General features: G+C 40.2%; 3 protein-coding genes, 1 long non-coding RNA gene and 1 pseudogene across 16 annotated transcripts; 1 reads left to right on the top strand and 4 right to left on the bottom strand.

Moving 5' to 3' along the window:
• Positions 1-3,864: 3,864 nt before the first annotated feature.
• Positions 3,865-4,339, top strand: LOC131836302 (ubiquitin-ribosomal protein eS31 fusion protein-like; annotated as a pseudogene).
• A 4,947-nt stretch (positions 4,340-9,286) lies between these two features.
• Positions 9,287-30,554, bottom strand: ARPP19 (cAMP regulated phosphoprotein 19). 3 transcript variants are annotated; one of them, XM_059181584.1, is made up of 4 exons: positions 30,462-30,554; positions 30,198-30,252; positions 17,212-17,334; positions 9,287-13,485 (listed from the first exon to the last, which is right to left on the bottom strand). In XM_059181584.1, the coding sequence occupies exons 2-4, from the start codon at positions 30,240-30,242 to the stop codon at positions 13,315-13,317; spliced, it is 339 nt and encodes a 112-aa protein (XP_059037567.1). In that variant the 5' UTR covers positions 30,243-30,252; positions 30,462-30,554; the 3' UTR covers positions 9,287-13,314. The 3 variants fall into 3 exon arrangements, with proteins under 3 accessions (XP_059037567.1, XP_059037568.1, XP_059037566.1); XM_059181585.1 differs by lacking the exon at positions 30,198-30,252 and having other exon boundaries at positions 30,462-30,485; XM_059181583.1 differs by lacking the exon at positions 30,462-30,554 and having other exon boundaries at positions 30,198-30,393.
• A 7,478-nt stretch (positions 30,555-38,032) lies between these two features.
• Positions 38,033-137,139, bottom strand: ATOSA (atos homolog A). 6 transcript variants are annotated; one of them, XM_059181587.1, is made up of 13 exons: positions 137,032-137,139; positions 135,767-135,883; positions 67,810-67,994; positions 65,889-66,091; positions 65,489-65,614; positions 62,682-64,524; positions 60,945-61,064; positions 58,191-58,270; positions 57,104-57,212; positions 49,959-50,117; positions 44,352-44,420; positions 41,879-42,078; positions 38,033-38,618 (listed from the first exon to the last, which is right to left on the bottom strand). In XM_059181587.1, the coding sequence occupies exons 2-13, from the start codon at positions 135,780-135,782 to the stop codon at positions 38,465-38,467; spliced, it is 3,264 nt and encodes a 1,087-aa protein (XP_059037570.1). In that variant the 5' UTR covers positions 135,783-135,883; positions 137,032-137,139; the 3' UTR covers positions 38,033-38,464. The 6 variants fall into 6 exon arrangements, 5 of the variants coding, with proteins under 5 accessions (XP_059037570.1, XP_059037571.1, XP_059037569.1 ...); XM_059181588.1 differs by lacking the exon at positions 137,032-137,139 and adding an exon at positions 136,226-136,362 and having other exon boundaries at positions 60,945-61,061; XM_059181586.1 differs by lacking the exon at positions 137,032-137,139 and adding an exon at positions 136,226-136,362.
• A 62,666-nt stretch (positions 137,140-199,805) lies between these two features.
• Positions 199,806-239,986, bottom strand: ONECUT1 (one cut homeobox 1). Of its 6 annotated transcripts, XM_059181594.1 has the most exons (3): positions 238,412-239,986; positions 225,241-225,324; positions 217,453-219,199 (listed from the first exon to the last, which is right to left on the bottom strand). In XM_059181594.1, the coding sequence occupies exons 1-2, from the start codon at positions 239,514-239,516 to the stop codon at positions 225,257-225,259; spliced, it is 1,173 nt and encodes a 390-aa protein (XP_059037577.1). In that variant the 5' UTR covers positions 239,517-239,986; the 3' UTR covers positions 217,453-219,199; positions 225,241-225,256. The 6 variants fall into 6 exon arrangements, with proteins under 6 accessions (XP_059037575.1, XP_059037577.1, XP_059037580.1 ...); XM_059181592.1 differs by lacking the exons at positions 217,453-219,199; positions 225,241-225,324 and adding an exon at positions 199,806-203,533; XM_059181597.1 differs by lacking the exon at positions 225,241-225,324 and having other exon boundaries at positions 217,455-219,199.
• Positions 239,987-249,615: 9,629 nt separating this feature from the next.
• LOC131835322 (uncharacterized) lies at positions 249,616-253,818 on the bottom strand. Its single transcript, XR_009355128.1, has 2 exons — positions 253,724-253,818; positions 249,616-252,093 (listed from the first exon to the last, which is right to left on the bottom strand). It is a non-coding gene; the product is annotated as an uncharacterized LOC131835322 (long non-coding RNA).
• Between the last annotated feature and the right edge of the window lie 34,540 nt (positions 253,819-288,358).

The raw sequence follows: 288,358 nt of genomic DNA on the forward strand, positions 1-288,358 counted from the left end.
CTCCAGAACTGTGAAAAAATAAATATCTGTTGTTGAGCCATGCAGTCTGTGGTATGTTGTTATGGCCGCCCTAGCAAACTAACACACAGATCCCTTTCCATACTCTTGAATGAAGTCACTCTGTAGAGTCCATACTTCAGGAGTGGGAAGTTATGCGGCACTTTCTTGAGGACAGAGTACGTACATAAATTTGGAATTCTTTTGCATGGTCAATTTGTCTCACCTTCCCCACTTATTCATTCAATCATTAATATCACCATGAACTCATGGATACTTACTTTATACTCTGGGTTATAATCTAATACCTCTTAATTTTGTTGCTCAAATTGATCAAGGTTTGGCCACTGGGAGCTTTCAGTTGGTTCCTGTGTCCTTTTGACACAAACCTCCATAACTGTGTGTGGGTTTTGTTGTTGTTGTTGTTTTGCTTTGTTTTTCAAAGCACTTCCTCACTTTCTAGCACTACAAGAGGCTACCGATTCATCTTATATATTTCCTCTCCAGTCCTAGAATTAGCCATTTTTCTGAGAAGCTCTGGTTCCTTTCATTGGAGAATAGTATTAGAATCTACTATCTGGGGGCACCTGGGTGGCTCAGTGGGTTAAAGCCTCTGCCTTTGGCTCGGGTCATGATCCCAGGGTCCTGGGATCGAGCCCCGCACCGGGCTCTCTGCTCGGCGAGAGGCCTGCTTCCTCCTCTCTCTCTCTGCCTGCCTCTCTGCTTACTTGTGATCTCTGTCTGTCAAATAAATGAATAAAATCTTAAAAAAAAAATTAAAAAAAAATAAAAAGAAACTACTATCTGGAGGGCTAACAAGATGATGGAGAACTGGGAGACCTAATTCTGTCTGGCCCCAGGAATTCAGCTCGACATCTATCAAACCATTCTGAACACCTACAAACTCAACAGGAGATCGAAGAGGAGAATAGCAGCAATTCTATGAACAGAAAAGCAACCACTTCTGGAAGGTAGGATGTGAGGAGAAGTGAGTCCCAGGTGATACATGGGAAGACAGACCCATATATCACCTGGGACTCACTTCCATCAGCCGGCTACCAGCAAGTGATAGAGCAATGGAGCCCAAAATCAAAACTTTCCGAAGTCTGCTCTGGTGAGCGACATCACTCAGGTAGCTAAGCAGGAGTGGAATCCTCACAGGGACAGTGTAGTCTCATGACCCTTGGGTTCCCAGAAAGACCAGGGGTGCCTGTGTGTGGCAGAACTCCCAGGTATTGGAGCAGGGAAGCCGGCTGCAAACACAAGCCCAGGAGTGGGCCCTCAGCTTGGGGTTGCCATAAACTGGGATCTGTGGCACAGTTGGGGGCCAGGGGCCCAACAAGGGGCAGATGCGGGGACATTCCCCTTTCTCCCATAGGAGCAGCAGCACAGGAGCGCGGTGTTGGAATCTGGCGGGTTGGGAAACTCCAAATGGGGCCATGTGCCGGAGATAGAAATGCCCGGTCACAGGCTGGGTGAGCATGGAGCGGGGCCAGAGACCAAGGAGAAATGAGTGATGGACTGTTTTTCTCTGAGGGCTCCCTGAGGAGTGGGGTCCTAGCTCTCAGCTGCTCCAAGGCCAGAGATTGGGAGGCTGCCATTTTCACTCTTATCCTCAAAATCTGTAAGGAAAGCTTACAGGGAAAAGCTACAAAAGTGAACCCTAGCAGATTGCTTTGCCTGGCCCCTGGCAAGGGTGGTGCAGTTCCACCTCGGGTAAAGACAGTTGAGAATCACTGCAACAGGCCTCTCCTCCAGAGGACCGGCAAGAACATCCAGCCAAGACCTAGGTTACTGATCAATGAGAACTGCAAAACTCCAGTGCAAGGGGAATACAGCACATAGAATTCATGGCTTTTTCCCCATGATTCTTCAGTCTTTCAAAGTTACTTTTCAAAATTTTCTTATTTTCTAATTTAAAAATTTTTTTTCTCCTTTCCTTTTGAACCAACTTATCAATTCCTTTTTCAAACTCTTTCTTAATTTTTATTTTACAATCCTATTCCATCCCTTCATTGTATTTACCCTTATTTTTATACATGTATGTTTTTCTTTCTTTAAAATTTGGGAGGCAGTTTCTTCTAACAGCCCAAAATATACTTGCGTGGGCTTCTGTTCAATTCACCAGCCTGATCATATTCTTTTTTTTCTCTCTTTTCTCCCTGGTTTTGAGTCTCTTCTGATTTATTTAGTGTATATTTTTCTGGGGTGGTTCTTACCATTTTAGCATTTTGTTCTCTCATTCATCTATTCTTCTCTGGGCAAAATGACAAAAAGGAAAAACTCACCTCAAAAAAAAAAAAAAAAACCCAAAAAACAAAAAAAGAATAAGAGGCAGTACCAACTGTCAAGGACCTAATCAGTATGGACATTAGTAAGATGTCAGAACTACAGTTTAGAATGATGATTAAAAAGATACTAGCTGGGGGAGGAGGTGCCTGGGTGGCTCAGTGGGTTAAGCTGCTGCCTTCGGCTCAGGTCATGATCTCAGAGTCCTGGGATTGAGCCCAGCATCGGGCTCTCTGCTCAGCGGGGGGCCTGCTTCCCTTGCTCTCTCTGCCTGCCTCTCTGCCTGCTTGTGGTCTCCGTCTGTCAAATAAATAAAATCTTAAAAAAAAAAAAATACTAGCTGGGCTTGAAAAAAGCATAGAAAATTCTACAGAATCCCTTTCTGAAGAAATAAAATTTAACCAAGAGGACATCAGAAAGACTGTTACTGAGGTGCAATAAAAAATAGAGACTCAAAGTGCTAGGATAAATGAAGCAGGAGAGAATTAGTGATATGGAAGACCAAATGCAGGAGAATCAAGAAGCTGAGAAAGAGAGAGACAAATAACTACTGCTTCCCCTTCTCTAGCTGCCTGCCTCTCTGCCTACTTGTGATGTCTGTCCAATAAATAATTAAAATCTTTATAAAAAATCAAGAAAAACAAAATACTAAGTAAAGAAATGTGATCCTAGTATAAACTGTGATCTGCATTGAACTGTACCAATCAATAAAGCTAACTATTAACAGTAGTAATAAAATAGAATGCAAATGTAATCAACTTTGACAATGTAACTATAAGAATACAGATAACAAAAGACAGATGGTGGAATGATAGTCAAAAGGAAAAATGGGGCATTAATATTGTCATCTTACCTACCAGAGAGACAAGAATTACTGTTGACAGCCATTATAAGAAATTAAGGCTGGGGCGCCCGGGTGGCTCAGTCATTTAACTGTCGGCCTTCGGCTCAGTTTATAATCCCAGTATCCTGGAATTGAGCCCCAAGCAGGGATCCTGCTGTGTGTGAAATACATAAAAGAAAGAAAGAGAGAGAGAGATTGAGAGAGAGAGGAAGGAAGGAAGGAAGAAAAGAAAGAAAAAGTAAAAAAATACTAGTAGACATTGTAAAGGAAGCGTATAAAGGAATCAAGAGTAGTGATATTATAATCCTCAGAGGAGGGTGGGAGGCATAACCAAATCCCCATCAGTCTTGAAAACCATCAATTTACATCTAAAATTAAGAAATCAAGAACAGTGATATAAACATACCATTGATAGGTATGGAGGGAACTGCCAGCAAACAGATAAATCTGAGTGTTTCAAGTAGTTCTCCCACTGGGGAGCTGAACTTGCTGTTAAAGGTCTATATTGTGATTCTTAGTTTTTCATGTCCTTTCTATACTACTTGACTTCAGAATCACATACAAGCATAACTTTAAAAAAAGTTTTAAAAAAAGAAAACTTCTTTTAAAAAAGAAAAACTAGACAGTGTGCTCTTGGGCCTCTCTCTGGCGACCGGCCTAACCCAATGCCTTCTCGTATGTCCCCAAGTCTAACCCTCCTTTTCCTCCAGACCTCAGGTGAAATTGCCACCAAGATGCAGATTTTCATGAAAACCCTTACTGGGGAAGACTATCGCCATCGAGGTTGAACCCTCAGGTACAATAAAAAATGTAAAGGCGAAGAGTCAGGGTAAGGAAGGAATTCCTCTTGATCAGCAGAGACTGATCTTTGCTGACAAACAACTGGAAAATGGATGTACTTTATCTGACGATATGTAACATTTAGAAAGGGTCCACTCTTCTTCTTCTGTGTTGAGACTTCGTGGTGGTGCTAAGAAAAGGAAGAAGTTTTCTACCACTCCTAAGAAGAGTAAACGTAAGAGAAAGAAGATTAAACAGGTTGTCCTGAAATACTACCAGGAGGATGAGAATGCCAAAATCAGTTGCCTTCATGGGGAGTGCCCTTCAGATGAATGTGGTGCTGGAGTTTTTATGGCTAGCCACTTGGACAGATGTTACTGTGGCAAATGTTGTCCATCGTATTGCTTCAACAAACTGGAAGACAAATAACTATATATAGGCTAATAAAAGACATGAACTAGAGCTACCCTACGACCCAGCAATCACACTACTGGGTATTTACCCTAAAGACACAAATGTAGTGATCCAAAGGGGCATGTGCACCCGAATGTTTATAGCAGCAATGTCCACAATAGCCAAACTATGGGAAGAACCTAGATGTTCATCAACAGATGAATGGATAAAGAAGATGTCATACACACACACACACACACACACACACACACACACACACACAATGGAATACTGATGCAGCCATCAAAAGAAATGAAATCCTGCCATTTGTGACAACGTGGATGGAACTAGAAGGTATTATCCTGAGTGAAATAAGTCAATGAGAGAAAGATAAGTATCATATGATCTCCCTGATATGAAGAATTTGAGAGGCAACGTGAGGGGTCTGGGGGCTAAGGTAGAAAAAAATGAAACAAGATGGGACTGGGAGGGAGACAAACCTGAGAGACCCTTAATCTCACAAAACAAACTGAGGGTTGCTGGGGGTAGGAGGGTAGGGAGAGGGTGGTTGGGTTATGGACATTGGGGAAGGTATGTGCTATGGTGAGTGCTGTGAAGTGTGTAAACCTGGTGATTCACAGACCTGTACCCCTGGGGCTAATAATACATTATATGTTAATAAAAATTTAAAAATTAAAAAAAAAGACATGAACTAAAAAGCATACATACACAAATAAATAAAAATAAATTTAAAAATTTTTAAAAAGGACTAGAAAGAGAAATCTATTAACAGTCTAGAACCAAATTTTCCTTCTATCACTCTTTTCCCTATTTTTATCCTATGATTGATGCCCTGCTTGATAGCATTTGCTCCATTTGGTTCTCTTAAAGAAGTTACAAATTTAAGCAACAACCGCAATGAAACCACTTTTAAATTTCTAGATCCTTTCTAGATCTGTAGTAATGTACATATATGCTTTTACGAAGTTGCTTCCCTTCTGGGTCTCAAACTTCCATCCTCTTCTCTCATACACCCCAGAAAAAAAGACTTCACCACCTCTCATGAATGGGACTAAGGTCATTTGGTGAGCCAACTCCTCTAGTGTCCCTTTCCCTACCTGAACTTGAGTCATTCATCCTCTGACTCTGAAAAGACATGTCAAGGATGTCTTCAGCCATGCTCTTCATCCTAGTTCTTGCCTTTTTGCCTCTACATCTTTGATTTTTCTTCTCTACTTTTTGTTTTGCCTATAACCAAACTCATATCTTTCCTCCAGTTAAAAGCAAATCCAAAATTAGTACCTTCTTTCACATGCTTCACAATCTCTCAAAAGAACCACACCCTTACCACTAACTTATGGCTCTTTTATTCCTCAGCCCCATGTGGATACATACCTTCTCTACTGAAACTGTTGTTAAGTGACCAGATCTACAAATTTCCTTATCTATCAGCCTTTCCAGCCTTTCCTCAGGTCCCACTCTCACTGCTCTGCTAAACTCCACACTTTACCCTCCTTTTATTGAAATGTTTTCCTCTTTGCTTCTGACTGAATTACTGCAATCAGCTGGCAATGTTGTAACAAAACATAAAGTTAAAAGACATGAAACAAGTCCAATGAATGGATCTTTAAAGTTTACATATAAACCTAACACACGAGAAAATATACACACGAGAAAATATACTTGGCAGGAACACTACTATATATACCATCTTAAATTACCCCAACGGGAAAAAACTTGAGCCAGAGACCTAACTTACATACAGGTATTCAAGACAGATGTTTTACAGGACAGATGTAGTAACTGTCTTCCAATTTTTTTTAAAATTATTATTTTTAGTCTTCTTTTAGCAAGTACATTCATAGTAATTGGGGCTTCTCATAATACCGATATTAAAGTGGTTGAGAATAACTGAAAACATGAAAGTTGTGTTTTTTTAAGGATTTTACTTATGTGAGAGAGAGTAAGAGTGGAGATTGGGGCAGCGGGAAAAGAGAGAAATCTCAAGCAGGCTCTATGCCCAGTATAGGGCCTTGGGGTGGGGGTCGGGGGTGATGTTTAGTCCTAGGACCCTGAGGTCATGACCTGAGCCAAAGTTAGATACTTAGCTGAAAGAGCCACCCAGGTGCCCCTTGTGTTCTATAACTTAGCAAAGCCTGGCAGAAAGCCACCCACTGGTGTATCTGCCTCTGATATTCATCCTTAAATTAAAATATGACTGCTCTACAGTGATCATTTCTCCAGTAACCCTTATCCTTGAACACAGGTTTGAACTACACAGGACCACTTCTCTATATGTGAACTTTTTTTTTTTTTAAGATTTTAAGATCACAGAGAAGCAGGCAGACAGAGAGGAGGAAGCAGGCTCCCTGCTGAGCAGAGAGCCCGATGTGGAGCTTGATCCCAGGACCCTGGGATCATGACCTGAGCTGAAGGCAGAGGCTTTAACCCACTGAGCCACCCAGGTGCCCCTATGCGAACTTTTCCAACATAGTACTATAAATGTATTTACCTTATGATTATTTATTTATTTTTTTTAATTAAAAAAATTTTTTTTAAGATTTTATTTATTTGACAGAGAGAGATCAGAAGTAGGCAGAGAGGCAGGCAGAGAGGAGGAAGCAGGCACCCTGCTGAGCAGAGAGCCCCACGCGGGACTCGATCCCAGGGCCCTGAGATCATGACCTGAGCCGAAGGCAGCGGCCGAACCCACTGAGCCACCCAGGCGCCCTTACCTTATGATTTTAAAAACAATTTATTTCCCCTTACTCAAAGAATAATGTATGTAGTACACGTAACATACAAAATGCACATCAACTGTTATCAGGAAGGTTTCTAGTCCAAAGTAGGCTTAATTTGGGGCCCCTGGGTGACTCAGTTAGTTGAGGAGCCAGCTCTTGATTTCCTCTTGGCTCAGGTCATGGTCTCAGGGTTCTGGGATGGAGCTTTGCAGGGGGCTTCGCAATCTGTGGAGAGTCTGCTTCAGGACTCTCTCCCTCTGTCCCTCCCCACTCCCTCTGTCAAATAAATTCTTTACAAATTTTTTAAAGATCTTATTTGAGAGAGCGAGAGAGCATGAGCAGGGGAAGGGGAGCGGAGGGGAGGCAGAGAAACACATTCCCTGTTGACCAGGGTTGGATCATTACCTGAGCGAAAGGTACTCAACCAACTGAACCAGCCAGGCATCCCATAAATAAATCTTAAAAAAAATAAAAATAAAAAAAGTACAGTTAATTAGTAGTTGTATTTTGGCGTCAAAAGTTTTATTTGTGGATTTTCTACTGTGCAGGGGGTTGGGCACCTTAATCCCTGCATTATTCAAGGGTCAATTTCACATCTGTAGAGAAAGATGTTTCATTGGAAACATTAGCTTATATGCAAGTTTACAGTAATGAGTCTACAATACACTAATTAGCTTGCTGTTGGTAATAGGGCAGTAAAGAGCCTTGGATATCACATGGAGAATGCCTGCAAGGTTCTGATCTCAAGCCAAGAGCAGAGAAGCAGTGAACACCTACCTAATCCATCCTTGCTATGGAAAATCCATATATCAATTTCAGTGATGTGAAGGCTTATAACAGCAAGTTCTTTGACACTTCCTCATTCAGAACGAAGATCTACCTCAATGAAGGAAAGGCTAGGCACAGCTGAAACTGTATTTTCCCTGCATCCATGTCCTTAATCTGGTTTCCCAATTACATGTCCAACCCAATATTCCATTTCATTGTATTCATTCAATAAGCATTTGAGTATGTATAAACTGCTAGGAATACAATAACTAATTAGACCTCCCTATAAGGAAGTTAAAAGTTGAACCAAGATCAGAATGAGTAAAGAGTCAACCAAGCTATGAATCAGGGGAATGTCTAATGGAAAAGAAATATATCAAATACAGGCAGAATTAAGTTTGGAACATTTTTAAATTGTAAGAATGGGAGCAGGGGAGCCCCTGGGTGGCTCAGTGGGTTAAGCCTCTGCCTTTGGCTCAGGTCGCGGTCTCAGGTCCTGGGATGGAGTTGGCATCAAGCTCTCTGCTCAGCAGGGAGCCTGCTTTCCCCCCTCTCTCTCTACTTGTGATCTCTGTCAAATAAAATCTTAAAAAAAAAAAAAAGAATGGAAGCAGGGAGATGTGGGGAATGGAAAGGAGCACAACATGGACAGGTAATAGGAGTGGAAAGTGGTGTGTTAGGAACCACAGTCAAGTGCCCAGCTAAGAAATATTAGTGGCTTGGGGAATTGGGCCAGCAATAGGAGAGATCAACAAATTCAGTATATTTTGGTGGCTGTTGGTCACTGTCTTTAAGGAATCAAGTACAACTCCAAGGTTGGTTTGAGTATCTGAGTGGGTAAATGCACGGTGGTATATCATTTACTGAATTAAAGGCTGGGAAGAAAGGACAATGTTGAGAAAAATTAAGATTCCTTCCTTCACATGGCTATACCCTCCAACGAAACTTCCTTTATCAGTCCACAATTTCCCAAGCCCTTGCTTATTTGAAAATAAGAATCCTTCTAGTAGAACGCTATCTCCCTCACCTGCCACCACGCCCTCAGCAACCCACCTCTCAAAAGTCCTTCCTCTACCACTCATCCCACTTATCCCCTAAATTGAGTAATTCATTCCTTTAGACTTACTGGAACTTTATTTCTGTCTCTCATAAGGAATCTAACACTTTCTACCTTGCATTAAGTGTTATATAATTTCTCAGAATGTAAGCTCCTTGTCTCATCCATCTATTTCTGACATATGGTACTAGAGTGCTTTATAAATGAGATGAAGACTCAAAATATGCAAACATTTAATGTTACCTTAATCACAAAGCCTTTACAAATATAAGATTGCTAGGATCTCATTGGCATACATGAAGTTAAAAGACTGAACAGAAAATTCTTTTTGCATATAGTAATAACTGAAACCTAACAGTATCAACTTCAGAAAATATTCTGAAAAATGTTAAATTTAAATAAGACAAAAACTGCAAATTAAGTGAATAGAAATTAAGTAGATCAATTTATTTTTTTGTATATTTCACAAGTATAATTTTGGAAGGGCTATTTGACAAATTTCAGCATTAACTGCCAACTCTATAGACATGTTCAACAAAAGCATTTACTCTTGGCCCTTTAATACAGGCATAGTGTTCTATTGCATCACAAATGAGAGATGCAGTAACAGATCTGAGGGCTTATTAAAGAAATTAGGTGTTTTTTCCAAATGTTATTTGGTTGATAGTAACATAATACAAACATACATGAATGGTTTCATGACTACCAGCAATTTGCAAAATAAAACCCATTAAGTCTACCTACTTTAAAGGCCAAAACTAGTAAAACAGTATTAAAGTTGGTGTTCTTAAATCCTTAGATTAACAATCAGAATGAGGTTTTTTTTATCCCAATTTTATAAGGTGTGGTGGGGAGTCAGGGGAAGAAAGGATATGGGTGGGTGAGTGAGGGTGGGGGAATGGCAGTGCATGCTGGGTTGCAGAGTTGGGACAGTGGCTCAATTTAGTTATCCAGACTAGGATAGTGTTTTAGCAAATTAAAAATGTGTCCTAAATGTGGCATACTGAGAAGGATATTCAAGGCTGATAATTCATCAGCCCTAAACATCATTTAATGAATGCCATCTGGAGGCTTAAGAAGTAAGCAAGGATGGGGTGGGTGAAGTACAATGAGGTGAAAAAGGAAAATGAAAAGTACAAGAAATGTGTTTGAATGCTGGGGAGTGTGAAAAGGCCACCAGAAAAACTTACTTTTTGTTGCCACTCAGGTGTACTCTTCCTATAGGCTACCTGCCCCTGGATCACCAAACACCAAATTTACAGCACAATTTAAGTAGAGATTACATTTCAGCTTTGCTAAAACGTCCACTGATTCGGATTGAGAAAGAATACACAGCTGATTTAGTAAGAAGCATCCATAAATATTTAGAGGTATGGTTTTGTTACATCAAGTAAAAAGCAACTAATTCCAACTCTTAAAGTAAAAACGAACAGAAAGGCCTTACCCGGCCTGCCTTGATGAATAGTTGACTTATTTTTAGGTGAGCAGCACGTGAGTATTGAATTAACTTGTAAATAGACTATAAACATCCTGCTGCCAGTTCATCAAAACAATCCAATAATTCTTATTATCCCAATATGCCAAGAACTGTAATTGTTTTAGTGAGATGTAGCCTTCAAAAATGAAATGTTTCTCAAAATGCTCTACCAATGTAGGAGCTACTGGACGTCAAACAGGTCATTTATTTCAGACTTTAGCCAATTTTCACGAAATATTTGTTACCCTGAACTTCAGTTCACTCTGACATTCATTTAGAATAAACAAGACAATTAAAATTAGCCATTTTTCAAATCACAACTCTCAAATTAGAGAAACGAAGAATTAAACTCATCTAGTCAACATCTTCATTCAAGCAATGGTGAAACAGTGCAAAATTATGTCTTCAATAAACTGAGACTTGAGAACAAAAATAACAAAACAAAACATAGAACAAAAAATAGAAAAATTAAAAACCTCTGTATCCCAAGCACCAATAATGGAGGCTAAGCAATTATACCTAAAATTCTTACTGACAGGTCTCTCCCTAATGGAAAATCCTGAGATTTTAAGCACTGTGACTTTACAGAAGGCAGGTTGGTTTAATGAGGAAACTTACTTTTAATAAAAAGACAATCAACAGTATTTTATTTTGGGCACTTACTCAGTATTTCACAGATCCTCAACAAGTTTTGAGGTAGGTTAAATATCAGCATTGTATTTTACAAATAAAACTTAAAGGTTATATCACTTGTTGTAAACTACAGCAGGAGTCCTAGCATGGTCAAGAAAAACATGGTCTCTGTGATCTTTTAGATGAATCGTCTTTGATGTGTAAATTTAATGTTGACAGCTTGCAAATATTCACCAAAAAAAGACTAGACATTACAGAAATTCTACTTTGGGGTATTTCCTAATTCTTAAATGGATCCTATAATGATTATATATATTGTGGAATCATCTACTTGCTCCCATCACAAATATATTTATATATAACTGATCCTTAAAATTATAAACTAAAACATTATTGAGTTCATTGCTTTTCTGCCTTTTGGGGTGGATGAACAGGAAGATAATCAGCAAGCCTTACTCAGAGCGCTAGGCAGCCTTTAAGTGCAGGTGCTATGTTCAAGGCACCATTTATAATGATTTGGGGTTACAGGAAAGCAAGTATACAGATGGAGCCAAGATCTAGAAAAGATGCCTGGATCAAACAGGGGAGGCCCTGTGCAAGTCAAAGATAAAGAAAAAAATACTATCATCTCCAGTTACTGATCTTCACTGTCATGCTATAGCATTGTATCACCTATGGGAAGGGCTCTTAAAAGAGCAGTAAATGTATCCCACTAAAGTCTGTTAATTAAGATTCTTACTAACTAGATAAACCACAAGTAAAATTAAATTGATTATTAAAGTGACTCTATAGAAGTAAAATATCTAAATATTTAGTATGAGTATGTTCCACCTACCACATAAATGACTTTAAGCGTCACAAGTATAATTCACTTAGCTTGCTTAAAATTATTTACCAGAATTCAGCTCAGCCTGACACGGGTTCCTGGGCCAGTCTTCTCAAGTATTTGTTTCAGAATAAAGTTCCTTTTATTTAAACAAGTGTCAAATATTAGTAATAATACAGGATTAAGAGTGGTTAACAACTGAGAAATTATAAGAAAAACATCATTGTTATAAAATATAGCATTCAGCAGAGCAAATTTCAAGAGTGAGGATATACACCTATGCTTCTGAACAGACTAAACAGCACAGCCGAGCACGATTTGAGTCAAAGAAGCAAGGAAAAAAAGGAGGGAGGGGCCATAGGAGGCAGAGTATCGAAGCCTTTTATTCTATTGTCCCCAAATTGACTGTGGAAGTAAAAAGTTTCTACATTAAAAAAGTTTATATAAATTACATGAATTGCAATTTTCATAAAAGTCAAAATGAAATGTTCTGCATAGGACAAAAGATATGCCTAAGCAACATATCGTATCTGCACAAGGCCACTGAATGTTATGGATATTAATAACAAATGAAAAAGCTTAAGTCTATGACAGACTAAGCAAAGATTTGTTTGGTATTCTATAAGCCCAAGATTGTAAACTACTCTTACTGTACAAAAGCTCTAATGACATACAGAGTTTTGTGTAGGAACTCTTGTGCTTCTGGTTGGCACATCATCTACTTTTTAATATGTGAAATTAATACAGACATTTGTGAGAGGTTGTGCAAAACTATTGTATTTACAAAAATGGCACAAAAGTGAGTTCAACAGTCGATGCACATGCACACTTCATTCACATCTTCAACAAAGGATATTCTAACACTACAGAACTGAGTAAGAATACTAGCTTCAACAGCAGCTGTTAAGCACTAGAGTCACAGAAGTTACACCAGAATGGGCAAATATTGCCCAAGTAAAATTCTATTGTTAAAGCTGAAACAGGTTTAAGGCCATTCAAGTTCAAGCACAGAGAAACAAATCTTTCAAAACCCCATCTATATTTGTTTGAAGAATGTGACCTTCTTTCCAACTTGTGGTCTTAAACTTCTGTTTTACAAAATCCAAAAGGAAAATACAGAAGAAATCAATACAATAAAGGTTATATTAAATAAGAGTAACATACAAAGCTATAATTAAGATGAATTAAAGAAAGCCAAAAGACTACAATTGTAAAACTTGCTTGTTACTTGTTGAATCAGTCTATACTAGAAGTTAGGTAATATATACAATTATTTTCAAGTAGATTACTTTATGTTGTTCTAACATGTTCTCTTTATCAGTGCACTGTTAAAACTAATCAAAACTCTACACACAAATACTCCCTTACAATAGCAGCACACACTACCGCTACCTGCAAAGCTGTCATTCTCAAATGACTTAGTGAATGAAAGGAAATAAAAAGCAGAGAAGTAACATATTAAGGAGAAATAATGGGAATTAGAAGATTCATGCAGTTCAGCTCTTTTAATCAGCCAGCCAGCTTGCTAGCAACAAGGGATGGTTTCCGTTGAGGAAGGTCCTGTGGAGTGGGAATGTGGTCACCAGTGACCTCTGTCTTATCTGGAGCTGCAGTAGGAAGCTGCTTGTTCTTCATTTTTGCTTTAGCCATGTTGTAATCCCCAGAATCAAAATATTTTTGCTACAAGAAAAAAAAAAATTGAGACTGGATTTAAAACTTACATATGCAATCACACTGATTTAACATGTAGATAAAATAAGTTAATCTAAAAAAATTTAAACATTAATATAGATGAAATAGCAAAGCTTTCTTGTACTAGCAGAAAAATCAGACTGAAATTCTTGCTTTAATTATTTTGAAAATAAAAACACTTAATCACCAACTAGCATTTAGAACGTGCGACACTTTCAATTAACCTTGTATTATTATTATTATTATTTTTTAAAGATTTTATTTATTTGACAGAGAGAGAGAAATCACAAGTAGGCAGAGAGGCAGGCAGAGAGAGATAGGGGAGGAAGCAGGCTCCCTGCAGAGCAGAGAGCCTGACATGGGGCTCAATCCCAGGATCCTGGGATTGTGACCTGAGCCGAAGGCAGAGGCTTTAACCCACTGAGCCACCCAGGCGCCCCAATTAACCTGGTATTATTAAAACCATTAGAGTTCCTGATATCTAGGATGAACATTTCTGCAAGGATTTAAAATCAGTTATTTGAATTAGAGCAGTTCACTAAAATCAAAATTTTTTGTAAGGTTAAAATATAAATGTTAGGGGGGCACCTGAGTGGCTTGGTGGGTTAAAGCCTCTGCTTTCAGCTCAGGTCACGATCCCAGAGTCCTGGGATGGAGCCCCATGTTGGGCTCTCTGCTCAGCAGGGAGCCTGCTTCCTCCTCTCTCTCTGCCTGCCTCTCTGCCTACTTGTGATCTCTGTCAAATAAATAAATAAAATCTTTAAAAAATAATAATAATAAATGCTAGGGTAACAGAGGAAACCAATATCTGTGATCCAGATATCTTTAAAACAAACAAACAAAAACCCTTTTTAAAAAGTGAGAAATGATATAGCTGAATTTAAGACTTCATTTCCCAGGGGCGCCTGGGTGGCTCAGTGGGTTAAAGCCTCTGCCTTCAGCTCAGATCATGATCCCAGGGTCCTGGGATTGAGCCCCACAGATCAGGCTCTCTGCTCAGTGGGGAGTCGGCTTCCTCCTCTCTCCTGCCTGCCTCTCTGCCTACTTGAGATCTGTCTGTCAAATAAATAAATAAAATCTTAAAAAAAAAAAAAAAAAAAAAGACTTCATTTTCCTAATATAAAAGTGCTTATTCATTGACATTTGGTATAATGCAAAATCATTCAAGAGTTCCCTTCTCAAATTCTATATAATTATTTCTTGATTCAAGGAGCATTTTCTTTCCCAACTATTTATAATATTGACTACAAGATACAATGTTTATGAATTTTGACTTGAAGATTCTTAAAAAGCCATAAATAGTTGAAACTAGAGAAAAATTACAAAGACAACAGCCCAAATGCTAGAAAAAAGCTTGTTAGCATAAATTATGCTAGAGATCAGCAAAGGAAAAAAGTTTCCTAAACACTTAGTAATCAAATCTAATTAATAATTTAAGAGATGATTACATAATTTATTTCATAACTAAAACCACAGCAGTCAACCATTTCAAAATTAGAACTGATATAAATACATTCCATGCAGCTATATTCGTAATGAACATGTTTCTCATTCTGCTTTTCTATTTATTCCCTACATTACACTATCTTTGTAATAATGCTTTTACTTTTTAAAAAGATTTTATTTATTTGAGACAGAGAGAGACAGCAACAGAGAGAGTGAGAGAGAACATAAGCAGGGAAGAGAGGAAGAAGCAGGCTCCCCACTGAGCAGGAAGCTTGACAAGGTACTCAATCCTAGGACCCCAGGACTATGACCTGAGTCAGAAGACAGCTGCTTAACTGACTGAACCACCCAGGTGCCCCTTAGAGGTTTTATGTCTTTATATATTTGGTTTAATTCCTACCTTCCACCCTAGTATTTCAAAGATGTGAACCTTATTCTTTCATATAAAACAAAAAAGATTCTGTATTTAAGCACTTTCAAAAATATGTTTTTATTTACTTATTTTTAATTTTGTTAGAATTTTTATTAGGTGAGGTTTATTTATTTATTTATTTGGTAACCTCTACCCCCAACATGGGGCTGGAACTCAAGACCTGGAGATCAAGAGTCATGATCTACTGACTGAGCCAGCCAGGTGCCACACTACCATACTCTCTTGGTATAAAGAAAGAGAGTATATGACTTCACTTAAATGTGGAATCTGAAAGCATTAAAATCATAGAAACGGCAGAATGTAGTTGCCAGGGGCTAAGGGGTGGGGGAGATAGGGAGATACTGGTTAGAAGGCACAAATGTTTCAATTATAAGATGAGTAAGTTCCAGGGATCTAATGTACAGTAAGTTAACAATACTGAATTGTATACTTGACAATTGCTATGAAGAGTAAAGCTTAATGTTTTCCCCATAACAACAAAATGGTAATTATGTGAGGTAAGGGAGTGTTAACTAACCTTAGTGGTAAGCATTTCATAACATGTTATGTGTATCGAATCATCACGGTGTACATCTTAAACTTACACAATGTTTTATATCAACAGCATCTCAATAAAGCTGGAAAAAAATATCCTTTTGCAATCTGATTTAAGAAAATAATCCATATATAACTACAGCCAATACCTATACAAATAAACATACACATACATATGGACATGTGTTTTTAACCAAACAGCAGATACCAGTTATGTTCAAGGTATTTATTAAAGGAAAAACATGATTTGACACCTGATTCAATTTATAAATTCCTTCATCTTTCCCTCTTCTCTGTGTGGTAAAGCATTTATTTTATTTTATTTTAACGATTTTATTTATTCATTTGAGAGCAAGAGAGACAGAGAGCGCACACAAGCAGGCGGAGATCTGCTTGTGCATCTGACTGCATCTGAATGCAGCATCTGACTAAGAAATCAAGCAAAGGAAGAGGGAGCTGGCTCCCTGCTGAGCTAGCCAGAAACCCCAACTGGGGCTCGATCTCAGGACCCGGAGATCATGACCTAACCCTAAGGCAGACGCTTAACTGTCTGAGGCACCCGGGTGTCCCCCTGTGTGGTAAATCATGAGTCCTTTAATTTTTTACGAAATGGTTAGAAAAGAAAACCTAAGGAATGAACAAGTAGCATTATCTCAATTCAGATCTTATTACTAAGGAATAATGGTTTCTACCACACACAGAATTGGTAAGATTTTGAAAAATGTTTTCATTAATATGAACTATTAAAATTACCATATATAAACTGAATTAGAGTAACTCTGTAAAAATGTATTATGTAAAGGAAATAATAAGCTCTGCTTTTATAAAAGCTACCATTTCATCCAAATAAAAAATATTTTCAGTCTGCAGGTAAAAGTTAAAAAAAAATGAGCAGGGGATCTATACCAGCTTTTGGAAAGAAGGGGGAAAGGATATATATATACACACACACACACACATGGGCAAGTTTCAACCATTATCTACAACATTTTCTTTCTTACAAAGATTAAACTATTAACATTAAACATTAACATACTAAATCTAGGTGGTGGGTCCATGGGTTCTGCTATATTATCTATACCTTCTACATGCTTGGAACAGTTTAAAGTGATGAGCTGTTCATTCTTATCATACGTATTTATACAATGAACAATATAAAATACTGGAAAAATTATGTATCTCTCTACATAGCTATATCTGGTAAGGTACAGAGTTATATATACACAGACACGCATTTCACAATTGCAATTACACTGAGTTCATAGGGTTTAAGCATTTTAAGATTATACATGAGAACTTACCCCTTTCTGTAATCGTTTCCTTAAGAAATCTGAACCTCCAGGCTTTTGTCCCAGATGAGGATACCTTGCTTTTAATTTTGCTTCTTCAGCTTTCTCTGGACTAGTCACTTTATCTTCCATTTCCTGAAATAATTTAAAATAAATTACTTGTCTATTATAATCCACTTATTTAAAATAATTCACCTTTTAATATCTGGATCCTGACTTTAGTTGTCGAGTGCCAAATAATGCAGCATCTGACTAAGAAATCAAGCACAGAAGCTTTTAAAACATCTCTGTCTTGTTTTTCAAATGATCCATGTGATAGCTCTATTATAGCTGTGATGCATGTGTACACCCCACACACTGGATAAAAATATCAAGATAACTCAGTTCTGAAGTCTTGCTTGCCATTACTTTCCAGTCATGTATAATACATTTATAGTTAGTCACCTTCCACGGAACTCATCAGCTCCTTGCCTATATTTAGAGAACCATCTTAATACTGTTAAAATTAAAAAAAAAAAAAAAAAAAAAAAAAGCGCTGATCTCCTGTTAATCCAAGTTCATGTATGACCAGAAGCTCTGAGATTCTTTGACAGGAATTAACAACAGCTGACTTACCAGCAGATTTTCCCTAACTCAATATAGAAGACCTTGGTACTTTTATTTTTTTTTAAAGATTTTACTTCTCTTATGTAATCTCTACACCTAACACGGGGCTCAAGCTCACAACCCTGAGATCAAGAGTCACATGCTCCACCAACCGAGCCAGGCACCCAGTCTTGTATTTTTAAAGAAAAACATCTTCGTCAGGATCCCAGTCGATTGGGTGGCTGCCCTTGACTCAGGTCATGATCCCAGGATCCTGGGATCAAGTCCCACATTGGGCTCCTTTTCACCAGGGAGCCTGCTTCTCTCTCTGCCTCTGCCTGCTTGTGCACTTTCTCACTCTCTGACAGATAAATAAAATCCTTAAAAAAAAAAAAAAAAGTATTTGCCAACCTTCATATCCGTATATATTATTCCCTAAATTTCCCCCATATTTAATGACAAATACTGCTTATGCCAAATGTCCCATTCTTTAATGTATCAAAATGTGCTTTCTGACCAAATGACTGTCAGTATTTTAAGACTATTCAATTTTTCCTTTAAAAGATCTTATATATTTGAGAGTGAGTGAGCGAGGAGTGGTAAGAGGCAAAGGAACCAGCAGACTCTCCCTCCCCACTTAACAGAGAGCCTGACACAGGGCCAGTCCTAGGACTGAGATTATGACCTGAGCTACCGTCAGGCACTTAACCAACTGAGCCACCCAGATGCTTTTTTAAATAAAGATTTTATTTATTTATTTATTTGTCAGAGTGAGCACAGGCAGACAGAGTGGCAGGCAGAGGGAGAAGGAGAAGCAGGCTCCCTGCTAAGCAAGGAGCCCAATGTGGGACTCTGGGATCATGACCTGAGCCGAATGCAGCGGCTCCATCAACTAAGCCACCCAGGTGCCCCAACTTTTTTTTTTTTTTTTTAAAGTAAGCTCTACAACCAACATAAAGCTCAAACTCTTACTCCAAGATTAAGAGTTGCATGCTCTTCCAACTGAACCAGCCAGGTGCCTCTAAGCCTATCACTTTTTTTTTTTTGAAAAGCATAAAATTTACTTAATACAAATTTTATGCCATACAAGAGGCTTCATAAGGATGAAGACCAAAGATATGGTTAAACCTGATTTTTATATTAGGTTTAATCAAAAGTAGAGAGAAAATGAAAAACAACAACAACAACAGGACAAAAAGGAATATGAGATGAAAGTGGTAAATGGAAGAATACACCAAGGCTTATTTGTTTAGTCCTTTCAGTGTCCCACTATCTCGGATTATAGGGGAAAGCACCTCTCATTTGAGGATCTTCTGACCCGCTTCAGGGGAAGGTCAAGAAGTCCTTCCTGCACATATCACTTCTCAAATTCCTTTAGCTTATAATATCCAAAATCATAAGCTGCCATATTTTGGGGTAGCATGTCCTAAACCCTGTCATTCCTCCAACTGAAACTTTCCCAAGAAGTTTCACAGTTCAAAAACTGAGTTGGTAGATTATCCCATAACCCACTGAATCTGTCTCAGTCCTGGGAATAAGTCAGTCCTTTCAAAAGTCATGTCTTATTTCAGGACATGGTGTTATAACTCCTACATTAGGTCTCTATACAGTATGATTGCTCATACCACTGGCATTTAAGAAGGGACTTTTTTCTTGCATTGACTTTTGTCAGTTTTCCCAAGATCCCATCTATAGACTCTGGAGTGACTGCAGTGTCCTAACCATCCCTTTATGGTCAAAAGAAACTATTTGTCAAGCTGAAAAAGGTCCTGTCTCTTTCCCTTATTCCTTCTCCTCTTCTCAACTCCTCTACATACCCCCTTCCAAATGTATCTGGTACCCGCCTGCAGATTAGGGCAGCAGGACCGAAAGGAGGAATCCACTCAAGCCTACTGACTTTTTTTTTTTCCTTCAAGATTTTATTTATTTATTTGACAGATACCACAAGTAGGCAGAGAGGCAAATAGAGAGAGATTGGAGGAAGCAGGCTCCCCGTGGAGCGGAGAGCCCGATGTGGGGCTCGATCCCAGGACCCTGGGATCATGACCTGAGCTGAAAGCAGAGGCTTTAACCCACTGAGCCACCCAGGTGCCCCAAGCCTACTGACTTTTAACACCAGTTTTGATACAGTCTACTTTCTCCAAGAGCCGTATTTTATAGGGGAACAGTGTTTATCACTTTATGGTAAGTACAGAAGAAGAATGAATCAAGTAAAACAAAGTTTTCCTGATAGACAATGCTGGGCAATGACAAAATGCACCTTCTAGCTAATGAACTCGTTTCTGCATACCAGCTAGGCAAAATCACGTACCTCCGCATATCTCAATTTTTCCAGGTTATTTATGAATGTCAAAAATGAATGATTATCCATAAATGCCAAGCCTCCTGTTCCTGTAAAGCCAGCAAATCATTTATGTCCAAAATGACTTATGATTTTTGGATGCATTTTCCTTAAAATTATATTCATACATGCTTTATAATCAGCTCTGTTCAGCTTATATGTCATCAATATTTCCTTCATCTTGACTAGCTTCCTCATGTGTTAGTACATCTTCTCATTTTCAGTCTTGCAGTATTTTGAGATTAAAGCTGCTGCTACTGTCAAACATACTTTTTCTATGGGACTTCCTTTGTATGTATGCTCCCTTTGGCTCCAAGTATCCTACCTTCCTTATATGCCAGTTTCATGCATCTATTTAAATTTTCAGTCTCTTTAAATGGTCACATCACTCACTTGATATACACAAAATTCAACTACGTGTGTTCAGCCAAAGACAGAGACTCTAAATAGTATCAGTTATTCTGCCAGTCATTCCATTCAAGAAGAGTATGCCCCAGAGAGAGCTCAAGTGTAAGGTGTGTGATGCAAACCGCCTATTCCCATGATGATCTCAATCCTGGGTTCCTTTCAGAATTTAAGAATTTCAGAATCAATGTTTTGTTTATCACTCTAGTATTTTAAAACTCAGCCCCTACAATACAAGTCTACCACCTAAGCTGTCAATTAATGGAAGGATCAGCCCAGACATCTGTTCAACCACTAGATTAAAAAAGTGACTACTCATCCTATTGAGAACTGATGGAACTGTGTCCACTATGATTATGACTTCATTGGGGTTTTTCAAGGGTGATTTTAGTTATATGTGATTCCTGCCTTACTAACTTTAGAATCTAACCACTATATAAGGTAGGACTATACTGTATTCATCACAAAAGCTAAAGAAATAATATAAATTTAAGGTTATCAGTTTAGTGCAGGAATATGGGCTGGAGTTTCTCTTCAGTGGCTCAGCCATCACTGTAGGCATCTCCTATAGGTGCAGCTGTACTGACAGTGGTGCTACTTAGGGGAACTGGGAGAAAGAACCTATTCTTGGGTTCCCCTATACAGTCGTTTTTTAAACTGGTTAGCATTAAATATGGATGTTAGTTGAAAAGGACATAACTTGATCATAGCTTTTGAGTCCTCACACATTCCGATTAAAGGGTGTTAACAGAGTCCTCTACATTTCCACTAAAACCATCTAGCTTTCTTGGGCTCTCCATTTCCTTCATTTGAGTTGAACTATCAGTTCTCTATTTGTAAGAGAAATTCCGCAAAGTTTCTGGTATAGAGGTAGCAACTTTCTCTAATTTCTAGTGTTTTTGCAGATTTCCCTCACAGGAGAGGGCAAGAAAGTTGTACATAATATAACACTGTACCTGGCATTCCCTTATTTTCTAAATAAGGAATACATTCATGTATATATTTATACAGTATTAAGCATGTTCAATTAAATCAAAATAGTTTACTATAAAACATGTTTTGGGCAAAAGCATCTACAGAAAAAAATACCATTTAGGTTTAGAATGGATTTATAGTATGTCCTAGATAAACAATTTTTTAACTTTCTTGCCAAATACATAGCACAAGAACAAGTGTCTCAGAATTTCAGCTGCATTTAACACCAAAAGGGGGAAAAAATACGACCAAAGCTGCATTTTTAAAACATAGTTCATACCACAAAGACATCTAGGATATTTTTCATGGATCACACAGAAACATTCTTAACTTTTTGGAAATGTAGAGTAATGGGACCTTACTGATAAGGAAGTTGAAATGCTTGGGCCTTGTAGTATTAAGTATAAATAATACATCAGGTAGCAGACTATGTCTATTGGCATTCAGCTCACACTTAACCTTTTTTTTTTTTTTAAAGATTTTATTTATTTACTTGACAGAGAGAGAGATCACTAGTAGGCAGAGAGGCCAGCAGAGAAAGGGAAGCAGGATCCCTGCTGAGCACAGAGCCCAATGCAGGGCATGATCCCAGGACCCTGAGATCACAACCTGAGCTGAAGGCAGATGATAAACCCAGTGAGCCAACCAGGTGCCCCCACACTTACCCTTCTTTAAAACAATCCCTTAAATGACCAGTTAGAAGCTACATTACCCAGACTGAATTCCTATTAGGTTCTCCCAATGACACCTACACCTGATTAAAAGGCAGGGGAGAAAGAATTCACTCTTCCTGGTGATGGGCCACCAACAACGTGACGATGAACAGTAACCCAGGAGCTCCTGTAGAGGGACATCAAGCTGATAATTAGATGCTACTGAAGCTGCCACATGAGAGTATACATAGAGGATGCTGAGCTCAGAACAGTGCTCACTTGTGCAGTCAACAGCTTTCTGCAATTCCTCCCCTCCAGAATAACATCATCTTCCCTCTTTATTCCTTCACGCTTCCTCTAATAATTTGTATCCTAATTCCCTACATCGTATCCCTTTGTTTTAAATACCCAAAGTGGTTTTGATAGTATTACATAAAATAAGCAATTCATCCCTATGGTCATGTTAAAAAATGCAAAAGGGCAAATAGAATTTGGTGATTCCCTGTTTCTGGACATCCTTCAAAGTACTTCCCTAAACACTTATTTTGGCTAGAATGAAAATAAATCTTGAAAAAGGCTAGAGACTTAGGAAGTAATAGCAAAAAAATTGGCGTACATTCATGTATACTGACAAGTCACTTTAATAACTTCCTCCCAACTCTGTGGAGATATAATAGACACATTACCTTATCAAATTTAAATGTCTTAATATATGAGGTTAAAAACAAAACAAAAGGGGAGCCTGGCTGCCTCAGTTGCTATAGCATGTGACTGTTGATCTGAGGGTTGTTGGGTTCAAGCCCCATGATGGGTGTAGAGATTACTTAAAAATAAAATCTTTTTTAAAAAGCCTCAAAATATATAAAGCAAAATTTATAGTAACAACTGAAAGTCTATCAGCAGAGGAGATTTTAACACACCTTCCTCAGTAACTGACAGGTGAAAAAGAAAAAGCAGTCAAGATACCAGATTTTATTTCTGTACCCAATAGCTAGGAAATATGTATTCTTCTCAAGCACAAATGGAAAACTGGACAAAGTACTAGGCTATAAAGTCTAAACCATTTTCATCCAGATCACCATCTATGACTATAGTTCATAAAATTAAAAGTCAATAATAAAAAAATTTATATAGCCCTACTATTTGGAAATTAAAATATATCACTAAGGGGCACCTGGGTGGCTCAGTGGGTTAAGCCTCTGCCTTCGGCTCAGGTCATGATCCCAGGGTCCTGGGATGGAGCCCCACATCAGGCTCCCAGCTCAGCAGGAAGCAGGCTTCCCCCTCTCTGTCTGCCTCTCTGCCTACTTGTGATCTCTGTAAATAAATAAATAAAATACTTAAAAAACATACATTACTAAAATAGCTTAACTCATTAAAACTGCAAAGTGTATAAACTCTAAAAAGCACATTAAAGAAATAATTGATGGTTAAAAAATTAATGGGAACTAAAAAAACTACAGGGAAAAACTACAGTTTTCAAAATTCTGTACTAACCAAACTTGTGGAGGATACAACAAAGGTCCCTAAAGGGCTTATATTGAAAGAAGAAAACAAAAATCCAATGAGCTATGTATCCAACTTTAGAAAACAAAGAAGAGAACCCAAACAGAATAGGAGAAAATAAAAAGCAGAAATAATGAGATTAAAAAAGAGATAAAATAGAGAGGATCAACAAAAGAGGAGAATGATAAGCTTAATCAAGAAATATTTTAGGGGCGCCTGGGTGGCTCAGTGGGTTAAAGCCTCTGCCTTCAACTCGGGTCATGATCTCAGGTCCTGGGATCGAGCCCCGCATCGGGCTCTCTGTTCGGCGGGGAGCCTACTTCCCTCTCTCTCTCTCTCTCTGCCTGCCTCTCTGCCTGCTTGTGTTCTCTCTCTGTGTCAAATGAATAAATAAATAAATTAAAAAAAAAAAAAAAAAAAAAGAAATATTTTAGGGGCGCCTGGGTGGCTCAGTGGGTTGAGCCGCTGCCTTCGGCTGGGGTCATGATCTCAGGGTCCTGGGATGGAGCCCCGCATCAGGCTCTCTGCTCTGCAGGGAGCCTGCTTCCCTCCCTCTCTCTCTCTCTTTCTGCCTGCCTCTCTGCCTACTTGTGATCTGTCTGTCAAATAAATAAATAAATAAAATCTTTAGGAAAAAAAAAAAAAAAGAAATATTTTTTAAAAATAAAAAAAATATATTTTTAAAAATTCAAATGTTTTCAAAATTTTATCCTCCAAGAAACTTTCATGTCATACAGCAATTTTACTACTTTGTAGAATAGATGCTAGTATGTGAGTGGATTCACTCACCTAAGTGGTTTCTATGTTGATAATACCTTCAGTGGGGAGAAGTGCAGAAGGACCATTAGATTTCTGGAACATTTACTCTCTAGCTACAAACCAGGAAACCAGAAACCCAGGATTATCATAACAAAGATAGATGCTTATCATGTACCAAAAAATTACCTAAAAACAGTATTTCAAATGAGGGTTATCCTCAATAAGTACATAAATTTATCTTCACTGTATAAGCTATATCTAGCACACAGCCTAATATTGTTAGGCACCTGAATTTTTGTGAACTAGTCTATTGAAGTACATTAGATACCCTTTTTGTAAGTAGGCTGGGCATAAAGTATAAAAACATACAGAGAAAAGAACATTGAGTTAGGAATTATGTAGTTTGTCACGGACTGCTAATAAATCTGAATGATTTATACCACTTTATAGCCTTCGGCAGCGAAATTACACAGCAAGATCAGCAATAAAAATCTGATCACTCTAAGCAAATTCTCTATATGCTCAGCAGTATGTTCACTGATGTACTGACTGATGAATAAATAGAAAAGATTAATGCAAGCCAACAAATCCTTTGGGATATTGCCAACAAAGTATCAGTACTGTTATCAACCTCTAAGGAAAAATATTGTGGTCCAATTAAGTCCTTGCTACTTGCACAGTGTCTGGCATTTAACAGGTGTTCAATAAAAACCTCTGAATAAATAAAATAAAATAAAATAAAATAAAAACCTCTGAACATAGTATACTCCAATTGTTTTAATAAAGCTAAGAAACTTTGTTTCACCATCAGCTTATCTTTGAAACATTTCATGTTATAGTAGTATAGGTTCAGGATTAAAAATCTAGTAACAGAGGCAAGCCTAAAACACTGCTGTATAGTACACTTGCTAAGATAGCAAAGAGATATATTTTTAAACTTTTCTGAGGTTTACCTCTAGATTGCTAAGAATCAAGGGTTGCACACAAAGCAGACCAGCAGGTTGCAATTTAAAAATTAAAATTAAAAATATGAGTTTTGGGGGCACCTGGGTGGCTCAGTGGGTTAAAGCCTCTGCGAAATTTCGGCACAGGTCATGATCCCAGGGTCCTGGGATCGAGCCCCCGCATCAGGCTCTCTGCTCCACAGGGAGCCTGCTTCCTCCTCTCTCTCTTGCCTGCCTTTCTGCCTACTTGTGATCTTTGTCTGTCAAATAAATAAATAAAATCTTAAAAAAAAAAAAAAAGCCTCTGCCTTTAGCTTGGATCTTGATCTCAGGGTCCTGGGATCAAGCCCCAAATCAGAGAGCCTGCTTCCCCCCCATCTCTCTGCCTGCCTCACTGCCTACTTGTGATCTCTCTCTGTTAAAAAAAAAAAAAAGAAAAAGTTTTTTAGTTTAGCTTGAGTTTTGTTGTTGTTGTTTTTTTATTTTTTAAAGATTTTATTTTAACCGACTGAGCCACCCAGGTATCCAGCCAAGCATTATCTTTTAAACTGACAAAACAAAAGGGGATACTTGAGTGGCTCAGTTGTTAAGCTTCTACCTTATGCTCAGGTCATGATCCCATAGTCCTGGGATCAAGTCCCACATAGGCTCCTTGCTTAGTAGGAGGCCTGCTTGTGTTCCCTCTCTCGCTGTCAAATAAATAAATAAATCTTAAAAAAGATAGAAACTGACAAAATTATTTTATTTTTATTATTTTTTTAAAGATTTTATTTATTTATTTGACAGAGAGAAATCACAAGTAGATGGAGAGGCAGGCAGAGAGAGAGAGGGAAGCAGGCTCCCTGCCGAGCAGAGAGCCCGATGTGGGACTCGATCCCAGGACCCTGAGATCATGACCTGAGCCGAAGGCAGCAGCTTAACCCACTGAACCACCCAGGCGCCCCGACAAAATTATTTTAATTGAGAGCTCTACTTGAGTTAGCTTCCTCCAAGACATCTTACTAACTTAATTTGATGACTCTTGTAATAACATCTCTAGAAAACCTGCTATTGAGATCTTTTATAAAAAACTTAAGGACCGGGGCGCCTGGGTGGCTCAGTGGTTTGGGCCGCTGCCTTCGGCTCGGGTCGTGATCTCAGGGTGCTGGGATCGAGTCCCGCATCGGGCTCTCTGCTCAGTGGGGAGCCTGCTTCCCTCTGTCTCTGTCTGCCTCTCCATCTACTTGTGATTTCTCTCTGTCAAATAAATAAATAAATAAAATCTTAAAAAAAAAAAAAAAACCTTAAGGACCATAATATATAACATATATATATGTATACACACACACACACACACACACACTCCTCTACTTTCATTCAGATTTCGTAAGTGGGTTTAACAAGGCTTTTATAGGACTATAGTCTATCCCTCCCCTTTTTAAACTGCAGTACAAACACTGTCATCTATCTGTACTGATAAAGTACTTTGACAATGGTTTCAACTGAAAATTTCTGAGAAATTTCATTCAACCAACATTTTCTGAAAAATGAAATGAATGGAATCAATCAGGTAAGACAGATACTATGGGAAAAAAATAAAGGAAGGTCCCTGCTTTATGCTCACAATGAAAACACAATTACATGTTTTATGTCTCCACATGCCTCTTCTCACCATTGGACAAGAGCACACACCAGTTGACTGTGCTTAGTGTTATTCAAAGTGGAATTCACAGGTGACAGATCTAAGAGGTCTCCACTAAATTTTTTTTAATATTTTGTTTACACTTCAGTGATAATCTAGAAGAAAAGATATATAATCATACACTAGCACATCTGAATTGCCATCTCATATCTAAGTGCTATATGAGTTTCATCTGAGCTTTCATTTATGAGGAGACTAAGCAGTACTCTGTCCAAGATGAGAAAAGAACAGAGCTGAATTTAAAATATGTTTTTCTAACCTGAGGGTTAAATGATCACACAGATTAGTCTTTAAAAAGGAGAACTGAGTAATCATATGACCAGGGGACCATTAACTTGCCATATTCAAAGAGTTCCTGCACTTTAAGAATTGCTACCACATTCTCAATACATTGGAAGTTTCCTTTCAGCAAAATACAATGCCACAATGAATTAATAATTTACACAAATTTTGTCTGTATTTAATTGTTTTTTTTTTAAGATTTTATTTATTTATTTGACAGACAGAGATCACAAGTAGGCAGAGAGGCAGGCAGAGAGAGAGAGGAGGAAGCAGGCTCCCTGCTGAGCAGCGGCTTAACCCACTGAGCCACCCAGGCGCCCCTGTATTTAATTGTTTTAATTTTAAAAAGTTTTTAAAGTAATTTCTATGTCCAGTGTGGGGCTCCAACTCACGATCCCGAGATCAAAGGCTACATTCTCCACCAACTGAGTTTTTCAGGTGCCAACTTTAATTTTAAAGGAATGTTAAAGAGATGTTTATACTTATTTTCATGTTTGTACATATTTATTTAATATCCCAATTAAAAAAACAGTGGTCTATACAGTTTTCTTCCCTTAACAAGGAACACTCAGAGAAATAGTGACTTAGCTTTTAACTCCATAAGGCTCATCTCTTTATCTTAATTTTTCAGAGGCAATAGGCTAACATACCATAAAACTAAAAAAGTATTTTAGCTGAATACTTTGACTTTAATTGAAAGGTCAACTGGGTACCTAGAGAATAATCCGATTTTTTAGGTCATCTAACTATTCTTCCAAATAGAAGAAACAGGTGATTTGGCCCATATGAACACAGAAGTGACTCTGCACATTCTCCTCGTGTTTAGGGATGGTATCCATGCTACAGGCACTTAACATCTACAGCCAATCCCTAATTCAAGAAGAGACATTATATTACCCACACACTTTGGTAATGACAGCAGCCCTAAAACCAAAGGACTTGAATTAAATTTTTAATGTAGATATTCATGAAGAGAAAACATTCAAGACATGTTTAATACTGTCAGGGACAGAATATTAGGCTGTTCCAAGTAAAAGCATTTACACTGTAGAAATCAACACTTTACACTCTGGCAGCACACTAACAAATCTTGTAAAAGAAAATTACACCGCACACTGCTGTACATGAGAAGTCAAAACTGAGGTTGATTTCAGTGTTTAGAACAAGATAGCACAGACACAGTTTGTATTTTTTTTCTGAGTTCTGAAATCCCAACCAATTATGAACAGCACAATAAATATTTTTCAGTTAATAACTGACACTTCATTTTACAGTTAAGACTGTAATCTTTCAATTCTCTCTCTCTATATATATATTTTGTGTGTGTGTGTGTGAAAGATATATGTACATTTTTTTTTTATTATTTTAAAAGATTTTATTTATTTATTTGACAGAGAGAAATCACAAGTAGATGGAGAGGCAGGCAGAGAGAGAGAGGGAAGCAGGCTCCCTGCCGAGCAGAGAGCCCGATGCGGGACTCGATCCCAGGACCCTGAAATCATGACCTGAGCCCAAGGCAGAGGCTTAACCCACTGAGCCACCCAGGCGTCCCATATATGTACATTTTTTTGCCATGTTTTGTTAAGTGTAAAAAATTTCCAACATAATTTTCATTGGAATATTCCCGAACAACATCATAACTTGGCCTATTACTTATGGTATTATTTTCGTTTTAAAAAAATACTTACAATATAACAAAACTATCCAACTGAAGAAAAGTTAGTATGATTAAGAACATACTGCATGGGTTTAGAACACTAATACACTAAATCAAATTTCCAAATTTCGATTAGGATCATGGGTAGAAGAACACTAAGCAGAAGCCCTTCCAAAGTCCAAGCATTAGGCCAAATCTATTTATGATAACGCCTCTGATTTTTCAAGAAAAAGTGCTGGTAACTTTCCATAAACAATTTAAGAAACAAGATATCATAGGCCTTGCCAGCTGCAAGTACCTAGGAGGGTAGGGCAGCAGAAATAATGATGGTGGGAGGTTAAAAACTAGCATAGATAAACGAGAAAGGCTTAATATTGATAATTGGAATTATACTGATTTGTGGCATATTTTCCTTCAATACTGCCAATGAGCTTACAAAACATTCCTATTTCTACGAAAACCCAGACCAACCCAGTTGGTAAGAATCTTTTAAAATTCAAGCTTTTGATTTTCAGTCCCGTGCCACATGCAGATCCCAGTGGCTCACATTTCTGCGCAGAACCGGCGCCAAATCTTTGTTACCTACGTCCTTTAAGCCTCACAACCACCACAGGAAGTACGATTATTCTTACTTTACCGATGAGGAGACTGAAAACTAAGGAGCTGAGCCACCGATCAAGGTTACACGGCCGACGAAGACTGGAACTGAAACGCCCGCCCGGGTCTACCTCACCGCCCCAACAAGAGACGCCGCCTTAGGAGTTAAAAGCATGCGGACAATACCAGCAGTTGGGAGAGTTAGTTCTCCCAGGGACAAATAAAACTTCCTACGCAAAGTGAAGCTCCCAGAGAAACTTGGGTTCCACGCCCAGAAACTGCTCGTCTGTGTAGTCGCGCCTAAGAAAAACCGCGATACACCGAGGCGCTAGGAGAGGCCGGCCTTCAGCGAGGACGTGGCCAGTGTTCAAACTCCCACCACGCTGGTGCAGGCACCACAGCTCCCGCCGGCAGCCGACGTGGGAGAGAGCACTGCCGGGCCGGCCGAGGATCACTGACTCCTCCCGCATTCCGCTCCAGGCGCCCCGAGCCCACTCCGGCACGCGACCCCGGCACGCGGCGAGAGCAGGCCGCCCGGCAGGCCCGGCCCCCGGCAACCTCGCCTCTGGGCCTCCCGAGCCGCAGGCGCCGCTCCCAGTGCACGCTCACTCACCTTCTGCTCCTCCGCGGAGGCTGCCTCAGGGACTTCCGCGGACATACTGCTCCCTCTGCAACGAGACGCCGGGAGAAGATGCGATTTCCGGGTGGCCGAGGCCGCCCGGCCGCCGCACCGCCTCAGGCCCGCCCGCCCCCGCTCTCCGAGCGCCCGCGAAAATGGCCGGCGCCTTATGACGACACCGAGCCTCGCCGCGCTCAGCCCCCGGCGACTGCGGCCAGCGCGGGCCGGCCGCCCCTCCCGCGCCGCGCCCCTACCTACCTGACCCCTCTCCTCCGGCTCTGCGACACAGAAGCACTTCCTCTCTTCCTTCAAAGGTCGCGGCTCGCGCCTCACCTTACATCCGTCGGGCCCGACGCTTCCTGGGAATTGTAGTTTATAAGTGGAGCCACCACTCCCCACCCTTTTCGACCTGTTCCAGAAGCTTTGTTATTTCTACTTTTCCGGACTCGCCCGCTACGACTCTCTTACTCGCTCTCTGCACTGTAGCCATGGATATTTTTTTTTTTTGGGCGCTCCAGAGCTCTGTGCTGCTTCCTTTAACAAGTCTCCCCGCTCCGCTTTGCCTACTTAACCATATTCATCGTTCACATCCCCCTTCTGCGTCATCGCCTCTGGCTTTTTTTTTTCGAGCTCCTAACACGAGGTCGGGTCACATCTCTGTATAGCTCCCCAGCAACACACACTGTATCATTAGACATTAATTGTTATGATTACTGTATTGATGTCACCTTTCCTGCTCAGAGAAGCCGCATCAGGGCAGGGACCTCGTCCATAGTTGCTCATATTTTACTCCCAGAGCCCAGCATGTCCTAGATGTTCAATAAATATCTAATGAAGGAATTAAAATTCCATTTATTTGTCTACTCCCGGGAGTCCACTCCCACAACTTTATGGAAACCCCTGGCACCAAACTCATCCATGACTTTCTTTTTTTTTTTAAGATTTTATTTATTTATTTATTTGACAGAGAGAGATCACAAGTAGGCAGAGAGAGAGAGAGAAGGAAGCAGGCTCCCCGCTGAGCAGAGAGCCCGATGCGGGACTCGATCCCAGGACCCTGAGATCACGACCTGAGCCGAAGGCAGCGGCTTAACCCACTGAGCCACCCAGGCGCCCCCATCCATGACTCTCTTAATTACCGTATCCGTTGACTTTAACTTTAATCCTCATTCTAATTGACATCTGAATAGCTACCGGCAATACTATACAGGGTCCTTTCTCTGAAGTGTCTCTCAGAAACCTGGAAATTAGGTTGCCGTCCAAGAGTTAAACTGGTAGACTGCAACAGATGATGAATGCAATTCTGCGCGAGTTTGGAAACTATCAAAACGTTCAGCCAGAGTTTCCTAGGAAGAATTTCACTCTGGGAGAATTGCACTGGGATTGCAACCAGAGAAACAAAATCTTATACTGCAGTTTTTTGGAGAAAAGAAGGAAGATGTTTGTCAGGCAAGCAAGTACTTAGAATACAAGAGTTCAAGAGGCCAGCTCTTTGAGGAAGATATCGTTTGAGAGTGTTTTGAGCTGGGCCAACTGAGAAACTTCTTAAGATCAACTCTTGGTTCTCTTTCCATAATTGCAAAGTAACTTACTGAAAATTTGCCTTTTTTTCCTACAGAGCTATAGGAAGAAAGGATAATGCACTAGTTAAGCTAAGTGAAACATCCAACAGTTGTATTTTCATTAATAAATTAGCATTCTGGAATATATTTTGTATCAATGTATTTGTGAGCTTGAGTTAAAATCTGAGACCACTATGTAAAAAAAAAAATCAGTATGTGTGATCTTGGATAAAGAGATTCTCTTTCTGAAAGATAGTGACACACACATGAGGGCAAGTTTGAATTTCTGGGAGGCAGACTTTGGTCAATGGAAAATTTACAAAGGTCAGTGCCACATTGTGGAGACCCGAGAAGCCATCCTTCCCCAGCTATCACTCTTCGGCATCCTTAACCATGTACCTTAATGTTTAAAATCACACTCTGATCAACAATGACCTCTAAGATACTTCTCTGGCCATTCCTTCTTAATCTCCTTTGTTGAGTCTCTACCTTTCTAACAATTCTGTCTTTGGATCCCCTTCTTTTTCAAGTTTTACACTCTCCAGATCACTTCTAATTCATAGATTTAGGTGCTATCTATATATTCCAGGCCAGGGCTGTCCAATAGAACTTTCTATGATGGAAATAACTCTGTATCTCTGCTAACCAATACAATTGTCACTAGTCAGGAGCACCTGGGTGTTTCAGTTGGTTGAGCCTCCAACTCTTGATCTCAGCTCCGATCTTGATCTCATGGTCTTGAGTTCAAGCCCTGTGTTGGGCTCCATGCTGGGCATAGAGCATACATTAAAAACAAAAACAAAAAACAAAAAACAAGGATCAGGGCCACCTGGGTGGCTCAGGAGGTTAAGTTGTCTGACTCCCTTTTTTGTTTGTTTGTTTACAAACAAACAAACAGTGCTGCGCATTGTGCAGAATGAGAGGCAGAGGGAGAAGCAGACTCTCCAATGAGCAGGGAGCCCCAGGCAGGGCTTAAGCCCTGGATGGACTCAGTCCTGGGACTCTGGGATCATGACCTGAGCTGAAGGCAGATGCTTAATTGAATGTGCCACCCAGGTGCCCCAAGTGTTCAGTTCTTCATTTCTGCTCAGCTCATGATGCCTACTTAAGATTCTCTCTCCCTCTGCCACTACCCCCATCTAAAAAATACCAAAAAAGACCCCACAAAAAAACAATGACTCTAATTTGACTACCAATCATTTGAGATGTGACTAGTGCAACTGAGAAACTGAATTTTGAATTTTATTTAATTTTAATTAAATTAGCCACAGGGACTAGAATCACTGAGAAACCCTATTAACAGATTTTCGTTAGGTATGCGGCAAGGTTCAAGTATTTTTGTTTAATCAAAGCTCCCCCTGGTGATTCTGATCCACACATGCACAAGACTTTTCAGGCTTGAAACTTGGTAAGTGTATAAAAGCTTCAAAAAGATCAGTGGTCTTTTAGAGGTGTAGGTGCCCTAGCTCAAGAGTTTGTAGGAGTACAGGAGATAATGTCCCACCCCAACCATTCCTCAAGCAGCTGAAAGAGGAAATCCACCTGCACCATTGCTGATATTGTAGCAAGTATCAAGAACAGAATACATTTTTCCCCCTGGAGTAGCTTTTCACATTTGTATTGTCCACCAGGGAAGGAGCCTTCTCCATGCCACCAGAGGTGCTCACAATTTCTTCAGCCATTCCAAGCTAGAGACCTGGGTGTGTCAGGTATGTCCCCATCATCTCAGAGGGGCACTGGATAGTTGTAGGGTGTGGCCTGGTTGATCATGGTGTTGTTTTTGGTGAAGGGGCTGAGGGTGGACAGAATTGTAGTGTGCCCCCCTGCCATGGTGAAGGACGCAACCAGCACTTGGCCCCCTGATCCAAGCATCATTGAGGAAGACTGAGTCTCCTGGCCATCTTAGTTGCAGTGGCAGCGGCACCGGCTTACTTTTTTAAAAGATTTTATCTTTAAGTAATCTCTATACCCAATGTGGGGCTCAAACTCACAACCCCAATTTCAAGAGTTGCACACTCCACCGATAGAGCCAGCCAGGCACCCCAAGAACAGAATACATTTATGAAAGGAAGATAGAGGAAGAGTCTGGAAGATCAACTCAGGAAGCCAAGTGAGATAAAGAAAGCCAAAACCCTGAATATAAATGGTGACTTCTGTGAGCTAAGCCCAGGGAACAAACATTACCTGAGTAAGGTCAGTTAACTGTAAAGAGAGAGCAGTTTCAAAAACTTCAGTGTCAGAAATGGAACCTAGAAACTGGTGGATGCCACTTCTCTAAGGACTAAGATGACAGTTCTTTGTATGAATTAAAAGTACAAACAGGAAAATTTTGAATGAGTTGAAAAGAATGATGAACGGTGGGATCTGGAAGAGACACCACAAACTTTAAACCTTTAAAATTTCTTAAAATGAGGTGCCTGGGTGGCTCAGTCGTTTGGGTATCTGACTCTTGATTTTGGGGTTGTGGGATTGAGCCCCACATTGGACTCTCCGCTGCTCACTCGGCATGGAGGCTGCTTGAGATTCTCTCTTTCCCTTTCCCTCTACTCCTTCAACTCCCCAACCTGCTCTCTCTCAAAAATAAAATCTCTTAAAATATTTACCACAATGTGTACCTAAAATTTCCCTCAACTTTATTTGCATGCTTTCTGACTGTATACTAAGTTGAATGGCCTCTGAGTAGCTTTAGGACACTTCTCCCTAAAGTCCTTTTTTATAAAAGATTTTATTTATTTGACAGAGAGAGACAGCAACAGAAGGAACACAAGCAGGGGGAGTGGGAGATGGAGAAGCAGGCTTCCTGCCGATTGGGAAGCCCAATGCAGAGCTCGATCCCAGGACCCTAATATCATGACCTGAGCCAAAGGGAGATGCTTAATGACTGAGCCACCCAGGAATCCCAAATCATTTTTTTTTTTTTTAAGTCTTTTTTCCCCAAATGATCAATAGGCATTGCCTTATATATCTCACTCATCACACACAACTTACACACTTTATTGCCAAGGATATTGATGAAAGTGTATTTTATTTTATTTTTTTTAAGATTTTATCTGTGACAGAGATCACAAGTAGGCAGAGAGGCAGGCAGAGAGAGAGAGAGAGAGAGAAAGAGGAGGAAGCAGGCTCCCCGCTGAGCAGAGAGCCCAATTCGGGGCTTGATCCGAGGACCCTGGGATCATGACCCAAGTCGAAGGCAGAGGCCCTAACCCACTGAGCCACCCAAGGTACCCTGATGAATGTATGTTTTATGCCAGACTGTAATTTTTAGTGGAAAGAGAATGAAGAAAGAGGCAAAATTCCAGAGTAGTAGAACGGAAAATACAAGCTTTAACTCAGATTTGAATCCTGAGTCTTCTAACAGTGAGACCTTGGGCAAGCTCTTCAAGCTTCCTTTTCTTTCATTATAGAATAGATTTATACTCTCTGCAGTATGGCTTTAAGTATTAAATAACATATAAATTGTTTACATTGACTGGTACATTCACAGTAGGCATTCATATGTTCTCTTCCTCCTCCGAGGGTCCAAGTTTAAAATACATATCTCACAAACTACTACAATAAAAATTTTGAGAGAGGATATCTTTCTCATAGATAATCCATGATAGAGTAGAATGGGCCAATTCCAATGCATATATAATTTTAGGAATTGAGAATGAATTCCTACCATGATGAAAAGCCTTCTTCCCATCTAGACTGACACTGTATTTCTAGGTCTAGTAGACCACAAGGAGTGTCAAATATCAAGATTTCACAGTGACCACCTCTATAAAGTTATAGCTGAAAGGGTGAACAGAGAAAGGGACTTATATAGTTATTTTACATAATTAAGTAATGTGAAAAAAATCTGATAATGAACATGTATTGCATCAATCTTTTAAGTTTGAAAAAGAGTCACTGCTTCATTCACAAAACTAATTAGCAAAGAGTAGGAATCCTTAGAATGAAGCCTTGGAAGAGAAAGGTTTTCCTTTTGTTCTGGAAACGACAAAGTTCTGGTGGGGGAAAATTGCAGGAGGGAATCTTTTTATTTTTTATTTATTTTTTAAAGATTTTTATTTGAGAGAGAGAAGTTGGGGATGGGGGTAGGAGTGGAATGGGAAAGTGTCAGAGGGAGAGGAAGAAGCAGGAAAGTGTGGTCAAGTCTCGGCTTGTGACAGAAGGGTGGGGAAAACAACTAATATGTTAGACATAGTGCCAGGGCAAGTGAGAGCAGACAGGTGCTGGGTGACCATATCTCAATTGGAAAAAACAATGTAGGCATAAGAGGCCCTAAAAAGAGGGACAAAATTTCAGTACAATTCCCTTGCACAAACTTGCAGCAAGAGCACAGGATGCACCTATGTTTCAGTCATCTTAAAATTTTCTTTAAAATGCCCATAAAAGGGGAACCCGAGTGACTCAGCTGATCAAGCATCTGCCTTTGGCTCGGGTCATGATCCCAGGGTCCTGGGATTGAGCCCCACATGGGGCTCCCTTCTCAGCGGGGAGTCTGCTTCTCCCTCTGTTCTTCCCTTCGTATACGTGCGCGCATGCGCACACACACGCGCACACACACTCTCTCTCTCTCAAATAAATCTTACAAAAGGAAAAAAATGCCCAGAAACATGGAAAACCATGTTATTAGAAATAATTCTAGAAAGGTTACAGTGAGGTATCCACGTAAAAAGACACCTGCATACAACATACATCACTAATTTTTGGATTACTAGAGAGGTCAAAGAAACAATAATAATTTTTAAAAAGGTATTTTGATAGTTTGAATGCTTGATGTTTTTTCCAGGTTTTATATAGAATTACCAATATTTACTTAGGCCAATGTGTAAGAAATCAAGATACATATATTAGAATATTGATTCCAACAATCAGATGACAGAATATAAGCAGGCATATTATCAATATTCTCACCCCATTTTCTCGATCACACAGATCCAGAAAAAGTTTAGAGAATTCCTGGAGTCAGTCCTATTAGATAATATTAGAGCTGGGACTACAGTCCAAATGTTCTGGGTCCTAATTCCATGTTGCTTCCATGGTCTGAAAATTAAGAATAAATCTTCACAAATTTGTGCCATTGACAACTTTTTTTTTTTAAAGCTTTATGGAATACCCATAGACTTTTTTCTTAGCTGGTATTTTATTTTAAAGATTTATTTGAAAGTGAGTGAGCATGTGCACGCATGTGTGGGAGGAGAGGCAGAGGGAGAGAATCTTCAGACTCCCTGTGCTGAGCACAGGGCCCAATGAGGGGCTCAATCTCTCAACCCATGAGATGCTGACCTAAGCCACATGAAATCATGGAAACCAATAGGCAGATGCTTAACCAACTGAGCCACCCAGGTGCCCTGTTGGTATTTTATGTGTGCCTTGTTATCTGATCTCCTATTGTCCACTGTCAGTGCACAAACATCTAAAACCACTTTTCTAAGGGGGATGAAAGGAGGGCTTTTGCTGCACTCAGCCAAGTTCCCTTGCTTAGGAGTTTTCCTACTGCCAAATGCCTTCCTTCCATTGTGACCCTGAGCAAGAAAGTGATAAATTTGGGGCGCCTGGGTGGTTCAGTCAGTTAAGCATCTGCCTTTGGCTCGGGCCATGATCTCCATGTCCTGGGACTGAGCAATATTGGGCTTCCTGCTCAGCAGGGGGTCTGCCCCCCCCCTTCCTCCCTGCTTATTCTCTCTCCAAAATAAATAAATAAAAACTTTTTAAAAAGTGGTAAATTTCCTTGGGGAAGAAGCTCAAGACAACTTCCCTCTCCTCTCATCTGCAATAAAGCTAGAATGGAAACTGTCTGATGGCTACCAGAAATCACTCAATCACATGAATGTCTCATCTAAAAATAAAAGCCAAATACACATTTCTTTGTTTTTTGCGTATATTTACAATATAAATACTAATTTACTTTCAAAGTACATATTCTTTTTAACAATTTGCAAAAGTTATCTAGCATGGGACAGCAATTTAATGTAAAGCCTCTGCAGTAGTAATTAAGGAAAAATAGAACTGTTTTAGGGATAAGGAGTTCTAGAAGGAGTATCAATGGGCGTAATGATTTGAACTTGCAAAGGGAATGTGAAGCAGCTTAGTCCACGTTGCACTGCCAAAACAGCATGTTAAAGGACTACAGCAACCTGGATGGGGTGAAAACTAGAGCTGGGAGATATAAAAAGTACACATGCTTGCATAGTGCGTTAATCTTAAAGAAGCTCAACATTTCATTCTCATTTTCAATAAATTAAATGAATAGTACTTAAAACACATCACACAAAATTAAAGATTTGTGCATATATTTTGGATTTCAACATTAATGTCAAAAATACATAGTATGATTTTACATAGGATTTGTGCTACATTAGAACACTAGAGACAAACATCACTTGAGTATTAAGGAAAACATTAAATATTAAATAACTGAGAAATAAAATGTGTCAACACTAATCTAACTGGATGGGGGGGGTGGTTTGCTATTGCAACACGTCCAATGAAGTGGTTTCAACAGTACAAAAAGGCTTATTAGGACATGAGTGTTTCCAGTCTACTTGGAATATGTGGATCTCATTCCAGGAATCCTTTAATAAAAACTGGTCCAGGATAACAGGAGAGGATCCACTCTCCTGGTTGTTAATTGGTACACTCCGTTCTACACTAATTTTTACTTTCCAACTTGGGTACTGAGCGAATACTTTAAATTGTCACTCCTTATCAACATCTTGGTGAAAACTGAGGGTTTGTTGGCGATTCAGTGTAAGATTTGAGTTCATACGCAGCACCACTATCAACTTCCATTGACTTTCTTGAGAACAGGAGCCGTACATCTCTATGGAGGTAGATCTTTCCAGATTTAGAACTCTGGAACCTATACAGACAAGCAAACAGAAAGATGCAACATTGTAGGCACTGAGTTTTTAAAACAAACAAACTTGAGGATTTGAATTTTGAAAGCAGGAAGAATTAGTCTTGCTACAATATTAAGAATGACTCTTTAACAAGATATTTATTTAGCCTCCTATTGCCGAAGTTTGTGCTGCTAGTTCCTAGTTAAGTGTTTCCCCCTTATTATTCACTACCTGAACAATCGACACTCCCTTTCCTCCTCATATGATCAGAGGCGCTTCTTTCTGTAAAGCTTGTTTCCCATACCATCTTACTTTCATCCCTGACACCGTAACACATGCACCTTCCCTCACCTACAGTGTCAAGTTTCAATCACACTACAATTAGTCAATCACACTACATTTGGGCTCTGCAGTTCTAGCATCTTCTAGTCACATCCATTTCACATAACTTGCCCTCTCCCAATTTTGAGTACATTAAAAAGGATTCCAAACTTGAAAAGTCACAACAGAAAATAATCAAGTATAGCGGAATTATTGCTATCATTAGTAATGGCTAGTAGCTAAATAAAGCCTAAACATCATTAAAAAGACAAAAGTTTGTAGTGAAATGAAAGTGGTATCACAACTGTGTATGGAACTGTGACGATACCCTGCTAGTATCTATGACATAATACAGGGGCTGGAGTCTTTTGTCCTAAAAACTTGTCTGGAAGCTAGTCAAGCATACAAACATACTCTTTATTGCTAATCTCTCTCATTTTCCCTTTGCATAGGAGAAATACTCTATGGGTTTCTGAATTTTACTCCTAAATTAGCTGAAACATCTGGTGGTCAGTTCTATGTGAGCCAAATGTCAGCTTACTCTTCCATTCTGCCTGAAGTTTTTTTTACCTTTTTAATCTGAAGGAGCAAACTGAGACCTTTAGCAAGTAGAACATACTCATACATAAGTGGTATACTTCCCAAAGAAGTTTCTTTACAGCATTTAAAGTATCTGATCACTATGTGGGGATTATAAAGGCTGGGGTGGTTTATCTTAGTGAATATTGCTTATGTAGCGCTATGGTGGTGAAACTTCAGAAGAAATGGTATCAAATGGAAGTGTAGAGAGTTGAATCTTATCTAGATTGGGCTGAGAGCTATTCTTACAGTCTGCTATTTCATACCATTTCTCTTTTTAAAGTCTTCCAAGTCTGTTTTCAGATTTTTATTCCACAATCTATATAACACTTCCCATCAGGCTCATAACAGGTAGTGTAGAGCTGGGTTTAAAAACATGGAGCCAGAGGCACCTGGGTGGCTCAGTGGGTTGAGCTTCTGCCTTCAGCTTGGGTCATGATCTTAGGGTCCTGGGATCAAACCCCACATCGGGCTCTCTGCTCAGGAGGGAGCCTGCTTCCCTCTCTCTTTTTCTCTGCCTGCCTCTCTGGCTACTGGTGATCTCTGTCTGTCAAATAAATAAAATCTTAAAAGAAAAAAACAACACAGGGGCTCCTGGGTGGCTCTGTGGGTTAAGCCTCTGCCTTCGGCTCAAGTCATGATCCCAGGGTCCTGGGACCGAGCCCTGTATCGGGCTCTCTGCTCAGCAGGGAGTCTGCTTCTTCCTCTCTCTCTGCCTGTAACTCTGCCTACTTGTGATCTCTGTCAAATAAGTAAATAAAAATCTTAAAAAAAGAAAAACCACACCCCACCCCCCCAAACAAACACTGAGCCAGTTTAACATGTCCCCAGGATTCAGAACACCAGGCAGAAGACCCCAAGGCAAAAGTACCAATTAAGCAGTACTAGACTTTTTCAAGTATGAGACTTGAGTGGACAACTCTTTATTCATTCTAGACCACCACAAGGTAGATCTATTGAAAGATAGCTGGTGGTCCCCATCAGTAGCAGATTAAAGGTCTTCTGCCTGGGCCCTGGATGAGAGGTGCCTCCTTCTCAGGAATAGCAACTTTTGGAGCAAGGGAGTTAGGCTAAAATGATTTAGTCTCACTGATATGACTGAGAACTTACTATGAACAACATCAGAAAATTACTAACAACAGAGCTATAACCAAAAGGTTATTCAGGGGCAACTGGGTGGCTCAGTCAGTTAAGCATCTGCCTTTGGCTCGGGTCATGATTCCAGGGTCCTGGGATCCAGCCCCATGTTGGGCTCTCTGCTAAGAGAGCTTCTCCCTCTCCCTCTGCTTACTGCTCTCCCTGCTTGTGCTATCAAACAAATAAAATCTTGGGGCGGGGGGAAGGCTATTCAGCTATTAACCAATAGATTTGCTCATTGCCTGAGAGCTACACTAGGATTTAAGGGCAGAAAACCTAGTCCCAGAATACTGGCAACTTGGACCTCAACGACAAACAGCTTCTCACAACCTAGTGCTGTGACCTGGGTAGCAAAAGTCAGAGGAAAAGGTTATTTCTGATGGAATTACTAGAATATAAACTCTTTGAGAACAGAGATTTTCACACTGTTGTTTTCCCGGTGCCCAGGAGCATCCCTGACACACAAATACTTGTTAAATGAATGAATGAAAGTTAAAAACATTCCCTGCCCAATACAGTAGCCACTAACCACATGTAGCTACTGAGCACCTAAAATGTGGCTACTTCACATTGAGTTGTACTGTTCCTATAAATCTCTATTTAATTTCAAACATTTACAATAAAAGGATGTAAAAATACCTCATTCATAATTTTTTTAAAAGATTTTATTTATTTATCCGACAGAGAGAGAGATCACAAGCAGGCAGAGAGGCAGGCAGAGAGAAGGAAGCAGGCTCCCCACTGAGCAGAGAGCCTGATTCGGGGCTTGCTCCCAGGACCCTGAGATCATGACCTTAATGAAGGCAGAGACAACCCACTGAGCCACCCAGACGCCCCTATGTGGATTATATATTCAGATTTTAACACTTGGATATGAGTTAAATAAAATATATTCATCTTTCCTCTCTCTCACTACTTTTTTTTAATGTGGCCACTAGAAATATAGAGCTGCATATGCAGTTCATATAATAATTCTATTGGTTTCAAAATGTGTTTCACTGCCCCAGATAGGTGAGCATTTTTTTGATATAAAATATTTTACATTACATTGCTATAAATGAAAACTCTCCTAATTCAACAAGTAACAATGACTGCAGGAAGATATGCTATGTTTTTTCTGCATCTTAGCATATGAAAAGTCTCCAAATTAAGCAAATTCCAAAGGATACTGGTCTAGTCCAAGTGACAACAATTTTGAAGTTCTTCTTTAGTAACATACTTTCATATATATTTGAAACATTACCTCAGATGTATGAGGTAGCGTAATAACCGTTCTTCTGCATGTCGGATGTTTTCTTTATTAACAGTTCTCTTCATTTCTTGTTTAACAGGTACAGAAAAAGTTCTTTGTCGAAGGAATGTCTGATGATTGGCTGGCATATCTCGTAAGTCATATATCACAACAAACATCTTCACCACAGTCTTATTAGGATTAAATAAGGTCTGAAGAAACAACATAAAAATTATTCTTTAAAAAGTGGTTTGTTGATTTGATGCAAAATGATTGTGCCAATAATAAAATAGTTTTTTTATAAGTTAATCCCAGTGGATATAATTCAGTTTTGGGAACTAAAGTTAATAACACCTTAAAAGTTTATGACGTGATATTCAATTTTTTAAAAAAGTTTCAATTTTTATTTCCCAATAATACAAAATCCTGTAACAAATCAAAATTTTTAGCCACAAATTTCATATAAGGTAATACATAGCTTTTACTCTTTGTTCAGATTTTAAGAAATGCTTCCACTAAAGTAAGCAAAATACACCCTTACTGAATTAAAACATTCCAGTTCACTTATTTCAAACATTAGCTTTATTAAAGTGTGTCAACTGCGAAATACTCAGAATATTAATTTCCTTACATTTTTAATAGTGAGTAAATAGAAAAATTTAAAAATAGCTGGGTAAAGCTAGACTTTTTGGTATATTAGGTACATATAGTTATATAAAATTAAAAATGTGTTCTCAAAAAAGAGAAATTCCCTTATTTGGAAATTTTTCTGAGTTTAGAAAATAAAGTTCATTATTATTAGTTACAAAGTAGGATGAATAATACTTCATGTTCTTACAGTTGGATTCATTGCAAAAACTGTAGTGACACTAAACTTTTAAAAAATCACCAATACCATAATAGACCAAAATACGTATCCTTAGTGAAGACTGAATTAAATTCAACTGATACATGGCTATTAATAATTGAAGGAATATTATTTTTTTTAAGTACTAATTTTTAAACAAGATCCCAAGCTGCTGATCTGACTTTAACCAAATTACCAACACATCAATAGGTAACTTGGTGCCCATGCTTTCAGAAGCTCATCCGTGGCACTGGACATCACTCACTGAATCAAAATGAGAAATATATCAATATTATGATCCAACTTTTGAAATCTAGTGAGTCTTAAGATTAAGGCTAATACATTCAAGAACCACAACAACTAGCAATCCAGGAGTTCAAACCATGTTTATACATAATTAAACTATATAAGGAATGAAAGACATGCCTAAGTTTCAGATTTAAAATTAATCATTTTAAAAGTTGGCTGTTATCAAACAAGAGGTATGAATATGCTGCCTCTGGGTCATTATTATGACAACTGATAGCTAGCTTTCCAGTGACCTACTCTGTCACACGAACTACGTAGCCAGAGGTGAGAGAACAAGAAGATTATCACTCATTTAAATTCAAGAAATGCATTTAACATAGAAGTATTACTTTAATATGCAGTGATTCTTTCTTGGTAAAATTTATATATGTGTATATACTGCATTATATGCATACATAAGTATTACATAGTACTGTGTTTCATCCCTGTGAGACAGGAAATAAATGTACAGAGCCCTTGCTGTATTTGAACAATGGTGATGAGTAAAAGTGGTCTGGTGATCACAATGAGGCCAAAAGACATCAATAAGAAGGCTTATTGAATTAGACCAGATCTTGAGTGTAAGGAACTTAGCTAGGTATTTTTTTCCTCTTTAAATTTCAGCTCTATTGAGTTATAACCAACAAATATCAATTAGATTCTTTTTAGTCTACAAGCTCCAGCTTTGGAAAAAGACTTCTGGGCCTGCAGGATTATCCTGGGTCTGACTTGGAGATGAATTCAATCACAAACTGACCTTGGTAACAAATAAGTCTTCTGAGAATGCAAGACCAATGATGAATGACTGCTCTGGGCTAGAGGAATTTTCCTGAGCCAAAACAAGACCAACACCTAGACTAAAAGAGAGGGTGCCTTCTCTGCACTCATATCTGTCAGACTACATTTCTACTTTTAATAACCATCTTAGGTTAACTTTGAAATTATTACACTAGGGATCATATAATTTTATTTTCCAAGGTTTCCTGCCAAAGCATTACTAATAGTTAAGGTCTTCTTTGAAATAGGTCAATCTCAGTCTGGCTAATTATATTAAATAGAAGGCACTAGTAATGTTAGTTCTAATTACACTGAAAATAGCTCTATTCAAGTTATGTAAACTGGTGTATACTATTTTTCTAAAGCATTCACCTTCATTAGATTATTTATGCTTTCCTTTTATGAAGGTCCCCACATGGCCATTCCTGGGGCAGAGCAGGGAAACTCCAAAGAAAGCTGCAGCCCCACTGTTACTTACCAAAGTTGTTGCAGCAGCAGTAGCAGGAGAAAGGGCTAAGTTCTATATGTATGTGAGAGAATGATTATTGCAATTGTAGGCTATAAAACACATACCACTTGTATTGTTCCTGAAGGAGGTACTCGATAACCCCTTTTACCAAGGGACTCTAAAGTAATCACACCCTTGAAATAAAAGAAGACAAATTGAGTACAAACTGATGCACATGTAAATAAAAGATGAAAAATAATAAACCATGTAATTACTAACATTTTAGAATTTGACTTGTATGTAAAAATATTCCCATCGATAGGTACATTCTGAGTATGGAACAGTGAGGGTCCAGAAAGGATTACTGTTCTTCCTGGAGATGTTACAATGATTAATATATAACATTACACTGCTTGAAATTTATATTAAGATATAAAAACCAGAAATAAGAAGCTCCTTGACTGAAAGGGAGATAAGGGAGAAAATGGGATTATTCCCTTGTTATCACATGGGAGGATGGAAATAAAGAAGCAATCCATTTACTGTTCTTTGGACATATAAGAAGTCAGGAAGGCAAACGGGTCTAAGTCTTAGCCAACAGTGAAGTTAATTCTTCAGCCGGTGAGTTAAATTAATATATGGATTTCTGACTACAGACCAGCATCATCAGACTCATCTGTAAACGTCTTAGAAATGTACAATTTATGATTCTCCCTAGACCTACCAAATCAAAGCTGTATTTTAAGATCCCCCAGATGATATCATATGTACATTAAAGTTTGAGAAGTACTACCATTCTATACTAAGTAGTTTTCTGAGAAGCATGTTCTAGTCACTACAGAAGCCCAAATGACAGGAAACAAGCATAAATTAAAACAAGGAAAGTTAGAATTGCACATGTGAAAGTTTCTAGATAGGCAAGATGACCAAATGACTACAGGTGGTTAATTGTGCTATTTAATTCTTAGATAGCTTTCAGAAAGGAAGGCTGATTCATTTAACTGGGGTAACAGTTTCAAGTAGTTAAATAGAATAATTGCATGTTCTACATTTCATATCCTAACATTTTATATTGTACATGCCAAAACATGTCAAACTTCAGTAGAAGTAAATATAAAACAGGACTGTCCCATCAAACATCTCTGTTATTTGTAAGGCAGACCAGGGTTGGAGGGTGAAAAAAAGCATGCAAACATAAAGAGGAGGGCCAGACTCTGCTATGTGAGTCAAGTGCCAACCTCAGACTATTAAATTAACACATTAATATTAGGAAATATTCCTGGAAATGGTCACTGAAAGGACATAGGTTGTTCTTGTCAATTCTGATTTACCACATGGTCATTTAAAGCATGAAAAACAGCCTATCAAAAAAAAAAAAAAAGCCTATCAAAAAAACTGCATTCCTAATTAAAGCAATAATGAAGCTTTAAACAATTTCTCTCTTAATATCTTGTTTATGTGAAAAAAAGCAATGGTATATAATGCCCCTCTTCTTCCTAGTTCCAGAAAAAGAAAGTAGAATATAACCAAATAATAGCTATCTTTATAATCACATTGCTATAGGCAACACATTACCATTTTCCTTGCTACCTTCCCCTAAATACATTTAAGAGAACTGGTGGGGCAAAAACTACCATAAAGACTGTATTTAGGGGCACCTGGGTGGGTCAGTTGGTTAAGCAAGTCCCTTCAGCTCAGGTCATGATCCTGGAGTCCCAGGATGGAGTCCCGTATCAGGCTCCCTGCTCAGCAGGGGAGTCTGCTTCTCCCTCTGACCCTCCTCCTTCTCACACACTCTCTCTCAAATAAATAAATAAAATCCTTAAAAAAAAAAAAAAAAGACTATATTTATTTCCTTTAGTAGCTTTATTCCTTTATTAACTTTAATAGCTTTCAGAACATGGTAACAGTAACTAAATCAATTTATAAAGACAGTATGTATATTTTTAAGACCTTAGAGTATATGCCAACAATTTACAACTATTTCTAAGCAATATAAGACTAATAGGGGCATTCATAAATTAGGAATTTTAGATAAAATTGGGAAACTATGTGGAATTTCATTAGTATTATTACTAATTTATTATTCGTTATATTTTAATAATTTCATTATTTTAGTTGGTCACCATATTAATGTATCTACCTATAAAAAATTATAGTGTTTAACATAAAGAAGAAAAATACATTTTTTTCTGGCATTATAGAATGGAATACGAAGGTTAAGGTAAACTAAGTTGGGTCAAAATCACACAAAAAAACTCAAATTACTCTGCTATAGAGACTATGCAATAAGTAAAACTAAAAGAAGTTTATCTTAATTTGGTGAATTACAAATACAAAAAATAATATATATGGTCCTGTTAATATGATGATAATTGAAGTCATACCATGAATTTACCACTGGCATACATTCCTTAGAACATTTTACCTGGTCCCACCATTCAATAGTTTCTAAACAGTGAAATATTGTTATGTAGCTGTTGGATAGCATTTTTACCACTGACGCTCAAATTGGAGAGAGATTATGTGGCTTTGAGCTAATCTGTGATTATTTAATGAAAAAAATCCTGTACCACTTCTATACCACAAAGACAGAATCTCCAGTCCTTGTGCCAAATTGTATGTTTATGAGTCATCTATGTTATTTGTGATGAGAGATCCCAAGGTGTCTCAGATCTGCTGGTCTGTGATATATACTTTCTTGTCAAAATGTGATCAATCTTTTGAAAATATACTAAACTACCAAAATGTAAATAAGAATCCCTGAAGAGGGCGCCTGGGTGGCTCAGTGGGTTAAGCCGCTGCCTTCGGCTCAGGTCATGATCTCAGGGTCCTGGGATCGAGTCCCACATCGGGCTCTCTGCTCAGCAGGGAGCCTGCTTCCTCCTCTCTCTCTCTGCCTACTTGTAATCTCTCTCTGTCAAATAAATAAATAAAATCTTTAAAAAAAATAAAAAATTAAAAAAAAAAAAAAGAATCCCTGAAGAAACAAGATTAATTTTATTTAGTAGGAAAGATTTGTGGTCTAAGATTTGAACTAGGTCATTTACAAAAGGAACCCATTCCTAATGAACAAAATAACCTAGAAAAAATTTAATTACATAATGGTAAGTTTACTGAAGAATATTATCAGAGAACAGCAAGTCAGGGATTCTGAAAGGACAGACTAAGCCAACTCAATAACCTGATTCATACTCTTTCCATATCAAAAGCTATAATCATTTGTGTGTACTTTCTGGAGACAAAGTGACAAAACCTTGTATCTCTTAATCCTATGTGTTTTAGATGTCAGCTAAAATCAAAGATTAATGCTGGTCTGTTTTTTAAAAGCAGAGTTCAAATTCTCTCTTGTTTGTAAATTTTACTCAAAGATATTTACTTGAGCTGATTTCCAGCCATTTGCTCTTTTATCTTGTTTCTAAGTCATTGTAACAGTCACTGGGGACTTGGTACATTATGACAGATTACAATATTGTAGACTTTACATTTCCATTCAGTATTAAACGTCAATAGAATATGTGAAACTGATGAGACTTGTTGATGGATACCTTTCATAGTTCTATTTTAATATTGTAAGCACTCCAGAATGATACATTTATTCTTTTTTTTAAAGATTTTTATTTATTTATTTGACAGAGAGAGATCACAAGTAGGCAGAGAGGCAGGCAGAGAGAGAGAGGAGGAAACAGGCTCCCTGCTAAGCAGAGAGCCCGATGCGGGACTCGATCCCAGGACCCTGAGATCATGACCTGAGCCAAAGGCAGCGGCTTAACCCGCTGAGCCACCCAGGTGCCCTGATACATTTATTCTGATACCAAACTTACATCAGTTGTACTTTCCATGTTACTGGTTATCCAAAATTAGCTGTTATTTTTTCTAAATTATACCGGAAAAGTAGATACATTTTTCCATGGTAAATGAATATCAGGTGGCTTTGTGATAATTGGGCAGGTCTATGAAGGAATGGGTCTTTGTTTTATTTTTTATTTTTTTAAAGGATTTTATTTATTTATTTGAGACAGAAAGATACAGAAAGAGAGAGAGCGATGAGCGAGCGAGCATGAGCAAAGGGAGATGCAGAAGGTGAGGGAGAAGCAGACTCCCTGCTGAGCCAGGAGCCTAATGTGGGGCTCCATCCCAGGATGCTAGGATCATGATCTGAGCCAAAGGCAGACGCTTAACCAACTGAGCCACCCAGGCACCCCTGGATCTTTGTTTTAGATCATAGTTACTGTTGTGCATCTTTATGACTATGGATCCATAATTGTAAATGTTATTGGGGAAAGAAAACCTGAATGAGCAGACACCACGATGTTGTTTTTAAATATAAGTATGAAACACTGGTCATGCTCTTAAATAAAATTTTCAGGGACATCTGGATGGCTCAGTCAGTTGAGCACCTGTTTTTGGCTCAGGTCACGGTCCCAGAGTCCTAGAATTGAGCCCAGTGTCAGGCTCCCTGTTCAGTGTAGAAGAGTCTGCTTCTCTCTCTCCTTCTGCTCTTCCCCCTGCTCATGCTCTCTTTCACTTGCTCTCTCTCAAGTAAATAAATAAAATCTTAAAAAAAAAAAATTCACCCTTAGAATGCAGTAAGGCTAAAATAATTTTCCTGAGCAAACTGGACCAATAATGAACAGGCTATATTTAGGTCCCCCAAAATGTATAATTTCATTTTCTCTGTTGTTTCTTAATTGCACAGAATTCTCTTTTTACAGCTTTTAGTCCTTGACAATCTAGAAGGTTGGGGAGAGGGATATTAGGAGAGCAATCAATAAGGTCATGTGATAAGCTAGGAAATTCAAGGAGCAAGGCCGGAGCTGTAAAATTCTGTAACTACAGCAATTTGTATTTCTCAAAGTAAGACCTAACATGAAAACACAGATCTGACTCCCTATTTGATACCACTACTGTAAACTTCTTATAGACTTGCACTGTTAGTCTCCTCTCCATCTCTGTCTTTTGTAAAGTGCTGAAACTAAACATACACTTGGACCTTGTGTCATTTTTACAGTTGAAGGCTTGTTTTATCCTCAAGTAATCAAAAACAAAAACAAAAACAGTAAAGATGAAATCATAGGATCATAAGGCTCAAAACTGCTCTAAATTACCCTTGGCTATCTTACTCTCCCTGTTAGAACATACGTATGGAAACAGAAATAGCTAGGATTAGAAATCAACTCTAGGATAAGAAAAAAATGGTCTCAATACAAATAGGAGAAAGGGGGTAAAAGGGTCTCACAGAAGACTTACTTCACCAAATCGTTAACTAAATCTTCCTGAGATGAGGATCACGTGGGAAGGCAACACTTGTGGGACCAGGGTGCACAGTAAGCACTTGAGAATTTGTGTGAACTCAACAAGATATGAAATTATAGTGCCACTAATAGTCTTTCATTTTTCAAATCACATAAAAGCAAGTCAATTTTCAGCAGAGCCTCAAATGCAAAAGAGGAAATTTGTTGTTAGAGCTAGCCGAAAAAGAGGTTGTGAGGTAACATTTTAAAAATTATGTTCAGTTAGCCAACATATAGTAGTACATCATTAGTTTTTGATGGATTAGTCAATGATTGTGAAGTAACACTCTGGTATTTTAGTCTCATTCAGCCTTTAGTTTTCTCTTAGGAAATGCTTTGTTTCAAGCATTTTGAGAAAGCAGGCTTAAATCTCTGTAAAGACATTTGTCATTAAATTGGTTGATTTTAGCAGACAAAGACAATTTTTAAAATACTTGCCATATAAGGAGAGGGAGCATTATCATCTGAAACACTGTAGAATGACACTTCAACAGGAAGAGTCAAATGTGTGGGGCAGAAAACACCACTTGCCCCTACCTCAGCAGTGAAACCATCAACAATGCCAAGAGGGTCTAACCGATAGTTTAAGACAGATTCCTGGAAGACAAAATTTTTAAGAAATGAATTTTAGAAGTTGACACACATCCTGTTTTTTGTCTGTTTTTCATTTAAAGAAATACATTACCACGCTTTCTGGCACTAAAAAAATATGGTTGCTACTCAAACAGAATCCAACAATGCATTGAAAAATATCATTCACCAACAATCAAGTAGATTTATTCTAGGGATGCAAAGGTGATTTTAATACTTGCAAATTAATTAATGTGATGCATAACTTCAATAAGAGAAAGATAAAAACCATAGGACCATTTCAATAGACACAGAAAAACATCAATTAGGGGCGCCTGGGTGGCTCAGTGGGTTAAGCCACTGCCTTCGGCTCAGGTCATGATCTCAGGGTCCTGGGATGGAGTCCCACATTGGGCTTTCTGCTCAGCAGGGAGCCTGCTTCCCTTCCTCTCTCTCTGCCTGCCTCTATGCCTACTTGTGATTTCTATCTGTCAAATAAATAAATAAAATCTTTAAAAAAAAAACATCAATTAATAATAAAGGCCCTCAACAAAGTAGGGTTAGAGGGACCATACCTCAGCATAATAAAGGCTATCTATGAAAACCCCACAGTGAACACCATACTTAAAGGGGAAATCCCCCAAGGTCACGAGAAAGAAAAGGATGTCCACTTTCACTTTTATTCAACATAGTACTGGAAGTCCTAGTCACAGCAATTAGAAAACATTACATTACATTGTTTATTACACTGAAATTAACATCAAATTAAATAGGAGCACCTTGGTGGCTCAGTCCATTAAATATCCCACTCATGAGCTCAGCTCAGCTCTTGATCTCAGGGTCATGAGTTCAAGCCCTACACTGGGCTTCATGCTGGGCATGAAACCTGTGTTATTTTATTTTATTGTTTTAAAAGATTTTATTTTTATTTATTTGAGAGAGAGACAGAGAGAGAGAGAGCACAGGAGCAGGGGAAAGGGGCAGAGACAGAAGCGACTCCCTGCTGAGCAGGGAGCCCAATGCAGGGCTCCATCCCAGGATGCTAAGATCACGACCTGAGCTGAAGGCAGCCACTTAACCAACAGCCACCCAGGTGCTCCTGAAGCCTACTTAAAAAGAAAGGAAAAGAAAAGAATGACAAGTCAAACATAGAACAAACAAATAAGGTGGCTAACATTTCTACGTCATCACTTCATATGTTTACCAGGCCTGTCATCAACTTGTCCCCCATCAATCTTCTACCACTGTATGAAGTTTGGCCTCCTCTCACTATTCCAACTCACACTTAACTATCCTTAAACTCTACTCTTAGTTAAACCTAATTGTTTAATATGTTATTCTTAATCTCTATAAATAAAAATATGTTCTAACAGAGAAGGTAGAATATCTGAAATTTTCCACAAGGTACTGGCCACAGAGAAGCACTTTAAATCTTGTTAATAGTCATATGCAAAGAGAGAGCCAAGCACCTGAAACTTCAACTGAAAAATAATTCCTTCTTTAAAAAATAACATTATATGTGACATATGTTTTATAGTTTAACTTGTCTTTAGCAGTGGAGAAAAACTTAAAAGCACAGAAATAAAGGGGGGTCTTGGTGGTACAGTTGGTTAAACTTTCAACTCTTAGTTCCAGCCCAGGTTATGATCTCAAGTTTGTGAGATCAAGCCCCATGTCAAGTCAGCTTGAGATTTTCTGTCCTTCTGCTCATGCTCTCTCTCTCTCAAATAAATAAGTAAATAAGTAAATAAATAAATCTCCCCCCGCAGAACCCCAGAAACACAAATAGAGAAGTTTCTTTTTTTTCATTTCTTTCAAGCTCACTTGCTGAAAGTCACTTTTAACAATTTAGTATATCTTGCTAGGTATGAAAAACATTTTAAACTTTTCACAAGCTCTCATTTCTATACATATATCATACGTATACACATTTATCATGAAATGTGAGTACCATATCTTTGATTCAGTAGTTGTCTGGGAAAAAAGGAACACTGGAAGCCATCATGAGCCTGATAGTTTGTATACTGTAAAGTTCAAACTGTGACATTAGCAATTCTGAAATTCACAGTCAAAAAGCTAAGAACAAAAGATCTATGTTATAACCAAGCTTCTAACCTCCCTTCTGCCCCGCAATCAATCCAATGCATATTCTGTGATTTGACCACTCAGTCTCATGGCTGCAACTCTCTTCCCTACCACCATTAACCTAGCTCAGACCCTCACAACCTCTCCTCTGAACAAGTACATCTTCTTCTTTTTTTTTTTTTTTTAAGATTTTATTTATTTATTTGTCAGAAAGAGAGAGAGTGAGAGTGAGCACAGGCAGACAGAGTGGAAGGCAAGGCAAAGGGAGAAGCAGGCTCCCTGCAGAGCAAGGAGCCCGATGTGGGATTCGATCCCAGGACGCTGGGATCATGACCTGAGCCAAAGGCAGCTGCTTAACCAACTGAGCCACCCAGGCGTCCCTGAACAAGTACATCTTCTAATTAAGTCCTTCCTACTCTAGTGTATCCTCTGTATTATGGGTAGAACTATTTTTCTACAAACAAACAAACAAACAAACAAAAGGTATTATATCACCTACTAGACAAAACTTCATGCTTCCTGCTATTAGATCAAGTCAAATCTTCCTAGCATGGCATCTAAGTCCTACCGTAGGTTTCTTGACTCCTCTCTCCCCACTTGCACAGAGTCTCATGCTCCGAGTCAAGCTGATGCTTTCCAACATCATCATATTCTGTTGCTACTTCTGCAAATGTAGTTCCCTGTCTAAAATCCCTTCCCACTCCTCATGCAAATTTACTTGAAAAATTCCTACTTATCTTTTTTTTTTTTCCTATTTATCTTTTGTAACTAAGCTCAAGTGACAGTTCCTCAGTTCCTTTAACACAGAATGGATATGGGAGGACTGAGTTAATTTCTTTTACAATGATAATTACTTGAGTTTATAAATCACTTACATATTCAGTTGACTGTAATATCTATAAAGCAGGATTGTTATCTAGCTTTGTACTCCTAGCATACAGCACAACACATGGTAGTTACTCAAAAATATTTCCTAGGGGCACCTGAGTGGCTCAGTGGGTTAAAGCCTCTGCCTGCGGCTCAGGTCCTGATCCCAGGGTCCTGGGACTGAGCCCCCATCAGGCTTTCTGCTCGGCAGGGGGCCTGCTTCCCCCCCCCCCTCTCTGACTGCTGCTCTGCCTACCTGTGTTCTCTGTCAAATAAATAAAATCTTAAAAAAAACAGAACCTTAAAAAAAATATTTCCTAAATAAAATAAATCTAAAGATGGGTAACATTTTCATAGGAAGAACACCATAAGGCCAATGGCCTATATTAGTTTCTGACTTTATTCAGCTTTTAATGACTTTAATATATTAGCAACGCATGCTAGACCCTCCTCAGTGCAAAACAAGAAAAGGAAATACAGGTATGGATTACAAAGTAAGAAATAAAACTGATCCAATTTGTAGAAGATATGAATATCTATGTAAAAAAAACCCTAAAGAACAACAACAAAATCAATAAAATCAACAAACTGAGCAAGGTCATAAGCAATTACAAACACACACACACACACACACACACACACACACAATCAATCAATCAATCACTTGTATTTTAATACACAGCAATGAAGGACTGAAAGTTAGAAAACTTCCTTTAAAAAAAAAATTTTTTTTTTTAGAGAGGGGAAAGAGAGCATGCACCAGGGGGAGGGAAGATGGCAGAGAGAGAAGAGAATCTTAAGCAGGCTATGTACTGAGCATAGAGCCCAACGAGGGTCTCGAGTCTCAATCCCATGACCTTTGAGACCCCAGCCTGAGCCAAAATCAAGAGTTGGACAATCAACTGACTGCACCACCCAGGAACCCTGAAAATTAAAAACCTTTTAAGTATAATTTATAATATCACCTGAAAACATGGATTAGTTAGATATAAATCTACAAAAGTATGTTTAAGATATAAGCATGCTGAAAACTACAAAAAAAATCAATGAAAAAATCAAAGAATAGCTAAATGAATGCAGAAATACACTATATTCATATATGAAAATATTTAATATTCTGGAGCACCTGGCTGGCTCAGTTGGTAGAACATGCAATTCTTGTCCTCAGGGTTATAAGTTTGAGCCCCATACTGGGTGTAGAGGTTACTTAAAAATAGAATCTTAGGAAAAAAAAAAAAATAGAATCTTAGGGGCGCGTGGGTGGTTCAGTCATTATTAAGCTTTTGCCTTCGGCTCAGGTCATGATCCCAGGGTCCTGGGATTCAGCCCTGCATCGGGCTCCCTGCTCTGCCAGAAGCCTGCTTCTCCCTCTCCTACTCCTCCTGCTTATGTTCCCTCTTTTGCTTTGTCTCTCTGTCAAATAAATAAATAAAATCTTTAAAAAGTTAAAAAATTTTAAAAGCTAAAAAAAAATCTTTTAAAAAAAGATTTAATATTCTTAAGATGTCAATTTTCCACGTACTGATCTGTATCAATGCAATCCAAACAAAATCTCAGCATACTGTTTTGTAGAAATAGATAAGCTAACTCTAAAATCTACATAAAGGTGAAAGGAACTAGAATGGTGACAGCGATTTTGAGAACGGATAACATGTTAGACAACTCAAATTAATTCACGTCAAGATTAGAATAATATGACATTCATGTTCATAAAAATCAAACAGTTTATTATAAACTTCGTGTCATATATAAATATTAACTCAAAATGGATCAGAGAACTAGATGCAAAAGCTGAAACAGTAAGATGTCTAGAAAAAAAGTTTCCTGACTTTGGATTAGGTAAGTAGTTCTCAACCAGGGACATATGTCAGTGTTCAGAGACTTTTTTTTTTAACTGCTACAACTGGAGGGAGGGGCAGACAGTTGTACTAGACTGTAATGGTTAGAGGCCAAGGATTCTGCTAAATATCCTACAATGCTTGAAACAAATCACATAACAAAGAATTATCTGGCTCACAAATTAATTGTGCCAAGGTTGAGAAAACCCGGGTTAGGAAAATATTTTTTTTTTCAAAGATTTTATTTATTTATTTGACAGACAGAGATCACAAGTAGGCAGAGAGGCAGGCAGAGAGTCCGATGTGAGGCTCGATCCCAGGACCCTGGGATCATGACCTGAGCTGAGGGCAGAGGCTTTAATCCACTGAGCCACCCAGGGACCCCTAGGAAAAGATTTTTCAGATACAACATCAAAATCAAGATCCAGGGACGCCTGGGTGGCTCAGTGGGTTGAGCCGCTGCCTCCGGCTCAGGTCATGATCTCAGGGTCCTGGGATCAAGTCCCGAGTTGGGCTCTCTGCTCAGCAGGGAGCCTGCTTCCTCCTCTCTCTCTCTCTGCCTGCCTCTCTGCCTACTTGTGATCTCTCTCTGTCAAATATATAAATAAAATCTTTAAAAAAAATCAAGATCCATAAAAGAAAATAATAAACTGGACAAAATCGAGGTGCCTAGGTGGCTCATTCAGTTAAGCATCTGCCTTTGGCTCACGTCATGATATTCACAGCAGCTTTATTTTTAATTCTATTTTTTTTTTTTTTAGAGAGAATGCACCAATGTGTGGAGTGGGGTGAAGTGGAGAGGAACAGCAGGAAAGGGACAGAGAGAATCTTAAGCAGAATCCATTCAGGGCTCAATCGCATGACCCTGAGATCATGATTTGAGCTGAAATCAAGAGTCAGATGCTTAAGTAACTGGAGCCACCCAGATATCCTCACAGCAGTTTTATAATAGGCCAAAACTGGAAACAAAGAACCCAAAAGTCTAGAGTGTGATGTAAATGAAAAAACAAATTGTGCTATATCCATATTGTGGCAATAAAAAGGAATGAACTCTTGAAACACAGGACTTGTATAAATTAAAAAGGACCTGTGAGCCGGACAGTTTCAGAACCTCTCTGTATTTTTCTACTGAAGTCAAGTGAAAATGTATGCATATCTGCACAAGTACATTCCAGTGTACTGATCTTTTAACCATCTTCCCTAAGGTTTTCACATATCAGATGCTCTTTTCCCCCCCTCACAGATTTTCTTGTAATACAAAGGTTGCAGAACATCTGACACTCACAGTAGCCTTATGCAATTATAAAATAATGACAGAGAATACAGAGTTCAACATCTCTGAAGTGATACCTTGAAAGTGACATGGAAAAGAAATCAATTCACCATAAGTCTTTTCATTTTAAAACTTTGAAAGATAGCCTAAAAATTAAAATTTAGTTTTAAAGACAGCATACTCTTAACATATTAAACCACCAAAATTCCAATGAAGCTATTAAAACTACAAATTTTAAATTATTTTCCCATAAAATATCACCAATTAAAATCATCCTTAAAACCCCATTTACAGGTTCACATTTAAGGCTGTTCTTCTTTCTCTCTCTCTCTTTTTTTTTTATTGATGTGCATTTGGCACATATTACATTAGTTTCAATATTTAAGGTTGTTTTCTAATTAAGGATAACTAATCCCATAATACAGTTGATCCTAAGTAGAAATATTCTTATTAAATAAAATAGCACATTATTGGAAACCTTTACCCAATTTTTAAAAAATAATCTTATTTTATAATAGATTTAGATTTATAACAAAGTTATAAATATAGTTCAAAGAACCATTTGATTTTGTAAGTCAACCTCTTGATTGTGAAGGGGCTATTATCACCCACCACCTCCTACCTGGGTTTTAGAGCCAGTACCACCATGTGAGGTGTGGTTAAGTCCCTTTTCTAGCTAGATTAATGGACACCTCATTCCACTTTACCTAAGTTCTTGATGTCATTACCTACAAAGTACTAGTTCTAGGATGTCATTACCAACAATTCTAACTCTACTTCTTACAAAAAGGGGCAAAGGAAAAAGCAAAGGAAAGAAGGTGATTTCAAGGATTTGAAAAATACAATTAATTCATTTATTTATTTCCCTTTCACAACCAAATGACATCAATAACACCCTAGATCTAAGGTTAAAAAATGCAAACTCTTAAAATAATTTTGAAAAACATTACCTCAAAATTTCCTAAGAGACTAAGACTTGTTATAGGTGGAGCACTAGAACTCAGAAATGGTTTTTCATGAATATCTGGATCATCTTCAATGTTTAAACATGGCCGAGGACTATTAAAAAGAAAACCAGCAAATGAACACATTAAGCACAATATTTTCTGACTTTTTGTACAAAATTAAAGTAGGAGAATTTGATTAATTTTAATTTACTTAAGCTGTAAGATAAAAAATTAATCCTACCAAATTTTAAGATATGAAATATTTTGTTTAAAATTCTGGTTTGATTTTATGGTCTTTGTTATAATATATGACAAAAAAATGTAAGTAATATCCTAGAAAGTTTTAAGAAAGAATTTATAATATATCACATAGTGGCATCTACTAGAAATATATAACACAGTTTTTTATCAGTGTTCATTTTCAGTTAAAAATGAGAATACAAAGGCAAAATTATGTGACTAAAGAAAATAATGAGAATATTACTTGTCAACATGGAATACACTTGCAAGGCTTTTTTGCAAAGAAGTGTAAGGTGAAGGAGGAGGCAAATGACCAGAAATAATCAACCCTACTTAAGTGTTAAAACCAATGCGTTTATTATGATGACAGATATATAGTAGCTACTGAAGCTACTCATTTTCTTATTTTCTCCCTTCTTCATCATTAATCATTGTGTGTGAAATAATATTTAAAATAACCAACTAGAAAATAATATTCCTGTTAAAATTGTGATTTTAGAGTAAACATTTATTGTATAAGACTAGAAATTAGTATAATATTATTTCACAAATATAAACAAACTTAATTTACTTTTTTTATGAAGGCTGTTGTTTACTACGTTAATTGTTAAGATTACTGCTCATTTCCAATAGTGGGTTATTGATTAACTATGACATCCTCCACCATCTCTAATACATGTCTTTTTGGTATGGTTTGCCCTGTAACTTCAGGAATCACAGTTTAATATTTTATGAGTTACAAGAAGATTTCCAGAGGAAATCTAAAAATATACGGAATTTTTCTCTGTGGAAAGCACAGAACATAATTTCTGACATATCTAAGTGACAAGTACAAATGAATTTTAAATACCTTCGAGATGATAAGCTTTTCAGATGCAGTAATGAAGAATCCAAATCAAAGCAACCTGATTGTGTCTTTCTTTGAGGAACCTAAGGTCAAAATAATCATTTTTGATATTTAAAAACACTGTGTTTTTTTTCTTGAATTAATAGACCACTTTTCAAACAAAAGCTGACCATATCTGGCAAATAATAAAACTTCTCCCAAAACTGCTCTTAATTACATACTGTTCTTATGTTTTCATTTTACTTACTGATAGGAAAAAACAGAAAATTAATAAAAGCACTTTACCAGGTTTTGAGTTTTTAAGAAGCATAATTTGGTTTTTTTGTAAAACCAAATCTTACATAGAATCCTAATATAGAAAAAGACTTACTTTTTTACTTTATTGTATATAGTTGATCCTTGAACAACACAGGAATTATGGGGCACTGACCGCCCCCCCCCCCAACCCTCTGCAGTTGAAAATTCTCATGTAAGTTTTGGCTTCCCCAAAACTTAACTACTAATAGCCTGTTGTTGACTGGAAGCCTTACCATTAACATAAATAGCTGATTAACACATATTTTGTACGTTATATGGGTTATGTACTGTATTATATTCTTAAAACAAAGCTAAAGAACATGTTACTAAGAAAATCATAAGGAAGAGAAAATACATTTACAGTAAAACAAAAACAAAAATCCCACATATAAGTGGACCCGGGCAGACCAAACCCATGTTGTGCAAGAGTCAACTGTACTACTGTATTTTGCAGGGTAATAAAAGATTGGTAGCTTTAAAATTAAAAGAAACAAACAAAAAATTAAATAATGATGCCAGCTCTGCTGCTCCTTAGTCCATCCCCACTCCACTGTATGTTTCCAAGAACCCTGGAGCTGCACAGAGAACAGGATTAAAAAATACTACTCTGCATGTTCAAAAACCATTGTATACCCCATTACATTTAAGACACCAATCAAACCAGCTAGCTAAAAATACCGTAAAGATGAAAGATCCAGATGTAAAATAAAGGTAAAATCACATATAACATACAAATTGGAAAGACTTGCTTAATATTGTAAAGAATATTAAATACACAAACCTATTAAATATGATACTGAAAGTCTAAACAGTCTCAATATTTTTGAGTTGTACAAGTATACCATGCTATTTTTTATAGTCAGAAGTATAAAGTTCTGACTATAAAATGTGAAGTTATTGTGAAGTTTTCTATCTAAACTCTCATGTCTCGAATTTGGAAAGTTCTTTCACTTCTTCTGATACCGCTTTTTCCTTGTTCCATCTAGTTCTACTTTTTGGAGTTTGTACTAGACTTACACTGAACATCTCATTTTATCCTCTGTGGTTCTTTCACATTTTACCATGTCTCTTCCTTTCTGTACTTCATTTGAGATGCTTTCTTAATATCTGTCTCTCCACTCACTGATTGTAGTCCAATTAGCTGAATCCATCTGTTAATCCATCTGCATTTTTATGCATACATGTGTGTGCATACACATCAATTAAAATATTTTTCATATTTATAATTTCGATTGTACATGTACACGTTCTTACATCTCAACCCCTGTCCCACCAGAGGCATTAAACCCTAGCATTGTATTAGGTTCAGATATCCTAGAGGGCCATAATTTGCCCCAAAATTGGAGATTTAACTTTCTTTCTCTTACATTACCTTATGTATTTAAGGGTTATATATTATTTTGTATTAAAGGTTATATTCTATCAGGACTTCTGCATTTGAGGAGGAAGGGTCTGCCTTTATCAGTTCAGTCTACCATACTAAACAGAAGTCTACAGTGCATTTTATATCAGTATGATGCTGACCAGTTTTTTTCCTCATCACTCAGGCTTTTTGAAAGCATCCCATAGGTAGGTCAAATATTTGGGGTTATTTTAAATTGTTTGGAATTTAATTTATCTAAAATAAATATCTATGGTCCATGTTACAAGTTTAAATTCTAGATTTCTTATTCAATAATTATTTTTTGAACATAGGCCAGATACTGTATCCTTTCAGTTTACATAACACAGATAAAGCAACAGAAATTATCATGTCAGTAGCAAAACATAACATGTTTTCACTTCTGCTGTGATATTGATTACTTGCCTCAGGTTTAACTGAAATGGCAGGTATAGCAACTAACTACTGGTTGCTTACTAACCATCCTCACAACACTAAAAGAGACCATATCACCCCCTTTTTAATGATGAAGAAACTGAGGCTCAGATTATATTATTGAACTAATGTCACAAATGTCATGCAGGGTGACATCAGTGTCACTCCAAAGGAACACTCTTGACCACTGCACTCAGATCTACAGATCTATTTGTAAAGGTAGAGTAGGGAGATTTCTGTGTCTCAAAATAAGATGTGGCATGGCTTCCAGGCCAAAGACAACCACAAATTTGATTCCCAAATGACCCACCTTATGGTGTCAACTAGCTTTGGTGTTAAGATACAAATTTATTTATACAAACTCACTTGACACTAAATACTTTCTTGATATTTAGTAACAATTAAAATATTAGATAAAAGAATTTCAGAGAAATCTTATAATCCTAATATTTTTATTCTTGCTTTTAGCCTTTCCCTGTATTAACACAGAGTTACTAAGTATATAAAAAAATAAAATGTTTTCTAACTGGAAATGTCTGTTAAAGGTATTTAAATTTTTTTTCAATTATAATTTGGATAAAATGATTTGTATACATTTTAGATGCTTCCAACTTTAAATATGAAGTAAGAGGGAAAAACCTTACAGGACTTGAAAGAAGAGGCAATCCAGTTCGAGGATGAAAGGCTCTGGTTGAAGTTCCATCTAAGGAATGAAAATTATGTTTCCGCCAGACACTTGAATGTTTCACTGGTATAGTCTTCTGCTAGGAAAATAATTAGATTGTGATGGTAATATTTAAGTAATTTTTTGTTTAGTCTTATTCCTAATACATACTGAAGTATTCCATCCTTGGTGGTGAAGCTAATGATCTATAGATCTGTATTCACACACAAACACACACACACATTTATTTTAATCAGAAAAGAATGTCCAAGTTTTTTCTAGGATACTGAATAAACCCAAATAGTCTAAAGAAACTATGTCCAAATATAATTGCCTTATCAACATATGGTCATATTTATAAATTCTCAGAGTCTAACAACGGCTAAGCCAACATCTGATGTTTTTAATTTGTGAAAAAAAACTACTCACAGGTAGAAAAAACCAGAATGTTCTAAAATATGCCACATTTTTGAAGTGATATAGGAAATAGGCTAATTCTTCAAAATTAAGCAAGATTAAACCCAAACATCAGAAATTCCTAAAAACACAGAAAATCAGAAAAGACTAATTTGGGCCCTGGCTCTGCCATTTCCTAGCTTTGTGACCTTGGGCAAGATACTTAATCTCTCCAAGCTGAGAATCCTCATTTGTAAATTGGAATTAGTAATAACACCTGACCTCATAGTTTAATGGAAGGATTAGGTATGCCAACATGTGTAAAATATTCAGAAAAAAAGCCTGGGCACTTAGTAAACAATTTATGATCATATTTAAAACAAGAATATGAAAAAGTAACTCTTAGTACTTTGAAAAATATTATGGCCAAATTAAGCCATACTATTAGGTACCAGGAGGGATCAAGAAAAGCTAACTGTTTTTGTGACAATTACAATTTTAGTAAATTGGAAACTATCATTTGATTAAATCCATATGTTAGAGAATGGATTTTAGTGATAAAAATGAACTAATAAGGTCATTCAGATTTGGATCAATGTAGTAAAGAAGTTGTTTTCAATATAATTGAGATTTAAATGTGATACTACTTACAGAAATAAGGAAATTTAAGCATTATGGTTTTCTAAAGTTAAAAAATGGTTTGGTTAGAAAGTTAAATAAAATGGAAATAATTGAAGTATCTTATTTACAAAATGCATGGAAGGTTTACAAAATATTTTAAAATCTGTTATTTGATTGTCACAACTGAGAGAGACCCAAGAGATTGATCATTCTTATTTTAAAACTGAGGAGACTGAGGTTTTGAAAAGTTACATGACTTATTCAGTGTGACTCAAAGACCAAATTGTGAAGTCAGGACTGGAACCCAGGTATTCTGACCAACAGCCTAATGATTTCACTATAGATGTTCCGAAAATCCTTAGATGAGTGGTGACATAACACAATGGGCACACTGTATTAGGTCAGAGCTGCTAACAAACAATATGTTAAGCTAATGAGTTTACATTTCTGACTATTTACTCTCCAGCACTTGCCCATAATACTGAAATAACCAACAAAGGGCAACAGGAAGAATTTACCTAACATTTGCTTTTAAGTGGGTTATTTTGAAAGGATGTTATTTTATTGCAGGTTTATTCTAAAAGACTGTATACTATAATTAATAGGCACCTTGGGCCTTTACAACTAGAGTTCCTGTAAACAAAATTCAAACCATAATAAATGTTCAAGAAATATATTTGAAATATTAGACGTTACCTACCAATACCTCTGTACTTTTCAGTCGTTCACATGTAGACAAACAGTTTTTTATATTCTTTCTCTGAGAACAGTTCTGTGACTTCTCATCAACTGTCTCTTCTTTCTTATCCTGTTCATTTTTCAATGAGTCTGACTTTTTGCATTTGAAAACTTCATTATCGTTGAGATAATTTTCTACACTATTAAGTTGAGTATTTTGCTCACATGTCTTGGGCCTTTTTGAGTCTTTATTTGAGTACTTATTTTCATGTTTGTTCAAATATCCAGACATTTCCAACACAGTAGTTTTTATTTTTGAGTTATTTTTCTTGGAATTCTCAAATTGGTGATTGCTAAAAGATTCTGGATTACAATTTTCATTTTTTATTACTTTTTCCTTATACTTATTTGTGCAAGTCTGTTTGTCAATACTGTTGCAATTTGAATACTTTTTATCAACTTCATGGATAATTTCTTGCTCCTTAAATTGACAGTCAGAAAGTGCAGTTTCCAATCTAACTATCAAATCTAAGTTATTTTTTTTGCAGTGAGACATTTTCGAGGGAGTCAAAACACCAGTAGCTTTGTTCTGTGTCTCTAGAAATGTATTTTGAATGATTTCACTAGGATTGTCCTGATACAGAGTTCTTATCTGAGGTTTCAAAGAGGACTTGACTTTACTATTGCATTGAAAAGAACTCAATGATTTATTGGGTATTAAGTTTTCCCCTTCACTGCTGTCTTCTAATAAGGAAAATTTTGTATTAGAAATGGAAACGGAGGTGTCATCCCTGTTTTTCTTCAACAAACTTTTGTCTTCATACAAACTCCTGAATACTTTAGAGGGAACCAAATTGGAGTCATGCACGTTGAATGACTGCCGGGACATATGTGACGCTGTTGGATCAATATGCTCCAAGTGTTGAGCAATCCTTGCGATAACATCTTGCCGCTCCTGGAGTAAAGAGCCTATCAAAGGATTAGTCTCAACAAAAGACTGACGAGAATAAAGACCATCAGAAATGCCAGAGGCACTTTGAGCAGTTTCTGGTTTTACTTGAATTTTTCCCTCACTGGTGTCTTCTGATGAGGTAAGCTCTGGACTACAAAAAGAAACAGAGAATGTTTCTTTACATTTCCTCACATTTTCATTTTCCTGTGAAACGCGGAAAAGTTTTGAATTAAGTGAACTAGACTGCTGCATATTAAATGGATGTCCAGAAACATGTGAAGTGCTTGGATCACAATGAATCAAATGCTGAGCAATTCTTGCAATAACTTCTTGTCGCTCCTGAATTAAAGAGTCTATTAAAGGATTAGTCTCACCAACTGACTGCCAGGAACTCTGGTGGCTAGAGACACTAGAATCAATCATTGAAAATGATTTTAAAGTTCTCACTGGTGTTTCATGTGACTTTTTATCTCCTCTACCACTGAAGCCCAGAATATTGACTTGACATGTTCCATGGTCAGATTTACTGCCAGTGCCTGGATACAGTTTGACATTTTTGACGGCTGCAGTATATTCTGGAGTTGTGCCATTTTTTGCATGTAATATGCTTTCGGGTGCCATGGTCCAAGATTGTTTGCTACACAGACGCTGTGAGCTATTTATATTACTTTGTTCTGCTTCATTAGAATTGCGGTGCTGATGGGCTTTAAGTTCATGTTCTTGAATTCTTTTCTCATAAAGGCCAATATTAGCATGAATACTACAGGTCAACATTGGGTAATTAGATTGTCTGGGCAAGGACTGAACGCTGACTTTCAAGGCCACATTGTGAGAAACATTGGGAACAGGAAATACATGTTCAATCGGAGTCTGTGAAAAATTCCACTGCAGGTCTACATCAGCAGCACTGATTCTAGAATTGTACAGGAAAAATAGGGAATCAGTGGATTATAAAATTTGTAATATTATTGTATATTATAAAAAAATTCCAGATCATCATATACTTATCTTTGTTTACATTAATTACTGTTAAAGCGAAGTAAAAAGGCTTTACTTTCAACTACTTTACCATGCATGTCATTCTGATAAAACCAATAAAAGTATAATAGTTTTTTAAAGATTTTATTTATTTATTTGAGAGAGAGACAGAGAGAGAATGAGAGAGAAGGTCAGAGGGAGAAGCAAACTCCCAATGGAGCTGGGAGCCCAACGCGTGCCTTGATCCCAGTAGTCCGGGATCATGACCCGAGCCCACGGCAGTTGCTCAACCAATTGAGCCACCCAGGCACCTAAAAAGTACAGTAGTTTATGCTTAGAATAGGGATGATCTATTTAAGAACACTAGACTACTTAAGCATTAAGGCTCGAGAATACTGTAAGTTAAAGTTATCTGTCAAAACAGGAAAAATAAATTTTGTATCTACTACTAAATAAATGGATTCAGCTAATTCTGTTGTACAAGGTGATGAAGAGATACTAGTGATCTCATGGCCACCTGCCTACAGAGTCAATTAGAGAGCTGTTCAGCATCCTATAAATTTACAGTTTTCACAATACAAAAAATTAAGTCTACCATTATGGAAATTCAGCAGTCCAAAAAGTTTTTCTACTGTATTTATAATGACAGCATTAAGTCCACTGTTGGTTCTTGAAAGCTAAAAAATGCTCCGAAAACTATTCTATACCAAATTTAACCCAAAAAGCAAAGTTCATAGTGATTCCCATTTAAATTTCCCTAACTTGTTTTGAGAACAACTTCAGTAAATTTTATCTACTTACATTTAGAAATGAAGGAAATTAACTGTTTAAAAGGTAAACTATCATTCAGTAGCTAACATAATTGAATACACACTATTCTTATTTTGCCCAAGACATACCTGTAAAGAATATTTCGTGGAATAGCACCATGAGAAACACTCAGCCACGCACTTAATTGGGAAAAAAACACGAATGAGCGGACAGCCAACAGAAGAGTCTTCTCTTCAATGAATCGATCTCCACTCCTAAGGGAAGGAAAAAGTATCATTTAAATGCCAGCAAGTATGAAATGACTGAATTGTAGAAAGATAGGAGCTAAAACAAACATTCAGGATGTGTGTTTTCAAGAGTCTAGACATGCATTAAGTAGTGTCACTGCAAGTCACATAAGTACTAAATGTCTAAATTTTACTACATAAGTAGAAGAATTCAAAGACATGACATATTACTAAAATAATTTATAGAAAGCAATGGAAAGCCTGATTTACCAGGAACAACTTCAACAGTGCAACAACTTACTGTCGAGGAACTGGCTCCAAAATCCATCTTTCTAATAATAATGCATCTTGCTTAATTGCAGGATCATTGAGATCAATTCCTTCTGTGGTGGGCCCATCATCACTGTAGCAGCAGTCTGGGAGTAGCATGACTTCCACCATGATTGGAAGGTTATTCTTCCACAACAACGAGACCTCAGATCTAGTTCTTCTGGCTTGACGACACTTTAGGGGGAAATGAATATAAGCAAAATGTCTCAATTGCTCAAGGAATTTTATATTTAAATTTTAAAACTATAATTGTAAAAAGACATCTATATGAGAAATGAGTCACCAATGGCAGAGCTTTGCCTAGGCTCTTCTATTTAGAGTTCATCATTAAGTAATGGATTGATACTATTGAGTTCCACAGTGCGGATTAGTACTAAACAGGTATGACGCAAATTTTCTTGGGGGTTATTTTTGTTTTATTTTGTGGAAAAATAACGGCCATAACACAGTATCTGAAAGGCCTTCAGGTGGCCTAGGATAGTTTGTTAAGTGCATCACTGTTACAGAAGAAAGATTCATTCCAAGTGAAAACCTAAATATTAAAAATTCATTTTCACTAAATGTTCAAAAAAGACAAGATTTTAAAAGTATAAATTTAGACTGAGAAAGGAACTGTCTTTTAACAAATTATATATTACCTACCAAACTAAGTATTTTTAAACACTAATAGGATAGCAAAAATTATCCTTCCATGGGGGGAAAAAAGTATCAGAGGGACACTGACTAATGCAAGGAAAATAATTATGAAGATAATTCCACTAAATAAACATAAAGTCAGTAGTAATAATCTTAAATCTGGTGTATGAGAAGGCAGGTATGAAATTGGCTGTCAACATGTATGCTGATTTGCAAAGCTACCTATAGTGCTTTCAAGAGTCAAGATAATTAGCTATGGTCCAGGATTAGGATTTTTTTCACTATAGTTTATTTTTTTAATATTTTATTTATTTATTTGAGAGAGACAGAGATAGTGAGAGATAGCACAAGTGGGAAGGAGATGGAGCAGATTCCCTGCTGAGCAGGGAGCCTGACTTGTGACTCAATCCCAAGACCCTGAGATCATAACCTGAGCTGAAGGCAGATGCTTACCTGATTGAGCCACCCAGGTGCCCCTTGGCCAATCTCTCTTTTAAAAAAAAAATTTTTTTTTTAAATTTAACTTCTTTTCAGTGTAACAGAATTCATTGTTTATGCACCACACAAAGTGCCCTCCATAATACCCATCACCAGGATCCCCCAACCTCCCACCCCCTGCCCCTTCAAAACCCTCAGATTGTTTTTCAGAGTCCACAGTCTCTCATGGTTCATCTCCCCTTCCAATTTCCCTCAACTCCCTTCTCCTCTCCATCTCCCCATGTCCTCCATGCTATTTGTTATGCCCCACAAATAAGTGAAACCATATGATAATTGACTCTCTCTGCTTGACTTATTTCACTCAGTATAATCTCTTCCAGTCCCGTTCATGTTGATACAAAAGTTGGGTATTCATCCTTTCTGATGGAGGCATAATACTCCATAGTGTATATAGACCACATCTTCCTTATCTATTTGTCCGTGGAAGGGCATCTTGGTTCTTTCCACAGTTTGGCGACCAAGGCCATTGCTACTATGAACATTGGGGTACAGATGGCCCTTCTTTTCACTACATCTGTATCTTTGGGGTAAATACCCAGGAGTGCAATTGCAGGGTCATAGGGGAGCTCTATTTTTAATTCCTTAAGGAATCTCCACACTGTTCTCCAAACTGGCTGCACCAACTTGCATTCACTATGGTTTTCTAACCATTTTTGTATTTAAATGTGAACACTGGAATTACGATATAACACAGATGATGACAATTTAAACTAGTTTGTATAAATATAAATACAAAGTATTCAACACACAATTCTCACCTGAGCCAGCTTGTCACTGCACTCATGTTTGCTAGTTACTGGGTAACATGACTGTGCTGGAGGGCAATGGAAACTTTCCGTGCGACCTTTTACAGAACATTCAGGTGTTCGACCTTCTGTTATTAACAAGGCCAAAGAGACCAAGAACTCCTCTGCATCATATTCAAAGTATTCATCTAGAGTATCTGGTATTAAAAGAAAGAAAGAAAGAAAGAAAGAAAGAAAGAAAGAAAGAAAGAAAGAAAGAAAGAAAGAAAGAAAGAAAGAAGAGTCTTCAGTTTAATATATTCTTGATAAGAACTCACATTTTATACCTAAAATACCTAATGTCACACAATTCATATTAAAGTATATTCACTAACAAAGAGTAAAAGAGGAATAAAAATTAGGCAATTAAAATATAGTAAACTCTTAATTCACAAGTTATACAGGGTAAGGAGAGGATGGATAATTCCAAATTTCAGTCAAGACAAAGATGGTTAAAATTATAGCACAAAATTATTTTTATGTAAACTTCGACTAAAATGTCCAAGATTCAAGTATACACTTATAATTCTATAAATATTTAGATTTTTGGATGTCAAGTGCGACAGTTTTTACATACAAAATTACACCAATAACCAAAAGGTTGAAAGTCTTGTGTCATATATTTTTAGCTAAATGCTTTATTATTATTATTACATATTAGTGGAAGATACAAATTCAATTGTATGTTTTTCCCCTCTTTCCCTTGTCCCTTTCTTATCTAGTTCCTTGTTCTCAAAACCCTAATTCTGCGCTGTGGACACTGAGAGCTATGAAGTCTTTCTTTGCCTATGCTAAAGTGCAGTATTAGTTTCAAAGGAGAAATGCTAGCTGTAATTATCCAGTAGTTGATGTAGGCCCAAATTACAACATAAAAAGTGTGCTGTTTTTGGTTACTATGCAGGTCAAAAAAAATCTAATCTGCAGGTGTTTTCACTTATTTGTAGTAATTTTTAAATTTCTCGTAAGTGCTCCAAGTTTGTGAAACACAGTTAAATTCCAAAAGTGTTAACCTGCTACACACGTTAAACATGTGTGCAAATATACATACACAATATTCAATTGGTTTTGCAATCCAGTTAACACATACTTTAAGTACTTAATACACTGTACTAGGTGACAGGGAATAAAGAATTGTATTGCACATAGCTCCTGTCCGCAAAGGGTTGATGATTCAGAAATGACTTTAAAAGCAAATTGAACACTATAGCATTCGATAAATTCCAAAGTTATTCATATAGCAGTGGTAAAATTTTGCAAAAGAGGTATGCACTGAAATAAATAAAAAGCAGAATCAGACCTATAAATACAGAGAACAAACTGATGGTTGTTAGAGGGAAGGAGGTAGGAGATGGGCAAAATGGGTAAAGGGGAGTGGGAGATACAAGTTTCCAGTTATGAAATAAGTCACAGGAAAGGCTCAACATAGGGAATATAGTCAATGATACTGTAATAGCATTGTATGGTGACAGAGGGTAGTCGCACCTGCAGTAAGCATAGCACAGAGAACTGAATCACTACGTTGTATACGTGAAAATAATGTAACACTCTGCATCAGCTATATTGAAATAAAAAACTTAAAATAAAAAAGAGGTAGGCAATGAGCAGAACCCAAGAAAACACAACTTAGGTAGAGAATTTGTACAGAGAAAGCATGGAAAAGAAAGTCAGATAGTGAATAGCCTTGAAGGGTATGATGAAGAATGCCCATTTCTAGCTTTAGGAAGGCTTATCAGGAAAAGAAACAGCCTTAAAAGCCAACTTTACTGAGCTGGTGTGTTAAGACCATTCAGAAAAATTTCCTTAAATGGCCATGTGCAACACAAAATAACAGCCAACACTTAGTAACATTGTCAGGCACTGCTAGTTCTAAGTACTTTCTACACATTAACTCATTTAATCCTTAGAACACCTTTAAGAGGTGAGAACTGTTACCACTATTTTACAGATAACTGAAGCATAGAAAAGTAACTTGCCCAAGATCACCCAGCTAGCAAGGGCAAAGTTGGAATTTGAATCTACAGTGTGTCTCCAGAATCTAGGTCGTTAACAGCTCCATACCTGCTTTCTTTCATTGCAGCTAGATATATTGCTATGACATATTTTTGTAGATGATTGTAAAAATAACATATATGCAATGCATATTTAAATAATACATTTTGGAACACTTCTTTCATTTTTTGTGGAACATTATATAGAATTATAGACAATCCCTGATCAACTTATGATTTTTTGACTTGACAATGGTGTAAAAGTGGTATGTACTCAGCTGAAGCCTTACTTTGAATTTTGATCTTTGCCCAGACTAGCAATATGGTAGGAGACTCTCTCACAATGCTGGGCAGCTGCACTGAGCTACAGCTCTAGATCAGCCACATGATGGAGAGGGTAAAAAACCAATACACTTATGACCATTCTATACCCACACAACCATTCTATTTCTCACTTACAGTATGGTATCCAATAATTTACAGAACATAGTCAACACTTTATATTAAAATAGGCTTTGTGTTAGATGATTTTGCCCAGCTGAAGGTAATGTTAGTGTTCTGGGCATGTTCAAGGCAGGCTAAACTAAGCTATGATGTTTGCTAGGTTAGGAGGGATAGATGCTTTTTTCACTTAAGATATTTTCAACTTACAATGGGTTTATCAGGACATAACCCCATTGTAAGTCAAGGAAGATCTGTAGTTTCCATGAATAAGACCCTAATTTATAATAATGAGCCAACAAGATAGTAGTCTCAGCTTTCAACTTTCCTCCAGGAGTCAATCAGATTAAAAAAATTAAGGGTCTCCTTTAGTCTCCTGGGACGCACTGAATTAAATCCTGGTGTCCCTCAGAGGGAAGCAAAAGATGTAAAAGATTCCACTCAAGCCCTTTTTCTGGGGGTTCTGTGGGTTTTCAAGGTTACTCCAGGCTTCCCATGGGCTACCTGGCATGATTTCAGCTCCTGGGAGATTTCTCTGGGCTCATGCTGTTCCTTGCCCTGAGCTTGTCAGGTAATCCTGGAAAGCTAAGAATTGTGGCAGAGCAATGGCTCCTAATCTATAGAATGGTGAGTGATGCCAAGACGTCAATTACTCCATGTGAAGGATGGTCTACAACCTAAGTAGTAAGTCTCATATTTGTGTGCTACTACTTGAAAAATTAAAAAACCTACAAGGTCAGATTAAGAAAGGGGGAAGTGCACACAGAGTAGGGAGTTTAAGAGTGTTATCCTTATGTCTGAAAAACTATAATTTATTTCTAAAGCCCTAGCACAGCATTGCTTACACACTAGGAATCATCAAGTTTAAAGTGATAAAAATTAAGCTATTATGAAAAGCACTTTTGAATACAGCATTTACTAAAATTTAGTTGATTTAGTCATTATCTCCTCAACTGTAAGCTAAAAAATTCCAGGGGATTCTGGCTGCCTCACACTCCCCAGTGTGTGTCATTGTGCACAATGACAAGAGTGCACTCTGCACTCTCCGCTGTGCAGAGTTTAAACCAACACTTAAAACTCTGTTGGTTTAAGTGTCTGCCTTCAGCTCAGGTCAAGATCGGGTGTCATGGGATTGAAGCCTGCATCAGGCTCAGCAGGCAGTCTGCTTCTCCATCTCTTCTCTGCCCCATTCTCCTGTTCATACTCTCTCTCTCTCTAATAAAATAAAATACAATCTTAAAAAAAAAAAAAGAAAATTCAATAGATAAAACTTGGTATTTTGAGGACACAGCTTATTCCAGAAATAAATTATGATTTCAGTACTTATGAAAGCAATTTGTTCTTCCAAAAACAAAAGGTATTTCGTATCTAGACAAATATGGACTGTTAGGCTGACCTAGTAGTTACGTAGTTTAGAAGAAATTATTTCTTTGATGGAAAGTGTAACATTAAGAAAACAGGATGTTACAAATTTTCACAGGTTATGAAGGACAAATCTTTGGAGACTGGGGATTAATGAATCAAAACATAGTTGTAGAGTCCCTGTACCACCAAGACTGTCATGAGGACTGTGTTTACACTGCTGTCTGACTGGGAGCCTTGACCAAACTGGCTGCTTCTGTACACTGGCCGGCACTCCATCCAGTTCAGTTTAACAAAAGAGGTGAACAATTTGGCCCTTGGGAAAACTCTGATGAGAGTGATCCATAGATAAAATGGACTAAGTCTCCTGGAAGTATATTCTTTATCACGAGGGGTATTCAAGGACAGACTGATAGACACATGCCAGGGGTGTGGTTAGAGGGATTTAGATATGAAATGGTAGCTCAGTTAGATTTGCAAGAGTTCTTTCAACCCTGAGAATCTCTGTTCTTCAGAGGTAGCTCAGAAAAACACTCAGGGGAGAGGCCAGAACCACTACTTCCTTCTCCAGAGACCCCAAGTAGAAGCCTGTCTGAAGCAGCGCTCATCATGTCATTTAGAACACAAACCCAGGCCAGGGAAGCTCAGAGCTACTTCAAAGCTCTGTCTAGATGGAATGGAAGAATAATGTCTTACCCATCATGGGGCTGCTGTACATGGTGTTCTGGTTACTTGTAAAGTCTGGGAAAGTAGTAGAAAGATCCCATGCTTTTCATGACGTGGAATACAATGACAAGAGAAGCAGAACCACCTCGGGGTTGTTAATTAAAAGAAAAGTTTCTCTAAAGTCAATGTCCTTATTTTTACTTCATGGAAGTCAATCTGGTTAAATCCATCAAAATTCTCCTTCTACAAATTTATCAAGGAAATAACATGTATACTAAGCTGAATAAAAAGGATACTTATTAAAATGCTTATACCAGTTTAAAAAACAAATGGAATAAACCAGGGTGCCAGGTGGATCAGTCAGTTAAGCATCTACCCCCTGCTCAGGTCATGATCTCAGGGTCCTGGGATGGTTCCCTGCTCAGCGGGGAGTTTGTTTCTCCCTCTTCCTCTGCTCCTCCACCTTCTCGCTCTCAAATAAATAAATAAATAAATAAATATCTTTTTTAAAAAAATGGAATAAATCTAAACATCCAACAATATAGGACTGGTTAATATACTGTGGTACAGTTAATATACTGTGGTACAGTTATATCTAAAATAATGATATAGATCTACTTTTGATAAGTTATTTACAAAACATCTCCAAAGTGAAAACACAGTATTTCAAAAGAAAGAATATTATGATCCTATGTTTGTAGAATCACATGTGCCACATGCATAGAAAGACACATACAACAACATATTATCAGCCCCATAAAGTGAACATAAAAACATATAAGCTAAATTTTAAGTGAACTATGTTCTCTGGTTGATATTAAATGACAAGGCTTATTAACTGAAAAATAACATGAAATAAAAGCATTACCTAATGTCACATATTTTATTTAGTTGTTGTGCTATAGAATTCCTACTTAGTAGGTCACAGTTTAGTTATTTAGATTTTTTTTTAATTTATCTATTCAACAAAGAAAGAGGGAGATCACAAGTAGGCAGAGAGAAAGGGGAAAGCAGGCTCCCTGCTGTGCAGGACCTGAGCCAAAGGCAGAGGCTTAACCCACTGAGCCACCCAGGCACCCCAGTTTAGTTATTTAATACAGGAACTTGTAAAGACAAACATAGGTAACAGCATACCTATGGTTGAAATATTGGAACTGGGCAGTTTAAAATGCCTTTTTCTTCTTTCTGCTTTTTAAAAAATAAATTTAAAAAAATGGAAATCTAGAGTTTCATACCAATAATATGAGAAACATATATGTAGGGAACTGAGAATGGGTGTTAAGAATTAGTGGAAGAGGGGCACCTGTGTGGCTGAGTCTGAGCCTCCAGCTCAGGTCATGATCCTGGGACTGAGCCTTGCATGGGGCTCGCTGCTTAGCAGGGGATGTGCTTCTCCCTCTTGCTCTGTTTCTCCACCCTACTTGTTCTCTCTCTCTCTCTCTCTCTCTCTCTCAAATAAATAAATAAAATCTTAAAAAAAAATCTTAAAAAAAATAAAGAATTAGTGGAAGAGGTTATGCTCAAGGAACTGGACTCTGTTGACAAAACCAGTACATAGGTATTAAGACTTGATTTATTCAACAATTATGTATTATATACCTGCTCTGTGCCAGGCAGTTTCCTAAACACTGGGAATTGGAGCATGTGGTGGTAGAGAAAAACAACAACAGAGTAATAAGAAAAATATCAGGGGGCACCTGGGTGGCTCAGTGTTGGTTAAAGCCTCTGCCTTCAGCTCAGGTCATGATCCCAGGGTCCTGGGATGGAGCCCTGCATTGGACTTTTTGCTCTGCGGGGAGCCTTCTTCCTCTTTCTCTCTGCCTACTTGTGATCTCTGTCTGTCAAATAATAAAATCTTTTTAAAAAAAGGTAAGAAGAATATCAGAATAAGTGCTATGCTGTAAGTGTAAGAGTGATGTGCGAATGATTATGTGAATATTTTTATGTCCCATGTTCAGGGAAGGCTTTTCTGAGCAGGCAACATTTAAGCTGGACCTGAACAAGGATCTAGTTATTCAAAAATGAGGGGAAAAAGCATTTTTAAAGGATTATTTATGAGAGATAGAGAGAGAAAGAACAAGCATCAGAGGGAGAGAGAATCCCAAGCAGACTTGGCACTAAGTGCAGAGCCCAGTGCTGGGCTCAACTTCACAATCCTGTAAGCAAGACCGGAGCTAGAACCAAGAGTCGGTCTCTCAACCAACTATGCCACCCAGGTGCCCTGGGGAAAGAACATTACTTTTTTTTTTTTTTAAGATTTTATTTATTTGACAGAGATCACAAGGAGGCAGAGAGTCAGGCCAGAGAGTCAGGCGGGGGGGAAGCAGGCTTCCTGCTGAGCAGAGAGCCCAATGTGGGGCCCGATCCCAGGACCCTGAGATCATGACCTGAGTCGAAGGCAGAGGTTTTAACCCACTGAGCCACCCAGGCACCCCAGGAAAGAGCATTCTAACCAGAGGGTCCAAGGTGAGAATGAGTGGGTATGTGCTGGAGGAGTGAGGATGGAATGGCAGCAGCAGGGAGAGACAGTGTTGCTACAAGATGGAAGTTTAGAACGATGGTCAAGGACCAGAGATTATACAGGATTCTCAAGCTAGAGCAAGGAGTTTCAATTCTGTCATAAAATCAATGTTAAGTCATTGAAAGGCTTTAAGGAAGGTTAATAGGAAAAAGAACCAAGTAGGTATACTATTTAGGAGGTTACTATAGCTGTCAGGCTTGGGGATATAGTTGAAGGAATCACTGGCATTTGGAGAATTTTTAGAATTAAGAGTTACCTAGAAGAGTATGTTGGGAACTCATGACAGAGCTCTGGGACCTTCCACCAAGTAGTGATGTAAGAGAGGATGATGAAACAACAGAAGGAGCTGTCAAGTATGGTATCATGGAAGCCCAAGGAAAAAAAAAATCAAGGAGGGCATAGCCAATGGTTTCAAACACTGGTGAGGTTTAACAAAATGTAAACAAAGAAGTGACCACTGGATTTGACAATAAGGAAGTCACTGGTGTCCTTATTTAACAACAGTGATCTCAGTAGACAGTGATGATGAAAGATTAGGCAGATGTGACATACATTGTCAGTTATTCTGAAGAGTATAGATGATAAATACAAAAGCCTACTTTCCTAGTCCTCCTTGGGCACAATAGCCATTCATGCATCACAACAGCCCTTTCTATAAAAACAAGTATTTAACAGGCAATATCATCATTCAAAATTGTTCCCAAATCTCAAAATAAGAATAAAAGAATTCCCCTTCTAAGCCTATGAGACAAAGGTAGAAATTCTCCCTCTTTATGATCCTAAAATATAGTCACTAAATCTTACTAACTTGTTCTTTTAAATTTTTTCTTGGATTTGGGGCACCTGGGTGCTCAGTTGGTTAAGTGTCTGACTTCAGTTTAGGTCATAATCTCAGGGTCCTGAGATTGAGCCCTGCATCGTAGAGCTCCCTCCTTGTCATTGCTTCTCCCTCTCCCTCTTCCCCTCACCCCATTCATGCTCTCTCTCTCCCAGATGAATAAATACTAAATAATAAATTCTTCTTGGATTTAAATGTTCCTTTTTAACTTCAAGACAGCTAGGTAAATTAGGCTCTTATATTTTATACCTGAATTACTTCAACCATATATTGGCTATATTGTAGGACTCTAAGCCCCCTCTTACTCATTTTGCACCCATAGTGCAAATAATCTTTCTGAGAAGCCATTCTACTACATGCCTCTCGGCTCAAAGTTTTCTGTGTTTATTTGTTTTAACGGCTCTCTAACTGATGTTGATCCCAATGAACACTCTTAAGCCTGATATTAGGGCCAGGACCACCACACCTGGCTGCACCCTGCCAGATTCTGATGGGAATGCTGCCTCTTGGAGATACACTCTGATGTGACCCTGCTTCAAACTCCACCCAGAGTCTTAGCTGTCTCCACTGTTGCTTCTTCATCTCTTTCACTTCTTCCCACATAGTCTCTATGTGCCAGTCAAACTGTTTCCTATGCTCTACTCATTTCCTTCCTTGTACTACTACTTGTTCTTTTCTACCTACTAAACATGGCTGCTGCTTCTTTCTAAGACTTCTGAGATTTCTCAAGAGTTTCCCAAGTCCCTGTTTTTTTTTTTTTTTCCACAAAAGAGCTCTTTCCTAACTCGCTTCCACACTGATCTTTCACTGACTTTATACTCTTCTCTAGAACTTACATAATCCATCTAGGCTATGAATGGTTACTTCAGAGTGCTGGCCACAGTCCTAAGGTCATGAATTTAATCTCCACATGGGTAAGTTTCACTGTGCTCCATGAACAGACTGTACTGCTAACTTCAGCCAACCTTTGCCCAGATATGAGGCACTTAACACAAATGAGGCCATGAAAAAGGAAAGGATAGAGCAGTGCAAATCAACCATCACTTCAGGAAAAACTAAGCATTTAATTATAGTTCCACGGGTAACCCAAACCATCTATTTCTTTATAATATTCCTAATATTTCATGGATGTATATATCCTAATGGATTAAATTCTACATACACTGAACAATTTTTGGTTTCTCATCTATATGTTCCAATCTCAAAGGCATGTGTTGTATGGTTCCGTTTTAAGTGAGAATTGTAAAGGTTCTTAGAAATCATGTAGTCTAGGGGCGCCTGGATGGCTCAGTGGGTTAAAGCCTCTGCCTTTGGCTCAGGTCATGATCCCAGGGTCCTGGGATTGAGCCCAACATTGGGCTCTCTGCTCAGCAGGGAGCCTGCTTCCTCCTCTCTCTCTCTCTCTCTCTCTCTGCCTGCCTCTCTGCCTACTTGTAATCTCTGTCAAATAAAATAAACAAAATCTTAAAAAAAAAAAAAAAAAAGAAATCATGTAGTCTAATCTATCTCACTTCCAGATGAAGAAAATAAGGCACAAAAACTCCAGCTTTCTTGTTCAGAGTTGTATACTGTTGGAATTAGAATCCAGTTTTCTTCAATTAAGTACAACTTGATTTTCATACTATAAGAAGTCTTTAAGCACAAAATAAAAGGCAAAGTTGACCTAAATGGTAAGTGCAAAAAATAGCAGCTGCAGCTGTGAGCAAGAGTCATTTCACGTGCACACTACTGTTCTATTAACATTAGTTACACATAAATATTTTCATTTATAGTTTCTTCATATACAAAAATATTCTTTTTTTGTTGTTGTTAAACAACAACAAAACATAAACTGAATTTTTTTTTATTTTTTTTTTTTAAAGATTTTATTTATTTATTTGACAGAGAGAAATCACAAGTAGATGGAGAGGCAGGCAGAGAGAGAGAGAGGGAAGCAGGCTCTCTGCTGAGCAGACAGCCCGATGCGGGACTCGATCCCAGGACTCTGAGATCATGACCTGAGCTGAAGGCAGCGGCTTAACCCACTGAGCCACCCAGGCGCCCCATAAACTGAATTTTAAAAAGTCCTCATATTCTATTATGGAAAAGGCAAGTGATCTATAAACAAACTTATCATGGACTTTTTTTTTAAGATTTTATTTATTTGAGTCAAGAGAGAGCTGGGGAGAGACGGAGAAGCAGGCTCTTCAGAGTGGAATGCCCAATGTGGGGCTCGATCTCAGAGTCCTGAGATCATGACTTGAGCTGAAGGCAGATGCTTAACTGACTGAGCCACCCAGGCGCCTCAAAGACTTACTTCTAAAAGCAACTTTCTGGACTTGCATGTAGTTTGAATTCAATAAAATATTTTTGCTGTATTTCTACATAATACAATAACCACCGAAGTGCAAAATTATAATTAAAGCATTGCAGTATTCTGAGGTGTCATCTGGAATATCAAGTCATATGTACGTTTTTATAATCTATCTTTTCAAATGTTGGCCATAAATTTTAATTGTCACATAATCCAAACATCCAATTAAACAAATCACCATGAGTTGTGAAGTATTTTGTCAAGTGCATCTTCCTTTTTTTTTTTTTTTTTTTTTTAAAGATTTTATTTATTTATTTGACAGAGAGAGATCACAAGCAGGCAGAGAGGCAGGCAGAGAGAGAGGAGGAAGCAGGCTCCCTGCTGAGCAGAGAGCCCGACGCGGGACTCGATCCCAGCACCCTGAGATCATGACCCGAGCCGAAGGCAGCGGCTCAACCCACTGAGCCACCCAGGCGCCCTGCATCTTCCTTTTAATTCTCATGATGGAACACTGACTAATAGCTTAGAGCATGAACTCTGAGGTCAGGCAACCAGTTTCTACTACTTGCTAGTTGTTTGTCTTTGTACAAGTTACACAACTTCTCTTTACCTCAGTTTTTGTATCTATTAAATGGAGATAATAATGGTATCAACCTTCAGGGAGTAGTTAGAGAATTAAATGATTATTTATAAAAAAATTTTTAGACTATTATGACACATAGTGATCACTATAGAAGTGTTTGTTAAATTTAAGATAAATATAAATAAAATGACACAGGTTTTCCTCTCATTTTGAAGATGTGAAAACTAAGTCTGTAAAATCATTTGCCCAAAGTCACACACATATTATAAGTAGAGAATTAGCTCTATAAACCTGCTTATTAACACCAATAGTTCTTAATTCTCAGTCACAGAAGCTCACACTTATTTTTCATTCCACACAAAAGTGACTCAGACCTAACCTTTCAACTCAGAGAGACTATCTTCAAGGACTTTCTTGTCTTATGTCTTTCCTTTTTTTTTTTTTTTTTTTTATATACATATATTTTTATCCCCAGGTCTGTGAATCACCAGGTTTACACACTTCACAGCACTCACCAAATCACATACCCTCCCCAATGTCCATAATCCCACCCCCTTCTCCCCAACCCCCTCCCCCCGGCAACCCTCAGTTTGTTTTGTGAGATTAAGAGTCACTTATGGTTTGTCTCCCTCCCAATCCCATCTTGTTTCATTTATTCTTCTACCCACTTAAGCCTCCATGTTGCATCACCACTTCCTCATATCAGGGAGATCATATGATAGTTGTCTTTCTCTGCTTGACTTATTTCGCTAAGCATGATACGCTCTAGTTCCATCCATGTTGTTGCAAATGGCAAGATTTCATTTCTTTTGATGGCTGCATAGTATTCCATTGTGTATATATACCACATCTTCTTGATCCATTCATCTGTTGATGGACATCTAGGTTCTTTCCATAGTTTGGCTATTGTGGACATTGCTGCTATAAACATTCGGGTGCATGTGTCCCTTTGGATCACTACATTTGTATCTTTAGGGTAAATACCCAATAGTGCAATTGCTGGGTCATAGGGCAGTTCTATTTTCAACATTTTGAGGAACCTCCATGCTGTTTTCCAGAGTGGCTGCACCAGCTTGCATTCCCACCAACAGTGTAGGAGGGTTCCCCTTTCTCCGCATCCTCGCCAGCATCTGTCATTTCCTGACTTGTTGATTTTAGCCATTCTGACTGGTGTGAGGTGATATCTCATTGTGGTTTTGATTTGTATTTCCCTGATGCCAAGTGATATGGAGCACTTTTTCATGTGTCTGTTGGCCATCTGGATGTCTTCTTTGCAGAAATGTCTGTTCATGTCTTCTGCCCATTTCTTGATTGGATTATTTGTTCTTTGGGTGTTGAGTTTGCTAAGTTCTTTATAGATTCTGGACACTAGTCCTTTATCTGATATGTCGTTTGCAAATATCTTCTCCCATTCTGTCAGTTGTCTTTTGATTTTGTTAACTGTTTCCTTTGCTGTGCAAAAGCTTTTGATCTTGATGAAATCCCAGTAGTTCATTTTTTCCCTTGCTTCCCTTGCCTTTTGCGTTGTTCCTAGGAAGATGTTGCTGCGGCAGAGGTCGAAGAGGTTGCTGCCCGTGTTCTCCTCAAGGGTTTTGATGGATTCCTTTCGTACATTGAGGTCCTTCATCCATTTTGAGTCTATTTTTGTGTGTGGTGTAAGGAAATGGTCCAATTTCATTTTTCTGCATGTGGCTGTCCAATTTTCCCAGCACCATTTATTGAAAAGGCTGTCTTTTTTCCATTGGACATTCTTTCCTGCTTTGTCGAAGATTAGTTGACCATAGAGTTGAGGGTCTATTTCTGGGCTCTCTACTCTGTTCCATTGATCTATGTGTCTGTTTTTGTGCCAGTACCATGCTGTCTTGATGATGACAGCTTTGTAATAGAGCTTGAAGTCCGGAATTGTGATGCCACCAACGTTGGCTTTCTTTTTCAATATCCCTTTGGCTATTCGAGGTCTTTTCTGGTTCCATATAAATTTTAGAATTATTTGTTCCATTTCTTTGAAAAAGATGGATGGTACTTTGATAGGAATTGCATTAAATGTGTAGATTGCTTTAGGTAGCATAGACATTTTCACAATATTTATTCTTCCAATCCAGGAGCATGGAACATTTTTCCATTTCTTTGTGTCTTCCTCAATTTCTTTCATGAGTACTTTATAGTTTTCTGAGTATAGATTCTGTGTCTCTTTGGTTAGGTTTATTCCTAGGTATCTTATGGTTTTGGATGCAATTGTAAATGGGATTGACTCCTTAATATCTCTTTCTTCTGTCTTGCTGTTGGTGTAGAGAAATGCAACTGATTTCTGTGCATTGATTTTATATCCTGACACTTTACTGAATTCCTGTATAAGTTCTAGCAGTTTTGGAGTGGAGTCTTTTGGGTTTTCCACATATAGTATCATATCATCTGCGAAGAGTGATAATTTGACTTCTTCTTTGCCGATTTGGATGCCTTTAATTTCCTTTTGTTGTCTGATTGCTGAGGCTAGGACCTCTAGTACGATGTTGAATAGCAGTGGTGATAATGGACATCCCTGCCGTGTTCCTGACCTTAGCGGAAAAGCTTTCAGTTTTTCTCCATTGAGAATGATATTTGCGGTGGGTTTTTCATAGATGGCTTTGATGATATTGAGGTATGTGCCCTCTATCCCTACACTTTGAAGAGTTTTGATCAGGAAGGGATGTTGTACTTTGTCAAATGCTTTTTCAGCATCTATTGAGAGTATCATATGGTTCTTGTTCTTACTTTTATTGATGTGTTGTATCACATTGACTGATTTGCGGATGTTGAACCAACCTTGCAGCCCTGGAATAAATCCCACTTGGTCGTGGTGAATAATCTTTTTAATGTACTGTTGAATCCGATTGGCTAGTATTTTGTTGAGTATTTTCGCATCTGTGTTCATCAAGGATATCGGTCTATAGCTCTCTTTTTTGGTGGGATCCTTGTCTGGTTTTGGGATCAAGGTGATGCTGGCCTCATAAAATGAGTTTGGAAGTTTTCCTTCCATTTCTATTTTTTGGAACAGTTTCAGGAGAATAGGAATTAGTTCTTCTTTAAATGTTTGGTAGAATTCCCCCGGGAAGCCGTCTGGCCCTGGGCTTTTGTTTGTTTGGAGATTTTTAATGACTGTTTCAATCTCCTTACTGGTTATGGGTCTGTTCAGGCTTTCTATTTCTTCATGGTTCAGTTGTGGTAGTTTATATGTTTCTAGGAATGCATCCATTTCTTCCAGATTGTCAAATTTATTGCCGTAGAGTTGCTCATAGTATGTTCTTATAATAGTTTGTATTTCCTTGGTGTTAGTTGTGATCTCTCCTCTTTCATTCATGATTTTATTTATTTGGGTCCTTTCTCTTTTCTTTTTGATAAGTCGGGCCAGGGGTTTATCAATTTTATTAATTCTTTCAAAGAACCAGCTCCTAGTTTCGTTGATTTGTTCTATTGTTTTTTTGGTTTCTATTTCATTGATTTCTGCTCTGATCTTTATGATTTCTCTTCTCCTGCTGGGCTTAGGGTTTCTTTCTTGTTCCTTCTCCAGCTCCTTTAGGTGTAGGGTTAGGTTGTGTACCTGAGACCTTTCTTGTTTCTTGAGAAAGGCTTGTACCGCTATATATTTTCCTCTCAGGACTGCCTTTGTTGTGTCCCACAGATTTTGAACCGTTGTATTTTCATTATCATTTGTTTCCATGATTTTTTTCAATTCTTCTTTAATTTCCCGGTTGACCCATTCATTCTTTAGAAGGATACTCTTTAGTCTCCATGTATTTGGGTTCTTTCCAAACTTCCTTTTGTGGTTGAGTTCTAGCTTTAGAGCATTGTGGTCTGAAAATATGCAGGGAATGATCCCAATCTTTTGATACCGGTTGAGTCCTGATTTAGGACCGAGGATGTGATCTATTCTGGAGAATGTACCATGTGCACTAGAGAAGAATGTGTATTCTGTTGCTTTGGGATGAAATATTCTGAATATATCTGTGATGTCCATCTGGTCCAGTGTGTCATTTAAGGCCTTTATTTCCTTGCTGATCTTTTGCTTGGATGACCTGTCCATTTCAGTGAGGGGAATATTAAAGTCCCCTACTATTATTGTATTGTTGTTTATGTGTTTCTTTGATTTTGTTATTATTATGTCTTTCCTTTTAAAGTTCTTTCGCTTTAGATATTATGGAAAGGTCTAGACTATGCACTGCCAGAAAAAAGCAAGGGGATATTCCACCTCAAAACATTATTCTTATAAAGCTTGGCAAAACTGTACAATTACATCTGCTTATAAATAAAGTGTTTCGGTGTTCTATTTTCTGCATTTAAAAACAGTAAGAGTTAATTAAAACCAAGAGTGGTCCCTTTATTTTCAAAGAAAAATAAGCAGCTTCTGTGGGCAAAATGACAAGGGAAAAGTTTTTTGTTTTTTTATAAAGTAAATTTTAAAAAGCCAAGCCTTGGCTTTTGTATAGAAGTCACAAATTAGGGTTGCCTGAGTGGCTCAGTTGGTTAAGTGTCTGCATTTGGCTCAGGCCACAATCCCAAGCTCCTAGGATTGAGGCTGGCTGGCATTAGGCTTCTCCTTTACCCTCTGCCCCTGCTCGGGCTCTCTAATAAATAAAATCTTAAGAAAAAAAAAAGTCACAAATCAAAGAACTCAAAAAAAAAAAAAAAAACCCCATCAAAAGCATGTATTTTCATTCATTTGTACCTTAGGAAATTGGACTTCAGAAATGTAAAGGAACTGTTCCGACACATATGGCAATATAATGGCCTATTAGTCCAATTCCAGTCCTGGTTCAGGGAAGAATCATGGATGGAAACTCAGCCTTAGCTAGTTGGCTTCATACTCAGGTCATTTTTGTTGTCCATACTGTATCAGTTATCCAACCTCTGAATATAGATTCTGATCTTTTACTATAAAACACCTTCGTATCTAATCCCCAATCCCTGCTTTCCTGTGAATTCTAACTGGACTTTCCAGTTTACATGGCTACTATTCTGCATTCTTCCCAGAACGGTCTGTTTCTATGCCCATGCAAACACTCTGAATCCTATTTTTTGCCAGTGAGACATAAGATGTTTCAACCCAGGTGTGTCTCTTCAGTATCTATCATATGATATGAATTGCTATAAGCCATGGCTACCCAAACCAAACCCGACACTTTAAAAGTTGCAAAAGAAGAGTTGTGAACGAGACAGAAAACACCAAAGAGGGAAGAGAAGCAGGAATTTAAAGGCTTAACAAAAGAGTACACTGTTAGAAACAGCATACTTTCCAATGGAGAAGTTGAAAACATGCCAACTTTTTTTTAGTCCCTATTTCAGTTAATTTCAACTTAGGTGGGAAGCACAGACAGAAGAAAACCCTCTCATAAGCTTCAGGTGTTCCCACTGCAATTCTCACACTGCTATAACAGTTGTATGTCTCTAATTAGACCACAGGCTTTATGCATATAGGAGCCAGGTAGGGTCATCATTCCATTATCAGTGCTTAGGACAATGCCTGGCATATAGAAGGTGGTCAATGAATGCATAGGCAAAATTTAAAAATATTTAAGTGTAGTTATTTAGCTAATTAAAAGGCCTTAGCATTTGTAGATGATCTTAAGATCTATGCTGAAGTATGACCAGCTCTGAAGAATTTTATAGGGCAGGTAAACTCAAATGATGAGGCCTACAACAAATGGCAGCTTGAAGGTGGTTGGGATAGGAAGCAATGTACAAGAAGTTCTTTAACTTCTATTTTACATACTATTTATTTTTCTCAAAAATCTAACTCATTCACAGTATAATTGTAATAAAGAGTTGTTAATCACCCCTCCCACCACTAAAATTACTATATTCAGGTATGTTCCTGGGCCTTAGTAATCAGTTTTTCAAGAGAATTTATTTCCTCAATTCCAACTTAATAGCTGCTTCTACAATCTGATAGTGTCTTCTCTAAAATACTAAGAGTAGGTAATTTTCAGGGGCAGGTCTCACAGATTTCATCACACTAAATCTCACAGAAACTGAAGGAAAGTCCTTGGCTAATTCTCTAATTACTAATTATCTACTCTATAGTTAATAATTAGCACAACCAGAAAAAAAAATAATTAGCACAACCAGTATAACCATTGGAAATGAAGAGAAGGCCGGCCTAGTGATTTGACATGTGGAAATCAGGGTATTTTAATTATTTTCAGTGCCTTAAAGTTTTTCTCACATTTGTCTAATGCTGCTGCTCATGCTTGTAGACATTCTGACTTACAGGAATTATTATTTTGCAAATTCTATGTACATAAAAAAGCTCAAGATAATAGTGAACAAAATCAACATAAGATCATTCTTAGATATTTTATGTGTAATAGTTATTTTTTTAAAGTTTTTATTTATTTATTTGACAGAGAACACAAGTAGTCAGAGAGGCAGGCAGAGAGAGAGAGAGAGGAGGAAGCAGGCTCCCCATTGAACAGAGAGCCCGATGTGGGGCTCGATCCCAGGACCATGGGATCATGACCTAAGCCACCCAGGTGCCCTGTTTAATAGTTTCTATAAAACACTTTGAACTTCTTCAAACAGGACCTAAATAATATTAAAAGCTGAATATTTCTAGTTTTAAGACCAAAATTTACCTTTTCTGAAAGCACAAAAGGTATAATGTGAGATATGACAGGCCTTATGTATTCAGTACTCAGGCCACACTAAGTTTCTATGTTCTCTAAGTTACTTAGAGCCAAGTAATAAAATAAGTAGTAACTCCTTTTCCACCTTTGCAAATATTGCATAATATAAAGAAGCAATTACTTACGAATTTGAATTTACCATAAAAGCATTTCCATTAAAATAATTAACTAAAAATGCTACAAAGGCCCAACACAAAATAAACAACTCTTTTTATAGTAGTAAAACAATCAGCGAGTTCATAAAAAATTTCGATATAATTTGTGTAACTTATTTATTTTTGGATTTTTTCCCCCTAATTGTTAATGAAGATGGTATTTTCTAGCCCACACAAGAGTAAACAGAGTTTACACAAGGATAAGGAAGGTAAAACTTGTACACCACACAACTTTGAAAGCAATTCTCTTCCCAGAGGACTATACGTGGCAGTCCTAACAGACATTTCCTTTTCCTCTTCAATTCAAATTTCCAATTACACAAAGTCTCTAGCCTGTGAGTGCCATCCATATTCCCTTCCTGGCTTCTTACCAACTCAACTGTAGTCATTTGTGAGGAGATAAGGGTATTTTTAAAAGAAAACAACCAGAAAAGAATAAAATAAGATTAGGAATCAAAATACAGAGAGAAATGGGAGGAAAGGAAGAGAAATAAAATGAATGAAGAGGAAACAACAAATAGCAGAATAAGAAGGGAAAAAATATAAAAATAAGGAAAACAGAGTAACAGTAGAGCTAGAGAAAACTAAACAAATAAAGGGAGTAAAAACCTCTAAGGAAAGCTAATACTTTGTTTCCTAATTGTTCCTCAGACTTTTTTCCCCAAGTCCCATCTTTCAAACATTCCAAAGGGGGCCTTCCTGCTTCCTCATACATGTTCTACTAGCAACTCTATAAAAGGAGCCCCAGCTTCTAAAAGAATTATCTATATTTTCCAAGTGGGTTGTTGAGCAGAACAGTGTCTTTATTAATTGTAGGCTATAAGAACTTCTTGTTCAAACAGAGCAAAGTGCTACATCAAAGGCACCACATAGACTGAAAAGCCCAATACAGAAAATGAAAATCTGTAACCTAAGTCACCAACAAAAGATGAACATCCAGAAGAGTTTACCTAAGAATCCTGAGAAGCTAACACATGATGCTAACCATCCCTAATCATCATAAAGCACAAATTAAATCTATAATGACATACCATTTCAAAATCACCAGATTTAAGAGGAAAAATTGGTCTGACCCCATAAGTGTCAGTAAATGTGTAGGGCAACTGAAATACTTAAATACTGCTAGTAAAAGTAAACACAGGTACAATCACTTTGAAAAATAACCTGGCATTATCTAGCAAAGAAGTGCATGCCCTACAGCTCAAAAATTACTCTGCTCAGTAAAAAAACGGAAAAAATTTTGTGCCCATTTCACTAGGAGACCAGTATAGGAATATTCAAAGAAGCAGTATTTGTAGTAACAAAAATCCTGGAAACCAGAACAAATTCTATCATCTACGAAATGGATAAATTGTGGCATATTCATAAAAGAGGACACAATATGACAGTGGACTTAAATACAAGAACAAGTGATAGCTACCCACAGGTTATATAAGACTGTAAGATGACTCCATTTACATAAAAGCTTAAAACACAAGTAAGATTAAATGAGATACTTGATGATTACATACATATGTGGTAAAACGATAAAGAAATACAAGGCGGGGTACCTGGGTGGCTCATTGGGTTGAGCCTCTGCCTTCAGCTCAGGTCATGATCTCAGCGCCCTGGGACTGAGCCCCACATTGGACTCTCTGCTTGGCAGGAAGCTTGTTTCCCCCGCCCCGCTGCCTGCCTCTCTACCTACTTGTGATCTCTTTGTCAAATAAATAAATAAAATCTTAAAAAAAAAAAAAAAAAGAAATACAAGGGAATAATTGATATAAAATTCAAAATGGTGGATATTTCGAGTATGACTGGTAGACCTCTAATTGAGGCAAGTCACACAGGAATCATTACACAAAAGACCGATACTGTTCTTGGGTAATCACTGTGTGAGGAGTTATAATGCACATACTTTTTGCCTGTACATGTGCTCCACAAGTTAAAAAAAATTTACTATATTCTCTTATTTATGCGACAAAAATAAACTTTTAAAAATTTCATCACACAAATGGAAAACTGACATCTGCTCAGCGAGGAGCCTCTCCCTCTCCCTTCCGCTACCCCTACTTGTGCGCTTTCTCTTTCTAATAAACAAATAAATAACTTTTTAAAAGGAAAGAAAAAAAAACCTGTCAAACTAGAATTCTTAAAAAAAAAAAAAAAAAGAACCAAGCAGAATATTTCTTTAAACACAAAAAAGATGAAAAAAACTAATCAGCAACAAACCTGCACTACCAAAAATGTCTTCCTCTATGAAAGGGAAAATGATACAATTTGGAAATGTGGGTCTACACAGATAGCACTGGAAATCATCAGTGTAGGTAAATATAAAATGGGGGAACCTGGGTGGCTCAGTGGTTAAGTATCTGCCTTAAGCTCAGGTCATGATCCCAGGGTTCTTGATGGAGCTCATCATCAGGCTCCCCGTTCAGTGAGAAGCCTGCTTCTCCTCTCCCACTCCCCCTGCTTGTGTTCCCTCTCTTGCTGGGCCTCTCTCTGTCAAATAAATAAAATCTTTAAAAAATAAACAAACAAGTAAATAAAATATAAAATGGTTTTCAAGACATTTTAAAATAGAATGGACTAGGGTGCCTGGGTGGCTCAATTGGTTAAGCGACTGCTTTCAACTCAGATCATGATCCCAGAGTGCTGGGATCAAGTCCTGAATTGAACACCCAGCCGCATGCGGAGTCTGCTTCTCCCTCTAACCTCCCTTTTCATGCTCTAACTTTTTCTCTCTAATAAATAAATAAAATCTTTTAAAAAATAGAATGGACTATAAAGAGGAAAATTAGTAGTGAAATTCTATGATTCATAACAATGTAAAACACATCATAACAATAGTACAAAGTCAGAAGAGGGTGAAATGGAATTATATCATTATAAGGTTCTTATACTATACACAAAGTGGTATAATATCCTTGAAGGTAAACTGTGACAAATTAAAGATGATTAACACATACATTAAAGTAACCAATAAAACAACAAAAACAAAGAAAAAAGAATCAAAATGAAAACCAAAGAATACCAAAATCTAATTATAATTAGTAAGCTTTTTTTTTTTAAAGATTTTATTTGTTTATTTGAAAGAGAGAGAGAGAGAGAGAGAATGAATGAAAGGGAAGGTCAGAGGGAGAAGCAGACTCTCCATGGAGCTGGGAGCCTGATGTGGGACTCAATCCCAGGACTCAGGGATCATGACCAGAGCTGAAGGCACTCACTCAACTAACTGAGCCACCCAGGAGCCCTATAATTAGTAAGTTAACAAAAGAGATAAAGTGGACTTTTAAAAAATCCCAAAAAAGACCAAAAACAAAAGTGAAAATAGAAAAAAGACTACATGGGACAGATAGTAAAATGGTAGATTTAATCCGATCCATATCAACAATAATCTTAAATGCAAATAGTTTAAAGAAGCAGAGATTGTCAAATTGGATAAAAAAGCAATACACAACTACATATTACCTATCAGAAACCTATTTTGAATATAAAGATACAAATAAGCTAAAAGTTAAAGATTACAAAAAGATATACCATGCTAACATTAATCAAAAGAAAGTTGGAGTAGATATATTAATATCAGATAAAATAGATTCCAGAACAAATGACATTGCAGGTGACAATGATGGCTATTTCATAATGATTATGAGGCTAATCAATCAAAGGAGCATAACAGCCCTAAACATTTATGTACCTAATAAAATATCTTCAAAATGGGGGCGCCTGGGTGGCTCACTGGGTTAAGCCGCTGCTTTCAGCTCAGGTCATGATCTCAGGATCCTGTGATCGAGTCCTGCTTCCTCCTCTCTCTCTCTGCCTGCCTCTCTGCCTACTTGTGATCTCTCTCTGTCAAAATATCTTCAAAATGTGTAAAGTAAAAACCAATAGAACTACATATAAGGAGAAATAGGTACTCAATTATGGAAATTTCAACACCCCCCTTTACAATAATCAACAAAATAAGTAACAGAAAATCAGTAAGAATATAAAAAACTTGGAACAACTTGCCCTAATTGGCATTTACAGAACACTCCACTCAACAAAAGCAGAATAACGTTTTTACTAGATACCCAAAACATTTACCAAAATAAACTGACCACATTCTAGGTCATAAAACAAGTCTCCATAAATTTAAAAGGATTTAATCAACCAGAGTATATTCTCCAACCACAACAAAATTAAATTAGAAAACAGTAAGACAAAGTTATCTGGAAAATCTCCAAATATTTGAAAACCAAATGACTGGTATGATTTTAATAGTCATACTACTGGACCACCCCTGAAGTGAGGTTACCAAGCACCATGGACTGAAATTGTGTCCCCTTAAAACTCATATGTTGAAGCCCTAACTTATTACTCAAATACAATGTGATTGTATTTGGAGATAGCACTTTGAGGAAGTGATTAAGTTCAAATAAAGTCATTAGGGTAAGATCCTAATCTAACATGAATGGGGGCCTTAATAGAAAGAATATCTTTCTCCAGGCACACACGACCAGGAAAGACCATGCAGGCACACAATGAGAAGACATTACTCTGAAAGTCAGGAAACCCTTACCAAAAACCAAATCAGCCCACACCTTGATCCTGGACTCCTCAGCCTCCATAACAGTGAGAAAATGGACTTCCTGTTGATTAAGCCACCAAGTCTCTGGCATATTGTTAAAGCAGCCTAAGCTTATACACAAAAACTAAAAGCCAGGAATTTGGATCCATATTTGTTGTCCCTTCCTCAAAGTCAAAGGAGATATTTTTGTACTTATCTCTAGATTTCTGGATAAGGCATGCTTAAAGCCTAGAGCCACATGTTCCCTATTAATAAAAGAGGGAGAGAAATTATCAGGCATAAGTGGGTTTCCAGAAGCCTTGCACTTGGGGGATTATAGGGTGCATGCCCAGTTTAATATTGATACTTTCTTGTTCTACTATCAATCATGTGCACATACTCCTAGCTGGAACTCAGGAGGAGGAAAGGTGGGTACTATCCTAATCCTCAGCAATTATAGAAACTATCTTACCACCTTACACAATTGTGATGATCAGAAGTGTGGCATGTGAAATACTGAATCATTAAATCACTTTCACTCAAAAAGAAAAAGAAAAAGAAAACCCTTCTGTTCTGCGGCATAACTACCTAACGAAGTCAAGGTGGGGGCAAGTGGAGAAAACTGAGAGAAAAGAGTGAGGAATAAAGGGGAAGTGAAAATAAAAATAATAATGAATACATTTAGAATTCACCAAGTCCAATATTACATACTACTTCTCCCTACTACCCATTCTCCTCCAATGCCAAACTTGCTCTTCCCTCTTGAGTTCTCCATATAATATATTATCCATGCTCAATTGCCCAAGCAAAAAACTTGGTAACTATGAGTCCTATAAATGGCTCTAAGCCACTTCATTCCTCCCTCTGTGACCCCTGTCAAAACTACTAAAGCCATGATCTCTTGCATGGATAATTACAACAGCTCTGTGATTGACCTCCCTGCATCTAGTCTCTTACCCTTACCATCCAGCCCCACCTCCCTTGTTAGAATTCTATCTAAAATATAAATTTGATTAGTTTGGCCTGAAACTCCATAATGGTTCCATTATTTACAATTTAAAGCCCAAACTCTTATTTATGAAAGAACAAGTTTAAACATCACATAACTGAGGCATAGGGGAAACCTCTCTACTTCCTCATGTATTTCTTCTGATAGGTACTGGTATTAAAGCTACTAACCAGTGAGATTCATAAAGACAGAGCTTAGGTCATTCATTCCTAATCCTTTATATTAGGATTTTCTTTTTTTTTTTAATATTTTATTTATTTGACAGAGAGAGATAGTAAGAGAGGGAACACAAGCAGGGGGAGAGGGAGGAGCAGGCTTCCTTTTGAGCAGGGAGCCCTATGTGGGGCTTGATCCCAGGACCCTGGGATTATGACCTGAGCCAAAGGCAGACACTTAAGGACTGAGACACACCCAGGTGTCCCATATTAGGATTTTCTATATAAACAATTATGTTGGGACGACTGGGTGGCTCAGTTGGTTAAGCAGCTGCCTTCGGCTCAGGTCATGATCCCAGCGTCCTGGGATCGAGTCCCGCATCAGGCTCCTTGCTCGGCAGGGAGCCTGCTTCTCCCTCTGCCTCTGCCTGCCATTCTGTCTGCCTGTGCTTGCTCTCTCCCTCTTTCTCTCTCTGATAAATAAATAAAATCTTAAAAAATAAAAATAAAAAAAAAACAATTATGTCATTGCAAAATAGAATTTTGCTTCCTTCTTTCCAGTCTTTATGCTAATTTTTTCCTCTTACCTTATGGCAATGGGTAGGTATAAAATGTGGTGTAGAAGTGAGGGGTTCCCATGTAGCTCAGTCAATTGTGCATCTGACTCTTAACTTTGGCTCAGGTCATGATCTCAGGGTCATAAGATCGAGCCCCACTTTGGGCTCTGTGCTCAGGGTGGGGTGGAGGGGATCTCGACTTGAGATTCTGTCTCTCCCTCTCCCTTCGACTCTCCCCTCCCATATGTGCACTTTCTTTCTCTCTAAAATAAATCTTTTTTAAAAATAAAAGTATCTAGGGACGCCTGGGTGGCTCAGTTGGTTAAGCAGCTGCCTTCGGCTCAGGTCATGATCCCAGCGTCCTGGGATTGAGTCCCACATCCGGCTCCTTGCTCCGCAGGGAGCCTGCTTCTCCCTCTGACTCTGCCTTACACTCTGTCTGCCTGTGCTCGCTCTCACTCTCTCTCTCTCACAAATAAATAAAATCTTTAAAAAAAATGAAAAAATAAAAAAAATAAAAGTATCTAAAGTGCAAACCTTCTTTCTGATCTTAGCAACAAAGTATTGAATATTTCACCACGAAGTGTGATATTAGGTGTAGATTTTTCATAGATACCCTTTATCAGGTTTAGAAGGCTTATAATAAAGACATTTTGACTTGATAAATAAACATGCAAAATAAATCCCTTGAAAAAATGCCATCTTTTACTTAATTTAGAATGCCCAATGAGTGCAAAGGAAAATTTTTAAAAAGCAAAAAACTGTCTGGACAAGAACTGCCTCCCAAAATACCATTTTTCAATGTATATTACTTATTTTTAGTTTAAAAAAAAAGTATTTTAAAAAATATTTACCTCCTATAAAATGCCAGAAAAAATATATATATTCTTACTCACCAAGAGTGAACTCTAATGTAAGCTATGGACTTTGGGTGATGATATGTCAACATAAGTTTGTCAATTATAATAAATGTACCACTATGGCACTGGATATGGATAGTGGGATATATGGATATCTTGTCATCTGTGTGGACAGGATATATATGGGAATTCTTTTTTTTTTTTTTTAAAGATTTTATTTATTTATTTGACAGAGAGAAATCACAAGCAGATGGAGAGGCAGGCAGAGAGAGAGAGGGAAGCAGGCTCCCTGCCGAGCAGAGAGCCTGATGCGGGACTCGATCCCAGGACCCTGAGATCATGACCTGAGCCGAAGGCAGCGGCTTAACGCACTGAGCCACCCAGGCGCCCCTATATATGGGAATTCTATACTTTGTGCTCAGTTTTGCTGTGAAACTGAAGCTATTCTAAAGAAATAAAGTCTATTTTAAAAATTTTACCTATTATAGGGGGTGGCTCCATTGGTTAGGAAACTACCTTCAGCTCAGGACATGATCCTGGATTAAGTCCCACATCGGGCTTCCTGCACAACAGGGATTCTGCTTCTCCCTCTGACCTCTCTTCTCCTCATGTTCTCTCTCTCTCTCAAATAAATAAATAAATAAATTCTTTAAAAAACATTTACCTATTATAAAATGCCAGAAAAATATTTTTTACTTTTTGCATTAAAAAATAAAAATTGGGGGTAATTGGGTGGTTCATTGGGTTAAAGCCTCCGCCTTCGGCTTGGCTTGGGTCATGATCCCAGTGTCCTGGGATTGAGCCCTGCATCTGGCTCTCTGCTCAAAGGGGAGTCTTCTCCCTCCCCACCCCCCGCCTGCCTCTCTGCCTACTTGCAATCAGTCTGTAAGGTAAATAAATAAATATATAAATAAAATAAAATAAAAATCGGGTCCCTGGGTGGCTCAGTGGGTTAAGCCTCTGCCTTTGGCTCGGGTCATGATCTCAGGGTCTTGGGATGGAGGCCTGCACTGGGCTCTCTGCTCAGCGGGGAGCCTGCCTCCCCCATTCTCTCTGCCTGCCTCCCTGCCTACTTGTGATCTCTCTCTCTCTCTCTCTCTATCTGTCAAATAAATAAATCTTTAAAAAAAATTTTAAGGGGCGCCTGGGTGGCTCAGTGGTTAAAGCCTCTGCCTTCGGCTCACGTCATGATCCCAGGGTCCTGATCGAGCCCCACATCGGGCTCTCTGCTCAGTGGGGAGCCTGCTTCCCCCTCTCTCTCTACCTGCCTCTCTGCCTACTTGTGATTTCTGTCTGTCAAATAAATAATAAATAAAATCTTTATTAAAAAATTTTTAAAAATCAATAATGAAAATAATGTGTTCACTTATCCTAAAATTGTACTTAAGATGTTTCCCTCAGGAAGCATGAATTATGAAGAAAAAAAATTATAGAGGGAAACTGTACAAGCAAAAAAGGAAAAGTATCAAAGCTCAGATAAGTCTTCAGTATCCTAGGACAACAACAACAATAGCAAAATTGTCTTCTACACAAACTTAAATTAACAGAATTTATGTTTACATTAAGCATTTAAGTACCTGATAAGTATGAGACTACTTAGAAGTCTTCAGGGCCTGGAAAAAACAGGTTACTGAAAGAAGGGAGAAATGTTGCCTCTGTAACATTATTTGTTATTGGATTTGCATCACAAGTAAAAAATTGTTATGTGACTGAAGGAAGCACAGTTTTTATAATAACTGACATTCTCAAAGTTTATTGACAATCACCTTATTTCTCTTATAACTTCTGTGCTATGTTTCTTGGACAAAATTCCCCTAGATTAGGCTGTTTAATATCTATATTAAATTCTAATTTTAGAGAATATGCTGGAATAAGAGTCCCTAAGGAGCGGTAAAATATGTTGTACAATGATGACTTTCAGTACTCTGTAAATACAGCAGTTTGAGCAATATGAATTTAATGCCAGTTGAATTTCTGTTTATAAAAGGACTTATCTATAGAAAATACCCAGAGAACAGATTATTTCATTTATACTGAAGCAAAGACTGCTGGACACCATTCTCTAGTCTGTGGTTGTAGATCATCACGCAGTTTTAACACTAATAGCTATAATTATAGCTGATACTTCTTAAGCTCGGCACTCAGTGATGAGCCTGACACGGGGATTGATCCCATGACTCTGAGATCATGACCTGAGCCAAAATCAAGAGGCAGATGCTTAACCTACTGAGCCACCCAAGCACCACAATGCTTATATATTTTTATTTTTATTTTTTATTTTTTTAGATTTTTTTATTTGACAGAGATGACAAATAGGCAGAGAGGCAGAGAGAGGGGGGAAGCAGGCTCCCCAAGAGTAGAGAGCCTGATGCGGGGCTCGATCCCAGGACTCTGAGATCATGCCCTGAGCAAAGGCAGAGGCTTCACCCACTGAGCCACCCAGGCACCCTAATGCTTATGTACTTTTAATCAAAGTAAAAATACTTCCATCAAAGTATGTGTTTAGTACTGATTTGTTAAGGTAAATCTATAGTGTAAGAATGGGGTGAAAAGACGGATATTTATAGTTTTATGGTTAATAGACAATTTGAGTCCTGGTTCTGCTGCCAATAACTATGTGGCCAGGAAACCTATTTTGTCTCTCTAAACTTCACTTTCCTGATAAATGGAGGTAATATCTATCTCATAGTATCACCAATTTCCTGAGATAACAGTGTCTGGCATACAATAAACATCATTATGTAGTACATAATTCTACTGATCCTTAATAAGCCAAAGTGACTTTGAAATTCTCAGCAGCCTAGAATCTTGTGGTTTTGAATCCTAGCTGCACACTGAACAAACTGGAGAGCTTTAAAAACAAACAGCAGAAACAACAATAATAAAACAGAAACAAAACTTATGTACCAATCCAATGCTAGGTATTACATTCTTTTTTTTTTTTTTTTTTTTTTTTAAAGATTTTATTTATTTATTTGACAGAGAGAAATTACAAGTACACTGAGAGGCAGGCAGAGAGAGAGAGAAGGAAGCAGGCTCCCTGCTGAGCAGAGAGCCCGATGCGGGACTCGATCCCAGGACCCTGAGATCATGACCTGAGCCGAAGGCAGCGGCTTTACCCACTGAGCCACCCAGGCGCCCCTAGGTATTACATTCTTTTAAAAGCTCCCCAGGCAATTTTAATGTGCAACCAGGATTGAGAACTACCATTCTAGTTGGAAGCTTAATACCACACAAAGGGAGAAAAATGAAGATTATTAGGCAAGGGGGCCCATACAAAGAAAGGTTAGGTAATGCTAGCAAAGCAGAGACACATTGCAACATATGTACACTGACTGGAGTTGTTTTCAGTTATAAACATGGATTTGCGTATACCCATTTGTAATATCTAACTGAGTTAGAGGTGGTTGTCATATGGGGTCTATGGACATTCTGGGGACTCAGTGAAGATTTCCAAGAATAAGCACGAACTTGCTCTGAATCATCTGAGTGGTGAATGATAATCAAGGATTATTGATTATCATTATAATTATATTATAATTATAATTTCAGTTTCTTATTCATATTTGCTATTATAACTTACATTTATAGTTTTGCTAGCCTTTAAATACCCTGACTTTAATAGTTCTGGGCTCATTTATAATAGTAAAAACAGATGACACTTTCATGTTGCATGCACAGTGTCTCTGAGGCCTAGGGTATCAACAGAAGTTGACAGAGGTTTATACAACAAGCAAATACCAAGAGGCATGCTCAACTCAAAAAGATTTGTCCTATAATACCAAGTACTATATTCACATTTCCTTTTTTTCTTTTTTTAAGATTTTATTTATTTGATAGACACAGAGAGGGAGAAACAGGCTTCCTGCTAAGCAGGGAGCCTGATGCAGGGCTCGATCCCAGGTCTGATCTCAGGGTCCTGGGATCGAGCCCAGCATGGGCTGGGCTCTCTGCTCAGCGGGAAGCCTGCTTCCCCCTCTCTCTCTGCTTGCCTCTCTGCCTACTTGTGATCTCTCTCTCTCTGTCAAAGAAAGAAAGAAAGAAAGAAAGAGTTACTGGTTCTACAGCTTTATTTGCATTTAGTTTTTTTTTTTTTTTAAGATTTTATTTATTTATTTGTTAGAGAGAGTGAACACAGGCAGATAGAGTAGCAGGCAGAGGCAGAGGGAGAAGCAGGCTCCCCGCTGAGCAGGGAGCCCGAAGTGGAACTCGATCCCAGGATGCTGGGATCATGACCTGAGCCGAAGGCAGTTGCTTAACCAACTGAGCCACCCAGGCGTCCCTGCATTTAGTTTTTAAAACTGTTTCAGTTTTATGGTTGTACTGGAGCTAGAGGAATAAGGAAATTGCACCAGGTTCATTTTTCTACATTGTAATAAAAAACATGTTGGCTGATTCAAATAATATTTTTTTTCCTTAAACATTTGTGGGGAGTCTTAGAAGAGAAACTACATGTATTCAAATATCAACTCTATTATGTAATGAAGAGGCTTTAAACTTTTTATAATAAATCTTGAATCTCTCTCTCTCCCTGATACTATCTTTAAGTTAGCAAAGTCTTGTACTTTCTAAACATATGACAGAGATCCTAAAATTGAGACAAGTCCATCATGATAGAACATGTGATGAGACACTGATGAGACAGTTCATTAGTGATTTTTTTCTTCACCTGCATCTTAAAGTCAATCTCAATGTCAAGTTTATGCAGATTTTAATATTGTAAGTCTACTATTTTTAGAATCATTTTAATTGCATTGAAGTCAATACAGCATTTTGTTTATACTGTAATTTCTGAGTCATAAATACTTTCATGTTGCTCACCTCAATTATTTTCACAACTTCTCTGATGAAACATTAAAGAAGTATCAGAAAAAGTCTAGACAGATTATGTGACAGCAGCAAAAATATACAGAAAATCTCCAGAAACAACGTATCTTAGTCCTACTTCATTCAGTACGTACTTCCCTAGTGCTCACTCACTGCCTCTGCTGAGTCAACTGCAGATCTTATTACCAATTTTTCTTCAACTTTTTTTTGGCTAACAATTGAAACAAAGATGTCCTGGGTAAGTCCTCTGTGATGTCTTAAAGATCTAGAAATGGGTTAATCCTAAATGTCATTATTATATCTGATCATAATTTGAAACCATTGAAAATATTGTAGTATTTTAAAAAGTCTACTTTTCACAATTTTACTACCTTCTAATAAAAAAATTTTAAGAGATTATACTACTAAGTGTGGTAGTTAAACTTTTAAATATTGCTGAAATGAACATAAGAAGCTATTAAGATATATCAAGAAAAAAGAAGTTGTAGAACACTGCTATATAAAAATGTATAATACTGGGAGAGTTATACAACGATCTTAATGATCTACAGAAAAATACCTCAGACATATACCAAACTGCTCTTTATAGTTAACTCAGGGGCTGTGAGACAGAATTATGGGGAGTCATTTACTTCTTAAGATTATGGTTCTCCAATTGAGCAAATAAAAATAAAGGATGCTGGTTAAATTTGAATTTCCGTATAAAATGTAATTACATTAAAAAATTAAGTCATTTGGGGCGCCTGGGTGGCTCAGTGGGTTAAGGCCTCTGCCTTCAGCTTGGGTCATGATCTCAGGGTCCTGGAATTGAGCCCCACATCGGGCTCTCTGCTCAGCAGGGAGCCTGCTTCCCCTCTCTTTCTCTGCCTGCCTCTCTGCCTACTTGTGATCTCTGTCAAATAAATAAATAAAATCTAAAAAAAAAATTAAGTCATTTATCTGAAATTCAAATGTAACTGAAGATTCTGTATTTTGTTAGAAACATGGCTGAATAAACCTATGTAATAGAGGTCTACCATTTGAATTTAGATGTTTATAATGCTGCAGATCAGAAAGGAGAGAAGATCTACACTGCTAGCTCTGAAGATGGAGGAAGGGACCATGAGCCAAGGATTATGGGAGGCCTCTAGAAACTTGAAAAGTCAAGGAGACAGAGTTTGGTGTGTGTCCCCTAGGAAGCACAGAACTTTGGACCCATTTTAAACTTCTGAAACTACAGAACTGTGAAAGGAGAAATTTGTGATGTTTTAAGCCATAAAGGTGTGGTAATTTCTTATAGCAGCAATCTGATCCTAACACAAGTATCATCTCCTGTGTATATTTTCATAGATTCTGACTCATGTGGCTTACATATTTAACAAGAAATCTCTATATGCCTCTGACACAGGTGATCTCTGAAATACAGTGAGAAATGGCACATTAGATCATACATCAAAATGAATACCTTGAAAAAGAGCCACATGTACAATATGCAGGCATACCTCAGAGATATTGCAGGTTCACCTCCAGACTACCACAATAAAGCAAATATTGCAATAGTCAAACTTTTGGGCTTCTCAGAAGTTATCTTTACGCCATACCGTAGTCTGTTAAGTATGCAACAATTTTACGTCTAAAAAAGCAATGTATATACCTTAATTTAAAAAATACTTTATTGCTAAAATATGCTAACCATCCCCTGAGCTTTTAGGGAATTCATCTTTTTGATGTTGGAGGGTCTTTCCTCAATATTGGTGACTACCAACTGACTGGGGTGGTAGTTGAAGTTGGGGTGCTGTGGCCATTTGTTTAAAAAGTAAGACAGTAAACTCTGCCACAACAATTGACTCTTTCGTTCATGGGAGAACCATGTGCTCTGTAGCACATGGTTCTGATAACATTTTACCCACAGTAGTACTTCCTTCTAAATGGGAGTCAATCCTTTCTAACCTTGCTGCTGCTTTATTGACTAAGTTTATTTTGTATTACAAATCCTCTTTCATCATTTCAACAATCTTCAACAAGAACAGATTCCATCTCAAGAAACTACTTTCTTTGCTCATCCATAAGAAGCAACTCCTCATGAAAGTTTTATCATGAGACTGCGGCGATTCAAATGATAATAATGAAAAAGTTTGAAATACTTCAAGAATCACGAAAATGTAATGTAGAGATGAAGTGAGTAAATGCTTGGAAAAATGGTGCCAAGAGAACTGCTCACCGCAAGATTGCCACAAACTTTCAATCTGTAAAAAACACAGTATCTGCAAAGCTCATTAAGTAAAGCACAATAACATAAGATATGCCTGTAATTTTAAGACGGAAACTAGCAGAATATTCAGTATGTATTTATTTGAGCTACAGAATAATGAGAATTTTCTCAGCCTGGAAACAGAAAAATACACACAAAGGAAAAGAATGCCGGATTAAATTGTATAAAACCTAAATATTCCTGAAAAAATGAAAAAATAGAAGTGGAAATGTTTTTATAATATATAGTTGACAAAGTCTTCCTTGTTTCTACTGCATTCATTATTCTATATGCTATTTTAATTAAACTACTGTTATTTCAAAAGTTAAATGAAAAGAGAAAAAGAAGGCACATAATGTGAAATAAAAAGAATAAACACAGAGAAGAATGCTTACTCTCTCTCAAGAGTAGGTTTAAACAAAGGAATAAAAATTAAAATCATATTGAAAATCCATGTTATAGGGGTGCCTGGATGGCTCAGTTCATTAAGCATCTGCCTTGGGCTCAGGTCATGATCTCCAGGTCCTGGGATCAAGCCCCACATGGGGCTTCCAGCTCAGCGGGGAGTCTGCTTCTTTCTCTCCCTCTGCTTCTCCCCCTGCTTGTACTCTCTCTGCCTCTCTCTCTCTCAAATGAGTAAATAAAATCTTAAAAAAAAAAAAAAAAAAAGAAGAAAAAAAGAAAAGAAAATCTATGTTATAGTTACTATAGTAGGAAGTTTAGGGGTACCTGAGTAGCTCAGTCGGTTGAGTGTCTTACTTTGGCTCAGGTTGTGATCTTGAGGTCCTAGGATGGAGCCTGGTGTGGGGCTCCCCAAGCAGCAGGCAGTCTGCTTGTCCCTCTGCCCCTCCCCTGATCCTGTGCTCTCTTTCAAGTAAATAAAATCTTTTTTTTTAAAAAGAGCAAACTTTGGGACGCCTGGGTGGCTCAGTTGGTTAAGCAGCTGCCTTCGGCTCAGGTCATGATCCCAGCGTCCTGGGATCGAGTCCCACATCCGGCTCCTTGCTTCGCAGGGAGCCTGCTTCTCCCTCTGACTCTGCCTTCCACTCTGTCTGCCTGTGCTCGCTCTCGCTCGCTCTCTCTCTGACAAATAAATAAATAAAATCTTAAAAAAATAATAATAATAAAATAAAAAAAAATAAAAAAGAGCAAACTTTAAAAAAAACTTTTTTAAATTTACCAATGGAAAATGGTTTGGGTGATGTCAACATGGTAAAATATTCTACAGCCATTAAAATAACTTATAGAGGAAAATGTATGATAAAGTCCAAGTTAAATAGCAACATATACAATTTTATATTTACAATTTTTTCAATAATGTATAAACTTGTATAAAGATGACCTGTATCAATGACAATATAAACAGTTTTTTTAAAACCTTGCTAATTTTTAATATTTCACTTCTTAAATAAGAGCAAGTTAAAGAAAGTATTACTTATCTTTTACTTTCAGCATCATTTCAGAAAAGAAAAAGTCATTTACTAACCAAAAATTGGAAAGCATGATCACAGAAAAGGACAGTCCCTCTTGAGAAGGGCTGACATCTTTGCCATGGACAAATGAAAAGCTAATGTTAGACTGAGGAAAGCCTTTGGGAACCAAGGTAGTAAGCTGAAAGCTATCTGACTTCAATGTCTGTGTGAGTAGTAACCATGAGCCTAACTAATGGGTTCCTTCCCCTTCCTTTCCACTGCATCTACCTCAATCAGTCTGAGAAGCTTATCTATCATTTGAGGGGGCAATGGTGAGAAGGGTAGAGATCATGTTTCACAAAAGTGGAAAAAGACCAATTCTTAAAAAGGGGGCAAAGGACCAGAAGTCTATGAGAATGATAGTTTGCCAGAGAAAAAAAAATGAGATGATGTAATCACACCAAGAAAGAATACCCACTAGTTCTAGTGACTCAACCAGTTAAAGCAGGCAGACAATGCCACCCTTGTAACCATTTATTTGTGCAAGTGAAATTCATTCATTAACCTCTGTGCAAATGTGGGGAGATCAATTTAGAATGGAAAATTACAGTTTTATTGTAAATGGCTATCATAAAGATATCACCTCACTATAAAAGTGGTGAGAACTGAAACAATACTCTAATTTTTTCCTCAAAGCAGTTTCATATTGCCTTATTTCCCCCTTTAAAATGGTTAACTCCTCTGTCTGCCTGTGCTTGCTCTCGCTCGTTCTCTCTCTGACAAATAAATAAATAAAATCTTTAAAAAAAAAAAAAAAAAAAAAGGGACGCCTGGGTGGCTCAGTTGGTTAAGCAGCTGCCTTCGGCTCAGGTCATGATCCCGGCGTCCTGGGATCGAGTCCCACATCGGGCTCCTTGCTCCGCAGGGAGCCTGCTTCTCCCTCTGACTCTGCCTTCCACTCTGTCTGCCTGTGCTTGCTCTCGCTCGCTCTCTCTCTGACAAATAAATAAATAAAATCTTTAAAAAAAAAAAAATAAATAAAATAAAATGGTTAACTCTGCCAAAGGCACTATTCTTTGATAAAGATAATAATCAAGCAGTAGGATTTAATGCTAATGTAATACTTTTAATTAATGTTTTATTGGATGACTCTGTGGTCATTATCGTCAACTTTAGTCAGACAAGTATAGAATACTTCCTAGAACCAGATTAAACTGGTTTTAGTTCAGCCAATTCACACACAATTAGAACTATAGTCAACTGAACATAACTATTATGATCAAGCAATTATTTGTTGTTGTATTTTTCCAAAATCATCTGGTTAGAAAATAAATTTACTACTCAGCTTTCACTCCACATTTCACTTAGATCTTTTTCCTAAATTTTGATATCTAAATAACAGACCTTAATAACATTTATATTTATAAAAGATCTTGAAATTCACAGATCTCTCAATAAAACAAAAATCTAATGAAAAAAATGTTACAGCTACTTGAAAAAAAAAAAAAGAAAAATCCATGTACTAGAAGCCAGAAGACCAGATTCTAATTTTGGCTTTGTAATAAACTAGCCCCAAGACCTTGGGAAAGGTCAATTAAACTCTGTGACCCTCAACAAACTGACTTATAAAATGAAGGTATCTGAAATAGTTGTCCCCTCCCAATTTAAACAGTATCTGACTCTACTTGTGCCAATTTTTGGAGTTAAAAAATACTATCCCATTTACAACTAGTCCCACTTTGGCCATAAGCACTGACCCTGCTACATCTAGTCAACCACAAACTAAAATCAGTCATAGGGTTGCTGGTGAGAGTACAAAACTTACCCCAAGTCCAGCTATTTTTGCATTTTTTGACTTTCAAACTTAGAATCATATATGCCTCCCCCTTTTTCCTTTGTCCCCAATAAAGCATCAGTGATAAGGTTTGACTTCTCTTAACAACCTCCTATACCTGATCCCTCACCATTCCTAGTTTAGCTGGTACATCAGATACATAAAAGAGTAATGAGAGATGAGCTGAAAAAGAACTCTATCTACTTTGTTCACTTCTCTCATTACTGCCTTTATGCATCCAATGCTCTAACCAAACTGATCTACTCATTCTCTCCTAGAGCCACCTCAAGATATCCCACCCTCTGCATTCCAATGAATTATACTTAGAATTCCTCCTGTTTCCAGCGGTCCCCTCCTGGCAGGCCTCATAGCCCTACTCAGTCGTTTTAATCCTCGTCTCCAGCAATGCCAATATTCTTAAAGCCATGCCATAGAAAAACCTTGCAGTAAAGAGGTAATGCATCTGTTTATCTGTTTGTGCATCAGGAGAGCACTACAACTCTCCTAACATTCCTACTGCTTTTCTGGTCTTCAGATATCTCGGTAATTATCAATAATTCTCCCAAATTATAACCAGTGACTCAAAAAATCACCTTAACTTTTAGAAAACTGCCTATTAAAGATTAAAATCTCACCACTTATGTAATGCTTTTAAAATATCCTTTGGCAGACTTCTAAAATTTTCTTCATAAAGGTCTTAAATATTTCTATTGTGTTCATCCAAGATTAGATTTGTTTGTTGCTCTTGTGCATGGGATTTTTCTCTGTACATTCTCCCCTGCATTGCATTTTCTAACATAATTTCTACTCATATGGAGTTTAAAATGTAACCTTACCACTTGATCAAAGTTCTACAGATTAGAGGTGCCTTGCTGGCTGAGCTGGCAGAGCATTCAACTCAGGGTCATAAATTCAAGCCCCACTTAAAAAGAAAGTTCTACAGATAAAAATTTAGGGCACAGGATGGGGAGATGGGCGAAAGAGATGGACGGCTTATTAGGATGAGCTCTGAGTAATGTACAGTGTTTAATCACCCTATTGTACACTTGAAACTAATGTAACACTGTACGTTAATTTTATTGGAATAAAAAAAGAAAAGAGGGGTGGCTGAGTGGCTCAGTTGGCTAAGCATGCCACTCTTGATTTCAGCTCAGGTCATAATCTTAGGGTCCTGGGATCAATCCCCAGGTCAGGATGGGTGTTCAGCAGGGAGTCCTCTTCAAGGTTCTCTCCTCCTCCCTTTACCCCTCCTGTTCTCCCCGACAAAATAAATAAATAAACCTTTAAATAAATAAACGAGACATAAAATAATGAGATTACCTCTATTTCAGTTTAAACACATAATTCATCATTGGGGCTTATCCATCTCATTTGATCCCATTATACCCTCCCAGGGCTTTTTATTCTTTTTTTAAGAGTTCATTGCACCTTATGCTTTCCTTCCTAAAACTTAACACAAACAAAATTAAATCATTATTTGCATCTCTCCTCTAACCCATCAAGCTCCACAAGAACAAGTTGGTCCTGTTGCCCAGCCTAGCTGCTTGGCATGAACAAGCACTAGAACACTTGTGGAAATAATGAATGATCAATGTTCCATTAGATCTTGTTTTCTTGTTATTTCAGCTTATTTCTGATTAAAGTGGTAAAAGTTTGCTATTACCCTTTTCAGATAATAATTTTGTTCTTTGCCTGGGTTTAATATTTTAACTGCCAACTAGTATTGTTTTGTTTTGTTTTCAAATTTTTTTTTTTTAAAGATTTTATTTATTTATTTGTCAGAGAGAGAGAGAGTGAGAGCGAGCACAGGCAGACAGAGTGGAAGGCAGAGTCAGAGGGAGAAGCAGGCTCCCTGCGGAGCAAGGAGCCCGATGTGGGACTCGATCCCAGGACGCTGGGATCATGACCTGAGCCGAAGGCAGCTGCTTAACCAACTGAGCCACCCAGGCGTCCCTTGTTTTCAAATTTGAAAAGTCGAAATTGGAAATAAAATTCTACAAATGTATCAGCTGACACACTGTCCTAAACCTATTTAGAATCTCAACTTTCTTTGCTTCCTAAAGCGGGTCTTAATTTAGTCAACAAGGACCTAGTCTCTGCCCTCTTTTGTACTGAAAAAGTTTTGTTGTTTTTGTTTTTAATGACCTTTATCAATATAAATCTTTTTAAAATTTTTAAAGTAAACATTTTTAAGTAAACTCTACGCCCAACATGGGGCTCAAACTCGTGACCCTGAGATCAAGGGTTACTCTACCTACTGAGTTAGGCAGGTGCCTCAATATAATTCTCTTAAATGAACAAGGAAATATTTGTTTTTAAAACAATGAAACTGGGTTAGGTAATCACTAAATCTCTAGCCTAGAGCAAAAACATTTAAACTGTCAAAAATAAGAGACAGAGAGCCTTTTGAGTTCTAATTTCTCTAGTGATTATCGGAATTTTGCCTTTTTTTTTCAGGGATTTATAGACCGAATTCATCATAACAATCTACTGGCTGCTTACATGATAAATTGGGGGCAGCTTAAACTCTAGAAAAGAAAGCTGTATTTCAGGTAATTTTGAAAACAGTTTAGAAGATAAGAGTTGAAAAAAAGAAGTTTCTACCAATATAAAACATCAGTGAAATCTACTTCTTCTCCCAAAGGCAATGTGGAGCTCAAGCTACTGTGCTGCCTTTAAGTAGAGGACAGTCTGATGAGGATGCTACAGGTACATCTAAATCATGGTGTTGTGATAAATGATAACAGGGGTAGATAAGCATATGTTCAGGAAGAAACTCAATCTTGGAAATCAGAGGAAGCTCTCAGAGGACTTAAGATTTAAAATGTAAGAATTAAAACTAATCAGCATTATTGTGGAAATTTCCATTTGTCTTGCTTCCTTCAAGTTCAGGCTGCCGGAACTGTGCTTTAAGCCATACCACATCACAGCACAGAGCTACATAGATTTTATCCATTTGTTCTTACCTGCACTAACCCTATATAAATTTTCTATGTTCTGCATAAACCATTAGGCCTAATTCATCACTGTTTTAGAGCCTGAAAAATGCTCAAGTAGCAAATATTTTCCTCTTCGTTGTACTTTGTGGGAATATTCTTGATTATATAGTATTATCACTCCACACATCAGAAAGAATCATGAGGGGGGAAAACTGAGAAAACAGCGTCAGAGAGGAAACAAAGTACTGTCTCTCAAAACCACCCTGTGCTAAAAAAACAAAACAATTTCTAAAATTAATGTTTTTATCCAATGCCTAAAACCAAGACATGTTCAATAATTTTTACAACCTAAGAGAATTTATGAACCTCTGGATATTTTCCACAAATCAGGTGTGTATAAGCATAGATGGGGGGTTTTTTCCTAGAATACTCCAAACTGAAAAATACCAGCATAGAGCAATCTCTTTTTGTTCTTTGTCTGTGTGGGATTTTTTTTTTTTTTTTTTTTAGGAAAAGTGATTAGGGAAGTATGTTTCCCCCATTCCACCACCTCCTCCGCAAGTACATCAATGCAATGCAATCAGATAAAACCAGGATATTTATTTCTGAAATGGTTCTCCACCTATCTTTTTTGTCAGTTGCAAAAAAGTCTCTGGACCCAAAGCAGAAGCTAACTAGTTTGGTAGTACTAAGGAACGTATTAACAGTGATAAAATGGAATACACTTGGAAAAGATGGTCTTTTCTTTACACCTGTTTGTTCTTTAATTCTCAACAAGCTAAACTGTATCATCAGCAAGTTGGAGAGCTACATAACAGAAGTTTATGTAGGAATCACAAAATTTTAGTACTTGATGAAAATATGGAAAACAGGATGGGAACTCAAATTATACCTCTCTCCTAAAAGAATGTTAAATTATGACCACTCAAAGTAATGAAAAGTCTGCAGTCAGTTGAAATTTTGTGCACTTATTAAAATGACTGAAGAGCATTTTCTGAACATTTTGGCTTGGAAGTTTTGAGTTTTCAAAATTTAGTTCTGCATCAATAACTTTTTCTCTCTTATAAAAAATTTAAGTTTTTATATTTCAACACAGTTACATTCATCATGTATGGATGACATTTATTTATTTATTTGACAGAGAAATAACACAAGTAGGCAGAGAGGCAGGCAGAGAGAGAGGAAGAAGCAGATTCCCTGCCAAGCAGAGAGCCCGATGTGGGACTCGATCCCAGGACTCTGAGATCATGACCTGAGCCGAAGGCAGAGGCTTAACCCACTGAGCCACCCAGGTGCCCCAATGTATGTGATGATATTTAATTTTTGGCTCTCAGGCAGCTGGCTTGTCCCTTGTCATTAATAGGGTGTCAAATACCAGGTCACCCTTACCCTAATCCTAGCTGAGGGACTCAAAAGAAAAATCGGAAAAAAGTTACTTCCTAGGAAACCAGTCCCTAGTGGATTCAGCAACTCTAGTTAGTCAGCTCAGTGTCTGTGCTACTTGTGTGTACGTGCACGCACACGCACACACACACACACCCCGAAGATAATATTACATCGAACAATATTTTTTTCTGCCTTCCCTTATTTACCTTTCTATATTACCCATTATTTCCTTACTATTCTTGATACTCTCTTTCTCCAGAAACTCAGAAATGTACTTCTCTATGAACCCTCTGCCCTTTCTTCTGCCCAAATCCCATTATTTCCATGACTCTCTAGATCATGAAGTATTAGAAAACTGAGAAAACTAAAATTATATCAACATATGTGAAGATCAGGGGAAAAGTCTAAAAAACTACACTTAAAATCCTCATAATTCCAAAATGTAGAAAAATTTTAATGGGTTTATTATAAAAATTTCATTTTATTGAGTGTTAACTCAGTGCCACTTAACCTAAGTAGTTTTTCTTAAACTATTTCATTTAAATTCCACAATTACCCTATGGTCTTCTTTTTTTTTTTTTTTTAAAGATTTTATTTATTTATTTGTCAGAGAGAGAGGGAGAGAGAGCAAACACAGGCAGACAGAATGGCAGGCAGAGACAGAGGGAGAGGCACGCTCCCTGCCGAGCAAGGAGCCCGATGTGGGACTCGATCCCAGGACACCGGGATCATGACCTGAGCCAAAGGCAGCCGCTTAACCAACTGAGCCACCCAGGCGTCCCTACGCTATGGTCTTCTTATATTGACTGGGAAACTACTGTTCAAAGAGGTGAAATTGTGCCCAATATTGCTAAAAAAAAAAAAAAAAATCAGGGGTGCCTGGGTGGCTCATTTGGTTAAGTATGTGACTCTTGATTTGGCTCAGGTCATGATCTTGGGGCTGTGGGAGAGAGCTCTGCGCTGGCTCTGTGCTCAGTGTGGAGTCTAGTTGTCCTTCTCCCTCTGCTACTTCCCCTGTTCTCTTTCTCTCCCTCAAATAATAAATAAAATCCTTAAGAAAAAAACCATACAGAATAGATAAGCTACCCCAAATCTGAACGCCCCACCAAAATCTCAAAATATTAAGAAAACAGAAATCGATTTAGATTTTAATGGCCAATAATTAGCAATGTCATGTTAAATAACAGAAATATATATACAGCTGATTGGCTTTCCCTCTCCTATTCAGGGTGACAAGAAGCTAAGGGCACAATCTGAAGCCCAACTATCTATGAGCTTTATATCCTACTCCATCTTGACTACTTCCTATAATTTATAATGTCTATGTGTTTATCATAAAGCTTCTAATTCAAATCCTTTGATGTTCAGAAGTCTTTGAATGAATAAAATTGAGAAGAACAGCAAAGAGACAAGAAGATATTTCTAGTTTCTCAAATAATGGCCATCATGCTACCACTTTTAGCCTTATCACTAAGGATTATATAATCAGATTCAAGCAATACTGCATTGACTACATTTTTAAAACCTGGGTTTTTGTTTTTAGATATAGCAACATCTGAAGATTTAAAAAAAATAGAAAGATTTACTAGTCTTCCAAGCAATACAGCGTATGCAACAGTATGTAGCTAAATGAAAACGCCTGAAAGAAAGTTGTGAAGACTAAACTTCCCTGCTCAGCTATGACAGTCAAATCATTTTGGGATTCAGAATATGAATAAGTAATGGAACTTCTTCAAGGAAGAGGAAGAGCCACCCCCCCCCCAAAAAACCAAAGAAACAAGAAAAAAACAATAACAACATTGTATCATATAGCACGTAAGCACATATACAGGAATCAAACATTTGGGATAATATTTGAAGTAGGAATGATTACAGGAGACCTGGAGAGAAAAAGAAAAATTCAAGGTGTCACCCCTTATTGAGGTTTTAAGTTACAGAATCTTTAGAATTGCATATAAGACGTTACATATTATTGCCTGGTGATTTCAAAATAAAGAGAAACAACATTACTTAAAATCAGTTATATCAATCATTGCCTCTGATAAATATTAGTAAGTGGCCAAGACAAAACAGAAATCACTATTTTCAAGAATTGAACTATTTTTCTACTTCATAAAAGTATAGCCAATTTAAAGATTTGACATAGAATAAGACAATAAAAATTGTGCTATCTACTAATAGATGAATTTGAAAGTTGAACTATGCTATCAATATTATTATATTTGACCAGACTATAAACATCACTTATTATCTTGAGGTTTTGATACTGGACAGGAACTTTCAGATGTTCCAGTATAAAATACATCTTTTAGTTACTGAGCCCAGAATAAAATCTGAGATTCTGCCAAGACTACTCCTCCTGCCTCGCAATAGCAAAGCTTTTGTGTAACACAGCAGCAGACTCCACTTTCTTGCCACTATTGTGTTCCTTTATCTTTTCCAGCATACGAATGAAGCCAGCCTGCTCTTGGAAAGTCTATTAATTCTCAAGAAGATAAAACAAGACGGAAAAGTAGCAAATCAAATCAAGCACAACTTGGTTTTTGTGGTTCTATTGTAAAAAATAAGAATAGTGATTGATGAGAATGATAGCTCAAGATAATGGAAATGACTAAAATAACTTCTCTGTGGGTAGTTATATTTAATGAACTTGGATTCTCCTATCATCCTCCGCCTCCAAACCCATGGCCCCTCACAGATCTTCTTTTGCACACGAGTGCTTTATACTGGAGGATATCATGTCCAAAGAATATAATAGATTTATTTTGCTATAATTTTTCTGAAGTTTTTATTTAAGTAATCTCTACATCCAATGTGGGGCTTGAACTCACAATCCTGAGATCAACAGTTGCTTGCTCTTCCAACCGAGGCAGCTAGGTGCCCCTATTATGCTACAATTTTTATGATAACTCCTGTCAAGTTCAAGTTTTGGGGTATACCCAACAAACTGAAAAAACTAAGAAATGCAACATGCAGGTTCATATGAAACACTTTAATGTTTAGGGACAATTTATAAACTTGACTATTTTTTGAAGGCTTTAACATATGTATCATTAACACAAACATATGTATCATTAAAAAAAATCAGTGATGAGATATATTTTGAGTTCTTTCCAAAGAAAAGAAATATCTCTTCTCACTTATCAAATTATGCTACCACTGACTGCTAAGCCTACTTAACCACTGACTGCTAAGCCTACTTAATGACAGGAACTTCTTGAATTATTTTTTTCTTAAGATTTTATTTATTTATTTGAGAGAGAGACAGTGAGAGAGAGCATGAGAGGGGAGAAGGTCAGAGGGAGAAGCAGACTCCCCATGAAGCTGGGAGCCCAATGTAGGACTCAATCCCGGGACTCCAGGATCATGACCTGAGCTGAATGCAGTTGCTTTACCAACTGAGCCACCCAGGTGCCCCAATGACGAATACTTCTTGAAAGAGATAAGATATAAAGCTCTAATATCAATTTTAAATTTATATTATATTCATTTTATTCATTAAACATAAATCACTGAGTGAATTAAAAAGGAGCCAGTTACACAGCCAGGTGAAAATGAATAAGCCACAGAAAATTGTTCATAAATGGGCAATATGCTATTAGTCTTCTGTTCTGCTTTAATTAATTTAAAAGAATCATTAGCTAAACCGACTATGTCAACTCTCTGTGAGAATATGTAGAAAACTTTTAAGATATTTTAAAACTTTTGCACTTTCAATCAGTTGGATAAACTGTTTTTTCCAGGTCTCATAAAACAAAATCGTAACCCATATTCTGTTCAATTATTACAAATATTTAATTAGTAAGGTTTAATTTAATAAGATTTTACTATATTTGCAGTATTAAGACAGATACAGAATTATTACATTTTAGAGGCTTCCTCTAAATTTATAATACTATCTTAACCATTTGTGGTATGTTGTCTTTAACATCCTTTATTTTTCCACTTTCCATTTGGACTTTTTACAGAGCAGAGCACAACAATGACTTTGAGGCTGGATTATACTACCATCTTTTATCTGAACTGCACAGAACTAGTCAACAGATCAAAATAATTATAAGATTGTACAATTTGCGGCAGCATTTTCAGAAATCCTTTATACAAAGATAGCACATCAATTTCCTAAACTATGCCACAATTCTCACTAAGCTAAATTCTGACAATCTGTCAAATTCAGAAACAATGAATTCAGTTAAAAATACGTAACATCTTTTAAATACAGCTTATTCTTAACAGCTTTTATTTAAAAAAAAAAACACCACCTGCTCCCAAGTACAGTTTATGCTTCTGGCTAACCCCAATTCTCTTCCCCGTAGTCCCATTTTTATCACATTTTCCCCCTGTTAAAGTGAGCGCATTGTATTTTGGTTTCTTTTCTTCTTACTCATTGTTCAGATCAGCATTTTAATAATCTTTTAAGCAAGGCTATTCAAAGAAAATATGAAGCTAAAGAAAATTCCCTAAGCTCAAGGTTTTTCAAAGTGAGATCATTTTTCTAGACCTATTTATTAAAAAATCTATGCAAAGCAAATACCGCAACTGCTAAATAGCTAAAGAAAATTGGAAGTTTAAAAATAAAGCCGTTAAAAACACTTCATTACACACCTTCTCTGTGAAGCCCTTTGTTTCCACTGAAAACCATACTGGAATCCTTGTATAAAAGAAGTTGCCTTCTGGCTGTCAATAGCTACACAGTCAGTAACTGAGGGATCCAGATGTCTGCAGTGGTTAAAACAAATGTTCAGCGGTGGGTGCTGATTCCACTTCCCTCTGTGTAAGGTTTTCCACAAAGGCAGCAGAGTAAGAGCGCACATAGCAACAGCACTCACAGCTGATTGGACGAGGGTGTGCTCAGCCGCCCCTGCTTGCTAGGTCCACTACGGCTTCCTGTCTACTTGGCAGCATTATCATGTTGTCTTTGCTCTTCTTACCAACTCAGCTGTGTTTAGGCAACTTGAAAGAATGGCAGAACGATCATGACAAAAGTATTCTAGCATTGAGCCCCTAAAAAGTGTGCCTCTGGATGTTTTTTAAAAGAGAGAAATTCATAAGGCAAACATTTATTTCAGTATTTCACAGGAAGCAGGACAAAGGGGGTGGTGGAGGGAATCATTTTATTATTTCACATTTCCAGTAAATCAGGTTCTACCAAGATAAACCCTCTGGAAACATAAAAATCTAAAAATTTAAAGCAATTAGAATTGAATATCAACCTCCATCTTCTAGAACAAAGAATTACTTTATAACAAACTTCACAATTCCTAGAAAAGCACAATCTGTTCGTTAAAATGGGTTAGGGCATAAAATAGCCCCCCTCAAATTAATACAATGCCTTTTAAAGGATAAGAAAAATTGATGTTAACAGATTAGAAAAAGACCTAAAAAGGGAAAATAGTTTCTTAGCAAACTTACAACAATAAAGGTTTAGCTAGGTATTTGCTTTAAAATGTCTCTTTTTATATTAAACAACAATGTTTAGCCTGAGTTCATCTATTCTCTTTACCATAAAATTATCTGCAGCTGTTGAACTCAAAAGGAGATTTTCTTCAGGTTTCAAGTACCGGACTTCAATGTACCAGTCTACACTATCTCTGAAGCTTAAAGAAGAACAAAAATCCCTCCCAAACTTACAAAGATGTTTTGGGGGAGTTAATGCCAGGGGTGAGAATATACAGATATGAAAAATCAGAAAAATTCCCTTTTAGGAAATATTTCCCCTGAATATCACATAAACTAGGATAGTGTTTTTTAAACTTTTATGGCAATTAAGCTCTTTATATTTACATTTTTCCAATAAAATGCATTATTAGCAGCGGCTTTAGGATTTCTATACAACCGAGGTTTGTGGGAGTAGGCAGAGGCTACAGGAGCAGCACACTGTTTATTACTCAGATCTTTGTTTATCTGGAGTGTCTTGGGGGTTGGGAGCAGAGGCTGATGGAAATGTTGGCTCTATTTAGGCACCCCATGAGCAACATGAGGCTATTTTTAAATGAGAGGCCACAAACAACACTGCAGTTTCAAATCAGCCCCCGAGTCCACAAGATTCCTGCCCCTGAAAAAGCTTCTAGGATCCCTGGAGTTTACAATATACAAAAGTAAGAGTACAAAGCACAGAACCTGTAAGAGTTAAAACATCATTATCACCTTAGTGTAAAGAAAGAACCTGATGACTGGCCCCAAAATTAACCAGAGGGAGAGCTGCTAAGCCCTCTGAGAAATAACAAGAGGGAAGATGTATTTGGGAGCACAAGAAGCCCGTGAGGTAAGTGGCTCAGAGAAAGAAGGGCATACTAGAACATTTAGTTTGGAGTCAGGCCAACCAACCTCGGTTCAAAACCTGAAACTGCCATTTACAAACAAAAAGACCCTATACAATTTACTAAACTCCTCTGAGCCTTGGTTTTCTTATCTGTAAAATGGCATCAACTCACATGGCTCCTGTGAAGGCTAAAAGGTGCTGTCAGCCAGACTGGACTTTTAGGTACTAAGGATCCTAAGGCTTCTTCAAAACTTTGGAGTTTTTGCAAATAATATTTATTCCTCTTCTACTGGAGCAGACTCCCACAATGCCTTCAGTTGATAAGTCTCAGCTTAAATTCCTCTTCCCCAGGGCAGCTTTCCCTGATCCAAGAGTCATCTTAGTCCCCCTATACCTCCTGCTCAGGACTTAGTTCATAGAGGTTTAAATAATTATTTGCATTGAATGACATCAATGCAAACAATTTGGTTGAATGACATTCTCCTCTACCACCTGTAAGTGCTTTAAAGAGAAGTACTAGTTTTGGGCCCCTGGGTGGCTCAGTGGGTTAAGCCGCTGCCTTCGGCTCAGGTCATGATCTCAGGGTCTTGGGATCGAGCCCCTCATTGGGCTCTCTGCTCAGCAGGGAGCCTGCTTCCTCCTCACTCTCTCTGCTTGCCTCTCTGCCTACTTGTGATCTCTCTCTCTCTGTCAAATAAATAAATAAATAAAATCTTAAAAAAAGAAAAAAGAGAAGTATTAGTTTTGTCTACATTACTGCTAACCTAGCACCATGCCTGATTTATGTCCCAAATAATAGTTAATTTAATTTCACAATTATGGGAGGCAAATAGAACAAGTAGCATTATCTGCACTGTTCAAATAAGAAAATCAGCTCTAAAATTTCATTTACTCAAGTCATACACCTAGAAGTGAAAGGAACTAAAATTTTTTAAATTTTTTGATGAATAAGTTTATAATTCAAAATTAATCTCTTCTACTGTCAAAAAAGAAAAACAATATATAATCCCTGAATTATTTTGGAATATTTCCTTTCAGTTATAATTCTCAAACTTTTAAATTAAAGGCTAATGATAGCCTCTATCTATAATGATTAACAAACAAAGAGAACTTATAAAAACTAAATTTAGCCAGGAGGGCCTGGGTGGATCAGCCAGTAAGTGACCAAATATTGATTTCAGCTCAGGTCATGATCTCAGGGTCATGAGACTGAGCTCTGCATGGGGCCCTGTGTTGAGTGTGGAACTCGGTTAAGATTCTTTCCCTCTCTCTGTGTGCCCCCCTTAAAAAAATTAAATTTAGTCAGGAACATGTAACTATAAATGAATAAAATGCACACGAGACATGCCATCTTAAAAAGTAAAATCCAACAAAGAGATTAAGTGAAATGTTTCTTCTGTGCTGCCAGTTTTCCAAAAAATTTCATAATGGCACTTTACTTAATTCTGAAGAATGCTTGCTTTTCCCTGCTTTTATCTTGGTACACAAAGCTATAAATGGTTATGCTATAAAAGAATGGCACGTTATCTACTCTGTAGGTCTCAACAGCCTACAAGTTAAAATCTGAATAATGTGAAATTCTATACTAAATGTTAGCCCCAGGTTCTCAATTCTCAATCTCCAACCATGAAAAGCCCCCTTTCCCCCTACAACTCACATAGTATGGTCAAAATTGTGCTCTCCAAATGGACAGCTCAAGAGATATACATTACTTATATTATCCCCTATAAGGAAATAATTTAAAAAGGAACTCTTCCATGAGTTTTTTTAAACCACATATTCTAAATATAAAATGAAAAAGTCTCAAATATCAACTGTTTCAGATCAGCTGTGCCCTCCATTAGCAGAAATAATTGGAAACTATCTACTTTTAAGATACTTTAGAGATAACCATGCTAATCTGGGTACTTTCTAAACAAAAAGATACACTGCTACTAGAAAAGGGAAGAAAATAAAAAAAGAAAGAACCCTTAACAGGTAATGATATACTAGCTTCTATGTAGGTAGGCCCATGGCCCAGACCCGGTGTCAGTCTCTTTATATACCTATGTCCTCTGCCCCTGTAGCAGTTACCATTCCCAAAGATGAGGAAACTGGCTTGTTACTTGACCAAGTAGAGTAGAACCAAATGGGAAAAGCCAGGATTCAAGTTTTGGTCTTCCTGAATCTAACATGCATGCGCTTAACCAATGCTATCCTTCCCTTAACAACTCCTTTCTTATATATATTTCCATAAGGCAAATATGGCCTCATATAAGAATAAAGTTTAATTATAGAAATCTCAACATTTTCCATTTATTATTCATTCAATAAGCACTATTACAGCTCCATCATACCTCAAATCTGTCACGGATACTGTAACCACAGGATGGGAAAACAGGATTTGACTACTAAACAGGGAGCCAGGCCAGGCCATAGTAATAGAGTGATCATTATGTGAAGACACAGAAGATTCAATCTGCAAAACTTAACTACTTCATATTCATAGATCACATACATAATCCGGAGAGAGTAAAAGAAGTGGAAAAGAACACGGACCAGGAGCCACAGATCTGGGTTCTAGTGTAAACTCCACCTTTAATCAACTTTATAATCTCAAGCACTTCTCCAAATATTGCTCATTTCTAAGTCAGGAATCCCTTTTTCTTTTCTTTTTTGCCGGTAACATTGGTTTGTTGTTAAGACCAAATAGGATAGGATAAAATTATTTTGAAAACAGCAATGTTCCACACAAATAGAATATCATCTTCTTCTGTGGTCTCCTAGGGTATAGCAATGTAAACATGTTTGCACAAAAAATCACCCTCATTACTGGAATGATCCTTTAAAGCAGCAAGACAAAACGGAGGAGAGCCGTAGTCTAGGAGTTCAAGATCTCTTAACAAACTGTGCTATCAAATTATTTAACCTGAGTCTATTTCTTTACATGTAAAGTGGGAATAATAATTTCTCTAAGAGTTATAAATCAACCAGCCCAGGACTTGGGTCTTAAGCAACTCAAGTTGTCTCTTTTCCTTTGCAAACATCATTTCTATAGGATATTAGTTAGTAAAGGGCAAATGTCCATCCATACACACACACCCACACACACCCACACACACACACCCAATAAGGGGCAATTACTATTAATGAATACTATAATAATAACAAAGATAAAATTTAAATTTTCACTACTAAATCTTTATAACATTGATATTTTAAAAGTTTCTTAAATTGGGGTGCCTGGGTGACTCAGTGAGTTAAGCTGCTGCCTTCGGCTCAGGTCATGATCTCATGGTCCTGGTATTGAGTCCCACATCAGGCTCTCTGCTCGGCAGGGAGCCTGCTTCCTTCTCTCTCTCTCTCTCTGCCTGCCTCTCTGCCTACTTGTGATCTCTCTCTGTCAAATAAATAAATAAATAAATAATCTTTTAAATAAATAAATAAATAGAAGTTTCTTAAATAATGTCACATTTAACAACACATTTCAAAGTTCAATAACAAATTTGCAATAAAGACAAATAATAGGGTGCCTGGGTGGCTCAGGTGGTTGGGCGGCTGCCTTCGACTCAGGTCATGATCGTGGATTAAGTCCCACATTAGGCTCCCAGCTCCACGGGGAGTCTGTTTCTCCCTGACCTTCTCCCTCTCACTGTTTCTTTCTCAATAAATAAACAAATAAATAAAAATCTTTATAAAGAGAAAAAGACTAAATAATAGCTAGAATTTAACATTGTTAACAGTTTTGGAAATTAAGTAATTTATGTTTTTTTTCATTAGATCACTTTTTATTCAAAAACAAAATGTTATACTGTTAGGTCAGTACTGGGATAAGTTAAGCCATAATTAGTTACATTAAGCCATAAATTACTTACACAGAGATTCCCAGACATCACTATTGCTGAAATGATTACCCAGTGATCTGTATTCATTATGAAATGGTACAAATAAGCTAAGTGGCCAAATAGCAATCCAAAAATACTGTGTTTTTAAGAGCTAAAACATTTAAAATTAAAATATTAAAAATTACCTAAGAGACTTAATTGGGTTTCTCATCCTTCAAAAGATTTGGGGTTATGATGACCTAGATTAGCTCCAGGAGCAGAGCCTTGTTTACAAAATCTCAGATCTTGGAGAGAAGAAAATGTTCTAGCCTGTTTTTTGGCATCATTCATACTACATTGTTTAAAATGAGCTAGAACACGGGTTATTTATAATCTAAGCTACTGGACAAACACTTCATCTAATAATATCTTGTACACACACTAGTCAGACTTACTAAGTATCAAGATCAGGTTTAAGAATTCATTTTAATATCCTTCAGTACTTTTATAAATTAATATCATCATTATTACCTAAAGCATGTGCCAAGATGCACATGGGTTGCTTTTTACCTATACCCTTACTTCTTTAAAGACAAGTTCTAGGATGTTGTTAATCATCTGCTATCATATTATAAAGAATGGTATGTTTGATTCAGTCTTAAAATCTAGAGCCATGACAATTTTTTTTTATTCTGTTAGTAACGATATTTTACTGAAAGTATTTCCATGGAAATTAGTATATCTTTCTTACACTCATTTGTCCCTTTGACAATCTAATTTTGTGAAATAAGAATATTTTATAGATGAAGAAACTGAACCATAAAGATTAAGGCAGCTGGTAGATTACCTAGCTGAATCACCTAGCCCAGGTTTAATTCCAAGTCCTATGTTGTTGTTTTTTTTTCCACAACTACCTATTACCAGTCCCTATCACTGAGTAGAGAACATCTACTAATTATGCCAGTAGTCATACAAATGAGATTCTGCATTTTAAATTTTGGAGAATGTTAGCAGAAAGCTAGTTAAGTGAAACAGCTGTAACAGAATTAAATAAACCTCATGTAGCTTTAAGAGAGCCTGAATTGTTAAGTCCCCAAAACACTAACACTCTATTTGCTTGCATTTTTAAAAATTCATATAGTCTTATTTTCATATTTCATATAGTCTCATTTCCAAATATGACTAAACACTCTGGCTACCTATAACACCTCAAATGCTAACATACCGGAAACTGAACTAATTTTCCTCTGAATAGGATTCACCATTATTATTGCTCCCAATTCCCTAAGCTTACAAACTTTGGAGACAATCAAAATAGCCATTAATTATGTGCTTTTAAGTGCCTGACACAACCATTTTATTCAGGTTGTTATTCCATTATAACAAAATCAGGTTATGCCTTTGTAACAAACCTACAAAATGAGTACTTTTATTATCTGTTTCAACCAATGAGGAAACTAAAGCTCAGAGAAGTTAGGTAATTTGATAAAGGTGACAAAAACCAGAACGTGAATCCAGGTGTTTCTAGTTACTTCCAAGTGCTAAAACAATCTGTAGATTTAAATGTGCTATCAAATTAATTTAAGGGGTTGGAAATATTACTTTCTTTTTAAGTAAAATAGGAAAAAAGAAAAGATAAATTACCACTGTAGAGCAAGATTAGTAATGACTTGTGTTTGAGGGGACAGTGTTGGGATGGAGCAATGTCAATTGTTTTTGTAATTGTGGGCTGACAAATTTTAAAGCCAATGCTCTATGTGATACTGTTTCTCAATTACCACCATTCGCTGCATGTTCCCAAACAGGTATTTGGTTCAACCTTATCACATTCACCAACATGGACTTTGAAAACACAGATGTTAAGTTTTATTTTACTAAACAGAGTTTAAAAAAGCAGCAGTTGCTGAAGATTTACAACCAAAATTCAAATACCTCACGTGTTGCCACAACCATAAACCCTTCTTTACCAGGGGTGACACTATATTACTAGAGACACAAAGTGTGATCTTTAAAGACACAGAATGTACAAATTCTGTAACTTATTGCATATACCTTTTTGTGGAGAAGGAGGCAGTTGTTTTCTTTTTCCTCATGTAAATGCTATAGTCAATAGGTCAAAGCTGTTCATTTGCAACATTATTTTAGTTTATACAATGATGTCACCCAGAAAGCTTGTGGAGAGTGCTTATCACTGACTACTCTCAAAAGTTTCTAACCTTTCAGACCAGGAAGATTTTAGCGGCACTGTCTAGAGGGCAAAATCAATAAGGCCTCATGAACTGAGCACCTCAACTAAAACTTCCAATTACCGAGAAATAAATTTCCATTCCTCGTTCTCTCCTACATGCGCGCACACACACACGCACCTTATATTCAAACCAAACATATTTTATATTACTACAAATAGAAGAGGCTGGTGGAATGTAGGAGTTCTACAGATCTGTACAGGCCATCTGATACACTCTTCCTCTGGGCCACTTTCCCTACTCCCCACCTGAGCCTTTGTCAACACAGCACAGGGTAACCTTCCAGTCTTGATTTGTCTGTTGACTCAGGAAAAAAGTCAGAAAGGACCACAGGTTCCAGAGGCCATGTTAGTTCTTGCTCATCATTACATTTCCAGCACAGCACATAATGAAGATTTGTTTCAGAGAACAAAGGGAAAGGGATACAAATATCTAAAGTTTTACAATATTTAACAGTAAATTCTAAAAATGGGAAGTTACTCTACAGATACATTAAGTAATCGCTAATATTTATCACAGAAGGCATTGTTCATAAGATTTTTAAAAAAGATTTTATTTATTTATTTGACAGAGATCACAAATAGGCAGAGAGGCAGGCAGAGAGAGAGGAGAAGGGGAGAGCAGGCTCCCCACAGAGCAGAAAGCCCGTTGCGGGCCTTGATCCCAGGACCCTGAGATAATGAACTGAGCTGAAGGCAGAGGCTTAACCCACTGAGCCACTCAGGCGCCTCGTTCATAAGATTTCATATGACTTTGAATAAAAACAACATTTTGTCAAAATAGGTGCATTTTGGTAAAAACACCTTAGAAATCAACCATTTCTGAAACAAAGTCCAAGTGTTTTGTCAAAATCAAGACAAGCATTCCAGGTTGTCAATCCCCTGACTTATATAAGAGTCCACAGAAATTATAAAATATTATATGCAATATCCTACAGAACACAGCTGGGGCAAATTGTCTACCTGAAGCTATACTTAAGCTATTTTAATACAGAATGAAATGAGATATAGAATGTGCTAGTAGGACAGCAAAATGGCTAATAATTAGGATGACCATAAAATTCTTTGTCTAAACAATGACACATTTAGAGTGAAGGAACACAATCTTGAAATAGGATTGGACAGAGGTAACAGATATAAACCAGGACCATCCCAGGTAGTATTTCCATCCCATCCCCCAAGAAAATCTGAACTTCGTGGTATAGTTAAAATAGAGATATAAAATGGTTAACTCAAATTATTTTAATTTTTTTAAATGAGAATTTTCTTGCTCCGTGCAGCTCACTGATATGTCAAAAAATTGTATTTTACATTTGAAATAATTTATAACTGTGTATCAGCTTTTCAAATGCTCTTTTAAAAAAAGCTAACCATGTACAATTCATTACATCCTAGCATACTTCTATCTTAAAGGACAAAGAAAGCTCAAGTCCTCACCCACAAGGCACTGATGGTGATTAAGTATGCATAGACAGTTAAACGTTTTTTCAAGTGTCTAATAAATGGCAACTCCATACTAACCACTACCACAGGTGTGAGGGAATTAGTCATGTGTCCCAAATTCCTGGAGAACAAATCTTCTAGGAAGGAGATAATTTAATGTGAGCAAAGGAAGGAAATACAAATTATGGTGTATGTTCTGTTCTTTCAGATCCTAAAGCATGCCCGCTCTTTCTAAATTCAAGACCCTTGCACATACCACTCCCTTGGCCTGAAATGTTCTTCCCCTCAGGACTTGCATAGTTAGCTCCTTCACATCCTTGCTTTACTTTCTCAGAGAGGCCTTACCTAATCATCCTAACCAAAGGTGCTTTTCTTGGCCTCGGTCAGTCACTCTCTTAGCCTTTGTAGGTTCTTTTCAGAACACTTACAAGATGTACCTATTGGGGCACTTCGGGCACTCAATGGGTTAAGCATCCAACTTGGTTTTGGCTCAAGTCATTGATCTCAGGGTCATGAGACCCAGCCCTATGTTGAGCTTTGCACTGCGTGTGAGTCTGGTTGATTCTCTCTCCCCCTACCAAATAAATATATCTTTTTTTTTTTAAATGAATATGTACTTACCTTACTTGTTGAAGAAATGTTGCTATATTTCTAGGTAACACTTTATTTCTTCAGAATCAAAGCACTTTACATGGATTACCTCATTTAATCATTACAATAGAACTTTTAGTACTAAAACTAGCCCTGTTTTTCTTATGACAAAATTAAAGGGTTTTCTCTATATTTCTAAATAATAAGCTTATACTGCTAATTTTTGATTTTTAAATTTCACATTATCTAGTTTCAAATTTCATTATATTTTCTTTTTAGCATCCTGCTTCAAGGATGAAATATGCCTTTCACTTCAAGTCTATTACCATTTGACTTTCTTCTGAAAGTAGGTATATTTTATTTGGAGAATAATGTTAAGATAGAATGACCTAGCCTGTGTTTCCTCCAAGTTCCTTGAGGAAGGCTGATTGATCATTATGTCATTTCTGGTGCAGAACCTAGAGGCAGCTGAGCTCTTGCTAGAAGTACAGACACACTAAATGGGCTAGCAAGAAATTTGAGTTTTACTTTCATCGTTATACAGGTTACTTCTTTTTCTCTGGGTCTTGTTTTCCTAAGTATAAAATGAAAGAGACTCACACTTTCTAATGACCTTTCCAACTCTGATTTCAAGCAATAGCATGATTTCCAAAGTAATTTCAGAGTAACAAAAGGATTTTAGTGTCCTGAGCTCTTGGTAATGGAATTTAATCTGTACCACTATGTAACCAGAGGGTGTTTTTTCCCCATTGTTAGCTATTCAGAGTTCCCTGCAAGTTTTCTGCAATACAAGCTACAAGAAAAAACACAAGTCAGGGTTGTTATATGCTAGACTGTAGAAATAGACCTTAAGGACCAGCAGTTAATTGACACAATTACTAAGATTTGAATACACTTCCTCAAAGGTATAGGGATATTCCTTATCCCAACTTCTTTTTTTTTTTTTTTTAAAGATTTTTATTTATTTATTTGACAGAGAGAGATCACAAGTAGACAGAGAGGCAGGCAGAGAGAGAGAGGAAGGGAAGAAGGCTCCCCACTGAGCAGAGAGCCCGATGTGGGACTCAATCCCAGGACCCTGAGATCATGACCTGAGCTGAAGGCTGCGGTTTAGCCCACTGAGCCACCCAGGTGCCCCCCTTATCCCAACTTCTGAATGAGTATTCCAACTTAAGAACACACATTTCAGGGGGCGCCTGGGTGGCTCGGTGGTTTAGGCCTCTGGCTTCGGCTCGGGTCATGATCTCGGGGTCCTGGGATCGAGCCCCGCATCGGGCTGTCTGCTCAGCGGGGAGCCTGCTTCCCTCTCTCTCTCTGCCTGCCTCTCTGCCTACTTGTGATCTCTCTCTGTCTATCAAATAAATAAATAAATAAAAATCTTTATAAGAACACACATTTCAGACAATTTTTAAGGAGCGGTGAGTGAATAAGAGTATCTAAGATTTCCTGCTATGTGTTCTTTCTACCATAATACACTGAATAACTCCCTCCCATAGCCAAAAAAATTTTTTTCTTGAAGCTTTGCTGTGAAAATGTTTATTTGGTTGGATGGCAGGGAGGAGACATGTCCATTCCCTCCTAACACAGGTAGGAAAGCTTATTCAGTACTTGGTTGGGGATGATCTCCTTACTCTCATAGTTCACATGTGGTTAGAAGATACAAAGGCCTCTACTCCCAGAGTTTATGACATTTCTGCCAGAATATGTCTGAGAAAAATTTCCAATTTTATCCTGTTTTTTTTTCCTCCTAGTTCTTATAATCAACAGCTGCTTTAATAATTCAGTTTAACTATTCTGACAAAAGAGTATCATAAAGCAATAGCTATGGCATTGTCAGTATTGTATACATGTTAACATCGCCAAGAATTTTCATAGAAGGGAACAATAATCCCTCATATATTATAATGAATGGTGGCAAAGGGGGAAAAATGGACAAGAAAAAAGATTAGCCAACATTAGAGATGAGTGTCTGGTAATTTTTATAACACCAGGTCATAATGTAATTTTGAGAGCTAAAAACTGATTTAAAAACTGCCATATATTCAATAATAATTCTTTGCTGGTTTACAATGAAATTAAATAATAGAAACCTACTGTCAAGGGCACCTGGCTGGCTCAGAGAAGCATGTGACTCTTGATATCAGGGTTGTGAGTTCAAGCCCCACATGGGGTGTAGAGATTAAATAAATAAAACTTAAAATATATATATATATAAATATATATATATATATATATATATATATATATATAAAATGCCAAATTGTTCTTCCAAAAAGTTCTCTTTAATCAGACCAAACTACTTACTGGTGCCTCACTATCAAGTGAATGAAACTCAAATCTCTTATGTGACATTCAAAACCCTAATTTTCCTCGTTCCTAAGTAACTTCCACAATTCATGTTAGTCTACCTGGTACCCCTTGAACATCTTAATTGCTCAGATTGTTATCAGATTGTTATCTCTTCCAGTCCTCCCTGTCTCAACCTCTGTAAACTTCTACCTATCCCAAACATACCCATCATTTAAGTCTCAATACTGTGTCTCAGACAGAGTCTGTGCAATGAAATTAATCACCCCAGCTGAAATTATTTCCTAACAAACTCTCATGGTAGACATTTTCACCATTTATTTAGTTATCAAATTCTTATATTTTATTTGTGTAGTTATTTCATTTGATCCTCTAATAACTTTGAGAAGTGGGCATAAATATTTCCATTGAGAAACAAAAACTGAGGGGCACCTGGGTGGCTCAGTAGGTTGGGTGTCTGCCTTTGGCTTGGGTCATGATCCCAGGGTCCTGGGATTGGGCCCCGTGCTGGGCTCCCTTCTCAGCAGGAGCCTGCTTCTCCCTCTCCTCCCCACTTGTGCTCTTTCTTGTTATCTCTGTCACTCTCTGTCTCTCTCTCAAATAAATAAAGCCTTTTAAAAAAATTTAGGAACAAAAACTGATAAAGGAGAGTTAATTCTTAGGGTTATAAAACTAACAAATCACAGGAAAAAATGCATAAAATTTTCAAGTAATAATGAATTCTATGGTATATTACAAAGATACTAAAATTAATGCAAACATTCATTTAATAATAAATATTTATTGAGCAGCTACTAAATGTCAGGCATCAGTCCACACATCGGGAAACACAGCAGTGAACAAATATCACTAAGTCCCTGCCCTTATGAAGCTTACATTCCTATTGGGGAGAAAAACAAAAAAAGTAAATAAATAAATATAGAACATCAGGTCAAGCAGTGATAAGGACTACGAAGAAAAGTAATGCAATGTAAAGAGAAAATAAAAGAGCTGTACTTTTCATAGGATGGTCAGGAAGGCTTCTTTGAGGAGGTGTCAGCTAAGCACAAAGTCAAATGAAGGACAGGGTCATGAGACATGTACTCCAGAAGCAGACAGCAAATGTTAAGGCCCCATGATGTCGATTTGCTTGTGGTGACTGAAGAAGATGATCAATGTGCCAAGAGTGAAGAGATCTTAGAATACTAAAAAAATGAGGTCAGAGAGGTAACCTGAGGCTTTAGAATGAAAAACATAATTTTTCTCAATTCAAATAAAATTCTTTTCAATCAAAAAAAAAATCCTGGAATTTCATAAACACTCATTATTCTCTTAAATCTATTTAGTGCAAAGAATGCTTCTTTTTTTTTTATTTTATTTTATTTTATTTATTTATTTGACAGAGAGAGATCACAAGTAGGCAGAGAGGCAGGCAGAGAGAGAGAGAGGGGAGGAAGCAGGCTCCCTGCTGAGCAGAGAGCCCGATGCGGGACTCGATCCCAGGACCCTGAGATCATGACCTGAGCCGAAGGCAGCGGCTTAACCCACTGAGCCACCCAGGCGCCCAAGAATGCTTCTTTTAAAGGTAAATAAAATAAGGAAAAACCTGCAAATATCTTAATTGTCCTATATATGTGACCTAATTTTTTCCCCTAAACACCAATACTTTTACTCACTTCTACCTTTAATGTATTCTTTTTTTTTTTTTTTTTAAGATTTTATTTATTTATTTGACAGAGATCACAAGTAGACAGAGAGGCAGGCAGGGAGAGAGAGGGGGAAAGCAGGCTCCCTGCTGAGCAGAGCACCCAACGCGGGGCTTGATCCCAGAACCCTGGGACCAGGGCCCGAGCTGAAGCACTGAGCCATCCGGGCGCCCCTACCTTTACATATTCTTAAAGTATAGTCCAAAACCTTCCTAAATGTTGTTCAATATCAGGGTCTAACTCCTTTTCTGTAACAGAAAACAATTTACTTCCTTAAAGGCAACATGCCTAAAGACAATATTGGGACAACTTGGGAATTATGAATACAAACTGTATATCAGATATTAGCATTGTGCCACTGTTTGATTCCTGGAGTATGACAAATGTATTGCAGGTATGTAGGAGAATGTTCTTACTTTTAGGAGGTACATGCAGTGGTGTGATGGTAAATGTCAACAGCTGGTCTGGAGAGGGGAAAAAAACCTGGTTTACAGCATTACCAATTTCCATGTTGTAAATCACCACTATTGAGTATTAAAAGCAACTAATTTGATACAGAAATGGGAAGAAATGTGCACAATCAGCTTTCTCATCCTGATACCAGTCAGTTCCATGTTGAAGTACTCAGGGTTGAAGTGTCATGTCTACAACTTACTCTCAAGTTGTATAAACGAAAATAAAAATGAAACCCTCTCCTTTGTCTACCTAATTTACCCACCTATCTATTGTGAGATAAAACAAAAGTAGTAAGATGTTCACAATTAGCCAATGAAAAGGTATTTAATTGTGTGATTCAACTTTTCTGTGGGTTAAATTTTTAAAAAATTAGATATAAACTAAATTATAGAGCAAGCAATGTAAGAAGTTTAAGGAAGTTCTCCTATAGCTAATTCTTTTGTAAAATGATCAAATCAGAACTTTGTGCATCAATATCCTTTCATTAAGTACACAAAATATGATATGGAGTTTTAACCTAAAGTTATTTTTAAGAACACCATCTCTTACGGAGGGCACCTGTCATAATGGGCACTGGGTGTTATATTGTAAGTGATAAATCACTAAATTCTATTCCTGAAACCAATTATTATACTCTATGTTAACTAACTGGAATTTACATAAAAATTTGGGGGGAAAAAGCAATTTGCCAATATTATGTGATAAAATTACATATTTTTACTATTATAAATCTAGATAGAAGTAACACACTAGAGGGGCACCTGGGTAGCTCAGTTGATAAGTGTCTGACTCTTAATTCTGGCTCAGGTCATAATCTCTCTCCCTGTGCCCTCACCCCCTGCTCATGCTTTTACACTCTCTCTCAAAAAAAAAGGAAAGAAAGAAGAGAAATATGATACCACTTTACAAAAGAAAATTTCTAATTTTGTAGATGAGAGGATAAGTTTTATAAATGGCCTGATTTCAGATACTGATAACAAATTTTTTTTTTTTTAAAGATTTTATTTATTTGTCAGAGACAGAGGGAGAGAGAGCAAGCGAGCACAGGCAGACAGAGAGGCAGGCAGAGGCAGAAGGAGAAGCAGGCTCCCTGCCGAGCAAGGAGCCCGATATGTGGGACTCGATCCTAGGACCCTGGGATCATGACCTGAGCCAAAGGCAGCTGCTTAACCAATTGAGCCACCCAGGCGTCCCCTGATAACAAATTTTAATTCCATTCAAGAATATGTAAGTTTGGTAAGTAGGAAAATTAAAAAATGGGAACTTCATATTAATTTAGAATGTGAATCCCCAATGATAAATCAGTTGTGCTCCCAAAGGGATAAGTCTTGTGTTTTTTTTTAAGATTTATATTTATTTTAGAGAGAGAGAGAGCACATAAGTGGGGCAAGAAGTAGAAGGAGAGGAAGATAAGCAGACTCCGACTAAGCACGGAGCCCAAAGTGGGGCTCAACACCAGGACCCTGAGATCATGACCTGGGCCAAAATCAAGACTTGGATGCCTGACTGAGTCACCCAAGTGCCCCTCAAAGGGATTTAAGTTTAAGTCCAAATAGTGGTCATACTTGGAGTAAATATTACTTATTAATAGTGTGAATTATGACTAGATTCCCAGGCTAGGCTACCAAAGTTTTTTAACCTACAAGGACCATTATTTGCAGCAACATGAAAGAAGTCTGAATTCGAAGTAGAAGGGCCATACTCCAAACACTAAGTCAATCCTAGGTAATGGTCTAAAATGAAGAAAACAGCAACTTGGGGCACCATCTCACCACTTTAATATTTTCAACATCCCTCCAGTGTCCACCTCTGCTTCAATCTCTTTACCCTAATGCTTGTTCTAAATGTTCACTACGGTGTATTATCACCTAGAAAGAGTTGGTGTATTCCAAGGAGTAAGGAGATGGTACATTTTAAAATAGTAAAAATCAGGGACACCTGGGTGGCTCAGTTGGTTAAGCGGCTGCCTTCGACTCAGGTCATGATCCCGGTGTCCTGGGATCGAGTCCCACATCGGGCTCCTTGCTCCGCAGGGAGCCTGCTTCTCCCTCTGCCACTCTGTCTGCCTGTGCACGCTCTCTCTCTCTCACAAATAAATAAAATCTTTTAAAAAAATAGTAAAAATCAGGCACAATGTGAACAAATGTTTAGGCTGAGTGTCCCCAAGTAAGATGCAGTTAGTTGCACTTAGGAGCACCTGGCCCTTTGCTCATCTACACAGATGATTATCCCACTGGGTAAACTAGTCAACATACACAGCACTTCATGGCTTATAAAGTTCTTTGACACACCTCACCTGAAACTCAGAAGCAACACTTTGGGCCCAGTACATTCTACAGAAAACAGGTCTGGGGCTGGACCCAAGTCATGGAACTAAGTGATAGAATGGGTCCTGAATTTAAACTCTAAATCCTTTGAGTCTTTTTCCTATTAACCTACCCTACCTCTTGTACTCATAAACCTGAAGTTCTTCAACCAATTTAACCTCTCTCCCTAGAGAAATAGCCAACAGGAACAAATTCTGCATGCTGGGTAGATGGCAGAGAGCTTGCAGCAAACGTTTGTGGGTGGACCATTTGTTAATCCAATGTATACAAACAGGGACCACCTATACCAAAAAGCTTTCACCTACTTCTTTGTTATTTTACAACATGGTATTTTAGTTCAATGAGATTTAATCAATTTTAAAATATAACCTTCCTTTAAGTTTATGAGCAAATGTATTTAAAATCTATTTTTTAATTGTGCATAAACTTGTGATACTAGCCTAAAAGTAATAATTCAAACAAATCCCTGAACTGGCAGAATTTAAGCAGGTGTGAGTACAACCATCAGTGATTGCTGACCTCTGCTTCTACTCCTATTTGCTCCACAGATAGAGAAACACTAATCATTCATTCAACAAATTTATGTTAAGTACCTCCCATGCACCTACACTGAATCTACCATATATAAGGGTATCTGCTAGGTGATGGGAATATAGCTGAACAAAAGGCAAGATTATTGGCCTCAGGGAACTTAAAATCTAGTTGCGGAGACAAACAATAAACATTACAAAATGTATTCAATTCTATGAAGGAAATAATAAGACTGCTGAGACAGGGGCACCTGGGTGGCTCATTTGTTAAGCATCTGCCTTCGGCTCATTTCATGATCCCAGGGTTCTGGGATTGAGTCCCACATCAGGCTCCCTGCTCGGCTGGAAGCCTGCTTCTCCCTCTCCCCTCGCCCTGCTTGTGTTCCTCTCTTGCTGTGTCTCTACCGAATAAATGAATAAAACCTTAAAAAAAAAAAAAAGACTGCTGAGACAGAACAACAAAGGACATCTAATTTAATAAATATAACAATAGCTAACATTAATTGCACACTTTAGACAGGGTAGTCAGAGAAAGCCTCTATGAAAAATGACATTTAAGACAAGATCAAAAGGAGCCATCCATCTGATGCTTGGAGAGAATATAGAGGGAATATAGTCCATATGTGGCCCTGAATGATAATCAAAAACCTATAAGGTAGCCAATGGGGCTGGGCATGGTGAACAAGGAGAAAAAAAAACAAAAGTTCTTATTACTGGATGAGTATCTTTCATATAAAAAGGAAACTATGAAAAAACTAAACTCAGATTATTGTTAAGTTTCATTAGTATTACACATCGATTATTGTCTAATATTTTGATTTGGTACTGGCATTATTACCCCATCTATCCTGTTTCAGTTTAATACAAAGTCTGATTTTTCATCCATTTGAGCAAAGCCAGAATTAACTATTGACCAACTGACTTTGGTTTACATTCTGAAAAAGAAGTACTGTTTCCAGAGTCTGCAATTCTGCTTTTTCACTACAAAAAAAAAAAAATCAATATTAAGTTTGATATTACTAAGTTTGATAGCGTTTTTTTTAATATCCTCAGCCTCAAATTGGAGGAAAACATTCCCATCACAAGATACAAAGCTGAGAAGACAAAAAAGTAAATAAAATTTTCTTCATTTTTTTCTATACTTGCTCACAATGTAGAATGCTCAGGTTCCACAGGTTTTTCACTTTTTGAAAAGGAAATCACCTTTTATTTATTTATTTTTAAAGATTTTATTTATTTGACAGACAGAGATCACAAGTAGGCAGAGAGGCAGGCTGAAAGAGAGAGAGGAAGAAGCAGGCTCCCTGCTGAGCAGAGAGCCTCATGTGGGACTCGATCCCAGGACCCTGGGATCATGACCTGAGCTGAAGGCAGAGACTTTAACCCACTGAGCCACCCAGGTGCCCCGGAAATCACCTTTTAAATCATGCTCCCTATATACACGTTAGCCTCTTAAGTCTGCCTTCCAATTATTTTTTTTCTCATGCTTCAAAGAAATGACAGTGTTCCATCCACTGAATCATTTCCTTCTTATTAGCAAAAACATAAAGGGAATGTCTATGTCAAACCCGTTAGTGTCTAATTTCAGAAGTTATACCAAGTCAGCAATTATTTCACAGCTACTCATGTGTCAGGATCAATCAGTGTCAATAACAGTAACTTCTGACTTGAGATCACAGTGTGTATATAAAATATGTACAGTTGAATTAGCCCCTTTTTGTCCTCCCCATCTTTCTCTAAATAAATGACTTCTTAGAGTATGTCTCATAATAACAAAAGCAGTTCATATCTTAATGCTTACTACGTGCCACCATAGTTCTCAGCACCTTAAATTTATTTATTTATTTATTTTTTAAGATTTTATTTATTTGACAGACAGAGATCACAAGTAGGCAGAGAAGCAGGCAGATCGAGAGGAGGAAGCAGGCTTCCTGCTGAGCAGAGAGCCCGATGCGGGGCTTGATCCCAGGACCCTGGGATCATGACCTGAGCTGAAGGCAGAGACTTTAACCCACTGAGCCACCCAGGTGCCCCTTAAATATATTTATTTAATCCTGAAAATAACCCAAAGCAAGGTACTATTACTTCCCCCACTATAAAGATAAAAAAGGGGCGCCTGGGTGGCTCAGTGGGTTAAGCCGCTGCCTTCGGCTCAGGTCATGATCTCAGGGTCCTGGGATCGAGGCCCGCATCCGGCTCTCTGCTCAGCAGGGAGCCTGCTTCCCTCTCTCTCTGCCTGCCTCTCCATCTACTTGTGATTTCTCTGTCAAGTAAATAAATAAAATCTTTAAAAAAAAAAAAAAATAAAGATAAAAAAGGTGAGGCAGAGAAGTTTTCAAGGTTGCAGATCTATTTTGTGTTTTCCGCAAGCCAGTTTGGTCCCAGTATCTCATATTTTTACACAACTCATTGCTACCCATCAGCGTGTTAAGAATATATACTGAGCCTGCTTCAAATATGGGTGAACCCTCTTGTTAGCTATGTGACCTTGGGTAACTTGCCAAATCTCTGTGACTCAGTTTCATTCATCTATAAAATGGAGATGACAAAAGCATCTACTTCCTTGAGCAACTGCGAAGACTACATGAATTGCACATGTAAACTACTTCGAACAGAGCCTGGCACATAGTATGCACAAGAGTTAGCTGTTATTATTACCAACGCCACCTCTACCTGGGAATTTAATGTAAAGCTGTTCTACTTAATTGTGTCAACATTTCTTTTCCTCAGACATCTGTCATTTCTATTGTTTGATTTACACTGGATAACAATGATCTATCTTAAGTAAATAAGCAAGGCAACAAATTCCCTTGCTATTTTGTTCTTAGGTCTTACCAGTTCTTTCCTCCTATTTCAGTTGCCTAGGAAAGAATTGCTTGAGGCTAACAGGGTTGCAGTACACCCTAGGTAACTTCTGAAGCTGCTGTATTACTAAGGCTAAAGCCTAACTAAACTTGTATTATAATAGACAGGAAGAGGGGGAAGTCATAGTTCATTAGGCTGCTTTAACAAAATACCATAAACTAAGTGGCTTATAAACAACAGAAACTTATTTCTCACAGTTCCAGAGGTTGGGAAATCCACAATCAAGCACCAGCCGATTCAGATTCTGATGAGAGCTCAAAGATGACGTCTTTTCACCATAACATCAGATGATGGAAGGGCTTTCTTGAACCACTTTTATAAGGGCACTAATGCCACCCATGAGGTCTCCATCCTCATGACCCAATCACTTCTCAAAGACTCCACCTCCTACAACCATCACTTTGTGGAGTTAGGATTTCAACACATGAATTTGGTAGGGAAGGGGGAAGAGACACAGTATTCCTCTCAGTTTTAACTTCAAAAAACAGCTAATTGTTCGGTATTTAGTTTGTGGAACACGTTTTACACTAATAGTGTTTAAGAATGATAAATGGCCTATAATATGCATTCACATTTGAATTGAAACAGTACGTTTAAATTATTAATTTATTGATGATTTATTAGATTTTACAGGCCTTAGTCTTTTGTAATTGTTGATATACTCACACAACATTCTTAGAACTGTCTGGTGAAAAACTGTTTCTAACCAAAGCATAAAGCATAAGTTAGATTTATTCCCATTATACACAGAACCCAAGGATCTCAAAGATTAAGTAATTAGATGAAGATTACCTCGCTAACAGGTAATGGAACAAGGATACAAACACAGTCTGATGTGCTAATGATAACATCAAAGACTCATCTTTGGCTGTATTGCCCAAGTAATGTTATGTAACTACTTAGAAATTTAAAAAAAAAACTTTTTTAGGGAAGCCTGGGTGGCTCAATCAGTTAAATATCCAACTCTTTATTTTAGCTCTCGTCATGATCTCAGGGTTGTGAGATCCAGCCCCAAAGTGGGGCTTGGTACTGTACATGGAACCTGTTTAATATTCTCTCTCGCTCTCTCTCTCTCTGCCCCTCCCCCCCAGAATTTTTTTTTTTAACCTCAGACTATGGTAAAATACCATTAACTACTGAAAAATGTAGCTATTATCCTACAGTAACATCTTAGTTATCTGAAAGTACAGTAGGCGCTCTCCTAAGTGATTTTTGCTTAATCAATTAGCATGATCCACCAATGCTTTCCATAGCCTCCATAAAGCAAACTGGAAGACAATAGGGGATAGGGTGCTTTCCAGTTGTCCGCACATTTCCATTTCTACTAATTGAGTTGTATGCTTAACTAGAACCTGGTGTTTGTCCTCAAAAGTTGTTTATGCCACCCTATTTATAATAATTTACTTAAATATTATATAAACCCATGAAATGAGTGCAAAAAATTATTTCTGTGAAAACTGTGAACGCTTTGGAAAGAACATATCTGATGAACATATATTCCTTCTTCCTCCAAAACAATTTCCTGTTGACTTCTGTGTACACAGGACACATAGAAGATTCTATGAAACATTAATAAATAATTTTAAAATGTTTTTAAATGTAAAAGATACTGTCCTCAGATTGCTCTGCAAAGTCTTACTATATTTTTAAGAAATAAAAACTAGAAATCTCAGGGGAGGGTGGGGGGGGACTAGAAGTCTTAGGTGTATATTACTGGTGTGATTTTTACAAAAAAGATCAGATTAACTCTGAGAAACAGATCCCCTTTTACCCTCCAAAAGAAGCTTGAGCATAGATAAATAGATGGGTGAAATAATTAAAGCTGTTATTTTTATGGTTCCTCACTTAAACCGACTTTTTTTTAACTAGTCAACCAACTACTTATTTAGAAACTCTCTAAAGCGCAGCTGTATCCCGCTAAGCAAATATCTGTCTCTCCCTACACCAGAATTCATATACTTTACTCAGATTCAGAAAGAAATCTCAAGGGTTCTCCTATTTACTCTTATTTTATAGAGAACTCAGTGTTAAGTGTGGTTACTGAGTTCTCTAGCCCAGAGACTAAAAGCAGTGAAATTAAAAGGAGGGAAAAATAAACATTTTAACAACAAAGACTGAAAATTTAAAAATCAGATCTTACCAAAAAAACCCCCCAAAAAACAAAATAACAAAACAAAACAAAAAAACCACACTGAAGTAATTTTAGCTAGAGGTAAAACAAAACAAAACAAAACAACACCTCATAAATTTAAATCTATTGGGCATTTCTAGCCCTATTTTAGATGTCTGACAACATATCATGATTTCAATTGAAAATCCATTTTTTGGCATTTAAAAAATAAAGTTTTAATTATATAGAAAAATTCACATAGCTTCTTAGACACCAATGTAGGAAAAAATAAGTATTACTGTCATCTAGCTAGGTATTGCCCATCATTGTGCCTTTCCAACTGCAGACCAAGAAATCAACTCAGTGAGTTGTAAAAGCAAATTCTAAAAATAGAAAGTAGAACAGAAAATACAAGACCACACTCACATAGTGAAGGTAACTATGCTTTATGAAAAGCTTCTCTCTGTTTATCTATACTATTTTGCAAAATAAAAGATATTACTTTAAAAGATATTACCTGATGGGCCTAAAGATCCATAGCATTATTATGAAATACAGTCTCAATATTAAAATTACAATTCTTTACACCATAATGCTAAAGAAAGCTATAATTTTAAAGAGAAAAAGTCACTTATTTGAGTCTTAATAAATGTATTTATTTTTCCTATTAATCAGCATGTACAAGTGTGCATGTATATACATATGTGTACTATATAGTATACATACATATGTATATGCATATATACATATTATATACCATTGTGTATGTGTGTGTGTGTATGTATAATATTGTGTTTGGTACTAGTTTGGGCTAAAATAGAGATATGTGCAAATATTATTTTTTAAGCTGTTTACAATCTTAAAGCAAACTTTAACAACAACCAAAAATCCAATAGTAACTTTGGTTTTATTTGCTTGTTTATTCTGACATGCAATTACTGATCTTTTTTCCAAAAGTCACCAATGTAATCTAAAAGTCTCACCTTGGCATTCTACACAAGCAACCTCCTTAGTAACAACACACTTGATAGTATTTCATGCATACATAGCCAATTTTAAGAAAGAGCCAAACACTTAAAACTAATTTAAACCACTAACTTAAGTATGGCTTTCTCCACTTCTTTCTAGTGTTTTAAAAGACACTGTTACCAAAGACATATTTTTAACTAGAACAGAAAATCTGTCTTTTAATGCACTTTGAAATAAATACCAGTTTATTACGTATCTTTTAAAAAATGATCATTTAATTCATAGGAAGATAAATTAACATCTCTAATTGTAAAGCCTCAACTCTTTGTCATTTAGTCCAGCTCCCTACCAAATACAATAATCCTCTTCCAATAATGTTACTTGGACTCAAACCCCCATACAACTGAAGACTTCACTCCTAACTACTACTATATAATCTTCTCAACTTGGTCCCTATCCTTAATCAAAAGAAGATTGATAAATTAGTTTTTAATTCCTTTGAAGTCCTTGAAAAACAGAATATACATTATTCTCATAAATCCAGAAAATACAGGTTTAGTAAGTAAATGACCCATTTACACAGATATTTAAATAAGGCCATGGAGTACTTTGCAAACTTTTAGAGTTTGCTGAAAGCACAAAAATCAGCTAATAAAAACAATAATCACAATAAAAATCTGTCAACTCAACCTTAAATTTCCTCAATTTTTCAAATTCAAATTCTCAAGGTGAAAAAGTTTGTAAACTTTAAAGTTCAAGTTAGATTGACTTTACTAAAAATGAGTAATGTAAAATGTAAAATGATGCCAACTACTGTGGCAACAGATAGACATGCTGTTCCTGATAATCTCATTTTGATTTACACTAGAGTATCTCTTGAAACTACTACTTTACACTTTTGAAGAATATAACTTCCCGTCCTGACCCTAACTTTCCCTCCACATCCCTTTTCTATCTCACCAGCTGGAACCTGTAACAGAAACAAGTAGTCCTATGTAATACATAAAGAATTGATCCTGCCACAAAATAGGTTAAGACTTATAAAATGGGGCACAGAAAAAAAAAAAAATCTACTAAAGTAAGTCATTTACCTCGGTCTGGCTTCATTTTCACATCCAATTTCCACCCAAGGTGCCGTGAAATACACTTGTGGGTTCCTTCAACAGGCTTGTCGCTGATTCTGTGGCTACTGCCCCGTTTTCAAAATGCTAAAAGGGACCAAAATAAAATTAATCTAGTCCTGCTCCGACACCCGCACCTTGCAAGAAACCTACTCTTAACAGGCCTCTTCCTGGCACTAACTGCGGTGACAGCACCATCGGCTGCTCTGAAAAAAGCCAAACTCTGTGCACCGCCTCCCCCATCTCCTCGGGCCCCAGCACCCCTCTCCCCCGCCCGTGTGCTCTCCAGGCCAAAGTGTCCTTCCTTGACACTGCGTCTCTGAACCAAAGAAAGATCTATTTATAACCTGGAGGTACAGGCAAGGGGAGGGGTAAAAAAAAAAAAAAAAAAAAAAAAAAAAAAGGTTCAAGCAACACAAGCTAACTAACCCCTTTGAAAAAAAAAACGCCGCTGGAACAGTGGCACCTCCGCAGTGGCTGGAAAGAAATCCTCGGTCCTGGTGCCTGGGCGCAGCAAAGTCTTCAAGACCCCCTTAGCGCCTCCCCCGGAGCTCCGCCCGCCCCGCAGGGCCTCACCTGTGTAATTACCCTCTGGCTAGCCTTCCTGTGGCAACCGCGGCCAAGTTTACACAATAAAAGGGTCAGAAAGAAACGCGAGTCATCTCCTCACGCCCAGCCCCCAGCCCCAAACGAACTCTACTGGGCTGTCCCGGGTCGCCCCGGCCAAGCCCCCGGCCCTAAGAGGCCCGGCCTGAGGTCGGCCCCAAGAGAGGTGTTTACAGCTGGGCGCTCGCCCCTGCTCGGCGCAGCCTGCCCCGTGCGGGCCCCTTCCGTCCCCACACGGCCCCGGATTTCCTTCAGTCCCGCCGCACCGAGCGCAGCGCCGGCCCCACTCCCCGCCGGAGAGTTGTTTTCATGGCTCCCTCCGCGGACCTCTGCTGACTAACTCGCTCTCCTCTCCCGTCCCAAACCCTCCTCCTGCTGGCACTTCTTTCCGCCGCTCGCCCAGCGGCTCACATCACACTCCCACCTCAGACCCCAGGCTCCGAGAGGCGCAGGGCCGGCGAAAGCCGAGTGTGGCGCGCAGCGGCCCCTCGGGATGCGTCAGAGGACCATGGGGGCCCGAGAGCACAAGCCCGACGCGGCTCCCCGGCGCCCCTGTGGCCATCCACCCCCGCCTCAGACGCCGCCTCGCTCCGCTTCCAGCGCTCAGCCCGTCCCTGCCCGACGCGCACCCGAGCCCCGCGGCCCCCGGGCTTCGCCCGCCCGTCGCCCCGGCCGGCCCGCTCGCCCCGCGCCTCTGCCAGCTCCTCGCCCGCCCGCTGTCTCTAGCTCTGGCGCCCCAGCTCCCGAGCCCCCTCGCTCGCCCAGTTCTTTCTCTGCTGTTTGCCCTGTCAAAACACTGCCCGGGTCACGTGTCCCAACAACAGCCAACCCACCGCTCGTCACTTCCTCCCCGGCGGCCTCCGCGGTGAGCGCCCGGTTGTTATGGTAACACGCCGCACGCCCCGGGGCAGCAGCCCGGGGCCTGGGTTTCGGTGCAGGTGCCCAGCGGCGGCACCGGCGCGCGGGGGTGGGGTGGGGGGATGGCAGCTGCGAGGGCCGGGCAGAGGCCGGCAGGCTGGAGGGGCTCCGGGCGCTGCGACGGTGCCTCGGGCCCTGCCCGCGCCGAGAGCCAGCTGTGGCGCGTCTGGTACCAGGAATCGGAGCTGCGCTATTAGAGCGAAGGGTAACTGGGGAGATGGCATCCAGGGCCTGCCCCAGACGAGAAGGATAATTATAGTTTCCTCCTCCACCACTTGGGATGTTGGCTCTGGGTTGTGACCGAGCCCGAGTGGATTGCAGCACATGGTGGAAGCCGGGTCTAATGTGGCAGGGACAGCAGAGTGGGCAGCCATGCGCGTCAAGGAGCCAGGAGTTTAAGAACAAGAAGCCCCTCTCACCCTAGATTTCCCCCAAATCACTAGACATTTTAGTAGAATTCAGAACCCAAGCTCCTGAGATACTCGCTGTGCTAAAAATAACTTTTATAACATCTAAAACACTGACTCATGGCAGGAGGACACTTTTGACACCGTGTTATTGTTGAGGAGCTGTAATTTTGCTGTCCTATAACAATGTGACATGATGACATTTCATGTTGTGATGTCGTGTCATCACTTAAACACAAACAGATGACAAGGATCTGCTGTAATTAAAAAAAGCAGTCTTAACAAGGGGTGAAGCTATTAGCTACTCAGTTTATAGACACAGTACATAGGTTGTGAGCTTCAAACAGAGACAAATAGAAGTCCAAAATTTTCAATGCTCTTTGGTTTCATCTGAAAAAGTGTTTTTTTTAGAAATAATTTTGCATATGAGAATCAAAACAGGAAAATGTTAGGCTAGGTCTGAAAGTGACTTATGTTTGTCTTTGTACTCTTCTGTAGTTTGCAAAGCCTTACAGTATTACTTTTACATCAGAAAAAATTTTTGTAAAGTACAAGATTGGAAATTGCATTTTTGTTGTCTCTATCAAATATATGAAATTTCAATTATGAAAAATACTAACTTTCCAGAGGTTTTGAAATGTACAGTAAAATTACATTGACAACTGCCGTGATTAGGACTATTCAGAACCCAAACAGGGCAAAACATGCAGGAAGGTAACATTTCATTTTCAAGAAAATGTTCTGGTATCATGAAGATGAGACTTCTGACAAATGGCAACAGTTCCATAATCTATGTAATTGCTACAAATGTCAACTCCCCATGGATTTGACTTTGATATCCTTGAATACTATATTATGTAGTTTCCTTTATGAAATTTTATTTGTTCTACAATCACTTCTCAATTAACCTTGGTAAAGGGAGACAGAAAGAACACTTCCAGATAATCCAAAATCCTAAATTTAGCACAACAGCTGGGACCAGATAACAGCTATTGTAAAAAAGGCTTAGTGGGTGAACAGATCTGGGAGCTAGATCTCTGTGATTTAGTTCCTCTTCCTCTGCATAACTTGCAGAAAGTATAAAGACCAGAAAAATGTTGAGAGCAGAAGCTGAGAATATTGGATAATATGGAACACAAATTAAAGAATAATAATTTTTAAATAATTAAGCTTTAACAGCACATGGATAAATGATGTCTGAACATTTGTTAGACTAATGTGAAGCTTTTTATTAGAATCTTAAATCTGTTTAATAATTGGAGATCATTATGGCAAAATAAAGTACTTAAAAGAGGTATTTTTTACCCATTCATTATTCTAATTGTTTCATTCACTTAGCACACACTTACTGAGCACTCACTATTTGCTAAGCACACACTAATTTCACAATACAAAGTGAGGAGAAACAGGGTCAGTTCTCTTATAAAGCTTGAAGTCCTGACTAGTAAAGTTGCATAGCTTCGGTCAAGTCACTTTCTATAGCCTTCTTTCACCTATAAAAATAAAGTATTTTGAATCTCACCAAACATAATTTTTTACCTTTCTAATTCTAAAACAATTCTATAATTGCATAAAACATATCTAGAGTGGGTTGAAAATAAGGACCTTCCCACAATGGCAATTCGTAAGTGTTGGTGATAAATGTGTTTGCACTTTGGGGCACCCAAGCAAAACAAACATCACTGGTTGCTACTTGGTGAAGGGTTAAGGGTCAGTGAAGCAAGGAAGTCAAAATAGCTGACAGGAGCCTTACCCTTTTTCCATCTGACTTGCTATTTTGCATTCCCTTAGTGTTCCAAAGACTTATAATTCACTTCAAAAAAGATTCATCTTCAACAAGGACATAATCCCCTCAACTTTAACTTTTTTTTTTCAACTTTTGTTGAAATAGGCAGTATATAACAAAACTGTATTTAATGGAGGTCTCTCTAAGTTCTTAGCTGGCTGAGGTGTTGAGGATAACTGGCTTGCACACTTTATTAACACAAGACTGTTACTGTTACCAAGGTCATGGAACCAGGCCAGCCTACCAGAGTTAGCTCCACCCAAGTAGAGATGGGTGCCCTTTTCTTCTGTCTCTAGCACCAAAGGACCCGGCACAGAGCAGGAGTTCAATACATCTCAAACTTTATATTGACCAATGAAGTTTTCTTGTACATGTCCTAAACTGTACCTCTAATACTGACTGGCATTTTCTCCCTAGTGAGTTAAAGCTAGAGAGCTGGGAAATCAGTGGGTGGCACAAACTTCATATGTAAAGGATACGTTTTCACTGTCCTTGTGGTATTCTCTCATAATAGTAGGAATGTGTTGTGTGCTGAAGTGTGCCCCCCAAAATATTATGTTCAAGTCCTAATTCCTGTACTTGTGAATGTGACCTTATTTGGAAATAGGGTATCTGCAGATATAATAAAAATGAAGTCATACTGGATGGAGGTGGGCCCTAAATCCGACTACTAGCTTCCTTACAAAGAGAAAGCTATCTGAAGACAGAGGAGACACAGGGAAGATGGCCATGAGAGACTGGAATGAGGCAGCTGCAAGCCAAAAGAATGGGAGCCACCCGATTCTAGTAAGAGGCAAGGAAGGATTCCCCCCCGCCCCCAGAAACGTCATGGGGAGCATGGCCCTGCCAGTACCTTGATTCCCCCCTTTTCACTTTCAGAACCGCGAGAGAATACATTTCATTTGTTTTTTTTTTTTTTTTAAAGATTTTATTTATTTATTTGACAGAGAGAGATCACAAGTAGGCAGAGAGGCAGGCAGAGAGAGAGGAGGAAGCAGGCTCCCTGCTGAGCAGAGAGCCCGATGCAGGACTCGATCCCAGGACCCTGAGATCATGACCTGAGCCGAAGGCAGCGGCTTAACCCACTGAGCCACCCAGGCGCCCACATTTCATTTGTTTTAAGCCACTCGAGTTTGTTGTATTTTATTACTGTAGCCTTTGGAAACTAATCTAGAACTCTAGCAAAGAACATTGACATAATTTTTTCTTGGCCTCTAAGTTGTATTGCTGATATTGCAAGTGTTCTAAAGTTCCAGGCTCTGAATGATCACCTAAACATGGATATCTTAATTCTGTAAAAACTACAGTAAGTCAATGGCAAATGTGAAGGAAATCGCTGAAGTATCACAAAAGAACAACTTTGTGACCTACAGCTAAAGGATGATCATGAGTAAGTGGCTGAGAATCATCGCATGAAAATACGCTATTTTAAATATGGTGATTGGTAAATCTGTTTCATCATAAAGTTTTGGGGAAATAAAGAATAATAGAATTACAATGTGTCGATAATGCTAGTCTTGCATAGAAAGTAAAAAAACAAACCAAAAATTATTTGTGTACTTTTAGTTCTTGAAACAAAAGGAGAGGCAAGCTATCTTTTCCAAAGCTAACCTGTTTCCAGTGGTTCATTAAATTCATTGCAGTTCACTTGTTTCTAAGGGAGAAAGATTGTGGAGTTGTTGCTAAGGTTCTGTTTACCAGAAACAGTCCTCCACCTTCCCTTAAATTGGTTGGCTGTTTTTTCTTTCTTTCTTTCTTTCTTTCTTTCTTTCTTTCTTTCTTTCTTTCTTTTTTTTTTTTTTTTTTCCCTCCCGAGGCTCCTCTTTGTCTACCTTCTACAACCACAAGTATAAGGAAATGAAAAGTGATTCTTCTGGTTCCTGTCTGCAGAAGTGACTACAGTACTTAGAAATACAAAAGCCTCTAAACTACAATCCATGGAAACAATCAGATTTACTGAGTTGCTAGAAGTCTCTGAGTCATCAAGATTTAAGATCTTTTCAAAAGTTAATTGCTCATTTTTGTGATAGTAACTGTGCTCAGCACTTCACATATATTATACACTTGATCCTGATACCACCTTCTTATCTTGTGGATTAGGAAATTGAGGCTTAGAAGGATAATTTTCCCAAGGCTACAGTTAATAACTGGAAGGAGTCTTCCTTGATGGCCTCATTTAATGTCTGTAATATCATGAAATAGGTTAAACTATTCCAAAATTTTCAAGAGGGGAAAACAAGGCTCAGAAACATTGAAAATGGTTGTACATTTTAGAATGTAAATTGGTTTAGATAGACTTGGGCTCAATGCTTTGAGATACAAGTTCCAAATAGAGTGGTTCTGGCTGTTTTATTACATATAAACTCCAGGGATGCGTGGGTGTCTCAATTGGTTAAGGGTCTGCCCTTGACTCAGGTCATGATCCCAGGTCCTGGGGTCTTAGCATTGAGGCCCAACATTGGGCTCCTTCCTCAGTGGGGAGCCTGCTTCTCCCTCTGCCTGCTGCTCCCCTGCTTGTGTGTGCTTGCATGTGTGCGCTGACAAATCTTAAAAAAAAGTTTTTTAAAATAAATAAACTCCAAAGAGCAAATAGCCACACAATAACAGTAACTAACATTTCTTGAACACTTAGGTGGTAAGCACTATTCTGAATGCTTTATTGGGATTAGTTTGTTTAATCCTCATAACATCTCTGTGAAATATTATACCTATTTTATAATCAAATAACATGCCCAAGGTCAAGTAATTAGGTCAAGGTCAAAAAATGTCCAACCAGGATCCACACTCAAGAAGCATGACTTTGGAGTATAAATTCTTAATCACTACCTCTTATTGGTCCCATTTAGTTTGGTTTTCCACCCAAACCCTGTATTTTCCTGCCTCTGGGCTTTTGTCATGTCTGTCGCCAAGCATGGATACCTCCCCAATCCTACACCTTTCTTGACTTTCAGGGCCCAAGGTCTTACCTCACCATGTGTTCTAGAGCCACACTCACCAATCTTTTCCCTGAACACATATATATGGCCTTCAAATCACATATCCATTTTATCTTTTTACGGGGCAGAGATGAACTGTGACCTCAACTTCCTTTGTAGTTCATGAGGGGCACCAGACTTGGCACAAAGACTTAATTATTGAAGAAGACCTCAAACTACCACTGTTCTCCAGAATGGCTCCAGCGAATCAGTAGTCATTAGTCACATGTGACCACTGAGTGCTTGAAATGTGCCTAGTCAAAGTGAGAAACTGAATTTTTAATTTTAACTAATTTAAACTTAATCAAGGACTCTGGTTTCATTTTTAGAATATGAAGCATGGGGGCGCCTGGGTGGCCCAGTGGGTTAAAGCCTCTGCCTTCTGCTCGGGTCGTGATCCCGGGGTCCTGGGATCAAGCCCCACATCAGGCTCTCTCTGCTCGGCAGGGAGCCTGCTTCCTCCTCTCTCTCCCTGCCTGCCTCTCTGACTAGTTGCAGTCTCTATCAAATAAATAAATAAAATCTTAAAAAAAAAAAAAAAAGTATGTTCGGAACAACTTGGGTATGTTGTTGGTATGTGAATCTACTTTTTCCAACTGCAAATTTCAGGAAATCTAAATATAGACCAATTATTTCTAATGAAAATATAGCACCCAAATTGAAATGTGCTATAAAGTATAACACATATGCCAGATTTCAAAGACAGTAATAAAAAATATAACCATCTCCACTAATACTTTTAAAGTACTGATTACATATTGAAATGATATTTTAGATATGATCATATTTAGATATTTTAATTTTTAAAAATACATTGGGTAATGTAAAGTTACATATGTAGCTCACATAATTTTTTTTAAAATATTTTATTTATTTGACAGAGAGAGATCACAAGTAGGTAGAGAGGCAGGCAGAGAGAGTGGGGGGGTAAGCAGGCTCCCTGCTGAGCAGAGAGCCCAACGAGGGACTTGATCCCAGGACCCTGAGATCATGACCTGAGCCGAAGGCAGAGGCTTAACCCATTGAGCCACCCAGGTGCCCCATCACATAATATTTCTATTAGGACTGCTTTTGGATTTGGTGGCTTGGCAACAACAACACAAAAGACATTTGAAAATCGGTTGTTCTCCTCAACCAAGTGAAGCCTTTGAACGGTTAAATTTTGAGATAAGGGAACCTGCCACTTGCTCTTGTCCTAGCAAAAGTTCCATGCATCCTAATGGGACTAGAGTCTACCACAACATGGGGCAGACCTTAATTTGCTATGCTCACCTTAATTTGGTGAGCATAGCAGTGTAGCACTCTTCAAAACACATGTTTGATTCGGTAGTTTTCATAGCAGTTACTTTCCTTATGCCTGTTAGAGGATCACATAGGGAACTAACTGCCTTATCCCAAACAATGTAAGCTATTCTGAGAAGTAGTGATGGGTGAATTCACTAAACAGTTAAATTCTCCATGAGGGGGCAGAGCCATTAGGTCTATTATAAATCAAATTACCGATCCTTTACATCTCATCAAACTATATTAGTTCATTCCATTATTTTTAGATTTGAGAGAGACAGAGTGTGTGGGTGGACAGAGGGAGAAACTCTTCAAGACTCCCTACTGAGTGCAGAGCCAGACAGGGGACTCCATCCCACCACCCTGAGATCATGCCCCCTAGCCAAAACCAGGAGTCAGCTGCCCAACTGACTAAGCCACCCAGGTGCCCCCACAGTCCATTGCAGTCTAAGGAGAATTCTACCATATTGCTTTTCATGGTTAAAAAATGAAGCGGGGGCACGCACCTGGGTGGCTCAGTCCAATAAAGTCTGCTTTCAGCTTGGGTCATGATCCCAGGGTTCTGGTATGGAGTCCGGTATTGGGATCCCTGCTCAGCGGGCAGTCTGCTTCTCCCCTTCCCCCTCCCCCCTGCTCATGATCTTGGTCTCACAATCTAAAAAAAAAAAAAGAAAAAAGAAAGAAAGAAAGAAAGAATGGACCCATACTATTTAACTTGAAAAGTAGATGTATCTTGGAACACTGAAAAAACAAAATAAATTTTAAAAAGAAAGGAAAGTAGATGTAAACAACAGTAATCTTTATTTTAAAACGTGCATAGTAAACCAAATGATCAGATACTTCAGGGAAAAAAATTTGGAAGTGGAGTTTTATCCTCTAAAAAACTTTGTAAGAAAAATCTTTTCTTAGTTTGTATCATCACCTTAGGTTTTAAAGCACAAAAGTTTTGTGCTTTACATTACACAAAAATAATGCAGAAAATCCCAGCTCCTTTTTATAAATGGGAAAATACAAAATTGAAACTAAATTCTTGGGACGCCTGGGTGGCTCAGTTGGTTGGACGACTGCCTTCGGCTCAGGTCATGATCCTGGAGTCCCGGGATCGAGTCCCGCATCGGGCTCCCAGCTCCATGGGGAGTCTGCTTCTCTCTCTGACCTTCTCCTCGTTCATGCTCTCTCTCACTGTCTCTCTCTCAAGTAAATAAATAAAATCTTTAAAAAAAAAAAAAAAAAAAAAAGAAACTAAATTCTTCACATAAACTGGATAGAGCATGATAGAGTAATCTGTTTTATATATATATATATATATATTTTTTTTTTTAAAGATTTTATTCACCTATTTGACAGAGAAAGAGAGATCACAGCAGGCAGAGAGGCAGGCAGAGAAAGAGGGGGAAGCAGGGTCCAGGACCCTGAGATCATGACCTGAGCTGAAGGCAGAGGTTTAACCCGCTGAGCCACCTAGGCACCCCATCTGTTATATATTTTTAATAAACCAAGCTTCTGCTGCTTCTATCAGAACCCAAAAGCTCAATTCAGCATAAAGAGAATTCTACTAGTTTTCTTTTCCTTTTACAAGCATAAAGAGAATTCTAGTAGTAGTTCTTTTATTGGCCTGTTGCGTGTATCTCAATAATTTCATACTGCCATGCTTCAGAGAGAAAGGAACACTAGCAGCCTCTTTACTCTAAATTGCCCAGGCAAAGATCTATACTTGCAACTGGCTGTATTTGGTCTTTATTTCCAAAATGTCACTTCTGTCTAACGTAAGTTTAACTCAAGCCAGCATTCATTCAGCTTTGTATGCCAAATACTTTGCTGAGCCCGAGAGAGACCAAGGCCAGATAAACTAGTACTTTACCCTCAAAAAACTTTATTAATTTTAAAAGGAGATAGCCATATGAATAAGTAACAACTTCATTTTATAACAGGAAAAAAAAGTTCATGCAGAAGGAAAACAGCCCAGAAAGGGAAAAAAAAAATCACTTCTTTCTAGGAGAAGGGGTTGCTCAAGAAGGAAAGGTGAACATATCAGTTATGTTTTGGAGGATGAAGAGGAGCTCACTGGACAGGCAAAATGGGGTGCAATGGAGATGGAGAAGTTGTTCCTATCACGTGAAACAGCTTGTCACTGAAGCATGACAGAATATACTCTGTTCCAGACGGTATATTAGAAAGTCACATTTAAGGAAGTTAGATGCAAATGATGTAGAGCATTAGAAAAAGGCCACCCTCCTCCCCCTCAGTTCTTTGTCCCCCACTGCAACCCCATATCCCTACCTTTCCCATATAACTGCAGTCTTTCTCAGTAATAGGTCTGAGTAAAATTTTGCCTGGTTCAGCATCTGGTTCAGTCACGTGCCTTGCTTTGAGGAACAGAATAAGGCTAAATTGACAGTTTTGAGCTAGACCTTAAGAGGTTTGGCCTCCTGTGTTAACATGAAAAACCACTTGCTGGGGCTGACATGCTGGTCTCCAGAAGATGAGAGACAAGTGGAATGAACTCTAACCACCTTTCTTGACCTTTCTTGATCAACCCAGTCTTGATTAGCAGAACCACCACAGCCAAACCCACACGTCCTGCTTATAAATTGTTATTTTAAGTCAGCAAATTTTGGAATCCTTTGTTACATCACATTATTGCACCAATAGCAAACAAATACTGCTATAGCAGTGAATTTGGATTTTATCAGGAGGATGACAGAAAACTAGAAAGAATTTTAATAAATAATTTTTTTTTCAGAAACAACTGGCTTTAGCAACAAAGCAGAGTATGGAGATGGAAACAGGATGGTGGGAGAGGTGGTGGGGAAAAAAACCTATTTCAACAGGCCAACCCCAAGAGTATGCAGACCTGACCTAAGGCAATGGCAGTGGGGATGGAGCAGAGAAGATAGACTAGAGAGAGGTTGAGGAGGCAGAATTGTTAGAATTTGGGTGGTGATTGGCCATAGGCAAAAAGAGAAGGCAACATTTTTGCCTCCACCATTCTACCTTAACCTGGCTTGGAATAGTTGGTAGAACACCATGTACTAGCAGGAAACTCAAAAGAAAAATCAGATTGGCCCTGAGGGTGGAAGTAAGGGTAGAGAATGGGAGTATTTGGTTTTAGACACAGTAAGTTTGAAAAACCTGTAAATATCTAGACAAACATTCAGAACGTTACAGGAAGATTCTGCTCTGGAGCTTGGGGATGAAACCTTATTTAGATCTAGATTACTCTGAAAAGGTCAGCAGACAAATGGGGGCTACTGCATGGGAGTAGAGGAAGATGTCAGGGGATACAAGAAGGAACCATACTCAGCAATGGCACTCAGCAACGTTGCCTGTTGCAGAGAAGTCAAAAACGTACGTAAGGACTGAGAAATATTCTTCTGATTTGGCAATCATGTCACCCATAAGAGAAGAAACAATTTCAAAACTCTTCACAAATGGACAGAGGTAGCCTGGGCAGGTGAACTAACTGTGTATTCAGAAAATATCCCAATAATCGGGAAATTCACAGTGCGATTGCTTGGAATCTGATCACTACTTTGTACCAGGTCAGTGTAGCATAATTCTGAGAATAGTTGAAGACCTATTTTGGGAATTCAACACTATTTGTACCAAATCCCAGAAAGGCCATTATCAACGATCTCATGAAGTATACCAGCAAAATCCAACATGCAGAGATCTGACCAAAATTGTTTTTCTGAGAGTAATATACTTCCAGAATGTTTTGATTTACAGGAATGTCACATATGAAAAACAAACAAAAAATAAAAAAAATAAAACAGAACTAAAACCCTCCCGAGCTCTTATCTATAAGTACCCATGTATTGAATTTCTCTTCAGTGTGCTCAATACATGACATTTTCTTCTCAATGAATTATGGTTTCTTCATCAGGGTGTATGGTTTGATTTTAGGAACTATGACTGGGATTGATGGTTTGTCTAGCACATGAAATCCATACAGCAAACATGTGGCAACATGAATATAAAATAAAACCAGTATGGCTGTTTGGATGGTTAGATATTGATACAAGACAGACCCTGGTTATTGCTTTTAATAGTAAGGCAGTACAGGGCCATGCAAGATGACTCAGGGTACCTGTCTCTTTTGTCACCCTCTTTTTTGTTTTTTTCCATGTAACCTTACTCCTCAGGCCACAGCTGATTGAATCCAGGATCAATACATGACCTGAAGGCAATCCTCTAGAACTCAGCCCAGAAGGAACATACCGTATTGGTTAGTGATTAGCTAATCATACTCTTTTATGATGGTGATTGAAGAAGGGTAGTGAGCGATGTGTTTTACACACACAGAGTCACAGCTGGAAAAGACACACAGGCCTCCCTATCCGTGAGCAATGGAAAAATGAGTAACAGATACCCAATTCTGAACAAGTGTAATGTGCTCTTAAGTCAAGAACTTCAAGTAGGCTGCTGGAGGTGTTGCCAGTCCCCAGTCACAGGAATGATGGTCCATTTTTCTGTGAAGACTCTTTTGAAGCTTTTCTGAGATTCTTTGTTGTTACTTTCCATGGTACCATGAATTATTCCAATAAACCTCTGTAACAAAGGCAACCTGAACATCTCTGAGAGTTGAAACTTGGAAGCATCTAACACAATTTTCTATTACTCTCAAATCCTGAGTGAAAATGTTGAGATGCATTAATGAATTAGACTCCCTACAGATGTCAATTCATTTTTCAATCAACAATATGGACTGATTACCTGCTATATGCCAGACGTGTATTAGCATTAGGAATTCATGAGTGAGTAAGTGTAACATACCTGCTGCCTGCAAGGTGTTATGGTCTAACCTGAAATACTTATACCGCTTGGGTCTTAATATGTACTATAGGGACAAACCTACACTCAGTAGGTCTCAGAAGCTTGTGATCTACAGTTTTACATATTCAAGGTTTTCCAAATATACTGCATTGATAAGGGTATGGCATGTGTTCACCCTCTAATCTAGGGACACCTACATTTATATTAGAATAAGTTCAGTTCAGAGCTTTCTAAGATTTACTATATGTGGGGAAAAAAGCAAATGAGAGAAAACAGAGTTAACGGAACTATAAACTATTAAGTAGAACATGGCCGCTGAGTAGAGCCAGAAGTGTAGTAACAAGATGAGGCTTGCAGAAGTCAACAGAAATGAATAAAGTGATGACATTTATATGCGAGCATTTTGCACCAGTGGTGATGTGTCACCTACAAATGAAACTGAGTCCTGACGTAAAAAGGCCATTTTTCTTCGTCCTCAGTAAAAGATAACCTGAAAATTAATGGCCTGGATTGTCCAAGATAACAAGGCTGAAAATAAAGATATAGGTAATTCATTAAGCCAGATTGAAGAAAAATGGAGAAGATGGAATCTAGTGCTTGGTGAAATTGAAATGTCAAGGAACTGACATTGATGCATCCTGCTGTTAACTCAGTAGTCAAAGCAAAAAATTTTAATGCTGTATTTCTTAAATTGACTAAAATTAAGAGTGAATGTATTTCCAGTGAAGATAAAATGGTCCAGTGAGAATAGAGTTGTTTCGGGAACACTGTTAAATTCTTCAAAGTTTCTCAGACTCTCTAGCTATTGTTTTACTTGGAGCATCAAGGGACTAATGGTCTTGTTTATTATAGTCTACCATTCAAATGTTTTTCAGGCTTTCCTTCCAAGATTCCCAAATCCCTAAGCACCCAAACTTCTAATTGCTGTATGAGAGAGTCTGATTGCTACAGTACTGCTATGGAAATTATCTCTTGCTGTCTTCAGTTCAATATGTTGCAGTTTAAATGTTTGCAGCTCTTTAAGCAACATTAGACATTAGAAAGAGGACCGAACTATAGCTAGAAGAGATAATTTAATTACCACAAAATTTTATTTATGTGATTTTACACAAATTTGAAAATATGAAATGGATAATCTTTTGGAAAATATAAACCATAAAATGGAGTCAAGAACGGGTAGAGAGCCAGACTAAACTAATCATCTTTAAAAAATAAAACTAATCATCTTCTAAGAAACAGAATGGCAACTCCCAAAGAGATACCAGGCCCAAAAGACTCCAGAGGTTTACATGAGAATTCTACCAAACCATCAGAGGACTTCTTTGTTATACAAACTACCCGGAGCAAAACAAAACAAAAACTGAAAAGATAAGAATAAAAACCTTCCCATTTCATTCTGAGACCAACATAATCCTGATAACAAACCCAAACGGGAAATACTGCCCCCACCAAAAAGACCCAGAATAACATTTATGAACGTAGATGCAAAAATCCCCAATCCATACAGTATTAGCACGAATATGGTAGTAAAGTAAAGGAATATTCCATCATGACTAAGAGAGTTTATTGTGGGAATACCGAACTGCTCCAACATTATGAAGTCTATGAATACAAATCAGCAGACCCGCCATTTAAAGGAAATAGAAACCAAATTATCATCTTAGGCTGAAAAGTACACTTGACAAAATCTAATAACATTCCTATTAAAATGCCTTTAAAAGCTAAGAAGAGAGGAAATCTTCCTTATAGAGGATTTAACACAACCTTACAGAAGGCATCATACCTAATAGTGAAACATTCAAAGCAAGAATTCCCTTGAACATTAAAAACAAAAAACCAAAACAAAAAAACCACCTAATTTCCACCTGTACTATTTGCTATTTGAAGTTTTAGTCAACACACTCAAAAAGGAAAAGAAACAGAAGATATAAGTAAATAGAAGGATTGAGACAGGGGCACCTGGGTGGCTCAGTTGTTAAGCGTCTGCCTTTGCCTCAGGTCATGATCTCAGGGTCGTGGGATCCAGCCCCGCATTGGGCTTCCTCCTCTGCGGGAAGCCTACTTCTCCCTTTCTCTCTCTCTCTATTAAATAAATAAATAAAATCTTAAAAAAAAAAAAAAAAAAAAAGGAAGGATTGAGACAAAACTATTTTGGAGGATGGGGCACTTGGGTGGCTTAGCTGGTTGAGCATCTAACTCTTGGTTTCAGCTCAGGTCATGATCTCAGGGTCAGGAGATCATCAAGCCTCAAGGCCATGCTCAGGGTAGAGTCTCCTTGAGATTCTCTACCCCCTTCCCTTGCCCTTTCCCTCCTCCTGCTCATATGGGTGCTCTCTCTCAAATAAATAAATAAATAAAATCTCTATTTAAACACAATTATTTCAGAGGTGATGGTTAAACTACACCTAATGAGGAAATTCAATATATGATTAATATTTGAAAATTAATAGCTTCTAATACTCCGACGACCAGGTAGAAAATGTTAGGGAGAACGATCCATTCACAATAGCAATAAAACCATCATGGAGGACAAGGGATGTTAGAGAGGAGAAGGGAGTTGGGGTAAATTGGAAGGGGAGGTGAATCATGAGAGACTATGGACTCTGAAAAACAATCTGAGGGGTTTGAAGTGGCGGGAGGTGGGAGGTTGGGGTACCAGGTGGTGGGAATTATAGAGGGCACGGATTGCATGGAGCACTGGGTGTGGTGAAAAAAATAATGAATACTGTTTTTCTGAAAATAAATAAAATAAATGTAAAAAAAACCACTATCATCTTGCTTACAAATGAATCCAATGAAAAATGTTAAAGACTTATTTAAAAAAAAAAAACAAAAAAAAGGACATAAAAGAAGACAAATAGCTAGAGATAAACCGTGTTCCTGGATAGGAAAACCCAAAGTTTTGAAGAAAATTTTTTTGAATCTACAAATTCAATGTATCCTCAGTCGAAATTACAAAAATGTTTTAAGTGGAATTTGACAAGCTGATTACAAAGGTTTACATGAAACACTAGAACTATACTTAACACAGTGAGATGCTTACACTTCTTAGTGTAGCACGTGAAAATACCAACTAATGAATCGCATCTTTAAGCCTTGCTTTCCATGCTCACATAGAAAAAGATAACTCTAGGGCGCTGAGGTGGCTCAGTCGTTGAGCATCTATCTGCCTTTGGCTCAGGTCATGATCCTCCTGGGATTGAGCCCCACACTGGGCTCCCTGCTCTGTGGGACGCCTGCCTCTTCCTCTCCCACTCCCTGTCTGTGTTCTCTCTCTTGTTGTGTCTCTCTCTGTCCAATAAATAAATAAAATCTTAAAAAAAATAGTTCTGAAACCAATATTGTACTATATGTTAACTAACTAGATTTAAATAAAAAAAAATTTTTAAAAAGGGCCTGAAACCTAATCCACAAATGTAATGCAATAGAAATAATTAATGCAATTTACCAAAAAATTCTAAATTTCATCTACCGATAAAATCTGTGAATAATAAAGGTCTTCTGAGAAAGAAAAAGGAAAGAAAAAAGATAGTAGTGAGGGGAATGGAAGAGTGCCTATACTATTTAAATCCTTCTCTCTGATACCTAGCACTCTTTCTTTTGTCCAGTAACTATAAAGGAGTTCTCTAAATGCACTATATGATGTGACTATTTTGTACTTTGATACATTTCCTTCAAATAGACCCTAGAATTTTGCAACTTTTCCCATCAGTCTCTGCACTTCACACTTGGGCTTCCAACAAAGTGTATTTTAATATATGACTGCTTAGAATTAAAGCAGATAATTACCCTGTCTCCTTTGACATTCAAGAATTCATAGTTGACCTGGTGCCTTTGTGTTAGATCAGGTAGAAAATACAAAACAAATAATACAAAATACAAAATAATGAAACAAAGCATTTATAACACCACAAAACCACACTGTTTTTCAAGAGCACAGTTGCCAAAATTAGAAAAGCCCACTGCACATTTTAAAAATCTAATTTGAAAATATTTTTTGTCTTACCAATTTCCTCGAACACATATACTTTTCCACTTTTAAATTGAGTAATTTCTGTGTGTACTCTCAATAGCTAAAGAAAGAATAGTAGAAAAAGCTATCACTTCTTTTTGGGGTTCCTTTTAAATGTTAGTTTCCCCCCCAGATTTGACAGTTTTCTTCTTTGATCAGTCTACAGGTACTCTCTGGGCAGGCCCAAGCTTCCAGTATTTCCCACAAGCTAAACAGCTTCCAAATCTACAATTCTCTACTAATTACTCTATCACCCGAACTCCAGACCAACTCAGGTGTTTACATCTACCAGCATAACCCATAGCTTGATTAAATCAGTAACATTCCACTTCATTCCCTAAAAGCTTCTGCTGCTCTCCTGCCTTTCCTTTCTCAGAGACACACCATCATCCCCTAGTCATTCACACAACATCTGCTGAGCACCTGCTATGCCCAATCACTGCTCTCTCCAGAGAGAGAGACCCACAGGGACCAAAACAAAGATTCCTGTCTACAAGAGGCTTCTGTGCTAGTGAGAGCAGAGAGAGAATAAACAGAGCAAGTGGTATGGTATATTAGAAGGCAGGAAAAATAGAATTGAGTAAGTGAGTCTTGAGGAGGGGCTATTTTAAGTAGGGTTGTCAGACACACCTCACTGGTGTAACCTGAAGGAGTCAAGGACGTTCGTATGTGGCTGTCTAAAAAAGGCTGCTTCAGGGGCACCTGGGTGGCTCAGTGGGTTAAGTGGCTGCCTTTGGCTCAGGTCATGATCCCACGGTCCTGGGATCAAGTCCTGCACTGGGCTTCCTGCTTAGTGGACAGTCTGCTTCTCCCTCTCCCCTTCCTGCCCACTCATTCTCTCTTTCTCACTCACTCTCTCTCAAAATCTTGGAAGGAAGGAAGGAAGGAAGGAAAGAAGGAAAAGAGAGAGAAGTTGTTTCAGACTAAGTGAGGAATCAGTGCAGAGGCCCAAGGCAAGAACATTCCCTCGTTATATTTCAGAAGAGCGACTGGCTGGAAGGTAGTAAAGAGTGGAGGCAGGGGATTAGGAGGGGTGAAGGGAGTAGGCGATGAGGGGAGAGAGAGGATGGGAGGTCCAGATCACATGCGGCCTTAAAGACTATTGGAAGGACTTCAACCATTGCATGGCTTTGAGCAGAAATGTTATGTAATCTCACTTATCTTTAAAAAGTTCACTGACTGCTCTGTTGAAATTAGACCTTAGTGAGGCAAGAACAGACCCTCCTAGCTAGTTAGCAGGCTATGACAACAATTCAGCTAAGAGCTAGTATAGCTCGGAATGCCATCAACTCTCTTACCCAAGCTGGGAAGCTGAGGGAGTTCCTCCTAGGCATTCCCCTCTCCCACTTCCCAAACCATCTCCCTACCTGCTCTTAACACATGCACCTGGATTCTATTTCTTTTTCTTTTTTTAAAGATTTTTTTAAAATTTATTTATTTGACAGAGAGAGATCACAAGTAGGCAGAGAGGCAAGCAGAGAGAGAGAGGAGGAAGCAGGCTCCCTGCCGAGCAGAGAGCCCGATGTGGGACTTGATCCCAGGACCCCGAGATCACGACCTGAGCCGAAGGCAGAGGCTTAACCCACTGAGCCACCCAGGCGCCCCCCCCCCCCGGATTCTATTTCTAAATACCACCCCTTACCACAGGCTCCACTTAGGCTTATCTGGATCACTGAAATGGTGTCTTAGCTGGTCTGCCTCTGGCTTACTCCTTTTAAGTGTATCAGCCAAGATATCCTAATCACAGGGAACCTTAGTCTGGGATGCATACACAGACTTCATTGGATCTGACACCGAGAAAAGCACATTTCTTTTTTCACTATCATCTAACTGAAATTCACCTGTGATTATGAATGTAAGAACCCATGACGGTCATCAGTAGAATTCAGGTATTTTCCTAACACATTACAGTTGGAACAAGTATCTCATCATCTATAATCATTACTTTGAAATTATGATAATTATTAGATCCATTACTAGATCTTTTAAAAAATATGCTAACAGAACAAATGTCATAATTAAGAAATATTTGTATTTCGACATGACTGTTTCCCTTTTAATTACCATGTGTTTTAATTTATACATTGAATACGATTAGTTTTAGGAATTTATAGGTTTTTTTTTTTAATTTATAGACTTCCAAAGGGGTTCAAGGCCAGACAATATTAAAATTGCTGTTCTAATTATACCTAATCTATCTAGATCTGATCTTACTACTTCCGTACTTTGCAAATCCTCATTGGGTTTGCCAGCACACAGGGTGAAGTCTCAAACTATAACAGTGCTACAAACTTCTCCACATCCTCACTTAGCTAAATTTCCTGCTGTAGGACAATTCATTCCTCCTCTCCTGCAGTCTGCATTCTAACCATTCGGACTCGTGCTGCTTCTGGTACATGGCCCTTTCACTCCTCTGGGCATTTGATCCTTACATATCCCCTTTTTTTTTTTTTTTTAAAGCAGGCTCCATGCCCAGTGTAGGGCTCTAACTCACAACCCTGAGATCAAGAGTCACATTCTCTACCCAAAAGTCACAAGGCCTACCCAACCATGGAAAACTGCTGCTCCATCTTCAAAACTCACCCTTTTCCAGTATTGCCTCCTATCAGGCCAGATTAGTTTTCCCTTCATTCACACTTCCACTGTACACCATACATGTCTTTTCACATCCTATGACACTCTTAGTTGACTTGCTCGCTTCTCTTGCTCAACAGGAACACCTCATGGAAGGAAATCATCTTAATTACCTTGGAATCTCTAGAAGGCTTTAACAGATGCCTCATAAATGGCTAGGTGAATTGAACTAAATACTTTTTAAGAAAATTGATCTGAGATTATGAGCTATTTCTTTAATTTGTAAGAACACGATGAAATACACCTCAAGAATTTTTCCTTCAGTCTTCTAACCCTAGGTTAAGAATATGAAATTCCATTTGCTTATAGATAAATTTGCTTGCAAGTCACAGAGTAGAAGAAACTTGCAATACATTTATCTGGCAAAGGATTCAGAACCACGATTTTAAAAGACTCCTATAAATCAGTAAGAAAAAGACAACTAGGGGAACTGGGTGGCTCGGTCGGTTAAGCATCTGCCTTCGTCTCAGGACATGATCCTGGGGTCCTGGGATGGAGCCCTGAGTCAGGCTCCCTGCTCAGCTGGGAACCTGCTTCTCCCTCTGCCACTCCCCTACTTATGCTGTCTGTCAAATAAATTTTAAAAATCTGAAGGAAAAAAAAAAAAAGCAGTCCAGTAAAAAATTGGGCAAAAGACTTGAACAGCAATTTCGAAAAGGAGGATATCCAGATGGCGATAAATATCGAGGCAAACTTCAACAGGGCCTTAGATGACTCATCAGGGAAATGCAAATTAAGACCACCACAGGAGACTATTATTCTCACCCCAGAAAGACAAAGACTTAGAAGACTGAAAATATCAGGTGTTTTTGTTTCTTTTTAAGATTTTATTTATTTATTTGAGAGAGAGGGAGAGCAAGAGCACAGGAGTGGGGAGGGTCTGAGGGAGAAGCAGACTCCCCACTGAGCAGGGACCCCCCCCCCCCCCCCGCCCACCATGTGGAGCCTCTGAGATCATGACCTGAGTGAAAGGTAGACCCTTGACTGACTGAGCCACCCAGGTGCCCCAATATCAAATGTTTTTAAGGATGCAGATACCGTATATTGCAGATGGGGTGGGAGGGGGCACAAAGTGACAATCTCTTTGGAAAATCATTTGTTAGTTTCTACTAGGATTAAATACACATTTGTTTATGATACAGCAATTCTGGTTTTTTTTATGTCTAACAGAAATGAATGCAAATATTGTAGCATTTGTACCTTACATCCAGAACAACTTTATTCATAATATCCGTAAGATGAAACAACCCAAATGTTTATGAACAAATAAACTGCGACACACATTTATATAATGGTATACTACCCATCAATTAAAAAAAAATAATTGCCTCCAACAACAAGATGGAGAAAGGTCAGATACTATGTTGCAGGAAAGACCGACACAAAAAAGTTGTAGTATGTATTTCCATTTATATAAAGTTTAAGAACAAGCAAAAGTAAAAGATGTTTATAAAAATTGAAATAGCAATTAATGCTTCAGGGCATAGACTAAGCAGCAGCTAAGAGAATCTCATGGGGTATAGGAAAATAATCCTATAGTTTTAGCTCAATGGCGGTTATCCATACATATACACATGTAAATATTCAAACTACATACTTAAGATTAGTGCATTTTATGCACTTTATGGAGTATTACTAAGTATAATAAAGAAACTTGATCAGATCTACAGAAGGGGTAGTATTTTAGGAAACTCAAACCATGGCACAACCATTTAGAAAATGGTTTTAATACGGTCTAAAACAGTTGACCCAGTGGAAAGAATAAAGTTATTCCAGAGGAGTAAAAGGGAGAATGAAAACTGAAATATTTTGAAAGTAAAAGCACACTGCACAAATGTACCGTGTTAGAACAAGCATGTCCAGTCTTGGAACAATGAGAACCCGAGTTAAGCCAATGGCTCAAGAATCACTGAACACAGGCATAACATTGGCCTAACCATCAGTACATCTTTTTAAGTCTACTTTTTTTTTAATAGTCTTTTTTTTTTTTTTTTTAAAGATTTTATTTATTTATTTGAGAGAGAGACAGTGAGAGAGAGCATGAGCAAGGAGAAGGTCAGAGAGCAAAGCAGACTCCCCATGGAGCTGGGCGCCTGATGCGGGACTCGATCCTGGGACTCCCGGATCATGCTCTGAGCCGAAGGCAGTCATCCAACCAACTGAGACACCCAGGCACCCCTACTTTTTTTTAAAAAAAGGTTATTTGTCAGAGTGAGAGAGAAGGAGTGAGCAGGCACAAGCAGGGGGAGCAGCAGGCAAAGCGAGAAGCAGGCTGTACAGGGAGTCAGATGCGGGACTCGATCCCAGGACCCTGAGATCATGACCTGAGCTGAAGGCAGATGCTTAACCAACTGAGCCACCCAGGTGACCCTAAGTCTATTTTTACTCAGATATTATAACACTGTGTAAGTTTAAGGTCCACAACATGTTGATTTGATATATTTATATATTGCAATGTGATTACCACCTTAGCACTCGCTGACACCTCTGTCATGTCTATTTCTTATGTTCTCTCCTCTTTTTTTGCATGTGTCTTCACACTGGTAGCACTTGAGATGAACATTTTCTTCCTTTCTGCAGGAGATGGAAAAATATCTCTGAGGAAAATCATTTGGCAAGGAGAAAGGGACTCCCAGGGTGCCGGGAGTCCAACCCCTGCCGTTCCCACATCCCTGAGAGTGTACCTCGTCATCCCAGGTGGGTTCTCCCAGAGGAATCCCTAAATCCCAATCGCCACCTGCCACTGCCTTGTAAGGCCTTCAGTGTTGCTCCGATATAGTCTCCTAATTCATCTTGCTTTAGATCTCTCCATGCTGATTCCACTCTCCAGCAACCAGAATGATCTACCCAAAAAGCAGCTCCCATCAGGGTCCTTCCACTGAAGTGCTTCCCTTTGTTTCTGTATAAAATCCAAACTGGCAGTAAGCAGCCTTATGTCCCCAGCAGGCATCATGAACAAGTTCTCAGAATGTGCTAGGGAGAGCAAACCTCCCAGGTTAGCCTTCATAGGCTCACCTGGACCAGAATTCTAGGGTTGTCTTACTGACGTCCGTCCACAGCAATTCTGTCATTTTCCTTCTTGCCTTTTGTCTCTTAAATTGTCCGCTCTGCAGTTTCTAGGTTTCCAAACCTGAAGGACATTAAACACAAGACATGGGGCTTCCCCAACACAGTAATGTTGAGGATATGTATGGGTGTGGCATTAAGTACTTTATTTTCAAAGTAGAAATCCTTTAGAATCTGAAGGTTAGATCTTTAGCATGAAATCAGATTAATGACCAGAGGAGAAAGGTATTTACCTATTCACTTTTCTCCAACTTTCATAGGTACACCACTATGATCTTGGAGCGGGTATCATGCCAAATTAAAACTTGCTCAGAACTAAACTATGGGGCGCAACTTTAAGTGCACTAGTTCCAAACTGTAAAAAACCTAAGTGTCCATTATCATGTGAATATAAACAGTTTTCCTTTTGTTATTTATTTCTAACTTCTGAGATAGGATATCTTCTCTGAAGATGGAGGTTATCTCAATTTTTTAATCCTATAGAGATTTAAATTGTGGTCTATTATATAGTCTGTCCTGGAAAACATCCTGTGGGCATTTGTGAAGAATGTGTCCTTCCTTGTTTTGGAGTAGAGCCTCCTGTGTCTGTTACATCTAGTTGATTCATTGATTCCTCTGCTTCCCTGAGGAGAAGAGGGGGAGTAATGGATGAAGAGTTTGAGATGGAAGAGAGATGGAAGGAATAGGACTAGAGGGGAGGACCAACAGGACTAGACTGGAGAGTATGGTGATGGTTGCCAGGGGCTGGTTGCCCAAGGGTAGAGGAATAGAGGGTTATTATTTAATGGGTTTAGAGTCTCAGATTTACAAGATGAAAGAATTGGAAAAATGGATGATGGTGATGGTTGCACAGTGTGAAGACATCTAATACTACTTCATTGTATCCTTAAAAATGATTCAGATGTGGGGCACCTGCGTGGCTCAGTGGGTTAAAGCCTCTGCCTTCGGCTCAAGTCTTGATCTCAGGATCCTGGGATCGAGCCCTGCACCAGGCTCTCTGCTCAGCAGGGACCCTGCTTCCTCCTCTCTTTCTGCCTGCATCTCTGCCTACTTGTGATCTCTGTCAAATAAACAAAAATTTTTTAAAAATGGTTCAGATGATTAATTTCATATTACGTGTATTTTACCATAATAAAAAGAGGAAGAAACACATAAAATTGTACATTTTGAAAGGGTGAATTATATGGTATGTGAATTGTAGAACTAAACCTGTAAACACCCATAAAATGGCCTAGAAAGGAAGACTCTTCCCCACAACAGAGGTCACTTAATAAATGTGGAAGCAGTGGTGGTATAATTGGAAAAATGACCATCTTGCAGCCGGTTTGAGCAACCGCAGATGAACAAGAATGCATGTTATATCTGATGAGGAGGTTATCTGTATGAACTCACTGTCTTTCCAAGGGCTTTTTACTGATTTCAAGTGTCCAAGTAATAAATACACAGAGAAAAAAATAAACAATGACTAGATGGCTAAGATTATCCCCTTGTAGATACAAACAAATATCATGACTCCACATGTGAGAGTCTGGAAAGAACACAAAATCACAATGTAATAATCCAGCCAGAGCTGCATAATCTGAGTCTAATTATGAGGAAACACCAGATGAACCATTTGAAGAACATGAAAATAAATCGTCTACATTCTTCATAAATGTCAAAGTTGTGGGAGACAAAGAGTGAGGAACTATTCTAGATTAAAGAAGACTAAAGAGACAGGATACCTTTTTTTAGGGAGAGTAGAATATTATTTGGATGACTGACAAAAAATCAGAATCAGACTGCAGATTAAATTATTTTAACAAGATTGAATTTCTGGAATTTGTTAATTATAGTGTGGTTATGTTAAAAAATACCTTTGTTCTTAGGAAATATATACTTAAAGAGCATGATACTTGCTACCTACTCTCAAATGATCCAGAAAAAAATAAAATAGTGAGGAGGGGTGTGAGGGAGTGAAAATGATAAAGCAAATGTGGCAAATATTGAAAAACTGGTGAATCTGAGTACAGGGTATACAGAAGTTCTCTATACTCTTCTCACAATGTTTCAGTAAATAAAAGTTTAGTAATAGAATATTTGTAAGAAGTGCTCATTAAAGACGAAAAATGGCATTGTTACGTTCATTCACCTTTCATCTTTGAGCCTCTGAGAGCAGTTTGGTTTAGGATAGCCAGGAAAATCTTAGTCCCAAATCCACACTATTTCTTTGCCAGAGAAACCTTGCCACCAGAAGGGGGAAACACAGGAGCTTAAGAGGTTTTCTGGGACTTCAAGAAAGGAGTGCAGTTACCCTGGGAAAATCGCAGTGACTATCAAATTAGAAGAGTAGTAAATAGGACAAATGAAAAAAGAACAAATGATGGGGGCGCCTGGGTGGCTCAGTGGGTGAAGCGCCTGCCTTCGGCTCAGGTCATGATCTCAGGGTGTTGGGATTGAGTCTCCTGTTGGGCTCCTTGCTCAGCTGGGAGCCCAGAGCCTAGGCTCAAGATCAATCCTGCTTTCCGCAGCTTGGGGGAATGGGACTCCTTCCAAAACCTTCACCTTTCACTGCAGGAGAGGGAATTCCAATCCCCTCTTCCTCAACAGAAAATGGGTAGGGAGAAGGGAGAATGACTTTTAGGTTCCAAAAGCTAAGCCAAGTATACTTGCCATCTAGCCTTGGGAGTCAAAGCTGGCAGAGTCCCACTTCCCACCCAAAATAAATTCCTCACTGAGAGTTTTAATTGTTTAAACAGCCAAGCATTTCATTTGTGATAAAGTCTTCAAATGCAAATAGTTGGCCAGGCGGCACAGAAACATGCAAATGTATGTATGCTAAAGTATAATCAGCTAACTAATCAGTACAATCCATAATTATAAAGGACAAACAAAATGAAAAACAGAAAAGGAACTAATTTTCTTGTTTTGAAAAAAAAGAGGAATTGAGAAAAAGGAAGACATTCCTGGGATGTAAAGACAGGGAAGAGAGAGGAGAAGAGGTCCTTAGAACTTGTATCATTTGCCAGAAAGTTAAACCTCCGATTCCTGGTGAACCAAAGCACGATTCCTGGTGAACCAAAGCACGTGAGGAGATCTTGTTTGTTGTTGTTGTTTTTAAGATTTTATCTATTTATTTGACAGAGAGAGACACAGCTGAGGGGGAACCCAAGCAGGAGGAGTGAGAAGGGGAGAAGCAGGCTTCCCACCGAGCAGGGAGCCCAGAGGTGGGGCCAAAAGCAGATGCTTGACAACTGAGCCACCCAGGCGCCACGAGGAGATCTTAGGAGATCTTGTTTTTAACCACAGGGACACCTGTGCTTGCAGTTCAGGATTTGTGATGTTAGCTTATCACACTAACTTCATAACACACCTCAGGGCTCGGAGGATTTTTCTGAATCAAGGTGTAGGTGTTAAAATGGACTCTGTTTCTCAATCTGTAAAGTGGGAATAGTTATATTTATAAAATCCACCCCACAGCATTGTCGGGATTGAAGAGACAGTTTCTGTTGAACTGTTTTGGAAAGAAATAATGTGGCACCAATTTAAAATGATACGTTTTTTCCCCCCTATTCCAGTCGTCTGAGCAAATGCTGCTTGAGCCTGTCACTTTAAACCTTAGGCCACTTACCCCAGTATTATCCAGTTGTGTTAAAGTATCATAGATGGGGGTGCCTGGGTGGTTTAGATGGTTAAGCCTCTAGCTTTGGCTCAGGTTGCGATCTCAGGGTCCTGGGATCAAGCCCCATGTGGGGCTCTCTGCTCAGTGAGGAGTCTGCTTCTTTCTCTCTCTTCCTCTATACTCTCCCCCTCTCTCTCACTCCATTAATAAAAAATTAAATCTTAAAAAATATATATCATAGAGGAGCCTTCTTTTCTCCCTGACAAAAAGAGGTTTGTTAGTTCACAGGGGTTACAACCTCAAGTTCTCCGGGGCTCAACCACGTCACACAATCCCGTAGAGCTGGCTGACAGGACGTGAGCGTCCAGGAGTGGGGAGGACTGTCTCTACAGCATGTCCTACCTGTTGGCCTTCATGACACAAAACCTGTCTAGGCAAGTGGGTCAGTTTTGCCTCCTCTAGATTAGAGGATGTCTAAATTCCCTTTGAGCTCCCAAACCCTGTGACTGATTATTTTGAAATTTCACATCTGGCATGGGAACTCGCTTGGAGCTCCTTTTCCAGTATTTATTAACCTGCATGCCTCTTGCTGGTCTCCTATCGTTGCAAAATCATCAGACTTCACGTAGGCAAGCAGTTACTACTTGAATTGAAAAGTTCACATAACATTTTTCATGTATTTGCTGAACTTTGCCCCAAGGCTCAAATTCTCTGGTCTCTCTTAAAGGACCAAACTACTGATTACAAAATGACAAGGTATGGATTATTTTTCATGTGACCTTTTCACATCACAATGTAGACAGGCCTGATTCACCTCTCCCAAGGTTGCACCTGATTTCTGCTTTCTCTCCCTTGAATATTCCAGAGCTCGCTTACCTCACCCGATTACAAAACTATCTGAGCCCTCTGTCCTGCTTAATCTCTTCAACCTCTTCACCCCACCGTGTGCCCCCATACACCTTCATCCCCCTTCCACGCCCCGTTTCCTCCAGACACATACCTCCTAAGTCTGTCCCACGGGGCCAGAAGCATTCTCTGCCATGAAGACCAAATGAGGGTCTGGGTCTGGAGACAGCAGTGAGGACCCGAAGGGGTTGCTGCTTCTGGCATAAATAAGCAGAGGAAGGAGTCTGTGGGAGGAGTAGCCAAGAGGGAAGTCCTTAAAGGGGGGATGCCTGAGGACTGGTTTGTTGAAGGAGGGGGCCCTTGGACTGTCCCAACCTGGCCGACCCCAAATAACTTTGTTGTTAAGGCCGGTTCCTGATACTGTGGTCTGATTCATTCTATCTGGAGTAAAGCATTTGGGGCTGTTTATTATTGTGATCATGATAATGATGTTGAATCAGAGTGATATTTGGCGCACAAGAACTCAGAACTCCAAATTTCTAGACCTAGTGAGTGGCCCACCAGGCTCTGGTGTGCTATATTGCTGGCAGCTGATCCCAAAGAAAGGCAGCAGTGAGGTCAGGTGTCCTCAAGTTCAGAGTCCTGGGCTAAGAAGAGCACCTGTAAGATTGCAGCTGTAGCTAGTGAGGTTTCTGTTCCTGAGGTAGGTGTTATTTACATGTTCCTTTAGGTCCACTACAGACAGGCTCCTTGGGCTCTTGTTACAGCTTGCTGCTTTGCACCCCCTGGAATCCCTCTCTATTGTTGTTTCTGAGGCCTTCCCTGCTTGGCCCCTGCCAGCATCTCCACCTTATCCTCTACCATGTGACCCTTTTCCACTATGGTCCAGCTATACTGTGTTTTCAATGTAACATATCCTTTAAAAAAGCCAAACAAATTCCACCCCAGGACATTTGCACTGATTATATCTGCTACTGGAACACTCATCCCACTATTACTGTTCTTCCCTTATATAAATATCTGGCTCCCCATTATCCATGAGTCAGCTCACTGATAAGAGCCTTTCTAAGGGTGTTAGTGGCGGAGGTGGGGGATGTAGGGGCGGGTGCCTGGATGGCTTAGTCCACTGGGTGTCTGTCTGCCTTCAGCTTTGTTTCCAGGTCCTGGAAACTAAGCCCGCATTCATTCGGCTTCCTGCGCAACAGGGAGTCTGCTTCTCTCATTCCTTGACCTCCCCATTGCTCATTCTCTTTCCCTCTCTCAAATAAATAAATAAAATCTAAAAAAAAAAAAAAAAAAAAAAAAAGAGTCTTCCTAAGGGATAACCCTGACTTCCCCCTCAATCACCAGAACACTGTTTTGTCTTCTTCATAACTATTAGCAATACCTGAAATTATTGAGTTTATTTGTTTACTTGGGTATTTCTCCAGTTCCCTCCCCTCACTAAATTCTAAGTGTCCCAAGGCAAAGTTGAGCCTATACTGCTCATAACATTACCCCACCTCCAAGATTAACACTTTACGCACAGTGGGTGCTTACTGTATGTGCATGGACTAAATAAATGGGATACAGTTCAATCACTGACTATGTATTATTGTGTAGCTGACATGTGCCAGGCACGGTGCTGAATGTGGGCAATATGACAAACAAGACAGGCAAAGCCTCCCCTCAGGAGGCTTCCTGTCTAGAAGGGAAGACAGTCCTTAAAGTCACATTCACTTGATTGAAAATGCATCTTAAAAGAATAAACACATAAAAAAATTGTTATTTTTCACAGTTTGGCTATAAATGTGCATTTCAGAAATGTTGGTGGGGGAGATAAACTGTCAGTCACAGAGCCCAGAGTTCTCAAGACTCCAAGCCACGTTTATAAATTGATAAAATGATTTATTCCTAGAAACTTGATGGGATCCCTTGGAGCAAATGACCCATTTCTAGTTCTCAGACTAATTTTTTTGCTGAGGAGTTTAATCAAGACTGCCCTGTGGCACTAGCATATTTATCACGCTCAGTGAATTTAATTCGAGAATGACCTTTGAATCCATGTTTCAACATCAAAAGAATTCAGATTCTGGGGGTGTCCTAGGACTCTCAGTGTCCTTTGGAGCTTGAAAAAGAGATCTGGCGTAAGTCAGGGATTGCAACAGGCCAACAGGGCTTCCTCAAAAGTTTCAGAAGGGAAGTTGGGACCAGGTCACTTGCTGGTGAATATTGTGATATTGTGAATATCACAAATCACACCATAGTAATTTGGTTGGAACCCTCCTGTTTCCCTTCAGCCAAGTCTCTACTTGGTTTATTTCTTTCACTTGCTAGGCCCCTGAAGGCATCCAGACATCGGGTTGCATATACTAACAATTTTAGGATTCCTGGGCATTTTCGGACAAACAAATTCTGATTTGGAGAAACTCAAATGCTAAAATGCTGGTGATTTGGTACTGAATCAAACATCTCTAATACAAAGAGGTCCAAGACACAAGGATGATAAATCTCAAATTCTAAAGATTCATGAAATAAAACTTTTTCGACATGTTCTTTCGAATTTCCTCAGCAGGAACACATTTTATCCTTCGGTGGTTGTTTAGTTACTATGACTGCCTAAAAACCACCCTGAAATGGTTAAAAAATAACCATTTTTTAATGCTCATGGATTCTGGGCATTGGGAATTCTGACTGTGCAGAGAGGGGGCAGCTTGTCTCCACTCTGTGATTCCAGGTTTGCCCCTGGGAAGAAGAGGGGAGTGAGTCAATGGGTTAAAGGCTGGAATCCCATAGAGACATCTTCACTCACAGGTCTGGCGGACGATGTGGGTAACTGACTAGGCACACATGCACGTGATCTCTCAGTGTGGCCTCTCTGCACACGTTCATCTAGACGTCCTTCCAGCAAGGTAGCCGGATTCCACAAATGAGGGTCACAAGAGAGCAACGCAAAAGAAGAGAGCAAGGGTGCACAACATCTTTATAATCTGGCTCAAGGGGTCATTGTAAGAAGAGTATGTGTGATGGAATTATTGCAGGCATCTTCAGAAAATGCAATCTGCCACAGGGATAGAGTTGACTTCCAAAAATAGCTGAAGTGCTTAGGTGTCATGTTTGTTGAAAAACGTAAATGAGGGGCCCCCGGCTAGCTCAGTCAGTAGACCATGAGACTCTTGATTTCAGGACTGTGAGGTCAAGCTCCATGTTGGGCCTGGAGCCTACTTTAAAAAATAAAAAACTAAATAAGGGGTGCCTGGGTGGCCCAATTGCTTAAGCCTCTGCCTTAGGCGCCAGGGTCCTGGGATCCATCCCTGCACTGAGCTTCTCGCTCAGCAGGAGCTTGCTTCTCTCTCTCTCTTTCTGCCTGCAGTTCCCCTGCTTGTTCTCCATCTCTCTCTGTCAAATAAAATCTTTAAAAAAAAATGTAAATGAGTGAAGCTGTTTTAGATTCAAAAGATGAGGAGTAAATAATAAGAACATTAAATAATAAGGACACTTCCTTCTGTGGATCTCATCCAGTCCAGAATTCGATTTCAACAGACCTCTCGTGGAGCTCTTAAAACAACCAGCATCATTCCCCCCAATTACCATGACAGATCTGATTAGGCATTGCATTAAGTAAATCATCTCCTAGGGGTGTAGTCAAAGAACTGACATGCAGGCAGGTAAATTCCTGCCTTTGGGTTTATTAGGGAACAAACAGATAACCTCATCATCTTACATCTCATTTAGTCATCACCAAAAGCTACATTTTGCTTTGGGTCTGTATAAATTCTGAGGTGCTAGCAACAATCCTCGGATCCTAAATGTGCTCCCCCAAATGTCTTCCAAAGCTAGGTTCTAAGCATTAGCTTTTGGAGGTGAGAAATCTTCCCCCTGAAGATTAATAATTAATAATCCCTGTAAGTATTAGAGGGTGTCTACAAAGGAAACCTGGTTGATATTGTTTAGCCAAGTGACAGGAAGATTCCCTTTTCAAGGAGATCCTATTTTTTTTTTTTAATATTTTTTTATTTATTTATTTGACAGAGAGAAATTACAAGTACACTGAGAGGCAGGCAGAGAGAGAGAGAGAGAGAAGGAAGCAGGCTCCCTGCTGAGCAGAGAGCCTGACGCGGGACTCGATCCCAGGACCCTGAGATCATGATCTGAACCGAAGGCAGTGGCTTAACCCACTGAGCCACCCAGGCGCCCCATCAAGGAGATCCTATTAATATCCCTTGGAACAAGCATCCTATGGGAAGTACTGCCTGTGGTCTTGCCGCTAAAAATATTTGGGAATAGGGTGGCTGGGTGGCTCAGTCATTAAGTGTCTGCCTTTGGCTCAGATCATGATACCAGGGTCCTGGAACCGAGCCCCACATCAGGCTCCCTCCTCAGTGGAAAGCCTGCTTCTCCTTTCCTGATCCCCCTGCTTGTGTTCCCCTCTTTCTCTGTGTCTCTGTCAAATAAATAAATAAAATCTTTTTTTTTTTTTAATGTTTGGGAATAGCAACAAAAAAGGGACTGTTGATTTGCCATTGCATGCCCAGCGTTCATGTCTAACTTCTGATTGAATTGGTGCCCCAGGATCTGATGAACCAAGGAGGATGGAGGACACCAGGGGCCACTTGATAAAGACTCATTCATAGAACGCAGTGGTATGGCGCAGGCTCCAGGGCCACTTTCACGAAGGTCCAATGCAATCTGAGGTACAGACTAAAAGAATCACAGAGCTGGAAGAAGTCCTAGAGATCATCCACTTTAATACCTTTATCTTAAAGATGGAAAGTTAGGCCTACTTCTACTGGAACAACTTCCCCAAGAAACACAGTGTCAGACCAGAGCTGGAAGCCAAATGTACTTTCCTAGAGATGTTTTTGCAAGTATAAAAAGCACATCTATATGATCTCAGAGTAAGTCTGGATCCTGCACCTCCTAGAGGCAAAAATTTGGAGTCAAGCCTTGGGATACCCTGCCATTTATTAGCTGTCTAATTTTAGGCATCTTACTAACTCCCCTTCTCCATGCATGTTATCTCCTCTGTCAAATGAATGATACTGTTCCTTACTGCCTTACCAGGGGAGTTGTGAGGGTCAAGAAAGGTCAGGTACTACGGGAGGCTTACGCAAATGTCTGTGGTGTTTGGTTTGCTTGCTCTCTGCTGGGATGCAGTTCTCTGCGTTCCTAGAAGTGTGACTCTGGACTCCTCAGTAATCTGATTGGTTTGGGATGTTGATAGACTCACCCAAGCAGTTAGTCATTTAAACTAGCTGCTCTCTTTTTTTTTACCTCTTTGCAAATGAAACAATATTGCCCACAAAATTGAGGGCAAAAGCTGGAAGCACATTTCCAAAGAGCCTGAGAAATAAAGCCCAAGTAAGATACCACTGATGTCTCCCCTCTCTGCTTGAGGAGCCAGAGGCTCTAAGGTTCATCTTGAAAAATTCTGGACATAGGGAGGCCAGTTAGACAGGCCTTTTGCTAATGCTAATAAGGCTCAGGCAAGAGTAAAAATAGAGGCCCATACACTCTATGTCCCTTAGCCCTACAGTATGCTCGCTTTGTGGAGAAGGGCACAGCCAGAAGAGGACAAGGACATGTGCCCCTCATGCCTGGGTCTAATGGACACTGAGGTTATTAGAAGTCTCTCACAAAAATTCAGTGAAGGGTGACAAGGTTGTGACCAAAGGAATGAAAAGGAGACAGCAACTGGGAAGGTCACATAGGGAAGTTTCTGTGGTATTTAGAAACTACTGAGATAGGGGAGAACAAAAAAGAAAGGAGGCAACAGAAGATAAGAAATTTTTCACTCCTGGGTTATTGGTGGAGCCAGGAGGGAAACTTCTGACATAGTTCATCTCAGATTTCTGTTAGCTTGTATGATTTTTCATGACGGAGCAACACTCTCAGATATTTTCAGACAGAATTGTCACCTATTCTTATGTGTTCAGAATAGTGCAGGTACTGAAGCATTTGCTCTAAGCATCACATATAAGAACATATTTGCTTAGAAATGTTAATAGTAATATCTTCTAGCAACATAGCTTAGAAAAATGTGTAATACCTTTTCGAATATTATGTTATCTCAAGTCATGCAAATGGATGTCATTCTGTAGCCTTTAAGGTGGAGAATTTGGTCAGCAGCAAAACGGAGCTATTAAAAATGTTTTATCATTAATTTTTTTTTATTTTTTTATTTATTAATTTGACAGAGAGAAATCACAAGTAGATGGAGAGGCAGCCAGAGAGAGAGAGAGAGAGAGGGAAGCAGGCTCCCCGCTGAGCAGAGAGCCCAACGCGGGACTCGATCCCAGGACCCTGAGATCATGACCTGAGCCGAAGGCAGCGGCTTAACCCACTGAGCCACCCAGGCGCCCCTATCATTAATTTTTAAAATACACTTCTGGAGTGGAATGGGGTGGGATTTTACTAAGCCTGAGACCTCAAAAGTCCGAGACATGAATTTTCCTATTACAAATCACTCCAGCTGATTCATAGATAGAAATATAGAGATGGAGGGCGCCTGGGTGGCTCAGTGGGTTAAGCCACTGCCTTTGGCTCAGGTCATGATCTCAGAGTCCTGGGATCGAGTCCCGCATCGGGCTCTCTGCTCAGCGGGGAGCCTGCTTCCTCCTCTCTCTCTGCCTGACTCTCTGCCTACTTGTGATCTCTCTCTCTGTCAAATAAATAAAAAAATCTTTAAAAAAAAAAAAAAAAGAAAAGAAAAAAAAAAAGAAATATAGAGATGGAATATAATTATTCTAATTGGAATATGGCCATGACACCAGCCAGCCAATATTCCAGTCATAAAAACAATGGTTATTTTTTCATCTCATTGCTTTTTATGAGACATTGCAATAATGGTTTGTGCCAAATAACTCTGACAATGTAATTGAATTCTAGAGTTACTATTCTAAACTTGTAATATAAGAAACATTTGTAATATAAGAATGTGTCTTTCTTCAAAGGTAATCCATCAGAAGTTTGATTGAAAGATAACAATTTTTTTTTTTTAAAGATTCTATTTATTTATCAGAGAGAGAGAGGGGGAGAGAGCAAGCACAGGCAGACAGAATGGCAAGCAGTGGCAGAGGGAGAAGCAGGCTCCCTGCTGAGCAAGGAGCCTGATGTGGGACTCGATCCCAGGGCGCTGGGATCATGACCTGAGCTGAAGGCAGCTGCTTAACCAACTGAGCCACCCAGGCGTCCCGAAAGATAACAATATTTACTCTTATGAAAGTTCCTACTGATAAATAATAAATTATAGAATTCCCACAGTGTTGTTCTTCCTAAAAAAGAGTGAATAGTAAATGGTAAATTTTTAAAATGGCCAACTATTTCTTAATATTGATAACTATGCAGGGAAACCATGTAGACTTAAGTGTATCTTGGGTTGCAGGCCCATAGAGCATTTGGTAATCAGTGTGCCCCAAATCAGAGCCTGAGGAACAGGGAGCAGGACATGATGTAACTGGAAGGTGACTGGGTCCTCATCACCAGCACCAGCCCACCAAGCACATTTGACAAACCCCAGGTCTCAAATGGGGATGGAGGGAGGTGAAGACTAGGATAGAGGTGAAGGTGGGGGCTAGATCTCTAAGAAGATCTATCAGGGGCGCCTGGGGGCCTCAGTAGGTTTGGTGTTTGCCTTTGGCTCAGGTCATGATCCCAGCATCCTGGGATCAAGCCCCATGTCTGCCTCCTTGCTCAGTGGGGAGCCTGCTTCTCCCTCTCCCTCTGGGCTTTGCCTACTTATTGCTCTCTTTCTCTCTCTGTCAAGTAAATAAAATCTTAAAAAAAAAAAAAAAAGGTATATCAGAATAGGTTCTTGCTCTTCAGAGAGCACTGAGAAGCAAGGGGGTAGAAGGCTTTGCTAAGCAAGTCTCCCTGAAACACCACTGAAATCTTAGGGACCCAATCAATCACATGCTTTCTCCCCTTTCATTTGGAATCAATTGAGAAATACACATGCAAAACTAATGGGAACAAAACCACGTTTTTAAATTAATGGTAAAGCTGAACTAGACAACCCCACTACTACCCAGGTTCATGTAGGAATTCAGCTCTACCTGTGGGTAGGAAAAGCTGTTCTGCAGAGCATACTTGACCTATCTCTACAGGGAAGGGAGTTTCCACCCTTATTACCTATCAGACTCAGGGAGGAGGCCTAGAGAGACATCAGCCTCCAGAAAGTAGGCCTGCACCCCCATCCAGATCCACTTGCTTCATAGGAACAAAATCAGAGAGATGGCGCAGCAAGTCTGAGCCAGAGAGATCGAGCAAGCAATGTGACCTTTACTCTTCTCCCCGGTCATATCAGTCACTCCTCCCCAAAAGGCAGAGCTGGGAGTGCTTTCTCACTTTCCTAGAGAGGACAAAGTCTGGGCAGAAGTTACTATTCTAGGGGTCAATGATGGAACATGAGAAGAAGGAGAGAAGTGTTCTCCCAGCTCTCAATGTGATTCAGCCTTATCCCAGCAGAAGAACATTCTAGAACAGTTGGGTCCTGGAAGTTAGATTTTTATATGAACCCAAGTTTTAATCAGGGCATAGCTAGGTAACATTCACTCCCTGTGGCTCCTGGCTGGGGAGTCAGGGGAGGCAGATGGAAGTTGCAGTTAAGCATTTGCAACTGAAACGCTGAGATCAGTCCTGAAAAGGAGCCAAGGACTGCCTTCTGAGAACCCTGTGGTCTTATTCAGAGGGAAGAAAATAATGTATACTTATTCTTATTTGGAGCTGCTCTGAGGAAAGAAGGGTGTCTCCCTTCTGCATTCTGGGGCTGTCAGGGAAAGAAAAGTCTGGGGTGGGTGTGAGGGGCGGGAAGGGGACCCTAGATATGTGTACATGAGTAAGGTTGAGTTTTGGAAGAAGTCTGAAAATTAGGTTGATTTCAGATATCCTCATTCTGCTTTTAATTTGACCAAAGCCCTCCTGCATGATTTCCTTGTCTTCCAGATGACCTTTCCTTCCTCCTGAACTCATCAAGCAAGCATTCCTTCATTCTTTCAGCACAGCTCGAAGGTAGATGGTGGGAGGAAAATTAATTTATTAAAATCATTAACAGTGAAGTGTGAGTCTCAGCCCTCCTTAGCCATCTTGGATGTATTTGTGTTTTGAAAGGAAAGACTGGTTTACAGGTATAAATATCTCAGTGGTTTAAATTTCAGGCAGAATTCTGAAGCTATTTGCCTGGGAATCAGGGATAGAATTGTTCCCAGCACCGAGTGGACAATACAGCCTTCTGTGAAAATGTAGCATGAGTAAGGACCAGGCACAGATTCAGCGGAGGTCAAGAAGAATAAAGACAAATGGCCATTGGTTGGCATCAATGAGGTCACTGGTAGCAGGAAGAAATTGGGGAGCAGCGGTAGCAGTGATGTTGGACAGTGATACAGGTAGCATGAATCCAGCCAGTAGTGTCTAGAACAAAACATTTACTTCTCTGAACACCTGCCCTGATAAGTAGACTTTGCTTTTTCTAAGCAAACCACAAGTATTTCTTTTCTAAACCCCCAGTCTTGAACAAAGGAAATGCCAACGTATTCCTTTTCTAACTGTGGGACTTGTGCTTGGTGGTGAGGTCTGCCCTGGGTCAGTGCCCTGGATGTGTCCTATTCACACCCTAAGCACAAGTCCTTATGTTCAGCCAAACAGGCACCTGATTGACCTCATATCCTTCACACTTCTCTCCTTGCCTCAGACACTGTTCTCCCTGCCACCCCTCCAATCCTGCTTGCGCCCCTTCTTAATTCTGCTCATCCCTCAGAGCTGGCTCGGGTTTTCAGACACTTCCTTCTCTGAATATGCTTCCCAGAGTACCAGGATCCCTTTCCCTTCCTGAATTTCAAGTCTTCTATGAATAGTCATAATGGCAATAATTACAGTAATAATAATGATGTCCTACATTTGAATCCTAGGAATTTTTTTTTTAAGATTTTATTTATTTATTTGACAGACAGAGATCACAAGTAGGCAGAGAGGCAGGCAGAGAGAGAGAGGAGGAAGCAGGTTCCCTGCCAAGCAGAGAGCCTGATGCAGGACTCGATCCCAGGACCCTGAGATCATGACCTGAGCCGAAGGCAGAAGCTTAACCCACTGAGCCACCCAGGCGCCCCATGAATCCTCGGAATTTTTTTAAGTGCTGACACATTCTGTATTACATGGGTCCATCACAGAATCATTTAACAGATAATAAGGGATTAATATTACTCCTAATTATTCCTACCTAAAAACAAAATAAAACAAAAACCAATAAAGAAATTGAGGTCCAGGGAGAGTAATTCTTCTTTCAAGGCCACATATCCCAAGATGTATTATTATCTGCCATTCTGGTCTCTCTAATTTAAGTTACAATTTCTGATTAAATGTTATCTTGCATGGTTTTCAAATTGTTTCCTGTTGCTTGCCTCAGCTCTATAATGAGATTATACATTTCTTCAGGACAGGAAAAATCTCTTGTGCATTTTGATAATTCTTCAGCACCCAGAATTATATTGAACACACAATTTTGGCTTAGAAAATGCTGCATTGATGACATGGAGGGTCACATGTTTATATTTCTGCACATTCTGTGACTGTGGATATTTGAGTTTGCTGGAAGGTGTCATGGCCCTGTGATTCCATCTGACCTTATTTTGGGTGTTAGAGATCCTGGGGCATACATACTGAGAAGAAGCCTTCTACTACTATCAGTACTCGTGGCTACCATTACTGATCTAAAGGACTTTAAGGTTGGTGTCAAGATGGGAAGGAATGAAATATCTCTGTTAAATGTGTCACCTCCATAGCCCCTGCAATATTATTTTTTTTATTTTTTTTTTTTTAAAGATTTTATTTATTTATTTGACAGAGAGAGATCACAAGCAGGCAGAGAGGCAAGCAGAGAGAGAGGAGGAAGCAGGCTCCCTGCTGAGCAGAGAGCCCGATTCGGGGCTCGATCCCAGGACCCTGGGATCATGACCTGAGCCGAAGGCAGCGGCTTAACCCACTGAGCCACCCAGGCGCCCCGCCCCTGCAATATTAATCTGGAAACATATGCCCTGCCTCCATCTGCTTTGAAATTCCTTGCCTCCCTCTCTCTCATCAATAGTGACATCTGACCTGTGCCCGCTTTAGTGGGAAGAGGGAAAGCACCTGACCCTCTGACTGACTCAGTGATAATTCTGGCAAAAAGAAGGAGCCGCGAGGGTTAGCAATTGTGCAGGCGACTTTGGCCATGCGAGAGGGAAAGTGGGGAGGCATGCATGCTGTCTCTCTCTGCCAGGGCTTTGCAGAAGCAGGATGGTCTGTGGGTTACTCTCTGGCTCAGTGACTGCCCTCTGAGGGAGAAGAAAGAGAAGAGACCTGCACAAGCTCCAAACCAGAGTCCTGCAAGGTGAAACAACGAAAGATCATTATATTGATAGGGACAATTTGGGGTTCAGTTCAAGGATGTCATGTCCCAGGAGGGATGGATCCATTGGTTAATGTATCCACTGGCTTGTTGCCATGTAGATTATGTCTCACAGTTAGGGTATATAATCTCAAAATACAAGGACATCATGAAAATTTGCTTAAATGTACATCTGTAAATAGAGTGGAGCACTGCGGTTTCAACACTTGAAGCAAATCCTACCAACTATTGATCATTGCATAAAAGATTCATTTGAGCCAGTAATCAAGTTCGAGTATGTACCAATGCCAGTAAGACTACTGAGGCGAAAAACATCAACATATGCCTCCTGGTTTCTGAGTCAATCTTGTGTATCACTTTCAATAAACATGTAACACCTACTTCATCTCTCAATGATAATATCAAATGTTCCAGGGAACTTGACCTTGTTCAGAGGGAAATCAATCAAACTATGACAATACGGGGATTAATCATCTGCCTTTGGGTCATGCCTCAGGTCATGATCTTGGGGTCCTGGGATGGAGCCCTGCATCAGGCTCCATGCCAGGTGGGAACCCTGCATCTCCCTCCCCCTCTGCTGCTCCCCCTGCTTGTATTCTCTCTCTCTGTGAAATAAATACATAAATAAAATCTTAAAAACAACAACAACTACGACAACATGGGATGCCTGGGTGGCTCAGTCAGTTAAGTGTCTGCCGTCAGCTCAGGTCCTGATCCCAGAGTCCTAGGATTGAGCCCCATGTTGGGCTCCCTGCTTGGTGGGAAGTCTGCTTCTCCCTCTCCCTCTGCCCCTCCCTCCTGCTCTTATTTTCTCTCTCTCTTTCCCTCTTTCTCAAATAAATAAATAAAATCTTTAAAAAAAAAACTATGACAATATAATAGATATCTTGAAACAAAAATAAGAACAGGAGAAAATTTTAAAAAGTATTTATTATGCTAAGAATTATTTCCTTTCCCAGAATTTTGACCCTCTGATTTATCAGACAAGAGAAGTCTTAGAATAGGCTGTGAAATAAAAACAAAGAATAGTTTCAAAATTCTGAATAAGGAAACATTTATTTTGCACATATTAAAGTATAAAAATCATATTAGAGAGCCAAGACTAGCAACAGGAAATAATTAAAAAACAATGCAAGGTAATATTTAATCAGAGGCCAAACTTAAAAATCAAGAGACCAAAATGGCAGATACGATGCATGGATGGGGGTATGTAGTTGGAGTTTAACTCATGATTGAAAGTAAAATAGCAACTATTCATGTTATGATAATTATATGCCAGGTACTGTTTAAATGATTTGAATATATTAACTGATTCAATTCTCATAGCCTACCAATGAGATAAGGTTTTGTTGAACTCATTTTACAGATGAGAAAACTGTGGCACAGATCAGTTAGGTAATTTTATGTTATACCTGAAGTAAAGCTTCAGGCGTGAAGTGAAATACAAATATGCAGTCCCTGGTCTTAGTTTCATGATAAGCCACATCCAGAACATCCATCTTCCTGTCTCCCAGGCTATAACGGACAGAAGCTATCAGCAGCGGACTCATTAACCATCTCGTGTAGGCAAAACCCCAGCTTGTTTGTAGGTCCACAGCCTATTTGCACGCCCACCGCTGCTTCCTCAGAAACCCAGGTTGCATCAGAGGCCTTAATTTGTGCCATGGAGACATGATCCACCACCCCAGGTGCACATCTGCTCGAAGACAGCCATCTGAAGGCTGGCCAGTGACCTATGGCTGGCCTTACCTGAGACCTCTGGCCAGCACTGTGGTGACTGGACCAGTCAGACATTCTCCCTTTGAGACTTTAAATTGAGAGGCAGAGAGGGGATGCTGAATGAGTGAACTGGTATTGAATGAGACAGAGAAACGGAGAAAAAAGCAAAGAGGAATCATGAGGTGGTAAAAAACAGGAGAAAGCAGGAACTGTGAGGTGGATGGGGAAAGTGGGGGGGGGGGTCAGTCCACTGGGGGTGGGAGAGAGAGAACAAGTGATGGCAGGCTCTGGAGACCTGTCGCAAACTTGGCCACGGAGGAGGGCTTCAGCTGAGCCCTGAGATGATACTGGATTACGAGAGCCACATTTGAAATGTCATGAGTGACATTTTCGTGAAACCAGGAATGCAGTTACAGAGCTGGTTCCTAGTCCCCTTCAGGTTTCCATGTAGTCTTATAATCTAATTCCATTCATGGAGGTATTTTGATTATTTTCTTGCATTTTGCAACCTGAAAGAATCCCACTAATCCAGGGGTTCATTATCCCAGACTTTTCTTTGTTCCCTCCCCTTTCATAGGCCATTACCAAATCCTGTCAAATTTGTTCTCTGACCCCTCTCTCCATACCTACCTCTTGACTGCAGCACCTTAAGTCTCCTACCCACATGGCTGCAGGGGCCTCCTGGCACAGCCTGCTTAAAAAATTCAGAAGCATAATTTTCTAATTTGTTTAAATATGGTTCTGATGAAGAATTTCAATGGGATTAGCACTTGTTTGTTAAAAAAAAACAAAACAAAGCAAAACCAAAAAAAACCCCAACCCTGTAAATCAGCCCCTTCTGATTAGTATGCTATCACCACTGATTGAAATCAGAGAACATGGAAATTTCCTAGCTGAATTTCAATAAAAATGCTTGCATAATGAGTGTGTAGGATTGAAGAAATAATAATTATCGTGATTTATAAGCACACTTCTTCCTCAGTCTGCTTTACTTTGGTGAGGGATTTTTTTTTTTTTTTTAAGATTTTATTTATTTATCTGACAGAGAGAGACCCAACAAGAGAGGGAGCACAAGCAGGGGGAGCGGGAGAGGGAGAAGCAGGCTCCCTGCTGAGCAGGGAGCCCCAGGACGTGGGGCTCAAACCCAGGACCCTGGGATCACGACCTGAGCAGAGCCACCAGGTGCCCCTGAGGTATCTTTTTTATTTTTTTAAATTAAAAAATTTTTTTTTAATTTTTAAAAGATTTTATTAATTTATTTATTTGACAGAGAGAGAGAGATCACAAGTGGGCAGAGCGGCAGGCAGAGAGAGAAAGAGAGAGAGAGAGAGGAGATAGAGGAGGAAGCAGGCTCCCCGCTGAGCAGAAAGCCTGGGATCACGACTGGAGCCAAAGGAAGAGGCCCAACCCACTGAGCCACCCAGGCACGCCACCCCCACCCCCAGGTATCTTTTATAAGCCATGACAGCCACTAAAACCAGAGATCAAAATATACCCATCTTGTGTAAGTCCAGCTTATCGCTCACATAAATTTTTTTAATTATTGTTTTTAAGAACAAATATTAAGAACGATTTTTAAGGCATATTTAACTCATCTAGATCAGTGCTATCTGGCTCATCAAAAATTCCTTTTGAGTATATGGTTTATAATGTATGAATATTACATACAGGTGTACAAGCTCAAACAATACTAATGGATGATGTGTGTGATGAAAAATCCCGGAACCCCTGTCCTGCGGGATAGAACATTAGGTTTTCAGGGTTCTCCCGCCGCCATCCTCCCCTGCCTTACCTCCAGCCATTCTCAGCCATCGCTCCTCCCCTGCCAGCCAGCTAGCCATTTCTGGAAGCTGGCACTGCTCCAAGCTGTAAGCCCAGCTGCCCTTGCATCAGGTCACCTCTGATAACATACCTTTATCCTCCTCGCATGAAGACAACTGGCTAAATTGTATTCTTTTAAGGAAACTCAGGGTTCCTAACCTTTAATTCCCTCCCCCTAACAGTGAGGCAGACTCTAATGTATAGCAGTAGCCACCATTTCAGTCACGTCTGCTCTGTCTCATGTCGAACTACGATGTCGATGCTAATACTCTCATTTTATGCTAACAGCATCTGTCTAGATGGATCCATATGTCATTAGCCTAGCGGCTCATTATTCTTCACAACTTCCCCTTGCACAACTGTAGTGCAGTTTTCCTGCAGTCCATGGGTGGTAGGCTTTGCCAGTGGCCCTTCGGTATCCCCTCAACCAGTCCTGCTTCCAACCCTTGGCATCTGCAGGTCTGCCTACTGCATGCCCTTTGCTCCTGCCGGGTGCAGGCAAGAATGTGGAGGAATAATGCCTCCTGGGAGCAGCACCCCATTCTGAAGGGACGGGCGGATACCCCGGCTCTCCTGCCCTTTGGCCTCCTCCATCTGACACTGGCCCCGGGGTTCCTCAGTGGGATGAAGCTTCAGTGGCTCATGGTGGTGACTTGCTTGACAATGCACCTTTTCTGGCCTCCTTTACTTTCTGTCTCACTTCCCTACTTGCCTACAAATATTTCCTGGGATCACCTCTCAAATCAACTTTCATTTAATAAGACTTACTTTGGGGGAGCCCTAGAGAAGACAAGATCATTTTGAAATTCTCTTATTGCAGGCTTAAGGATGGCAAATTCAGTTTGGTTGATCTGAAAACATCTTCATTGCATTCTTATTCTTGGGAAATGGTTTTGATGGATCCACAGGCCTGGGCTGTCAGCTGTTTTGTCTCGGACTTTGAAAGTGCTATTCTGTGGTCTCCTGTCATTCTAAGTATTATTCCTTTGTAGGTGATCTGCCCTTTCTCTCTGAGAAAAGATTTTTTCTTCATCTCTGGTGTCCTGCAGATTTCACTATGATGTGACTAGGTTTAGATATTTAAGAAATTACTTTTCTTGGCATAGATTGCTTTTACTGTATCTTTAAATTCTTGTCTTCCACCATTCTGGAAAAATCCTCAGCAATCATCTCTTTAAATATTGCCTCTCTTGCATTTTCTCAGACCTCCCCTTTCGAGACTCTAATTAGGCATATGCTAAACATTTTCCTCTTTTCTGTCTTATCTTTGCTCCCTGCACTACATTCTGGTTAATTTCTGATGCTCTTGCTTTCAGTTAGCCAATTTTTGCTTCAGTTGTTTCTAATCTGCTATTTAATCTCTTTATTGAGTTTTTAAAAATTCTGTACTTATATTTTTTATTTTAAAAGTTCTATGTGTTTCTTTTTCCACTCAGCCCCATCATTTTTTATTGTTTTTCCACCCATTTTTGTGATTCCAACATTTATTTATTTACCATGAAGGATAGTTGGAAGAAAGGCAGGCAGAGTCGAGGGCCCCTGCCTTAAGGGGAAACCACCCTAAAAGGATTTTACACCCACCCTGGAAGGACCCCTCCACACATTCCCACATGACAGGCAGATAACAACCTAACTGGATGCCAGGTGAGGGAGGGTAAGTCAGATTAAAATAGCCCTCCCTCCACAAGCCCATTACAAACTCCTAGACATGGAAACTTTGGTGGCAACCCTGTCAGGGTCCCTCCCGTTTGGGGAGCTTTGTATCTATCACTCATTAAACTTTGTACTTTCTGCTTTGTACTGTCGCTTTTTATCACTCGATCAACTTTGCTTTGCTGCCCACCACTCTTCGTCTGGTCTACCTCTTCGCTCTTCAGAACCGCGTGACCAAGAAGGAAAAGAAATCCTACAGCCCTTAGATGTTTCCTATATTACTATTTTATAGCCTTTATTTGGTAATTCTAGTATTTAAAGTTTGGAGGGTCCTCATTCTTCATAGTGGTGACTTACGAGGAAGGTTTTTGCTGATTCCCACTCATGGTGCCTTTTTTCCTTATTGATCTTTTTGGTAATCAGTGAATATTTGATCTTAACCTATAGGAACCGTCAGGGTCTAAACTGAAGTTGCTTTTTCAGAGGAAACTTTCATTTTTATCTGCAGGCAGGGGCCACTGCCTTCAGAGACCATTTGGCCCCTTCCAGGATCCTTGGCTTAATCTAGAGTTTAAGGTTCACTTTTGTGACACAAGATGTAGGCTCTGTTATGGGCGGAATTGTCTCCCCCAAATTCACGTGATGAAATCCCAATCCCCAGTGCCTCAGATCGAACCCATAACCATATTTAGAGATAAGCTCATTAAAGAGGTGATAGCTTTAAAATTAGGCAGAAGCCCTAATCCAATCAGGGTCAGCCCTTCATCCAATAGGACTGGATCCCTTCCAAGGGAGGCAAGAGCACAGAGATGAACATGTGAAGAGGCAGTGTGATGGTGACAGTCCTCAGGCCAAGGAGAGTGGCCTCAGAGGGATCCAGCCCTGTTGGTGCCTTGATCTTGGAATTTTAGACTTCAGAATTGTGAAAAAATGAAATTCTGTTGTTTTAGCCAGCCAGCGTGTGGTATTTCATGATGGCGGCCTAGTGGACTAATAGAAGCTCCCTAGTGCAGTTCATTAGGATTTGCCCTCAGGGTAAACTTGCCTCCTGCAACTTGCCTCCTGTGTGCTGATTATTCATCACCCTGGTTTCAGCACTCGCATTTTAATCTCTGTCCCTGGGAAATGTCCCTCACTTCCTACAAGCTCATTGATGCAAAGAAAATACATTTCATTGCAGATCTAGCTGTTTTGTGGGGGCATCTAGGAAGGGCCTCTGGTCAGCCAGGCTGTTAGGAATGCTACATATTCTACCGCTTCCTTAAGTACCACTTTAACTCTTCTTTTATGACACTGTCCTGAGTGACCTTCTCCTGTGGCAATCCTTTCCCTCCTTAAGACCTTAGCATTATATAGATGTCATTTACTGCCACTCAGTAATTCATTTAGAATTAGTCACCGACTATTTCCTTGAAAACAGAGGTCAAATCCTACACTTCTCACACAGCTCACAAGGCACCCCAAAGCACCGTAGGCCCACATTTCATGTTTATGAAATGAGTGTATATAAAATGAAAAACAAAGGACCAAAACTCTTTTAGCTGCCCATACTACACCAAACAGACCGCATGAACCACAGAGTTGAGTGCGACTAGGAAGTGACCCAGATGTGCTTTAGCTACCAAACCCTCACGTCTGAGGCCAGATTCATAGACAGCCTTTGAGGAGTGAGTGAAAAGACCTTCCATTATTGGTCAGAAAACACCGCCGAAGGAAACGAAAACTGAAGTGAATCAGATCAGCCATTCTAATGTACTTTGCAAACCCTGCTCTTCCTGAGAAACAGCAAAAATAATAGAAACTAAATTTATCTGGCAATGCCTCACACCAGAAAGGAAAATACAGTCACCTGTTGTGACTCATGCAGCCTGTTTGGCAATGATTTCCAGATTCCTCTTCCAAGTAAGAAGCAAGACGGAAGATCTAAGATTGTTTAGTTAAGTCTGTGTAGCTACAGATATTAGACTGCAATCACATGGAGGCACTTACAATATGGGGATTTAATCTGAAAATAAATTCTGATCTCTAAAGATTGTATTTATTTATTTTTGTGAGAGAGACAGGGCATGTGCATGCACACAAGGGAGGGGGAGTAGTATGGGCAGGGGTAGAGGGAGAAGGATGCCAGGACTCTGGGATCATGACCTGAGGCAAAGGCAGCTGCTTAACCAGATGAGCACCCAGCTGCCCTGAATTCTGATTTTTAAATTTACTGAGATTTCAGGTTTCTTCTATTGATTGTGCCATGTTGTGTGTGGAGGGGGGGGGTGGCTCCGTAAAAAGAGTGTGTGACTCTTGATCTTGGGGTCGTGAATTTGAGCCCCATGTTGGGTGTAGAGATTACAAAAAAATAAATTAAAAAATTTCCATGTCAGGGCGCCTGGGTGGCTCAGTGGGTTAAGCCGCTGCCTTCGGCTCAGGTCATGATCTCAGGGTCCTGGGATCGAGTCCCGCATCGGGCTCTCTGCTCAGCGGGGAGCCTGCTTCCTCCTCTCTCTCTCTGCCTACTTGTAATCTCTCTGTCAAATAAATAAATAAAATCTTTAAAAAAAAAAAAAAATTTCCATGTCATATACTAATAAAAGGGATTAAGCAGAAAATAAAGATTTAATAGCTATATAACCATATGCTCCCAAATCCTTTGTTATTCTAAAGTTTGATTTTTATTATTTTCTTACAGTAATCTCTACACCCAACATGGGGCTCAAACTCACAACCCTGAGATCAAGAGTCACACTCTCTACCAAATGAGCCCACCTTAGGCTCCCCTAAGTCTTGATTTTTAAAACGCTAAGAAAGATGCAAAGGTAGAAGAGGGAGGTGGAGCTGGGAAGGAGAATTGGGTGAGGGATGGAGGGACGTGCATGCTGAGAGGAGTAAGGAACCAAGGCCACCTTTTGGGGTGACTCAGGAATCTGGATGTGGGTCTCTTCCCTTCCAGTTCTGAGGTGCTCCTGGAGAGGTTCAAAGCAGGCACTTGGAGTCTGGGACAAGAGGGTCAGCTGTAAACTGTATGTTACACGTCCTGTCTTTAACTGGGGGTGTTCTGTGTTAGTGATATGGGACCGGCCACTTCTTCCTTAGCTATGACCTGAGAGAATAATGCTAGGAGCGAGCTGATTCTTAGGTCAGTGCAAACCCCCAAAAAACTGGACTAAATTTGATGTAGATTCTTCAGTGGACTCCATTTTCTGAAAGGCCATGACATTAAAAGATGATGTAGCCTTGTAATCGGAATTTTGATGGTCTCTACAGACTTGTCTTCCTATTGTGTATGTGTGTGTGTGTGTGTGTGTGTGTGATTGTGTGTATTTGAAACAAACTCACAGGCTGCTTACATTTACCTTCCTTTCTCTTAAGGGAAGGGACAATTGTCCACAAACAGGCCCAGACTAGTTGCTTTCTAGCCCAGCACTCGCATAGCCGGTGATATGGAGGGATATCTATTTACTTAAGTGATATGTCTGTATCCCTCTTTTGTTAATAAATCGATATCCCTTTATACTCATTTCATGAAAAAAAAAAAAAACCGAAATCCCCGAATTTCCTACAAATCTTTCTGTGTCGCACACATATTTCAACATCTGTCTTCACCTCATGAAAACACGACAATTTCCTGTTGACTTGATTTGTCTCATGCACGTGCTATTAGATCTTATGACTAACGCACGCCACCTTCTGAAGAGGACCTAAATAACCTACCTGTAATTCTAGTTCTTTTGTAATAGACCCACAACTGGTTTCTCTTCCTGGTCTAGTTAAGGCAGGTGATGTGAGGTAATTTTTCTATCCCCTTCCCCATGGGGGTGGGGAAGGTAGTGGGGTGAGCTGCCTGTCCCCACAATGCACGTCTGTGTCAGAAACAAAAAGAAATATGATATCCAAAGGGTTTCTGGGGAACCGTAATAAATAGTTTTCACTTATTACAGCTTTTATAGTCCAATCCTCCAAGGTGCATAAAACCAGCACATTGAGGTAGGGCAAATGAGTCTAAGCGTTGGAGCTCAGCTTTCTTGTCTCATAGAACGCCCCAGAGAATACCTGAACCTCTGTGTAAGCCAACACCAAGGTTAAAAATACCTCTCTCTGCTCTGGCTGAGGGAGAGTGGGGCTTCACCTTGAAGACTAGCAGTTAAGGCCACAGCCACTGCTGCCTGACTTGGGCATTCTGCTTCTGGAAAACTGCTTAAACACAAGGGTGGCCCACCACACAATTTCCCTAGAAGCATAGTGGGGACAGTCTTGAGCTGTCATAGAAATTTCAGACGAATTGAGAAAGGCTTTCTCCTGGGCAAAAATACATTCCCTATTCTAACAAAGAGCCACCTAAAATTCTCTTTCTGGTGGATGCCTATAGACAAGTGAACAAGTAGACAAGAAGACAAGTGAAAATGCAAATCCTCCCAAGAATGGTAACATACATCAATGTGTGAAACAAACAGCAGCAACAAAAACCTTGTAGTTGTTGAAAAAGTCCTATGTGCAGGGCACTTAGGTGGCTCAGTGGTTAAGCCTCTGCCTTCAGCTCAGGTCATGATCCTAGGGTCCTGGAATCGAGCCCCACGTCAAGCTCTCTGCTCAGTGGGGAGCCTGCTTCCCCCTTTCTCTATCTCTGCTGGCCTCTTTGCCTGCTTGTGATTTCTCTCTCTGTCAAATAAATAAATAAAATCTTAAAAAAAAAAAAAAGAAAGTCCTACATGCATATGCTTTAAAAAAAAAAAAAAAGCTCTGATGGTACACAAGGCTATACATTAAAATTAGTTTTCTTCCCCCATAGCTTCAGTCTCTCTGCAGTCATACTCATCAGAGTCAGGCAGATGACAGATGGGTGTCCCTCTAGAGCGGTTCCCTTTGTTTCTTACCTAGAGTTGTGGCTCCTCCTGTCCCTCCAATCCCCATTTTTTTTTTTTTTTTTTTTTTTTTTGCTTCCTTGCTTTCGATAGATTGATTTAATCTGAGGGTTACTTAGCACTTGGAGCATTTCCTTCCCAGCTGCTGCTCCATAGTCCATGATCCTAACAACAGGCCAAAGCTAACCTGTCTTATGGATGATCCTGAGGCTGGGTGGCCTGGTGGGCTCAGCTAGACTAGCATGTGATTCTTGACCCCAGGGTCATGAGGTCAAGCACCACACCTGGCAAAGAGATTTCTTAAATAAAAACTTGGCGCCTGGGTGGCTCAGTGGGTTAAGCCGCTGCCTTCGGCTCAGGTCATGATCTCAGGGTCCTGGGATCGAGTCCCGCATCGGGCTCTCTGCTCAGCAGGGAGCCTGCTTCCCTCTCTGTCTCTCTGCCTACTTGTGATCTCTGTCTGTCAAATAAATAAATAAAATCTTTAAAAAAAAATTTACCAAAAAACTTGGGAGGGGGTGGGGAAGATGATCCAGAGGTTCTGCATTTCCTTGAACAGAAGAAATAGCTGAGATCACTTTAAAGGGGCTTCTCTGAGTAGGTCACAGGTTCATAGAACAAATTCCTTATTCCACAAAACATGGTAAAATATTTAGGATTTGGGGTCAAGTTTTAAAATTAGTGGCTTTTATAAACTTTGACAACGAGGTAAAACTTCAAAAGTCCCATCTTCTTCTACTTCTTCTACAACTGGATACTCTGTTGTTACTCTTGATTTGTCAGTTATGGGGTTTGGGCAAAGGGAAGGACCAGGCAGAACAGGTAGACTGAGATCAGAACCAGCAGTGGGGGACAGGCTAGCGCTGTGCTTCAGAAAGTGGAAACAGACAGATCTTGCTCCCAAGGAAAAAAACAGGTGTTTCCTTAAATATCCTAATTTCTTTTATGGGGATTTCTTTTTTTAAATTTAATTTTATTTTTGTTTTATGGGGATTTCTTCCAGGCCGTGTCAGGGCTCCTGTTTGTGACTTATGAGATTCCAAAGGTAGACTTGTAAGTAGACTCGGGTCCATGTAACAAGTAAGTAGGTTTTGGGTTTCATAAGACTAAGATACATGTGTTCAATCAGTTGATATGTGGGCTATATTCTATGCCATTGTCATTTATGTCCTTCAGCCTTTCTGTGAGACGCTTTCTCCATTTTATAAAATACACTAAGAATTCTGGCACTTTAAAAATGTTTAACCCAAATCTCTATTTTAGATCTAATATGCAGGTTACAGGAAACTTAAGGAACAGAGAAACGAGCTAAGCTCCATCCACAGGATGCCATCACCAGGAGGCTGGTATTCTACTAATCAGCCCATCCTAGTCCCCAAAGAGCCAGTAGCAGGAGAAAAGGGAATGTTGCAGATGAAGAGACAATCAAGACTTAAAAAAAAAAAAAAAAAGTGTGATGTGTGCTCCTGCTATTAGAGCCTAGTTTCTTTCTCTCTTTATTTTTAAAAAAGATTTTGAAGTAATCCGTACACCCAACGTGCCCCTTGAACTCAAACCCCAAGACCAAAAGTCACATGCTCTACTGACTGAGCCAGCCAGGAAACCCTGGGATCCACTTTCGACGAACAACTATAAAGGACGTTACTGACAATTTGAGAAATTGTATATTCAGGCATGTAATTAGGTAATTTAACTTTGGTTCAATGAGAAAACGTTATTTTGACTGTAAAAAAAGTTCCCATTTTAAAAAGAGGGTACCCCGAAGTTAAGCAAATTGTGTTGTGCTCCCCGCCCGCCAAAACTTTGAGTTCTTAAGATATAAGATGAAGGTTGTCAGGTCAGGGTAGGGTGCAAGGCTGTGCGACATTTTTATTTTCCTTCTGGTTAAAACCAAGTGTCATCCTGGACACCAGTGTGTGTGTTGGGAGGGTGGGGGGGGCGGGTAGGTGTGTGGGGAGGAAATTTCAGCAAATGGAAATGTCGACAGCCATGCAGGTCTTTCTGAGTTGCTTCTTTGTGGGCAGTGCGTTCTTGTATGAAGTTTTGCTCCGTCAGCTGAGCGGCGCCTGTGTTATGTAAAGCTCCGGGTTCCTGCATCACAGTATTTAAGCCTTCTTACCCACATCCTGTCACATTCAGCCGCAGATGTGGGAAGAAGCTCCAAGCAGCACGAAAGGCCTACCCTGATATACTGTGGGTCAAGATGAACTGCAAGGACTCTGGGTTAGGAGGGAAGGCAGAGGTCAAGCCGGTGGGTCCCTGGGAGGGCTGGTTTGGATTGGCCCTGTGGCTCGCACACTCATATAGCTGCCTGCAGTGGTCCCCCCTCGCTGCCCCCCCCCCCCACCTGGGCCTCTACCAGAAACTCAGGAACAGCTTCCCCTTGGGACTTTTTAAGCTCATCTCTGTCAGTCGTCTATTTCTCAAGGCTGGCACGGGCGCGAGCCCTGCTGGGCCTGGCTGATGCTGAAGGCCGTGTCCTTCTACACATCCAATCTGCGGCTTTGATGAATGGGCTAGGGGGGCGGGAAGGGGGAAGGGATGTCTGAGGATGCCAGGCCCTGAGTGTTAACTGAGTATTTGAATGTTGCTGGGGAGCTCTCTGAGCCGACACCACAATGCCCATCTGTCCATTAGCAGTAGGCTATGGATTAGAAGTGGTAGAAGGGATATCTTTAAATAGATTTCTTTTTTTGTTTTGTTTGGTTTCAGGCCTAGTGATTGAGGTCACTCTGGGAGAAGCTTCAGAAGTAGCAGGAAGCTCTGGTCAGAAGCTTGGGGTTTTACATTTCACAACCATTATCCTCCCTCCCACTTCAATGGGAGAAAGAAAAGTTAGGTGGGTGGGGTGGTGGAACAAGGAACAGGAGTCCTCAGTCTAGGAAACTCAGAATTATAAAACATTACAATACATATTTTATACGACCGAACCGCTGTGGGGGAGGGTTCAGCTTAGCACAGCTCACCTTCCTCCGGGCACCCTTGGTGCCCACCACTCCCGAAGTCAGCCCGCCTCCCAGGTCCCTTCGAGCCCACTCACTTGCTGTAAAAGGCAGGAGCTCAGACCTGGTTTCCGCTCCGTGGAAGGACTGGACTTATCCCAAGTCTTAGCTTTCATTCCTAGCTCCGGCGCTTGCTGGCTGTGCTGTTTTAAACATGTCTCTCCCTGGCGCTCAGCAGCTCGCAAAGACGGCTGAGATCAGGGCGTCCGACGTCAGACTTTGCTGGGGGCAGTTCTGGGGTGGGGAGACAGAGGAGGAGAGAGACAGAGAACCGTGCGGAGTTTCTTCCAGGTCTACAGTTCCTCCCCTCCGCCCTCCAAGTTGCTCACAGTCATATTCAAACCTTATTAAACTTCTTATAATATTGATAATTATCGTTTCTTTGTAATTCATTCTTTTGAAAGTTTAAATTTGCAAGTCATCCTTGGTTATTCTTTCAACAGTGTGGCATTAGCACCCCGTGGAAGCAGTGCCCTGGGCTCCTTCCTGATGCCCCGGGCTGGGGTGGGGGCGGGGTGGGGATAGGGCGGGGTGGTTAATTTTGCCTCCAAGCCTTACATCACTGTTTACCAATTCTTTCCTCCCTGCCTCATCACTTAAGCGTCCTTAAAAATGGCATCTCCTTTTAGTGACTGTACATCGAATAATGACGTTGTTACCTTCAGCTCCCGGGTCGGGGAGGTCGGCCTGTTTTCCCTCCCTCTTTGCAATCTCGGGCTTCTTCCGGCGTTTTGCGGAAAAGAACCTGGTTGGGTGCTGCCACCTGCTGGCCAAAGTGCATATAACTAAGGAGCTGTGACCAGGAAAATGTTAAAAACCTGAGGTTTCCAAAGCAATGCGCTGTGATGTCACGGGGTTAATGCTTTTCACATTATTCTGTTAGCAACCTATAAGGCAAAGAAAGAATCCACAACTTACTTTCAGAGAAAAATAACTTGACTTTCAGAGAAAAAAACTTTAGAAATAGCTGCTTAAATCAGAGTTTTTTAACTTTTTATATTGAAATAATTTGAGATTTACAGAAAAGTGATAAAACAGTACAGAAAGTTCCATTCACCCTTTATCCAGCCTCCCTTAATTTTAACAGCCTATTTGACCATAGTGCCATTATTGAAACTAGAGAACTAATATTGACATGATACTTTTAGGTACATTACAGACCTAATTTGATTTTTGAACGTTGATTTTTGAACATCTGCTCGAATGTTCCTTTCTTTGTCCAGGATCTAACTCAGGAGCTTATGTTGTCACGTTTCCTTAGTTTTCTCTGATAGTGACAGGTCCTCTCAAACTTAACATTTTTGAAGAGTACTTGTCAGTTATGTTGTATAATGTCTCTCATTTTGTCTGACAATTTCTTATGATTAGATCAAAGAAACATGTTTTTGTCAGCCCATCATGTAAGGGGATACATGATGTTAGTATGACTTATGAACAGTGATGTTAACTTTTTTTTTTTAAGAATTTTTTTTTAAGTAATCTCTATACCCACTTGGGGTTCAATCTCATGACCCCTAAGATCAAGAGTCACATGTTCTGGGATACCACTGGCTCAGTTGGTTAAGTGTCTGCCTTTGGCTCAGGTCATGATCCCAGGGTGCTGGGATGGAGCCCTTGGGGAGCCTGTTTCTCCCTCTGCCTCTGCCCCACTCATGCACACTTGCTCTCTCTGACAAATAAATAAAAATTTTTTTTTTTTTAAAAAGTCACATATTCTGCTCCCTGAGTTAGCCAGGTGACCTCCCCACCACCCATCCCGTGATGCCAACTTGGACTTCTTACTTAAGGAAGTGTCTGTCAGGTTTTTCTGATGTAGAGTTATTATTTTCCTTTTTTAAGTTGATGGGCATCTTGTGCCAAATACTGTGAGATTTTGCACATGTCCTGTTTACCATACTTTCAACTACTGCTATTAGTATTCATCAGTGGTTCTCACTTGGGATTATTACTGTGATTTTGCCTAGCGGGGACTATTACCATCATTCCTACTTTTTGAAATTGGAATTCTACTATAAGGTAGGGCTGTTTCTACCTCCCTTCCTTCCTTCCCTCTCTCTCTCTCTCTCTCTTTCTTTCTTCCTGCATATCGGTATGTACTCTTGGATATTTATTCTATTCCATAGGTTAGAATCCAATGCTCTCATTTTTTATTTTGTTGTTCATATGGTCCAAGCTTAGGCCTTTTGGGAGCTTTTAAAAGTCTGCTCCTTTGCTCTTTGGCATGTACCATCAGTTTTTAAATAACAACATTACTGAGATACAATTCACCTGCCATAAAATTCGTGCTTTTAAAGTGTACAGTCCCATGGTTTTTAGTTTATTCATAAGATTGTGCAGCATCACTACTACCTAATCCTAGAACATTTCCATCACTCCCAAAAGGAATGTCATACCTATTAGCAGTCATTCCCTATTTCCCTTTCCCTCGGACCCTGGCAACACTAATGTCTACTTTTCTTTTTTCTATGGACTTGCCTATTCCGGACATTTCATACAGATGAAATTAAAGGGGAGCAGACACTCGAAAATGTGTCACTTTGGCATGTGGTTTATTTGATTATTCTGAGCTGAAGTCAATCAAGACACTGTAATCTCAAGAAAAACTTTCACCTCTCCCTTAACTACTGAAGAGAATTTAGATCCAGGGCCTGACCCAGAGAGAGAGAGCTATCACCACAGACAACTTGTATGTGAAAGACCTATCCGTATGGCAGGATAAACACCTGATTACCAAACATCTGCTCTGTGAATTACCTTCCTCCCCTTGGAAGCCCCAGGTCCATATCCCATTCCTTTGCTCAGGCTGGTGTACGTGTCTTTGCAAACTCACTTGCCTTTGCGTCTCCTACCTTTGGGGCTCCCTTACATTCAAAATTAAATTTCTTTTTCTCCTGTTCGTCTGCTTTATGTTGATTTAATTATGAGACCAGCCAAAGAACTTAGAAGAGGAGAAGGGATACATTTTCTGGCCCTACAGAATCATACGGTATGTGGCCTTTTGTGTCTGGCTTCCTTCCCTTAGTGTCGTGTTTTTGAGGCTCCTACAATTTGTGGCAGGTATCAGTTCCCCATTCCTTTTTGTAGTTGAATATTCTGTAGATACACCTCATTTTGTTTATCTAACGAACACTTAGCTTTTTCCATTTTTTTGGCTCTCATGACTAATGCTGCTATGAACATTCATGTACAGATTTTTGTGTGAACATGGTTTCACTTCTTTCAGTGATATACCTATGAGTGGAATTGTTGCATCAAATGGTAATGCCATGACTAACTTTTGGAGGAATTACCAACTTGTTTCTAAAGTGGCTGCACCTGTTCACATTCCCACGAGTGACATGTGAGGGTTCCGGTTTCTCTACGTCCTCACCAATACTTGTTCTGGTCTTTATCATAGCCATTCTAGTGGGTATAAAGGAATATTTCCTTATGGTTTTGATTCTCATTTCCTTAATGACTAATGATGTTGAGCATCTTTTCATGTAGCCAGTGCATTGGTCTGATGGAAGGAGACTTAATATACAGAAATAGCCTCCCTGGCCCCTCCTTCTGGGGGGCAGAGCTGTATATGACATGCTATGGAACTGAGAAAGGATGAGGCAATCCTTGAGTTAGGCATAAACTGAGGAGGCATTCAAGTTTGTCGAGAAGGCACCTGGCATATAAGGTAGAACTGCAGTTAAGGAAACAAAAAATCCTTTCTTATGATCAGATGGCTCCAGGATGGTCTTAGCTCTTCCCAAAGAATGATAATGTACTGATAATGCAACTTTTCGGGTGCCTCGAGTGTTCTGGGCATATGGCAGGATATCTTCTGAGCCAGTGGGTTGACTGGGCTCAGCTGGGTTATTACTAGGTGGACCAAGGATGCACTGAAGGTACCAAAATTTGAGAACAAATTTTGGAAAGCCTATGATGTTTGATCTATTAAGAAAAGGATTAAAGTGGCTATCACAGGAAAAACAGAATTTGTCTAACTTCCTTCCATGTTCTCCAGGTTTAGTATTGTCTTGAGTTTGAATCCTGCATCAGGGGTATTGTGGGGAGGAGGTGTAGCATAATATTTTCAGTGCTGTCTGAGGGATTTATCAGAATGTGTTCTAGTGGGAAGAGCCTCTGAGTCTTAATCTCTGATTTTACAAAAGAGGAAGCTGAGGCTCAGAGAAGTTAAATCCTTGCTGTACAAAGTGTGGTCTGTGGACCAGCATCACAGCATTGCCTGGAATCTCAGGTCTCACCTTAGACTTACTGACTCTAAATATGCATTTTTAACAAGAACTCTAGGTGATCTGTGTACAAAGTGGTCTGAAAAGCACTGGGTTGAGAGACTTATTGAGAGTCATAGAGACAGCAAAGCCAAAAGTAGGACCCGCCTCCTACCTGCTATGTATTTATGTTTTTGATGTCACAATTTACTTCTTTTTATATTGTGTATTCATTAATAAATTATTATAGCTATACTTATTTTTGATACACTTGCCCTTTAACCTTTATATTAGAGTTAAGTGATTAACACACTGCTGTATGACAGCATTAACACATTCTGAATTTGAATATATACTTACCTTCACCATTGTGTTATATATTCTCGTATGTTTTCATGTTACTAACTAGTGCCCTTTCATTCCAGCTTGAAGAACCGCTTTCAGCATTTCTTGTAAGACAGGTCTAGTGCTGATTTTTCTCAGCTTTTGTTTGTCTGGGAAAGTTTTTATTTCTCATTTCTGAAGGACAACTTTGCTGGACAGAGCATTCTTGCTTAGCAGATTTTTTTTTCTTTCAGCACTTTGAATATAACATCTCACTGGATCCTGCCCCTCTGGCTGATAGCCTTCTGGGGTTGCCTTGTACATTACTTCTTTTCTTTTTCTTTAAAGATTTTTATTTATTTATTTGACAGACAGAGATCACAAGTAGGCAGAGAGGCAGGCAGAGAGAGAGAGAAGGAAACAGGTTCCCTGCTGAGCAGAGAGCCTGACTCGGGGCTCGATCCCAGCACCCTGGGATCATGGATCATGACCTGAGCAGAGGCTTTAACCCATTGAGCCACCCAGGCGCCCCACATTACTTCTTATCTCTTGCTGCTTTTAAGTTTCTCTCTTTGCCTTTGATTTTTGGTAGTTTTTATTTTATTGTGTCTTGGTGATCTCTTTAAGCTGAATTTGTTTGGGTATCTATGAACTTCATGAACTTAGATATCTAAATCTTTCCCAGATTTGGGAAGTTCTCAGCCATTTTTTCTTTAAATAAGCTTTCTGTCCCCTTCTTCCCCTCTTCTCTTTCTGGAACTCCAATAATTTCCAGATGGTTTCTCTTGATGGTATCCCAAAGATCACACAAGCTTTCCTCATTCTTTTTTCTCTGTTTTCCCTGGATGATTTCAAAAGTTCCTGTCTTCTAAACACACAGATTTTTTTCTTCTGTCTGATCTGTTCTGCTGTTGATGATCTCTACTGCATTTTTCATTTCATTCATTATATTCAGCTTCAGAATTTCTGCGTGGTTCTTTTTTTTGTAGGGTTTCCATTTCTTTGTTAAACTTCTCATTTTGTTCATGTATTATTTTCCTGATTACACTGAATTGTTTTTCTATGTTTTCTTACAGCTTGCTAAAAACAGCTATTTAAAATTCTGTCTTGGGTAAATTGCAGATCTCCATGTCTTTGCAGTAGGTTACTGGAGATTTATTGATCCTTTGATGATGTCCTGTTTCCTTGAATTTTCTTCTCCCTTTAAGTCTGATATTGTTGCCTTCAGATTTAAAGTTGCAGTACCCCCTCCAGTCTTTACTGAATAACTGGGAGAGAAAAACCTTCCCTAAGCTCTGCTAGAGATTTTGAGGTTTTCTCCATCTTCTGTAGATACACCTGCTTCATGCTTCTTGCTTCCTCATGTGGCAGAATTCTTGGGCTCTGTGCTCTCTCTTTATCCATCAGCATAGAAGGCTGAGTGCTGATAGCCTCCCTTTTGCTTCCTCAAGAGTGGTTGCTAGAGCTCAAGTTTGTGGTCTCACCCTGAATCAGAGATTTGGGCTGGTGCAGGCCTTCTGTGAGGGCTCCCTAGCCATCTGCCAAAGCTCTCTCTCATCTCTGCTGGGGCCACAGGTAGGGAACTGGCCATAGGGTGTGTGTAAGAGTGAAGGAGTAAGACTCGAAGGGTGCTGGGGGTGCCTGTGGCCAGCTGGGGGTGGGTGTCTGTGGTTGAAGCATTCCCTAGTAGATCATGGATGAGCTCCTTGATGGAGTCCATGACATGTTTATTAGGATATGGCCCTTTAGTGCCCTCTGAGAGTCCTGTTACTGTGCCAGCCACTTCCTGTCCCCTAGTGGTGAGCTTACAATTCACTACTCTAGATGGGGTGAAAAAGAAATGGGCTTCTTTGGCCCTGTCCTACACAACTGAGGAAGCTGGGCGCTCACTCACCTGGTTTCACTTTCCACTGTGGGAGAAATCATGCACTAAGGTCTGTCATGGAGAAAGGGTAATGTAAGTGAGGTCAAACTGTTCCTCTTACCCTCTCCGATGCATCCAAATTCATATATATTTTTCTTTTCTTTTCTTTTTTTTTTTTTTTCTTTTCTTTTCTTTTCTCTCCAGTGGTGTTCTGGAACCCCAGCTGCACTCCTGGACTTGCACAGAAGATTTCTTGTTCATGGGCAATTGTCTAAGATAATGTTCTCCAGGGGCTCCTGGGCCATGGGCAAAAGGCACTGGAGTCAGTTCCTGGTCCATTGCAGGGTCCACAACTGGAACTGAGGTCTGTATGTTTACTACCCTGTAAGGGTTGGCAAGACTTCTCCTGAGTCTCTTGGCATATAGTGCTGGATCCCATAGCTCCCAGGAAGGCAGTTGTGATCTAGGGTGGATACCAAGTTGTTGATGGGGGATAGGGGCAAGGAACATCTTATTTGGCCAACTTACTGATGTCATTCCCTGGGTGTCAGTTTTCAACAGCTGTTTTCTTAGACTGCTTGTTAAGAAAAGATGCCATATCCTATGATTGAAATCCATGTTGTTTTGGAGATTTGGCTTTTGAGATCTAACCGTCTTCCCAGCAAAATGAAAAATCTTAAAGAAGAAGCCAAAGACAAAAATACTCCTGCTTAATGTTTTCTAAGGAATTGGCTGATGTCATAAACACTATGTGGTCCCGACCATGGCAGCTTAACTAAAATTCAAGGAGGGGGAAGTCAATGACCTCGGTGTGGAGACTTCTAGTGGTAATATATTAGGGGGTTGGTGGTGGGAGTAAAGTTTTAAACACCCGAAAGGAGAATAAGATGAATCCTTTCCCATCACCTCCTTCATGTTCATGAACATACAGAATGCATCATGTTTCCATGAATGGAGTCCCTGAAAGTAAGGGCCCTGCCTAGTAGGGTGGAAATACAGAAAACTTTGGAAATAACTGAAACTGATTATATTTTATAGATATTTATTTGCCACCTGCACTCAGTATGTACACTATTTTCAGCATTTTAATGAAATAGAAGAAAAACACTGACCCCATCTGGAAGACTTCCAATTTCCTTCTGGCTTCCCTTCCCCTGGGCTTCATTTACAAGATCTTCCACAGGTGCTCCTAGTCCCTCTAGGTCCTCCCTGTGAAGCTTTCCAAATCTACCCAAACTAGCTCCACTCTGCCAAAGACTCTTAATAGTTGAACTTCAGGAGATACTGTTTGGGATGCCTCTTAAGGAGTCTCTTCCTCTTTGTCAGGGTCAGCGCCCATTTGCCATTCAAAAATTTCTTCTAGACCGGTGCACTCTAAACAGTAGTTGTTTTTCTTTCCTTTCTGGTGTCCTGGTACTTAGGTGTTAAACTGGATATCTTTTCAGGGTCAACCCACTGGACCACTTGGCAAAGCCCATTTCACATTTTATTCTACATCTTTGTTGCATAGCCCCTAATTTTAGAGAACATAAAGTAATTGCTAAAACATGCCAAGAAAACAGTCCTACTCTTATACTGAAAAAACCGGAAAACCTAACTTAGAAGTTCAGTTTATTTAACTAGAAAAAAAATCTGCATTTTAAGATATTTAGCAATAATAAAAATAACTTAGATATATCAAGGATTTGACATATGCCAGACACTATACTAAGCTTTATTTACTTTTAATTTCCTATCCTCACAGCAACCCTGTAATATAGATACCTATCTCCATTTGTTAGATGAGGAAACTGAAATTTAGGAAAGTTAAATCCTTAAAGAATGTGCCCAAGGTCACAGATCTAGTGATCAGCACAGCAGGAATTCCAGAACTAGTTTCCTTTTTCCCTGAACCGGTCCTCTTGATCAATCACTACACTCTATTAAAGAAAAAAGATCCTAATTTCTCAGTCTTCCCCTAGCTCCTGAGCGACACACACACACACACACACACACACACACACACAGTATTTTACTGGTGAGGACTTTTAAAGGCCATTCTCTCTAATAACAATTTTTATTTCTTCTGAAAGTCAATCAGGTTAATATAAATGGCTAACATCTACAAATAGAATGTCCCACTTCCATTTAAAAACAGCCTCCTGCGGCACCTGGCCGGCTTAGTCAGTGGGGCATGGGACTCTTGATCTCGGCGTTATAAGTTTGGGCTCCACAGTGGGTGTAGAGATTACTTAGAAATGAAATATTAAAATAAATAAATAAATAAATAAGCAGCTTCCTGTTCCACTGAGGAACATCATTTTCTTTTTTCTCTTGTGATGAATCCTTTAAACCAGGACACTGGCTTGAGTTCTCAAACACGCCCCACTCTCAGCTTCATCCTTCCTCCAGAGAAAATCCATCAGCTACTTGCTGATAATTGCGGAGAATAAAAACAAAAGAAGGCAAGAATTGTCTAAATTTAAAGTGCTGGAAAATCCAACATTTTATTTTACTACATTTTGGTGACTACATAAATGCTGAAACATTTTAACACTGAAAAGCATGATGGCGTCATCACTTGCTTTTTTTTCTTTTTTTCTTTTTTGCTTAGCAAACACAGCAGATGATATTGCACGGCATAAAGTGAGAACAGTAGCGAAGCTTAAAAAAAAAAATGACAGAAACCTTAATGCAGTACAGGAGATACTCATAAACCAGAATAATGCCTAATGCATTACACTTTTTTGTTGCTACACACAAAAATACAGAAGAAGCATTGGACAGAGAGAAGGAGAGAGAGAGAGAAACAAAATATTAGCAAACAACCATAACTGGGTACAATAATCATTTAGTCTGAAATGTAGATGCAACGTAGAAACTACCACTGCTTTCTAATTGACAAAGAAAATGACAGCAACATTTGTCTTTTATCAAAAATCTTCTAAGCCCCTCATGGTTAGGTTTTAAAATTAATTATTTAATTATGTATTTACCCTTTTTTTTTTTTTTTTCATTGCTAAGGAAGAACTCCCTCTGCTCTTGGAAGATTTTCTACTCTACTGATCTTTTTAAAATTTAATTTTTAATTTTTTTTTTTTTACCTGATGATTGTCTTAGGCACCCTCCTTACATAATAAACCATCAAGCTAACTTGAACAGGGAAACTGAGTCACACTCAAAGGATAGCTAAGGTCAAAAATGTACTAAAAATAGAAGGGGAGGAAGGGACAGGTCTAAGTGAGTGACAGATGGGCTACCTTCTGAAGGGACAAGAAACACAGGAAGATATGAAGACAACTACCCAAGCAAGTGGAAGACAATGTTTGAAAGTTTATTTTGTTAAAAAATACTTGTCACTTGGTTCAGATGGCAAATCTAAAATGAGCCCACAATGATTATGTAATAAATGCAGAACATACCACAAAAAAAAAAAAAACAAAAACCAAAGCTAACACAGAAACAGAAAATATGACCTTGTGAATCCAACTCTGTTCAGCGTTTCATTGCTGATGGTAAAAGTCTACTTCCTCAACCATTTTCCTGGGCTTTCCGTAACTCGCTGCTCAGCATTTGTATTAAAAACAATAACTAGTCAATGCTCGCCAATCATCCTGCAGCTCAGAGCAGATTTATTGCTCTACTAACATACGTAACAAGTATAAAAATGTTTCTAAGAAAATGGAACATTTGACCCAAAGTCTAAGCCCTCCCTTTCTTTCCCCACCCCTAAGACCCCTGCAAAAGAAAATAAGATAAAATCCTTGTATTGAGAGGAAAAGTATTTACATCTGTGGATTTATGCCATGGAGTTGAAGCAACTTATTTCAGCAATATAAAACAAAGCAGTGGTCACCGGCATTTCTGAGGATGCCCCTAGCTGGCTGAGAATTATGTCTGTGTGCTGACCTAAAGCAGGACCGAGTATCTGAACAGGCTCGATTCTGGGAGCCTGGGATAGGGCCCATCTCTGGTGTGGACAAGAGAAGTAGTGGGAAGACGAAGAGTGATAAGAGACCAACTCTAACAGGGCTAGGGGACATTCACTTGGGACTCTTGCCCTTTTGGTTGGGGCGGGGGTGGGGGGAGGCGGTGTTGGGGGAAATTTTAGGTAGCACATTACAAGAAACATATGTGGAGAGGAACATGTAACTGTGAAGCATTTTCCTTGATAACTGGGGCCCAGAAATCAAATGTTGCTTCTTCTATGGGTTGCCAGCCAGGCGGGGAGATGGGCCAGCTGCCTCTCAGCCTTGACTTTCTCTTAGGGCACGAAGCCATTATACTTTCCTTGGCTCTGCAGGAGGAACTGCCCCTCTGACCTGCCTTGAAGCAGTTCAGAAACCTGGTGAAACTTCAGAGGATTTCCAAATTCAAGTTAGCTTGCCTCTTTGGAGTTTTTTTTCACACCCTTTACTTCTCATACCCGTGTGAATGATTAAAAAAAAAAAAAAAAAAAAAAAAAGTAGCAAAGTATCTCACAAATGCCGGTGCTTTGAAACATGAAACAACTCTTAAATTCTTTGGAATTTCAGGTCTAACCTGCAAAATAATCTTTTCTTAATAAAATTAATAAATTAAAAGAACACAAATAAATGCCTTTCTCCTTTCTAAGGGACAAAAAGGTCTACCTTGAAACACTCATTTTGGCATGTACAAGTTTTGTAAGGGGGGATCCTGGCAGTGTTCACAACACACACTGAAGTGCGTGCTAAGAAAAAGCTAAAGATACACCCTGCAGTTAAGAGAAGCTCTTGCCTTCAGCTTATCTTAGCATCAAGAACAAAAAGATTGTAACGTAAAGCTTTGGCCATTTCAATTCTACTATATACACCATAAAAACTACACAGTCATAAATTAAAGCAGTGATTAAATAAGCTCATATAAAATGTAATTAAATTAAAAAAATCACAGCACATTATAGAGAAAAATAGGAACCAGTTTCACAAAAAGGAGATTATATATATATATATATTTTTTACCCTGTGGAAACAAATTTACTACGAAACACAAAAACTTCATAAGTAACCATCAAAATGAGAATCATTTCTTATTCCATTCTTGCATTTTTACACAACCCTTAACCCACCTGGGGGAACATTTATGGAAATTAAGTCTTCCTTGAGCAACAGAGCAGTTCTGCCAAGAAAATAAACCCCAAACCGAAGGGGGGGGGCGGGGGACATCCCAAACATACAAACTACAAAATAAATAAGAATTATAAAGTTTTTTTTAAAAGTAACCTTAACAATTATCAAACTAGTAAGTTCTGCCTTATCACATAGACTCTCTATACAACATAACCCTAAAACTTTATTACTATGAGGTATTTGGAGGAATTGGTAAAAGTGATGCACGGCCTGCCTGGTGAAGGGACTCGGTGAAGTTGGGGAACCTCGAGAGGGAACGAGGAAGAGGAGCTTTGGTTTATCAGCAAGAAATTGGGGGGGGGGTAAAGTCATCCTTTGGTATCAAAGAAAGTTTCATTGCATGGTTGCACGGAAAAAGCACCACGGTGAATAATTATTCCTTTTTTTTTTTTTTTTCATTAGTGGCCTTTCTAAGAGGCTGAGGTATTCCAAGAGTATAAGGTGAGAGGTCAACAGCGGTTTAACACTTTGGTTCAAGCAAGGCACTCGTCCTAGGAGTTTACAAAGTTTGCAACATGTTTGCCTAGAGATTTACAAGTAGAACTAGCAGTAGTAAGAGTAGTATTTCCTAATATTGTTGTTATCATTTCGTATCATTATTATTAAGAATGAAGACAAGTTTACACACTGAGTGAAGACTGAGAAAGGGAGGGGAGGTGGGGAGGGGGAAAAGGTGGAGTTCCCTCTGCAGACCAAGGCCGTGCATGAACATATCTTTGGTATTCTTTGGTATCATCAATGTGATTAAAATCACCAATGGAAATCGAGTGAGGTAGCGTCTTTGGTTCACACTATAAATAGTAGATTTTTACACTTTTTTTTCTTTTTTTTTCCTTTTTTTCCTTTTTTTTTCCTTTTTTTTTTAACACGTGGAAGTAGCTATTTCTTACCTTCTGCTTTTTTGTCCTTACTATTTAGGAAATAGTTACCAAATGTACTGTAAAGCTAACCACACCACAAGAATAATCCAGAAGGCCAATCGCATCTCAAAATGGCCTCTGGTGTTTGAATGCACCCTAAACAACTAGATAGGAAAGGGAGAAGTGCTTTCTCTTTGTTTGCTAAATGCATAGTTTTCATCCTTTATGTACAAAGAAGGGAGGACCTTTCTTAGGGAAAATGCCTTTAGAGTTCATGTGAAAATGTCCTAGGACTCTTTGGTATAGCGAAGGATCATTCACCTGGGGTAGCAATGGGAGTGGCAGGAGTCCAAAAGTAGCGCAGTACTTTCATTTTTGTCCTGGAAAAGTAATTATGCTTTTTTTGGGGGCAGAGTGAGTGACATGTTCAGTTGGAATGTCTGAATTCCTCCACATGCTCTCTGTGTTTGGGGATCTATGCCAGCTGCTTCCATTAGTTCCTGACATCCAGACCTCATTTACCTGAAGACTTACTGAAATCTGGGCTCTTGGGAGTGTCCAGACTTCACATCTCCCACTCTCTCTCTCTCTCATGCTTCTGGTCATGAGAGGACCTGAATGATGGATGGTCAAAAATAGTCTAACTTCCTCTACCAAAAAACCCCCAAAACATGTGAGTGTAGCACTGGAATCAACAAACATACAGATGAAAGACTGAGGTACCTTTTTGGGTGAATTTTGCGAAAGGACTGAGAAATAATGGGTGAGCAAATGGCACGTGATCTGCTCCACTGAATGTGGTAGGTTACGAAACCTGAGCCGTAAATCAATGCTACATGCCAAGTTAGAAGCAATCATCGGTTATGTACGACGTAACGAGTGTATTGCTCATGAGAAGCAGAGTTTGTCTATTATGATTTTGAAAAGCAAAGTTTGTGAGTATGCTTGAACAGTCTAGTAAAAAAATTGCTTTTCAGGCTCTGATTTGTGCATCTGCTTATGAGAAAATATATCTCTAGGCCCTGAAATTGTGTAATGGGTGCAAATTCAATGCTGGTATGAAAATTATCTTTGGTGTTAGCAAATAGGATCACTGGATTATTTTTCAAAAAACCATAATGATGGGAATATTATAAATGTAGCAATATTCTTTGAGGCTGTGTCTACACAGTACCAAAATAATTGGTCAGAAATGTAAAATGCAATTAGATTAATCTGAAGGGGCAATATAGCAAAAACAAAACAAAAAAACATGGTGTTATAATTCAACTTTTGTTTTTTCTGGGGTGCTGAATTTGGTAAGATTGTGTGTAGACACAGCTTGAGTTTCCCTGAATTTAAAATTCTCGTGTTTTAAATAAATAAGGCTTTCCTCCCTCCTAAATTATAAATATATAGCTGTACTCCTGGCCCCCTCCATTCCGGAGTGAGGCAAAAAGTTAATCATTTTTCTCCTTTTGGTTTATGTCATTGACAAGATTATATGTTAAGCAAATCTCTAGGGAAGGCCATTGAAATGGTCTCTTTTAATAGCTGAAGTGTAATTGTGCCATGTTTGGAAGGGAAAATTTTAAGCTGGAATTTGGTGTGAGATTAAAACAAATACTAAGACAAAATGTGTCAAGGCAAATGCGCTGTTTCATTAAAAGAGAAGCATGTGTTGGCTTGCTTTTCTCATTCTATAGCAGATATGAAGGACAGCCAGATGGCTTGTAGGTATAGCTTTATCTTTCCAGGTGTCTGTCTCTTCTAGACCTAGACAAGATGCTCAGATTTGACCTTAGGGGGTTAGGTTTTTGTGTCAAGATGGTTCAAATTCTTTTTAACATTTTAATGACTCTCAATCAACAACTTGTTGTGGAGATTACATTTCATTTTATATTTCTAATTAGGTGTGGTAATTAACCAAGAGCACCCAATTCTTTACCTAATAGTACAAAGGGATCCTCTGCTATGAAAAGTTATAATTCATTGGCATTCAGAGAGAATTTTTCTGGGAAGCAAGTGATTCACTTGGGTACTACTACTACAACTGTGTCAGCTTTTTTTCTTCCCCCTTGATTTCTCCAGCTGCGGTTAAGTGATTTGGAATAATAGAAATTGAAAATTTTGTATTTAGAAGCTCAGGTCTAGGGTTCTATCTGTCTCCGTTAGAGAGTGAACTCCATGTCATAAAATTTCCAGCTTAATGCAGTAGCAAGAAAGAATGTAGTACACTTTGGAGGCTATGCTTAGTGAAATAAATAGCTTTGTGCCTAGACAACCTAAAATCTTCCACTAGAACTCTGGTGTTTTTTACGCTGTTCCACCATTTCTCAGTTGGATCTGCTATTTCTAGTGATGTCCAAGTCACACGGTATCTGTGATTGGCAATGAAATCAATTTGGCTACAAATACTGGATAGTTCGTTTTAATAATAATGTTGGTCTGCTCACTTTGTGTGTTTGCAGAGTATTTTAAAAAGGTATTTGGTGTCAAATGCAAAAAGCAACTTTAAGTCAAATTAATCTAAATGTGATATCCTTTATTCAGTGGTCTCTTACTAAAAAAGCATTACTTAGAACAAATTTTCTAATTTAATTACTTGCTCTGCTAAACTTAGTTTTCTAATTTACAAATGGGGTCCTACTATGGAAGAATCCCCAGGTTTTCTCAGCTATAAACAGATTATGGCATCATGTCTACGTGTCTACTTAAGTGTCATTTACGGATCCCACAAGGGAGTGTGCCATCTGGCTGTACCTGTCCACTACACTGACCTCTCTCTTATGATATTAATTGCTTCCCTGAAGCTACATTCTTTCTTGCCAGTTCTGAAAACTAATATTTCAAATGCGTCAAGAGTCATAAATAATAGTCATGATCCTATGTGGCATGTGTATTACAGCTAGATCAGTTCATACGTATAACTTTACATAGTATCTTGTGTAAAAATAGCTTTGGTTATTAAAATCATTGCAATAAAATACCTGCACTATAATATTAAGTGTGTTCTTTGGTACCTAGGTGATTTTTTTTTTTAATGGATGGACTCTTGTTTCATTTCTTAAAAAATATCTGAACATTCCTTAACAAACAAAGAGAATGCACTGGTTTAGGTGTCATTCAAATTTTCTTTGCTGGGTTTGAATCTGCATTTAGGTTGTGGGCCTGGCAGGTTCAAACGCTAGGCTAGATGAGAGAAATCACACTCCTATCCAATTAACTCAGACAACCCCACACTATGTTGGTTGCACCCCTATAGCACAACCCTTCCTGAAGACCAGCCCTGCCTAAGTCCCTAACCACTGGTGGTGTGTGCATGTGTGTATGTGTGTGTGTGTGTGTGTATGTATGCACTCACGTACCCACACACAGTACTGAGACACCATACACCTTCGAGGCATGGTGGAACAGATGAGAAAGTCTGGTCTTAAGAGAGGTCCACTCAATGGCTCAAAATCACTATGCTCCAAACCACGAAACAGCCAAGCACAGCGAGAATGATCATGGATTGAAGATGTGAGATCCAGTGGTGCTTTCCTGCTCATGGTTTTTCTTGCCAAGTTGTTGCCCCGCTGAAGTGTGTGTCTCCAAACAAAGTCAGAATGCAGGTGAGCTAAGTCTTTGGTTTCTTTGGACTATAAATAACACTTTTTTTTTCTTCAAATATTTCTAAGTATAAACCTGCTATCTTGAGGTCCTGGTCTTTTAAAAATTTTTTTTATTTAAAGCTTTTCCACCGAGGTTTAGTTTGTGGTTATTCCTTCATGCTTTGGTACAAGTGCTTGATGAAGAAGATGAGTTGCCTGAATTGGAGCTGCCCTCGTCCTGCCACTTGTCCAGACTCCTCCTCCTCGCGTTCATGAAGAAATTGCTGACGGTGCTCAGCTCCAACCCCAGCTGCTGGGAAATAGTGATTTGCAATTCTTTGGATGGGCGCTTATTTTCCTTGAATATTGCATGTAGAGTTCGACGCTGGACATCTGTGAAGACCAACCTGGGCTTTTTGGGTGTGTTGCCTCTATCCTTCCCATGTTCTTGTTCTTTCCTTTTGCATGCTGTAAAAAAAATCACAGTGGATGTTAGAACAAATTGCCCAGGAGATTCAAGAGTAGAAAGGCAGAGCCAGTAACATTTGTTTGCCATTACTCAGGGACCACTTTGTGGTTGCTGAGCTCTAATATTAGTACCATGGTGGGATGAGAGGCAAGCGTGATATAAAGATGGAGAGTTCGGAGGAGAGGGGGTTCTGTGAGTCTTGGGTGTGGGTCCTGGCTTTGTAAGCATCTGCTGTTTGTCCGTCGTGAGTGATAAACCAATGAACTCCACCTTGGCCTCAGATACTTCGTCTGCAGAAGATAGAGTTCTGGCAAAACAAACTTGCTGCTTGAATTTTTATATCACCTTCTGCAAAATGGTTATAAGAATAATGGGCCACCTGGGTGGCTTAGTTGGTTAAGTTTCTGCTTTCAGCTCAGGTCATAGTCCTAGCATCAGGGTCCTTGTTCAGCAGGAAGCCTGCTTCTCCCTCTGCCTGCCACTCCCCCTGCTATGCTCTCTCTGTCTCTGACAAAAAAAATAAAAACAAATAAAAAATTAAAAAAAAAAACCCTTCCTTGCTGGGTTGTGGTAAGGATATATGAAATAGTGCACGCAAAATTTATGTTAACTGAAATGCTTTACACATGCAAAATCTTTTTTTTTTAAAGATTTTATTTATTTATTTGATAGAGAGAGATCACAAGTAGATGGAGAGGCAGGCAGAGAGGGAGAGAGAGGGAAGCAGGCTCCCCGCTGAGCAGAGAGCCCGATGCGGGACTCGATCCCAGGACCCTGAGATCATGACCCGAGCCGAAGGCAGCGGCTTAACCCACTGAGCCACCCAGGCGCCCCTACATGTAAAATCTTATTAGCCAGAAGTGGCTGTATGCTTCAAAGGGTTTATAGTCTGCTCCTGGTAGAATACTAAGAGCCTAAGAGTCTGAAAACAATATAAAAAGGAATCGCATTTGTTCTCCTTCTGATCTTTTTTGTTTCGCAGGCAACTCCGTATGTAAGGAAACTGTAGATAGCATGCTGTCATACCGGTACATCAAACAGTCTCCAATGTTAGGGAGTGTACACTTGGGGCTTGGAGACCAGAGACCACTCCCAATTCCCCCATCAATCAATCTCTATGGCCATCCCGAAATAACCATATAATCTATGTAAAAATGATGCTCTGGTTATGCTAATGCAACTTAAGACAAAGCGCCTGTGTCCTGACTCCAATCAGATTGCTGCCTTTCATCATCCTACACAGGCACTGTGGAGCAGCCAGTACTATCTTCATTTCTGGCCGGCTATACTCTGACGTGAGCTCCAGTCCCAGTGAGAGGCAGATGGGGCATCTTCTTGGTTGAGGTAGAGACTGTTACTCTTCCTTCCATCCATCTTCCACCTCCCTCTCTCTTCCTCCCACTCTTTCTTCCTTCTTTCCTCTCTCCCTCTTTCTCCCCCCCCTTCCCTTCTTCCTCTCTCTCGCCCTTCCCCACCTCCCCCTTCCTTCCTTCTTTCCCTTCTTGGCCTGAGTGATAAAACAGCCTTTACTGTAGTAGTAACACTGATACAGATGTTCTATTCTGGATCAGGACTACCCCCACCTTGCCCCACCCTACTCCTTGGTCCTCATCAATGTGGAACTTTGGAGAGGAGGGGCAGAATCCCTAAACAGAGCTGGAGAGGGGCAAGTGGGAATGGTGAATGCAGGGGTCACCTGGAACCAAAGGTTCAGCAGGGTCAAGATGCTTGAATCCTCTGTCCTGATGGAGGCTGGGAATATTTGCATCCTGGGTTCAAGATTTGACAATGCCCTGACCTGCGTTCAAAGCTGGGGTGGGGTGTGGAAAAGCCTTAGTCCAGGGTTCAAGAGAATGCCTTGGTCCCAGATTCCAGCTTTGGGGCTGAGCATGGGAGATGGATAGGTGCCAGGTTAGGGGTGGGGGAATATCCCTGGGTCCAGAGTTTGAGGTTGACCCTGGATGCTCTGGTCTCCAAGCCCCAAGTTCAGGACTGGGCTAGAGTTTGGTCCCTTATGTAATGGGGGTCAGGTAGGAGGGATATCCTCTGCTCCACCTCCAGCCTCTTTGTATTCCAGGCTTTCAGTGTCTTACTAGACGGTGGTTCATTGGCTCTGCGTAGATGCAGTCTCTGTGCTCTCCTCACCTAGCTGTGCTCTCCTGTAGGCCCCTATCTTTCATTCTTAATTGTTCCTGGATTTTAGAGTTTCCCTAGGGCCTTGGCTCAGTAGTCAGATCAGCTGAAAAGCTAATGAAAGAAGGCTGAAGAAGACTCCAGGCTTTGGAGTCCAATCTAGGGGTCTCCAATTTTTTTTTTTTAACCATGTGCTACTTAGCAAAAAAATGTTTTTAGTGTACACTTCCTAACATTATTTATTTATAAATTAAATATATGTGCTACCCTACAACTATATGATGTACATTACAAAATATAAAAATTTTGGAAAGGAGAAAAATAAAAATAGACACAGAAATTCTCTTCTACAGATGAATTCCTTTGCCTAGGCCCTAGCATGCATTTACCCCAACCAAAGTATCACTGGTCCAATTCCAATCACAGGGAACTATGAGGGCAAAGGGAAAGCTCAGTTGTAAAAGAGAGATCTTGAGGCCAGTCATACCATATGGTACCTTTTATAACAAATCCTGGGAAGTATTGTATTAAATGCTCAATCCCTCAGAGCATTGAGCTACCTGTATGGAACCAGCTGAATTTCCCCAAACAGAATCCCTGCCCGTGGGGGATTCTGGTCTAGTCTCTGGTCTCCAAGCCCCATCTACTCAGAACAGCTGAGTAGATGAAAGGCACCTCTAGTTAGTCTGAATTAGCCCATGTAGACCAGCTTTATACAATACTGATGTACATGGCTGATGGATTCATTCCTTCGTCTTCACAAGTGAATATGACATAGGCTTTGCTCTAAAGGAAGTCAGTCTAATGATCAGAGAATTAAATGACTGTATCTATATAAAGAATATACAGGATTATTACTCCTGCATGAGGATATTAAAGAAGGTATCATAGAGGAGGGGGTGCTTACAGGGGGCCTGAAAGGGTGAGTAGGAGTTTGCTAACGAGAGACATGGGACAAACTCATGCCCAGCATGGGGAGCAGTGCTCATGAAGGACTGATAAATGTTAGTAGACAAAGATCACAACTAAATTATCTTGTTGGTAAGGAGCATTACTGAAAGATTTTGAGAAAGGGTAGAGTGTGATTAAATTTGGGTCTAGAAAGACCCCTCTGGTGGAGATAAAATGGAAAGCAGTAAGATTAGGGACAAGGATGCTGTTACCATCCCAATTCCCTCAGGAGTGAGGCACTCATTCCTCCACTTGCCGCAAGAGTTGGTGGCTGGTGGCCCTCAGCTGAGGGCCATTCTGGGAATTGCCCTGGGGGTGGGAGGCTGCCTATATCCAGTGGGGGGTGAGGGGAGTAGGGGAATGCACCCCTCCCCAACCCCTTGCATCATGTTGGGACAATTCTGAGGGATCACCCAGTTCTATAGCACCCCACAGAATTAGTTGAGCTTATTATGGCCACTATCAAAGTTCCACTTCTTCAGCCTGGTCTTTCATCCTCTACTCCCTCAAAAGGGACTATTGTCCATAGCTCCCTCGGATACTCTGGCTACATGCAAGTCTCAGAAACCCAGAGTCTGTTTCCCAGAAAATCTGACCTAAGAAAACCAGCATAGTGAGGACTTCAAATTAGACAATGACAGTTGGGGGTGGAATATGGGATCAAATTCAAGAGCTCCTTAGAAGACAGAATCAGGAGGACTTAATGACAACTTGGCTGAGAGGGTAGAATTCTGAACGAGTCCCAGGTTTCTGATTGGAAGGTGGTAATGGGGCCATCAGGGAATGCAGATGGAGAAAAGAATTTTATGAGGACAGTAATCACTTCTATGTGGGACAAATTGCATTTGAAGTGCTTGTTGGACATTCTGTTAAAGATCTTCAATAGGTGGTTGTCCAGCAGACAGCACAATATATGGGCCCTAGAGCTCTTGGGTTAGGGGGAAGGGAGGTCTGGGCTAGGACTATAGACTGGGAAGTCATTAGAGCTCTAGATGGTAAATTACACAATATACTTATGGAAATGTAAGTAATTGAGCAATAGGTGCAGACTGAACTTATTTGTTATTCAAAAGACAGAGCTAAGGGAAATCACCAAGAGATGTCCGTTTTCCACCTAACCAGGCTGTATATTGGAATCACTTCAGTCTGGTCCTTGGCATTTGGCAGGACTGAGTGGGCTATAGCTACTTCCAAACCAGCATTTCCTCTGACACCATGCTGGTGTCAGAGGAATGATACTGTCTCCAATGGGTTCCTGGAAAAGATGGTTTCCTTTGGCAAAACCCACTATATATATAGCTTCTTCTTCAAAATTCACAATATGTGTTAGCACATATAATTATGTTTCCCAAATATTATTTAGCCCTAGAACTGTGTTTAGCAGGAGCTTTTTTTTTTTTTTTTTTTTTTTTTAAGATTTTATTTATTTATCGGAGAGAGCGAGCACAGGCACACAGAATGGCAGGCAGAGGCAGAGGGAGAAGCAGGCTCCCTGCTGAGCAAGGAGCCCAATGTGGGACTCAATCCCAGGACGCTGGGATCATGATCTGAGCCGAAGGCAGCTGCTTAACCAACTGAGCCACCCAGGCGTCCCTAGCAGGAGTTTTCTATTAATGTCTCATGCAATACTAATATTGGGGAAATGCAGTTTGGAAGTTTTTGCCCCGAGATCTCAACAGTTGTTCTTACACATGTCATGATGTCAGAGCCTGGGAATTGAGATTCTCCAGCAGCAGGGAGCCTGGGTGACTCACTTCATATCTCCAGGGCATCCTAGCATAGTGCCTGGCTATAAGGGGAGCTCACTACCTGGTGGTGACTATAGAGAGGTGGGTGTGACTCAGTATCTGGGGTCTATCTGGAGGCAGCTCTATGCAGACGTTGGAGTTGCTGAGGAAGAATGCAGAGCTATCAGTAGGATGAAGAGTAGATTAGAGCTTGTTGAAGGTCACTGGGTGACCGTAACAAAGAGGTTAGGAGGAACAACCCACAGCTTACACAGAATGACAGTGGTTAGAACTGTCAAGAGAATATGAACGAGAGCAATGCTTTGGAAATTCCATGGGATACATTTCAGGGTTGAGATTACCCATTAGAAGGTAGGAGACCACCCACTGGAGGTCATGAGAGCCCACGAAGTGTGCAAGGTCGCAGGCGAGAATTCTACCGCTGAACCACCCATGCCGTAGTGTGCAAGGTGGAAAGCAGGAGTAGGGCAGTGGAGTGAGGCATCACATGAGGTACCACTGCTCACAGGAACAACACTGCTTGTGTTTTATGTCAAAGTTATACATTCTGTTTAGGTGTACAGTTACCATTACAAATAGAGGAATATTTATCATACAATGAGAATATAAGGAGGAGGATTTTTATTGTTTGTGGAAGGTAGGGCTGAAAAGGATGGCGACCTGTCATGAGTCACCTTTATGAAGATAGGCCAGAGATACATTTGCAATATGCAGTGGCAGAGTGTAGTGGGTGATCTCGGACACAAGACTTTGATCTTCTCTGTGGACAAGGTCACCCACAGTGAGTGAGTGCTAAGCAAGAGGTAGAAATAGGCATGGGAGACAGTAAAAGGCAGCTAGGACTTTGTGTACCAAAAGAATAAAGATTGTAAAGAATTATTATTTATTTTTAAAAGGAAGCACATGAGGAGATGGGTAAAAGACAAAAGGCTTTCCTTTTAGGCATGCCTGGGACCCATGCTTTGCGCATAGCTGGCAAGACTGAGCCAACTGTATTTCCAGAAATACGAATTCTGCAGGATATTGAAAGGTATTGCATGAACAATGAGTTTTGAGGTCAGTTTGGGAAATGCTGAGTTAATTAATGATGAAACTGCAGGACTTCTCAAGCCTTTAATATGTTAAGGTGCTCTGATACTAACACGGTCTCCCAAATTTAATATACTAATGTGCACTGATACTTATGGGGTCTCCCAAACTTCTTTGATTAAGGAGCTCTCTTCAGGGAATTTCTCAAAGGAATGGCGTTGCTTAGAATAGTGTTTCTCAAAATGTGGTTGGCCGACCCATGCTGGTCTGTGAACTGTTAACTGACCTGCAGTAAGATCAGTACAGAAAACTGCGAATAAGCAATTAGAAATGTTTATGGCAGTGAGATACTTCTGTAATAATCAAGTGTGTGATTATTGTTCTAATAATACATTTTTTACTGCATTATCAAAACTATTGTTCTAGGGGTGCCTGGTGGCTCGGTCGGTTGAGCCTCTGACTCTTGGTTTTGGCCCTGGTCATGATCTTGGGGTCATGAGTTCCCGCTGAGATCAAGCCCCCATTGGGCTCCGCACTCCGCGTGGAATCTGCTTGTCCCTCTCCTTCTGTTCCTTCCCCCACTTGTGTTCTTTCTCTAAAATAAGTAAATAAATAAAATCTTTTTTTTTTCTAAATTTTAAAAAAAGATTTTATTTATTTATTTGACAGAGAGTGGGAGATCACAAGTAGGCAGAGAGAGAGTGGGAAGCAGGCTCCCTGCTGAGCAGAGAGCCTGATGTGAGGCTCGATTCCAGGACCCTGAGATCATGACCTGAGCTGAAGGCAGAGGCTTACCCCACTGAGCCACCCAGGTGCCCCTTTTTTTCTAAATTTTTGAAAAAGATTTTATTTGTTTATTTGACATAGAGAGAGAGAGGGAACACAAGCAGGGGGAGTAGGAGTGGGAGAAGCAGTCTCCCTACTAAGCAGAGAGCCTGATACAGGACTCAATTCCAGGACCCTGGGATCATGACTTGAGCTGAAGGCAGACGCTTAAGGACTGAGCCACCCAGTTGCCTAATAAATAAAATCTTTAAAAAAAACCCTACTCTTCCAGGACAGATGAAAATTAGAAACAAACAGCTAGTCCTTTTGTACCTAGGGTTTAAGAAACTCCTAGAACATACTTTATAAAACATAGCATACAGTAACATCCAAGAATCAGCTGTCAGCCAAAGATTCCTTCATCAGCTTGTATCCATTTTCCTGATTTCATGACACAAAGGACTTTATAACATCTAAAATACTGATTGATTTAGGCAAAAGTCTGCCAAGACTTGGTCTAGGAACATGTGGGTACAGACATATTGGCTTGGGGGACATTTATAAAGCCAGATAGATTGATAAGACAACTTTATAGATGAACCTGGGCTAAGAGTTCAAGTCCCAGCTCTGTGGCCCCTAATAGATGTGTGATCTTGAGCAAGTCCCCCACTTTATTTGAGCCTTAGTTCATCCAGCCGCAAAATAGAGGACAATGGTCTTCTTTCATCACAGGATTATAATAAGCATTAAGAAGATAATATCTGGGGGCTCCTGGATGGCTCAGTTGGTTAAGTGTCTGCCTTCAGCTCAGGTCATGATCCCAGAGTCCTGGGATGGAACCCCATGTCGGTCTCCCTGCTCACTGGGGAGTCTACTTCTCCCTCTACCCACTGTGTTCTCTCTCTCATATCTCTGTCTCTCTCTCACAAATAAATAAAAATTTTTAAAAAAGAAAAATAAAAAGAAGATCATATATATTGAAGTGATTATTAAAACTACAAGGGATTATTAAAAAGGCTTTATATTAAAATTATAAATGATTATAAAAACTACAGAGTAATGGCTCTGCAGGAATATTTTATTATTAAAACTATTTAAGTGATCATATATATTGAAGTGATTAATATTCCCTTAAGGGAATATTCCAGATGTTGGCAAATTAATTTTTTTACTCCTCCCCCCTTCTTTGATCACAATGCAAGTATAGACACTGGATTCGCAGAGTAGGCTGGAATAATCTTTGCTCTGACTCTAGCCTGTGGCATGAACTTGGACACACCGTTTGACATTCCTTTCTGCCTTCTTTAAATGAGCAGACTATGTTTCAAGGCCCCTATGGATGCAAAGTCCTGTGAGTCAATGAATAACACACAGTTGCAGTGTCCCTCCTGGTTTCCAAAGTCTATGATCACCTCAAAAAACTTCCAACATAACCTTACTCTCATTTAGGGTATATAGCCTTGATGTTGACTTTCCTTCTTTTTTTAAACATTTTTTAAAGGATCTTATTTATTTATTTGAAACAGAGAGATACAGAGAGAGAGAGAGAGAGAGAGAGAGAGAGAGAGGCAGAGGGAGAAGCAGGCTCCCTGCCAAGCCAGGAGCCTGATATGGGACTCAATCCCAGGACACCAGGATCATGACCTGAGCTGAAGGCAGACCCTCAACCAGTTGAGCTACCCAAATGCCCCCATGTTGGCTTCCCTTTTCTCCCACTTTATGGCATCTCAAAACAGGTGAGTAATGGCTCTGCAGGAATATCAGCCAGCGCCGCCAATAATCTTTATCCCGATCAGGATACACATAAAATTACATTCCTCATAGTTGCTTCAACTTCTAAAGTTCAGGAGCTCTGGAGATTAAAGCGTTTATAACAACCAGTACTGCAGACGCTGAGAACAGTTAAGCATTTGCCACCTAGGATTCTGAGCCATTAAACAATTGTAGTTTATATTTTTACTGAGTTGCTACCTTTTCATTAAAATTGTAGGGTGATTTATTTAACTTGCTTCCTGACTTTCTGGATCATTTGTCCTAGAGTTGGCTGCTTCACATAAAATGGAAATGTGGAGGAGAGTAAGGCTGTCTTCTTGGGGGCAGTGAAGCTGGGTATGTTTCACTGTGTGCTTGCTGAGAGTACACCGAGGATCCGGGAGACTCAGAGTGTACTCGATATTCCCAGTCTATCAGTGAAGAAGGCATTGTAAAAAGCACTGCACTGGTCGTCAGAAGTTTTGGGTTATGTTTCCTACTCTGTCATTGATTAGTTGAAGGACTGGGTTAAATTCCTTAACTAAGCCATACCCAGGTTCCTTTAGTGTATATGTATAATGAAGGAACTGGACTAAATAGCTTATAGTCCCTTCAAGGTGTAGCCATATGACTTGATATGCGTAAACAGATTTCTACATCACTCCAGGAAGAAGTGGCAGGCAGTACAGACCCTGTTCAGGACTACTGGTTTCTACGTCATTCATGGGCACCTGGACAAGTGTGAGGGTTGGACTGTTTACTTTAGGGAACAGCTGGGCAATCCTTCCAGGACACACCCCATCTTTAAAAATTTTTATTTATTTATTTAAAGATTTTATTTATTTATTTGACAGACAGAGATCACAAGTAGGCAGGCAGAGAGAGGGGGGAAGCAGGCTCCCTGTTGAGCAGAGAGCCCGATTCAGGGCTCAATCCCAGGACCTGGGATCATGAACTGAGCCGAAGGCAGAGGCTTTAACCCACTGAGCCACACAGGGGCTCCAGAACATACCCATCTTTTGTCAGATTGTCCAAGGACCACTACTACCTCCATCTCACTCCTAGGAGATGGTTGGGGGGGGATTAGAGAGAGATCTTTGGGGCAGGGCACCTTTCAATGAAGTAGGAAGGGGAAAAACACCTGTGTGTACAGTAGACAGTATTATTAGGTAGGAACAGAAAGCTGGACTCCATAAATTGTGTTATTCTTAGTCATAATTTATAAAGATCTTTTAGAAAATTCTAGCTTAACTTCCTTGCCCTAAGAAGGACTATGGAGACTATATGATTTTTGGGGGTGGGGGTGAAGGGGACTAGTGGATGCATATGTAGACAAGTGAAAATCAGGGAAACGGGCTCACTTCTAGGCAGTCATACTATCTGATAGAATAAGACAGTTTGGGGGCCAAATGAAGGGTAAAACTTGTGTCTGTCACTCGAGAGGCATTACTGAATCCAGCAACTGCTCTGTGAGGACCACATTTAATGGGCTGAAGGAAATTTAGGGACATATCCTGTGGGGTGGGCAAGTTTGGGCCTTGATGTCTGGAGGGAGAACCCCAGAGAGGCAGGGTAAAATGACTGAGGGATGCAGGGAAGAACCAGACCTGGGTGATTCAAATCAGATTCATCTGGTGGTTTGAACGTAATGGATTGAGAGAGGACTGTACACCTATAGCTTCCCCCTTCATAGGTGGCTTGTGCCCTGTGAGTCCCCATGCTATGGCCAAGTATTTTCTTCCTCCAAACAACTGCCTAAGTGTCTGCTGCCTCAACATGATTCCAGGGGAGGTGGTTCAGAAAGAAGTAAAGGGGAAAGCTGAGATTTCCAGAGGGCCATGAAACTATGGCATTTTAAATAGGGCCAGCTAGAGACCCAGTGTCTTCGCCCTACAGGCCAGTCCTGGTGAGACGCCTGGGTGGCTCAGTCAGTTAAATGTCTGCCTTTGGCTCAGGTCATGATCTCAGGGTTGTGGGATCAAGCCCTACCTCGGGATCCCTGCTCAGTGAGGAGCCTGCTTCTCTGTCCCTCTGCCCCTCCCCCTACTCGTTCTCTTTTCAAATAAATAAAATCTTGGGGAGGGGGGAAGGCCAATGTTGGTGCTGAAATCTTCTTGAGTTGGTAAGCCGGTGATGTCCCATGTCATTCAGGGAAGGTCCAGCCTGGAGTGGGAGAAAGAGAGTCCAGGCAGCTGCTAAGGCTCTCAGGTCCTCTACTGTTCCAATGCCTTCAAGGTCAGGTGGGGTGCACTGGTAACATAAAGGCACACCCTAAAATCCTACCCAGATTCCTGATGGGCTTGCCAGAGAGATCCCTGCACACTCTGCTCAGGGTAGTTCGCTTCAGGAGTAGGGAAGAAAGGATAAAAAGGCAGCTGGGCCAGAATAGGTAAATCCACAGGGACAGAGAACAGGTTGGTGGTTACCTATGACTGAGTAGGCAGTGGGAGGAAATGCCAGTGACTCCTCGTGGCTACATGGTTTCTTTTGGGATGAGGTGATGAAAAGGTTCTAAAATTGGTTGTGGTGCAGGTTGCACAGCCCTGTGAGTCTACTAAAACCAGTGAATGATACACTTTAAATGGGAGAATTGTATAAGAGGTAAATTATATCTTAATAAAATTGTTTACTGAAGAAGTTGCTGGGCATGTACACAGGGTGAGTCCCCAGTGATCGCTCAGTCTGTCACTGAGAAGAAACCTCTTCTAAACTGTGCCAAGGAAAAGCAAGGGTCGGCTGGTCATGTCTACTGAGCCCCCAAAGACCCCCTCTTGACAGCTGAAGCTTCTTTTCTTTTCTTCTTAAAAAAAGATTTTATTTATTTGAGAGAGCATAGGAGGGAAGAGCAGAGGGAGAGGGAGAAGCAGACTCCCCACTGAACAGGGAGTTCCATCACAAGACCCTAGATCATGACCTTAGCCAAAGGCAGGTACTTAACTGACAGAGCCACCCAGGGGCCCCAAAGCTGTCTTTCAAAACAAACTCTTTGTGGAGGAGCAAGAATGCAAATAAAACACATTTCAGTAAAAAAGATAGTAGTTGAGAGAGACGTAAAAAGCAAGACCCTGGAAGTGACCATGGCAGGCTCCTGAGCCCATTCTACAGGCCAACCCCTGCACTGTGGGGATCAGACAGCTAGTGAGTGTGTTGCAACAGTTTCTGGATTCTAGCTGTGACTCTGGGAGTGCTGGGTCCATGTCACCTGCTTGGCCTTGCGTTCTTTTGCTACACTGTGGTTTATCTGCCAGGCCCCCGGTTGCTTCTGGAATGAGGCAGTTGCTGAGTGGCAGCTTTAGAGGGCACAGTAGAACACACAATGTACCATTTGAACAGCAACTCCAGTGAGTTTCCCGTGATACGGTCAAGGGCAGCCTCTGCATTGGGAGTGCACCCCTGCACAGATTGTCTGGAAACCTCGAAGCCCAGCAGAGGGAGGTGGAGCGAGTACGACCTGCTGGCCACAAGCTAGCGTCGTGCACATCTGTGAGTTTGTGGATAGCCAGAGCCCCCGTGGAGACTCTCCTGGGCATGCATGGGGCAGGCCTGCTAGAAACCTCCCAACAAACATTCCCAGCCAGAAATGATCCCTACAACTCACCCCTGTATCTTGCTCTACAGTGCTTAAAGCATCCCCCTTGAACCTTCCTATGGGGTCTCCACAAAACTCAGGTGAGGTAGAAATGGGTATTCCTTCTTTCTCTGTAGATGATGAAACAATGTCAGGGAGGTTAGGTGACTTGCCTATGGGTATACAGCTGATTGGGTGGGGACCTCCAACCCGCTGTGCCTGGAGGCAGGTGTCAGCAAAGTGGACACACGTTCATGACACACATCCTCAAAATGGTTAAATGGGCAGGAGCAGTGGAGGGAAGGGAGCCCAGGGGACCTGCAGCCCCAGTGAGCAGGGCAGGAACAAGGGCCAGGGGGCAGCAGGCTTGTTGTCAGCCGTGATTCTCTGTGGCTGAAAGGGTTACAAGAGACTGTCTAGCAGAGTGGGCACATGGAAATTGAACCGGAGAGAGTTTGGGCAGTGGGGGGACAGCACACACCCCAACTGGCCTGGGAGAGGGAAGCTAGTTCCATAGGGATGCCAAGGAGCAGGAGACAGATATCTCATGGGGATGTGTGCTGAGGAGAGGAAGCTACACAAAACTGAGCTGATCAAGTGGAAAAAGAAAGACAGGAGCAGCTAAAGCTGGGAGAGTGTGCTCCATCAAATTCTGGTGGGAAAAGTCACCCGAACCCCTCACCACCCTGCCTTGTGGGTTTGTTCAACAGAGCTGTCCAGAGAGACCTGCCTTCCCATGCATCTGCTGCCCGGACTCCTTCTGGAGTCAGCATATAAAATATTGCCATCAACCTCTCTTCTCTAATGCCTGTTTGAGAAGGAGCTCAACAGTCTGGAGCCCAAGAGGTAAGGCTGTCGGACTTTATGATCCAGAGGGCGGAGGCTGCCTGTGCTTGGGAGGACGGGAACAGGAGCGGTTGAAACGTGTAGCTGCTCCCCCTGTGCTATGCTCCATATGCCTATCACCTTTCAGAGCCTCTCAACAAGTATGGGAGCTAGATATGACTGTTACCTCTAGTTTGCAGATGGGCAGGCTGGGGTTCCAAGGTCTAGGGCCTGGCCCAATGTCACCCTGACAGTAAATGGTGGACCTGGGATGATACCCTGGATGATACCCTGGGATGATACCTGCTGATGGTTCTGGAGAAGATGACAAGGGTGGCGCAGGTATTCCTTGGGCACAAACCAGAGGGACACCAGAGAATCCTATGTTATTCTCTGTGACCCTAGACTGTCTTAGTTCTTCTCCCCACAAACTTTGTCTTCTCTCATTTGTTCTGCGTTCCTTCTCATATAGGCTGAACTTGGGCTAGAATGGTGAGCTGAGAATCCTCGTTGAATGAATACATTTTCCTATCCCTAGGATACTTGCATTGTCCTCTCGCTGGCCATTCGCACTCACACACACACATTTTCCTGAGCACAAGCTCAAGCTTTTTGAGGCTCACGGGAAGAAACACCCACTACCAGAACCACCCTTCCATGAAGCTCTTTCCCTGCACTGCAGCTTCAGAGGAACCAGTGGGAAGAGATGCCACTGCCTTGCACCTGCTTGTTTAGTTAGTGACAAAAGGTAATGTGGCTGTTCTCGAAAGCCTGGCACAGAAAATCTGATTTTTAAAATTCTACATTTCTCTTAATGCCTGATCCTTTGGAGTTTTATCATATCAGTATCCCTCATCTTAAAGAGCCTTTCAATAGTTTAGACCCCAGTAATTGGAAGTGTGATATTGATTTTGATGTTGATTCATCAAAAAATCAAAACAAATGGTAGACCTGATGAATTACATGCTTTTGATGTGCTATTACCTCATTTGGGCCTACTGTGTATTGCAAGTCTTAGTTTGTTGATCCTATTTCTTGAATTATAACGCCATGTATAATAGCCATGTATAATACTTTATAATATTTGTAGCAATTGAAAATTATAAAATATAATTCCTTTATTTTATTTTTTTAAAGATTTTATTTATTTATTTGACAGAGAGAGAGAGAACACAAGGAGGCAGAGAGGCAGGCAGAGAGAGTGGGGGGGAAGCAGGCTCCCTGCTGAGCATAGAGCCTGCTGCGGGCCTCAACCACAGGACCCTGAGCAGAAGCTTAACCCACTGAGCTGTGCAGGTGCCCAAAATAGAATTCCTTTAAAAATAACCTACAATTTTGACTTTTCACAAAATTACCAGAAAATTTCCATAATTAATTACAAATTTCAAATTAGTGGTTTTCCTTATTTGCACTTCTGGAAGGTTGTCCATAGAGTCGAATTGTAAATGTTATTCTCCCAATGGCATGTATAATCAGTCTCACAAGGGCCTCTCAAGAGCCTGAAAGGAAAGCAGCTGGTGGCTATGCTAGGACCCTGACTCTGACTGCAACGGCCTTTCCCATCTTACCACCTACTACTGCCTGTCCACCACCCCTGCTGAGCCACACTGCTCAGAAGTCAGTCCTAGATCCACCATGAATTTTCACACCTCTATTTCTTTCGCTCAAGTTGTTCCCTCACCCAGAATGTCCTTCCTTGTCTTTCTTTTCTTAAAAAATATTTATTTATTTATTTATTTATTTATTTGACAGAGAGAGAGAGAGCACACAAGTAAGCAGAGTGGCAGGCAGAGAGAGAGGGAGAAGCAGGCTCCCCACCGAGCAAGCAGGGACCCCGCTGCAGAACTCGATCCCAGGACCCTGGGATCATGACCTAAGCCAAAGGCAGCCGCTTGACCAACTGAGCCACCCAGGTGCCTCTGTCTTTCTTTTCTATACAAAATTTTCCCCGTGTGTTCAAAGCCCAGCTCAAATATCTCATTTTCTGGTAAGGCTTCTCTACCCCCTCTCCCATCCAAACAGAACTGTTTTCTCCTTTGATCAGGTCACCTCCCCACCATTTCCCCAGACAATTATTTACCTACTCATCTCTCTCACTAGACCCAGAGTTCCGTAACAGTAGGCTGTGGACTATTTCTTTGGCATATTCAGCATCCTTGCTGGAAAAATAATTTGGATGTGGCCCAGAAAATAATTTGGATGTGGCCCATTTTCTGTATCACAGAAAATGGATACACCCAAGACAGAAGACTAAACTTTGAGTGTGTACAGAGAATGAAATTCCATGAGATTTCTTTAATCCTTTCCACGGGATAACTGTTTTGAAGCAGTTTAATGGTACTGTAGGGGATATTTCTGAATTGAAACTGTGCAGTCAGTGAAAGCGGGGTGCTGAGCCCCTGGTAAAGGAAACTGGTGCAGCCACCGCTCCTCTGGTTGAGATGGAATGGGGTTCGGGGAGGAGGCTGAAGTAACAGAGTGGAAAAGAAGATGCCGAGGGGCTGAATTTGGGCGGGGACACTGAAACAAGCTGGAGGCAGGGCAGTCAGCCTCACCCAGATGAAGTACGTAGGTGGGGTCGCTGGGTTTCAGAGGACAGAAAGATGCTGTGTTTGTCCTTGCTAAGTCTGGGTGGTGACTGGTCCATATATGCTCAGTCAAATACAGGGATGCTATCAAATCAAGGGACACAAATCAAGGCTGGGTGAGAACAGAAAGGAACAGATTCAGGGCTGTGAGCTTTTCAGCACAGATGACACCTCCTCCATCTTGAGGGTACTGGTAACCGTCCAATGCAGAGGGGGGCAGGGGAGGGGCAGATGTGGAGCTGCAGGCCGCCCCCTCTGGCAAGTGATGGTCCTTCACGCTCGCCCACTCTGCTCCTGATTATCCTCCTGGCACCAGGAAGAGAAAATAGAACTGGGGTGTTTATTTGCTTTTACTTTACACCTCCATACCCATGCTGTGACAGAAAAATCCCTATTAGTTTGCACTGGACCAGCTTCATGGCTGTTAGGGTTAGAATACGTTTAAAGCGCCACTTTACCTGGGAATAGCCTGTTCTGTGTACACACACATACACATATCATAAACCCATGTTGCAAATTTCCGGCTATGCTTCTCAAACTTCAGCTTTAGAATCACTTCCAGAGCTTGTAAAAATACAGATTCCTGGGCTCCACCTCAGAGTTTCTGAATCAGTAGGACTTCTAACAGGTTCCCAAGTGATATTGGGCATAGGTATGGGGGGAAGAATTGCAAATGAACCTTACCTAAAAATTTTTATAACAGGTTTGTTTATTTTTTGGGTATGAGTGAAGCAATTTTGAAATTATTTTAGATATAAGATTGAGTAAAAGTAAGTATGGGTGGTGGAGAAACAAAGAAAGAGAGAGATGTTACGGATGCCAGGGTTCTTACTGTAGAGCAAAGGGGATACAAATACTGCAATAAAGTTAGACAAATGAACGAGTAGTAGGAGCAGCAGCGGGAAAAGCAGGCTCCCTGCTGAGCAAGGACCCCCCCCCACCCCAATGCGGGACTGGATTCCAGGACCCTGGGATCATGACCAGAGCCAAAGGCAGACGCTTAACCAACTGAGCCACACAGGCGCCTAGCAATAAAGTATTTTTAATTAAGGTATGCACCTTTCATAGACATAATGATATTCCACACTTAATAGTGTAGTATAAACATAACTTTTATATGCACTGAAACCAAATAATTCATTTGACTCACTTTATTGCTATATTTGTCTTATTGCAGTGGTCTGGGTCTGAACTCACAATAACTCCAAGGTATGCCTGTGCAAACATGGAATAGGAGAAGGCAAGAAAAAATTCAGTGGGTATAGTTTGCAATTGGATAGAGGTATTCGTGTGAACTCATGATTTTAAAAATATGTACACAAGCATGTTTATGTATATATTATATATATATGTGAATATATATTTGTATGTATGTGTATAAATAAGCACACATATATTTCCTGGATTTTTCTGGGGGATCCCAAAACAAAGTCACCCTGGCAGCTACCCCTAGTGCCCAGGACTTCTTGGTCTCTAACAACATTCCCCACCATAATACATCAGGGCTCATTAAAGTGGTAGATTGAAGAGTTGGACAGAGCAGGTAACAGATGAGCTTGGTACACCTTATTATAACACCAGAAAGTAAAAAAAAAAAAAAATGTCCCAAGAACACAGGAGCCAGATTAAAGGGTCCCCCACTGGTCAAATCCCCACTGGGATCATTTGAGCACTGAAGAAGGTGAGTACAGTAATGAATTATAAAGCATTGGGGGGAAAAAGTAATGTCTGAGTTTATACTGATAATAAGTGGAAGAATCAATGAAAGGGAAGGGAGGTCTTGCCAATGAAGAAAGCTGAGAGCTATCTGCTAAACCTGGCAGGACTGCTGGAGATGGAGACTCATTTTGAAACCATGGTGATAAAGACTAGATCAGGTAAGAATCAGTAGATTCTTAATCTAAATCTAAATCCATGGGGAATTTTGAAAAGAAATAGGGTTTTGCAGCACCTTAAAGTATCTCCCCACAAATTGCTTATTAGTTGTAAGAAAGGGAAAAAAAAATACCAACTCACAAGTGATTATACAGCAGAGAAACTTAGCAACAGCTTGACTGGGTGATCGAAATGAACTCACCAGTCAAGGGAGGGACAGACAGACATTGGGCCTCTAGATGTGATCCTTGAGAAGGACACACCTCACCCATGCAGCTTTCTGGGTAAGAAAGCATCACCTCAATCCTTTCATGTGGAAACATCCATCAAACACAAAATGAGAGGGGCGCCTGGGTGGCCAGTGGGTCAAAGCCTCTGCCTTTGTCTTGGGTATGATCCCAGGGTCCTGGGATCAAGCCCTGGATCGAGCCTTGCATCGGGCTCTCTGCTCAGCAGGGAGCCTACTTCTTCCTCTCTCTCTGCCTGCCTCTCTGCCTACTTGAGATCTCTCTCTGTCAAATAAATAAATAAAATATAACAAAACAAAACAAAAACACAAAATGAGAAATATCTTTTTTTCAAAAAGTGGGGATTGGGGACATGCGGGTGGTTTTTGGTTAAGCATCTGCCTTCGGATCAAGTCATATCTCAGGGTCCTTGGGATGGAGGCCCCAGTCGGGCTTCCTGCTCAGCGGGAAGCCTGCTTCTCTCCCTTTGCCTGCTGATACCCCTACTGGTGCGCTCTCTTTCTCTCTCTCTGGTAAATAAATAAAAATTTTAAAAAGTAGGGATCTGATTCACAGACCTGTATCCCTGGGGCTAATAATACAATACATGTTAATAAAAAATAAAAATAAACAGTGGGGATCATATGCTGCCAACATGTCGGTACTATAAAAGGTAAAGAAAGACTGTGGAATTGTTTCAGATCAAAGAAGAAAGGAGATATGACAGCTCACCTCAGGACAGGATCCTGTCTTGGAGGAGAATAATGCTATATAGGACATTACTGGGTAAACTAATGAAAGTGAACTTTAGTTGCATAAGGGAATAGCCTTACTCCTGGAAATACACAAAGGGACCAGATGGATGTAGCTTATCCTCAAATGGTCCATGACAAAAATTTCTCTGTGTGTATGTGTATGTACATGAGAAAGAGACAGAGAGCAAGCATGAACAGATGACCATGTATGCACGTATAATAAAGCAAATGCTAAAATGCTAACAGCTGGTCAACCAGTCCTGTTAACAGTTGGGAAAATGGTATACGGATGTTCTTTGGATTATTTTTTTTTTTTAAACTTGAAATAATTTCCAAAAAAAAATTTTTTTTAAATCAAGCTTTTGGATAATAATTAATGACACTGTCAGGCACCTGGGTGGCTCACTGGGTTAAGCCTCTGCCTTTGGCTCAGGTCATGATCTCAGGGTCCTGGGATCAAGCCCCGCATCGGGCTCTCTGCTCAGCAGGGAGCACCTTCCCTTCCTCTCTCTCTGCCTGCCTCTCTGCCTACTTGTGATCTCTCTCTCTCTGTCAAAGAAGTAAATAATAAAATTTTAAAAAATATTTAATGACACTATCAATTGTAAATTCTCTATGAGCTCAATTTTGTGAAAAATAAAAATTTCATGTATCTCTATCTTTGTACTTTTATTTATTTATTTAAAAGATTTTACTTATTTGGTGTGTCCACGAGAGAGAGAACGCACAAGCAGGAGGAGGGGCAGAAGGAGAGGGGGAAGCAGACTCCCCGCTGCGCAGGGAGCCCAACACAGGGCTCTATCCCAGGACCCTGGGATCACGACCCCAGTGGAAGGCAGATGTCTAACTGACTGAACCACCCAGACACTCCCCTATTTTTTTTTTCTTTAAACGTCTTTATTTTAGAGAGGGATAGTGTGTGTGTGTGTGTGTGCGCGCGCGCACGCGTATGCGTGTGTGTGAGCAGCTGGGGCAGGGAGTGGGGCATGTGGCAAAGGTAAAGGGTGAGAGAAACTCAAGCAGGCTCCACCCTGAGTGCACAGCCCCACCTGGGACTTGATCTGAAGATCCTGAGATCAGGACCTGAGCTGAAACCAAGAGCCAGGTGCTTAACCAACTGTACCACCAGGTGCCCCTATCTTTGTACTTTTAAAAAGCTAGAAGGAAACAAGCCAGAAAATCACAGGTACCATCTCTGGTTTATGGAGTGGATAATTTGAGTTTGTTGTATGGTTTATAATGTTTCATATTTTCCAAAGCTTCTACATCTAGCATGTATTACTTTAATAACTAGAGAAAAATTATTTTTAAAGTAGTAAAACAAATAATCAGTAATGTTTTTTGTATGATGTTTCTGACTGCTGTGTCATTCATTAGAGCAGAGGGAACTGTCTTTGTCCTTCTTTGTCCATCTCTTCTGTCCTGCAAATCACAAACATCTTGTCTATTCGTATCTGCTAAATGAATGCATGCTGGTCATGAGCTGTTTGGGAGGGAGAGGGATGACAGAATTATCAGGGATTTTTATTGTCTCCATTATTCTTTTATGTATTTTCAAATGTTCTACCATAAATTTAATAATATGGGATTTTTAATTTAAAAGTTATAAATTAGTATGTATGTATCATCCCATTGAGGAAAGATTAGAAGGATATTCACAAAAAGGGGGGGGTTATCTCTGAGTGGGGGTTTTATGGGTGATTCTTGTCATCCTTTTCCTTGATTAACATTAATACTTTATTTTTTAAAAGATTTTATTTATTTACTTGACAGAAAGGGGGAGAGAGAGCACAAACAGGGGGAGTGGCAGGCAGAGGGAGAAGCAGGCTTCCCACTGAGCTGAGAGCCCAACTCAGGGCTCAATCCCAGGACCCTGGGATCACAACTTGAGCTGAAGGCAGATGCTTAACTGACTCAGCCACCCAGGTGCTCAAACATTAATACTTTACAAAGGAGTTTTGTTTTATTTTGTTTTTTTGAGATAATTGGAATTAAAAAGCATAAGATACAGAGCGCCTGGGTGGCTCAGTCGTGTCTGTCTTCAGCTCAAGTCATGATCCCAGGATCCCGGGATTGAGCTGCATCAGGCTTCTGCTTACCAGGGAGTCTGCTCCTCCCTCTGACCCTCTTCCTGCTTGTGTTTGTTGTCTCTCTCAAATAAATAAATAACATAAAATCTTTTAAATAAAATAAGACACAGAGTGATTGGACACAGTAGGAAGGCACCACATCGTAAAAAACACATTTACTGGGGTGCCTGAGTGGCTCAGTGGGTTAAAGCGTCTGCCTTCAGCTCGGGTCATGATCTCAGGGTCCTGGGATCAAGCCCCACATCCAGCTCTCTGCTCAGCAGGGAGCCTGCTTCCTTTTCCTCCTCTCTCTTTCTCTCTCTCTGCCTGCCTCTCTGCCTACTTGTGATCTCTATCTGTCAAATAAATAAATAAAATCTTTAAAAAAACATATTTACTAAAGCTATGTCAGGACAAATGCAGGATCTAAGAATATATATATATGTGTGTGTGTGTGTGTGTATATACACACATATATAGTACAATAACTAACTCACTGAAAAAAAATTTATTGTGTTGAAGGTAGTGTTCTAAAATGATACAATGGTTGTATTTGGGTATTGTATTTTTTTTTTTTTAAGATCTTTTATATATTTGAGAGAGAGAGAGAGAGAGAGAAGTCAGCAGACTCCCTGCCAAGCAGGGAGCCCCATGTGGGACTCGATCCTAGGACTCCAGGATCATGACCCAAGCCGAAGGCAGACATTTAACCAACTGAGCCACCCAGGCGCCCAGGTATTATATTATTTTAAAGTAGGGAGGCAAGGTGGTAGATAAGCTTAAATTTTGAACAACTTTCCTACATTAAGTTGTCTTTCATGAAAGAGCTGGATTAAAGGAACCTCCACTGAAGCACTTGAGACCACGTTCAACATACCCGGAAGGGTAGTCACCCTGTGCTACTCCTTAATTGCAATATTCAGATAATTTCACTGGGCAGCACCTTGCCGAGTATGTAAATACGTTTCTAGGAAAGCAACTGTCGGTAAACAGAGCAGAATAAAGGAAACAAGAAGCATTCACTCTTCTTCCTAGTAACAAGGGTTGCCTCTAGAAAGCGGGGCTGGGTACTGAGGAATAGATGATGAGAACTTCATTTTCTCTATCTACCATTCTATGTTGTTTAACTTTCAAAACATGATGTGCACATAGCACATACTCAAAAATAAACATTAATTTAAAATAATTGGGGTTCATGGGGCAACAACTATGTAAACTAGATTAGAGAAAAACAAAATTTGACATTGGAGGGGTTCGTTCTTATCCCAAACTAATGTGAAGTGACAAAATCCAAGACTTGGCAACACCTGCCCGCCCTCCAACATATTTGTGCTTCCATCCCCTGCGTATTGGCTTTGCTGCCCTCCTGTTACAGGGGACTGCTTTTGTTTTTCTGCTAGCAGGAACAGATTTGGGCTAACCTTGGACACTGGTTCTTCAAGGCTCATGTGGGCCCAATGCAGGCAGCTGGCTGGAATGAAAGCACTCATCTCTATCCACCGGCACTGGGAATTAAAAACAAGACCCAATGGACTGAACCCACAATCGTCACCTCATTAGCATGATGCTGACATCATGTCTCCCCCACATATACCTTTATGGCTAAAGGTATATCCAAGCACCCAGCTTTCTAAATCAAAACCACAGGAGTCTGTTCCTCTCTCATTTTTGTTCTCCACAATGTCTTCCCAATTTTACTTTAGATAGATCTCTCAAATTTTGCCCACCCATTTTCTCCACCTTTTCTGATAATGACACGCAATCAGACTCTCATAATCTATTTCCACCCCATCCTAGCTAGTTTCTTGTTATTGCTCTTCTATTATCTCACTCAAGTTTTCTTTCAAAAGCATACATCATCTGACAACTTCATTCCACTATATATTATATCAGGATCTATCTATATGTATCTATTTTTCTACCTATAAAGTTATGGAACTATAGATTACTCCAGAAAAATGATAAAATAACTAAAGGGGCAAAAATAAAGGTCACCTGCCCTTAAATTCTCAATATCAATGTCCTAATTCTCAACTTGGAGTAATATTAGAATCACCTGGGAATTTGTTTATGTGAGAGAAAGAGCAAGAGCTTGCAGGTGCTTATGCTTGTTGGGGGTGGGATGGGGGAAGGGCAGGAGAGAATCCTCAGCAGACTCCCCCAGGAACAAGAAGCCAGGAGCTGAAGGTGGGGTTCCATGTGGGGGGATGGTTGGGAGTACTGGGGGGCTTGATGCTGGGCTTTACTTGGGGCTTGTCAATCTCATGCTCCGTGAGAGCATGACTTGGGTTGAAACCAAGAATTGGACACTCAATTGACTGAGCCATGCAGGCACCCCTCATCTGGCAAGCTTTTTAACCAACACATAATCTTCTTCCCACCCTTCCTCCACCAATCTGATTTGCACTCTTAGAGGAATAGAAAACCCTCTTCCCTCTCCTCCCCAGCACTGAAACCCTGGAGAACACTTTTGCTGTTGTTGTTTTTAAGATTTTATTTATTTTCGAGAGAAAGAGAGCGTGCTCATGAGCCAGGGGAAGGGGCAGAGGGAGAAGCAGACTCTCCACTGAGCAGGGAGCCTGATGAGGGACTTGATCCCAGGACCCTGGGATCAGGGACAGAGCCGAAGGCAGACACTTAACCCACTGAGCCACCCAGGTGCCTGAGAACACCTTTGTTATCGACGGAAAAGTATTATGTCACTTAGCTATGCTAGGGAAGAAACAAGCTTTCAGCTATATAGTAATTCAGATTCTAGAAATCTTCAGCAGAACATATTTCAATCTCCACACATACTGCTGTTCCTTCTGTCTGTGGACCTCTTCTTCCATTTCTGACTCAAGTCCTATTCATTTTCCAGATCTTCAAAACTGTCCTTTCGTCACACCCCAAACTTCTCTTTATTGGCACACACACACATACACACACAAAACAATCAAGAAGGAAACGAACAGCTATTTGTCTCTCTTCCCCACTAGACAGTGAATCTTAAGGGACAAGTCGGCTGTATATACCTTCTCCAGTACTGAGCACATCAGTGTTGTAGCTGGAACTCGAATGAAAAACAAACCTCTCTTTCCATATCTAATGAAATTTCTTCTCTCACTTCTTTTTCAAAGTTTTTATTTAAATTCCAATTAGTTACATACAGTGTAATACTAGTTTCATGTATACAAAAGAGTGATTGAACACTTGCATACATCACCCTGTGCTCATCACGGCAAGTGCACTCCTCCATCCCCATCGCCTACTTCATCCTTTCCTGGCTCGCTCCCCTCCGATAACCAGCAGTTCGTTCTCTATAGTTAAGGGTCTGTTTCTTGATTTGTCCCTCTTTTTTCCCCGTTGCTCATTTGTTTTGTTTCTTAAATTCCATATAGGAGTGAAATCATATGGTATTTGTGTTTCTCTGACTGACTTATCTCACTTAGCATAATATGCTCTGGCTCCAACCAGGTCATTGCAAATGGCAAGATTTCATTCTTTTTTATGGCTGAGTAATATTCCATTGTATGTGCGTACCACATCTTCCTTTAAAAAATATTTTATTATTTATTTTTAGAAAGAGAGAAAGAGTGTGCAAGTGGGTGGGGGATAGGTAGAAGGAGAGAGAGTATGCTAAGCAGGTTCCATGCCCAGTGTGGAGCCTGATGCAGGGCTCAATCTCGTGATCCTGAGATCATGGACCTGAGATGAAATCAAGAGTCAGATGCTTAACTAACTGAGCCACCCAGGCGCCCTCATGTCGCTTCTTTGTTGTCCATTCATCAGTTGATGGACACTTGGGTTGTTTCCATAATTTGTCTCTTGTAGAAAGTGCTGTGACAAACTCTTCTTTTCACTTCTTATGTCCTGTCCACAACTGGCAGAATATAATTTCTAGGAGGGCTGATGTTTAGTATGTGGCTAGGAACTGTATACAAATGCTGCTGGGTTTGTCTGGTCCAAGCTGTTTGGGTTGGAGAGCCAAGAAAAAAAATCTTTTCCTCCCCAATGTTAAAATTAAAAATATTTACCTCCAGGAACAATACTGGATATTTAAGATAGGAAGCCTAGTAACAAAATGAACATTTGTGAGGGCAGCATCCAACAAAAGAACAGCAACATCACTGGCTTTTCAAGCTACTTATCTTCTAACCTTCCCCAACCGGGAATAACTCTGGAATCTGAGTTTATTATTCATTTGTTTTTTGAAAATAGCTTTACCACATTTTTAAGTATCTCCAAACAATAAATTGTTCAGCACTGTTTGCTTTTGAGCTTTGGAAAAGTGGTATTGTTTTGATGTGTGACTGTCCATGGCTTTTCTTTTAATTCAACTATGTTCCTAAGACTTGTATATAGCTGTGGTCCATTCATTTGCATTGCAGTATACTACTGCATTACACGAATATATCACAATTTATATGTCCTTGTCAGGACATATAATGCTTGGGATGTTTCTGGCTTCTTTGCTCTTATGACCAATTCTGCTACAGTCTTGTACACATCTCCAGCAGCATCTGTGAGTTTACCTAGGGTATATGCCAAAGAGTAAAACCACTGGATAGGTGTAGGTTCAGGGTTATGAAACAATGTCGAATTATCTTTTGAAGCAATGGTCCAAATTTACATTCCCAACCAGCCAGCAGTGTACAAATTCCTGTTGATTCAAATCCTCACCAATAGCTTGTATTATTAGGACATGGGAATTGGAATGTCAGACTGTAGCATTTTTTTGTGCCAGAAGGTGGCACTCCTGACGGGACGGGCTGCTTTCTCTTGACCATGTGACAGTAGAGCCTGACCTGAGACCTTGCCTAAGAGATGAGCCCCTGAAGCTTACACCTCATTGAATCCTGACTTTGGGACAGTGCACTAAATAGAGACAAAAGACTTTGCGGTGGATACACAGGCATCCCAGAAGGCAATCAATCATAGAATGTGGGACCTGGAAGGGCCCTAAGGCCAAATCCTTCATTCTATATTTAAGGAGACTAAGGGCCCAGACAGGGTAAATGACAAGTTCTCTGAGCTAATTAGTCTGAGAACTTGTCTCTGGGGCTTTTGGTTCTTAGTCCAGGGTTTTTAACTTTAATTTGTTTGTTTATTTTAGTAATATAAAATGCCATAACCTGATTAAATTAATAATAACTGTAAGTATCCAAGTAATTGACAATTTATTTATTTATTTAAAAATATTTTATTTATTTGACAGACAAAGGTCACAAGCAGGCAGAGAGGCAGGCAGAGAGAGAGGGGATGCAGGCTCTTTACTGAGCAGAGAGCCAGATGTGGGACTCGATCCCAGGACTCTGAGATCATGACCTAAGCTGAAGTCAGAGGGTTAACCCACTGAGCCACCCAGGCGCCCCGCCAATTTATTTTTTAAACGTAGTGGTTTGACTTGTGTAACTGATGAATATAGTAACTTTAAAGTCTTTGCTTATGAGGCAAACAAGGATAATATTTAAGTCCAATGAGATAAATAGGGGAAAGATGTAATCTCCACAATTATGATTTTCAGTATGCAAATTTAACAGGGCTAAAAGACACCTATCTCCTGGTGAAAGTAATCTTCAGTTTTATGACTGACCATCTTCATCCTTGATCATCCTCCGCACCCTGGACAAATGCTGAGCACCACCTTAGGAAGCCATTTTTATGAGGAAGGCAAGCTTCAGATCCAGTTGTTTCAATTCATCTCTCTCTAATGAGCTCTCATAATCAAGCTACCATAAGAGGCTGGGAATTATTTGTGGACGTTATGGTAAAATAGCCTTAGTAACTTGAGGGTTTATAATCTTAGATGACTTTACGTGAGAATGTAGAAAAATACTGAAAAAAGGCCGATTTGCATCTGAGGTATACTTAGCAATCTTCAGAGTGTGCATAACAATCAAACGTGGCAGGATTCCATGCAGAGGAATTTGTCCTCTGGAGTCAAAGGCAGTAAAAGTGGATTTAGGGAAGGGGAGAAGGACTGCTTACTTGGAAGGGAGCTTCTGTGAAGGGATGTGGCCTCAGAATCCTTCAGAAGACATTTTCATTCTGGAGCTGCTGACTTCAGGAATTCCCTCCCCAGCCCCACCCTGCCTAGCTCCTCCTCATGCTGAGACTCCATTTACCACGTAAAAATATCTTTTGGTTTAACAATGTCTGTAGGCTGGCAATAAAGGCTTTCTGTGAGGTGTCCTTTTTAAATGGGGGAGCTGCTTACTATTTTGGGGTGGGGGGCTTAGAAGGAAAGAAGACCAAGAAATTTTGCTGGGACTGCAGACCGAACTACTGAGGTGATCTTGGTTCCGGTTTTCCTCCTAGCAGTCATTTTAATCAGCACTTCCCCTACTTAATGAGCTTGCAATGCCATTACATAATCACCCGGCTCGCTGGATTAATGATGAAAAGAGGAACTGATTTTTCCAGTTGCATCATTTGAAGTAAATGTTAACTTTCTTTCTGAGTCCTTAGTTAACCGCATTAGTGTGACAAATATGTCTTTGTCTAGCATAAGTAATTAGAATTTAATCACTTTAACTGCATCTTAATTATCCTAAATGAATTGGAAGGACATTTAATAGCAAAGATTAAATTGCCTTAATGAACGATTTTTGTGACTCCATCAATACTTGAATCCCGTTAGCCACTCCTCTCACGAACTTCACCTGCAGTGAGCATGGAGGTCACTAGGTGGCGCGCTTCGCTCGTTTATTTATTTAATTTCCGGGGCCATTGATCTGTTTCAGGAGACAACAGGAAAGAAAGCGAAAATCTCATAGTTTATTGTGTTCTTTTGATAACCTCTCTTTGGGACTATGAGATCATCACCAGATGCAAAAACGAAAGTAGTGATTTCAGAAACTGTCCACTCTGAGTACCCTATGGCATATGCAAAGGAAGATGAGAGACACCGGATAACTGGAAACACCTAGTGTTTGAGGGAAATTCTAAGTTGGATGACTGCCAATTTATACACAGAGTTTTAGTTAATTTATTATTTTTTGTGTACAAAGTCCTAAAACGTGAGTAGCAGGCAAGTTTGGGATAGCAAGACAGGCAATGATCTGAAGCAAAGAAATCTAACTGTTGTGCAAATGAAGATCTCAGAACACCAATGCCTGAAAATATGGGAGGTTTGGGTCTTTGGGCCCTCCTCCAGGCAGGAGTTCCAATGGGCCAGTCCTACCCAGAGAACACATCCAATGATTGGGTCTTGCCCACCAATAATTGTTTAAGTGAACAAATGGACAGGGAGACCTCGGTTGCATGTCTAGCTCTCATACTGCCCTACATTGCCTCTGGCTGCTTCTTCAAAAGACAGCAATAAAAGTTCTCTCTTATGAGTCTTGAGTAAAAAACAAATAAGTTTCCATAAGTAACCTTCCTTGTGAGTCGCAAAGGAATATACACACTCTCCACTAGCAAGACCTTTACTATGCAGAGACTTTCTAGATCAGGTGTTTATGACAATAAATCGGACACCTCCACATTCTAGGTCCACTGACCTGGTGGACCCGTACTAGTAGGCACAGGGTGGAAAGTAAGAGCGTTCTGTGCTTTGAGCTGGGCAAGCTGACTTCAGGGTATCACTGCTTTCCAGTTGTGTTACCAGAGATAAGTTATGTAACCTTAATGAACATAGAAAGAGGGAAAATAATAGTAACTACCACATAAACTAGTGGTTCCCCAACTTTGCTGCTCAATTAAATCACCTCAGAGCTTTTAAAAATCCCAATGCCTAGGTCAGGCCCTGGATTTTAGCTAGAAATCATATTTGTAAAGGTCCCTAAGTGATTCAAAAGTGGAGCAAGATTTGGGAGCCACTGAAATAGAATATTAAATTAGATCATATATGTCCCAGTACAGTACCCGACTAATAGGATGTACAGAACAGATATAAGTTCTTTCCTTATCAATTGCCATGACAAACTGGATGGGTAGTATTTCAGGGACTGGTTCCATTCAGCTGGGAGGTTTACCAGATTGTCTCATCTAAAGGAGAAGAAAGATTCTAGAAGCTAGTATTTTTCCAACTTTATGATAATGTAACACTTTTTGGGAGAAACACAAAGTAGATGATTCTATAGCAAGACTCAGTAATAAAACATAAGTTCCTATGTTTGCATCAAATCATTAGACTGCCTTGTGATTGGTCTAGTCACATAATCCAATCCTATCACTTCAGGAGGAAATTAAACCTCTTAGTATTAAGTTATTTGTCACAAAATAAAAACCTGTGAAAATCTATTGATAGAAGACAGGAATTTATGATTGTGCAATAAATTCACAAACATAAGAAATCAGTTTTTTTGTTTTACTGAACATTATGAGGCTGACACTTCTCATGTAGAAATAATGTGGTTTTCTTCTCCCAAAAGTGCTTATTCATCTTATTTAAATAGAGACATAAAGAAAATAGCATTTAATGAATACTTGTTGAATGCTTTTGTCAGAATTATGAGAAATCTATCCTAACTACCATAAGTTTTATAAGACCCTTCTTCTATTGCTACCATAGGCTGGGGACCATTCCATTTTATCAAGAGTGTGGAAATTCTGCTGTTTTAACTGAAATGAAACTAGTCATTTCTCATCAAGGCTTCTTGGCTGAATTAAAGCATTAATCTGGTGTTTATTCTAATATGCAGAGTTTACAAAGAGCACTGAGCACTTAATTGAAGGGCAAGGCTTCTAACAATGGATTTTGAGGAGCAAGACAGAGAGAACCGTTTTTTAAATTACCCAACTCCATCAGATTTGAGGATTTTCTTTTGTACAAGGAAATCAAGAATAAATTTTACCAATACACCCTGTAAGAACTATTTTTTCTGAGAACTTTGAGTAGCAATGTCCTTTTGATTAGCTGAATTTGCCACGAAGGTGGAAATGATGACATCAAAACAGCTCATGTAACAACCTTCTTAAAGACCTCATAGATTAGAGATGACTATAGATTTTCCCCAGCACGGATCAAAGGGACTGAATTGAACGTTTTAGCTTAATGATCCAACCCCTGTCACACCCATAGGGACTCAAATTCCGATTTTATAAGCAGGTGTGCACGTGTACTCAGACATACACAGAAAAGCTGCCGGGGAGGGAGGAAAAGATCAATTATCGACAAAGATAGGTTTGATCTTTTTGATTACTTGACTGTGCTGGTGAATGTTCCTGGCGGGGCCTCGAGATTTCTCATGAACTTCAGAATATTAGCTGTTAGTTCTTGCTTCCTTACTACAACTCTTCAAAGGCATTCTACCCACTTTCCAGCAGGAAAACGGGGCCAGCCTGGGGCTGGTGGGGTCCTGTCCAGGGTCCTGACGCTGCACCAGAGCTCCAGGCCAGTCGGCCTCCTCAGGCCCTTTCACCCACCCCACTCAAGAGGAAACAAAGCCCTCGGAGCTCAAAGCCTCAGGGCTGCCTCCTGACTCTTGTCAGTTAGCTAGAAGGGGAAACAACAAAACAAAGGAACCACTAATCCACGCTCCTAGGACTATATCCTCCAGCCCCAACCTCCTACTTGAGTCCCACCAGGGTCACCTTCTCTACTCTGACCCTGCTTTCCTCAAATAAAAACGTGCCAGCAAAAGTATAATTTGGATAGAAAGTCCAAACACGTATCTTGTTTAGAGAAGTCAGAGCTGGGGTGTAATGTGGGGGTTGGCAATTTTGTCTCATCACTGGGGTAATAACCAGACATTGTTGGAGACCAAGATATATTCCTCCTCCACACCCCTTTCGTACCAGAAAATAATTGTTGTTTTTAAATCAGCAGTAGAGCGACGTAAAAACAAAGCCACAGCAAGCATCCCTTTCCTCTCCACAGCTCACTGAACCAAGGGCTTCTCTGGTGGCAGGCGGCAGCCTGCAGGGGGCGTGCGAAGCTATCGCACCACACAGCCCATCAGGCTTCCCCATGGAGGGAATCTGGGAGGGCAGGATGCCAGCTCCCTGAAGGGCACTGAGGATCAAAGCATGAAGATGAAGTAAGATGCAGCCTGGGCTTTCAGTTATTTTGTTGCTAAAATTGGTATGTTTGGCACAGTCTGTCCCAAGTGCCAGTTGTCAAATAGCTATGGCAGCGCCTGGGTCTTTAGTGACCACTACAACCCTGGGGCCAGCGGGTTGCTCTGACTGACCCTAATCACCCTTTGGGCATTTCCAAGGGGCCTGTAGCTTGGGGCTGCACCCACTGGTGGGACCATCAGAATGGGGTTATTTGTCTCAGGTGGCCAGCCTGCTTGTGCTGACAATAGGGTCACCACACAATAACTACAAGACGACCTCAAGTTGTCAAACAGTGGGCTCCAATCTTCACCATATGCACACTTCTTAACACTAGGCATTCCTTTCCTCCCTTCCCTGGGGTTTGAGCTCCTGGGGAGTGCAAGAAGGAACGATTATCCCCAAACCCTCAAGGGATCAGGCGCAGGTGCAAAGGTCCATGGGGAACTTTTTGGTGACTGGGGTGAGAAATTTTGGTTTCCTGCTGTGCTGCTGTGTGTGTGTTTGGTGGGGGGGTCCCCAGCCGACTCCCTGGGCACATGGCCACCATTCACCCTGAGGGGGTGGGGGTTCTTTTTGACTTCTCCTGACAACTGGCCACCCCCACCACAGTGTGTTGGGAGAAGGCCACACCAAGCCTTTTGGAGGCACCCCCTTCCCTCTGTTCTAACCCCCTCCCAGTCAGTCCCACTGGCTCAGGGGCTGTGAGGCTGGCTGCAGTTGGCCGCGCCCCACAGGCCCTTTGTTTGAACCAGAGCCGCTGGGAGCAGCTGCACCATGTGAGAAGTGGGGCGAGAGGCAACCAGTCTGCTTGGGGCCTTCTCTTGGGCCCAGGAACCCTTCCAGTTTCTGAGTCCCAGTCCCAGTTTTCCTCCTGGCCCAGGAGTCTTTGAGATTTGGGAAAATGAGGTTCCCAATGCCCAACACTGCACTGCTACTTCTTGGCTAACTTGGCCCAGGGAATTGGGGGGGGCAGTTGAAATGTCACCCGCCGGGATAAATATTAACAAAAAGCAAATGGACTTGCGTGGAGGCCAGTTATCAATCAACCAGACCGCAAGGCCACTTATGGCAAACACAACCCAGGTTGGTCCCTGTGAGACTTTCTCATGGCCACCTCCTGGCCGAACATCCCTCCTCTACCCCCACTCTCTCCCAGGCTCCAGTTCTCCTCCAGGTCTTTCCGGGGCAAATTCTAGATGGGAAAGGGGTGAAGTCCCGGGTGTGGGAGACTGGGCAGTCTCCCCAGGGCTGTTTGGAGGTACCCTTCCTTCAGGTACCTCAGAGTCGGAGGGGCCCAGCACCCACCTCTGCCCAACCCTCTGGGCCTTGCCTCCTCCGTATGCGGTGCTCTGCCCTCTGGTGGGTGCGTGTTGCAGCCTCTTCAGATGCTGACAGCTCCCCTACTGGGGCCAAAGCCTTCTGAAATCTTTAATTGGAAACTAATCTCTTCAAGTCTTAATAGGCGCCCACGTCAGAGGCGGAGGAGCCCACCCACCCATAGAGTGCGGCCCGCCCACCCCACCTCAGATGAGATGCGGCCCCCAGCCTAGCTGCACTGTACTTTAATGGGGCAGCAGCAAGATTACATTGAGGGAATACGTATTGATTTTTTTAAAGGTAGTTAATTTGATGAGAATTTCCTCCCATCTCCCACCAAGCCGATGTAATTTTGTAAGGAGAAAGCGCCTCCCCAAACATGCTGCCAAGTGTGGAGGTTTTGACTCTCCGCAACAGACTTCATGGAATCTCGGGTACAGGGAAGGGCATGGAGAAGCCACTCTGCCAGTGAGCGAAGGAGCCACCTGGAGGGGTAAGGACAAGGTGGAGGGGTCTTTAGAGCAGCAGCAAACCAAACTGCAAGGGACACCTCTGTGCATGGAGGCTGGTGGTGGGAACCCCCCTCCTCCAAGCAACGTCCCACAGCCTTGGCAAAAGTGCCCTGCAATGCGTTTGTTTAAGTCTGCGATCGAGCCTCCTCGGATCATCTGGAGAGTCTGGAAATGGCCTGATTCCCTCCTTACCCCATCTCCGAAATGAAAATATTAAAGGGACAGCTCATGGTTTTTCAGTGATTTTAAAATAGGTTGTGGTTCCTGAAGTGTAATGGGATTGATTCCGGTTGGGCTTGCTCTGCAAGTGCCCCCAACCCAGCCTTTCCCACCCGTTTAATTAATTAAAGAGAAGAAAATTAAACACTCAAAGCTCCATCTGGGTCCTAGGATGCAACTCCACCTGGGGGTGGGTGCCAAGTTTTGTGCTGCCAGAGTCTCCGATTTTCCTTTTATTATTATTTTCTTTTTTCCAAAGAAAAAGGCCGAGTGCCTCAGGCAAGCATGACTAGTCTTAGGCGGCTGGGTGCCAGACTTGTCACCCCTTCCATAGCCTCCTGGCTAGGGTGAGCACTGGCTGGCATGCCCACGCCTCCCACAGGAGGGTCACAGTGCTAGTGCTCCCACTTCAACAGCACCAAGGTGCCCACTCGTGTAGGTCAGACTGCAAGGCCGAGTTTCCAGGGTTGGGGGTCATCTCTGAACAGAACCTGTCAGTCTGATTTTCCAGGGAGCGACAGGGGCACTGGGGAGAGGCGGTCATTGAAGTCTCCAGCAAGCACCTTCGGGGTGCGGGGGGTGGGTCATGCTTCCCTGGGGGGATCGCTTTTCATTTCCAATCCTTTCCTCCATTTCTCCACACCCCACTGACAGGCCTATGTGAGCACTGCCTGGGTACAAGATTCTGAAGCTGGGCGTGAGGCTGACATGGGCTTGTAAAAAGCCGCTAGTTTGGGGCCGGCAGAGGCTGAGCAGTCAGGGAGAAGGGTATCCCTTTCTTCCACCCCTTCCTGAACCTGAGCTGCCCTCTGGTCTCTGTCAGCTTACGGGGGTGGGAGGCGATATGGTGGATGCACACAGGGCAGGGAATGGATTTGTGGGAGCCCCAGAGGACACCTTGTCAATCTCTCCCTTGCCTTCCTGTCCTCCTATCTCCACCTCCCCTAACTTCAGGCACAAGCTACAACAGCCTGCTGGGGATTTTGCTTGGAACCAGTGAGCACAGGGCTGGGCTGGAAAACCCTGGCCGGGCAGAGGCTCATGAACTCGACCCGCAGGAGGGAGGCCACCAATGCCCAGACCCAAAGAGTGCTTTGGGCTTGGTTCCAGATCCAGCGGCAGGCTCCCTGGCACGCTGGCACCTGCCTCCCTCTAGCTTCTCATTGGCCCGCATGAGGTGGGGGAGGGGGTTTCGGCCTTTCGCTTTGATTTTAGACTGTGAAACGGCTCAGTGCCCCCGGCTCTGATCGGATTGACTGTCTCTCATTCTCCAGGGACGAATTAATGGAGAACGATCAGTTAATTAACAAACCCTCATTCCGGCTTTTACCTTTCTCTTGGCCAGGACTCAGGCCAGGGCACCAGGCTGAGACTGGGGCGGGGGGTGGGGGGGGGAGTAGCACGGACCCAGGAGTCAATCAAGTCGGCAGGGTCTCATCAAACCGTGTCCGCCCTCAGCTGCCCTTGGCTCTACCTCCCCGTGTGTCCTTTGCCCTCAGGGGTCGCGGAATCAGCTTGAAATATCTGGTGTGATTCAGACTGGGCTAAGCTGTCCCCTAGACCAGCTTCCCGGAGCCTTCCACGCACCTTGACTTAGAGAGGCTAAGAAGGATAGGCGCTGTCTGTGCCGAGCCGCGGAGACCTTCCAGCTTAACTCCCGGGTTTTGGGGCCGGAAGACCTCTGCTCCAAGACTTGGGGGTCATGTTCACACTCCCACACCCATACATGGAGATACATTCAAAACATAATGCAGAGAAATAAAACGAAATATGAAGTCGTAAATGAGTCGGCAGCAAAAGCGGTCCTTGGGCTCAGCTGCAAGCTCCCTCGCTGCCTCTCCGCCCTCACCCTTACCTCGGCACCATCTGCCTTCCTCTCTTTTCCACAGCCGGTTACCAGGGCAGATTGCTTGCTAACTCTTAAACAGCTTCGCCGCCAAACACACACCTTCCCGGGGGCTTCAGAACCTTCTGCCGGAACTCTCAGAGAGGTTCCCTATCCCTCCCATTATTGCCTCGCGCCAAAAAAGTGTGTGTGTGTGTGTGTGTGTGAGGGGGGGGGTGTCACCGCACCAAGTTCAGCCAAACATAGGCGTGCAGCTCCAGCACGCTCCAAACCAACTCCCGGGAATGTGCCGGGGGTAGGAGCGGGCAGTATCTGCGCACAGTTCCATGCAAGAATCGCCTCCCTCTTCCCAAACCGGGAGTGCCCAACTGAGAAGCGATGCACAGACCGTGTCCGGCCAGGTGCGGGGGTTTCTCTTACTCTCTGGTGGCAACCGCTTCCAACACAGTCTCCGAGCACAAATGCGTCCCCGCATTCGCTCAGGCAGTACCGGCGACCTCCCGGAGCCTACCACAGCCCAATGTACAGAATCCTGGAGGAGACGATCTGCTCCCAGGAGCCGACGCTAGGTCTACCAGGCCCAGGGAACTAGCCACCTCCCCTTGGGGAAAGGAGGATGGGATGATGCGTGCCCAGCTCTCTCTTTTTTCCTTCTCTCTTTCAGTCTCTTTAGCCTCCCCAATCCCTTATCTCCCCACGCGCCCAGCTCACCTGCTAAGCGGAGTGCAGACATCCGCTGGAACTCCGGCTCTTGCAGCCACTTCCACATCCTCCGGAAGGTCTCCCGGCCGGACTTGAGTTTGCTCCAGGGTTTGGGGTTGCGCAGCAGGTCCGAGAGGGTCCCTTGGGAGCGGCAGAGCACCCTTTGCGCGAAGATGGCCTGTGGGATGCTGTAGCGCTTGAGCTCGGTGGTGATACGCTGCGCCACCTCTTTGGTATTGATCTCTTCCATCTGCCCTGAATTACTTCCATTGCTGACCTGTGCGCCGGTCACCGAAGGGTTGGGCTCCCGGGCTGTGCCCAGGAGCTGCCCGTGGCCTTGGGCGTTCAGGTGGGCGTGGGGATGGTGCGGAGGAAGGCCGTTGATGGGCACCATGCCGGCCGAGGTGGGCGTGAGGTGCTGCTCGCCGTGGCGGCCGAGCATGGCCGGATGATGGGCTTCAAAGCCGTTCGGGGTGAGCATCTTGTCAGTGGGCATGGCGGCGCCCGGGTGGGCATAGTGAGGGAGCCCTTGCTGGGAGTTGTGGATGCCGCCGAGACCGGAGCTGGAGAGGGGCGAGAGGCTCTGGCCCATGCCGGCCACGTCCTTGTGGTAGGGGGTATACAGGTTATTCATGGAGGCCAACCCGCGCTCGTCCCGCATGAGCGTGAAGCTACCGCTCACATTGCCCGCCAGGCGCTGGTGGTGGTGCGGGTGGTGGTGGTGATGGTGGTGGTGGTGATGGTGAGGGAACTTGTCCGAGACGGTGGAGATGGGCGGCAGCGGCTGCAGAGGGGTTAAGGTGGTGTAGGTGGTGGGCATGCTCATACCTGGGGGAGTCTCGCAGGCCATGGTCATGGTCGGGTGCAGGGGGCCGGCCAGGCTGTGCTCGGGGGCCCGGTGGTGGTGGTGGTAATCGCCGCCGCCGCCACCGCCGTCCAGCAAGGACGCCATGCCCATGGAACGCGGGTGCGCGGGGGGCAGGTGGCTGCCACGGTGCGCCACAGAGCTTCGCGCGTGGGGACTGCCGCCCAGGAGGTCGGCAGGAGCGGGCACCGGCTCATGGCTCACCCCGTGCAGCTCGCCGATCGCCTCCATGGTCAGCTGCGCGTTCATCGTGATCCGGGCGAGCGGGCGACGGACACAACATCGATGAGGCCGGGCAGAGGCGGCGAAGGGCGCACGCAGTCCGGTCTTCACATCGGCTGCCGGCGACTGTTGCCTGCCTTCCTTCCTTCCTCTCTCTGTGGGATTCTGTCTCCCTCTCTGTGTGTCTCGCCTTCCCTCTTGCCCCCACCTTCCCCTCTGCGTCCTCGGCTTTTTTTAAAATATTAATTTCCAAAAAGGATCCGTGCCGTTGGGCGAGCGCGAAGCCCCCAGCCCGCCCGCCCCTGGGCCCCTCTCGCCCTTCTCCTTCTTAGAATTCTGAGGCCCCCGGCTCCCCTGACGCAGTCCGCGCGTCTTCCGCGGCTGCTGCTTGCCCGCGCCGCTGGCCAGCTCCAGCCATGGCTCGTTTACTGTTGCAGACTCTGTGGCCGCGGTTCCGCCGCCGCCGCCGCCGCCGATGCCGCCGCTGCTGCCGCCGCCGCCGCCGCCGCCGCCGCGGCCCGCCCTCACTCCCGCCGGGCTCAGCGCGCAAGCGCGCGGCTCGGCCCCGCCCCCTCCGCCCCCGCGCGCGCGGCCCGTGACGTCCCTGTACAAATGATGAAGGGGGGTGCCGCGCCTTAACAGCGGCGCCGGATGGCCCTGGAGCGGCGCGCACGTGCGAAGGCCTGGCGTGGAGCGCGACCTGGGGCAGCCAACGCAGCCCCAGGAGACTTGGCGCCCCTCTCGGCTCTAAGGCTCGGGTGGGCTCTCACCCAGTAGCACTTGTCGGGCTCCCGTCCCGGGTGGTGCGCCAAGACTGGAAAGTCCTCACCTTTCTCTCCAGCTGCTACCTCTTGGTGTAGATTGCCCTCAGAGCCTCAGCCTGTGTCGTTACTCCTTCCACTTTGACCCACCGAGCTGTATTTCCCAGAGGGCTTCTGGGAGCCCGCCTTCTCCCCATCCTCAGGTGCTTGGCAGTTTTGGAGGGAGGAGAAATAATTATCTTAAATGCCTTGGTCAGCTTGGTGACTGTTGACCCTCTGCCCACCCTTCCTCTTCCTCGGGCCAGAGAAGGGAACGCTCAAGCCAAGAATTCTGGCCCTGGCCATACCTCGTTGTCCCCCGCCGCCTGGGTCCTTCTTGATCTCAGCTGATAATAAGACGGGGTGCTGCTCCGCGAATGACTCTGTGTGTATGTGTGTGTGTGTGTGTGTGTGTGTTGGGGGGTGGGGAGTGCCCTGGTGGGTTCCCACTTCAATTTCTGGGTGCTGGTGGGGTTGCCGAGTCTTGGGCTCTTCCTGCGGTTTCTCTACGGCCCTCCTGGTAAAGCACCTGGAGGCCGCTGCTTGCGGGAAGGACTGACGCCGGCAGAGTGGAACAGGCGCGCCGGTCTCCGCTTGGCCCTTAGGGACGCCCTCTTCCCGGCGTCCCCGCGAGAAGCCTCCAGATTTGAAAATCAATTCAGCTTCGGGCATAATTGTCCGCTTCCTACAATCACGCTCCAATCTGGAATCGAACCCGGTCCTTGGGCTCGGCGGGGACGCGTGGGGAGGCCCCCAGTGTGGGACGTACACCCGGCTACCACATGCCGAGGCTTTCTTTCATTTACAAAAGAAAGGGGGAAAAAATCCGTAACAAAAGGCAGAGCCTTGTCTGCTTAGGTGCTTTCATCCCTCAGAGAAAGGACAGATGTGCCCATTGTCCAGCCCTTGGCAGTTACGACCGGGTCAGCGCAGAGCCTCAGCCCGGGGCGAGCTGTGGTCACAATGGGGGACAGCCTCTCAGAGCCTGGGTATCTGGATCTGATGTGTAACAAAGTGTGTGCGGCCTTTGCTGGGCCAAACTTAAGACTGTATGTTCCTTTCCTGGGGCACGTACTGAATCAGAGCCCACCAACAGTGTCTCTGCTAAAAATGTTCTTAGATCCTAGGAAAGGCCGGTGCTGGGGTGGTGGGAGTAGTGGTGACTGTGTACCCTATGCAGACACTTGGGCCAACCAATCCTTGGGGGAAATTTCCCACCAGCTAAAGCATGAGCAGGCTCATCTCTTTATCCAGTTCCCTGGCACAATCAGGGCAACATCATGATCCAAGTAGGTCAAGGGCAGTGAGTACAGTCCAACCTGACTTCCTTGAAAGCGGTGGCCATGTGCTGGGATTGGCTAATCTGGCTGGCTTCATCACCAGAGGCACTCCTATCTTGTCCAAATAATGCCCACAGAGGCCCAGGAAATGGGAATCCATCTCTGTAGACTTGGTGTCTACCTGCACAGTGAACATTCAGGAATTTAAGGCCCCCAGAGAAGAAAAATTGTGTGTGTGTGTGTGTGTGTGTGTGTGTAATACACTGACACAAAGGAGCTCAGAAAACAAAATTACTCTATTTGAACTTATATCTACATCTAACTATTCATACACATAGACACAAAAGCATAGAACATATTTTCTGCCTAGTGGATTACAGTATATTGGTGGGAAGCCGCATTCTTGGTTCCTTCTTATTTTTTGGTTCTCTTTTCTTGTTAACACAGAGCATGTAGCTCTCATATAAGACCGAACAGTGGGTTTCAGTAGCAGGCTACCTTGAGCTAAACTGTCGCGTCTCCCCCACACGCCCCATTTTAATCACATCTGAAAGGATTGATTTGCCCTTATGACAACTCTCTTTCCAAAAGACAGTTTGTTAAAAGAAAGAAGTAAATACCACTAAGTGCACAAATTGTTCATGGTTTTCTCTTTGTGTAAGTTATTAGGGACTTGATTCTGGAAACCTCCTTCATGTATGGTTCCCAGCAGGGCCCCTGGAGCCTACCTAAAGACGGCTGAGTTCAGGTGAGTTCAACACTGCCCCCACAAGCCCCACGAAAAGAGGGTCTGGTTCAGTGTTGATCCCTAAAGGAGAAGCCAAAGGAAAGATCTATGTTAAGTTAATATGTGTGCAGGACTTGCTTTGGTTTGTAAATCTCCCTAATCTTTCTTGGCTTTTCATGCCTTTCATTACCATTGTTTACCTGTAGTTGACTAAATTGCAGTGATTTTTAAGTAAACATTGTATTCTTATTTGACCTTTTGGAAAATTTTCCCTTTACTAAGGCTGTGCCTTGAGTGGGGAGGATGCTCTTAGGCCTAGTTAAAGGTGAATGTACTTGTGTGTATGTGTGGGAAGGAGAGTAGGTGGATTGCCAACTGCTGGAGGTGTGGGATAGCTTTTCATCATTTTGTCCCTCCCTTCCTTTCCTCTTTCCAGTGCCAGCACAATGCCTGGTATCCAGTAGGTGCATTATGAGGAATTAGAGAATTAGAGCCGAAGGAGGAGTCCTTTAAAACTACTTGGTTGGTCAGTGTCTGCAATTACAGGATGTTGTTCAATTTTTTTAAAAAGCCAAGATGTCTGAGGGGAGGGCTTACTCTCAGCTGGTTAGATTTTGAGTAGCTGCAGGAAAATTAAAGAAAGAAAAATAGGGTCAATCACCACCACAAAATGACATTTGTGTATATATTTAAGAAAAAAGGAAATATGACTATGGACTGGATGCTTGTTACTGGCAATATTTTTAATGTGGAAACAAGGATTTCAGACCGCTTATTTTGTAAATGTCAGGTGGTGGTGCCTGGGCAGGTATAATCCTTCCTCTACTGAGTGGACCAGAGCTTGCCAAGCAACTCCACCATATTTAGAATAGAGACTGAGAATAAGGCCATTTTTTTCCAAATGCTAGCCACACAAGTTTCTCTCAGAATCTTCAGTCAGTTTCAGAGTTCCTGCCTTAGTTTTTTTGGTAATAGAGGTGTAATATACCCCCCAGTCCCAGTTTTCAGGACTATTCCAAAGAAATGAGCCATGAAATGTTTACTTCCCATTTGTTGACCGCACAAACAGCAAACCTGGTGTCAGGGCAGAGTCCCCCATCCAGGGCTCTAAAGGGAGACTGACTCCTCGGCCAGAGTCTCAGAATGGAACTCACCAGAATTTCTGATGCCTGTAGCATGTCTAGAACTAACCTCCTGGTGAGGAATCATTTCTTTGGTGTCTGGCAATGGTAGGGAACTTGATAACTGTGAGATGAAGGATTTGATCCTGGGTGCTTCCTGCCAGCTTCTCCTGTCCTTCTTCATACTTCTGCAAAAATTTTATTCAGAAAATTGTTGTTAGCTTAGAATAGAACACCCATAAAATTCAAAGTGCCCTGGTGATTCACTATTGAAAAAAAAAATTTTTTTTTTTAAATTAGTCAATGGCTTCTTCCTACTCTCTGGGGGCCGAGGAAGTGGTAACCAATTATTCTAGCTCTCTTTGGTAATCTCTTTGGTAATCTCTGATCTTCTATTTAGCGTGTAGTTTTTATTCATCTGTTAGGTTAAGCTTTTATGGCTTTTGCCCATGACATAAGTATGTATGTATATGAAAAATATATACATATATATAACTCTGTACTTTTGCGCTCTCTTTGTTTCATTTCTTACCCACCCTCTCTAAATCCCAAAGAGATGATGGCTGGTGAAGGGCTCTCTGGGTTTCTTACCCAACCCCTCCTGACTCTGGGTTCTAGAGGATTCTCGAAGATTGCCTTCTGGGAGATGTAAGAGGCAGCAGTCTCAGGATGTTAGACCATTCCTTGAGCGTCTCTGATTACTTCTTCTCCTGGGCCATTTTATAAACTAGAGGTGGCTTCTTTCGGGCTTAAATCCATTTCACATTGGTGAGGGTTTTTTAAGGCCGCAGGCTCAGAGCGCTGAAGAGATGGTGTGTTCTGAGGATATTGTCCAAAGCTTCCGGGAGGTGCTCCAGCCAGAGGACCCCGCGTTGGACGCAGTCAGCTCTATTCTGGGAGAGTTGGCCTTCTCTCACTAACCCTTCAGTGGATTTTCTTTCCTGATCTTATCTCTATACGGTTGAAGTATATTACAAAGGAGACCTATAATGGCTGTGGAGGAGCGATGAATTTTTTCAGTTCTGGGGCGATGGTTGAGGCTTCTCTTCGGTCTCACCCGTCTGGGGCTCCGTTCTGGATTAGCCACACCAGGGTAGAAGGTACAAGGGCCAGTGGCTAGGGAGGACGAGAGCAAGGGAGAAGGATCCCTTACGGTGCAGATAGATCAAAGCAGCCCGAAGTGGGCAAAACTCGGAGCAAAGAGAGGCAGGCAGAGGGCAAAGTCGGTTCACAAGAGCCTCGGGGCGCTCCATCCTCCAGCCCTGAAGAACAGAAAAGGCGAAAGTTGCGGGTCTCGGCCCAGCCACACATCTGAGGCAGGAGAGGCTTGGACCAGCCACCCCTACCCCGTGTAGATTGCGGGTTCTGCGGTCAGGCATACAGCCTGCTTGGCGGGCTTTTCCGCAGCCTCACAGGATAACCTCCACCAGGGCCCAAGAACAGCTGCACTTGGGAAGGAAAACTCTTTAAACAAATCATTTTGGTGTCTAATCAATTAGTGTTTGCGCAGTCAAGTACCATAGATTTAACAGAATAATCGTTACTGCCCTTGTCTTTATTTGACCCGCAGACACCTAGAAGATTTAAAAATGAAACGCCGGTATTCTGGGCTCCCCACCCCTTGCCTGTGCTTCTCTCCACTGTCTGCTGGGCCCCCCCGACTAGTCCTTTGTTTTCTCTAGTCTCCTCTTTTCCTCCCTTCCTGCGTCTCTCTTTTCCCCTTTATACTTTCCACGTTCTTTCTTTTCTTGCCCATCTGGCCCTGTCGGCCTTGCTGGTCTCGGCTTCCTGATCCCATCACTCCGTGACTGGCATGGGAACCCATCTTCAGAGTATGGGAATTCTTGTGCTGTGGGCTAGCGCGTCTGCCTTTGGCCCGAGTGCCATCCAGGCACAGAATTATGAAGTCTCAGGTGCCCGGAAATATTTCCCTCAGAGCTTTGCCCTTTAATCCTGAAGCTCACTTTCTCGTCCCCCTTTGATCCTCCCTGCCCTTTAGCTTCACTGGAGTTCCACAAAGACCTTCACCTGTGCGTCGGGGGCCTGCGTGCCTCTCAAGATCTTGCCACATCAATGTGGTGACCCAGGGCCTGGGAGAGGCATTGAGAAGGAAAGCTGAGAACACAGCCCTGGGTCCCAACCTACCAAAGCCGGGCGAGGAAGCAGGTCCTTCGAGGGGTGGCATCCCAAGGGATTGTGTGTGTGTGTGTGTGTGTGTGTGTGTGTGTGTGTGTGTATGTGTATGCGTCCTCTCTCTGAGGTGTGCTTCTCTGAGCCTGTGGACACTCAAGGTCCAGGGGTCCGTGTTGGGAAGGTCTGTAGGTGCTTGTCAATAGCTGCTCCTGTGTCTCCCTCTCCACCTCATGTGTCTTTCTAACCTGTGTGTGCCTGCATGTATCTGTGCAGGGACCTCCCTCCCACCCCCCACCACCCAGCCTGCCAGACCTCAGGCTGCCAGGTGCTGGGATGTGGGAACCCATAGCCCTGGGTCAAGACCTGAGAGTGTTGTACCCATGGGTACCAGGCTGAGACACCTGGAGGTGGGGCTAGGAGGCTGTGGGGAAGATATGAGGGGGAGGTGAGGAATTTGGGGGGACCCGGGTGGCCAAGAATACCTCCACCTCTCATCTTCTCTAATCATCATTTAACCCAGCAGAGAGGTCAAGCCTGACACATCTGGGTAGCGGGTTTGTTAAATACAAAGCTGTAATTCTAAAAGGGAGAGAAGAGTGGGCTGGAGGTAAAGCTGCCTCCTTCTCCCCACACTGCCAGCCCCACTCTGGCTGCCCCAACCTAAGCCTCAGTGTCTTGAGGTCCCTACAACTGCCTCTCAAGTCTCTGGCACTCACCTGGGGAAGAAATTTTGCTCTCAACAATAGATGATTATAATGTACTTGACTAATGCCTGTATTTTTCTGTTTAACATACATTAATCCAAGAAACAAAAAAAAAATCAATATTGCTAACAATATTGCAAACAAATCCTAGTCTCTCTCACACAAGAACTGTGTCCAATTTTCAGTCATTTCTACCCATTTGTATTTTGTAGATTCTCCTCACATTTTGTAGTTCCTGGCTAACCTGCAACCCAGTCCTGTATTTCAATAATCTTTCCCTAGAAATCCCGATATTATTATTGTTATTATTATCATTTTACACTGGGGGAGAACCAGGAACATTCCAAATCCCAGCCTCCTCCCTTCCATAGGCTCTTTGAGGACTGAGTTTATTTAAAACTCTGTCCCTATGGGCACCAGCAGATGCCCAAAGTCGCTGCTCAGTACTTTGGATTTTGTTACCTTCCCTAACAAATCCCCTATATGGCAACTCCCAACTCCTTGGAGAACTAGAGTCCATACATGACTCTCCAGGCCAATATGCCCCCACCCTTGACACTCGCAGCTAATCGCAGCCAGCGGTTTTTGTTGGGAGATTTTAAAAATGATTCTTACAGTGCTTATTATTATTTTTTTTTAAGGGTGTTTTCTACCTGGAAGGAACAAACCGGAGGGACTAGCTAATGAAGGAACTTAGGTTTGCAAAACACTGTAAATAATTTAGTATTGTATTTCAAGGAAAAAAAATAGCTTTCTTAAATCATCCCCATAATATAAATTGCAGACTTACAGTATGGTCCTGGTAAGTCTAAATTTTTAAAGGAGCAATATTCAAAGAGACATAGATGTCTGTATTAATTATTTATTCGCCAGTGCCTTCCTTCGTTTCTAACTTATTATTAATTAGGCGCCTCTAGTCTTTCGCAGAGCGCTCCACCGAGCCGGTTGCAGCTTTAAATATGAATTAAAAGCAAATCCAAGCTACTGTAATGCGAAAATTATTCCGTGTCTTGCATGGCAGAGATGAATAGCTGCGTGGATCAATACCGTGAAACTCGGCTCCGAACGACAGGGTTATTGATAGCGTATATTAATGATGTTAATGATGGAAAAAGGAAAACAACGGCCCACACGACTTAGAAACTTTTTAGCCGCTGAAACCCCGCAATAAAAATGGGAAGGGGGCAGGAATCGGGCTTAAGTGTAATAAGAAAATTATTTATGAAACCGGATAAATGACTTCAGAGTCTTGATGCATTTGAACCTAACGCTCTGGCTCCTGGCGGCCCCGGCTCCAGCTGGGGAGACCGCGAAAACCCCAAGCCTCGGGGAGGTGAGGGTGGGGAGCGCTCCGCTGGCCTCTGTAGCCTCCGGTTTGCTGCCCACCTTCCCCCATCCTCGCCGGGAGAGCCCTCTGGGGCTCTGGTTGCGGGCGCTTTTGGAAGTTAGTGGAATGGAGCAGGAGCTAGGCTGACGTCTGCTTTCCCAGAGAGGACAGTGAAGCTTTCGTTGGAGCCCGGCAGCCCAGACTTTGGCCGATTTCTTCACTGATCTTCTTGGCACCCACTGCCAGAGAGGAGACTTGAGGGGGCTCAGAAGTCTGATTCCGCATTGTCGTCTCCAGTACAACCGGCTAAGTGTCTCCGGATCCCCAAAATGCGAACAGGGGCTCTTGTCTGAGAGGGAAGTAGGTTGGATAAAGAGAAACTGCTTAAACAGGGAAAGAAAACTGGGAATGACGCCCATTCTCCTCCTCCGTGCCTCAGCAGGCTCTTTACCAGGCACCGGGTGTAACTGGGCCTTGGCATTCAGCGCCCGGCAAGCGCGGGATCCTGGAGGCTCGGTTTCATAAGCGTTGGGAGAGGAGCTAGCGCTCTGGTTTGGGCCTCATCCACGAGTAATTCGGCCTAGGCGCCGCCCCCCTCCTCCCCGCTGGTCCCAAATATCGACCCACTTTCACTTTCTCCCCAGCCGAGGGCCAGGAACCCGGGAGCGAAAGGTTAAATACTGACCCGGGAGGACGCCGGGAAAGGTCAAAGCCCGAGGGTCACTCGCAGGCCCGAGGTTCCACCCCCTGTGGGGGGCATAGGGCCGCCAGGTTCCCTCCCACTGGCTGGGTCTGAGGCCCTTGAAGCGGAGGCGGAGGAGGGGCGGGGTGGGGATTTGGGAGGAAAGGACGACCCCTCCCAGCAGATTATAGGGGTCTCCTTATAGCAGAAGATGCTAGGGTAGTGGGTGGGTCGCCCCTCACATCGCGGTCCTGAGTTTAGTCTTTTGGGTTCGAGTAGGAAGTTGGGGGGCTTTTAATCTATGCTTGAGACTGTAATTTGTTCTCCATTTCAGGAGGGGGTAGGAGCCACCTGGAGCTGACTATATGTTCCAGGTCAATGATAGTTTCCCTTTGAAGGATGGGGTAATTTTTTTTTCTTTTTTAAATTGTTTTTCCTCCTTTTTTCTTCCTTCCTGCCCTTCACCATCTTTTCTACTTCTCCCATTTCCTTTATTTCTTTTCCCTTTTCCTTCTTCTATTCTTTTCTCTCCACCTTTTAAAAAATTTTCTCCTCCCTTCCTTTTCTTTTTTCTTCCCTCTCCACTTCTTATTATTTTCTTCTCTGCAGCTTTCTCCCCTCATTTCCTTCCTTCTCCTTCTTCTATAGTTAGGCGGAGGCCTGGCTCACCTCTCTGTGCCTTAAGACTTTCCCAAAAAGGTGCCAACTGCTCTGACATCAAATAATCTTGTTTTTGAAAAAGGAAAAAGGCAAGTGAGCTCAGGATGCGGAGGGAACACTCTCGAGGCCCTTTAGGTGTAACTGGCATGCCCTGACACTTTCAGCTGAGTCTTTGCAGTGGTCCAAAGCTCAGGTGGCATTCCTTTCCCAGACTTGAAACTTCGCAAATAGGGAGAGTATGTTCCCCTTGCCAATGCTCCTCACAGTGCCTTCTGGGCCCCTGACAGTAGTAAGAATCTTGGGTTGTTGTTTTTTACTTTTATTTATTTGACTTTTTTTTTTTTTTTTGAAAAAACAAAAACAACAACCACCACTAACAAAGTGAATCTCTGAGGCCAAAACTCCGGAAAGCACAGATGAGAACCTTAAATCTATCCCAGGGCTCTAGGGGCAGCCCAATTGAAACCATTATCTAGATAATTAGACAAAAACCAAACTTCCTGCCATCCAGGAAGAGATGCTTCTCAGCTACCCAGCTTTAAAGTCCACAATCAACTGCATGTTTCAGATAATCGCCAGGAGGGCTGCGTAGACTTAGCGTTATACCCACACAATCTACCAGCAAGCAAGCGGCCATTCCTTGGAAAGGAAACACAACAGACACTGCACAAAATCACTTGATTCTGGAAAAAAAAAATCAATAACAAAATTAGGTTTATTGTCTGCTTATATGATTAAAAATGACAAAGTGTTGCCTTTTATTTTCATAAAAAGACAGAGAGCTGAACAAAATAATTTACTATGGAGTTCTGCGCATTTCATTTGCCTGGCAAAACCTGGAAGAGGCCGAAAGGGCAGCTGTGACGCTCAGTGACGGTGCCAGAGACCCCCCCCCCCCCCTGCTCAGGGATGAGTTCGTCATCGGAGAAGATATGTGCAGCTGTATGTGCAAGGATAATATATTTCCTAATCGCCAGTTTGCAGCAATGCCCTGGGCTTCCTCAGTTCTCAGTTCCACTTGAATCCAAAGAAATGCTGGGCCAAGTGTCCCATGCCCCTAACTTCTTTAACTCAAATCCAGGTCCCAGGTCTTGTTTTCTTAAATAACTCTAAGGATGACACTGCTTTCACTCAGTCACAGCCTCCCAGATCACCATCCAGCCACCCTGGATCTTCCATCCCAGTAAGCGCAGCCTCTGGTCCTGTGTGCATGTATAGGTTGGAGAGTGTGTGTGCCTGACCCTCTGCTTGGCCGGAATCAGGCTCCCTTCCGATGATGAAGGCTTGTGGGTTTCCAGAGTCTGGGCTGCAATCAGGAAAATGGGGTTTTGGAAACCTCTGTGGGCTGGATTCTCCAAATGTGGCCGGCGGTGCGGTGTGCGCATACGAGGAACACGATTCTGTTGGGCGTGTTTTGGTTATACCAACGCGGGAGGGTTATTTAGCTACGTTAAAAACAAAAAGAAAATGCAAAAAAAAAAAAAAAATCCACTATGTGAATCTCGGCTTAAACTTCCCTCCCCCAGCCCCTCATCCCCGGTAGCCGAGTTAGAATCTACCCTCGTCTCTCAGCTGCTGCTGGGTCAGAGACCAGCGTGCCCAGAGCACGCTCCCACTCGTTCACTGCCTTGTTCTAGAACAAAGTGGCTCCCAACTGCGCTAGGGTTCAGGGAGCGCCGCCTGCGAGAGAGTGCGAATAGCTTCACGCGCACTTAGCACCATTAGGAAAATACCAAGCCTGGTCCCTTAGAGTTCCATGCGCCTTCGGATTTGGAGCTGGCGCTGTTTCATCGGCTGCACAGACCGCGGATGCGTTTGTTAAAGTCTTTAATTGGCTCTCCTTTGTTCTGGAACCGAGAGGACTTATCTCCTAGAGGTTGCGGAAATGAAACACAACCCAACCATCTCTTCTACGAAGTCCTCGGGAACATGGCTTCTCCAAGGTCTTCTGGCCTCTTCTTGGGGTCGAGGGCTTAAGGTGAAGCGGATGTGGATTGCGTGTTCCTTGGAAATCTGACAGTCCGGGTTGGGCGCTGTCACCGGGCTAGAAGTCGAGCCCCACCCGCTCAGCCTTCTCCCGGTGTCCGGCTCGATGTCGCTTTCTGCTCCTGCCCCGCCCGGTCAGCGCACCCTTAAGTAGGGCACCTTTCCCGGAGACGTCCAAAAGGAAGAGGCGAGGGCGCGTGGGTCCTGACCGGGCGGGGTCTGAGGAGCAGCGTTACGGAGGAGGAAAGCGTACCGAGGGTTGGGGCGTCGGGTGGCCTCTGCTGTGTGGTAGCTCCAGCTCCTTCCTGTGTCAAGGCAGAATCAGCCACCAACAAACTCGACTTCTTTCCCTTCCCCGTCCTTCTCTCCAACCTCTTTTCGCGACTGGGCTCCCTCTCCAGCATTGAGAGCCCCAGAGCTGCGGGTTTGAGGGTCAAAGGTCAGACCTTCACTAGGCTCCAGCTTCCACTTGTACCGCTGCTGGCGTGAGAGCAGGATTTGCCTTCTCTTTACATTCTCCTCTAGACGCCCATTGCCAACAGTAAAAGAGAACAGAGGCTGATCTCAGAGCTCCCACCTCCCTGACTTGGCCCTCTCCGATGAGGTGGGGTCTTGGTGTGTGTGTGTGTGGGGTCAGTTTAATTTAGGAAATAATATCCAGACCATAAAGTCACTCATCCAGATATTTTTATGAGGCTTCTTTTTTTTGGGGGGGGGGGGAACGGGGAGGTTTAATGATTTCTGTAGGTGTCCAAATTGGGCTGATTTTGAGCACAGGATCGACCAGGGGAGCATGCTTCCTCTGCATCATTTCCATCACCCCAACCCTGGTCAGAGATGGAAGGAAGTTGCCAGAAGGGATCCAGGAGAGGCAAACGAATACCTAGCTCTCCAAGTCGGCAGATCAGTTCCAAAGGGGCCGACCTTTTGCATGAATGGGGGCAAGGTCGGCAGAGTAAAAAGCAGATTTCTATGCATGTTCACGTGGCCCAATGTAATGAACACATCTCCATCAATTCCTGGAGGCAGAGGGCTCAATTTACTTCAGTTTTAGCAGAGGAACGTCCTCAGCCTTAGCTCTGACTGACTATAAAGCGGCGGAGTAGTTAGAATTCTCTCCAATGAAAGCGATGGTCAATAGAATTCTCGGTATCAAATGAGCAATAATTTGCTGTGGCTACATGCTGGATAATGAAAGATGTTAGCAGGATCAATAAAAAATGAAAACACTTTTACTTACATCTTGAGTTACTGTTTTAAGAGAGGGAGAGGGATGCAACAAACCCAAAGCTAGGTTCAGAGCCTCCTCACACTCCCCTCAGACACACAAAGCTCCATCACCACCAGAGAGGTTTCCTGTAGCCAAGGCCTTTAAGTTCCTCCCTCTGTGCTCACTGAAGATTAGGTTATTTATATCAAATTAACTCCTTAGAAACATGTAATTTATTAACTATCAGGGCATTAAAATTTTCACTTTTTTTCTACAGACAGAAATAAATTTTAAATTGTTTTCCACCAGAACTAAAGGTCGCCTAATTGGTTATAGTTTGCTGAAAAACTGGGAAACATCCCCAAACTGACCTGTCCCTTGAAATGTCTCAAAATAAACCTGCACTTGACCAAGATACCCAGGAGGACCTGTGTTCTTTGGTGGTGCACACACAGGCAAAGGCATAGATTTAATTCTTTTTGATTTGTTACCTATGGTCATTAAATCTGGACACTTCAGACCCCAAACTCGCTCTTTCCAGACTAGTTAATTCCCTCATCTTCTTTCATAATCATTTCATCTGTTCAATTTGTTTTCAATTTGCACTGGGTTTATTTGTATCTTCCAGTCTGCTTTTTTTCACCATTCAATTCCAAACACTCCCCCTACCTATCTGGCCTTTAAGAAACCTATTGTGAAACGATCAGGAAAGCATTCTATATATTTTTTAAGAAACAAAGACTTTAAAAATGAGAAAAATATCCCTAGTGCTCTGCGTAAAACAAGTACAACGAAAAAGCTCATAGACAGAGGGCTTCCAGCAGCAGAACCAATATAAGCAGAGAACATTGGCAAATGTGTGTTTGGCTGCTTCTGTGGGTTTAAGAAGCCTACATTTTCTCATCACTTAAAAATAGAGAGAGAGAGAGAGACGGAGAGACAGAGAGAAAGAAAGCGAAAGAAAGAAAAGACACAAATTTAGCTGCCGTTTTTTGCTCTCTGACCAGAGGAGCTGGTTCTGCCACGGAGATAATGGTCAGAGCTGCAAGAACAGTGGCCTGTGATCATCTTTAGCAGGTTTGGACTGGTTTTGGAAGGACAACCGAGCAACCTGGGAGATCCAGAAAGCGGGAAGCAGTCTAGGGAAGTGTAGACAAGTTCCATTCGGGGGATTTGCCCCCGGTTTGTGAATTCCACTGGCCGCAGTTCCATAACGCGCACCAGTGCAGGTGCGGTTCTGCAGCCGTTCGCTGCTTCGCAGGAGAACCGCGCACAAGCCGCAGACACGCGCTCGCGTACCGGCCACCCAGCTGGGCACGCCGGGATATTTACACCCTGCTTGGGAGGCCTCCTCCCAGCCCTCATTTGCTACTTTAAACTCGCCAGGAGGACCCGTTAGCGGCAGTGGCTGGGATGGCAGGCGGGAGGGGGGCGCCCCCGCTTGGCTCCCGGGCCATGACGCGGCTTCTGCCCTCCGCCCTTGGCTCCCACCCTGTTTGTGTGGCTACAAGCTCAGCAGCGGACCGGCACGGCCCGGCCCCTGGAGCCCCAGCTCCGGCCTACCCAGCCCCCTCCCCCCGCACGCGCCTGTGAGACTGGCTTACCCCGGTGGGCGAGTCGCGGCGCATTAGCGGATTTCATGGCAAGTTGCTTCTGTGACAAGCGATCAGGTTCGTGTTGGAGGATTTGCCCCCTAGGAGGGAGGGAAGCGAGAGTCAATCTGCATAATTTCAAATGTGAAAGAAACCGGGAAACTGGGAAGCCTAATTTCAGGCCCCCTGATTCCCCCCTCCGCAAGAACTATAAGCCGCCCCACCCCGCTCCCGCGTCAGTGAACACCAAGAAAAAAATAATCCGCACATGTCGCAGGTGATACCTTTTATTGTGCTCATTTTAAAGACGGGGACGTGTTGGCCCCCTCCATGAAGCCTTTCTTGACAGCCTGGCCCGGGGCAGGTGGGTCAGCCAGGCTGCTCCTGGGCCCGCGGATTCCTGCAGGGTCGCGAGGTGAGGGGTGCCAGAAAGAAAGACCTCGGGCTCGGTGCCAAGCGGCCCCCTTTGGCGCGCAGGGTCTGAGTCAGACGCACAAACCCAAATTCCCTCCAGCGCCTTCGGCTCCATCTTTAAATCCAGGCAAAGATCAATTCTCCCTCTCCCTCGCACACACACATTTGCAGCCATAAATAAACAGCTCCCAGCTAAATCAGGAACCGGAGAAGAGGAAGAAAAAGGAAGAACAGAGAAGGATAAGAACCAGAGCACAGGTCTCGCTTCTCCCAGCAGCCGGATGGCTCTTTTTGGTCAGGCCAGCCTCGCATTTGGGGTTGCAACTTGCATTTGAATAGCTGCCTGGGCTTGTTATGGACCCGGGAAAGCTCTGAAAGGGAATCACTATGCAAATTGTCCCAGTTACAATCGAAAGGTTCGATCTTCAGGAGCTGCCTGACGGAAGTTGATGTCAGCTATCTGTGCATTAGGGTTGCATTACCGCCTTCGCTGGCCTCCTCACCACCCCCTCTCGCGCCTGCCGGGGAGGCCTTTTTTTTTTTTTTTTTTTTCTTATGTGTTTATTTCCCTTCAGTAATTAAAAGAAAAGAAAAGAAAGAAAGAAAGAAAGAAAAAAAGGGGCTGAGGTTGGCGGCGTAGCTGGCTCCGGGCTCGGAGGCCCACGGGTGGAGGGGAGGAGGTGTGGCCGCTCCGGCGGGTAGGAGAAGGGGGGAAGGTCATTCTTTTGCAGCAGGTGTTGTTGGTGCGTCTGAAATCAAACATTTAGAAACGTTTTTTTAGCGCTTTGCAGGACTAGGTGGCTGCGAGGGGTGGGGGCGGAGATGTCTGCCTCCGCCCGCCTGCTTGATCCTACAATGCCGGCTGCAGATCAATACCCGCTCACTGTAATCCTAGTAATTGTAGGACTCGCAGCTTTTATTTAAAAAAAAAAAAAAAAAAAAAAACACTACGGCGCGGGCAGGCTGCTGAGGCAGCGCGGCTAGACGTGGTGCCTCCGGGCGCCTTTTTGGGTGCCCGTCTTTTACCCTGGAGTCCTGAAAGCCCCCGCAGTGGGGTGGTTTTGAGATTCCAGGGCGCAGGTATTAGCTTGGGAGGCTGGGGGCCAGCAGACACAGCGAGGCTCCGGTGGTTTCCTGCTAGGAACGGCTCTAGCGCGAAGGTGCTCCTGGCTGCTCAGGGCAGGCAGGTTGCGGCAGGGCTGGCTGCGCGGGATCTGGCCTTTTCATCGTCTCCTTGCGGGCCCTGGAGGGCGGGTCAGGCCTAGAGATGAGCGTCCTGCGTTTGGACACTAGTTTGTTGGCCGTAGGCCTCACAGGCTCCAGACCTTGACGCTCGGGGCCCCTAGGATGTTGGAACCTGGGCCTTCCCGCATAGAAAACGGTGTTGTCCCCGTGGTCGCTTCCCAGGGCCCTAAGCTGGACCAGCCTTCCGTCTGCGGGCGGGAGCGCCCTGCTGTAGGCCTAGCGTGGGCGTTCGGCCTGCAAGGCTGGCTGAGCCTCGGGCGATTTACCCCCTGCCCTGCGCGGGCCTTTGAGGCCTTGGTTTCCTCCCGGAGCGCGGCCTGTCCCACCTATCCCGCCGTGCCCGTGGGCAGGGTTTGTGTTCCGCATGGCGCCTGCTGCTTCTGCTGCCCGCCCCTTGCTGGCAGAGTCGGGGCAGGACCGCTGGGGCCTGGGGCCGCAGCCCCCGCGCGGCTGGCAGCACGCAGCTTCTGGCGACCTCGAAGATGACCATCTGTCATTCAATTAAGGTTTCAGGGCAGCTGATGGGGGAGTCAGGGTCAGCGACCCCAGGACAAAACGGCCTGCTGCCTTGCATAGGAGAAGTTCAAATGTTAAATGCAGAACATTGTGCCCTCTCTCAGCCCTGGCCCCCGCCCGGCCGCAGGTCCGGCCGGTGGACAGCAGCGGGGTGAAGGGCAGCGGTCATTAGCACTTAGATTTCAGCTCTGGGCCGGGCTCCTTCTGTTGGGTCATTTTGACCAGAGAACCTTTAACCCTTTCACGCCAGCTCTCCCTCTAGGGAATGCCAGCTTGTCTGAAGGAGGAAAGAAGAGAGGGATCAGATGCACCCATATAAAGAGCGGTCAAACTGTATTTCTGGTCGCTTCTCTATGGGAAAAGAAAACCTACAAGATAGAAGGGAAAACAGATTCTTACAGCCAAGACAAACTAAAACATCTTTATAAAGATTTATTTTAAAATTTTTAGTTTTGGGTAAAAAATACATTCTTTAAGTGTGATCATGAAACCGCTGGTCTGGTGTGGGGAGAACATGTTTGTAAAAACTCCAGACTTTTCTCCCATAATAATGTTTATCCAAACGTGTGAATGGTGATGAGCTTTACACAACGACAGACAACTCCATTTAAAGTGTTGGTGATGAAAAGTCTCCAATCCAGTCAGTCTCATCTACAGTTGAAAATAGGCTGGACAGTTGGCCTTTCCCTTTTGGGACTTTCCCATAATAAGATGTGGCAAAAAAAAATTTTTTTTTAAAGCTAATGGAATTCAGAAAATACATTCATTAAGCATTCACAGGCTGTGGGCATTTGGGTGTTAATATTATTGGCTTCCTGACACTAGACAGAAGGAAAAGCAGCCACATACTTAACCATTCTCAGTGGAAGATCCAACTATTCCTCTCAATTATTAACCATGAAGCCTGAAAACAACTCTATTAGCAAGATATCATTTCAAAGCTTGGAAAACTAGGTCCTTCAGAAAGCTTGTTAGTAATGGAGGAAGGATCCAGGGCTTCTGGCTTCCAGCCCCAGTTCTCAATGTTAAACCCCAGCCCCTACTTTTTGGAAGTTACTATCAAGAAATCAATTAATCAATCAGACATTCAGCACTGAAGCACCTTAGCAAATTTTTCATTGGATAACAATGAATAATGCATGGCACTCCAGCATATTGACTGTGGTAAATGGTCTTTAAGGTAAGGTGCTGCAACAAGTAACTTTAAATAAAATCAAAATAAAAAGTTTACCACAATCATAATAAATTGTTCAGTCATCTTCCTATTGACTCACAAAGCATCTTTCTTCAGGGGCATTTGGAGTTATTTTTTTCCCCTTACAAACAGACCAGAACAAATTGATGAATTGAGCTTTCACTATGCTAATTTAGACATTATAAATATTTAATTAACATCCCTAATAGCCAGTCATAGTGGGCCTCCGCTCTGCTTTACACTGTTCTTAATCTAAAGTAAATGCTTTTCCCATTAATAGCTTGATGCCATATTAGCAGCTTCCTCGGTAAAATGGCCCCATTTAGTTCAAAAGGAGGGAGCACTGAGTAGTCTGCATTAGACAGAGGTTTATTCCTGTTTGTAAAGGAACCTGGGAATAGTATCAAGTCTCTATAGATCCCACCTTTCTCAGTTGTTGCTTAAGTGAGATGATCCTAAGAATATGTACAACGTCTCAATTTTATTTTTCTAGACAATATAATTTTTTGCGATTGTACTATAATAAAAACTTATTTTAGTAAGACTTACATTATAAGGTGGATCACAGACAATGGATGACAAATTTCAAACAAGAGAATATACTACTCTTTTCTACAGAGTAGTGCAGTGAAAAGAATTCTGAACCAGGAGTCAAATGATCTAAGTTCAAATCCTGTGATAGTTACTAGCAGTGGGACTCTTGGATTTAACCCTTCTGAGTCTCAGTTTTCTCTTTTAATTTGGATGTAATTAATGTCTATGACACAGGATTACTTTAAAGATTAAATGGAAGAATGTGAAATTTTGTGGCTTATAGTAGATAGTTGATATTGGTTAATTCATAAATGATTTCCAAATATTCATTAACCTTTCTGTCCCTTTTATTTATTATTATCTTCTTTAAAATACCTTGTTATCATAATGTAACACAATATTTGCAAATGTTTGTCTCATCAGTTATTGGATCTAGTTTCTACAATGTGAAGTGGAGAGAAGCAGGAGGTGGAAACCCTGTCCAGCAGGCAGTGTAAAACAGATACCAGAATTCGGACTTTAAAAAGCTCTGAGTCATAAACTCTGATCACTGAAATGTCCTTACACAACAGTCCATGTGTGTTTAGAAAGACTCCAGAAGCAGCCTTGCATATCCCAAGGGGGCAGGAATCAAGCCAGACTAGAGAGTTCACGAAATTAGAAACTCTCTGGACTAATCTAACTCTGGGGTCTGATTCTGCAGATGCTGAACACTGAGGGTAAACAGCTGAAGAAAGGAAGAGAATCTTCAGACAATTTAAACTTGAAATGTTAGAAAGATAAGCCATCTTATTCTGATAATATTTCTCAAAGAGTCTGAGGAGAAAATGGAATTGGCTTGTTAAATGTTGCTGGTGGCAGAGACAATAGAAACCCTGAACTGTTATTTGCTAGCACAAAATAAATACTACCTATTGTAATATAGACATTTATTATTATTATTATTATAGGTATTTATTTTGATAAAGTAAATATCCTAGTAAAATCACATCATTTTGGCTTTTTGTACAAACCAAATTTTCCTTTTTTTTTTTTTTATATTTATTTATTTATTTATTTATTTATTTGATAGACAGAGAGAGATCACAAGTAGGCAGAGAGGCAGGCAGAGAGAGAGGGGGAAGCAGGCTCCCTGCTGAGCAGAGAGCCTGATGTGGGGCTCGATCCCAGGACCCTGAGATCGTGACCTGAGCTGAAGGCAGAGGCTTAAACCACTGAGCCACCCAGGCGCCCCTCAAATTTTCCTTTTTATTTTTGGTTAGGCTTAGAAAGATCAATGTAAAAGGACACAGACTGGCTGAAGATGACTCCCTAAGTACCAGGGTAGTACAAAGTATAAACCAGACAACATAGCAGTCTGACATTAGCTAACTCACTCTTTCCCCTTTGTGCTTCTTTTCCACTCCCTTGCTCTCTGGGTCTTCCTTTCTCATTTTTTCTTTCCACTGTGTGAAGCTCCATAAAATAGAAAGGGAAATGTTTCTGCATGTCTACCCCCCCTTCCCCAACATTTTATTATTATTTTTTGAAGATTTTATTTATTTATTTGAGAGAGTGAAAGAGAGAGAGTTGGGGGTGGGGGAACAGAGAGAGAGAGCCAGAAGCAGAGTCCCATTGAGCAAAGAGCCTGCCACAGGCTCAATGCCAGAATCCTGAGATCATGACCTGAGCCCAAGGCAGATGCCCAACTACTGAGCCACCCAGACGCTCCTCCGCATTTAAAAATTTTATTTTATTTTATTTTATTTTGAGGTACTCATGGGAAATTTTTTGACCAGTGGTTCCCAGAGGTGTGTCCAAGAGTGTTAGTTCTTGAGGACATCATTCCTTCTAGGGGAGTGCTTGGTATGGGCTTAGAGTACTCTCATTATCCACTTCTTAGGCCTCCTGAGTCATGGCACTGGGCCTGCTGGAAGAAAGCTACAATGAATTGTGCGTGAAACTCTTAGAAATAGGGTAGAAAGTGATTGGCAGTTTCAAAAATGTAGTGTTTGCTCAGCCATCCACTGCCCACTGTGTGCCAGGCACCTTGCTGGGAACAGGAGTCAAAAGGAAACAAAGTGGTTGTTGTGATATCTAGATGCTATTTTAGAGAGCTGAAGAAAGCAGTGAGAGTAGAGAGGATGGGTAGTTGCTTGGGGCAGGGAGTTTTGTCACTGAAGGCTTTACCCAAGGAGGCAAACTCTCAAGCTCAAGAGGAGATGGAGTTGAGCAGGTGAAGATGAGGATGTAGGGGACACAGAGGCAAAGAGAAATAATTTGTGCTAAGGTTGCACAGTCCAAATGCTCAGCCTAGTAGGCATAATGGTACACAGCTCAAGAAGAAAGACAGTAGGGGCCTGTGAGGGGCCCTGTTGCCAAGTTGGTCTTGGATTTTATAATTTACTCAACAAGGAACCAAATGAAATTTTTATTCAGGCAAATGAGATGATCCAATTTATTGCTTAGGAAAATAACTGGTGGCAGAATGAGGAGACTGGGGACAGGAAGGCCAATACAAAAATGACAAAAACAGGGGCACCTGGGTGGCTCAGTGGTTGAAATCCTCTGCCTTCAGCTCAGGTCATGATCCTAGGGTCCTGGGATTAAGCCCTATATGGGCTCTCTGCTCAGCAGGGAGCCTGCTTCCTCCTCTCTCTCTGCCCTCCTCATGATCTCTGTCTGTCAAATAAATAAGTAAAAAAATCTTTAAAGAAAATGACAAAAACAGCAAACCAAGACAAAATTAATACTCATAATATTCATATAAAGTGTGTATAAAGCCTGAATTCATTAAATAATTTCCCAAATTTCCATTTCTTTTAACACAGAGAAATCATAGTATCAAATTTATCTGAGGAGTGTAAATGTAACTATTTTTCTATTTCCTATTATTTTTGGTTAATTTTGTAAGTAATATTGTAAGTACCCCATAGCTTTACCTTTGAATCTTGTTTTCTATTGAACTTGATTTGCATGTTTTGGGGGGGATAACCATTGTTCCTGAACTGGAAGTTTGTCTTCACTGGCCATGGAGCTGGTCATATTCAAATAAAACACAAAGCAACTCAAAAAACCTTTGAGGAATAAAGTGGATCTTCATTATCTGTCTTCTTGGAAGCGTCTTAAAACCTGCACTGACCTTTTTTTATACAGCATTTCACATCTTAAATTTCCTGAAGTTCCTCTTTAGATATCTCTTTAGTCTTCCTCCCAAAGTTCTTCCTCTTTATTTTTTTACTTTTTAAGATTTTATTTATTTATTAAAGGGAGAACAAGTGACACACACACACACACACACACAGAGAGAGAGAGAGAGAGAGAGAGAGAGAGAGTTCATGAACAGAGGGATGGGGCAGAAGGAGAGAAAGGAGCAGACCCCCACCCTCAGCAGGGAGCCTGAAGCCAGGCTTGATCCCAGGACCCTGGGATCATGACTTGAGCTGAAGGCAGATGCTTAACTAACTGAGCCACCCAGGAGCCTCCCTCCTCTTCTTTAGTAATGAAATTCCTATAACATTGGGTATAACAATGTACTCCTATATTCAACTGTACCTTCAGATCTCTCTTGCAGAAAAGGAAGAGCTAAGTGGGGGAGGTGTCTTATGGTAAGACTTTCAGAAAAGTACTTTAAAGGAAGCTGAATCACCTGGGATGTTTGACGTTTGATTTTGTGTCTTTTTCCTGATGTCTGGATCACAGACTTGATGGTTGGAGCTGCAGTGATCATCTTGAAACTATGAGGCATTTTTGAGGGTAAGAGCTATGTGTTAAAGATGCTGTGGCAAAAAGGTAGAAGGATCCTGGTTCCTGAGGATCATGGGGTCATCATTCCAGCCCTTAACTCTGTATCTCTGGATTTCTTTCATGAGAGAAATAGGCCTTTATCTTATTTAAGTCAAGGTTATTTCAGATGTGTTAATAGCAGCTGAATGTATTTCTAAGTGATACAACCTACACAGATTTAGAAAGTAGGTTCTAAAATCTGATAATCCTGGCATGAATTATTATTATTTGTCAATCGAAAAATATACTTCCTTATTTTCTTCACTATGATAATATTGCTTATTTCCCTTTTTGTCCTATTGCTATGCAAATATGTTTTGATTTCTTTTTTATAATTTTTTAAAATATATTTTTTTAAAGATTTATTTATTGGACAGAGAGAGATCACAAGTCGGGAGAGAAGCAGGCAGAGAGAGAGAGAGAGGAGGAAGCAGTCTCCCTGCCGAGCAGAGAGCTCGATGCGGGGCTCTGTCTCAGGACCCTGAGATCATGACCCGAGCTGAAGGCAGAGGCTTGACCCACTGAGCCACCCAGGTGCCCCTCTTTTTTATAATTTTATTTATTTGAGAGAGAGAGAGAGAGAGAGACAGAGGTAGTGACACAGAGCATAAGCGGGGAAGAGAGGGAGAAGCAGGCTCCCCACTGAGCAAGGAACCAGATGCGGGACTCGATCCCATAACCCCAAGATCATGACCTGAGCCGAAGGCAGATTTTTAACAGACTGAGCCACCAAGGCGCCCCTGTTTTTGATTTCTTATTACTTTTCCTAAGACTAGTATTTATTCTATGTTTTCCTATTCATATGTTTTCTCTTATTATTATTGTCTGTTTCTCATATGAAATGGCTTTCTTATATATCTTAACTCAGACTTATTCATTATTGATAGTTTAAGTTTCCAATTATTTCATTAGTCTTCAAGGAACTCATCTCTGAGCATTTACATTATTTTTATTGATTTATTTTCATTTATTTCATTATATAGAGGGGAGGAAGAGGGAGGGGCAGAGGTATAGGGAGAAAGAGAATCTTTCTTTTCCACCTGGAAGTGTGGAATTTGCTGCAGGGCTCAAACTCACAACCCTAAGATAATGACCTGAGCCAAAATCAAGAGTCAGATGCTTAACTAAGCCACTGAGGTGCCCCTGAGCATTTATGTTTTGAAATATATATTCATTTAAAAAGTTTTTATTTATTTATTTGAGAGAGCAAGGGGGGTAGTGCAGAGGGAAAGGGAGAAGCAGACTCCCTGCTGAGCAGGAAGCCTGACTGGGGGGCTTGATTCCAGGACCCTGGGATCACTACCTGAGCTGAAGGCAGACACTTAACCCACTGAGCCACCCAGGAGCCCCACATTTTATTTTATTTTATTTTATTATTATTTTTTAAAAGATTTTATTTATTTATTTGAGAGAGAGAGACAGTGAGAGAGAGAATGAGTGAGGAGAAGGTCAGAGGGAGAAGCAGACTCCCCATGGAGCTGGGAGCCCGATGTGGGATTCGATCCTGGGACTCCGGGATCATGACCTGAGCCGAAGGCAGTCGTCCAACCAACTGAGCCACCCAGGCATCCCAGCCCCACATTTTAAAATATATATTCTTAAATGGCAAATTGCCTTATTTTTATTTCTTTACATTACTATTGAAGCCTTATGAAATATGTAGATGAGTAAATTATATTAATTAATTTTACATCAGAATAGTGAAGGAAACATAACAAGATCTTTGTTCATTTAGGGGGTACTTGGTTTACTTGGATTGAGCAATACTTTCTTATACCCATGCTACACGAAATGTCTGCTTACCCAGGTTGACATGTACTGGTCCTGGAAGAAGGCCTGCATCCAGGTGGGGCTTAAAAGGATGGAGACTTATGCATCTACTGAAAAGAATGAAACATTGGTTAGTGAGAAGCTGTCCTAAATGACATTGTCTACAAGGCATGCAATTAAGAATTTCTCTTGTGCTTAAGTTTGATTTATCTATTCCTGTCTCCTTTGAAACTTAGAGATTTTTTCTGTTGTGATATACTCACTTCCATTCAGATTTATTGATACAAATAGCAAAATCCCTAGGTCTGTAGAAGTCTGTGTCCACATGCCTTTTCTGTTATTGTTTCTACTTCAGCACAGGAGCATTTGGCTTCAAACTACTGACTTTTCTTGGTATTACCGAGCCCATGTCTATTTTTTTTTAAAGATTTTATTTATTTGAGAGAGAGAGAGAGCACAAGCTGGGGCAGGAGCAGAGGCAGAGGGGGAAGCAGGCTCCCCACTGAACAGGGAGCCTAACACAGGTCTCGATCCCAGGACCTGAGATCATGACCTGAATCAAAGGCAGATGCTTAACTGTCTGAGCCTCCCAGGTACCCCACAATGGCTAGTGTCCTGTGGCTCACCTGACCTAAAGATCCTAAAAAAAAACTATTGATATATTGAGAATACTGAATCTATTCCTTAAAATATATGTTCCTTCCCCTTTGCTTTTAAAAAGTTCAAAACTCATAGTGACTGCAAGTGTAGTGTTTGGAAGCAGAATAAATACAGAGCGAAACATGAGAGAAAAAGCAATAGGCAATTTGAAATAGGAATAGAAATAGAAATAACACTTCAAGTCAGAAATAAAATCAAACTACGTGCTTCTTAAATTTGTGGTATAAAATCCATCATTTTTAATAGGACTAAAAGTAAAATTCCAGCAACTTCTGAGGGTTTAAAGCTGAAATCTATAAACTCTAGGTTCTTCTTAGGAAAACTGGCATAAAGGAGAGGCTCTGCAGGTAGAGCTATGGGTTTTTAACCCTACTCAAACTGGAGCATCTCCATTTTATAAAAAAATTTGGATATGAATTAGTGTGGGTAAAGAATTCATCTCTAAAAGCAATGGGAGGGGTTCCTGGGTGGCTCAGTGCATTAAGCCTCTGCCTTTGGCTCAGGTCATGATCTCAGGGTCCTGGGATAGAGCCACATCAAGCCTGCATCCCATCAGGCTCTCTGCTCAGTAGGGAGCCTGCTTCCCCCCTCCACCTGCCTCTCTGCCTACTTGTGATCTCTGCCTGTCAAATAAATAAATAAAATCTTAAAAAAAAATAGAAGCAATGGGAAAGCATTGTTTAGTACTCTTTGTGTTGACCTTAAGTAGGCATGCATAACCATAACCAGTATTTTCAGCTTCCCTAGGTAATTTAAGTCTCCTCATTCTTTTTTTTTAAATTAACATATTTTCTCCTCATTCTTAGGAAAATCTGTGATTACTAACAAGTGAGTACATATAATGAAAAACTCTCATTTAAAAATTTTCTCATTCAAAAAAAATAAATCTTGAACCATATTGATAAAGATATTCCATGTTTTTCTGAGTTTTTAGTTTTGTTTTGAAATATCAGAGATGCTGGGATGCCTGGGTGGCTCAGTCGGTTAAGCATATGCCTTCAGCTTGGGTCGTGGTTCTGGAGTTCCTAGGATCAAGCTTCACATCGGGCTCCCTGCTCAGTGGAGAGTCTGCTCCTCTCTCTGTCCTTCCCACTTCTCTCTCTCTCCCTCATTCTCTCTCAAATAAATAAATCCATAAAATCTTTAAAAAGAAAAGAAATATCAAAGATCCCTAACTAGATTTTTGACATTAGAAAATTAGTGATAATCCCTTATTAACACTATATACTTCAAGACTTTTTTCTTTTTGTCATAGTGACAATACAAATGCCATTTTGCTCTATAGAGATAATCTGAGTTGGAATCATATCATAATTTTCAGAGACAGAAAATGATGCAGATGTTTAAAACATGATTCTTTAAGTATAAATGTTAGAGATGTAACATTCTAGTTCTTAAGACTTTTTGAAATATGGGGTGCATATTTGATGTTGCCTTAATATTACTCTGCAGGATGAATTATAGACTGAAGTTCATAAACATTTATTTCACATTTAAGTTAAGGTCAAAGAAGAACAATAGTATTTTCCTACTTGTTTCAAATTTAAACTTTTAAAAATTATTTCTATTTATTCATTTTTTAAAAAAAGATTTATTTGACAGAGAGGCAGAGTGTGAGGGGGCAGAGGGAGAGGGAGAGAGAGAGAAAGAGAGAGAGAAGTGGACTCTCTGATGAATGTGAAGCCTAATGTAGGGCTTGATCTCACAACCCTGAGAATACAACTTGAGCTGAAATCAAGAGTTGGATGCTGAACCAACTGAGCTATCCAGGTGCCTCTATTTATTTATTTTTTTAAAAATTTTATTTGAGAGGTACAAATAAGGCAATGGAAATGTTAAATGTGAAAGAAAAAGGACAGAGATAGTATCAGGATAATCATTTATTTTGTTTGCTGATATAGATGGTATGCCACCTTTCCTCTGCTGACTCCAACAAAGTTGAAATATATGTTGCTAAGATGGACTAATTTGATAGTTAAAGAATAGTAGTTGAGTGCTACAGTGGCACCAGACAAGATTGGAGACTTGGTCACAGACTGGACTATAAAAGGCCTTTGGGGTCAAATGTTAAAGACATCTGCATCATATTCCAAATGCAACTGGAAGTAATCAAAGAGTTTTTAATAGAGTGACCTGATCTAATTCATGTTTTAAAAAATTCCTGTGGCTGCTGTATGGGCAATGAATAATAGAGGTTGAAATTAGAAGTGGAAGTTGAGGAAGATGTTGCAGCTTCAGGTGAGATGATGGTTTGAACTAAGGTCATGGCTATGGAGAGGAAGAAAAATGGAACTTTTTAAAAAATTTATTTAAGGGGCACCTGGGTGGCTCAGTGGGTTAAAGCCTCTGCCTTTAGCTCAGGTCATGGTCTCAGGGTCCTGGGATCAAGCCCAGCATCGGGCTCTCTGCTCGGTGGGGAGCCTGCTTCCTCCTCTCTCTCTGCCTGCCTCTCTGACTACTTGTGATCCCTGTCTATCTAATTAAAAAAGTTTATTAAAAATTTTTTTATTAACATATAATGTATTATTAGCCCCAGGGGTACAGGTCTATGAATCGCCAGGTTTACAAACTTCACAGCACTCACCATAGCACATACCTTCCCCAATGTCCATAACCCAACCACCCTCTCCCTACCCCCTTCCCCCGGCAATCCTCAGTTTGTTTTGTGAGATTAAGAGCCTCTCAGGTTTGTCTCCCTCCCGATTCCATCTAGTTTCATTTATTCCTTTCCTACCCGCCCAAACCCCCTACATTGCCTCTCAAATTCCTCATATCAGGGAGATCAAATAATTGTCTTTCTCGGATTGACTTATTTTGCTAAGCGTAATACATCCTCTAGTTCCATCCATGTCATCCCAAACGGCAAGATTTCATTTCTTTTGATGGTGACATAGTATTCCATCATATATAAAAATATATATATATATATATATATATATATATATATATATATATATATACCAAATCTTCTTTTTCCACTCATCTGTTGATGGACATCTAGGTTCTTTGCGTAATTTGGCTATTGTGGACATTGCTGCTATAAACATTTGGGTGCACATGCCCCTTTGGATCACTACAATTGTATCTTTAGGGTAAATAGTGTGATTGCTGGGTTTAGGGTAGCTCTATTTTCAACTTTTTTTTTTTTTTTAAAGATTTTATTTATTAATTTGACAGAGAGAAATCACAAGTAGACGGAGAGGCAGCCAGAGAGAGAGAGGGAAGCAGGCTCCCTGCTGAGCAGAGAGCCCGATGCGGGACTCGATCCCAGGACCCTGAGATCATGACCTGAGCCGAAGGCAGCGGCCTAACCCACTGAGCCACCCAGGCGCCCCTATTTTCAACTTTTTGAGGAACCTCCATATTGTTTTCCAGAGTGGTTGCACCAGCTTGCATTTCCACCAACAGTGTAGGAGGGTTCCCCTTTCTCCGCATTCTCGCCAGCATCTGTCATTTCCTGACTTGTTAATTTTAGCCATTCTGACTGGTGTGAGGTGGTATCTCATTGTGGTTTTGATTTGTATTTCCCTGATGCTGAGTGATGTGGAGCACTTTTTCGTGTGTCTCTTGGCCATCTGGATGTCTTCTTTGCAGAAATGTCTGTTCATGTCTTCTGCCCATTTCTTGATTGGATTATTTGTCCTTTGGGTGTTCAGTTTGATAAGTTCTTTGTAGATTTTGGATTCTAGCCCCTTATCTGATATGTTGTTTCCAAATATCTTCTCCCATTCTGTCAGTTGTCTTTTGGTTTTGTTAACTGTTTCCTTTGCTGTGCAAAAGCTTTTGATCTTGATGAAGTCCCAATAGCTCATTTTTGCCCTTGCTTCCCTTGCCTTTGGTGATGTTTCTAGGAAGAAGTTGCTGCGGCTGAGGTCAAAGAGGTTGCTGCTTATGTTCTCCTCAAGGATTTTGATGGATTCCTTTCTTACATTGAGCTCCTTCACCCATTTTTAGTCTATTTTCATGTGTGTTGTAAGGAAATGGTCCAGTTTCATTCTGCATGTGGCTGTCCAATTTTCCTAATACGATTTGTTGAAGAGACAGTCTTTTTTTTGAAAAATGGAACTTTTGAATGTCAATTTTTCTCAAACTCTTCCAAAGGAATACTTCCAAACTCATTTTACAAGACTAACATTACCCCTATATAAAAATCAGACAAAAACCCCAAAGAAGTAGTGCCTGGGTGGCTCAGTTGTTGGGCGTCTGCCTTTGGCTCGGGTCATGATCCTCATGGGATCGAGCCCTGCATAAGGCTCTCTGCGCTGTGTGAAGACTGCTTCTCCCTCTCCCACTTCCCCTGCTTGTGTTCTCTCTCTTGCTGTCTTTCTCTCTCTGTCAAATAAATAAATAAAATCTTAAAAAAAACAAAACAAAACACAAAAAGCCCAAAAGAAAGAAGACTATAGGCCAAATATCTCTGATGGACTTTGTGATATTGGGATTTATAATAAGAAACATATTTAGTCTTAGTCCCCATTTCTAACACAGAGTTCCAGAAACCCTTGGAATTCCTAAGTGATGAGAATTGTACAGGTATCTTTTGTTATGTTAATGAGGTGACTTGCAGATCTCATCTAAGGATGGGGGCTTGCTTATCCTTATTAAGGATGGAGAATTAACTAGATGATTAGAGGGTTGGGACTTTTAGTTCCTATAGTGCCCTATCCTCCAGTGAGGGTAAGGGGCTGGAGGTTGAACCAATGACCATGACCAATGAGTTAATGAATTATGCCATAATAAGCCTCCATAAGCCTCCAAAAAGAGGGTTAGGAGAAGTCCTGGGCTGGTGAACACATGGAGGTTCAAGGGGAGTGATACGGAAACTCCACACTGTTTCTCCATACCTTGATCTATCTTGATCTCTCTCATCGGCTCCTGAGTTGTATCCTTTTCTAATAAACTGCTGACATAGACAGTAATATGTTTCTTTGAGTTCTGTGAGCCACTCTAGCAAATTAATCTGCTAAGGTGAGGGTTATGGGAACTGCAGATTTATAATCTGTTGGTCAGAAGTACAGGTAACTTATGACTGGCATCTGAAGTTGGAGGGGACAGTTTTTTAGGCCTAAACACCTGTGGGATCTGACAGTATCTTTGGGTATATATTAGAATTGATTTGAATTGTAGGATACCCAGCTAGTATCCAATAATTGCCTGTTGGAAATATGGGAGGAACCCTTTCCCCACATATGATATTTGGTGACTAGACATCTTTTAAATGTAGATGTAAAAATCTTCAACAAAATACTAACAACCTGAATTCAATGGCATATTAAAAGGATCATATATCATGGCCAAAAGGGATTTAGCCCTGGAATGCAAGGATGGTTCAACATATGAAACTCAATTAATGGGATACATCGTATTAACAGAATAAAGGGTAAAAATTACATGACCATTTCAATCGATATGCATTGATAAAGCATTTGATAATATTCAACACCCTTTTATGATAAAAACTCTCAACAAACTAGGAGTAGAGGGAATTGCCTTAACAAAATAAAGGTTATTTATAAAAAGCCAATAGCTAACATCATACTCAATGGTGAAAAACTGAAAAATTTTCCAGTAAGATCAGGAGTAGGGGGGCACCTGGGTGGCTCAGTGGGTTAAAGCCTCTGCCTTCGGCTCAGGTCATGATTCCAGGGTCCTGGGATTGAGCCCCACATCGGGCTTTCTGCTCAGCAGGGAGCCTGCTTCCCCCTCTCTCTCTGCCTGCCTCTCTGCCTACTTGGGATCTCTCTCTCTGTGTGTCAAGTAAGTAAATAAAATCTAAAATATATATATATATATATATATATATATATATCAGGAGTAGGAAAAGGATGTGCACTCTTACCACTTCTATTCAACATACATAGTACTGGAAGTCCTAGCCAGAACAATTAGGCTAGAAAAAGAAATAAAAGGCATCCAAACTGGAATGGAAGAAGTAAAATTGTCCCGGTTTGCAGATGATATGATCTTATATGCAGAAAACCCTGAAGACTCCATCAAATGAAACCTGTTAAAACTAATAAATACATTCAGTAAAGTTGTAGAATGTAAAGTCAACATATAAAAATCAGCTATGTCTCTATACACTAAAAACAAATGAATGGAAAAGAACTGAGATTAGTAAAACAATCTGATTTAGAATAGCATCAAAAGAATAAAATACTTAGGAATAAACTAAGCCAAAGAAATGAAGGAATTATATACAGAAAACTACAAAATACTGATGAAAGAAATTAAAGACACAAATAAATGCAAAGACATCCTATGTTCATGGATAGGAAGACAATATTCTTTTTCTTTTTTGAAGACTTAATAGTCTTAAAACATCCATATTACTCAAAGCAATCTGTGATTTAATGCATCCCTATCAAAACCACAATGGCATTTCTTTTCAGAAAGACAAAAAACAATTCTAGAAATCATATGGAACCACAGAAGACTGTAAATAGCCAAATCTGTCCTGAAAAAGAAGTGCAAAGCTGAAGGTATCACACTTCCTGATTTCAATGTATGTTATAGTAAATAAGATAAAATGGTAATGACCTAAAGACAGATATGTAGACCAGAGGAACGGGATAGATATCTCAGAAATAAATCAATGTTTATATGGTTTACTGATGTCTGACAAGGGTGCTAAGAATATGCAATGGGTAAAAGATAGTCTCTTGGATGAATGGCTCTGGGAAAATCGTATATCCACATGCAAAAGAATGAAACTGGACTCTTAACACTTACACAAAAATCAACTCAAAATGGATTAAAGATATAAATATAAAACCTGAAACTGTATAACTCCTAGAAGAAAACATAGGGGACATCTTCATGACTCTGAGCATCACAATTATTTTCATGGATAAGATACCAAAAACACAGGTAAAAGCAAAAATAAACAAGTAATGCTATATCAAACTAGAAAGCCAAAACAACAAAAAAAGACAATCACAGGAATGAAAAGACAACTTATGGAATGGGAGAAAATACTTGCAAACCATATCTTATAAGGGGTTCATTTCCAAAATATATAAGGAACTGATACAACTTAATAGTAAAACATTAAAAATAGGCCAAAAATTTAAGCAGATATTTCTCCAAAGAAGATAGACAAATGGCCAACAAGTATACGAAAAGATGCTCAATATTACTAACCATCAGGGAAATGCAAACCAAAACCATGAGCTATCTATCACCTTACACCTGTTTGGGTGGCTATTATATAAAAATCAAAAGAGAAGTGTTGGAAAGATTATGGAAAATTTGAATTTCTTGTACACTGTTGGTAGGGATGCAAAAATGGTCCATCTGCAATGAAAAACGGTTGCTCAAAGAATTAAAAATAGAATGTAGCAATCCTGCTTCTGGGTATTTATCCTATTGGGATCTCTGCTGGGCAGGGAGCCTGTTTCCCCCTCCCTCTCTCTGCCTGCCTCTCTGCCTACTTGTGATCCCTGTCTGTTAAATAAATAAATAAAATCTTTTAAATAAAAGAGCTTTTATTAGCTAGAGTAGACCATCTGCGATAAAAAACTAACCTAAAAAATTTTAATGGCTTGTCCTAATAAATATTTATTTCTTGTTCAAGAAATATGGATGTTCCTGGTTGATGAGGAGCCTTCACTGTGGTCACTAAGGAATACATGCCCCTTCTGTCTTGGTGTCCTCTTATGGAGGCTGCGCATTGTTTTGGGAGGTGGGATGGTAATAAAGGCTACCCATGGAGGTCTCATGGGCCATGTCCAGTAATGACTTTAACTTTGACCTGCATTCCAGTGTCAGCCACCTAACTGCAAGGGTTGATGAGGAATGGAATTTAACTTTTTGTCTAGGAGGAAGGAGAACAAAGGCAATCACTGAATACAGGTCTTTGGGTTCTGAAAGACTGTATTCTTGGGTTTGAAGTTTATCCTTTGCTCTTTATTGAGGCCATCTATGATTTAAAAGAAAGGAGCTAGAGAACACTCCCTCTTACATTTGACAAAGTATCTCTATAAGGCTGTCTTTTGAAAATAGGAAATTAATCCTTCACTTCTTTTGTTTAATAAAAATTATTATCTTCACTCCAGAATAAGCTCTTTCATCTGGTTGCCATATTTTGTTTTTATAAAATAACTGTTTGCTGAGTTTCTTATTTGTAACTTTTAAATTGGTGAATTTCAATAATTTTTGACTTACAAAAATGGCAATTTCATATTACTCAAACAAATAGGATATATACCTTAAATTCCTTCCTTTTTTTCTTTTCTTCTGACATTAATTGGTCTTCAAGTGTGGGTTATTCTACTTCTGAAATAAATGGGCAAAGGACTTAAATAGACATTTCTCCAAAGAAGATACACAAATGCCCAGAAAGCACATGAAAAAATCTTCAGCATTATCAGTCATTAAGGAATAGTAAATTCCAAACGCAAAGAGACACCACTTCACTCACTGGGATGGCTATAATTTAAAAAAATGGACTAGTGTTGAAGAGCATGTGGAGAAATTGGAACCCTCATAAACATTGCTGGAGGGAATGCAAAATGGTATAGCTCCTTTGGAAAATAGTTTGGCGGTCCGTGAAAGAGTCAAGCATAGAGTTAACACATGACCCAGCAATTTCATTCTATGTTATCTATTCAAAAGAACTGAAAACACATGTCCACAAAAAATTCATACATGAATGTTTGGAGCAGCATTTTTCATAATAGCAAAAAAGTAGAAACAATTCAAATGTCTATCAACTAAGTAGTGGATAAATAAAATATCTATACAATGGTTTATCATTCAGCAATAAAAAGGAATGAAGCACAGATACATAGTACAGCATGGGTGAATCTTGGAAGCAGTAGGCTAAGTCAAAGAAGCCAGAAACAAAAGGTCACATATTGTGTGATTCCATTTATATGAAAAGTTCAGAATACACAAATCCACAGAGACAGACTATAGATTAGTGGTTTCCAGGCTGGGGGTAGGAGGGGTTGGGGAGGCTATGGAGTTTATTTTTGGGGTGATGAAAATATTCTGGAATTAGATAGTGATGATGGTTACATAACTTTTGAAAACAGTAGAAATCACTGACTTGCACACTATGTAAAGATAAATTTTAAGATGTATGAATTGTACTTCAGAAAAAATTTAAAAAGAACACATGATATGTACCTTGTCCATAGTTAGAATGCCAAAGAAATATAAAAAGATATCAGTTGGGTATATTTGTTTGGGTCTTTCTGAGTTCTTTATTCTGTTTCATTGATCTATGTACTGTTCCTCAGCTAATACCATATTGTTTTGATTATAGTAGCTATATTGTTAGTCTTAATATTGGGTAGGATAGTTTCTCCCATGATATTCTTCTTTTCCAAGATTAAAAAAAATTATTTACTTACTTGTGAGAGAGAGAGAGTGAGTACCAGGGGAGGGGCATAGGGAAAGAATCTCAAGCAGACTCCCCACTAAGTGTGGAGCCCGAAGTAGGGCTCAATCTCAGCATCCTAAAATCATAACTGGAACGGAAAGGAAGAGTTTGATGTTCAACAGACTGAACCACCCAGGTGCCCCTTGTTTAGATTTTATTTATTTATTTATTTTAAAAGATTTTATTTACTTATTTGACAGAGATCACAAGTAGGCAGAGAGGCAGGCAGAGAGAGAGAGAGGAGCAGAGAGCTGAGCAGAGAGCCCGATGTGGGGCTCGATCCCAGGACACTGGGACCATGACCCGAACCAAAGGCAGAGGCCTTAACCCAGTGAGCCACCCAGGCGCCCCCGCCCTTGTTAAGATTTTAAAGAAACTATTTTAGGGCCTGTGTTCTTCCATATGTATTTTATTTTTTTATTATTATTACAATTTATTTATTTATTTTTAATTTATTTGACAGAGAGAGAGATCACAAGTAGGCAGAGAGGCAGGTAGAGAGAGGGAATCAGGTTTCCCACTGAGCAGAGAGCCCAATGTGAGGCTCGATCTCAGAACCCTGAGATCATGACCTGAGCCAAAGGCAGAGGCTTAACCCACTGAGCCACCCAGGCGCCCCTCTTCCATAACAATTTTAGAATAAACTTGTCTTTATCTATCTTAATCTCAAAATCTTGTTAGGATTATGAAAGTAATTGCATTAACTTGTATACAACTTGGGGAGAATTGACATCTTTACTTTGTTGAGTCTTCCAATTCATAACTATGGCATTTCTTTCTTTTCAGCTTTATTGAGGTATAATTAACAAATAAAACTGTAAGATATTTGAAGTGTACAGCACAATAATTTGATATACATATAGAGTGTGAAAGGATTACTCCCATCTAATTAACACATCCATCACCACATACATACACAAACATGTACATTAATTATTAAATTTCAATTATATAATACAGTGTTATCAACTATAGTCATCAACTTATACATTAAATCCTCAGGCTTTTTTTTTTAAACTTACTATGAGAAGTTTGTATCATATGACCAAATTCTCCTTATTTTTAAATTTATTTTATTTTTTTAAGTTTTTAAAAATTTTTTATAAACATGTAATGTATTATTAGCCCCAGGGGTACAGGTCTGTGAATCGCCAGGTTTACACATTTCACAGCACTCATTATAGCACATACCCTCCCCAATGTCCATAACCCTACAACCCATTCCCCAAACTCTCCCTATTTATTGCACCCTTCACCTCTGTTTCTGTGACTTGGATTTTTTTTTTTTTAAAGATTTTACTCATCCATTTGACAGAGAGAGATCACAAGTAGGCAGAGAGGCAGGTAGAGAGAGAGAGAGAGAGAGAGAGAGAGAGGAGGAAGCAGGCTCTCTGCTGAGCAGAGAGCCTGATGTGGGACTCGATCCCAGGACCCTGAGATCATGACCTGAGCCGAAGGCAGAGGCTTAACCCACTGAGCCACCCAGGCACCCTGGATTTTTAAATTTAATTTATTTATTTTAAAGATTTTATTTATTTACTTAACATAGCAAAAGAGAGAAAGAGAAGCAGGGGGAGTATCAGAGGGAGAGGGAGAAGCTGGCTCCTCACTGAGCAGGGAACCTGATGTGGTTCCATTCTAGGACCCTGAGATCATGACCTGAGCTGAAGGCAAATGCTTAACCCTCTGAGCCATCCAGGTACATCACCCCCCAACCTTTGTTTTAGATTCCACATGTAAGTGATACCATACAGTATTTGTCTTTCTCTGTTTGGCTTATATCAGTTAGCATGATACCCTTAAGATCTATCCATGTTGTCACAAATGACAGGGTTTCCTTCTTTCACATGGCTGAATAATATTCCCTTGTATATATAAATACAAAATCTTCATTATCCAGTCATCTGTTGCTGGACACTTAGGTTGTTTTAATATCTTGGCTATTGTGAATATGTGAAATATAGATATGTGATTGATTTTTTTCCCACACAGAGAGAAAAGGAGCTATATTTATCATTCAGACATGCTGGGCAAAATGAACATTAGAATCAGAAAACAACGGATTATTCTACCTAGGGTACAAACATTTCATGAATTACCCACAACATAACAATTTGTGACTATATTTAAAAACAAGGCTTTTTTTCTTACAGTGTTAAGAATATGAGTTACATCTAAAATTATAACATATACTCTTAATATTTAATATTATGTATCATTTTTTATTTTAAAAGATTTAAAAATTTTTAATTCCAGCATATTTAATATACAGTGTTATATTAGTTTCACATGTACAATATAGCAATTGTATACATTACTCAGTGCTCATCCTGATAAATGTGCTCCTAATTCCCTTTACCTATTTCACCCTTCCCCCACCCACCTCCCCTCTGGTAACTACCAGTTTGTTCTCTTATATATTTAAGAGTCTGTTTTCTATTTGTTTCTTGTTTTTCTTTGTTCATTTGTTTTGTTTCCCAAATTACATATGTAAGTGAAATCATATGATACTCATCTTTTCCTGACTGATATATTTCATTTTGCAATATACTCTTTAGATATGTCCATGTTGTTGCAAATGGCAAAATTTTATTCTCTTTTTATTTCTATTTTAATTCCAGTATAGTTAACATACAGTGTTATATTAGTTGCAGATGTAGAATACAGTGATTCAACAATTCTATACATCACGCAGTGCTTATCAGGACAAGTACACTCTGATACCCTTTACCTATTTCACCCATCTATTCCCCCAACACCCTTCTGGTAACTATCAGTTTGTTCTCTATGGTTAAGAGCCTGGTGACACCTGGGTGCTGCAGTCGCTTGAGCAAATGAGTCTTGGTTTTGGATCCAGTCATGATTTCAAGATTGTGATCTCAAGATCATGAGATTGAGCCCTGAATTGGGCTCAGAGCTCAGTGCAGAGCCTGCTAAAGTTTGTCTCTCTCTCCCCTTCTGCTCTTTTCCTCTGAGCACTTGCTCAAGTGCTCTCTTCCTAAAATAAATAAATAAATAAATTAAAAAAAAGATTTTATTTATTATTTGAGAAAGCACAAACAGTGGGGAGAGACAGAGGTAGAAGGAGACTCCCTGCTGAGTAGGGAGCCTGATATGGGACTCAATGCCAGGACCTGGAGATCACAACCTGAGCTGAAGGCAGATGCTTAACCATCAGAGCCACCCAGACACCTTAAATAAATAAATTTTAAAAAATATTTTATTTATTTATTCGACAGAGCAATCACAAGTTGGCAGAGGGGCAGGCAGAGGGGGGAAGCAGGCGCCCTGCTGAGCAGAGAGCCTGGTGGGTGGGGCTCGATCCCAGGACCCTGAGATCATGACCTGAGCCGAAAGCAGAGGCTTAACCCACTGAGACACCCAGGTGCCCCTTAAATAAATAAATCTTAAAAAAAAAAAAAAAGAATCTGTTTTTTGATTTCTCTCTCTCTTTTTTCCCTTTGTTTTATTCCTTAAATTCCACATATGAGTGAAATCTTTGGTATTTGTCATTCTGACTGACTTATTTTGGCTTAGCATTATACTTTCTAGATCCATCCATGTTGTTGCAAATGACAAGATTTCATTCTTTTTTATGGCTGAATAATATTCATCACATATATGTGTGTGTGTATACCTATATATGTGTGTATATATATACACACATTATATTTATATATACACTATAAATTCTTTATCCATGGATCTATCAACAGACAGTTGGGCTATTCCCATGATTTGGCTATTGTAAATAATGCTGCAATAAACATAGGGGTGCATGTATTCCTTTGAATTTTTTTTTTTTTTTTTTGTAAATAACTAGTAGTGTGATTACTGGATGGTAGGGTAGTTCTATTTTCAACTTTTTGAGGAACCTCCATATTGTTTTCCACAATGGCTGCATCAGTTTGCATTCTTACCAAAAGTGCAAGAGGGTTCCTTTCTCTCCACATCCTCACAACACTTGTTGTTTCTTGTGTTTTTGATTTTCACCATTCTGATAGGTGTGAGGTAATACCTCATTGTGGTTTTGATTTGCATTTTTGTGATGATGGATAATACTGAGCATCTTTTCATGTTTCTGTTGGCTATCTAGATATCTTTGGAGAAATATTTGTTCATGTCCTGTTCGTTTTTAACTTGGATTATTTGCTTTTATGGTTTTGAGTTGTGTAAGATCTTCATATATTTTTAATACTATCCCTTTATTGGACTTGTGATTTGCAAATGTCTTCTCCCAATCAGTAGGTTGTCTTAGTTTTCCTAATTGTTTCCTTTGTGTGAAGAAGCATTTTATTTTGATGTAGTTTTTTTTTTTTTTTAAAGATTGTATTTATTTGACAGAGAGAGATCACAAGCAGGCAGAGAGGCAGGCAGAGAGAGAGGAGGAAGCAGACTCCCTGCTGAGCAGAGAGCCCGATGTGGGGCTCGATCCCAGGACCCTGGGATCATGACCTGAGCCGAAGGCAGCGGCTTAACCCACTGAGCCACCCAGGTGCCCCCTTGATGTAGTTTTAATTGTTTATTTTTCCTTTTATTTCCCTTGCCTCAGGAGACATATCTAGAAAAAGGTTACCATGGCTGATGCCAGACAAATTACTGCTTGTGTTCTCTTTTAGGATGTTTATGGTTTCAGGTCTCACCTTTAGATCCTTCATCCATTTTGAGTTTATTGTGTATGGTTTAAGAAAGTAGTTCAGTTTTATTCTTTTGCATGTAGCTGTCCAGTTTTCCCAACACCATTTGTTGGAGAGACTGTCTTTTTCCCACGCATATTTTTGCCTCCTTTGCTGAAGATTGACCATATAATCTTGAGTTTATTTCTTGGTTCTCTATTCTGTTCTACTGATCTATGTGTCTGTTTTTGTGCCATTAGCATATTATTTTGATTATTAGAGCTTTGTAGTATATCTTGCAATCTGTGATTGTGATGCTTCCCATTTTGTACTATTTTCAAGATTGCTTTGACTATTTGGAGTCTTTTGTGGTTCTGTACACATTTTAGAATTATTTGTTTTAATTCTGTGAAAAAAATGTTGTTGGTATTTTGATAAGGATTGCATTAAATATGTAGATTGCTTTGCATACTATAGACATTTGTTCTTCTATTCCATGAACATGGAATATATTTCCATTTATTTGTGTCATCTTCATTTCTTTTATTGGTGTTTTATAGTTCTCAGAGTACATGTCTTTCAACTCCTTGGTTATGTTTATTCTTAGGTATTTTGTTATTTTTGGTGCAATTGGAAATGGGATTATTTTCTTAATTTCTCTTACTGCTACTTCATTATTAGTGTTTTGAAATGCAATGGATTTCTTTATATTGATTTTGCATCCTGAGACTTTACTGAATTCTTCTATTAGTTCCAGTAGTTTTTGGTGGAGTCTTAAGGGTTTTCTGTATATATTATCATGTCCTTTGCAAATAGTGAAAGTTTTACTTTTTCCTTACCAATTTGAATGTCTTTTACTTCTTTTTCTTTCTGATTGCTGTGACTAGGACTTCCAGTACTGTTGAATAAAAGTGGTGAGTGTGGACATCCTTGTTTTTTTTTTTTTTTTTAAGATTTTATTTATTTATTTGACAGAGAGAAATCACAAGTAGATGGAGAGGCAGGCAGAGAGAGAGAGAGAGGAAAGCAGGCTCCCTGCCGAGCAGAGAGCCCGATGCAGGACTCGATCCCAGGACCCTGAGATCATGACCCGAGCCGAAGGCAGCAGCTTAGCCCACTGAGCCACCCAGGCGCCCCATCCTTGTCTTTTTTTGATCCAAAGGGAAACACTCTCAGTTTTCACCATTGAATGAATGTTAGCTGTGGGTTTTTCATATATGGCCTTTATTATATCGAGGTATGTTCCCTCTAAACCTACTTTGTTGATGGTTTCCATCATGAATTGATGTTGTACTCTGTCAAATGTTTTTGCTGCATCTATTGAAATATATGGTTTTTATGCTTTCTCTTGTTGATGTTATATATCACATTAATTGATCTGGGAATATTGAATCACCCTTGCATCCAAGGAATGCATTCTACTACTTCATTGTGACTGATTTTTAAACTGTGTCATTGAATTTGGTTTGCTAATTTTCTTGAGGATTTTTGCATCTAAGATTATTAGAGATATTGGCCTGTAGTTTTCTTTTTTTGGTCTTGTCTTTATCTAGTTTTGGTATTAGGGTAATGTTGGCCTCATAGAATGATTTTGCAAACTTTTCTTTCTCTTCTATTTTTTGGAATAGCTTGAGAAGAATTGGTATTAGCTCTTCTATGAATATTTGGTAGAATTCACCTGTGAAACCATCTAATTCTGGACTTTTGTTTGTTGGGAGCTTTTGATTACTGATCCAATTTCATTGTTGGTAATCAGTCTGTTCAAATTCTCTATTTCTTCCTGCTTCAGTTTCAGTAGAGTATATGTTTCTACGAATTTATCCATTTCTTCTAGGTTGTTCAGCCTATTGGAGATACAATTTTTCATAGTATTCTAACACTTGGTATTTCTGTGGTGTCAGTTATTTCTCCTCTGTATTCCTGATTTAGTTTGAGTCCTCGCTCTCTTTTTTTTAAATGAGTTTGTTTGAGGTTTATCAATTTTGGTGATCTTTTCAAGAACCAGCTCTGGTTTCACTGACTTGTTCTATTGCTTATTTAGTTTTTATTTCAGCTCTAATCTTTATTATTTCCTTCCTTCTGCTGGTTTGGGGTTTTGTTTGTTCTTTTTTATCTCCTTGAGGTGTATGGTTAATTTTAAAACATATTTAATTTATTTATTTGAGAGAGAGAGAGACAGCATGAGGGGAGGGGGGCAGGGAGAGGCAGAGGGAGAGGAAGAAGCAGACTCCCTGCTGAGCAGGGAGCTCTGTGCAGGGCTCGATCCCAGGATCCTGAGATCATGACCTGAGCTGGAGGCAGACACTCAACCAATAGAGCCACCCAGGTGCCCATATAAGGTTAATTTTTTTATGTGAAATTTTTCTTGCTTTTTAAGGTAGGGCTGTTTTGCTATAGACTTCCCTCTTAGAGCAGCTTTTGCTGTCTCCCGAAGATTTTGGAAATTTGTGCTTCATTTTCATTTGTCACCATATATTTTTGAAGTTCTTCTTTGATTTCTTAGTTGACCCATTCATTGCTTAGTAGCATGTTATTTAACTTCCATGTATTTGTGTGGTTTCCAGATTTTTTTCTTGTTGTTGATTTCTGGTTTCATAGTGTTGTGTCAGAAAAGATGCACGGTATGACTTTGATCTTTGTGAATTTGCTGAGACTTATTTTGTGGCCAAATATGCAATCTATTCTGAAGAATGTTTCATGTGCACTTGAAAAGAATGTGTATTCCACTGTTTTAGAATGAAAAGTTCTGAACATATAGGTAAGATCTTACTGGTCCAATTCAAAGCCACTGTTTCTTTGTTGATTTTGTGTTTGAATGATCTATCCATTGATCAAGTGGGGTATGAATGCCTCCTACTATTACTGTATTGATTCCTTCCCTAATGTTTTTGGTGCTCCCATGTTGGCTGCATTAATATTAACAATTGTTTTATCTTCTTGTTTGGCTTGCTTGGCTGTCCCTTTATGATTATACAGGGTCCTCCTTTATCTCTTGTTTCTTTTTTTTAAAATATTATATTTATTTATTTGACACAGAGAGAGGGACAGAGAACAAGCAGGGGGAGTGCCAAACAGAGGGAGATGGAGAAGGAGGCTCCTGATGAGCAGAGAATCCAATGCAGGGCTCAATCCCAGGACACTGGGATCATGACCTGGGCTGAAGGCAGCTGCTTAACAAACCTGACCACCCAGGTGTCCCACTTTTATCACTTATTATAATCTTTAAAAATTTTTATTTTTAAAAATATTTTTATTTATTTATTTGAGAAAGAGAGAATGCACAAGTGGGGAGAGGGTTGAAGAAGGAGAGGGAGAAGCAGACTCCCCACTCAGCAGGGAGCCTGAGGTGGGGCTCAATCCCAGGATCTGGAGATCCTGACCTAAGCTGAAAACAGATGCCTAACTGAATGAGTCAGCCAGGTGCCCCTATAATCTTTTCTTAAAGTCTATTTAGTCTGATAAAAATATTCCTACCCTGGTTTTCTTTTCACTTTCCTTTTCATGCTAATGCTTTTTCATCCCTTCACTTTCAATCTGCATGTGTTTTTAGGTCTGAAATGAGACTTTTTTTTTTTTCAATCCCTTCTGTCACCTTATGTCTTTGATTGGAGCATTTAAGCCATTTCCATTTAAAGTAATTATTGATGGTATGTACTTTTGCTATTTTGTTACTTGTTTTATGATTGTTTTTATAATTCTTCTGTTTTCCTTTCTTCTCTTGCTCTCTTCTCTCAAGATTTGCTAGCTTTTTTTAGTGATATACTTGGATTACTTTTTCTTTCTTTCTTTCTTTCTTTTTTTTTGCATATCTATTTTGATTTGTGGTTACCATGAGGTTTACATATGATATCTTATGCATATAGCAGTATATATTAAGTTGATGGTTGCTTAAGTTTGAATCCATTGTAAAAGCACTAAATTTTTTTTACATCCTTTTATTTTGTGAATCTCTTGACTAATTTTTATAGATATACTTAATTTTACTGCTTTTGTACTTCCTACTTTTCTTACTCTTGCTTATGGTCTTTCCTTTTTACTCAGTCCCTTTTAACATTTCTTGTAAGACTGGTTTAGTGGTGATGTGTTCCTTTTACTTTTGTTTGTCTGAGAAACCCTTCCTCTTTCCTTCCATTCTGAATAATAGCCTTGCTGGATATGGTATTTTTGGTTGCAGGTTTTTTTTCTTTTAGCATTTTGAATATATTGCCATGCCCTTCTGGCCAGCAATGTTTCTGTTAAAAAATCAGCCGATAATCTTACAGGGTTTCCCTTTTAAGTGTTTTCTTTTCCCTTGCTGCTTTTAAAAGTCTCTCTTTAGCACTACTTTTTGCCATTTTAATTAATATGTGTCTTGGTTTGGACGTCTTTGGGTTCATTTTGTTGGGAGATTTCTGTGCCTCCTGATCTGGATTTCTGTTTCTTTCCCCAGATTTGTAGTTTTCAACTATTAACTCTTCAAATGCATCTTCTGCCCCCTTTCTCTCTTTTCTCCTTTTAGGATCCCTATAATACAAATATTATTACATTGGATGGTGGTGAAGAGTTCCCGTTATCTATTCTCATTTTTTATTATGCTTTTTCTCTGGCTAGTTTGGCTTCATTGGTTTACATTACTCTGACCCACAGGCTGCTGACCTGTTCTTCTTTAGTTTAGTATTTATTCCCTCTGGTGTATTTTAAATTTCAGTTATTGTGTTCTTCAGAGTATTTTTATTTGTTGACCTTGAATCCTCTGACCTTGCTGAACTCACTTAATAGTTTCAGGTTTTTCTTTTAAAAATATATATTCCTGGGGAGCCTGGGTGGCTCAGTGGGGTTAAAGCCCCTGCCTTCAGCTTAGGTCATGATCTCAAGGTCGAGCCTCACATTGGGCTCTCTGCTCAGCAGGGAGCCTGTTTCCCTTCCTCTCTCTCTGCCTGCCTCTCTGACTACTTGTGATCTCTGTCTGTCAAATGAAGAAGTAAAATCTTAAAAAAATATATATATTTTATATATATTATAATTTCTAGATAGAAAATCCCGGGAATGAATATATATATTCATTATATATATTATATTTTCTAGATAGAAAATCCAGGGAATGAATATATCTAGATATATATATCTAGATATATCTAGATATATTCATTCCCTGGATTTTCTATCTAGAAAATATATATCTATATATATAGATAGATATTGAAAATTCAGGGAATGAATATATATATGAATGAATATATATATCTCGATATAGATACGAATCTATAGGGAATGAATATATATATTCATTATATATATTATATATATTATATTTTCTATCTAGAAAATATATATCTAGATATATAGATAGATATTGAAAATCCAGGGAATGAATATATATATGAATGAATATATATATCTCGATATAGATATCGATATATTGATATATATATATTCTCTCTCTATATATATCTATATATAGAAAATCCAGGGAATGAATATATAGATCTATATCTATATATAGATATATATATCTATATATCGATATCTATAGATATCGATATATCTATATGATATATCGATATCTCTCTCTATATATTCATTCCCTGGATTCACTATAGATATCGATATATAGATATATCGATATCTATCTCTCTCTATATATTCATTCCCTGGATTTTCTATCTAGACAATTATGTCAGGTATAAATTGGGGGAGATTTATTTCTCTCTTCCTAACCTGTATTTTTTTTTTAATTTTTTATTTTTTATAAACATATATTTTTATCCCCAGGGGTACAGGTCTGTGAATCACCAGGTTTACACACTTCACAGCACTCACCCAAGCACATACCCTCCCCTATGTCCATAATCCCACCCCCTTCTCCCACACCCCCTCCCCCCAGCAACCCTCAGTTTGTTTTGTGAGATTAAGAGTCACTTATGGTTTGTCTCCCTCCCAATCCCATCTTGTTTCATTTATTCTTCTCCTACCCACTTAAGCCCCCATGTTGCATCACCACTTCCTCATATCAGGGCCTAACCTGTATTTTTATACTGTTTTTCATACTCTATTATACTGCCAGCACTATGTTGAATGAGAGTGGTGAGAGTTGGCATCTTTACCTTATTCTTGAGCTTATGGAGGAAGGATTCAGTCTTCCACTATTAAGTACATTAGCTGTACGTTTATTTTAGACACTCTTTATCAAGTTGAAACTTAAAAAATTTTGTTGTTAAATGTTATAAATATATTGAATTTGAGATATTGTCAATTTTTAAAAACAGATTTTATTTATTTCTTTATTTGACAGAGAGAGACAGAGAGCACAAGCAGAGGGAGCAGCAGAGGATAGGGAGAAGTAGGCTCGCTGCTGAGCTGGGAGCCCAGTGTGGTGCTTGATCTCAAGACATTGGGATCATGATCTGAGCTGAAGGCAGATGCTTAACTGAGCCATCCAGGTGCCCCGAGATATTGTCAATTTTTACTTAAAAGAGGTTACTATTATTTACATTCTTTTTTTTAAAGAAAAAAGAATGTGCCCCTATTATTTACATTCTTATCAAAATTACTGAAAAGATTGCCCTGCATTCTTTTCAATTAAATATAGTTCTTTAAACTTAATGGTCTTTATCGGTCTGATATGTAAAAAATAGTTTCATTAGTAGTCTTTTTTACATTTTTATGTAAGTAAATTTTATTAATTTTTCTTTATGGCTTTTGGAATTTATCGCATTTCCAAAAAGGTTTTCTTATTCTGATTTTATAATTTTATAATTTTATATGCTATCAGATCCTCTTAAGATTTAATTTCTTGGGGCGTCTGGGTGGCTCAGTGGTTAAAGCCTCTGCCTTTGGCTCAGGTCATGATCCCAGGGGCCTGGGATCGAGCCTCATATTGGGCTCTTTGCTCAGCAGGGAGCCTGCCTCCTCCTCCTCGCTCTCTCTGCCTGCCTCTCTGCCTACTTGTGATCTGTCTGTTAAATACATAAAAATCTTACAAAAAAAAAAAGATTTAATTTCTTTTTAGAACTCTGTCAGTACTTCATCAAAAGATTTTCTTAGACACAGATTATCTTTGACAAAATGCACTTTCAGTTGATATGTCATTATCTTTTTCTATCAGAATAAAACAATTAGACTCTGGTTTAACTTCCACCATGAAGAAATTACTCTTATAATAAAAATGTCTAAGGTGAATGTAGATAATCATTTAGAAAAATATATTGCAGGTGTTGTGAAGCTGCAGCATATTACAGTGAAACATAGATTTTGAGCTGTAAGATGTGGGTCCAAGTACTACTTTCACCTCTGGAATTGTGTGGCTTTAGAGGAGTTGCTTAATTTCTCAGGACCTCAGTTTTCCTTTTTTAAAATGAAGGAGTTGTACTAATCTCTAAGTTTCCATTTCTTCTGCTCATCTTTAAATCTATGCAGATATGTATTATTAAATTCTTATGATTGCAATTATAAATTGTGAAAATTTGAGCATATTTGTGTCTATCCATTTTTTTTTTTTTTAAAGATTTTATTTATTTATTTGTCAGAGAGAGAGCGAGTGAGAGCGAGCACAGGCAGACAGAGTGGAAGGCAGAGTCAGAGGGAGAAGCAGGCTCCCTGTGGAGCAAGGATCCCGATGTGGGACTCGATCCCAGGACGCTGGGATCATGACCTGAGCTGAAGGCAGCTGCTTAACCAACTGAGCCACCCAGGCGTCCCTGTGTCTATCCATTTAATTTGCTGATGTGAAAAAGTTGTAAACAGTTTTTTTAGATTATAGACTTATTTTTCTGTTTTAAATGCCATTATATCATTAATGCTTTTGCTATCTATTGTTCTTGCAAAATTTCCCATGTCAATGCAAAATCAGTAAAACCTGCAATTTACATTTCAACTATTTCTCTTCAGTATTTGTACTTGTGTGGAAATCATTTACTTGAAATGCCTGTGTACTTGTGGCTTGATACATTGATGAGCTAATCTCCCTAAACATACACATATCCACTGCGGTCTTAAAATATTTGGGCTTCAATCATCTTACACAATGCCTTTTATGTAAACCAGCAATAAAATGCAAATAAGTAATACTTTATTTCATCACATTGCTTACAACATGGAAATAATGTGGCAAAGGATATGATGGAATTCACGAGGTGAGAAGTTTAAGTGGATACAAAGCTTTCAGATGGGAAAACTTTTATTCATGGGAATAGCAGTACACAGCTTAGTTTTTTACTTCCCCTGAGAATCACAAGTGTATTTATGTCTGCTATAATCCTTACAGAGCAAGCACCCATGTGTCTCATTCTTGGGGTCTGAGAAATAAACAGTCTAGTAACCAAAAACTTGTTCAGAATAGCTCAAATCCTTTTTTTGTAGTTCTAAAAAATATGGAAAAGATTCACCTATATAGTCCACTGGAACATTTCTTAAAATCTTTACTCCTTTCCCACCCATTTCTTCACAATCTTCAGCTGCTATAGGCCATTTTGCTCTACAATTTATCTCAAATAGCCTCCTAAGTCCAGCTCAGTGCTGTTCCCTCCCACTTCACATCCCAAATCCTTATTATGTAGATCAATCTTTCCTCTTTTGGACTGGTGAGGAGGTGAAATTGGGCTGGAAAATGTAGTATTTTCTCTGGTAGGGTAGGGCTAGAGAAAAGGCTTTGAGAACAGTTTTGGTTGCATTACACTAACAACGTAGCAGACTCTAGAGGCCTAGTAAATATTTGTTGAATAAGTGAATGAACGCTGATAATTCTCATATTCCAGAAATCGCCCTGCTAAGTTAAAAAGAAAATCTAAGAATATTATGAAATATCAGGTATAACCTGTTATCAAGTTGGATGGAAACAGATCTTAAATTAGCTCAGCTATAATCATCTTGATTGGCATGTTAGAAGATGTTTCTTCTGGATGCAGAGTACGCAGAATTTCACTAAATCATAGCATTTTGCTTTAAGGGGCCAGAAATGGAGTGACCTAAGGAGTGACTGAGGTGAACTTCTATTGCTTTTATTAAAACTAATTAGAACCCCCAAACTGAAATACTTACTTTTTTTTTTTTTTTTAAGATTTTATTTATTTATTTTACAGAGAGAAATCACAAGTAGATGGAGAGGCAGGCAGAGAGAGAGAGAGAGAGGGAAGCAGGCTCCCTGCTGAGCAGAGAGCCCGATGCGGGGATACTTACTTTTAAATCTAACAAAATATGTATAAGACCTGTAAGAGGAAAACTATGAAACCCTGATGAATTAAAAAAAAAAACACTAAAAAAATGGACAGATAGTCCATATTTGTGGTTAGAAAGATTCAGCACTGTCAAGATGTTAGTTCTTCCCAACTTGATCTATATGTTCATTGCAATCCCAATCAAAATCCCAGCAAATTGTTTTGTGGATAATCACAAACTGATTCCAAAGTTTAATGGCAAGGCAAAAGACTCAGAATAGGCAACACAATACTGACAAAGAACAAAGTTGGAGGACTAAGACTACATTACTTCAAGCCTATAAAGATAGTGTAATATTGGTGAAAAAATAAGAAATAGATTAATGGAACAGAATAAAGAGTCCAGAAACAGATCCCCATAAATACAGTCAATGGTGTTTGACAAAGAAGCAAAAGCAGTACAACGGAGCAAAGATAGTTTTTTTGACAAATGGTCCTGTTAAGGACTGGACATCCACATGCAAAAAAAATGAATCTAGACACAGACCTTACACCCTTCATAAAAATTAATTCAAAATCTGTCATAGACCTAAATATATACTACTATAGAATAGAAAGCTATAAACCCCCTTGAAGATAATATAGGAGGAAACCTAGATGACTTTGGGTGTAGTGCTGCCTTTTTAGATACACCACCAAAGACTGATGCAAGAAAGAAATCATTGATAAGCTGGACTTCATTAAAATGAAAACTTCTGGGGCGCCTGGGTGGCTCAGTGGGTTAAGCCGCTGCCTTCGGCTCAGGTCATGATCTCAGGGTCCTGGGATCGAGTCCCGCATCGGGCTCTCTGCTCAGCAGGGAGCCTGCTTCCCTTCCTCTCTCTCTACCTGCCTCTCCGTCTACTTGTGATTTCTCTCTGTCAAATAAATAAATAAAATCTTTAAAAAAAAAATGAAAACTTCTGCTCTGTGAAAGACAGTGTCAAGAGAATGAGAAGGTAAGACAGACTGAGAGAAAATATTTGCAAAATGCACATCTGATAAAAGGCTATTATCCAAAATATACAAAGAAACTCAACAATAAGAAAACGAACAACCTGGTAAAAAAATGGATAAAGACCTTGACAGACACTTCACCAAAGATGATGTAACAGATGACAAATAAGCATATGAAAATATATTCTACATCATATGTCATCATATGTCATCAGGGAAGCCTGGGTGTTTCAGTCAGTTAAGTGTCTGCCTTTGGCTCAGGTCATGATTCCAGGGTCCTAGGATCAAGTCTCATATCAGGCTCCTTGCTCAGCATGGAGCCTGCTTCTCCCTCTGCCTGCCTCTCCCCCTGCTTGTGCTCTCTTTCTCTCTCTGACAAATATATAAATAAAATCTTTAAAAAAACCCCACAACAAT

The sequence above is a fragment of the Mustela lutreola genome, chromosome 7 (genome assembly GCF_030435805.1).
Source record: "Mustela lutreola isolate mMusLut2 chromosome 7, mMusLut2.pri, whole genome shotgun sequence".
Classification (NCBI taxonomy): Eukaryota; Metazoa; Chordata; class Mammalia; order Carnivora; family Mustelidae; genus Mustela; species Mustela lutreola.

Coding starts and splice junctions, on each gene's coding strand:
- ONECUT1 (XM_059181592.1), bottom strand. CDS start 239,516: ATGAACGCGCAGCTGACCATGGAGGCGATCGGCGAGCTGCACGGGGTG. Junction 203,534..238,411: donor GTCTGCACTCCGCTTAGCAG/GTGAGCTGGGCG, acceptor TTTTTTTTACAG/CATGCAAAAGGAAAGAACAA.
- ARPP19 (XM_059181584.1), bottom strand. CDS start 30,242: ATGTCCGCGGAAGTCCCTGAGGCAGCCTCCGCGGAGGAGCAGAAG. Junction 17,335..30,197: donor CCTCCGCGGAGGAGCAGAAG/GTGAGTGAGCGT, acceptor AAATTATTTCAG/GAAATGGAAGATAAAGTGAC. Junction 13,486..17,211: donor GGAAACGATTACAGAAAGGG/GTAAGTTCTCAT, acceptor TTTTTCTTGTAG/CAAAAATATTTTGATTCTGG.
- ATOSA (XM_059181587.1), bottom strand. Junction 61,065..62,681: donor TGAAAAGTACAGAGGTATTG/GTAGGTAACGTC, acceptor TTATTTTCCTAG/CAGAAGACTATACCAGTGAA. Junction 58,271..60,944: donor TGCCTCTTCTTTCAAGTCCT/GTAAGGTTTTTC, acceptor TTTTGACCTTAG/GTTCCTCAAAGAAAGACACA.